Here is a 227,802-nt window from a genome sequence, read left to right as displayed (position 1 = left end):
CATCACACAGCCTAACACATGGCACACTGCCAGCCTGGACCTCAGCCAGGTTGCTTGGCTAAGCCTCAGTTCCTCCAAATTCACCACAGCCCATTAAACCTTCCCTCCCTTGGCTGGCGGTTCCTGTTTTGCTTTCTCCAAGGAGAAAGGCAGTCCTTCAGTCATGCGATTGCCCCTCTGACCTCCCTCAGTGCCCCCAGAAAGCTTGATTTAAGAAGATTGGGCTTCCCTGGTGGCGCAGTGGTTGAGAGTCCGCCTGCCGATGCAGGGGACACGGGTTCGTGCCCCGGTCCGGGAGGATCCCGCACGCCGCGGAGCGGCTGTGCCCGTGAGCCATGGCCGCTGGGCTTGCGCGTCCGGAGCCTGTGCTCCGCAAAAAAAAAGATCACCCTTTACCTCCTCCCCCGCCCTTCCCTTCAGACCCTTCTCCAAGCAGCGGTCCACATCGATCCCAGTTAGCACAGGAAATGCTCCTCCCTCAAGGACCTTCTCAATCCCACTGCCCTCCTGCCAGCTTTTCAGATGGAAATCAGATCCTGGAAGGTGAGGCTGTCTGTGCAAAGACTCCCTGGGGCACAGCACTTGAACCCAGCCACAGCTGTTGGGGGTGGGGTGGGATGGGAAGCAGCTCCCCTGAGCATGAGGGGTGAGGCCAAGGGCTTGGCCAGAATGGGCAGAGCGGGAAGCCCTGAAAGGCAAGGAAGTGGTGGGGCTCCTCGAGATGAACAGGGATTGCTTCTGTGGCCTGGATGACTGCACTCATAGTTTCTCAGATGCTCCCAGAGGACCAAGAACCTTGAGGGTAGGCTGGGGTGGGGGGGCAGCAGGGCCAATGCCCTAGGAGTCCAGAGGAATGTTCTGCCTCTTTCCTCCACTGTCCAGCTGTGTAATATTGGGTAAGTCATTAACCTCAGTAGCTTCACCTGTAAAAGAAGAGTGACGATGCCTGCTTGACTGAAGGTTCAGGGCTGGGCAGTACCCCAGACTGACGGGCAGGTGAACCTGGGAAGAGGCATGATCTGAAATAGAGCAGTGGCAGTCAGGTTTCCCAGGAGGCCCTTTGGAGGAGGGAGGGGAGTGAGAGGAGAAACTTTTTAAGTCTTCATGGAAAGACCTTTACCCAATCTATCTGTGTAGCCTCCACCCATAACTTTGGGGATAAGGAAGGACAGTGTGTCAGTGGTACTTGCCTTTTTATCCTCACAGCAGCCTTGAGAAGAAGATGAAAAATCCCATTTTACAGATGGGGAAAATGAGGTTAGAGGCCTTCAGCGACTTAGGCAGGGCCACACAGGTAATAAATGGTGGAGATAGAATTCACACCCAGGTCTTTCTGTCCACGGCACTGCCCTGCCTGGCCCTCAAAGGCTGGACAACTGAGTTTGTTTTGAATGGTGCCACATGTACTTGGGCACGGCACAAAGGTTCCGATGGTGAAAGAAAGAAGTCTGTAGAAGAGGAGGGGAAAGGAAGGAAAAGAGGCTCTGTGATCCAGAATGATTTAAATAAAAAGGACCAGGTGGGGGAATTGACCACAAGCTTAAGTTAATGCACCAGAATGATGTGGCTGCTAAAGAAAGAAGAAAGGGAGGGGAAAAAGAAGGAGGAATCAAGAAAAGGTGAGACTGAACTATTCAAAGCCTAGTGCCCACATAAATATAGCTCATATTTATTGAGCACCTTCTATGTTAGGCACTGTTGTAAGTGCTTTGCTATATGGTAGGCACTATTATTATCCCTATTTTTTAGATGAAGGGAAACTGAGGCACAAAGAGGTTATATAACTTTCCCAAAGTCACACATACAATAAATGGCAGTGCTGGACTATGCAGATATTACAGCCTTGTCCTGAACTCTGCATTGGTCAAGGGGGCTTGATATGACTTGTCGCAGTTCTGGGTCCTAACAGGGAGACTTCAAGAGCTGCGAGCACTTCCACAGGAAGGTGGACTCAAGATAGGAATGATATGATAACTAACTTTTATTGAGCTCTTACTCTGAGCCAGGCATTCCAAGAGCTTTACACAGAGGAACTCCTTTCGTCTTCACAATAACTCGAGGGGATGGGCATTATCCCCATTTTACAGATGAAACTGAGGCAATTCACAGGAAGCAAAAAGCCCAGAGAAACTCAGGTGTTTCACCTGCAGAAGGGCAGACTTGAGAGGGTGCCCTCCCTCACTCCAGCTCTCTGAAGGGCTGTCCTGGAGAAAAGAGAGTGACCTGAAGGCAGAAGAACCCACTGCTGGGCATTAGGATGGGGACACCTGCCCAGGTCAGGGTTACACTCAGTGACTTCTAAGGCCCTTCCAGTCCTGAGACTCTGCCAGCCATTTGGGGCAGAGGACAGGCTAGAGGGAGAAGGGAGACTAGGAAGAAGCCTGGTGGGAACCGTTTCCCCAGAGTCCCCCCAGAATAAACCCCTAATCCCCAATAATGGGAAGAATGGGACGTTCACTCTCTTCCATCTGCCTGGAACCTGGGATCATCATTCATATGACAAAAGTCTATGGTGGTGCCTGACAGGGACTGGAATGGTGGGAGGGAGATGGCCTCCTACCCACCTCAACGGACCATTTGTTGGGCATCTACTACATGCTGGGCAGAAACTTTGATGTCATCTCATTTACTTCCCTCAAAGTCATTTCACAAATGCAGAAACTGAGGCTCAGGTGCAGGTAAGACACTTGCCCAAGGGTAGACATCTGGTGAGCGCCAGTTAATTCCAGAGTCAGTGGTCATCTACTGACACATTGTCCCTGCTCTCCTTGCCTTCCTGTATATCACAGCTGCCTCCATCCCCTTCTCAGGAGGGCCTCAGGGTCCTGGACACTAGGCTGGGTGGCTGGGGGTGAGGCTGGAGTGAGACGAGGACGAGGAGTGGCGCTGGGATGGGAGTCACGGGGAGAGGGACACAGAGTTATCGGATGTCGCGGCCAGGGCTGCAGTGGTCAGTGGGTTGTCCTCTACTTTGGAGGGGTGCTCCGTCCCTGCGGAGGGAGTCACATCTGGGAGGCGACCCCGGGCGCCCAGGCTCGGACGGATGCTGCGGGCAGGGGGCGCTGCGCAGGCAAACGTGTGCCGGGTACCATGGCGACGGCGCGGCGCGAGCCCCCTCCCTCTGGACGGGGAGGGCGGCAGCGGGCAGCGGGCAGCGGGCAGCGGGCAACAGAGCCGGGAGGGTAGCTGCGCTGCTCGGGAGCCTTCAGCCCCGGCCGCTGCCCGGCCGCCTCCGGGCGGCAGGGGGAGCGAGACCCCGCGCAGGGCTGGGGCCTGCGAGTGCACGCCCCTCCGTCCCCTTCCGCCGGGCCCTGGACCAGAACCGCCAAGCGCAGAGGCTGGGGCGCGCGCCAGCAGCCCAGCGCCGGAGACCCGCGGTCCCCTGCTGGCTCACAGGGGCCCGCTGCCTCCCTCCGTCGTTGACTGTCCCAGAGCGGGCTGGAGTGGGCAGCATGGAGGGTGAGTGACCCCGGGGCTGGGGCTGGGGCTGGGGCTGGGGGTGGGTGGGTACCGACTAAGGAGCAGTGAGCCAAGAGAGAGGAAGGGGACTGGGGAGTCTGATGGGGGCTGTCCAGAGCCCAACACTGTGACACTGTGTGTATGTGTGTGTGTGACAGACAGACACACACTGAGAGAGGGAGAGAGAGAAAGACCTGGAGGGCTCTGTAGTGTGTGTGCGTGAATATGTATGTGTGAGAAACTGAGAGAGAGAGGGAGGGGGGAAAAGACCTGGAAGCCTCTGTCCCTGTGTGCATAGGACGCTCCCTCCTGCCTGGGCAGGGGATCCTTTGAAACTGGCAGAGGACAGCTTACCTATTAGCTTTAGAGTAATTGCCATCCCTTCCAGCAGGCAAAGTCACAGAGATGGAATTCTACACAAGATCTCCTCAATGCAGAATTTCCCTCCCTGGGAGAAAAGAGAGGGAACTATGGACCTGACCTCCAGGACTTTAAGGGATAGGGACCCCAGGCATAAGGCTGCTTCCTCCAGCCTTACCAGGTGGGGGTCCAGACGCCCCTCTCAGCCAGTGTAGGAAGGGAAACCATATTTGGGCAAAGAAACTGGAGGACTGAGGGCTGGTCCACTGGCTTGCTGGGTGTCTTTGGGGTTTTGCTTAAACCTCTCTGTGCTACTGGTTACCCATCTCTTTAACGGAGAAACTTACATTCAGCTGGCTTCACAGAGTGGCTGTGAGGGTAAAATAATACAAGATGTGTTGAACAAAATCATACCTGTAAAAGAAGGCTGCTCCAGGAGGTAATAAAACCCAGAAATGCCAAGCAAGGCATTGCAAACACTGCTGGCAAGAGAGAAAAGGGAGTTTTACAGGACATCATGTGCAGCTGCACTTGTAGCTTTCCAGTGAGTTAGGGTTGAAAAGTGCACACACACAAGATACAATGAGAAATGCAGAACCAAAGTGTCAGTGAACGGAAGCCAAGGAAAACTGGTGAAGACAGAGCAAAGAGCTTTCAAAGTCTACGTAAGGATAGCAAATGAACCTGCTCGGGGCTTGGGCATGTGGTGCTCGTAACCTTTACGCACCAGGGAGAGCAACCAGCGCAGGGCACAGGCAATTTTACTTCAAATGGTGGAAGGAGGAAATTGAAGCCCAAGATAGGTGATTGGATAAGGCGTCAAGCCACATACAATCCAAGCCCAGACAAATGACATCCCAGGGACCTGGAGCCATTTGCAGATGTAATTATTGCCTTAGAGGAAATGTCAGAGAATGAAGGAAGTGCCAGAAAACTGAAGATGGGCAGATGTCCTGATTTTCAGAAAGGAAGGAAAGGTAGATTTAAAAAAAACCCTAAACTGCTCAGATTAATCTTGACCTCTATTAAAATTCCAGAATAAATTATCAAACATATAGTGAACACTTAGGAGACAATAAAGCAATCACACATCTAAGAATTTTTTTCAAAGGATGCCATCCTGTACGCTTGCAAAGATATGTGCCCAAGCATTTTCATCACACTGCAAAATTGGGAATCATGCAGATGTCCATAAATTAAACGATGAGAACACTTGCAATGGCATGCCGTATAGACATTAAGAATTATGTTTAGGATTTTATTTACTGGCACGAAAATATGTTTACTGCCTACTGTGAGTAATTTTTTAAAAGGCAGGTTTTAGAACACATGTTTAGTATGATCCCCTTTATGCAAATTTACATAGGCTTATTATTGGATGTATATGTAAAGTATATGCAAAGAGATGGTCACTAACATCTTTGGGTGCTCATGCTTCTGAAAGCATACCCTAAGAGAGTTTATGCCTGGAAGCAGAGGTCAGGAGAGTAAGATGGGAAAGGGAGAAAAGGCAAGAACCAGAACCAGGTGTGTGGACAAGCTGGGTTCAGCTATGGGCCAGTAGGGCTCTCTCTCTCTGGTCGCCTTCTGAGAAAAGTGCCGAATGCACCTGAGATTTTCGCCACGCAAGATGGGGAGCTGACTGACTGCTGTTTGTTCCTCTCCACTGGCTGTACTCCCACACTTCTAGATTGTTCCCGTTTGGGGCTTCAAAGAAAGCAAACCAGAGAGAGCCCTGGTGCAGGCTTGATGAGGTACTGGAAGTGCAGGGAACTGTCCACCCGGCCAGAATCTTTGGGATGTGGCTGGGAGCATCACAAACGCGTCGGCCATGAGGGTCATCTGTGGGTGAGAAATTTCAGGGATGTTTATTTTACTCTCTTCTTTTGTCGTGCTCAGAACTGCTTTCTAGTAAGCACATTTTTTTTTTATAAAAACAAAACAATCTTTTTCAAAAAGAAAGAAAATAATGTAGTGGTCATTAGGAACATATTCATGCTCACTAAGAACAGATCAGGCTAAACCTACCACATTTCCTCTTTCAGACTGGGTTTCCAAGAGGTAGAAAGATGAATTACGAGATATCAGCAGGACCCTGCTAAGTTCTCTCATGAGAGCCCTGTGAACTGATGGAGAGTTGCGGGAAGGGGGCCGGAGGACTGATGGCGGGGCTTTCATTAAGACTTTAATGCAGCTTAGAGGTCCCTCGGACTCTGACCTTGACATGACATTAAATAATTTAGAGGGAAAATAAAAGGCATGCTCATCAAATCTGTGGATAAGAGCCATGACACCCACACGGCAACAGTTCAAGATTTAAATGAAGGGTAGCTTAACATTCTGGAATGCTGGATCAAAACCAAGAAAGTGAAATGTAAATGGAAGTGAAATGCAAAGTCCTGAATTTAGGTCCCCCCCAAAATCAATTGCATACATTTCATATAGGGGAGATCTGGCTTGTAATCTTGAGGAAAGTTTCTGGAGAGATCAAAATGGATTGACAGTGAGATGGGTCTAGAATCATGCTTGCTGAAGAGACACTGAGATGTTCAGGGTGGGGAAAAAAGGCAGGGAGAGGGGGATGACCTTGGGGACAGGTGCCCATTCTTGTTCTGTGTGGCTCCAGGGAGCAGAACTGGGGCAGGTGGGGACAAGTTACAGTAAGACAACTCAACTCAACAACAGGAAGAACCTTCTGTCACTCAGAGTTGGCCTGGAAGCTGTGTGCTTACCAGGTCTCACTGAGCAAGGGTCACGGACTGGCCGGATTACTGACTGGAGGGCAGAAGGAGGTATTCTTGGGTGGCTTGCCCCAAAATAGGATCTGGATGGTCTCTGAGGGCTTGCAGACAGTCACCGCAGTCTGCCCAGCCTCCTGCAGAGCTGCTGGGGTCAGTGGGCAGTAGTCCCCCTCAGGCCTTCCACCCTGGGCCTTGGCTGCATGGTATGCTGTGCAGTGAGACGGCAGAGGACAGCAGTCCCCACCCCACTCCCAGCCCAACCCCAGTCTAGCGGCATCCTCAGAGCCCCTGGAAGCCTCCACAGCTGCCTGCCCGGCCTGGGAGCGCCATGGCTGAGGGAGGCCAGAGGCTGGGAGGATGTCTGCTCACACTGCCTGGCAGTGGGTGACTTGTGGGGAAGTGGCCCATGCGGGGGAAGGTCACTGGAGAGAGGAGGGGAGAGGAGCAAGCTAGCTGGTGTCCCTCAGGCACGGGACACAGAAGCTTCTTGGAAGTCCAGGGGGGTTCTGCTTTTCCGTGCCCCCAGAAATGCTGCCAGAGACACTGTCAGAGTTGAGAACCACTGAAGTAGTGAGTATTTTAATCATATTTATCAGAGTTTCCTTCTGATTAGAAGGGTTAAAACTCAGGTTAGTGAAAAGGAAAATAAGAGTCACTTAAAACACCCGCTGTGAATATACACTGTTAGCGGTTTTTTTGTTTATTTTTTGCCATTTTTTTTTGGAATGACACACACACTTTTATACGGAATACAGTTTATAATGCATGTACATACTATTTTGTAAGCATTTCAACCTTGGCCAGTATTTTCCCTCACACCATCAGAACTTGTTCTATTCCTTAGGTAAACCCCTAGAAGTGGAATGCCTGGCTCCGGGTGTGGGTCTGGTGTCAGGGTGCTGAATGGATGTGCCCCAGTTGCAAAGCCTGAGCTGATGTGTGTCTCTCCTACGCCCCGCAGTGCACAGCCACCCTCTGGCATCACTGAGCGCTTTTCCTCTCTGTGAATATGATTGATGGAAAGCTTACCCCTGTGTTCTTTTAAAATTGCATTTCTTTGATTACAAACGAACTTTTTTGTCTCATGTATTCATTAGTCATTTGTACTGTGTTATGTTCTTCTGTGGCTCACGGCCCAGGCTGTGTTCACCCAGGAGGCTCTTGGGAAGTGGGTGCTGAATGGTGAACCCAGGTCTCTAGTCTGGGGCTGAGCTCCCAGGTGGTGGTACCAGGGCAGACAAGCAGGTGGCTATAACGATGAAGGTATTAATGAGAGAGCTGTGAACCCAAAGGAGTACACAGATGGATTCTGTGCTCAGGAACTTCATTTTGGTGTTGATTTATCTTTCAGGCTTTGCAGGGAGGCCCACACTAAAAGTATTATAAAAATATCATGCTCAGATTCATTGTGCAGTTTAATACTGTCAGCAGGGCTGCTGCTGGGCTAACACGTATTGAGTGCCATGTGCCCCACATTTTGCCGAGTTCTCTTCATACGTTTTCTCACTCTTTTCAGTAAGTGTGAGCTTATCTCCATTTTGCCAGTGAAGACTTTGGTTTCCAGAGAGGTGATGACTTACCCGAGGTCATAGCCAGGAATTGTGTGTTTCCACTTTAAAGCTGAGAACAATAAGCTCCCACATAGATGAGGAGGTGTCTTAGTCAGCTTGGGCTGCTATAACAAAATACTATAGACTGGGTGGCTTATAAACAACTGAAATTTACTTCTTACAGTTCTGGAGGTTGGGAAGTCCAAGATCAAGGTGCCAATCCAGTGTCTGGTGAGGACCCGCTTCTTAGTTCACACACGGGATCCCTGTGTCCTCAGGTGGTGGAAGGGGCAAGGGAACTCTCTGAGGTCTCTTTTATAAAGGCGCTAATCCCATTCATGAGAGCTTTCCCTCATAACCTAATTACAGTTGACCCTTGAAAAACATGGGTCTGAACTGCGTTGGTCCACTTATACCCAGATTTTTTTTTTCAGTAGATGCATACTACAGTACTGAACCATGTGTGGCTCGTTGAATCCATGGATGTGGATCCACAGATACGGAGGGCTGACTGTAAAGTTATATTCGGATTTTTGACTGCACAGGGGTCCGAGCCCCTAACCACCCCATGTGTTGTTCAAGGGTCAACTATACCTCCCAAAGGCCCTACTTCCAAATACCATCACACTGGGGAAAAGTTTATAGCATATGAATTTTGAGGGGACACAGATATTCCATCTATTGCCTGAAGTCACCGGGAAGGAGAGCTGGGATTTCCCAGTCTGTGTGCATCCACTACCTTCAGGGTCTTTGGTCCAACTCCTTTATCTGTGGCTCCCAGACTGGAGTGTCCATCAGAATCACCTGGAGGATGTGTTAAAACAGAGATACCTGGTTTCTGGTTCCCTGGGGTTTCTGGTTCCCTAGATTGGGGGTGATTCCTGAGAATCTGCATTTCTAGCAAGTTCCAGGTGAAGCTGCTGCTGCTGCCTGGGGACCACACACTGAGAACCAGTGCACCCCCATCTTCTCTCTGGCCCCAGACTTTCAGTGGCTCACAGCTGGATCTCTCAGATCATCAGAATGCCCTGGAGATAACCATTATTATACCCCGAGACCTCCAGGAAGCTCCCCGAGTAGAGGAATGGCTCAACTGGGTTCAGTGGGTGAAATTTTCACAGGCTGTAGTGTATCCGCAAGGGCACCAGGCAGATCCCAGGAAGGACGAGTCCAGGTGTTAGTGAGGTCTCCGGCTGCTGGCTTGGGGCCCAGGTCAGGTGGGAGGCCTGCCTGCCTCCAACCCATCTCACCACAGGCCAGGGGAGTTGCCAGGAATAGGAAGCAGTTTTTCCTCCTTGAGAATAAATGCCGGAAACTGGCCTAAGTATAGAGATTGATGCTCAGGCTCAGCCGAGGGCCCAGGGATGGGCAGGGTTGCGCCCAGACACTTCTCAGGGCCAGATGAAAGGCAGTGGGGGAAACAGGCAGACTAGAGTTTAGCTGGGCAGGTTCTGGCAATTTCCTCTACCCATCCACACCCACAGATTTCCCCAAGTCATGCGGGTTGATTTTGAGGCTCAGCAAGGGTGAGCTATCTGGGGAGGCTCCCAGAAGACTCTTTGATGGGGGTTCTTTCCAGAGGACCCTGGAGAAGGCCTTCCAACACCAGAAATGCCAGGCTTGAGCAGGACCCTGTCACCTGATGTCAGGATTTGTCTTTCCTTCCTTTTTCTCCTCATACAAATATTTATCCATTCAACAACCATTTAGTAAAGCATTTACAATTGTCAGGCCCTGACGAGATGCTGGGGATATGATCACCAATGAAAGAGTGAAGATCCCTGCTCTCCAGGACCTGACTTTCAAAGGTGGAGGAAAAAAACCAATAAACATGGAAACAAATAAAATATTGGCAGATTGAAGAAAATAAGCAGGATGCTGTGAGAGATAATAATGGGGCACCTAAATTAGAGTAATCAGGTACAGGCTTCTCCGAGAAGACAATGTTTAATTGAAAGCTAAAGGAGGGGAAGAGACAGAGGGAATAGAAAGAGATAAAGGCATTGAGACTGGAAAGAGCAAGAATGTGTTGGAGGCATCACGAGGTGACCAGAGTACAAAGGGCAAAGGGGAGAGTAGCAGGGGGTGAGGCCAGTGATGACAACAGGAATCAGACCATGCAGTAAAGAGTTTGGATTGTATTCGAGATGCAATGAGGAGTCTAGGCAATAATTGTTAGTGGCTCCTGCTGAAAACATTGGTGAAAAGCTAATGGGGAACTTGACAGTGGAGGGATCAGGCTGACATCACCTAAGCCCACTGATCAACCTTAGCGTTAAGAAAGAGACCACCAGGTGGCCTACTGGTTAGGATTCCGGGCTTTCACTGCTGCAGCCCAGGATTCTGCAAGTCGCATGGCCAAAAAAAAAAAAAGGAGAGACAGAGAGAGACCATCAGACATAATCAGATCAAGCCTCTAGATCTAATTATCATTTATAGGAAATGCAGGGGACAGAGAGTAGAACGTGTAAAATGACATCAAGAGGTAGAAATGCACAACCTGCCAAGACTGAATCAGGAAGAAATAGAAAATATGAACAGACCAATCACAAGCACTGAAATTGAAACTGTGATTAAAAATCTTCCAACAAACAAAAGCCCAGGACCAGATGGCTTCACAGGCGAATTCTATCAAGCATTTAGAGAAGAGCTAACACCTATCCTTCTCAAACTCTTCCAAAATATAGCAGAGGGAGGAACACTCCCAAACTCATTCTATGAGGCCACCATCACCTTGATACCAAAACCAGACAAGGATGTCACAAAGAAAGAAAACTACAGGCCAATATCACTGATGAACATAGACGCAAAAATCCTCAACAAAATACTAGCAAACAGAATCCAACAGCACATTAAAAGGATCATACACCATGATCAAGTGGGGTTTATTCCAGGAATGCAAGGATTCTTCAATATACGCAAATCAATCAATGTGATACACCATATTAACAAGTTGAAGGAGAAAAACCATATGATCATCTCAATAGATGCAGAGAAAGCTTTTGACAAAATTCAACACCCATTTATGATAAAAGCCCTGCAGAAAGTAGGCATAGAGGGAACTTTCCTCAACATAATAAAGGCCATATATGACAAACCCACAGCCAGCATCGTCCTCAATGGTGAAAAACTGAAACCATTTCCACTAAGATCAGGAACAAGACAAGGTTGCCCACTCTCACCACTCTTATTCAACATAGTTTTGGAAGTTCTAGCCACAGCAATCAGAGAAGAAAAGGAAATAAAAGGAATCCAAATCGGAAAAGAAGAAGTAAAGCTGTCACTGTTTGCAGATGACATGATACTATACATAGAGAATCCTAAAGATGCTACCAGAAAACTACTAGAGCTAATCAATGAATTTGGTCAAGTTGCAGGATACAAAATTAATGCACAGAAATCTCTGGCATTCCTTTATACTAATGATGAAAAATCTGAAAGTGAAATCAAGGAAACACTCCCATTTACCATTGCAACAAAAAGAATAAAATATCTAGGAATAAACCTACCTAAGGAGACAAAAGACCTGTATGCAGAAAATTATAAGACACTGATGAAAGAAATTAAAGATGATACAAATAGATGGAGAGATGTACCATGTTCTTGGATTGGAAGAATCAACATTGTGAAAATGACTCTACTACCCAAAGCAATCTACAGATTCAATGCAATCCCTATCAAACTACCAATGGCATTCCTCCCAGAACTAGAACAAAAAATTTCACAATTTGTATGGAAATACAAAAGACCCTGAATAGCCAAAGCAATCTTGAGAACGAAAAATGGAGCTGGAGGAATCAGGCTCCCTGACTTCAGACTATACTACAAAGCTACAGTAATCAAGACAGTATGGTACTGGCACAAAAACAGAAAGATAGATCAATGGAACAGGATAGAAAGCCCAGAGATAAACCCACGGACATATGGTCACCTTATCTTTGATAAAGGAGCCAGGAATGTACAGTGGAGAAAGGACAGTCTCTTCAATAAGTGGTGCTGGGAAAACTGGATAGGGACATGTAAAAGTATGAGATTAGATCACTCCCTAACACCATACACAAAAATAAGCTCAAAATGGATTAAAGACCTAAATGTAAGGCCAGACACTATCAAACTCTTAGAGGAAAACATAGGCAGAACACTCTATGACATAAATCACAGCAAGATCCTTTTGGACCCACCTCCTAGAGAAATGGAAATAAAGACAAAAATAAACACATGGGACCTAATGAAACTTAAAAGCTTTTGCACAGCAAAGGAAACCATAAACAAGACCAAAAGACAACCCTCAGAATGGGAGAAAATATTTGCAAATGAAGCAACTGACAAAGGATTAATCTCCAAAATTTATAAGCAGCTCATGCAGCTCAATAACAAAAAAACAAACAACCCAATCCAAAAATGGGCAGAAGACCTAAATAGACATTTCTCCACAGAAGATATACAGACTGCCAACAAACACATGAAAGGATGCTCAACATCTTTACTCATTAGAGAAATGCAAATCAAAACTACAATGAGATATCATCTCACACCAGTCAGAATGGCCATCATCAAAAAATCTAGAAACAATAAATGCTGGAGAGGGTGTGGAAAAAAGGGAACACTCTTGCACTGCTGGTGGGAATGTGAATTGGTACAGCCACTATGGAGAACGGTACGGAGGTTCCTTAAAAAACTACAAATAGAACTACCATATGACCCAGCAATCCCACTACTGGGCATATACCCTGAGAAAACCATAATTCAAAAAGAGACATGTACCAAAATGTTCATAGCAGCCCTATTTACAATAGCCCGGAGATGGAAACAACCTAAGTGTCCATCATCGGATGAATGAGTAAAGAAGATGTGGCACATACATACAATGGAATATTACTCAGCCATAAAAAGAAACGAAATTGAGCTATTTGTAATGAGGTGGATGGACCTAGAGTCTGTCATACAGAGTGAAGTAAGTCAGAAAGAGAAAGACAAATACTGTATGCTGACACATATATATGGAATTTAAGAAAAAAAAATGTCATGAAGAACATAGGGGTAAGACAGGAATAAAGACACAGACCTACTAGAGAATGGACTTGAGGATATGGGGAGGGGGAAGGGTAAGCTGTGACAAAAGTGAAAGAGCGGCATGGACATATATACACTACCAAACGTAAGGTAGATAGCTAGTGGGAAGCAGCCGCATAGCACAGGGAGATCAGCTCGGTGCTTTGTGACCGCCTGGAGGGGTGGGATAGGGAGGGTGGGAGGGAGACGCAAAAGGGACGGGATATGGGAACATATGTATATGTATAACTGATTAAATTTGTTATAAAACCAAAAAAATAAATAAAAAATAAAGATGAAAAAAAAAATGACATCAAGAGGGAACAATCAGCAAAATCCAGTCTGTGAGAAATTCTACAGACAAATGACCCAGACATTTATATGACAAATAAATTGCAGGGGGCCAAAAAGAAGCAGAGGGAAAACCTAGAAACTAAGAGAGACTTAAGAGCCACATTAACCAAGTGCAATGTGGAGATGGCAATAGATTTTACAATAACAGACCTCCGGGCTTCCCTGGTGGTGCAGTGGTTGAGAGTTCGCCTGCCGATGCAGGGGACATGGGTTCGTGCCCCGGTCCGGGAGGATCCCATGTGCCATGGAGCGGCTGGGCCCGTGAGCCATGGCCTCTGAGCCTGCACGTCCGGAGCCTGTGCTCCGCAGCGGGAGAGGCCATGGCGGTGAGAGGCCTGCATACCGCAAAAAAAAAAAAAGAATATCAATAACAGACCTCCATGAATCACGATTCCTGCTTCACACCCCTTTTGCAATGTAATGTTGCCACTCTTTCTATCAAGAGGTAGAAAATGTTTCTCCTTTGGCTTGAATCTGGGCTGACATTGTGACTTGCCTTGGCCAACAGAATGTGGCAGAAGTGATGATACGAAAATTCTGGAGCTTAGATCTTAAGAAACCTGTGGCTTCTTCCCTTGTTGTCTTGGAACCCTGAGACCACCAAGCTAGCCTCTCATGAAAAAGCCCAGTCTAGCCTCTTGGAAAATGAGAGGGCACATGGAGGAGAACTAAGACACCATAGCATCAACCACCAGCCATGTGAGGGAGGTCATCTTGGACCTGCCAGCCCCAGCTGAGCCATCAGATGACCACAGCTGCATGAGTGATCCCGAGAGAGACCTGCAGAAGGGCCACTCAGATTACTAAGCCACAGTGCCATGTCACTAGATTTGGGGGTGGTTCACCACATAATACGGAATAGAAACAGAAACCTTGTTTGGATCCTGACTCAAAAAAACCTATTATTTAAAAAATTCTGTAACAATGAGGGAATTTTGAATGCTGGATAATTGATAGTATTGTGACATGATGGTTAATTTTGTTAGGTGTGATAATGATACTGGGTTATGGATTTTTCTTGAGTCCTAATTTTTAGAGATACAATCTGAAATATTTATGAATGAAAGGAAGTGATGTGATTATGCCTCAGTATAATCCAAAGAGAGGTGTGGGTATGGATGAAACAAAATTGGCCTTGAGATGGTAATTGTTGAAGGTGGATGATGTACACATGGGGGTTCTTTATACTATTCTCTGTTGTCATGGTTCATTAAACTATATACTCTTGTATATATTCACTATTACATTCTCTCTTGTACATGTTTGACATATTAAAATAAAGATGTTTGGGTACAACTGGATGCCCTTGGAGGGCCTAAGCAGGGGAATATCATTTCCTCTTCTCACTGTGCACCCAAAACTTCCAGCTTCACCCCCTCCACCGGCAGTCCCTCCACCCCCCTCCTAAGTGCCCCGCTGCACCTGCTGGTCCCTGTGGCCCCCACTGTGCCAGGTCATCGGCCTGTGCTCCCCCAGGGTCTTTCTAGCCTCCAGGTCCCAAGCTTCTGGCCATCCTCCAGGCCAGTGGCTGAGCTCTGGATGCAACAGAAGATTCCCCTGAAGACTCCTCATCTCCTAGAACAGGCCACATTCAGTCCCAGAGGAAGGCAGGAGGAGAGTTTACAAGACATCATGAGTCACCATAACTAATGACTTCCCAGAAGAGCTGTGATTGGACACTCAGCCGCTCCCTTCCATACGTGTCTAGAGAGACACACACTGAAGCCTGGGATGAATTAGAGACACACAGAGCAGTGCCAACTCTGTTGCAGACTCCTATGTCCCCTTGAGGGAGTCTGGGAACCCCTCTGATCCCAGTTCTCCCATTTCAAATGGGGCTAATACCTAACCTGTTTACCTCATGGGGTAATGGGGAGGGTTAGATCAAATAATAGGCACGGAAGCACTTTGTTAAATGCTGTGCAAATGAGGCAGCTGATACCACCATGGGAGGAGGTAAAGGATGGGTGGTGGCCTTGGCTTTGAATGGTCTTCCGGAGAATTTAATGTGTGCCTTCTTTGATCCTCAGCCCTGGTTCAGAGTCCCCTTTCGTTCTTTCTCCCTCTACTGCCTTCTTGCCTTCCCCAACTAAAGTTCTGTGGAGATGATGAGGAGGGGCATCAAAGATTTTGAGGGTTTAATAGTTAGAATCCCAGAAGAAAACAAGTGGTGCACTCAGAAAGGATTTAACAGAAGAGCGTTTAATAGAGAGACTTTACAGTGGGCAGGGGAAGGCAAGAGAACCAGCAGGGATGGTGACTCACCCAGCGACTGGCAGTCACAGGAAGCGGTCAGTGCAGAGAGGGAACGGTGTCACCGCGGCTCTGCAAGAGCTGGAGCCATGGGAGAGGAGTCACCCAGCAGGAGCTGTGCCCATAAAGACAGCCCCACAGGAGAGCTGGTCCAGGCAAGGATGGAGTCAGGAGATGAATACCCTGACCTCTATCCTCCATTCCTTCAAGCTCTTTCAGTGCCTCCCATTGGCTGAACCCAGTCAAAAACCAGAGGGCAGGGAATAGAATCTAAAAAAAGAATGGATATATGTATACGTATAACTGACTCACTTTGCTGTACAGCAGAAACTAACCCAACATTGTAAATCCACTATATGCCAATAAACAAACAACAAAGCAAACAACCCAGAGGGCAAGGGAACTTGGGTCATATAGTCCTGATGTAATGTGGTCCTGAGAAGTCAGCCTCTGGGGCAGAGAGCAGGGCAGAGAAGGATGGAGGCTAGATGGGGCAGAGGGGGATTGTGTGCAAATGCAGAAGAGCCAACATTGGGAAATGACATGAGTGGTGGACAAGACGGGGTGGGAGGTGTGAGATCAGGGTTTGAATGGCTGTGGGGTAGAAGCCTTGGATCAGTGCATCCAGTTGCAGTTGGAGTTGAGTACATGATCTGGGTGTTAGGGCAGGGGCAGGGTTTGGAGCACAGAAGGATCTTGCCAGCGGTGAGAAGTCAGTCACCTCTTCTTCGCCTAGGGTCCTGACCTGTGTGCTCCTTTGCTCCTAGGGGAGCCCTCCCAGCCTTCCAACAGCAGCCGGCCCCCATGCCAGAATGGGAGTGATGCCGAAGCCAACCCTGTTGCAAACCTCACCTTCTCCTCCTACTATCAGCACTCCTCCCTGGTGGCTGCCATGTTCATTGTGGCCTACGTGCTCATCTTCCTCCTCTGCATGGTGGGCAACACCCTGGTCTGCTTCATTGTGCTCAAGAACCGGCACATGCGCACCGTCACCAACATGTTTATCCTCAACCTGGCTGTCAGCGACCTGCTGGTGGGCATTTTCTGCATGCCCACCACCCTTGTGGACAACCTCATCACGGGTGAGTTGGAAGCGCTAGAGGCAGCAGGAGTACCCCTACCCCTGAAATCATGGCTGGACTGGTCTCTTGGCCGAGATGCCACTGTCTCAAAATCTCAAGACAGCCTTGTGGCTGAGGGATTAGACTAGAAATAATAGATATAATGAATTAATCATTTTCTATGTTCCAGGCATTGTGTGATTTACTCTTCCTGCATGATCTTAACTAATCCTCACAACAATCCAATGAAGTATGCGTTATTGTTATCCCCAATGTATGGATGAGAAAACTGATGCTCAGAGTGATTAAGGGGCAGGTCTGTAGTTTACACAGCGAAGTGTCAAGTCCCACATTCACACATCTGTATTTCTAACCACTACACTGTTCAATCCTACTCTCCCAGGTAGCTCCCTTGGGCAGAACTAGAACCAGCGGGAAGAAGTGGGAGGGAGGCAGGTTTCCTCTGAATAAGGACCTAAAAACTTATTTGAGATGTTTTCCAACAAAAGAGTGTTCTCTCGTACAGGTATTGGGCTCCCTGTCACTGGGAGTGTCTAAGTAGGGACTGGCTGGCTGTTTAGCAGGGATTTTGTAGAAGGGATTCAAGCAGAACTAGACCACCCAACCTCTAAATTCCTGCCTATCATCCTGCAAATATCAGAAGGATCCTACCGTCATCTATTCTCTCTCCTGTGATTCGCCTTTCTTACTTCAGAATAAGCCTCCACAGACTAACTGGTGGGAAGGACAAGTTTCCAGAGCTGTGGAGACCCCTAGAGGTCTGCGCCTGCAGGTTCTGAGCTCAGAGCTCCCAGGAACTCAGGATTCAAGTGGACAGCCCCATTTGGAGTGACTTAGCTGACTTGAGGCTGGAGGACTAGCAGCCTGTGTTTCTGTAGGTTCCAGGACCCAGAAAGTGGAGCCTGGGCTGCCGGCTTCCCCTCAGCTGTACTGGCTGCGCCTGGTGGGATCTTTGATCACAGCTGAATCCCAGGTTCTTTCAGGGCTGCTGAACAGAAACTGCATCCTTCTTCCCAAAACACATAGGCATGCATGCACACACGCGCAGAGGTGCACACACATACAGGCTCATGCACACACACACACACCAGTTAACAATGATATGGTGAGGTCACTAGTGGGTTAAGGTGGTGTCTGCTGGTCCTTTTCACATGTGTAAATTAAAAAAATTGTTTAAATTGACAACACATTCACATGGTTCAATGGTCAAAAGCTAACAAAAGGTATGCAGTGAAAAGTGTTCCTTCCACCCCTGTGCTTTGGCCTTCCAGCTCTCTCCTGGGAGGCAACCGATGCTGCCCGTGTCTTGTATCTCTTCCCCAAAATATTTTGTGTAAGTACAAGCACTTTCCAAAAATATTTTATATAAGTATAAGCAAATTAAGGAAATGCTAACTTTCTAACCAGTCAGTTCTGCACCTTTACTTTTTTCCTGCTTAAAAATGTAGCATGTAATTTGTAAATAGGGTTCATTACAATTAACTTACATAGAGTAAGTTACTCCATACTAATAAATGAAAGAGGTTTTTATTCTTTTTTTTACAACTGTTTAGAATTCCATTGTATAGATATACTACAATTTATTTAACCAATCTCTTTTTGATGGGTATTTACGTTGTTTCTAATAGAATCTTCTGCAAGGAAAGAAAACTTCACATAGCTTTTCTTTCTTTGTTTTTGTTTCTGTTTTTTGAATTCAGGTGCAGAGTGTTGAATTATTCGCATCCACTGTTCCTGGCACTATGTGACTTCACTGTGTTGGGAAGCCCCTTGTGTATCTTTATTCATTCCCTTCTGTACCCTTACCCCACTCCAAACCCCCTCCCCCACTGATAGGCAAACACTCTATTAAATGTAATGTTTGTGATTTGCATGCATTCTTACAAAATGTGCATTGTACATGTGTGCATGTTTTACATTTAAATATTTTTGTTAAGGTATAATTTAACATACAAAAACTCCACTCTTTTTAGTGTACAGTTCCACAAGTTTTGACAAACATATACAGTCATGTAGTTACAATCAAGATATAGAACAACTTCATTGTCCCCCACAACTCCCCCTTGTTCCTTTGCAGTTGCTTCTTCCCTCTGCTCCCTGGCACCATTGGTCTGTTTTCCTGTAGGGACAGAAAATATCCTTTTGTCTTTGCAAGAATATTATATAAATGGAATCATACAGTATGTAGCCTTTTGAATCTGGGTGTGTTTTGTTTTGCTTGCTTTTACTTTCTATTTTGAAATAACTTTAGATAGATGTACTGAAAAGTTGCAAAAATGGTAGAGTGTTCCTGTATACTCTTCACCTACCTTCCCTTAATGTTATATTTTTTTTTTCTGGAGGAGATTAAGCTTTTATTTCTTTTAAATTTATTTTATTTATTTTTTATACAGCAGGTTCTTATTAGTTATCTATTTTATACATATTAGTGTATATATGTCAATCCCAACCTCCGAATTCATCCCACCGCCCGCCCCCCACCCCCTGCTTTCCTTGCTTGGTGTCCATACATTTGTTCTCTACATCTGTGTCTCTATTTCTGCCTTGCAAACTGGTTCATCTGTACCATTTTTCTAGATTCCACATATATGCATTAATATACGATATTTGTTTTTCTCTTTCTGACTTACTTCATCTGTATGACAGTCTCTAGGTCCATCCACGTTTGTACAAATGACCCAATTTCATTCCTTTTTATGGCTGAGTAATATCCCATTGTATATATGTACTACATCTTCTTTATCCATTCCTCTGTTGATGGACACAGGTTGCTTCCATGACCTGGCTATTGTAAATAGTGCTGCAATGAACATTGGGGTGCATGTGTCTTTTTTAAAATAATTAATTAATTAATTTTTGGCTGTGTTGGGTCTTTGTTGCTTCGCACTGGCTTTCCCTAGTTGTGGCGAGCGGGGGCTACTCTTCATTGTGGTGTGCAGGCTTCTCATTGCAGTGGCTTCTTGTTGAGGAGCATGGGCTCTAGGCACGAAGGCTTCAGTAGTTGTGGCTCGCGGGCTCTAGAGGGAAGGCTCAGTAGTTGTGGTGCACGGGCTTCGTTGCTCCACGACATGTGGGATCTTCCCGGACCAGGGCTCGAACCCGTGTCCCCTGCATTAGCAGATGGATTCTTAACCACTGCTCCACCAGGGAAGCCCTGGGGTGCATGTGTCATTTTGGATTATGGCTTTCTCTGGGTATATACCCAGTAGTGGGATTGCTGGGTCATATGGTAGTTCTATTTTTAGTTTTTTAAGGAACCTCCATACTGTTCTCCATAGTGGCTGTATCAATTTACATTCCCACCAATAGTGCAAGAGGGTTCCCTTTTCTCCAAACTCTCTCCAGCATTTGTTGTTTGTTAGATTTTCTGATGATGCCCATTCTAACTGCCCTTAATGTTAATATCCTAAATAACCATAGTATAATGATTGAAACCTGGAAATTAGCATTGATACAATACTATTAACTAATCTGCATACTTTATTTGAATTTCACTCCTTTCCCCACAAAGGAGTCCCCTGGAGTCCTTTTCTAGTCCAGGATCCAACCGAGGGCTATACATTGTATCTGTTTTTTGTTTGTTTGTTTTCTCCAACCTGTGACTGTTCCTTGGTTCTCGACTTTCCTGACCTTGACATGTTTGAAGAATACTGATCAGTTATTCTGCAGAAACCCCAGAAACTTGGGTTTGCCTTATGTTTTATTACAATTCGATTTCGTTTATGCATATTTGATGAGAATACTACAGAAGACATACTGATAAGGCACACACTATCAATATGTATTAATGGTGGTGTTAATGTTGATCGCTTGGTTAATGTGGTGTCTGCCAGATTTTTCCATTATAAAGCTACCATTTTCCCCTTTATAATTAATAAGTATCTCATAGGGAGATACTTTGAGACTATGCAAATGCCTTGTTTCTCACTATACTTTTACTCACTAAAAGCATCCTTTGGATGGTTCCTGCCTGCAACAGTTATTACTGTTATATTTCCTCAGTGTTGATCTTCTACTTAACATCATTCCCCCTACATTTATTTTACTCTATGGGTTATACCCCAGTTTTACCATTATTTTGTTGCTTCAATTGCCCCCAGTTTTGACTATTGGGAGCTCTTTCAATTTGGCTCCTGTGTCCTTTTTACATGCCACCATGGATTTTTTTTTAGTATTTCCTTACTTTCTGGCACCATAAAGTGTTCCAGGCTCACCTTGTATGTTCCCTGCTCCAGCCCTGGAATCAATCAACAATTTCTCTAAGAAGGTCTGGTTCCTTATATTGGAGAATGGCATTTAGAAACCAAGACCTTGGCACTGGATGTGATCGTTGGCACTGGGGTTTCATTGCTTCTAGGCCCTCTCGAGGGACAGAGCTAGGAAATATATGCATGCTAACACACACATACTTAACATGTGCATCTTTATCTCTATATCTATCCATCTGTACGTATATTGAAAACTATTATGCCTCTGATTCCAATCTAATATTACAGGATCATTTTAACTTTCCTCTTTTCCTCACCTGTAACTTCTTTCTCTAACAATGAGAAATCTAAGTCTGTTTATGCACAATATATTTACTTATTTGTTCAATCTTGGTATACACATAAGGTAGATTCAGTATTGCTAACCCATACCCTTGTGAGGAACACATTTATTAATGAGAGTATAGTGTACATGTATAGTTCTTTTTGCAATCTTATAGTGTACAGTCAAAATACTGTTTTCCAAAGTTACTGAGGTTAGTTTCTTGCTTCCCCATTCCCCTTCAGTGTGGTTATTTTATTCATTTGTAATGCATTTAGGTTCATTTGTTACTGTTTGTGTCCCACTTTGGGTTTCCCCCACATCCTGATGTTAATTAACTTATTTTTTGAAGATGTGAAACATTGCCATAATTCTAAAGAGTCAGATCCATACAAAAAGATATACTCAGAGAAGGGTCACTCCTCTGTCATCTCTACTACCCCATTCTTCCTCATTCTTACCACCTCCCTGTATAGGTAGCCAATCTCATTATTTTCTGATCTACCTTCCTATACTTCCTTTGTACAAATAAGCAGATAAGTGTATATTTTCCTATATCCCCTTCTTTCTTACATGAAGGGTAATATACTATAGATACTCTTTGCACTGTGCTTTTTGCATTTAGCAGTATATCTTGAAAACCTCTTCATATCAGTTCATAGAGGTCTTCCTTATTCTTTTTTACAGCTGTATAATACTCTTCTGTGTAGATGTACCATAGTTTATTCAACAACTTCTTTATATGGGCATTTAGATTGTTTCTGATATTTTGCAGTTACAACAATGCTACAATGAATAACTCTGTGCATATGTATTTTGTGTCATCAGAGGTGTATATTCAGGATAGAGTGAGATTGTCAGATCAAAAGATAAGTGCAGAAGTTAGGCATCGCCTAGTTCCCCTCCAGAAGGACTGTATCGGTTTTCATTCCCACCACCAATGTCTGAGAGCTCCTATTTCTCCACAGCAAATATCATTTGCATTTTTAAAATTATGAATGAGGTTTGAACATTTTTTTCATAAGTTTATCAGTCTGCTCTCTACAGCGATATTGACTTTCCATGACATTTAAACTCCCTGGCACCCAGACCAAACTCTCACCACTAATACATAGTGATTTAGGGACAAAGAGACTGTAAATCAATTAGTCTCTCCCTCAGTTTCACATCTGTAAAAAGGAGAGAATAATGGGCCTGCTGTGAGGATTGAGTGAGCCAGTGCCTGGCATCTAGTAAGTGTGCAGGCAGAAAATCAACATGGGGAAGGACGTTGGTGAAAGAAGACCCCAGCCTTGGAAGATGACTCCTGTCTGCAGGCACAACAGACAAGAACAAGGTGGGCCCCCCCCCGCCCTGCCCCCAGGCCTAGAGGGGCAGAAACACTAGGCAGTTACCAACACACAGCCTCAGGTAGCCAAGATGTGGACCTGGCTACTAGTCCTGAGAGCAGGTGGGACCCAGGTCTCATGAGAAAGCAGAAGCTTGGGGATCAGAGTGAGGACATCAGGTAGGAGGGGCTAGAGCTGCTTATACCTCCCCCTACCTGACAGTCAGGCTTGATCTGTCCTAGTGGTTCTCAACTTTGGCTGCCACTCAAATCTCCTGGGTAGATTTGGAGAATACGGTTGTCTGGTGTGAGCCTGGGCACTGGTCCTTTTCCAAGTTCTCCGTTGATTCTAGTGAGCAGCCAGGGTTGAGAACCACTGGCCTAGAACCTGGAACAGGGCTATGGGAGCAGAAAGCCAGGCAGGGCTGGATGGATCTAAAGCTCATGGAGAGAAATCGCTGGTCAGTATAAAGACTGTCTCTAATAGGACTGTCCACGGTGGTATTGGCTGCTCAGTTCCTCACTCCTGGAAGTGTGTAAGCAGAGGCAGGATGACGACCTGGCAGGACATGCAGGAAAGATGCAAGCCAGAGGGGACTGGCCCCGATGGCCGGAGGTCTTTGGCTCTCTGCGAATGAGGCATCTCTCACTCTGGTGGCTTCTGTCATTGCAGGGTGGCCCTTCGACAACGCCACATGCAAGATGAGCGGCTTGGTGCAGGGCATGTCCGTGTCGGCTTCTGTTTTCACACTGGTGGCCATTGCCGTGGAAAGGTGAGAAGGTTCCTGTCTGGTTATCCCGGGCCTGGCACTAGGACAAGCAGCTGTCTCCACTTCTGGGCCTGCCAGGAGGCCGAGGCTGCTCTGTGGTCAGTGGGGCTGAATCCTGAGCCACAGAGGGAAGGGTTGTGGGGCTGGCTGCCTTCTAGACTTGGGGGACTGCAGAGGACACTGCCACCTCCTTCTGGAAGGCCCAGAGGCAGCTCCTGAGGAGGTTTAAGAGGGATTCCTGGGCCCTAAGAGGAGCTTGGGGGCAGTCCTTGTTTCCTGAGCAGCAGGCCTCCTTGCTGGTCCCTGATTCCCCATCTCCACCATGTCCAGCTAGTTCTGGTCTTTCTGCCTCAGATTCCATCAGATTCTCTGATAAGCATGGGTCTGCTAATGGAATAGAGCCAGGGACCAAGGAGGCTTTCTTTGCAGGCAACACATCTGACCCAACTGCAGTAGGTCCTCCTCTCCATCCTCCCTCTCAGTGAGCCCTTTCAATAAGGGTTCACTCCAGGCACTTCCCCCAGGGCAAGGGAGGCAGGCAGGTAAGCTGGAGGGCTGCCTAGCTGCATGAGCTTGGTTAAGTCACTTAACTGCTCTGAGTCCCAGTTTTCTCATCTGTAAATTGGTAAATATCCTACAGGGTGGCTGGGAGGCTTCAGTGAACTTCTGTTTGTAAAGCTGATACACACCACCTGGCACAGAGACCAAATGTCAGCAGTTAATATTATTCTGTTTCTTCCTTACACCCACACCCTCCTTCTTGTCCTCTTCCCAACATGGGCACCTACTAGCTCCACCCTTTCTAGAATCTAGTGTCTTCATCCTCTCTCCACTTTGGCCCTCATCAAACCCAGTCTTTTGTGACCCAGTGAAGTAGGCAGCTGGGGAGATAGAACTGGGTTCCTGTCTGCAAGGCCACTGATGGTGGGGGAAGTCCTCCTCCACTGATCTTCATTTTGTTGTCATTGTTAACGATAGGTGAGTGTGCAGTGTCTCCCAGTAGTGTTTGGAGTATTCTTCAAGTTCCTGTCTCCTCCAGGAAGCCTTCCTGGTCTGCCCCAGGATTCCCCTCCATCCATTAAGTGCTATTGCACTTACAGCCAGTACTACGTGCTTTAAAAATTATTTGTTCTCTGGCAATTCCTTAAGTATGTGATGCTATGAGACCAGTAGGCCAGAGTCAGGTAGGTTGAGAAAACAAGGCTTGAGACTGGCTGTGGGAAAAGTAGAAAGTGTTGTCAGGCCGGGGAAAGGGTGCGGAGTGGGGAGAGCAGGACACAGTTTGCTGAAGTAGAAAGAGCAACATGGCTGGGAGTCAGCTCTAGGCCTGTGTTCTAGTCTAGGTTCAGCTCCTAAACTGCCCCATGACTTTCTTAGACTAATTAGATTGGCATCTTCGACCAGGAGAACTGGGCACAGGTATTTTTTTAAATGCTTCAGGAGATTCTAATGCACAGTGAGGGTTTACAGCTGCAGGTTTATATGGCACAGTGGAGCAACACAAATCTGGGTTCAAGGCTGGTCCTTGCTACTTGCTAGCTGTGTGACCTTGAGCCAGTTACTTATCACCTCTGAATACCAGTTTCCTCAGATGTAAATTAAGGGTGTAATAATAATCACTGCTGAGACATCCTAATGAGGAAATGGTGCAGGTCTGTCCTAATTTTGTGGAGGCACTGTTGGAAAGACGCTGGCCAAGGTGACATAGGGACAACCTGTCACGTAGACTCTACACCTGAACTCCCAAGATTTTCTGGAGAAGCCATAAACAGCTAAAAATTGTTTTCTCTAAGACACCTACCCGATCGGCCTACTCAAGGACAGAATGTGCGGACTTATAGCTCTGCAACCTGCCAGCTAATGTTTATCCCCCAAAGTGCACAAACAGGATTCAGCTCTTGTAAAACCCTCCTTTTGCCTTTGTTGCGTGGCTACTCAGCCGAGGAGCTGACTCCCCAACAGGTGAGAAACCAGTTTGCTTGCAAACGAACGTAATTAACATCTGAGCCTTCTTTGATGCCGCCGAAGGTGGAGTGCCCCTACCCCGCTCCCAGCCCTCCACCCTCAGTCGGGGATGGCTTTCATCCCTGGGGCCACTGGGACCCCTGGGACCCGTCCAGACCCCCCGCTTCTCTTTCCTCCGTCGCCGCAGGTTCCGCTGCATCGTGCACCCTTTCCGCGAGAAGCTGACCCTGCGGAAGGCGCTGGTCACCATCGTGGTCATCTGGGCCCTGGCCCTGCTCATCATGTGCCCCTCGGCCGTCACGCTGACCGTCACGCGCGAGGAGCACCACTTCATGGTGGACGCCCGCAACCGCTCCTACCCGCTCTACTCGTGCTGGGAGGCCTGGCCCGAGAAGGGCATGCGCAGGGTCTACACGGCCGTGCTCTTCTCGCACATCTACCTGGCGCCGCTGGCGCTGATCGTGGTCATGTACGCGCGCATCGCCCGCAAGCTGTGCAAGGCCCCGGGGCCCGCGCGCGCCGGCGAGGAGGCGGCCGGGGAGGGCGGCCGCGGCGCCCGGCGCAGGGCCCGGGTGGTGCACATGCTGGTCATGGTGGCGCTGTTCTTCACGCTGTCCTGGCTGCCTCTCTGGGCCCTGCTGCTGCTCATCGACTACGGGCAGCTGAGCGAGCCGCAGCTGCACCTGGTCACCGTCTACGCCTTCCCCTTAGCCCACTGGCTGGCCTTCTTCAACAGCAGCGCCAACCCCATCATCTACGGCTACTTCAACGAGAACTTCCGCCGCAGCTTCCAGGCCGCCTTCCGCGCCCAGCTCTGCCCGCCGCCGCGGGGGAGCCACCGGGAGGCGTCCCAGCGGGCTCCTGCGCACGCGGGTCTTCGTGGAGGTGCAGCCCAGCGACTCGGGCCTAGCCTCCGAGTCAGGCCCGAGCAGCGGGGCCCCCAGGCCCGGCCGCCTCCCGCTGCACAGTGGCCGCGTGGCCCCCCCCTGGCTTGGCCGCCGAGGGTCCCGTCTTTTCTCATACGCCCCTCACCATACTAGCCTGGGACGTTTGAGTGGGACATGGAGGGCCGGCCCCTGAACCCGAGGGCCCGGGCTGGACACGTGACACCCAGGCATGCTAGCGGCCTGGTGTGGTGTTAGCAGAGGGTTCCATGTGCCTCCCTCTCAAATACAAGGTGAGCAGTTAGTTGCTAGTGGAATCTTCTCTGCCACCTCCCCCCTCAGACAGAGGCAAAGGAGGGTAAGGGGAGAGGAGCCTTGTTCCCTGAAAGCCCTTCTGTGTGGTAGAAGCCACCGGCATCATCTCACTGAATTCTCAAAAAGCTTTCGGAATAGGGGTTTTTCATCCCCCTTCTGAAGACGTGAAACTGAGGCTAGAAGAGATGGGGCCAGCCCAGTCTCAGCTGGAAGCCCTACAGGAGTCTGTGTGCTTCCAGTGCCTGATGGTTTTGACCATCTCCAGCTGTCTCCAGAAGCACCCCCGGAAGGCGAACACAGTGAAAAGTGTAAATCCTAATTAGGCAGCTGGGAAGAAGTGAAAAGCAAGGCTGGCCTGTCCATCGGATGCTTGGTGTCCACGTCCTGGTGTCCTGTATGTATGATTGAAGCCACTCCCCTGACCCCTTCCCAGGAGAACATAGTGTGTTCTGTGTAGGTTTGTCTTGTTTGTTCCAGGAAGTGTCCAGGGCCATTCTCTTCTCCCCAAAGTACCATTTACAGGACGTCATGCCTGAGCAGCTGCGGAACTAGCCCTGGGGAGCCTGCATCAGTTTCAGGCACTCTGGGTCTGAGCCCAGAGAAGGGTGGGTCTCTGTCCTCCCTCCTCCCCTCATAGGGCCCACCACCATGACGGCGGCCCAGGTGGGAGTTCACAGTGCGACAGGCAGCTGCAAGGCCACAAGAGGCATACGTTTATTTATTCATGGACAGGAGGAAAGGAGGGCATAGCACCCACTTTCAGCCTTCCGAAACACATCTGCTCACTGGAGCTGCACGTATAAGCCTTCCCCAAGGCCTTTTCCCCTGCTCCCTCCAGGGGATTGCAGGGGAGAAGTTGGCCAACCAAAGCTATGGTGTCTTCTGGGGCCTCTGGGATGACAAACACTAAACCTCTCCCTGGCATGGATAACTTGTGTGCCCTAAAAAGGGATGGGGACCATCCCTTGTTTGCTCTGGCTCTCACCCAGCATATCTGCATCACCTTGAAGAGAGAGGCTTCTCTCCAGGAGGTGGGATCACCTTGTGATCCTTGCACGGCTCCAGTAATCTGCAGTTAACTGGGTATTTCCCCCTCATCTCTATAGAAAACGCACTGCTGCCAGAATTTTAGTGAATAAAAAAGAAACATTTCCAGGGCAGAGAATGTGACTCTGAGGCTCCAGTAGTCTCCTTAATCGACACACGATGACTTAAGACTTAACCCTGTTTACTCCATTCTAAGTACTAGATGTAGGGGCAGAAGAAAATTCCTAAGCCACTGTACAGTGTGTTCTCCAAGCATGTCGCCAGACACTGTCTCATTTGATCCATACAAATGAGGCTGAAGGAGATGTTGCTGTTTTACAGAGTAACTGAGGCTCAAAGGGACCAAGGCCACGAGCCACAGAGGGGCAGGGTTTGGGTTAGAATTTGTCTTCTGATTTCTTCCCGGGCCCCTTCTTCCTTTTTAAGGAAGGTGGATTGGGGAGGAGAGCTGGAAATTCCCACAAGGACTTTTTGCCTGATGGTGAACCAGAATCCCCACCCTCAAGCTCTTGGTCTGGGAAATGAGAGTCTATTGTATTTACTTTTGTAATATCTGGCCTGAGCTGTTCTGTGTATGCTCTCTATGACCCATGTATTGAGCAGGCTGCCAAGATCCATCATGACCCCACCCTGGTCAAGGTGTCTGGAAGTGATGGATGAGGGTCTTAGGAAAGGGTGTGCCATCCTGTCCCTCATTAGGTAGTGCATGTGTGGGCCCCATTTCTGGTGCTGTATCAGTGTTCTGTGTCACATAGGCCAGAGGATTCCTGGCTGCTTGCTGTAAAGAACTCTGGCTCCAGGCTCTAAAAATAGACCAGAGAAAGGGCCCTCTTAAACCCAAATGCCTGTCCCTGTGGCAGGGGGGAATCTGTTGGGAGACACTGTCTGGTCTCTCCTCTGGTGTGTGTTTCTCCCTTAGCATGGTCTCCCCAACCACAAAATCACAGCCTTTACAGCTGGGGGGAGACCAGGGCACTCACCCAAGCCAAACTTCTATCAAGGCCCCTTTGTTTTACTTCCCCCCCAAAGATGCCATGCTTTGAAAGATTGGGCCTGCCAAAACAAAAAACAAAAAACAAAAAACAAAAAACAAAACCTGCACTAGGCCATAATTCATATATTTGCTGTTATTGTTATTTCTTTAAAAAAAATCTGTCAAAGGCTATGCCTGCTGGTTCAGATTTGATTTGAATCAGGCATGACTTGATGCTTTCATGAGGGGTGAGGCCTTGTGGGTACCTGTGGGATGTCTGGTTTTTTGTGTATGTGGCAAAATATATACAACATAAAAGTTACCATGTAACCATTTTTAAGTGTACAGTTCAGTGGCATTAAGTGCCTTTGCATTGCTGTGAAACCATCACCACTATCTGTTTCCAGAATTTTTTTAACATCCCAAACTGCAATTCTGTACCCATTAAACAATAACTCCCCATTCCTCCCTGCCCCTGGTAACCACCATTCTACTTTGTCTCAGTGAATTTGATTACTCTAGGTACCTCATGCAGGTGAAATCATACAGGATTTGTTCTTTTGTGATCGGCTTATTTCACTTAGCGTAATATCTTTCAAGGTTCATCCATATTGTAGTAGGTGCATAATTTCCTTCCTTTCAAAGGCTGGATAATATTCCATTATATGTATATGCCAGTCATCCATTCGTCCATCGATGGACATTTGGGTTGCTTCCTCATTTTGACTATTGTGAATAATGTGTGGAGTTTTAAGATATTGGAAGTAGCTCCTGAAAATAGGGTGTGTGTGAGCCCTGAGGACAGATGCTGTAGGTTGGGACCCAGGATCTTTCCCAACTTGGCATTTATGGGTGATGAAGCAGAGGCTCAAGGAAAGCTATGATTTGTCTCATTCCCCTGTGCCCACCCCATCTGCTCTGAGCTTCTGTTGGGCTTTACTTCTTGACTAGAGTAGCTAGAAAATTGTATGCTCCCTCCATGAGGTCATATTTTATGAAGGTATTTTTATAAGTGTAGGTTTATTATCCTGGCTGGAATCCTGTGACCCAACAAACACCTGGGCCCTGTCAGGGGCCTTGTCCAGTTACCCCAAGGCACACAAGGGCAAGCAATATGGACTTCACTCCATGTGCCATCCTTTGCCTACAAGCTGGTTGGGTCGCCTAAGGTGACTGCCCTTTCATAGGCAGCAAGTTTGGAAATGAATTGGATGTGTGATAGGGGAAAAGGGCCAGAGGCCTGTTGACCCTGAGCATCCCCACCCCAGCGAAGCTCTTGAAGGGACTCTGTGTCCTGTCCTGCCATTGGCAGCATGAGAGATCATTCTAATCATGGGAGTCCACTGAGGAATGGCCTCTTGACTTGACCAAGACCATGCAGCACTCAACAGACCAACGTGAGCTGGAGGCAGATGCCTGGCCTGGACCCCGAAAACCACAATCTGCCCAGCCCTCTGCCGAGGACTTTCTCCTGGGGCCTGGAGGACACATGAGATGACTTAGGTTGGAATGGAGGGCAGAGTTGGCAACTAGGATGAGAGCCCCCCTATCATTAGTCTACTGTGTATTCATCCAAAAATCCAGGTGACAGCCAAACTGAGAGCTGGATGGACAAAGCATTCCTATTAAGCTCTGTACCTTTTTGCATCTGTTTCCTCAGCTCACCCCTCAGAAGTGCCACTGAGGAAAGATAGATGAGAAGGAGGTGACCCAAATGGGCTTCACTGCAAGCAAACAATGTGGAATCAGCAATAGACTTCTTGTTGAACAAGCCAATTATTTATGTTTCTGGCATTTTATTGTTGGTGTTTTTCTCTCTCTACACAAATACTCCATTGTGGAAATTTTACAAAATTTAGAGAAGAAAATAAAAAGCACTCAAGTCCCACCACAAGAGATAAGTATGGAATCATTTTCTATGCATATATATGTTTTAAAATTTTATAACAGCTTTATTAAGGCATAACTTGCATACAATAAAATTCACCCATCTTAACTGTACATTTTGATGAGTTTTAGCTATTGTATACAGTTGTGTAATCACCACTACAATCAAGATACTTCCAGCATCCCCCCAAAATTCCCTTGTGCCCATTTGTAGTCAACCCTTTCTTCTCCTCCCTGCCCCAGATAACTACTCATCTGATTTTGGAAGGTCATATACTTGGAACAATATGGTGTGTAGCTTTTTGAGTCTGGCTTCTTTCACTCAGAATAATGCTTTTGAGTTTCATCCATGTTGCAGCATGAATCAGTAGTTTGTTCCTTTTTATTGCTGAGTAGTATTCCATCGTATGGCTATACGATATTTTATTTGTCCATTCATCAGTTGATAGACATTTAGGTTGTTACCAGTTTTTATGAATTTATGAATTATGAATAATGCTGCTATGAACATTCATATATGTCTTTATATGTATATATGTTTTCAGTTCTCTTGGGTAAATACCCAGGAGTGGGTTGGCTGGGTTGTAAGTGTATAGTTTAACTATGCAAGAAACTGCTGAAGTGTTTTCCAAAGTTGCTGTGCCATTTTGCATTCCCATCAGCAGTGTATGAGAATTCTAGCTGTTCTTGCCAACACTTAATAGAATCAGTGTTTGAAAAACTTTCCTGGGACTTCCCTGGTGGTGCAGTGGTTAAGAATCTGCCTGCCAATGCAGGGGATATGGGTTTGAGCCCTGGTCCGGGAAGATCCCACATGCCGCAGAGCAGCTAAGCCCGTGGGCCACAACTACTGAGCCTGCGCTCTAGAGCCCGTGAGCCACAACTACTGAGCCTGCGTGCCACAACTACTGAAGCCCACGCCTAGAGCCTGTGCTCCGCAACAAGAGAAGCCACCGCAATGAGAAGCCCGAGCAACCGCAACGAAGAGTAGCCCCCGCTCGCTGCAACTAGAGAAAAGCCCGCGCGCAGCAATGAAGACCCAACGCAGTCAAAAATAAATTAAAATTTAAAAAAATAAAAAACTTTCCTGATGATTAGGGATGCTGGGCATCTTTTCATATGCTTATTGGTCATTCTTATTTTTTTTTAATTAATTAATTTATGTATTTATTTTTGGCTGCGTTGGGTCTTCATTGCTGTGCATGGGCTTCCTCCAGTTGCGGCGAGTGGGGGCCACTCTTCATTGCAGTGCGCGGGCCTCACTGCGGTGGCTCCAGGCATGTGGGCTTCAGTAGTTGTGGCGCATGAGCTCAGCCGCCCCGCGGCACATGGGATCCTCCCAGACCAGGGCTCGAACCCGTGTCCCCTGCATTGGCAGGCGGATTCTTAACCACTGTACCACCAGGGAAGTCCCGGTCATTCTTATTTTATTTAAAGTGTTTTGAAACCTATCTTTAGAAATATGATTATATTGAAATGTAATTATATGATATGATTATATTGTAGAGACTTTAGTACAAAAATTTGCCCTGAATCTAAGAGGAATTAATCACTAACAGAGGATTTTTAAACCCATCAAGAATGGGTTTAAAGCAAGATAGATCCTTTTACAGGATCCTGTGGATAGAATGTGGTAGGGGTGGAGGGCTATTTTAATAAGTGATTAGGAATGGCCTCTCTGAGGAGGCGAGATTTGAATATAGATATGAATGAAGTGAGAGAGGGAGCATGTGAATAGCTGAGGAAAGAACAACCCAGACAGAGAATATCATGTGCAAAGGCCCTGAGATAGGAGAGGGAGCATGAGAAAGGAGGTCATGCACATCAAAATGGTACTGACTTTCAATAATTACATTCTGGTCAACTCAAAACATTTACTGAGTGCTTGTTAAAAGCCAGGCACAGTACTAAGAGCTTTGTGTCTGTTATTTATTTCTCACAACAGAGCATAAGCTCCATGAGAACAGGAGCTATGTCTATTTCACTCACTTTTGTGGACTCAGATCTAGGGCACAGGAGACACCCAATAAATGTCTGTTGAATGAATGAAGTAATTACATAAACAGGTATTTCTTATTATTCCAATATTATAGATGGAAAAACCAAGTCTCAAAGAGTTAAGTAACTTACCGAAGGTCATATAACTAGATGGTGCTGAAGCTGACTCAAATCTTGGTGTGTCTGACCAGGAAGCCCAGATTTTTGCCACTCCCTCAAGCTGCTGTGAATTCTCCTTCCTATATTTGGGAAACTGAGGTTCAGAATAAAAGAAAGAGGCTTGATGGAGATCTCCTTTAATCCTAAAAATAAAACCAGCCAGCCACAGGCTCCAGACTGCTGTTTTAGCCATAAAACCACATTTCCATCACTTTCAGTGGCTTCCACAAATCTGAGATGAAAGGAATACCAGCAGTTTAAGTAAACGATGTTTACTTAATGTATTTTCTCAACATACTGGAGGTTAGAAGCCTGAGATCAAGGTTGTGGGCAGGGTTGGGTTCTTCTGCAGCCTCTCTCCTTGAATTGCCATTTAGTCTGATCCAATACCGCATCAAGCCTTCATGGCAGCCATGGGCTAAAATAAATCATCCTTTGGACTCCTCTGCCTTGTGGTCACTGATGAGGTGAAAGCTGCTGAACTGGCTGTCAGGTCCCACCTTGAGCTGTTTGTGTTCTCTTAGTAACTGCAATGCTCAGGCCTTTGAATCCCATAACCAACAAATGCTGCTGTTGTCATGTGCAAGCAACCAAATGAATGTGGGTGGAAAAACCCAAGCTTGGTGATTTGGGCAAATTAGCTTATCTGTCACATAGCCAGTGGTGGTGTTAAATCACTCTCTGTTTGAGGAATAATCACTCCCCACTGCCCTCTGTCTTCCTCTCTGCTGTAGCCTGTGTTAGGATTTCGTTCCTTTTTCAGGCTATTAGTTTATTTTAGCCAAGATATTTTGACTTCAAGTAACAGAAATACCCAATTTAACTGGTTTAAACTCTATGAAATTTGTTATCTAATGCAATAAGAGATTCAGAGGAAAAGTAACTCCAGGCTTGGTTAAGTCAATAGCTCAAAGATATCTTGAGAATTCAAGTTCTTTCCATCATTTGCTTTGCTAATCTCTGCATGTCAGCTTGGTTCTCTCTCAGGCAAACTCTCTTGGTGGTTAATGCCTCATAAGAGGGCTGCAGCAGTTTCAGTTATTTGTGTTAGCTGAGCTTTGGCTAGATTATGCTGCATAACAACCTCTAAAATTTCTGTGGCTTCAAACAACAAGCATTCAGGAGTATACTCTCCTTTTAAGATAAAACCTTTTCTGGAAACACTGGGCAGCCTTCCCTTCATCCCATTGGACAGAATTGTATCACATTTGCATGCCTGAAACAAATACTGACAACCCTGATTGTCTTAGCTTATTTAAAATGCATTCCTTTGCAGGGGGAGGGCGGAGGGATAAATTAGGAGTTTGGGATTAACATATACACACTACTATATATAAAATAGATAACCAACAAGGACTTACTGTATAGCACGAGGAACTATACTCAATATTTTGTAATAATCTATAAGGGGAAAGAAGCTGAAAAAGAATAGACAGATATATATGTATAACTGAATCACTTTGCTGTGCACCTGAAACTAATACAACATTGTAAATCAACTATATTTCAATAAAAAGAATAATAAAATGAAATGCATTCCTTGAAGACAGTGGAGGGGCTGGCTGCCCTGAAGCAAAGGTATGTAAAGAGGAGTAGATTCCTGAACAAATTTAGGATTCTCTTAGAAAGGAGGAGGTAATATGGTTACTGGGCAGGCAACTAGCAGTGTTTGCTATAATATTCAAAACTAAAGCCATCATTTTGCTTACCCTCCATCCTAACCAAACTATCTCAGTAAATGACACACCATTCAACCAGTTGTCATAGCCAGAAACCTAGAAATCATCCTCAAATCCATCTTCCTCATCTTCCACTCTGTCCAACCAATGATCAATTCCATTGATTCTACCTTGAATATAGCTCTGTAATCACTCACCTCTTTTGCCACCCAAGTCCAGGGCACCACCATCATCTTTTACCTGGGCCATTGCAGCAGCCTTCTCATTGTTCTCCCTGCCTCTGTTCTTGCTAAAATTCAATCCAGCCTTCAAGCTGCTAACAGAGCCACTTTTAAAAGCAATTCTGACATGTTACTTTCCTGCTAAAAACCCCTTCTAGGTTTTTCATTTCTCTTTTGGAAAAAGTTCAACCCCCATGTCATGCCTTCCAAGGCCCTCCACCATTTAACTCTGACCACATCTCTTCATAGTCTCTTTCTGGCTTCTACCTTGTCCCTTTTGCTTTATTAACCCCTTGTCGTCTTTCAGGTCACAGATTAAGGGTCACTTCCTTGGAGAGATTCTCTGCTCCCACAAGGCAATGCCTTGTACTTCCTTTATCACTCTACTTATCCAAACCATTTTTGGGGCAGCACCCCACAGCTTGTGGGATCTCAGTTCCTCGACCAGGGATTGAACCCAAGCCGTGGCAGTGAAAGCCTGGAATCCCAACCACTAGGCCACCAGGGAACTCCCTCTACTTATCCAAACTTTTTGGACGTATTTGCTGAAGATTGTCTTCCCTTCAAACTATAAGTTCTGTGAGGGCCCAAACCATGTCTTTCGAAGCACTACATCCCTACCACCTAGCACAGACAATAGTCACAAGTGTTAAATAAAACACAGTTATACATTTGAAAGTTTTCCTGTTATAGGACCTAGAGGTGGTAGTTGACACCAAATATATACATAAGGTAACCTAGGGAGAGGGTATCTCTAGAGAGAGAGAACATGATACATTAGAAAGACAGTGATGATCAAGATGAAGGGATGAATGGGACTTCCTTGGTGGTCCAGTGGTTAGGATTCCAAGCTTCCACTGCAGGGGGCACGGGTTTGATCCCTGGTCCGGGAACTAAGATCCTACATACCAGTGCGGTGCGGCCAAGAAAAAGAAGAAAAAAAAAAAGATGAAGGGATGCAGAGAAGGCTAAAGGGGAAAATGAGAAATAAGTGGCCAGAGAAGTAAGAGGGATGTCAGAAGGACGTGTAGTCACAAGCCAAGGAAGAGAGAGTGCATCAGGAAATTGGAAGTGCCTAACAGGGTCAACCACAGCAAAAAGGATGTGGACTGAAAAGGACCACTGGTTTGGTTACAGAGCAAGAAAGACAACGTTTGAGAACAGTTGGGGTCATCCTTTGTCAAACTGTTATACTTAAGAAGGTATTTTTGCCCTCTTTTTCATTAATTCCTCTATCTATTGGTCCAGCAAAGAGTCATTAAACACCTACTCTAGGCCAGGTACTGTGCTAGGCCCCAGGGAGACATGAGAAAGAGAACAAGGTCCAAAGGGCCTGTGGGGTTCAGCAACCTTGCCTGCAAGGGAAAGTTACAAAGCACTGACTTCTGCCCCAGCTAAGGCAGGGCTTGGCTTTTTACTGGAGTTGGTACTGATTGGCTCTCTGAATACATTCAGTACAAGAGCTAGCATGCAAGTCCAGAGATCAGCAAGACTATTTGCTTGCTCTGAGCTGGCAGGAAGCAAAAGGGAAAGTGCGTGTGGCACACTGTTCCACCATTTCTGTCTGTTCACAAGTCAGTCACAGATGAGATTCTGGGGTTTTCCAAGAAAACTAGCTCCATCTGCTCAAAGGTAGAAAACTGATGGCACAGTTCAGTCAGAAGAGCATCCTTTTAAGAAACTCTCTGAACATGAGCCTACTTAGTGTTCACTCTGCAGAGATTCCCTTAGCTTTCAGTAATGCGTTACTGACTAAACTACTGCTCTACTATTTTTTTTTCCTGCCCTTGTGTTCTAACTACAGTAAAGATGTGTGGTGTAGTGTTCAAAAGGTCAGTGAGTCATGACCTTCTGAAGATTAATGGGAGTCTGGCGGGAGATAAGGGAGGAACACTAACTGGAAACTTATCTTACTACATTTTCATTTACTACAGGGAGCACCTCATTTTATATAATAGATATTGATTTTAAAAAAAGAGTTTAAGTCAAAATGTCATAAAGGCACATTATCTTTAATGCTCTAGAAAATCAAGATCATTTAAAGAAGACCAGCCCATCAAAAATTTTAAATGAAACTAGGCATTCTTCGAAATAATTTTGTAATCAAATTGGTGAATAATAATTGCCTAATTTGAGGATTCTGAAATATACAGTAAAAAAAAAAAAAACCCCACATACAACTGGGGAAGTAAGTGATGCAAATATCTGCCCGCAACCTCAAATGACTTTAGCTTTTGGGGTCTGGCCTGACACCATGAAACAGTGGTATAAAAACAAGCTTCAAGGAGCTTGCACCTGAGGAAATGTCCTCAGGAGACTCTGAGCTCACGCCTGGACTTTCCCAGTGCTTCCATCTGAAGTCCTAGGGGACGTGGGGAGGGTTGGGCAAGCCGGGGGAGCAGACTGAATCCTCCACTGGGGAGAGTGGGAACAATTTACACTTCCCGAGCGCTTACAACAAGCCAGGCTCTTCCTCCAGCTCTTGACGTGTATCAACTCAGTTCATCATCCCAGCAACCCTTGAAATCGTTACTATTAACATCTCCATTTCCCAGGTGAGAAACTGAGTCACAGAGGTTAACAGCAATTTGCTCGATGTCATACACTAGAAAGTGATGGAGCTGCTACCCAGCTCGTAGCCATTACAGGTGTCAGTAATATGTCTTAACTTCGCTTAAAAGGATCAGAAAACCGCTCACCTTTAAGACTGCTTGGCAGGGATTGCCAGGTAAAGCAGCTGACTCCTAAACGTCTTTTGAGATAAGGAATTACTCTGCGGAGAAGGGTGTGTGAGTCAAAGGTGAATTCCCAGTGTGCGTGAGAGGCGAAAGGTCGACGGTCAATTCTTAGCCGGTCGAAGCTGAGAACGTGTTACCCATCTCCGTCAGAGCCCCAAAGCTCGCCAGCCCAGACGGATCACTCAGCCAGAGCCGGCCGCCAGCCACGTGGCCCAGCCTGGGAGCTGAGGGGAGGTCCGCGGAGGCGCGGCCCGAGGGGGCGGGGCTGGGGCGCTGGGACTCGCGGGCCCTACGGAGTGCGCCTGCGCGCGGCGTGGGCTCGCGGGCGCCAGCAGCGTTAAAGGCTGCTCCCCGCCCTGCTGGCCGGTACAGTCACGGCAGTGCGCAGGCGCAGAGCTTACTCCTTGTCAGTCGGCGTCGCGTGCTGGCTAGTGGCTTTGTAGCAGCGGCGGCAGCGGCGGCTGGTCTCCGGTATCATGAGCGGCTTCAGCAGCGAGGAGCGCGCCGCGCCCTTCACCCTCGAGTACCGAGTCTTCCTCAGTGAGTGTCGGAGGCCCGCGGCCCCTCCCTGCCCGCCCGCCCATTCATTCCTGAGTCTCGCCTCCCCTCCCGCCCTGGCAGCTTCGGCCCGCGCTCGGTACCTTGTCCCGGGCGCCGGCCGGGCTCCTCGGGCCGGTCCCGGGGGCCTGGGCGGGCCTGGCCCTCTCATTTCTCACGTCCCGCTCGCGGCCAGGACGGTGTGGGTCGGCGTTCCTCTTTCACATGCTCGATTGGACCTGAACCTGGGCCAGGCTAGTTTTGCAGGTGTCTGCCTCGGGCAGTGTCTGATGGGAAAAGGAAACCACTGAGTCACCCTAGAAAAGGTGGCTGGGGGTAAACTAATCCCCGTAAGAGGATTATTCAGTTTGGAGGAATGGCGTGGCGAGGGGGAGGAGGTGATGGTGGTGACTCCCTAAGACCTTAATTCCTCCACTATAGCTCAGATTGTGGGCACGTAGCGGGGTCAGGTACAGGCCCTCGTCCGACAGACGGGGAAGCTGAGGCCCAGATCTGGAGCGATCAGTGGAGGACTGGACCCATCCCTCTGGGGCCCCAGCAGCGCTCCTGCCTCCCTGACGCGTGCTTTCCAGTAGCACTGATGCTGGGAAAACGCCTTGTGAAACAGAAATCTGTTCCCCTCCAAACAGGTGACGTCAATCTGGGAAGCATGAGTAAGAAAGTGCCAAATTTTGGCCCCTGTGCAGCGGATCGCGTTTAAGGGGTACCTCCCCTAAGTCTGCGTTTAGAGCCGAGGAGGCTGCAGGCTCCGCTTTCCTTGGTGCACCTTTAGCCTTGTAGGTGGGGGAAAGCTACCTCGGGTTTATCTTTATCCTCTTACCACCTCCCCGCGCCCCGCCCCCCAAAAATTATTAGAGATAACGGAGGCGTTTCTATTTTAACTTCTTTACAATTTTGTTCCCAAGGAAATAGGCAGGTGCCTTGAATTCTATGAGTTCCGGTGTATGAAGGGAAGTAAAGAGAGAGGAGGAGGGGATGAATGGTAATACTGAAAGAACAAAGCTCCTAGCAAAAACTAGCCAGGTGTGAGAGGAAAAGGAAAGTGAACTATAAAGTTACACAACTAAAGTTTAGATTGCCATGTAAAATCCAGTGACGTGTGGGACCTCCCCCACGCATTTTATTTAATTTCAGAATTCAGCAACAAGGGTAGTGCAGGAACTTTTGACAAATAGTTCCCTGAACTGTTTTTCTGGAGTTGATGTTGGCTCCAGAATTTCTCTGTAGGAGGGATTTAGAGAGGTGACCCTCTAGTTTGTAGGTGGGGGGGATGATTAGGGTAATTTTTTCAAGCTATATTTGCAGAACAAATACAGTTTTTTACTTAGATTATGTATTGGTAGTGAGTACTATATAATTTTAACTTAAAAAATCATAGATTTCTTAATATCCTTCCTTAATAGGAGGAGATTTTTACCTCTATAATGTTACATTTGCCAATCTCTTTAAAATTAATAGTGGGTTGGATTGCAAGTCACTATTAACACTGACGGGACCAATATGCCATTGGGGATGGTCACAGATCAATTTTGCCTATTCCACGTTGAGTTTTTTGCGGGCAGGATCTTAGTTCCCCAACCAGGAATCGAACCCGACCCCTTCACAGTGAGAGCACAAAGACCTAGCCACTAGACTGCCAGGGAATTCCCTCCACTTTGATTTTTAATCATGAAGGGATGCAGTGTGGACTGACCCTTAAGGTTTCCTAAAGAATAGTAAGGAAGTTTTAAAATTACTTTTTGGATATGGTAGTTAGGTCTCTAGAATACAGAAATTACCTGTGAGAGTGCTGTTACAGCTAGATTATCCTTAAGAAAAATCCTAATCTATGATGGCTGTGTCTCCCTGGAACACCACTTAAAGCAACACGGTTTATAATTTGGCAAATTGGTCCCCTGCCTTCTCCCAGAGCCCAAGTATTTCATTAGCTCTGTTAACTGTTAACCGGTATAAAATCAAACAATTTGATTGCCTTTTGTATACCAGGCACTTCTAGGCTCTGATACAAAGGCTTGTAAGGCAGTCCCCACCCTCACCATAGAGGTTAGTACCTTTTAGGCCCCTAAGGAACATGTAGGATGAAAACCTAACCTGATCTTGGAGCAGTCGGGAAGGTGAAGTATATAGCCAGTTTTTCTGGGGTGGGAATAAGATCTGGTGAGTGATGTTGATAATGGGAAGAGAGAGGGCATGTGGGAAATCTTGGTACCTTCTCAATTTTATTGTAAGTCTAAAAATTCTCTTAAAAAAAAGTCTTAAAAAATGTGTGCTTCATGCATCTGGAAATATAATTAACCAATAAAAGCAATAACTTTTTCTAATTAATTTTGCAGAAAATGAAAAAGGACAATATATATCTCCATTTCATGATATTCCAATTTATGCAGATAAGGTAAGACATCCTTCTCTGACCTTAGTCTCATTGCTCAGATCAGTTAGTTCCACGTACGGATTTTCTTATATGTCTTAACAAGTGCTTAAAATGCCTCATTGCGCTGTGAGTTAAAGGTGCCTTGACTAAATAAGGAGACAGTCTTAAATCTAGATTATTTGGTTTGAAGAAGCAACTATCATTTGGAGAAGGAGTAGAGGAAAAGAAACAAATGTTTTAAAGCCGCCTTGATTAACAAAAATCACCAGAATTGCTGGTAACTCTTTTTGGTTTTCTTTTCTTTTCTTTTTTTTTTTTTTTTGCGGTACGCGGGCCTCTCACTGCTGTGGCCTCTCCCGTTGCGGAGCACAGGCTCCGGACGCGCAGGCTCAGCGGCCATGGCTCACGGGCCCAGCCGCTCTGCGGCATGTGGGATCCTCTTGGACCGGGGCACGAACCCGTGTCCCCTGCATCGGCAGGCGGACTCTCAACCACTGCACCACCAGGGAAGCCCCTATTTTCATTTTTGCCTTTTTATATTTCCTTTTTTTTTTTTTTTTTTTTTTTACAGAGAGCATGCATTGTTTGTGCAAATTTAAATAGTTATTTTTTTAAAAAGCCATTGCTTGTTTTAGCCTCCCTCCCAATAAGAGAAGTTTGTGCTACATTTAGGAACCGACACAAGGACAAATGTCTGATTCTTTTTTATACCTTAACATTTTTTTTTCATTCAACCAGGAAGGATCCACACTGAGTGCAAATCTTTTTGAGTCGTAAAAGCGTCATAGGTTATTGATCTTCCTTAGCTAGATGTCAATACATAATACATGTGAATATCACATTCCAATGCATGTCTAGAATAATAAAGATGAAATCTTATCCATGTGTGTGCTGTCTTACTTTTTTTCTGTGCTTGACGATCATAAATTGATAAATTCATGTACTTCTACCAGGAAGATTGCTACAGTTCTGCACTGACACTTGGACACTGGCAGAAAATCTAACCTGAGTGTTGCTTCTGAGCAGCCAGCCTGAGCTGGGCTCTAGCTGGAGACAGTAGAGCAAACAGCCCGAGGGCAGTTATGTCCCACAGTTACAGGAGGGACCTCTAATTGGCATGTGTTCTCCTGTGGGATTCTCAAAGCTGTATTTTTTCAGAAGCTTTTAATTTGTTACATCTGATTCCCTGGGAGTTGTCAAGAACTGCAGAATCCTTCCTTCCTCTTGAATTGGCATCATTTGGTTGGCTTAAATTAGCTGTTGTATAATTAGTATGTATATGAAAGTACTTGGCAGTAACATCTCAGACCATTTTGAATAATGAAGAGGTATAAAATGATGACCCTAAGTTTACTGATGGTACCTTGGCATACAGATGTACTAGGGAAGGGAAACATTTTCTTGACCTGTAGCTGGGTTTCTTTGCGTTCATAAGTGTCTTAGCCTGTTTGGGCTGCTATAACAAAATACTATAGACTGGGTAGCTTATAAACAGCAGAAATTTATTGCTTACAGTTCTGGAGGCTGGAACTCTGAGATCAGGATGCTAGCATGGTTGGGTAAGGGCCCTCTTCTGGTCGCAGACTTCTAGCTGTTTCCTTATGTGGTGGAAGGGGCTAGCGATCTCCCTGGAGCCTCTTTTATAAGGCACTCATCCCATTTATGAGGGTTCCACCCTCATGTCTTAAGCATTTCCTAAAAGTCCCACCTACTACACCATCACCTTTGAGGGTTAGGATTCCAATGTATGAGTTTTGGAGGGACACAAACATTCAGACCATAGCCTTAAGTTACTGGACAATATTCTAGCCAAGGACCAGAAGAATCAGCAGTTATGGTGCCTAATCTTGTTGCTGCTGCAAGTTACCCCAAAATAGGAAGCTGAGACTACATTTTGGTGTCGTGTAAAACATCTTCACTCAGGTTACTCTGCAGCTCCTTGAAGTCTTTTACAGGACTGGTTGTATCTGTAATTTGGGATTACTCAAATGAAGAATCTGCCTTTTGTACCACATTGGGCTGGCTCAAAAGTACAAGCTCTTGCAATGACTCTGGATTTCACCAGTGGTCCAGACCTCAGTGAACTTCAGCACTTCAGATTCCTGCCTCAGAGGCAGGAAAGAGTTCTTTTTGTTTTGTTTTTAAGGAAGTTTAGTTTATACAAAGCACAAATAAGGGTGTGGTACACATAACCTATTTTGGATTCTAGCCTAAATAAAAGATCTGATTAATTCCGTTGGTTACAGAAGAGTATGGTTTTTGAAAAAAAAATTTCATTATGATTAAGTTTAGGTAAATACATTTTTGTGTGGGTAGCCATGGACTTTATCCCTAATATGGTCAGTCATTTGAGGGGTGATAATGAGGGAATGTGCCTTTAACACAACTCAGCTCTATAAGGAAAAAATGCCCAAAGGCTTATATTCTACTCCACATCAGGACCTTTCAACGTGGACAGCATTTGATTTAGTATATGTGTCATTAGGTAATCCATCCAGCCACTTCTGGAAATCCCTGTGACTCAGATACCCTACTTGGGTTATTTCCAAATCCACTGGGTGAAAGAAGGCAAAGGCAAGGACTCACTGGATGTATATATATTGTAGGGCTGTTCTTTGCTTTGGGTCTATTTTGGAATCAAATATAAAAAACCTGTAGCTCAAAGTGTCTTCTGACATAAAACTTCTGAGATAACAGAAAATTTAAGAATCCAGAACATAATCAGCATAAACAGTGTGAAACACTGGGTAGATTAAAAGCTTTATCTAAATCTTAGAGTATTCAAGTATCATGACTTGATGTTCTAATTTTAGAAGTTTGGTATTTTCTATTCTATATCTTAAACTTCCATGTTAAATACTAGTTCTAACAATATAGGCTTCTAAAATGTTTTTCAGCTGACTGTTGGGAGAATATATAAATATGGAACTGTTCTCCTCTAAAAAAAAAAGGCAAGCTACTAGTCAAATAGGTGGGTGCTTCAGAAACTGAATAGGATATCTTTTGCAGTTGTGTATCATTCTTAAATTTTTAAAGATACTATCTTACTGTACCTGAAACTTTTAGAGGAGATATGCCACCCAAGTGGATGCTTTTTAAATTATAGTTGAACCTTGAACAATGTGGGAGTTAGGGGCCCTGACTAGCGTATAATTTATAGTTGGCCTCCTGTATCTGAGATTCCTCTGTATCTGGAGATTCAACCGACAGGTCATGTAGTTCTGTAGTATTTACTATTGAAAAACATCCACGTATAAGTGGACCCACACAGTTCATACCTGTGTTGTTCAAGGGTCAGCAGTACTCACTTCCGTACAGGGTTTGCTTTGTTTTGAATTTTCTATTTCTTTTTGTAGACAGTTCTATAAATGGAACTTTAAAAAATGTCACCAAATTAATCATTTAAATACTGTTGGTCTTCTCCAACTTTATATGTATATAGAATGGTTGGGGTTTTGTTTTATGTTTTCCAAACCGAAGTTAGAACTGGCAGCATAGGTGAAAACTGATAACAGACTTAACTGGCATGTCATAACTAAGAATAAACTCCTATTTTTTCCCCTCAGATGAGCTTTAAGGTGACTCAATTTTGAAAACAGATATTCTAACCATAATATCTGTGGTTTAACAATTTTATCAAAAAGATAAAGTTGTAAAACAAACTTAACAAAACAGAAACAGACTCATACGTAAAGGGAACAAACTGGTGGTTGCCAGAGGTGGTTGCTAGAGGCGGGGATGAGGGAAATAGGTGTGGGAGATTAAGAGGTAAATCTTCCAGTTATAAAATAAGTCATGGGGATGTAGTGTACAGCGTGGGGAATATAGTCAATATTGTAGTAACTTTGTATGGTGACAGATGGTAACGACTTACTGTAGTGATGATTCTGTCATGTATATCAGATCACCATGTGGTACAGCTGAAACTTGTATAATATTTTAAGTCAGTTATACTTCAATCAAAAAATACGTAAAAAGACAAAAGTTTTTTGGATAGCTTTGACTAAAAAAAAAAGTTGTGTTGATTAAATATACATGTAATGTGCAGTCACAATGCCTGGCTTATAAAGTCTCAATATACAAAAACCAAAAAAAACAACAACCCCACAATAGGATGATGACGTTTACCACAATGACTGGTTATGTCTGAAGCCTTTCAGAGCTCTACTGTATAGAGTAAGGATCACCGAACTGGAAGTAAGAAACCTTGGTGTTAGTCCTGGTTTTACCACTAACTGGCTTTGCCATATTGAGCAAGTTGCTTTACCTCTGAGCACTATTGGTGTCCGTGGGTGTTTTAGATCACATTTAGCACTGTGCTAAAGCCCTTATGTGGATTTTCTCCTTTAGCCACCATTTCAATCTGTGAGCTGGGTTCTTTCAGTAACTTAGTTGTCCAGGATTACCAACTAGAATCCATACGCGGTAGTGGCAGGATTCAGACCCAGGCATCCTTGTTCAGAACCTGTGGTGTTAGCCACTGAGCCACACTGCCTCAAGTGATAAAGGGTGGTGGATTTTACTTTGTGTTTTTGGTATTTTCCAAATTTTCTGCAGTAACTATCTCTTTGATATTTACAAAGAAAAAAAGCAGAAAGAAAAGGCTTGCTTAATTTTTTTTTTTTTTTTTTTTACGCTTAGAATTCAAGGGAAATGAGTAAGAACTTCCTTCATTCGGGAAAGCTATTAAGTCTTCTAGTCCAGGAATTCTTGGTGGCCCTGAGACCCTGGAATACTCATCGATGGGTTTCTGAGGTTCTGAGTTCTGTCTGAAATTGCAATTTGGTGTAAATGTGCATTTTTCTCGGAAAAGGTTCTATGGTGGAAATTCTTAGTCATTGCAGATCATAGAAGGTGTTGACAGCTGGAAATCCAGACTCTTGCTTGATTTTATAAAGATAAGAAAGTAAACAGATGATGGTTAGAATATCTGTTTTCAAAATTGAGTCATCTTAAAGCTCATCTGAGGGGAAAAAATAGGAGCTTATTCTTAGTTATGACGTGTCAATTAAGTTTTATTACTTTCCGTGTATGTGGCATATGGCAGTATGCATTACCAAATACAATAGTTTGTTGAAACTGCTATGAGTAGAACATCTGTGTGATTGCAAAACAAGTGAGCATTACTGAAAGGTGTTTGTTTTTTAACTATCTCCCCTGCTCAACAACTTGTTGAGCAATTTTTTGGGGGGTTGGTGTAAATCATGTTTTCCTTTGTGAAGTTATAATTCTAAATGAATAAGAAGCACACAGTGTGAACTTCGGTCATCATATTTCTTCTGTGTCAGCTTCTCCAATAGACATTTGTCACTTGTCACTGAAAGAAGTCAGGAGCCCATTTATTTTTTCTTTAAAATTTTTTTAAAAATTTATTTTTCAGCTTTATTAAGGTATGATTGACAAATAGTCATTGTATTTAAGGTGTCCAGTGTGATGTTTTGATATATGTGTACATTATGAAATGATCCCACTAATCACGTTAGTTAACCTCTATCACCTCACATATTTATTTTTGTTGTGTGTATGGTGAGAACACTTAAGATCTACTCTCTTAGCAACTTTCATAGAGCCATACTGTACATTAGGTTTCCAGAACTTATCACTTATAACTGAAGTTTGTACCCTTTGATCAACATCCCCTCCTATCTCCCACCCATCCAGTCTTTGGCAACCATTTTTCTACTTTCTGTTTCTATAAGTTGAACTGTTTTAGATTCCACATACAAGTGAGTTTATGTAGCATTTGTCTTTCTCTCTCTGACTTATTTCACTTAGCATAATATCTTCCACATTCATCCGTGTTGTCACAAATGGCAGGGTTTCCTTTTTTTTTTTTTAAAAAGGCTGAATATTCCAGTATGTGTGTGCGTGCGTGTGTGTGTGTGTGTGTGTGTATGTATGTATCACGTCTTCTTTATCCACTCATCCATTGATGGACACTTAGGTTGTTTCCGTATCTTGGCTATTGTGAATAATGCTGCAGTGAACATGGCAGTGCAGATATTTCTTTGAGATTCTGATTTAATTTCTTTTGGATAAATACCCAGAAGTGGGATTGCTGGATCATATGGTAGTTCTTATTTTGTGTTTTGAGGAAGTGCCATGCTGTTTTCCATAATGGTGCACCAATTTACAACCCCATTGGTACTGCACAGGAGGAACCCATTTACTTTTAACAACTTAGAATATATCCTGTAATCACAGAACTAGCTTTGAAGCCAAAACTTAAAACCAAGTGTTACTTGGTGAGCACTTAATACGATAAAAATACTCTTGGAAATGATGAAATCTGCTAAACCTTTACAAAAGCACCTTTACGTGAGTAGAGCATTTCCTTACTAACTACATGAGCTCTTCTGATAGGAATTTTATTCTCCAAAAATATTCTAGAGATTAAAAAAAAAGGCAAGCTGCCCTTGTTTTCTATTAGCCTCTTGCTTTATATCTAATCTCTAGATAAATTTAGAAGAAAATCCTCTCTACCACCATTGTTTTTCTCCAAATTTTATTGCAAAATGGAAAAATAAAAGAAAGGATAGTGAAATCAGGATGATTTTGTATTTCTTCGTAAGTCTGGTATTTATTGTACTTGGTTTCTGAAGTTATCTAGAGAAACACATGAAGAGTCAACTTAAATGCTAATTTAAGTAACTTATGCAGTTTTGCAATACAGTAGGTCATGTTCACTAGGCTTCAGATCCAGTGTTGGGAAAAGATCATAAGTCATAAGGTGTTCGTAAGTCTCCCAATAAAGACACATTTAACCTTACTACTAAGATTCAGAGATGGGATGTAATTAAGAGTATGTTTCCTGTATATGTACTTAATGATATTAGAAATAATAGCCTACCAAGTAGCTATAGCCTATTCATTAGTAAATGACTTGTCAGACTACTGACTTGATCCACAAGAAAACGAACCAGTTTGGAGATGAGACCTATGATCACTGTACTACTGTGATACTCCTGTTTCATCAATGAAGTTAAAAGCCCGATCAAGATGTAGGTTATATTTCTTCTATCTGTAAAACAATTTTATTTTAAATCTTTTTGATTAGTGGAATGCTATGATTTAGACTTAAGTTTCTAATCTCCTTAGAATCTGGACATCTATAACATTAACATACTTGTCTTCCTGTTGAAATGACTGTAAATCTGGGAAGTCAGACTGATTGCTATGTCTTTGACTTTGGAGGTCACAGCTTAGAGCTATGCTTTGCCTTTCCCCTGCCTCCTACAGCCTTGTCAGCATCATCCTACTAGGGATACCAACGTCTTCCTTCCTTCCTTTCTCTGAAACTGTAAACAGGGAGCTGAAAGCTTGGTGCCAGAGCAGGGATTGAGAATCCAGAGCATAGTAGAAGTGGAGAACAGTTCTGAGAAGTCCTAACAATGGGAATAATAAGACACTAAATCCAGGATTGAGCTAAGTAATAGTTTAAACCAGTTAGGATTAGAGAAAGAAGGCATGAATTTTTAACTAGGTAGTACTAAATTTCCTAAAATCTTGTCTCATTCTTTTAAATTCCATAAACATTGGAAATATTAGAATGCATAATTTTTTCCAGTTTTTTAATGTAAAATACATAAAGTATAAAATCTACCGTTCTAACTATTTTAAAGTATACAGTTTGGAGGTATTAAGTACATTCATATTGTTGTGCAACCATCACCACCCTTCATCTCCAGAACTCCTTTCATCTTGCAAAACTTACTTTCCATACGCATTAAACATTAATTCCCCAGTCCCCTGGCAACCACCATTCTGCTTTCTGTCACTATGAATTCGACTTCTCTAGATACCTCATGTAAGTGGAATCATATAGTCATTTGTCTTTTTGTGACTGGCTTATTTCACTTAGCATAATGTCCTCAAGGTTCATCCATGTTGTACCACATGTCAGAATTTCCTTTTTAAGGCTGAATAATATTCCATTGTATGTACATACCACATTTTGCTTATCCATTCATCCTTTGATGGACACTTGGGTTGCTTCTGCATTTTAGCTATTTTGAATAATGTTGCCGTGAACATGGGTATACAGATATCTTCAAGACCCTGCTTTCAATTTTGGGGGGTATATACCCAGAAGTGGAATTGCTGGATCATATGGTAATTCTATTTTTAATTTTTTGAGGAACCACCATACTGTTTTCCACAGTGGCTATACCATTTTACATTCCTACCAACAGTGCACAAGAGTTCCAAATAGAATGCATAATGTTTTAACAGTAAAAGTGTTTTTTTCTAGTAGCAATGGAGTGATTGGTTGAAATTCTCATGTCAGTTGCCCTGAAAATCCTAAGTATCATTGTGTACCTAGTGGCAACTCCCTGAATTGTATCCATGGTGTCTAGGAGAAATAAACTGTTCTTTACTAGTACTTCCTTCTAAAGAATAAGAACGTCCGCCCTCTTTAATATAAAAAAAAACCCCAAAAACCTCTGGGTTTTTTTTTTTTTTTTTTTTTTTGTGGTACGCGGGCCTCTCATTGCTGTGGCCTCTCCCCTTGTGGAGCACAGGCTTCGGACGCGCAGGCCCAGCGGCCATGGCTCACGGGCCCAGCCGCTCGCGGCATGTGGGACCTTCCCGGACCAGGGCACGAACCCCTGTCCCCTGCATCGGCAGGCGGACTCTCAACCACTGCACCACCAGGGAAGCCCCCTCTGTTTTGATAATGATTGATGGGGAAGGTAGTGACAAAATTACTACACATTCATTGCTTTAAAAAAAGATACAGGGACTTCCCTGGTGGCACAGTGGTTAAGAATCTGCCTGCCAATGCAGGGGACATGGGTTCGATCCCTGGTCTGGGAAGATCCCACATGCTGTGGAGCAACTCAGCCCGTGCACCACAACTAATGAGCCTGCGCTGTAGAACCTGTGCTCCGCAACAAGAGAAGCCACCGCCATGAGAAGCCCATGCACCACAATGAAGAGTAGCCACCGCTCGCCACACCTAGAGAATGCCCGCGCGCAGCAATGAAGACCCAACCAGCCAAAAATAATTAAATAATTAATTTTTAAAAAGATCCAGGCCTCCCTGGTGGCGCAGTGGTTGAGAGTCCGCCTGCCGATGCAGGGGATACGGGTTCGTGCCCCGGTCTGGGAGGATCCCATATGCCGCGGAGCGGCTGGGCCCGTGAGCCATGGCCGCTGAGCCTGTGCGTCCGGAGCCTGTGCTCTGCAACGGGAGAGGCCACAACAGTGAGAGGCCCGCGTACAGCAAAAAAAAAAAAAAAAAAAAAAAAAGATCCAGTAATCACTATGGTATCTACATACACTTGAAAATGTGCTAAACATTCATTTTACAGACTAGTCTCTCACCTAGATTTGTGGACCCTAGGCTACAGGCTGAGGCCTGCAAGCTGAAATGACCTGGTTTGGCGATCCAACTCTTAGGGAGTTAGAAGAGCTTTAATTCTGTTCACTGCTAGTATCTGGCACAAAACAGTGGTGCTCAATAAATATATGTTGGCAAAAACGAATGAATTGTCTCTGAGGCTCCTTGCAGGATACTCCTTGCTATTTTTGGCCCAGCTAATTTCTAAAAAGTACCAAAACCTCAGGCTTTCAGAGTTCTTCTGTTTGCAGTAGAGTCTTTTCCTGAAAGATGTTTTCTTTCCTGTAATGTTGGTTCTTTCTCCTCTCTTTCTTTTCTTTTCTTCTGCTTTCCTATTAGTTATGTAGGTTTGTAATATTAGGTAATGTGGTTTTTGAGGATCTCTATGTATTTATCATTTAATTCCATTAAAGTGTTCAGTATAGTTTCCAAACTTTGAATCAGTGATTTTAGCTTTATTTGCTACTTTTTTTCTTGAGGCAACTTATTCATTTGGTAATATTTTCTTTTGAAAAACTAGCCAGTTTCTTTGGTTTTCTCTTCTCAGGTGATCTTTCATGTAGTAACAGCTCTATCTTGTGGACCTTTAGGGTATTACTGCTGTACAGTTTTAAGTTTGACTTGGTGGTGGACGTGCAGATCTTTCATTTTAACACCTGAGGCGTAGGGGTGGTGCTAGATAGACACAGGTCTCGCTTACAATGAGTAGAATGAAATGTAATCGAAGATTGGGTCTGAGGTTTCCTACCCATGAACAATGTGTTACTTTTTCTAAAACCACCCAGTTATGACTTTACAGGGATAGAGCAGTTTATTCAGTCCTGGATTTAAACAATGTCTCCATTCATTGTGTTTTTTATATTGTATGGAGTAGGCAGACGTCAGGAGGCTTGGAGCAGAAACTATGGAATACCTTAGTCTCCCTCAGTAAATGACAGAAGTTTTAGCCTCTTGAATGCAAATCTGTGGAGCTTTCTGCTTGGCTAAAATAACAAGCTAATTATTATCTGGAAATCTTTGACTTATTCCCTTGTATTCAATATTTTTTTTTTTTTGCGGTATGCGGGCCTCTCACTGTTGTGGCCTTTCCCGTTGCGGAGCACAGGCTCTGGACGCGCAGGCTCAGCGGCCACGGCTCACGGGCCTAGCCACTCCGCCACATGCGGGATCTTCCCGGACTGGGGCACGAACCCGTGTCCCCTGTATCGGCAGGTGGACTTTCAACCACTGCGCCACCAGGGAAGCCCAGTACCTGTTTTTTGATGCAAAGTAGCAAAGAAGTAATTCTAGCAAGTGTGTAACTAAGTGATTTTCATTTTAAATCAATTGTTTAAAATATGCATTTTATAAAAGTAATGGCAGAGTTGGCTTCATGTGTGCCCTTTGTAGAGGTTTTAAATTGAAAAACTGAACTTAGTTTTATTCCTTGGCAAAAATAAATTTCTGACTATTTAAAGCTCAGTTTTAATTACAAAATGTATTTCAACTTGGTATTTGACTCTGGTGTGCAAAGGAGATAGCAACGTGTGATTTTTCATTAATTGGGTTTTTAAGCAGTAAGCATCTGAGAATTTTTTAATATGTCATCCAATTTCAAGTAGTCAATTTAAGGCTATAAACTAATTACAATAGAACTGCCATTGGTTAAACTATTTTTGGAACATAATATTTTATCTTCAGTATCAAACTTCTTGTCTTTTTGAGGAGTATCTGATTTTTAAAAACAGCCTAATTGGGAGAATAATGTGGGTAATCAAGCCGATTGATTTTGTTTGAGGCTAAAACTAAAGTATGACAAATAAATTTTCTGATTTGGGGTTTGTCTTATAAACCACCTCTGAAATAGAAGTTCCAAAAACATTTTGAGTAATTGCACTGTCACTGGAGGATATGCATAGCCTTTGGAGACAGTTGCTTTGAAGATGGCCCTCCTCAGAGATACAAGTTCTGCTATGTTTAAAACTGTTTCCGTTCTTTATAGGAAAATTCTTTCCACCCCACCCTCTCAACATTTTATTATGAAAAATTTACTGTGTTTATTAAAACAAACAAAAATTCTAAAGAAAAATACAGTGAACAATCATACACCCACTACTTTGATTCTACAATTATTTTGCTGTATTTGCTTTACCTCTTCATCCATCAGTCTGCCTTATTTTTTGATGCATTTTGTTGAAAGTCCGTGACTTCAAAGATTTGATACAATTAACAGTTTAACTTTGGAAGGACTGGGACATACTCACTGAAGTAATAGAATAAATGAACTCCTGTGACCATCTCACCATCTCTGTGTTTTTCAGGATGTGTTCCACATGGTGGTTGAAGTACCACGCTGGTCGAATGCAAAAATGGAGGTATGTTTCACCTTTGCTAGTCAGATGTAGGATATTAGTTTTGATCTAGTTGCACCGATTTGCTCAAGGGTTAAACAACTAATGTCCAAGGTTGTCCTCTTTCTAGTCCCAAGCTATTTTCCAGCTGTATCTCCCATTGCCTGCCAGTCTTCCCTCTGTGCTCCAACTAAACTCAACCATTTACTATTTACAAATATGCTACAGACTTTCCTTCCGGCATTCCCAAAGCCTAGAATTACCTTTTTCTCTTCTGTCTTCTTCCCTTTAATTCCATCGTTGACTCCTCCATGTAGTCAACAGGCTTGCTTCAGTCACTCCAGCCATAAATTATTTTATTGGAATTTTTGTCACATTTTGTTAATTTATTTCTTTTTTAAAATATTTATTTATTTATTTATTTATTTATTTTTGGCTGCGTTGGGTCTTCGTTGCAGTGCGCGGGCTTCTCATTGCGGTGACTTCTCCTGTTCCAGAGCACAGGCTCTAGGCGCGTGGGCTTCAGTAGTTGTGGCACAAGGGCTCAGTAGTTTTGGAGCACGGGCTTAGTTGCTCCGCGGCATGTGGGATCTTCCCGGACCAGGGCTCAAACCCACGTCCCCTGCATTGGTAGGCGGATTCTTAACCACTGCGCCACCAGGGAAGCCCCTGTTAATTTTTTTCTGATGATACCTAATAGATTTGACTTTTTGTTATGGATATTTGTAACATTTTCTGTCACTTAATAATTCGTCCTGGCAGTAACAACACATCACATGTAATAGACAGTCAAATATTTGAATAATTTTAAATGTTTTAAAGGAAAGCTGAAGTTAGATATTTTCTCAAATGTTAGGATTTATTCCAGCTAATTTTTGCTTTCTGGAATTAGAAAATGTTCTTTTTCCCTTCTTGATAGTTCCTCTGTACCTCAAATGTTTTCCACTTAAAGGCTGATTATGGAGAAACTTATTTCAAATTATAAAAGGGTTAGGGGTAAAAATACATCATTAAAGTGGAACTAGTGCATTTCATAATTCATTTCCTTAAATCCTTATTTGAATAGTATTTCACATACAAATATACAATGATTTGAAATTTTTTATTTCAGATTGCTACAAAGGATCCTTTAAACCCAATCAAACAAGATGTGAAAAAAGGAAAACTCCGTTATGTTGCAAATTTGTTCCCTTATAAAGGATATATCTGGAACTATGGTGCCATCCCTCAGGTATGTCTCTGTGCACTTGCTAGAAATGTACTTTTTAGCTTACAAAAATTTAACCTGCTACTGTTAGTAAAAAAGATTTAAACACCTTCAAAAAGTTTTTGCTATAGTAGATTATAAAAACATAAGGGGTAATTAACTCATTTTAATACTTCCTTAACTTATTTTCAAGATGAACTAAAAGGTAAATATTTACAATGTTTGAATTCACATTTGAAAGTTTGTTCTTTTCTGAAGTATTTTTTTATATGGACTGGTTATAAACTACACAAATTCTTTCTTTACAGAACGAGTGGCGTATCTATTGAGAGAGGCCGTGTAGACTAGTGCTTAAAAGCACTGATCTTATGGCACCACACAGATGAGGGTGCAAATCCCAAGTCTGCCACTTTCTTCTTTTTTTAAGATTTTTTTTGATGTGGACCATTTTAAAAGTCTTTATTGAATTTGTTACAATATTCTTTCTGTTTTATGTTTTGGCTTTTTGGCCGGGAGGCATGTGGGATCTTAACTCCCCCATCGAACCCGCACCCCCTGCGTGGGGAGGCAAAGTCTTAACCACTGGACTGCCAGGGAAGTCCCAGTTGCAACCTTCTAAAGCTTAAATCAGATTCATTATCATGTCCCTGCTTAAAACCTACCAGTGGCCCTCACTAAAGCTGGAAATAAATCTAAACTGTCTACGAAAGCTTATCTAACTTGCCTCTGCTTCTTCCTCCCTGAGATGTTAATATTTTCTCCTGGGATATTCCTAGTACATAGCTTGTGTGGCTATTTGAGGAATAAAGCACTTAGTACCTGGCACATGTAAGTTCTCACAGCTGCTGACTTGTATCTCTATAGTCCTGATTACTTTCTTTGTGCCAAGCTCTTTGTGGTAAAGTAATAATGGGATTCTGTTTCCTGAACAGTCAAAGCTTTGAGGAGGGGGGATGTCTGCATTGTTTACCAATTTATCCCCAACACAATACCAGTGTGTAGTAGACTCTTATTTAATATTTGAATGAAGAATCACTAGAATCATGTCTACTATGAGTAAATAACATATATTTAATTCTGGTTTGGTTAAGCTAATGCTGTGGCACTTAGGATCTTTAAATGAAATATTCAATTTATTTTCTTCCTGTTGATAAATGGTTTGTTTTTATTAACCATTAAGTCTATTAAGTGGAATCTACTGTGAAACAATCTGTAAGTTACTAAAACATAGGTCAAACCCATCTAGCTTACTAGGTAGTCACAAAGTTGTTTGCTTTCGTTATAGCACTTCACCTTGTGCTTCAGTTGATTCACTATTTAGCCTTGAAATATCATCCCTCTGGGAACACATTGCTGAAATACTTACTCTTCTGTAGGTTGGATTTGGCTTTGTTGGGTCCAGTCTTCCTTTTCCCCCTTTACTTTTATTTCTCTGCCTTTACTCCAGCTGAGTAAGCAAACAAATCCAAGAAATATGTTCCAGATTGGGAGGGAAAAGAACCCAAACAACAGCTACACTTTAAACTGAACTTCCTGGCAGGCACGGGCCATCGCTTCTTCTGTGAGCTGCTCTGCAAGGACTCTGTCTTGCAGTTTAGCAGGGAAGAAACCCAGCCATTTAAAGCTTCAGCAAATCCTGATTAAACTTTTTATTCTTGGCTCCTGGTCAGCAATGACATTTTTGCCACCAGCACACGTCATTTCCATCTTAATATTACCACCTACCCATCTCTGCTTGGAGATTTATTTTAAAGAAAATCTGGTTAGTAGAAGACAGTAAATACTAAAAGTTGACCAAAGCAGTTTTCTTTTACTATATATATATATATTTTTTTTTTTTTTTTTTTTTTTGCGGTACGCGGGCCTCTCACTGTTGTGGCCTCTCCCGTTGCGGAGCACAGGTTCCGGACACGCAGGCTCAGCGGCCATGGCTCACGGGCCCAGCCGCTCCACGGCACGTGGGATCTTCCCGGACCGGGGCACGACCCCGTGTCCCCTGCATCGGCAGGCGGACTCTCAACCACTGTGCCACCAGGGAAGCCCTTTACTATATTTTTTAAGTGAACATCTGGCTCTACATTTGTGTTTGCATATTGTCTCAGTTATTAGATAGTTGGGTTTTGTTTGTTTAAAATAGCATCATTATCCATTTTAAAGATTAAATTTAGTTCCACATTATGCGCTTAATAGGAGCCCAGCATTTAGTTAAGATTATTGTGTGTAGTTAAGATTCTTAGACGTGAATAAAGAATTATTTTTTTAAAAAAATTCTTTTTAATGAGAATAAATAGCTGAAGATTCATATTTTTGCAGGAAGATCGTGGGATGTTATCTTTTAATGCCAACATGATCCACTTTGTCATTAGCATATACAGGAATGATATACTGTATCTTATTTTTTTTCTTAGACTTGGGAAGACCCAAGACACAATGATGAACACACCGGCTGCTGTGGTGACAATGACCCAATTGATGTATGTGAAATTGGAAGCAAGGTAACGGAATCTGAAATATTTTTCTGTAGAGTTGAGACGATATCAATGAAATATACAAACTTCATACCTTTAAAAATATTGTAAATAAAATATATGAATATTAGTGAAGTTATGATGGGTCTCTTTGGGTGACAAAAGCTTCCATTCCATTCTAAGCATTTCTACATTATAATTTGTACATTTAAACCTAGCCTAGAAAAAATTGTGTACTGTATGCATGTGTGTGGAAGAACTGGACACGTTCTGCATTGCTTTAGAAGGCAGATGAGTAGTCAATAGATGAAGGCTACCAGGAGTCAACAAGGCAAACCTTGCCTAAGGATTTGGAGTGACCAGTGAATTGGCCCAAACCAGGTAACCTCATGAGTTGGAGATTTATGGTAGGGATTCCTCTCTCAAGTAGGGTTGCTCTAAGATTCTGACTATAGTTATTTTCTTTATGATCTTTCCCAGGCTCAAGAAAATATTAAGCGACTGAAAAGAAAGTTGTCATTCAGTTGCTTAACTCATCAAGTTCAGGCATATTGTATGACTTGCCTAACTCAGTGACTTCTATAAAATAAAAGGTAAAGAAAGTACATTAAAATAGGTATTTGAAATAAATTATGGAGGACTTATTCTTCAGCACAATCGATGACAGTTTAAAAACATTAATTACCCTGAACTCTGATGGGACTAATGGACACTTGTTTAGCTTTTTTTTTTTAACATCTTTATTGGAGTATAATTGCTTTACGTTGTTGTGTGAGTTTCTGCTGTATAACAAAGTGAATTAGCTATATGTATACTTATATCCCCATATCCCCTCCTTCTTGTGTCTCCCTCCATCCCTCCCTATCCCACCCCTCTAGGTGGTCACAAAGCACCAAGCTGATCTCCTTGTGCTATGCAGCTGGTTCCCACTAGCTATCTGTTTTACATTCGGTAGTGTATATATATCAATGCCACTCTCTCACTTCATCTCAGCTTACCCTTCCCCCTCCCCGTGTCCTCAAGTCCATTCTCTACATCTGCATCTTTATTCCTGTCCTGCCCCTAGGTTCTTCAGAACCTTTTTTTTTTTTTTAGATTCCATATATATGTGTTAGCATACGGTATTTGTTTTTCTCTTTCTGACTTACTTCACTCTGTATGACAGAGTCTAGTTCCATCCACCTCACTACAAATAACTCAATTTCGTTTCTTTTTATGGCTGAGTAATATTCCATTGTATATATGTGCCACATCATCTTTATCCATTCATCTGTCGATGGACACTTAGGTTGGTTCCATGTCCTGGCTATTGTAAATAGAGCTGCAATGAACATTTTGGTACATGACTCTTTTTGAATTATGATTTTCTCAGGATATATGCCCAGTAGTGGGATTGCTGGGTCATATGGTAGTTCTATTTTTAGTTTTTTAAGGAACCTCCATACTGTTCTCCATAGTACTGTATCAATTTACATTCCCACCAACAGTGCAAGAGGGTTCCTTTTTCTCCACACCCTCACCAGTATTTATTATTTGTAGATTTTTTGATGATGGCCATTCTGACCGGTGTGAGGTGATACCTCATTTTAGTTTTGATTTGCATTTCTCTAATGATTAGTGACGTTGAACATCCTTTCATGTGTTTGGTGGCAATCTGCATATCTTTGGAGAAATGGCTATTTAGGTCTGCCAATTTTTGGATTGGATTTTTTTTTTTTTTTGATATTGAGCTGCATGAGCTGCTTGTATATTTTGGAGGTTAATCCTTTGTCAGCTGCTTCATTTGCAAATACTTTCTCCCATTCTGAGGGTTGTCTTTTTGTCTTGTTTATGGTTTCCTTTGCTGCGCAAAAGCTCTTAAGTTTCATTAGGTCCCATTCATTTTTGTTTTTATTTCCATTTCTCTAGGAGGTGGGTCAAAAAGGACCTTGCTGTGATTTATGTCATAGAGTGTTCTGCCTGTGTTTTCCTCTAAGAGTTTTATAGTGTCTGGCCTTACATTTAGGTCTTTAATCCATTTTGAGTTTATTTTTGTGTATGGTGTTAGGGAGTGTTCTAATTTCATTCTTTTCATGTAGCTGTCCAGTTTTCCCAGCACCACTTATTGAAGAGGCTGTCTTTTCTCTATTGTATATTCTTGCCTCCTTTATCAAAGATAAGGTGACCATATGTGCGTGGGTTTTTCTCAGGGCTTTCTATCCTGTTCCACTGATCTATATTTCTGTTTTTGTGCCAGTACCATACTGTCTTGATTACTGTAGCTTTGTAGTATAGTCTGAAGTCAGGGAGCCTGATTCCTTCAGCTCCATTTTTCGTTCTCAAGATTGCTTTGGCTATTCGGGGTCTTTTGTGTTTCCACACAAATTGTGAAATTTTTTGTTCTAGTTCTGTGAAAAATGCCATTGGTAGTTTGATAGGGATTGCATTGAATCTGTAGATTGCTTTGGGTATTATAGTCATTTTCACAATGTTGATTCTTCCAATCCAGGAACGTGGTCTATCTCTCCATCTGTCTGTATCATCTTTAATTTCTTTCATCAGTGTCTTACAGTTTTCTGCATACAGGTCGTTTGTGTCCTTAGGTAGGTTTATTCCTAGGTATTTTTTTCTTTTTGTTGCAGTGGTATATGGGAGTGTTTCCTTAATTTCTCTTTCATATTTTTCATCATTCGTGTACAGGAATGCAAGAGATTTCTGTGCATTAATTTTGTATCCTGCTACTTTACCAAATACATTGATTAGCTCTAGTAGTTTTCTGGTAACATCTTTAGGATTCTCTATGTATAGTATCATGTCATCTGCAAGCAGTGACAGCTTTACTTCTTCTTTTCTGATTTGGATTCCTTTTATTTCTTTTTCTTCTCTGATTGCTGTGGCTAAAACTTCCAAAACTATGTTGAATAATAGTGGTGAGAGTGGACATCCTTGTCTTGTTCCTGATCTTAGTGGAAATGGTTTCAGTTTTTCACCACTGAGAACGATGTTGGCTGTGGGTTTGTCATATATGGCCTTTATTATGTTGAGGTAAGTTCCCTCTATGCCTACTTTCTGGAGGGTTTTTATCATAAATGGGTGTTAAATTTTGTCAAAAGTTTTTTCTGCATCTATTGAGATTATCATATGGTTTTTATCCTTCAGTTTGTTAATATGGTGTATCACATTGACTGATTTGCGTATATTGAAGAATCCTTGCATTCCTGGAATAAATAAACCCCACTTGATCATGGTGTATGATCCTTTAATGTGCTGCTGGATTCTTTTTGCTAGTTTTTTTTTTTTAATTTTTATTTATTTATTATTTTTGGCTGTGTTGGGTCTTCGTTTCTGTGTGAAGGCTTTCTCTAGTTGCGGCGAGCGGGGGCCACTCTTCATCGCGGTGCACGGGCCTCTCACTATCGCGGCCTCTCTTGTTGCGGAGCACAGGCTCCAGACGCGCAGGCTCAGTAGTTGTGGCTCACGGGCCCAGTTGCTCCTTAGCATGTGGGATCTTCCCAGACCAGGGCTCGAACCCGTGTCCCCTGCATTGGCAGGCGGATTCTCAACCACTGCGCCACCAGGGAAGCCCTTTGCTAGTGTTTTGTTGAGGATTTTTGCATCTATGTTCATCAGTGATACTGGCCTGTAGTTTTCTTTTTTTGTAACATCTTTGTCTGGTTTTGGTATCAGTGATGGTGGCCTCGTAGAATGAGTTTGGGAGTATTCCACCCTCTACTATATTTTGGAAGAGTTTGAGAAGTGTAGGTGTTAGCTCTTCTCTAAATGTTTGATAGAATTCGCCTGTGAAGCCATCTGGTCCTGCGCTCTTGTTTGTTGGAAGATTTTTAATCACAGTTTCAATTTCAATGCTTGTGATTGGTCTGTTCATATTTTCTATTTCTTCCTAGTTCAGTCTTGGAAGGTTGTGCTTTTCTAAGAATTTGTCCATTTTTTCCAGGTTGTCCATTTTATTGGCATATAGTTGCTTGTAGTAATCTCTCATGATCCTTTGTATTTCTGCAGTGTCAGTTGTTACTTCTCCTTTTTCATTTCTAATTCTGTTGATTTGAGTCTTCTCCCTTTTTTTCTTGATGAGTCTGGCTAATGGTTTATCAATTTTGTTTATCTTCTCAAAGAACCAGCTTTTAGTTTTATTGATCTTTGCTACCGTTTCCTTCATTTCTTTTTCATTTATTTCTGATCTGATCTTTTTGATTTCTTTCCTTCTGCTAACTTTGGGGGGTTTTTTTGTTCTTCATTCTCTAATTGCTTTAGGTGTAAGGTTAGATTGTTTATTTGAGATTTTTCTTGTTTCTTGAGGTAGGATTGTATTGCTATAAACTTCCCTCTTAGAACTGCTTTTGCTGCCTTGCATAGGTTTTGGGTCATCGTGTTTTCATTGTCATTTGTTTCTAGGTTTTTTTAATTTCCTCTTTGATTTCTTCAGTGATTTCTTGGTTATTTAGTAGCATATTGTTTAGCCTCCATGTATTTGTATTTTTTACAGTTTTTTTTCCTGTAACTTAAATTTAAAGGCTTGATTTGTAACCCAGGATATGATCTAGCCCAGAGAATCTTCCATGAACACTTGAGAAGAAAGTGTATTCTGTTGCTTTTGGATGGAATGTCCTATAAATATCAGTTAAGTCCATCTTGTTTAATGTATCATTAAAAGCTTGTGTTTCCTTATTTATTTTTATTTTGGTTGATCTGTCCATTGGTGAAAGTGGGGTGTTAAAGTCCCCTACTATTATTGTGTTACTGTCGATTTCCCCTTTTATGGCTGTTAGCATTTGCCTTATGTATTGAGGTGCTTCTATGTTGGGTGCATAAATATTTACAATTGTTATATACTCTTGGTCTGATCCCTTGATCATTATGTAGTATCCTTCTTCGTCTCTTGTAATAGTCTTTATTTTAAAGTCTATGTTGTCTGATATGAGAATTGCTCCTCCAGCTTTCTTTTGATTTCCATTTGCATGGAATATCTTTTTCCATCCCCTCACTTTCAGTCTGTATGTGTCGCTAGGTCTGAAATGGGTCTCTTGCAGACAGCATATATACGGGTCTTGTTTTTGTATCCATTCAGCCAGTCTGTGTCGTTTGGTTGGAGCATTTAATCCATTTACATTTAAGGTAATTATCCATATGTATGTTCCTATTTCCATTTTCTTAATTCTTTTGGGTTTGTTATTGTAGGCCTTTTCCTCCTCTTGTGTTTTCTGCCTAGAGAAGTTCCTTTAGCATATGTTGTAAAGCTGGTTTGGTGTGCTGAATTCTCTTAGCTTTTGCTTGTCTGTAAAGGTTTTAATTTCTTCTTCGAATCTGGTTGAGATCCTTGCTGGGTAGAGTAATCTTGATTGTAGGTTTTTCCCTTTCATCACTTTAAATGTGTCCTGCCACTTCCTTCTGGCTTGCAGAGTTTCTGCTGAAAGATCAGCTGTTAACCTTATGGGAATTTCTTTGTATGTTATTTGTTGCTTTTCCCTTGCTGCTTTTTTTTAAAAATAAATTTATTTATTTTGGGCTGCGTTGGGTCTTCATTGCTGTGCGTGGGCTTTCTCTAGTTGCGGTGAGTGGGGACTACTCTTTGTTGCGGTGCGTGGGCTTCTCATTGTGGTGGCTTCTCTTGTTGTGGAGCATGGGCTCTAGGCGCGCGGACTTCAGTAGCTTGGCTCGAAGGCTCTAGAGCGCAGGCTCAGTAGTTTTGGTGCACGGGCTTAGTTGCTCTGCGGCATGTGAGATCTTCCCGGACCAGGGCTCGAACCCGTGTCTCCTGCATTGGCAGGCGGATTCTTAACCACTATACCACCAGAGAAGCCCTCCCTTGCTGCTTTTAATATTTTTTCTTTGTATTTAATTTTTGATAGTTTGATTAATATGTGTCTTGGTGTGTTTCTCCTTGGATTTATCCTGTATGGGACTCTTTGTGCTTCCTGGACTTGATTGACTCTCTCGTTTCCCATATTAGGGAAATTTTCAACTATAATCTCTTCAAATATTTTCTCAGTCCCTTTCTTTTTCTCTTCTTCTTCTGGGACCCCTATAATTCGAATGTTGGTGCATTTAATGTTGTCCCAGAGGTCTCTGAAACTGTCCTCAATTCTTTTCATTCTTTTTTCTTTATTCTGCTCTGTGGTAGTTATTTCCACTATTTTATCTTCCAGGTCACTTATTTGTTCTTCTGCCTTCGTTATTCTGCTATTGACTCCTTCTAGAGAATTTTAAATTTCATTTATTGGGTTGTTTGTCATTGTTTGTTTGCTCTTTAGTTCTTCTAGGTCCTTGTTAAACATTTCTTGTATTTTCTCCATTCTATTTCCAAGATTTTGGATCATCTTTACTATCATTACTCTGAATTCTTTTTCAGGTAGACTGCCTATTTCCTCTTCATTTGTTTGGTCTGGTGGGTTTTTACCTTGCTCCTTCATCTGCTGCATATTTCTCTGTCTTCTGATTTTGCTTAACTTAGAGTGTTTGGGGTCTCCTTTTCACAGGCTGCAGGTTCGTAGTTCCCATTATTTTTGGTGTCTGTGCCCAGTGGGTAAGGTTGGTTCAGTGGCTTATGTAGGCTTCCTGGTCGGGGGGACTTGTGCCTGTGTTCTGGTGGATGAGGCTGGATCTTGTCTTTCTGGTGGGCAGGAACGCATCCAGTGGTGTGTTTTGGGGTGTCTGTGAACTTAGTATGATTTTAGACAGCCTCTCTGCTAATGGGTGGGGTTGTGTTCCTGTCTTGCTGGCTGTTTGTCATGGTGTGTCCAGCACTGGAGCTTGCTGATCATTGAATGGAGCTGGGTCTTAGCTTTGAGATGGAGATCTCTGGGAGAGCTCTCGCTGATTGATATTACGTGGGGCCAGGAGGTCTCTGGTGGTCCAGTGTCCTGAACTCGGCTCTCCCACCTCAGAGGCTCAGGCCTGACACCTGGCTGGAGCACCAAGACCCTTCTGGGAAGTCTGAGGTCTTCTGCCAGCATTCAGTAGGTGTTCTGTAGGAGTTGTTCCACATGTAGATGTATTTTGATGTATTTGTGGGGAGGAAGGTGAACTCCACGTCTTACTCTTCCGCCATCTTGAAGGTCCCTCCTAGCTTTTTAAAAATTGCTTAAAGGAACTATCTTAAGTTTGCAGAAATTTGGCGTCTTCCTCATTTCCTATTATCCACCAAGTAGAACTTTTCTTCCAAAGTTTCATTCTGTAGTATTGACCTGGCTGTGGTTTTTGACTTTCAGGTATGTGCAAGAGGGGAAATAATCAGGGTGAAAGTTCTGGGCATACTGGCTATGATCGATGAAGGGGAAACCGACTGGAAAGTCATTGCCATTAATGTGGATGATCCTGATGCAGCCAATTATAATGGTAAGAAATATTTGTAGGGTCTGAAGTCTTTATACCTAAATCTTACCCAGCACCAAACTTAACCTGTAATGACAGAGTTGTAAGCCCATGCCTTCAAACTGTTAAAGAATGGAGGAGTAAAACATTTGACAAAGCATTGTTATTTCTACTACTGAAGTTCTGTGGTTAACTAAGTAAACTTTCTCCCTCATTCCAGGAAAGAAAAAATCTGGTAGTTTGTATTTCCTGTTTTCTTCTTTCCTTCCCCACATGCTAACACTTAGTTGCTCTATTTATTTATTTTTAAAAATTTGAAAACTGAGATATAATCCACATACCATAAAATTCACCATTATAAAGTGTACAGTTCTATGGTTTTTGATACATACACTAGTCTGTTAACCATCACCACTGTCTAATTCCAGAACATTTTCACCACTCTGACAGAAAGCCCCATATCCCTTAGCAGTCACCCTCTATCCCCACATCGCTCAGTCCCTGACAACTACCAGTCTATTGTCTGTCTTTATGGATTTGCCTATTCTGAAAATTTCACATAAATGGAGTCACATGATATCCGGCTTCTTTCAGTTAGCATACTGGCTTCAAGGTTCATCCACATTGTAACGTGTATCAGTACTTCATTCCCTTTTTTTTTTGGTGGTAAAATTAACGTAACATAAAATTCACCATTTGAACTATTTTAAAGTGTACAATTCAGTGGCATTAGTACATTCACAGTGTTGTGCAACTCACCACTTATCTCATTCTAGAACATTTACATCACCCCAAAGAGAAACTCTGTACCTTTAAGTAGTCACTCCCTGTTCCCTCCACCTCCCAGGACCCGACAACCACTAATCTGCTCTCTGTGTCTATGAATTTGCCTATTCTGGATATTTCATATACATGGAATTGTAAAATATGTGGCCTTTTTGTGTCAGGTTTCTTTTACTTAGCATAAGGTTTTCTAGGTTCAGCCATGTTGTAGCATGTATCAGTACTCATTTTTTAAATGGTTGAGTTATATTCTATTATATAGATATATATCACATTTTATTTATCCATTCATCTGTTGATGGACATTTGGGTTGTTTTTGGCTATTAGGAATAATGCAGCTGCTATGAACATTCCTGTACAAGTTTTTGTGTGGACGTGTGTTTTTAATCCTCTTGGGTATATATACCTAGGAGTGGAGTTCCTGAGTCATATGGTAACTCTTATGTTTAGCCTCTTGAGGAACTGCCAAACTTTTTTCCAAAGCGGCTGCACCATCTTACAGTCCTGCCAGCAATGCATAAGCTTCCGATTTTTCTACTTCTTTGCCAGCACTAGTTGTTATTTATCTTTTTAAATTATAACCCTTCTAGTGGGGTGTGTCTTTTTATTTTTGAGTTATAAGAGTACTTATATGTTTTGGATTCTAAACCTTTATCAGATATATGATTTGTCTGTATTTTCTTCCATTTTGTGGATTTGTCCTTTCATTTTCTTAATGGTATCCTTTGAAGCACTCAAGTTTTTCATTTTGATGTAGTCTATTTTTTTATTGCTTGTGCTTTTGGTATCATTATCTAAGAAACCATTGCCTAATCCAAGGTCACAAAGACTTAGTTATGTTTCCTTTTAAGAATTTTATAAATATAGCTCTTACATTATTTCTTTCTGCTGTTTTACAGAGTACGATCTCATATATATTTAAATATATGCAAATTTATATGTAAACGCATTTAAAAAGGACTCAACAACAACCTTTAATAGTACAATGGGAAGAAAGATGAAAAGAGTCTGACTTTTTGTTTCAGATACTTCTGTATTGACTAAATTTTGTACAATGAGAATGCATTCCTACATTTAGCTCTGATTCTAAATGTAGGAATGTGTGTCCATTTTCAGATGTTCTATTTACACAAGAGTGCACATGCTAAATAGCATGCTTTGGCCACAGTTAATGAAGCCACACCATCATTACATCAGCACAATTTTCTGGGTGTCATTTCCCTGCAGTAGAGGTTATTAGGACCCTAAAATTTTCTCTGGGGGGCTGGCCCCATGATGCAAGCAGTATGCAGCTTTCCTTAAATGTCAGCCTAAGGCAATGTCCATCATCAGTTATAACTGGAAGAGTATTAGGTAGAACTAACTAAGAGTAGAACTCTTGACAAGCCACAGCTTTGTGAGGGATACACACAGAGCCATGGAAGAGGATGGCCTACCCAGTAAAGCAACCAAGTTGGCCATATTGATCCCCTTTGTTATTGTGGGCCCACGATGGCCAGTAATCCTTCTGCCTCAGTTGTGGGCATCAGGAAATTGAGTATTTTATGCTCATGGTTGTGGGCTGGTTAGAGGCTGAACCCAGGGAACAGCACAGAATTGGTGCTGTCTTTGGTAGGATCTATTTTTAATTTATTTTATTCTGAAATTCAGTGACTTTGGAAGGGGCTATTTTTATATTTTAATCCTGGGGGTATTTTTTTTTTTTTTTGCCATGTTTTTTGTGGGATCTTAGTTCCCTGACCAGGGAGTGAACCTGGGCCCTTGGCAACGAAAGCACAGAGTCCTAACCACTGGACTGCCAGGGAAGTCCTTGTCTTTGGTAGGATCTTGATGTGGCATCAGGAGGCAGTTCAGGGAGCTCTGCAGACCACTGGCTTTGTCTGTACGTGTATAATGTACAACTGGAGGAACAAAAATTGACTGAGTTCTTTTCTCCTACTTTTTTCCTCTGGGTCTGGTGTTCACAGTTCCCTAGTCAGGATCCAGCATAGCTTTCAATACCTGGTTCACAGTGAGTGAGTTAATCAACTGTTATATTTTTCCTTGCTGCAATGTAATACAAAAATATGTTTGATCTTTGTCTCCAGTTCCTGGCAAGGAACTCCTAAAACACTTGGACTTTCCTGAGTGACGAGTGTCTTTTTTATTCATAATGAGCCCCTTTCATCACCCCTGAGTTTATGCTAATAAGGTGACTTACGGTGGGGCCCCTAGCTAGCCTCAGACCAGCTCAGTCAACAGAAAAAATGAATGATTAGAGGGTGGGAACCTCCAGCCCCAACCACTGACCTCTGGGGTCGGGAGGGGAGGCTCCATAAAAAGTCTGGGGTCATGAGATGCAGAGCACTTGTGAGTTGGTGAACACACTGACTTGCTGGGAGGGTGGCACGCCTCCCCACCAGAGGGCATGGAAACTATGCACCCCTCATACCGTGCCCTATGCATCTCCTCCATTGGACTGTTCCTGAGTTGTATCCTTTATACTAAACCAGTAAACATAGCACAGTGTTTTCTTGGGTTTAGTGAGTCTTTCTAGCAAATTATCAAACCTGAGGAGAGAGTTGTAGGGAACTCTGATTTATAGCTGTTGGTCAGAAGTATGGGTGGTCTGGGACTTGCGACCAGCGTCTGAAGTGGGATCAGTCTTGTGGAACTGAACCCTCTGACTGTGGGACCTGATGCTAACTCCAGTTAGATAGTGTCATAATTGAATTGTCGGACACCCAGTTGGTATTCCTAAGGAATAGAACTGGATGGAAAATTTGTTGGAAGATACCCTACACTTGTATTTTGGATTTCTGGGTTTTCAAACTATTTCTGTATCAGGTGATATGTTTTATATGAATTCTAAGTTCCTTGAAATTTATCAGTGTTTAAACATTTCCCAGTTCAGTTTGTAACCTTTCCATACTTTTAGTGGTACCCTGATAATAAAATGCACGATATTCTTTAACTATGTAGATTATAAACTGGGGTTAAACAAAGTTATTTTATAGAAATATAAATAAGCTGTTGTTGAATGTATTCCTCCTTCCAATTACAATTTTCCTGATGGATTTTTTTTTTTTTTTGCACATGTATCTAATATTTGTTTGCATGGAGAAGCAGTTCAGTCATTTAAACTTGAATTTGATGACACTGAGGCTAGGCACTGTTAATGGCTGTACAGAAACTTTTAAAAGTTTTTTTTACACAGGACACTTTTTTTTGTTGGCCAGAACTAAAGTATTGTGGTACCGAATGCCTATACTGTAGAGTGAGAAAAGCCTATTCACATTTAATATGTAACCTATCAATGAATATGTGTAATGCATTTTTCTTGTCTTTTTGTATGTAATTGGGGTGTGATCCTCGAACACAGCCTCAGCCTGTCTTTTGGTATCTTCTGTCTATCTCTTAGAAGTTATGTACACCTGCCAAACTATTCTCATTATGTAGCTGCCAGTTATTTCTCCCTTATCTAATAGGGGTCACTATGGTACTGATTGTTCTCTTAGTATACTTAATGTCAGAGCTATTTTAAGACACTAGACGATTTCCTTTTATTTATTTATTTAATTTATTTTTGGCTGCATTGGGTCTTAGTTGCTTTGCGGGCTTTCTCTAGTTGAGGCGAGCGGGGGCTACTCTTCGCTGCAGTGCCCAGGCTTCTCACTGTGGTGGCTTCTTTTGTTGCGGAGCTCGGGCTCTAGGCGTGCAGGCTTCAGTAGTTGTGGTGCAAGGGCTCAGTAGTTGTGGCTCAAGGGCTCTACAGCACAGGCTCAGTAGTTGTGGCGCATGGGTTTAGTTGCTCTGTGGCATGTGGGATCTTCCCAGATCAGAGCTCAAACCTGTGTCTCCTGCACTGGCAGGCGGATTCTTAACCACTGTGCCACCAGGGAAGCCCCGATGATTTCCTTTTAATGTGTGTATGTGTTCTCTTCTCAACAAGGTGTTAGCTCTAACATTGTCTTGAAAGTTTTTGATAATCCATCCCGTAGCTCTTTCCAAGTAAGCACTTGATATTTTTATTGAGTGCATAAATAATTACATACACATCTTGCAATCTGAGAAGAGAATCTTATTCTCTTCTTAGATATTAATGATGTCAAGCGGCTGAAACCTGGCTACCTGGAAGCTACTGTGGACTGGTTTAGAAGGTACAAAGTTCCTGATGGAAAACCTGAGAACCAGTTTGCTTTCAACGCAGAATTTAAAGATAAGGTAATGTGTCACTCAGAACTGTAGCTTTAGGCCTGTTTGTATTGAAACTTATAATTTAACCATATTGTTACCATCTAAAGACAATATGATCATAAAACAGATGTCTAAAGACACACAACAGGCTTGATGTTGATTTATTCATTTAAATGTTTTCTTCCATTGTTGATAGAAAGAAGTGATTCAAAAGAGACAAAGTTATCAGGCTTTGGGAAAATATTGAGAATAAGAAAAGAACACGTTTCTATTATTCTAACGTATATCTCTTCAAATTATAGGACTTTGCAATTGATATTATTAAAAGCACTCATGACTATTGGAGAGCATTAGTGACTAAGGAAACTGATGGAAAAGGAATCAGTTGGTAAGCATTAACTCTTTTCTGCATGTTTAACACACAAAGCAGACTAGCTTACTCCAGAGGTTTTAATTACCTTAACATACTCCACCGTTACATTCACTTAGGGAAAGAGACTGGTTTTGTCAGTGCTTATTAAGTCAGTAGGAAGTGTAGACTGAAAGAAAAACCACACAACGGGAAGGTTGTGAGTTAAGTTTTATTTGAGGACTGTAGCCCAGAAGATAGCCTCTCAGAGAGCTCTGAGGAACTGCTCTGGAGAGATAAGGGAGGAGCCAGGATATATATGAACTTTTTTGCCAGGAAAACGTGTAGTCAAGTATAAAAAGATTACTGCTATTCATAAAGAAGAGACCTCTCAAGTTAATGATTTTAGTGTTTTTCTATGTATGGGAAGAGGCAAAAATCTGGGGTCATGTGAAATTTTTTCTTAGAAATGCATGTTAACTATCTAGGGGCCAATATACCCAAATGTTTCCTGGTTTTCTCCATCCTGAATTCCCCTCAGGGCTCACTGTCCGTGGGTGACTGTAGTAGCTAATGGCTTGATCCTTGTAGAACTGGAATGGCAGGCAACATTTTTTTTCTTTACAGAAGGTAACTATATAAACAACTGAAAATGCCACAAGATACTCTCTGAATAAGTACAAACTAAAACTATAAAGGGCACAGTGAGATCAGGGCTTTGTAAGGCTAATCGGGAAAACCTGCCTAGAATCAGAGTGCTCAGAATGGGATGGGTATAATCAGGTTGAGTTCAAGGGTTGCTATTCTCTGATGTGAATATGTAAGGTTCATTACAACTAAACCAGGATCTACTATGCACACTGAATTAACTACTACTAATAATAAAGCTAATATGATTGAGCAGTTAATATTTGCCAAGCCTGCAACACAGATGCAGGGAGATTAAACTTAACCAAAGTCATACCACAGTAAGCGTTTTGGAGTTAGGACTCGCATCCAAATCTGTCTGGCCCCAGATCATTTTTAGTACAGTACTTCCTCTTTTAAAGATTATAAGAGAATGCCCACCATTACCACTTAACTAGTGTCGTTCTGGAAATACTAGCTGATGAAGTAAATATGAGAAAGAAGACGCAGAAATATTGGAAAAGGGGGAGCAAATTGTTGCAGATGATATGATTGTGTACCCAGAAAACCCTAGAAAAAAGAACTCAGCAAGGTGAATGATTACAAAATGAGTATATATGTACATTGCTGGCTTTCTATATGAAGTGTAACAGAAACTATAATGGAGGAAAAGATCTCATGTCGAATAGTATTTAAAAACAAAACGCAGTATAAATAAGAAACCTGAAGGACCCAGAAGAAAAGTTTGACTCTATTGAGAAATATAAAAGATGTTAAATAGAAAGGTATATATTCATGAATAACATTCAGTTTCATCTAGAAAAAATCTGCATCTCAGAATAACGAGGGAAATTCTGAAAAAAGTAAGGGTAGTGGTGGTGAGGAAGAGTGTTAATTATTTTGGTACTGTTTAGTAATATTGTTTTACTAAGAATTTGGTACTGAAGAAGAAAGTCAAATTATTCAGTTCTGTTAGAGTTTGATAGACCTAAAGTAGACCTAAAGATGTATGGGAATTCAATTTATAATAAAGAAGATATTTTAAATGAGTGGTTTGGACCAACTGCCTGTTTAGGAAGAAAATAAGACTAGATCTCTATCTCGCTCCTTACATTCCTTATGCCAGATATACACACTGGCAACCACCCTCATGGCTGTGGCCGTTTCATTTTGGAAAGGTGCTGTAAGCAGGCAGGTGCTCCACGAGTGCCCTGTGCAAGCAACCCAGCACCAGTGTTCTTACCTCCAACTACTTTATATCCACATGTTAACTGGGTGCTGGCTGAAAACTAGGGTTTGTAACCCTAGTCTTACATCAGCATTTAATTCCAGACAGATAAATTGTAATGTGAGAAAGTTCTAGAAAAAGTATAGGTGAATTTATTCATTAGCTTGTAGTAGGGAAGACCTTTCCAAACAGAAGACAAACTCAAAATCCATAAAAGAAAGATTTACTTGTGGTATTATTTTTTTTATGTATCAGGGACAATTTTTCCCAGTTTCTGCTTAAACAACATGACAGAGGGCTAAATTCCTTAATTTATAAATAGCTTATTCAAATTGATAAGAAAAAGAATAATAGAAGGAGAGGAACAGATAAAAAAAGAAAATTTACATATAAGAGGATGTACAGGCTCATTTTATAACTTTTTTAAATAAATTCTTTCAGGATTTGTTTATTTCATTCGTAGTGGAATTAGTTTATTCTTTTTTTTTTTTTTTTGGCCGCGTTGGGTCTTTGTTGCTGTGCGCGGGCTTTCTCTAGTTGTGGCGAGCGGGGGCTACTGTTAGTTGCGGTGCGCAGGCTTCTCATTGCGGTGGCTTCTCTTTGCAGAGCATGGGCTCTAGGCGTGCGGGCTTCAGTAGTTGCAGCACGCGGGCTCAGTAGGTGCAGCACGTGGGCTCTAGAGTGCAGGCTCAGTAGTTGTGGCACATGGGCTTAGTTGCTCCGCAGCATGTGGGATCTTCTCAGACCAGAGATTGAACCTGTGTCCGCTGCGTTGGCAGGCGGATTCTTAACCATTGTGCCACCACAGAAGTCCTCATTTTATAATTTAAAATGCAGCTCAGAAAGATAGTGTTATCCCCCAGTAGCTTTGCAAATTTTTTTTTTTTTTTTTTTTGCGGTACGCGGGCCTCTCACTGTTGTGGCCTCTCCCGTTGTGGAGCACAGGCTCCGGATGCGCAGGCCCAGCCGCTCCGCGGCATGTGGGATCTTCCCAGACCGGGGCACGAACCCGTGTCCCCTGCATTGGCAGGCGGACTCTCAACCACTGCGCCACCAGGGAAGCCCTGCAAAATTTTTAAAAATTAAATGATAGCGGGGATGGCAAGAATATCACTATATCTATCTATCTATCTATCTGGTTGTTGAGAGTTTAAATGGGTACAACCTTTGTGAAGGGCAATTTGACAATATTCAGCCCAAAATTTTAAATGCATGTATTTCTTTGTAGAACCACTACTAGGAATGTATCCTATAGATATGGTCCCAAAAGATTTATGTATAAGGATGTTCATTGCAGTGTCATTTATAATAGCAAAAAGTTAGAAACAACAAAAATGTAATGGTTAAGCACATCCATATAACAGAACAGTATATGTCAGAGTTAAAAAAAAAAAAAGTTCTATGTTGATAAGGAAAGACGACCAAAATATATTAAGTGAGAAAAGCAAAGTCCATAGTAGTATATTTAGTATGATCCCATTTATGCAAGGTGAGATACACAACCCCCCCCAGCATCTGTTTATATTTAAATTTTTTTTCTGGAGGGAAACAAGAGCTATAGATAATGATTGGAGATCATTTGGAGATGGGAGGGAGAGAGGCTTTCAATTTGTGACTTTCTGAATTTTCTAACTATATATGTGTATTACTTTTTTTTTATAAATGTCAGTTTATCTGGGTAGTAAGATTTTTTTCTGATTATGAGAAAATCCTAATGTAAAAATAATTCTCAGGAATCTTCTGTAAGTCAGGATAATGTCCTGTAAAATGCAAACATTGTCTCTCCACAAACATAAGAAAAACTGAGCACACTTACACATTTGTGTGAAAATGTACAATCATGAGACTTTGCTTTTAATAACTTCTCTATTTTGTGGTGTCCTATTATTTCTATGGAAATGGGCTTAATGCATGTTAAGTGGCAGGTAACTGAAGATATTTCTTTTTCATTTTAATAGAATATTTCTGATCATACCCATGTTATAATATACAATAATTTAATACATAGGAAATCTTGAACTATAGTTAACCAAAAAAAGTTTTTAAAAAATCATTTTAACCACAATTTTTCCATAGATACTCTTATTAACATTTAGAGTTTTTTCTTTTTACAGTCCTTTGTGTATAAGTATAATATTTTCAAAAATAATTAGGATCATATTGTATATACAATTTGTTTTATGGTTTAAAAAAGTTAACACTATAAGCATTTCTCATGTCATTAAGAATATAATACTTTTATACTATATAACATTCCATCTGTGTAATACTCCATCTCATGGATAAATCATTTTTAGTCATCCCTGTTGTTGGACATTTTGGTTACTTCCAAGTTTTCACTCTTACCAATAGTGAAATCGTGTATGTTGAACATCTTTGTACATCATAGTTTAAGTCTCTGAGTTCCGACATGTAGAATTTATCTATCAAAGAGTATGTGCTTTTTAAAAGGTTTTAGACACATTTTTTTGTTTGTTTTTTTATTTTTTTCTCTTACTTTTTCTTTTTTTATTTTGTTGTGGACAGATTTTACCAGGTTATTTTTCAGGAATATTGAACCATGTGTTACTCCTGCCAGGAGTGTCTATCTCAGATGTCAATACTGACAGAAACTGGATTCTTTTGTTTTTTGTTTTTTTCATTTTATCTAATTAGGAAAGATATGTTTGTCATTTTCATTTGCATCTTAGCTCTTTCATTGAGAATTACACTGCATTCAATCACATACTTTAAAATGTGAACTTGTTAAGGGATTTGAGTAAAATTGACCACAAGAATAGCTGTATATTAAATAATTAGAATATTTAATATAGGTGAAAAAGCTTTCAACTAAGCCAGACTTGAATCTCATCTGGCCTACCACCTTCAACTTGTTATTTTTAACAAGAGAAAGTTTTAATAAGAGAGAAGTTTTTGTTACTGTGACTCATGACAACTTTCCTTTATTCAATAGCATGAATACAACAGTGTTTGAGAGCCCCTTCCAGTGTGATCCTGATGCTGCCAAAGCCATTGTGGATGCTGTAAGTAAAGGTTTCCTTGAAAAAGAACATGCCTGGTGGCCAAAAAATATGGTGTTGAATGGGGAGGGAAAGTACCTTCAATAAATATTTGAGGATGTCCTGTACACATATTACAATGTGAGATCTTGAAATTACAAGCCATAAATACAAGAAGACATTTGACTGAGGGGAAACCTGAGGAGGGTCCTAGCCAACACTATATTGGGCACATAACAAAGTAGGACAATTTGTAAAAATCAAAATGACTCCAGAATGTTCTAAGTAACCCAAGTGCCTGGGTACTTATCATAAGCCATTTTTTCACAAAAGTACCAATGGGAACTTACTTGACTTGGTCATAGCAAGGAATGAGAAAGTTACCAAATTTCAGGTACCATTGCAGGAGTGGTTTATAGTCCTAGAGGAGAATTTCATGTGAGGAAGTAAACTGTCCATCAAAGAAATAATTTTGTTTTTGTATTATTTTTAATGATCTGATTTGTATTAACCTAAAGACTGAAGATTGTCTAAAATTATTCTTATTTACAATATTAAATAAGGAAAACAAATGAAAATGAGGTCTGACTTTACAGCCTTGTAAACAGGGTAATACAAGGGAAAAGGACAATTTAATGATGAAGGCAATATATTTAGATTTATTTTTATTTATATATGAATTTTGACAAAGTTGAGATGAATAAGATAAATTGGAAGGGAAAAGCCATTGGTTAACAATCATAACTTTTCAATGAGAACATTCTGCCTACATTTTATATATATGTGTGTATATATAAAACCTTTATATATACATATGTTGGTTTTTTAATTCTTTATTTCAAAAAGCAGGGTTTTTTTAATTGGAGTATAGTTGTTTTACAATGTTGTGTTAGTTCCTGCTGTAACAAATTTATTTTTATTATTTATTCTCCTGTATGTCATTAAAAGGTAAGAGGTTTGAATTTGTTAGCACTTCTTAGCAGTAGAGCAAGCTCTGCATTGTTACTATCTATTGTAAATTATTTTTAGGGCCTAAAAATTGGGATGGTTGTCTTCTGTTTAGATTCCTTTTAATTTTTGTATCAGTATACTTTTTTAGCTTATTCTTTTTCTGGGATTAGACTAATACATTTTAACATTTTATTTTAGTTACCACCACCATGTGAATCTGCCTGCACAATACCAACAGATGGTAAGATCTATATCTAGTAAAATTACATTAAACATTATGCATATGTGTGGGAAAATTACATCTATATCTATAGATACATCTTACATACCACATACATACAGAGAAAGAGAAGGACGGGAAGAAGAAGCATTTTTAGAGTTCTGTAGCATATGTGGGAAGAAAAATGGCTGTACATACCACCTTTAGGGCCACCTCTGTGACAGCATGACCATGACCCACTGTTCTCGGAGTTCCTGGTAGATGCCTTGTGGAGGTCAGAGCAGGCTGGGCTCTTCGTCCCCATCTGGCCCCAGGCTGCTTCACCCAGGAAACAGTTCTTTCCACCTTTAGATGTTAGAATTCTCTGTAAGGTTCTTCTGGTGAGAATTGCATGTCCATAGGATCAGCATCAAGAGTAAAGAAGCCCAAAAGAAAACACTGGTAAATTACCTGTTTTTGCTGTAGTGAAGCTTTGCATGTATGTAGGTTTGTTTTAATGTAATTCATAGGAGGATACATTAAAGCAAACATATTATTTATTGTTATATGTTGGGTGTAATTTTGATTCCTAACAGGGATTCTAATTTTTTCTTTTCCCTGACTACAGTGGATAAGTGGTTCCATCACCAGAAAAACTAAGGACATTTCTCTGGAATACAAGCTGATATTGCTGCATCCTTTTCATCTGAAAGCATTAGATGCAAAAGTAGTAACTTTTCCAAGCTTTAAATTTATAGAACTAATCAATCAAATTCTGCTGTGACCAATCCAATATATCCATACTGTTATCCATCTAAAAGCATCTTTCATATCAACTAAGATAACTTTTAGTTCCTGCTTAAATATCAAGACAGTTGTAGTTTGGAAGTCATCTGTGAATAAATGTCCAAGATAAGTATGTATTGGATGTATATGTTTGCCATGTGTTAGGAAATAAAATTATTTTATTGAAACTTGGTTTATGATATTTTTATTTTAATCTGAAGCCTAACACTACCAAGCAGGCTTGGGTGCTGTTTGGTATTTGTTTTCTGTGAATGATCTTATAATTCACTTTTATTTATTAGACTAAAACTGACTTTTTTTGTAGGCACCTGAAAATGAAATCCCTTATATTTACAGCAGTCTTGACACTATACTCTTACCTAATTACTATCATCCCATCGTGAGCCATCAGCCAAGATAGTTTTGTGATTAAATTCGTGGCTTTGGAGCTGTGCAGACCTGCGTTTTTAATCCTAGCCCGTCTACTTATTTAGCTCTATAATCTCAGGTCAGTGTTGGCATCCACTGACTGTTTTCTCAATCAAGTTGTGATTTTCTTGGTTGTTGGTATGATGGGTGATTGTTAATAATATCCTAGACATTTTGTCTGTTATGTTAGGAGACACTAGGATCCATTTAAATCTTTTAGCAGGCATCACCCTATTTAGGGTTAGCACATGGGTCTTGGCCTGCTTTTGTGGACTGTGGTTTCAATGGCAGTTTAATTTTCAGCAGCTTTGCAGTGTTATTTTGGTCAGCTTGGTTTATCTGGTGCCACTGGGGCTTCTGTTGGTTCCTGCTGGTGCTGCCTGAGGGGGCTGAGTATCTCTTGGTAGAGGAGGAGAGTCTTAGGCTACAGGGATAAAGAAGCTTCCTGAACTGGTCTACCCATTATAGCTGGATTTCTCCCTCAGGCTCAGCTCACCTGCCTACCTAGGTAACTCTTGGTGGAAAAGGGGAGTCTCGGGCCTTGTGGGGAAGGAGAGTGCCTCCCTGGTTGTTTATTTCTGCCTGGGCTCCCAATGAGCCCCTTTGCCAGGTAGTGTCGTGCCCACCAGAGGGACCCCCATTCCCTATGGGAGAGGTGGAGGAATGAGCCTATCTGGACTGCCTTCTGTTGCTAGGTTAGGGTTTGGGAAGGACTCTTCTCCTCCTCCTGGTGGTGGTAGGATGCATGTGCCCTGTCACTGCTGTTCTCTGGTCCTGGGGGCCCAAACCAGCTTGCCTTCTTAGCACCTTTCAGAGTTCTTGGTTGTGTCTTGTCATCTCCAGGGTTCATAGCTGTGCTTAGCAGGAGAAGTAGAGAAAAACAGGTCTATGCCTTCTTGTCTGGTCCGGGACCAGAAACATCAGCATTCAGATTTTAGTAATATTTCTCTTATTCCTTTTATAAGTTCTGTTTTTAAATGCTGCCCCAGTCATTGTAATATATGATTTCTGAAGTGATTTGTTAGGATAAGAAATGTGTTTTCTAATGAAAGACTGTACAAAGTGGGGGACTTCACAAGTATTGGTCCAATAAATAGGAATCATCCGCCCAAATTTATGGAAAGCAAAGGGGATAGAACACTAGTCAGAAGAAATGTCAGCAATAGTTCTCCTGTATGAGATCCTCTGTAGAAAGCTTCCGCTCCTCTGTTCAGGTAAGAAATGTAAAATACTCTTGTATTCACTTGCTAGGCAACCATAACCAAGTACCACAAACTGGATGGGCTAAACAAGAGAAATGTATTGCCTCACTGTTCTGGAAGCTAGAAGTCTGAGATCCAGGTATCAGCAGGCCCATGCTCCCTCTGAAGGCTATTGGGAAGGATCTGTTCCAGGCCTCTCCCTGCTTTTGATAGTTCCTGGCTTGTGGCAGCATAACCCTAATGTACACAAGGTGTTCTCCCTGTGTGCTTGTTTCCAAATTTCCCCTTATAAGGACATCAGGGGAAAGAATTCCCTGGGGTCCAGTGGTTAGGACTGTGCTTTCACTGCCATGGGCCTGGATTCAATCCCTAGTCTGGGAACCACAGGCTGTGTGGCACGGCCAAAAAGAAAAAAATACGAACATCAGTCAGGGCTTCCCTGGTAGTGCAGTGGTTAAGGATCCACCTGCCAATGCAGGGGACACGTGTTCGAGCCCTGGTCCGAGAAGATCCCACATGCCACGGAGCAACTGAGCCCGTGCACCACAACTACTGAGCCTGTGCTCTAGAGCCCGCGAGCCACAACTACTGAGTGCACGTGCTGCAACTACTGAAGCCCGCGCACCTAGAGCCTGTGCTCCGCAACAAGAAGCCCACTCACTGCAACAGAGTAGCCCCCACTCGCCACAGCTAGAGAAAGCCCGTGCATAGCAATGAAGACCCAACGCAGCCAAAAATTTTAAAAAATAAAATAAATAAATAAAGTATACGACACAACGGTTCTTCCTATAAAAAAAAAAGATACGTGCACCCCAGTGTTCACTGCAGCAGTATTTATAATAGCCAAGATATGGAAGCAACCTAAATGTCCATTGACAGAGAAATGGATAAAGAAGATGTGGTACATTTATACAATGGAATATTACTCAGCCATAAAAAAACAATGAAATAATGCCATTTGCAGCAACATGGATGGACCTACAGATTATCATACTAAGTGAAGTAAGTCAGACAGAGAAAGACAAACATCATATGTTATCACTTATATGTGGAATCTAAAAAAATGATACAAATGAACTTATTTACAAAACAGAAACAGACTCACAGATCTCGAAATCAAACTTATGGTTACCAAAGGGGAAAGGTGGAGGGGAGGGATAAATTAGGGGTTTGGGATTAACATATACACACTATTATATATAAAACAGATAATCAACAATGACCTACTGTACAGCACAGGAAACTCTACTCAGTATTCTGTAATAACCTATATGGGAAAATAATCTGAAAAAGACTGGATATATGTATAAGTGAATCACTTTGCTGTACACCTGAAAGTAACACAACATTGTAAATCAACTACACTCCAGTATAAAATAAAAATTAAATTAAAAAAAATTTTAAATGTAATCTCAGCAACACTGCATGATCAATACAATTTTTCAGGTAAGGGAATCTGAAGCGTTGGCCCAGTTGTAGAAAGGGTCCGAATGAGAACTCCAATTAGAAATTCAAAATTCATTTTCACCATCCCTGAGCCCAGGCCTGCATGTGCTGCAGCTGTAATGGCAATTATGTCCTGTCTAATCAGCATATTTGCTACGCAAGGGCTTATATTGTGCTTTTGCACAGAATGTTCTTTACATTTAGAACAGCTGCCCTTACTGCTTTCTGGGAGTCTAGGCCAAAGGGAATTTGCCTTTACACTGACAAGAATGCTGTGCGAATTGCTTCATGATAGCAAGTATTTACTGAAGAGTTATTGAGTCGATTGCCACAGAGTTTATTGCTCCCTCTGTCTCTCTTTGGGATCTTTCCCTTAGTTATTACAAAATCTTTAACAGAAAATATTTGCCAGAAATAAGATTAAGCAATGAACACCACAAGGGTATGTGGCAATCTGAATTTTTTAAAAAGCCTGAGAGCAATTTGGCAATCTCTATCAAAATTTTAAATTTGTCTTTATACTTTGAGTCAGCAATTCTGCTCTAAGAATTCATTCTAGTTAACTAAGAATAGTCAACCGGGCACACAGCCTATGGCAGCTTTGTTAAGGATAGCAAAACCTGGAAAAATATCTAGCAGTCCAGTTGAGGAATGGCTAAATATTCGTACATGTAGCAGTCAATGAAGTCACTGCATGGGCTGATAAGGAAAAGATGTTCAAAATACCTAAGTGAAAAGAGAAAAAGTTGTAGTACTCTATAGCTGCCAGCTATGGCCTGTGGGCCAAATCCAGCCTGCCAGAGGTTTGGTAAAAACACTTTATTGGAACACAATCACACCCGTTCATTTATGAATTGCTGTGACTGCCTTCCAGCTACAATGAAGAGAGAATTTAGTAGTTGGGATAGAGACCACATGACCTGCAAAGTCAAAAATATTTACTATTTGACCCTTTACCAAAACCATTTGCCAATCCCTGCTCTATCCTATGACCCTATTTGTGTTTTTACAAAGGGAGCATTGTGGGGAAAGAGACACATTAATGGATATGCTTGTATGGGTATAGACAATTTCTGGGGACAGACAAACAAAAATAAACCACAGCCAACAATGGTTATCTCAGGGAGTGCGAATGAGTTACGTGCGGAAGAAGTCAGGCCCATGGGGTTTCCTTCCACTTTGTAAGCTCCTATGCTCTTTTTTTTTTAATTTGTTTTTCTTTTTGGTTGTTTTGGGTCTTTGTTGCTGTGTGCGGGCTTTCTCTAGTTGAGGCGAGCGGGGGCTACTCTTTGCTGCAGTGCCCAGGCTTCTCATTGCGGTGGCTTCTCTTGTTGTGAAGCGTGGGCTCTAGGCGCGAGGGCTTCAGTAGTTGTGGCACACAGGCTCAGTGGTTGTGGCTCGCGGGCTGTAGAGTGCAGGCTCAGTAGTTGTGGCGCACGGGCTTAGTTGCTCCGCGGCATGTGGGATCTTCCCGGACCAGGGCCCGAACCCATGTCCCCTGCATTGGCAGGTGGATTCTTAACCACTGTGCCACCAGGGAAGCCTGTAAGTTTCTATGCTCTTTGAATTGTTTTTCTAAAATCATGTATAAAATTTTAAATTTTTTTTAAGAAAATCAAATGAAGTAGGAGAAGGACACCAGTGGACAGTGCTCAGCACAGCTAGTGGCAGGGGGCTTCTCTTTCTCTCTCTCTCTCTCTCTCTATATATATATATGTATACATATGTGTATATATGTTATATATATATCATATATATGTTACATATATATACATATATATGTAACATGATATATACAATATATATACTTATATATGGATATACACATGTGTATATATATTATATATACTTTAGACATACAGAATAAGGACTGGGAGGGACTGAGCCCTGGAATCTACTTTTTAACCAGTTCCCCAGGTGATTCTAACATCGCCTATGTTTGAAACCACTGCTCTCATCGTAAATTTCAGAGATCAGGAAAACTTTCTCATGGGGTTGTAGTCATGATCAGCACGAGATAACCCAGCAAACATCTATCACAGCAACAGCAGCAAATGACAGTAGCTCCCATTTGTGAGCACTTCCGAAGTGTCAGGCCCTGTGCTACAGGCTCTGTGTGCTTCATCTCGTGGGCATCCTTGTCCTGTTCCTCATCTTAGAGGAAATGCGTTCAGCTTTTCACCATTGAGTTTAATGCGGGCTCTAAGTTTATCATATATGGCCTTTATTACGTCAGATAAACCTACAGATGTTGGCCGTAGGTTTATCACATATGGCCTTTATTATGGCCTTTATTATCATATATGGCCTTTATTATGTTCACTGTATACCGACTTTGTTGAGAATTTTTATCATAAATGGATGTTGAATTTTGTCAAAAGCTTTTTCTGCATCTATTGAGACAATCATATGATTTTCATTCTGTAATTTGTTACTGTGATGCATCACACTGACTGATGTGTGGATGTTGAACCATCTTGCATCCCAGGGATAAATCCCACTTGATCATGGTGTATGATCCTTTTAATGTATTGTTGATTTAATGTATTTTATTTGTTTCTAAAATTACACAAAATTTTTAAAATTAATTTTTTTCGAGTATAATTGCTTTACAATGTTGTGTTAGTTTCTACCATACAGCAAAATGAATCAGCTATACATATATATATATATATCCCCTCTTTTTTGGATTTCCTTCCCATTTAGGTCACCACAGTACATTAAGTAGAGTTCCCTGTGCTATACAGTATGGTCTCATTAGTTATCTATTTTATACATCGTATCAATAGTGTATATGTGTCAGCCCTAATCTCCCAATTCCTTCCATTCCCTCTTCCCCCTTGGTATCCATACATTTGTTCTCTACATCTCTGTCTCTATTTCTGCTTTGCAAATAAGATCATATATACCATTTTCTAGATTCCACATATATGCGTTAATATACGATATTTGTTTTTCTCTTTCTGACTTACTTCACTCTGTATGACACTCTCTAGATCCATCCACATCTCTGCAAATGACCCAATTTCGTTCCTTTTTATGGCTGACTAATATTCCATTGTTATATGTACCGCATCTTTATTGATTCCTCTGTTGGTGGACATTTAGGTTGCCTCCATGTCCTGGTTATTGTAAATAATGCTGCTATGAACATTGGGGGGGGTGTGTCTTTTTGAATTACGGTTTTCTCTGGGTATATGCCCACTAGTGGGATTGCTGGGTCATATGGTAGTTCTATTTTTAGTTTTTTAAGGAACCTCTATACTGTTTTCCACAGTGGCTGTATCAATTTACATTCCCACCAACAGTGCATGAGGAGAAAATATTTGCAAACGAAGCAACTGACAAAGGATTAATCTCCAAAATATGCAAGCAGCTTAATATAAAAAAAAATAACCCAATCAAAAAATGGGTGGAAGACTTAAATAGACATTTCTCCAAAGAAGAGACACAAATTTTAATATGTTAAAAATTCAAAAATTACAGATAAAGTCCTCCTTGCTTGCTGTCAATCCTACTCCCTTCTTAGAGATTAACCACTATTAGTTCGGTATGAATCTTTCTTGATTTTTCTCTATGCTTTTACACACATTTATCTGAATATAAATATACAATTTAGTATTTTTTAAGTATGTATGGGATCATAGTTATATACATTTTGAAATTTCATGTTTTTATAGATGCTACCTAATTCTTTTAAACTGGTGTAAAGATAATACAGATGTATTGTTGAACACATATTCTTAATCCACTCCATGAGACATGTTCCTGAAATCTAATGTGTTGTACGTAGCTGGGATGCTGATTACAAGTTGGAGAATAGAAGGGGGCCAGGCAAGAAAGGTAGGCAAGGATCAGATAATGAAAGGCCTTGCTAAGGAGACCCTGGACTTTAAGAGGCCCTCGAGAGGCACCAACAGTTTTTAAAACTGGAAAGAACTATTATCTTATTTCCGTAATGGGTACAGAAGTATTCAAGGAATCCTGGTGATCTGCAATGCTGTTTGATAATATCTACCCCTCCCCACCATACCCTTCTCATTAGGAAATATCCAAGCATATTTACTGAATGCATGACTCCTCTATAAATACTGGAATGGTCATGGTGTGATATGCCATTTGAACATGTTCCACAAGCATTTGCTGGGTGGCCCTATAGGAGGCAGTGGAGGGGAGTACAAAGTGGTGTAATGGCTTCCAAAGCAGGGTCCAGGGCTCTCTGGATGTGCTAGAGCGCCCTCCAGTGGGGCCATTAAAAATCTAGGAGATGATTTCCAAGTACCACTGGACTGCAAGACTCATGAGGGCAGGGACCCTATCTCTTCTGTTCCCCTCTGTATTATAAGCACCTAGCATATGTCCTCACATATAGCATGTACTTCATAAATATTGAATGAATTAATCTAAAATATACAAATTCTTTCATTGCTTCCTAAAGGGAAATAAATATGTAGCAAAATATCACTATAACTGGGTATTCACAAACTAAAATGTATATTTTTGGACTTCCTGAGAACTCTAATTCAATATTCAAAATAGTCAAAAATTTTGTAAAGCTTCCACATTCAGGCTTCTTTTCTTTTCCTTTTTTGCACGTATGGAGGGGGTTGGAATTTCTGCAATGTAAGGAAAGAATCTTTATTTTGTTGCATCCTTAATGCTTCTTGGGGACCTCGACCAATGTTTTTAAATTAAGAACTATTATTAATTATTCTACTAATATTAAGGGAGTATGTTGTGGGTGCTGGGTTAACCCTGTAATATGAATAGATACAAGAGTAGCTGCTAAACCTGTGCCTCCAAAGCCAGAGCCCAAGCCTGAAAAGACCCCTGTAAAGAATGGAGAGTAGGGACCCAAAGAGAAAAGTGGAGGGACTTCCCTGGCGGCACAGTGGCTAAGACTCCATGCTCCCAATGCAGGGGGTCCAGGTTCAATCCCTGGTCAGGAAACTAGATCCCATATGCATGCTGCAACTGAAGATCCCGCGTGCCACAATGAAGATCCCACACGCGGCAATGAAGATCCTGCGTGCTGCAACTAAGACCTGGCGCACCCAAATAAATAAATAAATAAATAAATAAATACTTTTTTAAAAAAGAGAGAGAGAAAAGGGGAAAAGTCGATGTTGGCAAGGATGAGAATAACCCTGCAGAAAATGGAAATGCCAAAACACACCAGGCATAGAAAGATGAAGGTGCTGGAGGTGCCAAGTGAAACCAAAAACTTTTGTTGTTTTTTTAAAAATTTTTTTAAATATTTATTTTTATTTATTTGGCTGCATCAGGTCTTAGTTGCAACACTCGGGATCTTTGTTGTGGCACACGGGCTCTTTTGTTGTGGTGTGCGGGCTCAGTAGTTGCGGCACGTGGGCTTAGTTGCCCCGCAGCATGTGGGATCTTAGTTCCCTGACCAGGGATGGAACCCGTGTCCCCTGCATTGGAAGGCAGATTCTTAACCACTGGACCGCCAGGGAAGTCCCCTGTTTTTTGTTTTGTTTTGTTTTGTTTTTTGCAGTACGCGGTGGCCTCTCCCGTTGCGGAGCACAGGCTCCAGACACGCAGGCTCAGCGGCCATGGCTCACGGGCCCAGCCGCTCCGCGGCATGTGGGATCTTCCCGGACCAGTCCCCTGCATCGGCAGGTGGACTCTCAACCACTGTGCCACCAGGGAAGCCCCCCTGTTTTTTTTTAATTGTCGTAAAATACACATAACATAAATTTACCATCTTAACCATTTTTAAGTGTACTGTATAGTTTAGTAGTGTTAAGTACATTCACAATGTTGTGCAACAGATCTCCAAAATTCTTTTCATCTTGCAGAACTGAAACTTTATAACCATTAAACAATTCCCCATTTCCGCCCCCTCCCAGGCCATGGCAAGCACCATTCTACTTTCTGTCTCTAGGAAGTTGAGAACTCTAAGTACCTAGAATAAGTGGAATCATATAGTATTTGTCTTTTTGTGACTGGCTTATTTCACTTAGCATGTCCCCCAAGCTCATTCATGTTGTAGAATGTATCAGAATTTCCTTCCTTTTTAAGGCTGGATAATATCCATTGTATGTATATATCACATTTTGTTTATCCGTTTATCCATTGATGGACACATGGGTTGCTTCCACCTCTTGGCTGTTGTGAACATTGCTGCTGTGAACATCAGTATACAAATATCCCTTTGAGACCCTGTTTTCAATTTTGTGGGTTATATACCCAGAAGTAGAATTGCTGGATCATATGATAATTCTATTTCCTATTTTTGAGCAACCCCCGTATTGATTTCCGTAGAGGCTGCACCATTTTACATTCCCACCAACAGTGCACAAACTAGGAAACATACAATTAGTTTAAGAAGAATTAAGGTTTTTTCCTAATTGCACTCCAGATTACGTCAAAGGGAAAACATTTAGAAATCTTAAGACTTTTACCTCTTCAAATTTTAGATGGATTGCTTTTCAGAATGATTTTTCTAATCAACATTTTATGAAATCCTCTAGCTGATAAAAGGCTAGACATTTACATTCTTCTCAAGAATTGAATGAATTTTTATGTATTAACACAGATGGTATTCCAGTTTTTACCATGCTCAATGCAGCAAGGGATCATTAATTTTCAGCATCCATGCCCTTTCGGCTCCCTGGTCTCTCCTCTCCTTCACAGCCACATTTCTAATGGCACTGGCCAGGGTCACTGCCCCCTTTCCTCCTCTCACGGTCTCTCCTTAGGTCACTCCAGTCCAGCATCCATCCCCATTACTCCCCTGAAACTGCATGGGGGTCCCTATGGCCCCCATGTTGACAATTCCAATAGGTGGTTAATTTTATGGGTCAACTTGACAGGAATAAAAAACACCCAGATAGCTGGTGACACATTATTTCTGGGTGTGTCTTGTGTTTCTGGAAGAGGTTAGCATTTGCTTCAGTACATTGAGTAAAGAGATGTGCCCCTCACCAACGTCGACGGGCATCATCCAATCCATTGAAGGCCCAAATGGAACAAAAAAACACAAAGGAAGGGCAAATTCTCTCTCTTCTTGAGCTGGGACATCCACCTTCCTGCCTTTGGACATCAGAGTTCCTTGCTCTAGGAGCTTCAGACTCCAAGACTTACACCACCAGCCCCCTGATTCTCAGGCCTTCAGAGTCAGACTGAACTATTCCACCAACTTTTTTGGCTCTTTAGCTTGCAGATCGAAGCTTGTTGGACTTCTCGGCCTCCATCACTGAGTGAGCCAATTCCTTCATGTATCTCCTCTTATACAAATCTATGTATCCTATTGGTTCTCTTTCTCTGGAGAACCTAACACAGTTGCTTTTCAGTCTCCATTTCAGTTTCTGAGTGCCTGTCAACCTAATGTTGAGCATGCATAGGGGGAAAAGAATAGAGTGGGGAGAAGAATTACATAAAACTCCTCTGCTTAAACCCTCCATCTCCAGATCACTCACAAGAAAGTCTAAAGTCCTCACAGTGGCCTACAAGGCTCTAAACATTTGCCCCTGTTGGGAGACAATTCTCTATGAATCTCTTATATTTCTGCACTTCTTGGAGCAGAGGTCCTGGAGGCCTTTATTTCAACTATCTTTTCAAGGATGTTTATATAAAGAACAGCCTTGGAAGAGACTCTCCATCTGAGGCAGGGGATAGTTTTGTCTGCTGTCCAGTGTAATACTGTCTCCATCTGGGTCAAAAGTCAGCCAGGTTTGCCTGCAGTCCATTATGAAAGACTGGGGTTCCCTAAGCTCTGGGTTCTTCAGCTGTGATGCAAATCCACTCTATGGGCAGCATCCGCCCAGGCTGCTCTGCATCACCCCAGAGGACTTGTCGGGGGGCGGGGGGGCAAGTACAAAATACACAAACATTAAGCTCATGCTTTGCTTGAGGTAATAAAGTCCTTTGTCTCTGCCCCAGGAATCTCGTGTTTGCCAGTGTCCATGGAAGTGTGCCTGGCTAACTCATTAGGTAAAATCTCAGAACCTTCCCAATTCTTAACCACCTACCCCACACCTTTCTCACCTCACCTCCTGCTACTACTTCCCTTTTCACTCTGCCTGGCTATGCTGGCCTCCCAGCTGCTCCTGGAAGCTGCCATGAACACTCCTCCTTGAGGCCTCTGCACATGCTGTGCTGTCAGCCTGGAACATTTTACCCCCAGATGTCCTTCAGGTCCTGTCCAAATGGCACCTTGGTGGGGCCTTCCTTGACTACTCTCTACAACAGCCTCGCCACCAATAAACAGGTCGACTTTTGCCAACCTGATGGGTGAAAATGGTATCTCAGTGAGTTTTAAATTTATTAACTTTTGTTAGTTTCTGTATCTATTATATTTGTATTATGAGTTTATTATGATTAAGAGGCATGTGTATTTCCTTTCCTGATAAACGTCTGATTCCTTGTCTATTTTTTTAACAAGTCTTTTTCAATTTTTCACTTGCCTATGATGTGATTACACATATTTTTTCTCGTCATCTGTCTTGAGTTTATGGTGTCATCACTATTGCTGTTTTGCCATATAAAATATTTTTATTTTTCTGTGGTTAAATTTATCAATCTTTTCTTTTATGGCTTCTGGATTTTCAATCATAGCCAGAAAGGCCTTCTCTATTCCAGGATTATAAGGAATTCATCCATGCTTTTTTTCTATTTTTCTAATACTTTTATGGTGTCATTTTTAAACATATATATCTTTGAATCATTTGGAACTTACTTGATGTGGCATGTGACTTATAAATTCAACTTTTAGGTTTTCTTGACAACCCAACTGTCCCAACCCTTTTATTATTTATTTATTTTAAGCACATAATTGAAACACTTCTTGAAAACGTACTCTGAAAAAATTGCTTACGTGCACAACAATGCCTCTTTCACCCATTTTAGAGGTGGGTACACTGTGGTTTGGGGCATTTGTCAACTTGACCAAGGCTGCCCAGCTGGTACGTGAAGTTTGCAGCTCTCCTGAGAATCTGCCTGTGTGCCCCCTCCTTCCTCCCGAGTCCCCCAAGTCATCCTTGTCGTTTGGAAGCCTCTTACCTTACAGCCAGGCTTCTAACAAGGCCCGGTAGTCCAACGCATTAACTTGAACCATTAACTTGCACCGGGGCCAACTTGTGCCTCCAGGTGTGCACACCGGGGTTCCAAGCCCTCTGGACATAGTTCCCCTGGTTTAGTCAAAGCTGGTGAGAGGCCTCAGAACATAGCCCAACCCCTTTCAAATGTGTCTGGGCGGGATTCACACTCAATGCTGAAGACCCACAGGATGAAAGGAGGGGGAAGGTGGTGAGCTCGCCTATCCAGCCCCCTCTGAGTATTGCTGGAGTTGCCAGGTGCCATTTTATCTTTTTAAAATTTTATTGTTTAAAATTAACTTTGGGGGACTTCCCCGATGGTCCAGTGGGTAAGACTCGTTGCTTCCGATGCAGGGGGCGCAGCTTCGATCCCTGGCTGGGGAACTAAGATCCCACATGCCACGCAGTGTGGGCAAAAAATAAAAAAATAGGGCTTCCCTGGTGGCGCAGTGGTAGAGAGTCCGCCTGCCGATGCAGGGGACACGGGTTCGTGCCCCGGTCCGGGAAGATCCCACGTGCCGCGGAGCAGCTGGGCCCGTGAGCCATGGCCACTGAGCCTGCGCGTCCGGAGCCTGTGCTCCGCAACGGGAGAGGCCACAACAGTGAGAGGCCCGCGTACCGCAAATAAATAAATAAATAAATAAATAAATAAATAAATAAAATTAACTTCTATTGGAATATAGTTGATTTACAATGCTGTGTTAGTTTCTGCTGTACAGCAAAGTGAATCCGTTATATATATACACATATCCTCTCTTTTTTAGATTCTATTCCCATATAGGTCATTACAGAGTATTGAGTAGAGTTCCCTGTGCTATACAGTAGGTCCATATTAGTTATCTATTTTATATATAGTAGTGTGTATATGTCAATCCCAATCTCCCAGTTTATCCCTCCCCCTACCCAGGTGCCACTTAATTTTATTTCTGCATGTATCTGAGTTTATATCTGTACTTCGTTCCATTGGTTTGTATGCCTTTTTGTGCACTGGTACCAAACTGTTTTAATTACTGAGGATCTATAATGTTTTAATATCTGATAGTGCTAGATCCCTCTCATTGTTCTTCGTCAGTGCCTGTTTTCTGACTATTCTTGTTTATTTTTCCATTTGAATTTTAGGAACAAACAGGGTAGTTTAAAAAACACACACATAACACTCCCCTTTCACTTTGTCAACTGGACTTATGTCTTTATTGGTCATTCAAGTGGGGCAAAGGAAATACCCTTTTAAAACTCAAGTAAACGGGGTGTTTGTCTCGTAACCTGTCAGAGGAAACAAATTGTAATAAAAACACACACATAATAATTAATCCTATTAGTTCTTTTATAGGAATCATGTTAAATTTGTAATTTTACTTACAGAAAATCGAGATCTTTATGATAGAGTCTTCCCATCCAAAAGCATCATTCATCTTTCCATTTGACTCAGCTTTCTTATCTGTAAAATCGGAGTAATAATACCAATCTCATAGGGCTGTCCTCAGAATTAAATGAGAAAATGCAGGTGAAGGAACCAATGATTTGGTTTGGAAGTGAGTTGCCACTTCCTAGGAAATGAACTCGGGCTTGGTTACCACAGTATTCTGAACTTCGGTTCTCATTTGTAAACTGGGGATAACAATAGTATCTGCTTCACAGGGCCGTAATGAAAGGGTCAAATGAAATGAGGCCTGCAAAGTACTCAGTGCACTGGAACATAAGTACTCAATGAATATTAGCTGTTCTTCTAGAAAACAGGCTATCCCAGGGAACTGCGATTTAACGCAGAAGCTCGCTGGGATCCATCTTAGGTCGAGGGCTCTGAGGTCAACTCTTCCTTCCGAGAACCTACCTACCTGCCGGTCGCCACTTCTGATTTTCCCCCAGCGTCTGGGAACGCACTCGGTCGGATTTGAAGCCGTCTAGGTCCCCCGCGAGACTCCAGGATGACGCCCCCACCCTCCGGGCCTTGGCGCTGCCACGTCTCGCGGGTCCCGCACTCCCTACGGGAGGAGGCGGGGCCAAATCGGGCCCGCCCCCGAGAGCCTTCATCTCGCCTGAGGCCCGCCCCTCCGCGGTCCCCGTCGCTGGTAGGGTGGCACCGGGTGTCAGAGCGCCGTGACGCTGCGAAGGGGCGGGGGCGAGCACGCGCCCGGAAGTCCCGGGGGAGGGGGTGTTACGTATATCCGGCGAGTAGGTGGCGGTCCCGGGTGCTTCTGGGCTCTACGCTCTGAGGGAGGGTCTAAGTCGCCTGCCGCCGCCGGAGGAACCCCTTAGGCCGTGAGTCGGGGGCCGCGGCGAAGGAGGGAGCCGGGGCCGGAGGGGCTGGGGTGGCCGGCGGAGAGGGTCGGGGCGGAGGCCGGCGCAGGCGGGATTGTGGGGGGGAAGTGACACGCAGGCGGTTCTGTGGGGCCGCGGGACTCGTTCTGGGCGGGGACGGGCCGGCTTGGCCGGGTCTGCTCGGTCCCCTGCCGGCCTCTCAGGTATCGGGTCCATCAGCATTCCGCTCGGGGGTCTTGCAGCTGCTGAGCAGGATAACAGTTTTCCTGTCGGTACCGTGCACTCTGGTTTACGAATCGGCTTCACATCCCCTGTCTCGGATGAGCTTCAGCCCTCGGTGAGGTGGATTGAAGTCCTTGATGATTATCCTTTTTTTTTTTTTTTTTTACAGATTCGGGGACTAAGGCTCGTTGAGGCACAGTGAATTGTCCAAGGCCCCGCAGATAGCAAGTGTGAGCGTTCGAACCAGATCTCCTGGCTCCTAGTCCAGGGCTCTCCCCACCCCCACTTCAGCTGTGTGTTATCATCTGCTGCTGTCCTGGGTCGAACCCCGTGTTTTCTTCTTCCACTTCCCCCTTTTTCCCCTCTCTCTTCAGTGCATGGAAAAAAAATCTCTTAGTATTCTCCCTTGTTCTCGTCTTTTCTCCTTTACCGCGATGCATCTGCTTAGGTTTTGACAGGGGGCTGACCTTTGACGTTTACCCTGCAGCCAAGCAGAGTTTCTTAGCTAAAAACCAGCGGCTTGCTACCCCCAGATCTGTCTGAAACAGTGTCTTCAAGTTGCTCTGAGCATGAATAAGAAGTAATGAATATGTATAAGAAGTGATGCATAGATTTTTTACTGGTTAATTGTCAGTCTAGTGCTCCTCCTTTTTATTTATTTGAGTCAGTCAGTCCTGAAATTTTCAAATGTTAGTTTTAGGTACGTTGGCAGTGCTTTTGTTGGTAGTTAGAGCACTTAGATTGTAGTCTAATTTGCCATAAGGTGCCATAAGGTGGTAAAGTGGATCAAGGATAGAAAAGGAATAAAATGCTAGTTATTAATATATAGTTCAGAAGTTGTGATGAGTTGTAAGGAAGAAAACAGCAGGTTATCATCTGTGTAGTTGGTGGTTTAAGGAAGCTTTATGTTTTTTTAAAGCAGTTTTGTGATTTGCATTGGAATTTTATGTGATATTAACAGGAAGAGCTTTGGCTTTGGCATTAAAAGAGGAGGGTTTAAGTCCTGGCATTGTTACTTTTTCAGCTGAGCAGTCTTGGTTAAGCTAGCTAATCTAGGACCATCAGCGTCCTCATCTTGTTAAATGAGGCTAAGGATTCCTACCTCATAGGGTTGGTGTGAGGCTGAAATGAGATATATGTGCAGGCACTGTATAAACTGAAAAACTACTCACGAGGGGGTACAGAGCCTAAGATCTCAAGGATGGAGGAGCCATCAGACACATTTCCTTAACTTTGGGTAACAATACAATGCAACTCTTTGTGTCCAGTAAGGGGTTTTATTATTTTTTAACATCACCTGAAGAGTTTCTTCAAGTACTTTCCGTAGATCATTTTGGCGGGAAGAATTATGGGACTTTTAAAGCAGGGATGTCAAGGGAAAATAAATTGGAAAGTCAAAGTAGTTCAGTTAACCATGAAAAGTTCCCTAAAATGGGCTTTTCCCCTTGTCACCTTGGGAGAATTTATCTAGTTGGGAATACTTCTAAAATGATGTAGTAAAACTTTACAAACTGTCTAGAAAGTAATGACTGCAAACCAGTGTAGTATAAATGAATATATAAGTGTTGGGTTTTAAAGCCGTAATCATTGGGAGTGACCTTAATGAGAGGTGCTCTCTAAAGGTGAGCCCTGCTTCTCCAAGTGGTAGACGGAGAAAATAGGGAAGGATGACTGGTTTGGTGGGATTGCAGAGGAGAGGCACATTGTTCTTTTACTTAACCTACAGTGGAAACTTAAGCACAGGAACTTTGTAAGTATATTTAAGTCATTGGACTTCTTAAAGTAGAGACAAAGTTTCCGGACAAAACTATTATTTAACATACTAAATTTGGGTTTTCTGCCAAAATATATTTTGATGTTACTGAAGAGGGGAAAAAAACCTTATTTAGTATCCTTTTTTTTTTGGCCACACTGCACGGCATGCAGAATTTCCCTGAACAGGGATTGAACCCGTGCCCCTGCAGTAGAAGTATGGAGTCTTAACCACTGGACCACCGGGAAAGTCCTAGGATCTTTCTATAAAAGCTTTTTCCTTCAGTCTCCACCCCACCCAAATTCCCAAGCTTCATTTGGCCCTTCTATGGTAAGAGCCATAGAATATAAGCCCTACAGCAGTCCCTAAAGTTTACCTGTCAGGCCACAGGCCTGATTTTTTAAAAAACGCAGTAATTGGATGAAAAAGAAAATTAACACATACTGTCTCCATTTTTCAATTTCTTCTTAATCTAGCATTCTTTGAATGAAGAATATAGGTGGGTTTTTGTGGCTAACCCTTATACAGTAGACTTCTGTTTACGTTTTTTGTTTTTGTTTTTTTTTTGCGTTACGCGGGCCTCTCACTGCTGTGGCCTCTCCCGTTGCGGAGCACAGGCTCCGAACGCGCAGGCTCAGCGGCTGTGGCTCACGGGCCCAGCCGCTCCGCGGCATGTGGGATCTTCCCAGACTGGGGCATGAACCCGTGTCCCCTGCATCGGCAGGCGGACTCTCAACCACTGCGCCACCAGGGAAGCCCTGTTTACTTTTTTTAAAAAACAAAACTTCAGCAAATTTGTTTGATAGCAGTTGGCCACCTTGTGTTCAGGTGTTCTTGCTGATGGAGAGGAGTGAAAATGGGGGATCATTCTTTTTTCTGCACCAAATCTGAGATACTGAGGCAGAAGTTCAGCGTGATCAGGACATGCTGACTCTGAGAAACCTTAACACCCACCATTGGCTCTAGATCCTACCCTCTTAACATTCAGAGGTCCTCTTGCTTATTCCCCAGTGTATGTAGACCTTTTAGGAGCTTCGGGTCATCTTCTGTTTTGTCTAGGCTTATGGGAAACAGTAGAAAAAGTGGTGTTAATATCAGTATTGAGGTATGTACTTGGCTAGGAACCTACTTTTATGCCCTGAATGAGTATTCTTTTTTTAAAGAAAGTCCATATTTGTAAAATGGGTTAGGTAGGTCTTGACTATTCACATTATGATCAGATTCTCTTATCTCTTCATGGTTCTCCATTATAGTGATATCATCTTTTTTTAAGTTGAGATACATATTATAAGAGGGGTTAAACAAATATTAAGAAGAGATAACATCGGTAAATGGAGCAGTGCAAATTGTGCCAGCCAGTAGGATTTTGGTGACCTTGTTTTTTAGAGTTGTTTGCAAGGATGGGTTAATATGCTTTTCATTCAGGTTAATATGCCTTTATTCTTATTTTCTACTTAGTGCATCAGTGTGACATTTTGTTCCAGATTATTGATGGGGCTGATTTCCTAGAAGTTTTGCTAACTGGTAGACAGCAGTGGTGTATCTAGGGAATGCGAATGAGCAGCTGCCTGGAGGAGTGAATCACACAGCAAAAGAGGAAAGTATCTTTAACTCCTAGTCTTCTGAGTATCATAGATTGAAAACTTAGAAAACCAGAAGTTTGTGCAGATCTGAGGACCCCAGAGACTTCCCTCCAGAGTGCACAATCCTTTGTTTTCTTATGCCCCAAAACATGGGACTGTAAACATGCATCAGGGCCAGCGAAAGAGAGTTAACTTCTCCAGAAATATACTAGCATTCAGAAAGCTAATGTTTGCTGCTTTCCTATTTTATACAGGTAGTAAGCATTAATAATGTCTTTCATCTTTGAGTGGCTCTACAATGGCTTCAGCAGTGTGCTCCAGTTCCTAGGTAAAGCCATTTCCTTGAAATATATCATAGGTTTCAAACTATGTGTATTTCCTGTAACCATTTAAATGTTGATACCAGTAGGCTTTGGTGTGTAGAGAGCAAATTATGTTAACTTTTTTTTTTTCTTTTTAGGACTCTACAAGAAATCTGGAAAACTTGTATTCTTGGGTTTGGACAATGCAGGCAAAACCACTCTTCTACACATGCTCAAAGATGACAGATTGGGCCAACATGTTCCAACATTGCATCCGAGTAGGTTTGAAAATACCCGGTGACCTTTTGATATTTGAGGGTCAGTGTCAGGGCTCTAGGATGAATCCCAAGTTGATACAGTTCTGTTATTAACTGAAGCCCCAAAAGACAGCTTACTTGAAAAAAACTCTATAGGACACACTCAGGTCAAATACCCATAAATTTAAACCTCTGGAACTTTGCCACTATCTGTTCTCACTAGTCCAGCAATGGGATACATCTCCCATATCTACTTCTAAGGAACAGCGAACACCTTGGAGGAAAAGAGACTTGACTTTTTAGAATTATTTAAGAGTGTGTTCACCCTTGTATCCTTTTTTTTTTTTTTGCGGTACACGGGCCTCTCACTGTTGTGGCCTCTCCCGTTGCAGAGCACAGGCTCCGGACACGCAGGCCCAGCGGCCATGGCTCACGGGCCCAACTGCTCTGCGGCATGTGGGATCTTCCCAGGCCGGGGCACGAACCCGTGTCCCCTGCATTGGCAGGCGGACTCTCAACCACTGCGCCACCAGGGAAGCCCTCCTTTTCTTTACATAGTGAAAGCTTCATTAGGTTTTGCATTTGTATTGGATTAGAATACTGGTAGTTGGGCCTTGTTGGATGGAGAAGTTTATTTCCTTCCTTTATTTTTCAGCATCAGAAGAGCTGACAATTGCTGGAATGACTTTTACAACTTTTGATCTTGGTGGGCATGAGCAAGGTAAGAGATGATTCAGTGGAAGGGGTGGTTGACTTCTGGTTCATTTTGTTCCCCTTCTTTTTTAAAGCAGGGTGTCATATATACCTTTTAAATTGCTTGAGATCTTACTTAATGATATTGTATTATTCAATTATTTTTAAGTAATTTCAAATTTGCCAAAAGTTGCATAAATAGTACAGAGAACTCCCCTTCTTTATAACTTTTGCCCAAATTTATTAGTCTCGCTCTCTGTGTAATACATGTTAATATTTATTTTTCTTGACCCTTTTGTGAGTTCATCATCTTCTTTTACTCCTTAAATACTTTAATGCATGTTTCCTAATAACAAGAATATTCCCTTACATAATCATAATAATTATCAGACCCAGGAAGCTTTATTTGTCTACTCTATAGTGTATATTCCCTTTTTTTGTCATTTGTTCTAATAATCTCCTTTATACCATTTTTCCTTTTATGCAAGATCCATTACAATATCACATATTGAATTTAATCATGTCTTTCTTGTATCCATTATTCAATGGAGTTAAAGTATGTAGGAAATTAAGTTATTTGTAAGTAATTTTAAATTTGTCAAAAGTTGCAAAAATAATACAGTGACTGTTTGTGACCACCGTGATCTGAATTGATTTTTTGTATACTCTCCCCATTTGGGGCAGTTGGTGGAACATTTTCTTCTGCCTTCTTGCTCTCCATTTGGTTCCCAGTTCTTGTCAGGTGTTTTGGAGATATGCAGAATGGGGCATCTTTATCCGATCAATGCCCACTTTACATTTGGCAAGACTCTAGGCTTAGGAGTAAAATATTGAAGATGTGGGAATAAATATTCTGGGAAGGTAGACGAAAGAACCTATTGAGATTCTGTCAGGTTTACTCATTTGTTATTAAATTGAGTTGAGATGTTTCCTTTTGGAGCATTATGTTATTAGGTTGAATCTAATACAGTTTTTTTTAAAGTATAGTTTAAAAAAATAGAATATTGGTAATTGTAAATGTAAAGTCATACAATTTTAGCTAGAAGGCTGAGAAGAGATCCAAATAATTTTATAGTCAGTGATTTCATAACATATAATTACATTTATTTTATTCATTTATTATTTACATCCTACAAAATCATTTATGTAGTATGAGCACCATCACATAAAATACCTATACAGAGGAAAGATTGAAAGAAAGTATGCAGAAACATTAGCAGTGGCTGTGTATTGATGGAGGATTATAGATTATCTTGTTTCCTTTTTTTCTGTAATGAGCTTGTATTATTTTCACTTGGGTAGGGATGGGTGTATGGTCTCTTTTCTGCTTCTTTCAAAAGTATTTGTAACTGCTTACAAATTTAAATTCAGAGATAACGCGGTTGGTTATAAGCTGAACTGAGACCATCTGGAGAATGCAGAAGGAGTAGGTGTTTTTAGACACCTGCACGGGGAATTGTGTATTATTTGGTGTGACAAATTTAGCTTTCAGGTTTTGATAGAGAAAGGAAATGTGTTTATGTACAGATGGTCCCCAACTTAATGGTGGTTCAACTTAAGATTTTTTTACTTTATCGTGATGCAAAAGTGATACGTATTCAGTAGAAACTGTACTTCAGATTTTGAATTTTGATCTTTTCCCAGGCTAGCCACGTATGGTATTGTACCATACATAGTCTCTCATCATGCTGGGCAGCTCCCAGTCAGCCATGTGATCCTGAGGGTAAACAACTGATAAACTTACAACCATTCTGCACCAATGCAACCATTCTCTTTTCCACTTTCAGTACAATGTTCAATAAATTACATGAGAGATTCAACACATTATAAAATAGGTTTTGTGTTAGATGATTTTGCCCAACCATAGGCTGATATAAGTGTTCTGAGCACTTTTAAGGTAGGCTGGGCTAAGCTCTGTTCGGTAGGTGTATTAAGTGCATTTTTGACTTATGAGATTTTCAATTTACAATCTATTTATCGGGACATAACCCCATTGTTAGTCAAGAAAAATCTGTACATAGTTTTGTTTTGTTTGAGGAAAATTTACTTAACAGAAACACTTTTTCATGATAACCTAGCCACCATTTTACACAAATTACTATAATTCTGTACATTTGGAGGTTTCCTTTTTTTTTTTTTTTTTTTTTGGTATAACTTAAAAATTTTAACTTATGCAAGTAGTCCAGGCTCAATGTCACAAATTCAGTATACAATCAGTATCCAACTATGGGAGGTAAAAGTGAAATTCCCCGACCTCCCCTTCCCAGTCCCACTCTTCAGAGGTAACCATTGTTAAATGTTTGATGATTTTAGACACCTAGAGATGCTTCTTTAATCATCCCATTGAAAGGACCAGAAACGAATGGCTTAGAAATTATAATACAATTAAAGCATTACTTCCCAGACCATTATCACTTCATGTCATAAACAAAAAAATAAAATTTATAGGGCACACTGGGTTAAATAAGGAAACTGAGGTAATTGGCCTGGGAACTTCAACCACCTGTCAAGCCTAATCTCCCTATGGGCTGTGTGGATGAATGTGTCAGTACGCTTACACATTGGTTACTTAGGAACACATTGGTTACTTGGGACGAAAGTTATATTGAAAAGTAATTTGCATCCTGATACTTTAACTCAGAGGTTGCAAACTAAAATGGCTCCAGGGGTGAGGTAGGTCATTTAAGTGAGTGAAATTGGGAGTAAGTAGGGAGTGGTGGTAACTTTTTCAGACTGAAGAACTGAGACCTCATCTAAAGGGGTAGCCACCACTCAGTTCCAGCTGATTATTATCCATCCAGCATGTGGATAGATATGCCAGATGTTGCACTTTTTCAGAAAGTCAGGCAGAAAACCCTGATTTTCAGATTTTAAAAAATCAGATTCAGTTCATGGACCATCATTTTATATCGTCTGTTCTGACTTAATACTGGCTAGGACTTGGAGAATCTATACAGAGTCTAATGCTATTGAAACCTGGCCAGGATTTGTCTACTTTATAGACCATTAGGTTATTCATTTTCAGTATATATGTTTTTAAATTGATGCAGCTGCAAACTTTGTCTTTTAGCCCGTCGAGTTTGGAAAAATTATCTCCCCGCAATTAATGGGATTGTCTTTCTGGTGGACTGTGCAGATCATCCTCGACTCATGGAATCCAAAGTTGAGCTTAATGTATGTTTATATTTTTTTCCTTTCTTGGCCTCTGTTTAAGAAATACAGCTCAGTAGTGCTAATACTTAATCATTCCAGTTAACATTTGGTAAAAGTCCTAGTTACAGGAAGAAAGTGTTTTAAAATCTTAAGACATTGCTTTTTGATGTTCTGAGGAAACTTGGCTTGAACATGAGTAAATTAACTTTGCTTATATCTATCATAGGGTGACTCTTTGTGCAGTTTGCTCAGGACATTCCTCAGTTAATGCCTGTTTTCCCAGCATAATTAATGTCTTTCCCTTTCACATATCACATATGTTCACTGTTTATGAAGTGCTGGCATAGTGAAACTTTAAAGGAGATATTAGTGTTCTTTGTGTTTTTGAATCTGTGTTCTCAGGTTGTGCCTGCCCACTCTTGCACTGAGTGACCTGTCAGACCTTAATAGTCTGTTCTGTCTTCAGTTTCAGTCACGTGCAGTGTTTGATACTAACTAGGACTCACCTCAAGTTTTTTCCTTTCTCAACATTGCATTTTCTTGGCTTGATAATTTCTGTAATGTTGCCTTAGTAATGCCTACTGTGTTACCTGTGCCTCTTCTTTCTCTTTGATTTACAACTCTCTCTGCATTTTTGTTCCTGGCAATTTGAACCTCTCAGGTTTAAGTATGTTTGTTGAATCTGAAGCTCTAGTCTCATGGAGAATCACCTACAGGGCAGTCCTTCCCTTACTTTACCCCTTGGCACTGTCATTCTCTCTCTAAATTCCCCTTTACATTCTTGGTTTTGGTGCTTTCTCTCTGGCTGATACTTCTCAGACTCTTTCACAAGTATCTGTTCCCCTGCTTAGCCCTTAAATCTTGGTGCTTTCCCAGGCTGGTCCAGGCTTCTCCCATTCCTTCATCTGCAACCCACATGCCAGCGGCCCCCAAATGGATTTCTCTTGTTTAAACCTCTCTTGTGCTCCAGCCTCATACATAATGCTACTTATTAGAAACTCTGCCTACCATTTCTGTTCTCCCAGAATGGAACTGTTCATTTTCCCTCATCTACGTGGACATGCAGTGAATTACTGTAGATTCTACCACCACCCTGCCATATACTGTAATGCTGGAAGGAACTTACTCAGACTTGTCTTTGCCCTACTTAATATTCTTGAATAGATCTCTTAACCACTTTGGGGATAAAATCCACAGATCTTTTGCTTAGCACATAAGATCTTTCATGATCTTTCCTCATTTATTTCTTCAGCTTTACTCTCTATTGCCTACCTTGAACTACATTCCAAACATAGATAACAACTTGTTCTCCCTTGCATATGCAGAAGTAACTGTCTCTGCCTGGTTTTCTCACCTGACCCTTACCCCCTTTTGCTGGTAAATTTCTAAATGTCCTTTTAAGAGATTTCAGAGTTCAGGTATGACTGCTTCTGGGAAGCCTTCTCTGACCTCTCAGACTGTTAAACTCTCCATCTTATCAGTGTCTGTTGTCTTTGCTGATTTTCTTTTAGGTCTCTCCCATCGGACTGTGAACTTAGATGGTAGGGACCTTGGCTTATTTCTTTGTGAAACCCCTGTACCTAGTAAAGCCTCGGGCACATAATACGCACTTTGTTAGTATTTAATGAATGAATGACATTCTTACTCTGATTTTGTATAACATTTCCTGGAACTTGAGATGTTCAAAGTAGATTTCTCTTCAACTCTGCTCTTCTTTCCTAGCTTTTCCTGTCAGTGAAATAGATTCCCAGGCTTGAAATCTCTGCGAGCTTCGACTCCTGTGTTGTCTGTCTTATCATTTAGATATCAGTCTCTTCACTTCTTTCTCCAGAATGCCTGCTGCACTATTCATTACATGCTGCTAGCTTAGGCTAGATCATCATCCCTTACCTGAGCACCACCAGGTAGATAACTATTTGCAAATTCATTGTACTAAAAGTGTAGATTCTATCTAATAATTTCTGGATTTGGGGTCTCTGGGATCTATCGTAGCTGACTTCTCAGACTGGCACTATAATGCTCGTCATCCCTTCCCAACCCATTTACTCTGTCAACACCTGTCACCATAAGTGCTTTAATCCAGCCAGGTGATACTCCATGTGGCTTCCCGAATTCTTTTCCTGCCATAAAGCCATTGCTTATATTCTTCCTTCTTTGGATTCTGCCTATCCACACCCTGCCCCTCCTTCAGAGTCCAGTTTAGTTTCCACATCTTTGCTAAGACTTTCCTCAAGCCCACATTGCCATTTTATTTTCCTGAACGTCTTTTAGTATTTATATTCTCTTCCTATTCATTGAGACACTTAATCATCCACTTGCCTTGCTTGCTGACAGATGAATATAGAGTGAGGATTTCTTGAGCCAGGGATATGTCTTACCTTTCCTTTTTTTTTTTAAATTTTATTTATTTATTTATGGCCGTGTTGGATCTTCGTTTCTGTGCAAGGGCTTTCTCTAGTTGCAGCAAGCGGGGGCCACTCTTCATCGCGGTGCGTGGGCCTCTCACTATCGCGGCCTCTCTTGTTGTGGAGCCCAGGCTCCAGACGCGCAGGCTCAGTAGTTGTGGCTCACAGACCCAGTTGCTCCGCGGCATATGGCATCTTCCCAGACCAGGGCTCGAACCCGTGTCCCCTGCATTGGCAGGCAGATTCTCAACCACTGCGCCGCCAGGGAAGCCCCTTACCTTTCCTTTTGTCTTCCTCTCAGTGTCGGAGATAATGCTTTGCACACATGGGACATCTAGTGGATATCTGGGGACTCCGGTAGTCATCTTTGAGGCTCTGTAGCCAGAGCTTTGTTCTTCTAGGACAGTGCTCAGGGGAGAGCTGAGGACGGCCTGTGGCTGAGTGATTTAGCTCAGAGTTAAGGTTGGGCAGTTTTGCTGCCTTGCAAGTAGACACAGCTTTACATTATAATTGTTTTGAAGCTGTTAGGGGATTTCTAACTAACGTCAAGGTAATTCTTAGGGGCTATAATGTCAAGATTAACTTTTAGTTAATCACTCAGGTATAAATATGGTCAGATTTTCACTTTACATTTGATACCTTATAGACAAGTGAAAGTCAAAGTTGTTTTCATTATTTGGTGGGCTTTTATAGATTCCTCACTCAACTCATTTTTTATCTTGTCTTTAGGCTTTAATGACTGATGAAACAATATCCAACGTGCCAATCCTTATCTTGGGTAACAAAATTGACAGAACAGATGCAATCAGTGAAGAAAAACTCCGTGAGATATTTGGGCTTTATGGACAGACCACAGGAAAGGCAAGAGAAAAATCTTCAAGGGACAGATTATAAAGGAAATTCACAGCTTGTGAAACATTCATGTTGTGCTATCTAGATTTTACTTGTCTTTCAAAAGTAACTGGGCTTAGTATTTGTTTAACTAGAGGTGATTTGTAGACTCTCTGAAGCCAGGAGCGTGTTCTTTTTTTAACTGTTTTCTAATGAGAGTTTCCTCGTGTATATAAGGATGAAGGAAATGGTAGAAAAAGCAAACTTGTCATTTTAAGAATTTTCTGACTGTCTTTCAAATCCAGTTCTGAGAAATCAATTTTGAAAGCCTCCTTAGCCAGAAATTTTTTTCCACTGGAAATTTCAGGTTATGAAGAGTGATCATTTATATCACTTTCCAAGCATTGAAATCAGAGCACTGGATTATCCTCAGTGCTCCTTGCTGAAAGAGGTAGGACTGTTACCCCTATTTTGAAGATGAGGAAACTCTTGAGAGTTATTGGCTCAGGTCTACACAGCAAGTCATTGATGAAATCAGGAATAGAACCCAAGACTTCCAGGTCAGTAGGTTATGCTGTTTCCAGTAAGAAGCAGAACCTTGTTGCAGAAAAGTATGCTTCGGAGAGAAAAATCTAGGTCAGCCATAATTACAGGAATCCTGGTCTTCTGAGCTTGGGGTTTTGGCATATTTAATTTTTAAAAATGTCCTTTTTTGGGATCTTTAACTTCCTGACTTTTTTGCATGGCTCCTTAGTCTTGCCTCTTCTTGGTTATCTAGTTCTTTCTAGAAATGCTTCCTTTAATTAATTAAGTTTTCCCTCTTACACGCACATGAATTTTTAATTTTCTTAATGTGACCTGTCATTAGTGTATGTTTCTGAATGCTTGTGTTAATGAGAATGTCCTTATTTCTAAGAAGTCCTGGACGACTTTTGTCCATGAAAGAGCCTCCTGGTTCTGTGGGTCCCAGTGGCCTTTTTCTTGGTTTGCTGCCATAGCTTTCCAGATGCATGTTGGTGTGTTCAAAGCAAAGGCTCTTCACAATGAGAGGGAGAACCTGGTAATAGGACTGGGCTGCTTATCTGTCCTGAAAGCACGAACCCCAATGGCCTTGACCACATTTTTATAATTAATCCCTACTCAGATTTGCTTTTGAGGGACAGAGTGATTTTTGTTGTCACCCTTTCAAGCTTTTCCACATGGAGACGCTAATGGACCTCTCTTGATTTTGCCTCCCCTAGGGAAATGTGACCCTGAAGGAGCTGAATGCCCGCCCCATGGAAGTGTTCATGTGCAGTGTGCTCAAGAGGCAAGGCTATGGCGAGGGCTTCCGTTGGCTCTCCCAGTATATTGACTGATGTTTGGACAGTGAAAATAAAAGAGTTTTACTTCTCTGGACTGATCCTATTCACAGCTTCCTCATGAACTTTTCTAATAGAACAAGGAAAGCTCTCCGACCATGTCTGGCGTTGAGAAGCCAAGAGTCTCTGTCAGCTCTCTCATCGCCCAGTGGTGACATGTGCTCTTCTCCACACTGTTGGGAGGTAACGCTGCCCCACGTGCTGGTGCAGGTCAGCACCCCGGGACTTGGAAGCGGCAGGATTTGCCGGGTAGAGCTGTGTGCCATCATGGAGCACCTGGAAAGAAAAACACGTCTCACCACTGTGGTTGATTTCAAAAGAAAGTGATTCTATTTTTTAAAGAGAGTGTTACTAGTGTAATTGGTGACCCTCCTAATAACTTCTTGAGTTCACAATTTACTTGGTCCAGAGTTTGCTTTTTTTTTTTTTAACTAGTGAATGGCATTTAGATACTTCATAAAATTATGCACAGATACACGTTGGAGGCCAGAGCTCAGTCAAATGAACAGCAGGCTGGTGAGAGAGGCTCCCATCTCACTAACTGCCTTGTAGCAGGTGGCACCACCTTGTGCACAGAGTACTAGGAAAGGGCAGAACCCCGGCCTTGCAGTTGAGGCCAGTTCCCACAGTCTCGGGCTACCGTCATTCCTCATCCCAGCATGCATAGCAGATTGTTCACTGCGGAGGAGTTAATTGTAGAGTGGGTTATTGTTATTATTTTTACTCATAAAGTTACAAATTTCAGCCAGTCTTTACTTTTATGTAGTTGTGAAACTTCATTTCCCTCTGTAGCACCTTTTTCATATTCAGTTGTAAAAAGTGACTTTTGCCTCATGAAAGACTTGAGAACACATCCCTTGTTGTCACACACTGCAGGTGTGTCTCAGCCATTTTTTCAGATTCTAGGGGAAATTTTTCTGAATAGGAGAGTCACACAGGATGAAGTTAACAGCTTAAGGGCTCTTAATTCTGTGAGTTGAGAACTTAAAAATCTGGTATTGTAGCATTTGTTTGAATCTAGGAAAGATTCATTCATTGGGCTTTAAAATTTCCACTTGCAGAATTTGGTTTCTTTATTGGACTCTTCATGAGCTCTATTTTTTTTTTATTGGTTATCAACTTATTTTTGACGTTAAAGGTTAACATCTGTAGCTTTTCCAGATTTTTTGGGGTGGGGTGGGGGGTGTTAGGAAATGGCCTTTCTCCAGTCCAGAAATAATCTGGGGAAACTCTAAGCCAAGAACTTTGTGTTGAGCTGTTCTTTTGGGCCAGCATCACTTGTCAGTAAGCACCTGGTATAAAAGCCTCAGCATCCCCAGTAGTGTGATGAGGATTATTTTTATAGCATTCCATTTTCCTAATGCCACCTGTGAAATTGGATTTTCATGATCTTAACCAATATTTTACCCTTGTAGTAAAGGATGAAGGGATAGGAGATGGTCTTCATGTGGGAGGATATCTTCATTCATTTTTCCTTTAACGAAAGATAAGAGGTATTTTCCTCAAAACTGAAAATTGTAATTCCGAGGCGTATTTGCAGAGGCCTGAACTAAATTCAGTGGATTGTTGCTTCTAATGTGAGGGCGGGGAAGGTGTGGATAATGTATTCCTGGGGTGAGAGAGTATCGTTCTTTAGTTGGATTCCCCATTGTTAGTCTTCAGTACTCACCTGTTGGGAAAGCATACTTTTTCACTGCTAGGTACCAAATGCAGAGGCTCAGTGAAGTATAAAGCTGGGAAGAGCATGCCTTTCATTTATTAGCAAGCATAGCTGGTTTGGAAAGCGGTTAAAGCCTTAAGTGAACAAATCTAGCTAACAGTGAATGAACTAGGTAGTTAACTTGCATACTTTTAATTTTCTTTGGCTAAAGGTAACCCATACTTCTCTCTCCAGAGATACGAGAGGTATGATTGCTTCAGTGTTTTCTGGTTTTTGTTTTTGTTTTTTTAATATTTGTCCCTAATCACTTTTTAGCAAGCTAGAAAACTGTGGATTCTACACAGGGCATCTCTTTGTGAAGGTGGTTTATTCTGGCCACTGGAGAAAGAGTTGGGATTGAACAATCAAGTGGCAGCAGTCTATTTCTTGCCCCACAGAAATAGTACACAGGAAAGAAGCCGCTGTGAGGAACTTGGCTCCTGACAGTTAGGTCAGAGCTTTGTACTCGAACTCCCGTGAATTGAGACTTTTCATTCTGTTTTATCAGAGTGCATATATGTCCTATTTCAGGAAAAGTAAAACAGTCATTTACAAAAGAAAGTCAATCTGTATCCGAAGCGTTTTAATAAAAAGTTGAAACAAATTTGGTATCTTGCACCTTTTTTTTGGCATTGGTTGGTTCTGTGTGTGAACATAGCATGACATTTGTTGTGGGGAGGTGCAAAAGTTCTTCCATACTTATGGGAAGAAATATTTACAACGGGTGTGAGAGACAATCTTTGCTACGGGGGGGCGTGGGGTATGGGTGGAAAGGCCAGGCCAATTTACACATTGCACTGGAAGTAATAAATTTAGTACCATTTGAGAGCCTTGGGACATGCAGTGGTCCCAGGATTGGTGGTCATTTATGCAACAGGAAGGACATGGCAGACTTGAACAAAATCTCCTATTAACATGCTAGCAAGGACTGGGTCCAGTTTAGCTGTGTTTCATCATTTGATACAAAATTGGAGAGAATCTGGTTGAATGCTACATTTGACAAAATAGAAGTAATGAAACCTGTGCTTGTGCATTTACTAGGCTTGTAGGAAGCTTTGCTTTTAAAAAACCCAAATGAGGTTCTAAAACTAAAGTACTGGAATAAAATAGAATGGGAAGCAAAATGCACCAGGTTCTTTTTGACTGAGTATTAAATTACTGGAGGCATCGAGATTGAAACTAATACAGTGGAATGATGCCATGGGTTTTACGCTTATATGGGTTGGTTTTGTGTCATTTGAGTCAGAGCGGAACATGAAAATTAAAGGCTGAGTCAATGAGCCCAGCACTAGGGTGTCTCACCTTGGCTGTTGACTGTGACTTGGGACTCCACTGTGATGTGCCGTAAACAGAAAAACATGCAAACAGTTCATGCTGGAGGCTTTGGCGTCATTAAGGGAGAATCACTGGACTCCAGAGAGAAAGAAGCAATTGCCAGGAAGTTGGATAGTTAATAGGTTTTACTGCGATCAAGCCATCTTCTATGTCACAGAACCAAAAGAAGACAGTACCTGCTATAGGAAGACTGCTGATTTCAGTCCTGCCTCATGCTATAATGGATCATCATTTCCCTTTCTCAAAACAGGTTTGTGTCACTGGGAGCACTGAGCATTACCCTGTGTTGTGCTTGGGATACACCAAGCAGTGTTAGTTTATTCAAAATTTTGAGGCAGAAAGGTTATGTAATTTAAGTAGTAATTGAATATTTTCATTAATGCTGACATAAATATGTATTAAAATAATCTTATTAAAATTACTTTAGTTGACATTGTGATAGACCTTCATAAAATGTCTAGCTTGTGGTGACTGCTTCAGGGATATCCTGCAGCCCCCCAAAACATACTTGTTCGTGTTCCTCTGTCCTCAGGGTGACTTCATTGGAAAAGTAAGGATGTTTTATGTCAGGGTAGAGCAGGGATGGCAAACTACAGCTCGTGGTCCAGATCTGGCCTGCTGTCTGTTTCTGTATGGCCTGTGAGAAAAATTTAAAAAAAGAATGAAATTTTGTGACATGCCACAATTATATAAAATTCAAATTTCAGGGCCCATAAGTAAAATTTTATTGGAACACAGCCACCCCATTTCTTTAGCTTTTGCATGCTACAACAGCAGAGCTGAGTATTTAAGACAAAGAAGGTATGGCCCACAAAACCTCAGCTATTTATTTACACTCTGGCCCTTTACAGAAAAAGTGACCCCTGATCTAGATAAATCCTGGGTGATGGTTATAAATCATTTTATGAAATGTGCATAATGCAAACTATAGGGTTGTGTAATTTAAAACTTTGACTTCAGCTACTGTTTATCATAGTTTTAAAAGGCAATTTTTGGAGCAAATCCAGTTTCCATGAGATATGTAGGGTGTGGCTTTGGCATCAGAAGACCGAAGGTGTAATCTTACAAGCTCCATTATCCCCCCTAGTGGATTACTGTAAGGTTTACTTACAAAGTTTCAAAATACTGAACAGCTTCTTTTTTATTATTAGTTAATTAATTAATTATTGGCTGTGTTGGGTCTTTGTTGCTGCACGCGGGCTTTCTTTAGTTGCTGCGAGCGGGGGCTACCCTTCGTTGCGGTGCGCGGGCTTCTCATTGCGGTGGCCTCTCTTGTTGCACGGGCTCTAGGCGAGCGGGCTGAGTAGTTGTGGCACGTGGGCTGAGTAGCTGTGGCTCGCAGGCTCCAGAGCGCAGACTCCGTAGTTGTGGCGCACAGGCATAGTTGCTCCGCGGCATGTGGGATCTTCCCGGACCAGAGCTCGAACCCGTGTCCCCTGCATTGGCAGGCAGATTCTTAACCTCTGCGACACCAGGGAAGTCCCCTGAACGGCTTCTGTGCCCGTCTTATCCCAGGGATCAGAGGTCGGATGTCTCCTACACCTGGGCAGATACTGACAGGTCCTGTCAAGGCCTGGGCAAGTCTAGCCACCTCAGGGCGCATTTCTGTTCCCTTTCCTGAAGCTCAGCGAACAGAGACGAGACTAGGCTCCGAGGGACCAGCACGCCCCTATCTCCCAGTAAAGCCACATTCCTGTCACTCTCCCGGGGCTCGTCCTCCGGCCCCGCTTCGCCCTCCCGTCCCGCTTCGCCCTCAACGTCGCACAGGCGACCTGAACCATCTAGGGCGCGGAAAGGCGGGGTCAGCCCCAGCAGCCAATCAGGGCTCGGCCCCTAGCCCAGCCAATCGGGCCGGGCCAGTTGGGGCTTAGCCAATCCGGCCGGAAGAGGAAGACCTGGGATAGTGCCTGCGCTTCTCGCTGCCAGCCTTGGGTGGCGCTACGTGGGGTCAGCTGGTGCCGGCCGCGGTCCTTGCTCGCTCGCTTGTTCCCCGGGAAGTCCCTGGTGTGCCGTCCCCGAGGCCATGGGGCGGCAGTGGGGGCCAGCCATGAGGGCGGCCGAGCAGGCGGGCTGCGTGGTGAGCGCCACCCGGGCCGGGCAGCCCGAGGCGGGCTCGTGGAGCTGCAGCGGGGTGATCCTGAGCCGCCGCCTGGGCCTGGTGCTGTGCCACGGGGGCATCTTCACCCCCTTCCTGAGGGCCGGCAGCGGGGCGCTAACCGCGGCCGGCGCCGCCTTCCTGACCGGCGACAGTTGCGGCGACGACCTGCGCCTGCACGTGCAGTGGGGCCCAATGGCCGCGAGTCCGGCAGGCCGCGCGGAGCGGGGCCGCCCGGGGCTGTGCACGCCCCAGTGCGCCGGCCTGGAGCCCGGCCCGCCCGCCCGGTTCTGCGGGCGGCCGCTGCAGCCCCCCCGCCCCGCCGAGCTGCTGCTGCTGTTGAGCTGCCCGGCCTTCCGGGGCCACTTCGCGCGCCTCTTCGGCGGCGAGGCGGCCAAGCAGTGGAGCTTCGCGAGCGCCGCACCGGACGATGAGGTGTCGGAGGAGGAGGAGGAAGATCAGCTGAGAGCGCTGGGCTGGTTCGCTCTGCTGCGCGTGCGGCCGGACCCGGAGAAGGAGGCGGAGGCGGAGGAGCGCGGGCCGGTATTGGCCGTGGCGCCTCTCGGGGCTGTGCCCAAGGGTGAGCCGCTGCTGGCCTGCGGCTCCCCGTTCGGGGCCTTCTGCCCCGACATCTTTCTCAACACGCTCAGCTGCGGTGTGCTCAGCAACTCGGCCGGCCCTCTGCTTCTCACCGACGCGCGCTGCCTGCCAGGCACCGAGGGCGGCGGCGTGTTCGAGGCGCGGCCCGCGGGGGCGCTGGTGGCGCTGGTGGCGGCGCCCCTCTGCTGGAAGGCCCGCGAGTGGGTGGGCCTCACGCTGCTTTGCGCCGCCGCCCCTCTCCTCTGCGCCGCCCGAGCTGCCCTCTGCCGCCTGCACCCCGGCGCCGCCGCCCTGGCCGCCTTCCTACCGCATGAGATCGGTGCCCCGGGGGGCCTGCCCCTCCGAGACCCCGGCCCCCCCTGGGCAGCTGCGGCCGTGCTGGTGGAGTGCGGTTCCGTTTGGGGCTCCGGAGTGGCCGTGGCACCCCGCCTCGTGGTGACCTGCCGGCATGTGGCCCCTCGGGAGGCGGCCAAGGTCCTGGTGCGCTCCACCACCCCCAAGTAAGGCCCACAGGGTTGCCCCTACTCCACTCCCTCACCAGCTGTCATATCTGGATCCCAGGTCTCAGATCATAATCCTGAGGATTATGGAGGCCTTCTGGTCTCACGCTCATGCTTGGTGGTGCGGTGTGGATAGAGACCTGGGACCCTCCCCTCATCCTTGGCACCCAGAACCCCAGAGTAGGGGGTTCTGGACCTCCTGGCAAGGGGTGAATGGGGCTTGGGCAAGATGACAAGCAACTCTGGGGAACTGTGGGGTGGTCCAGCATCCCTGGCTAGGTATCTTTGAGCTCCCCCTCCCAGTCTGAATTCCTTCTGGGCAACTTCTCTGTCTCAGCCTTGCACCCACACACCAGAGGCCCTTGAACAGAGTCTTCCTAACCCTGCCCACTTTCCCCTGAATGCCGTAGTGAAGCCCCAGGGGCCCAGGATGCTACCCTCCTGGGTTAGGAGAGGAGCCTGTTACTCTTACTTGATTTATCTCTTAGATCTTAACCAGAACTCCCCTTCTGGATCAAAATGAACAGATATGCGGTTCCACCTAATTAGAATGTGGGAGTGGGGGCCAGGCAAATATATTTTGAACAATCATTGAGTGCTCTTGGCAGCCAGGTTGGGACTTCAGTCATTTGTTCCCTCTCAGCTGGGAGAGCACTCTCACCCTCCTTTACTTTCACTTGCTATGACAGTGGAGACAGCAGCCTTGGCTTCCTGGCTTGGTTTTCTAATACACGTTCTGTTTCTTCTGTAGTCCCAGGTGCTTGACTTAGGCCAAAGCAAACACTATAGCACCTTGGTGTTAATGCCTGTTGTTCTGTACCTGGCTCAGCCTCTCAGCCCAGACCTTTCCAAATGCCTCTGTTGAACTCCTGAGGTTAACCCAGCCCGGCTTTGCCATAGAGTCCCCTCTGGCAGCCACCTGGACAGCCATGACTTCATAGGGAAGACTGATGATGAGAATTTTCCTCTGTGTGTGGTCCCCAATTCCTCACCCCTCCACCTACCCCCACATACTCTTGGTCCTAGGGAACCCAACAGGTCTGCTGGAAGCTACCCCAGCAGAGTGTGTAGTAGGAAGCCCCTGTGTAATCTTGGGCAATTTGCTGAATCTGTCTAAGCTGCCTTCCCATGACATGTAAGGTCTTGGAACAGCCTGCCACGTAGTAAGAGCTATAGAAGTGCTGGCATGTATGTAAACAGGTACCCAGAGGGACGAAATCGTATCATGTCTGCCCCCCCCCCGACAGGATTGTTGGTATCAAATGAGGCAGTAAAGGGAAATGCTGAGAATGTGTGCCCTGGCTCCTGCCGCTAACTGTGGGACCTTGAGAAATTACTCAGCCTCTCTGGGCCTCAGATGCACCATCCAAAATGGAGATAATACCAGTGCCTAGTTCATAGGGCAGCTGTGAGGACTAAATGAAATCATGTCCGTAGAACATTAACGCCAGGCCTGGCCCACAGTGCCCCCTAGGTGTCAGGTGTTTGTGATGACGGTGAGGCACCAGGAAGCTTTACACAGAAGTACCCTGCAGTTGGTAGAGCATGTTTGGAAGTTCCACTGTGGATGTGCCCAGAGTTGCATGCTGGTATGTTTCAGGGCTGACAGCAAATCTTTTGAGTCCCAAGTTCATGACTTTTACTGTCACTCTCATTATTTTGCTTCCTCCCCATGCTGAATGTTTGGAAAGCTAGCCTGTCATTTTGTTTCCCTTGTTCCCAGGAGCACTGTAATCTGGGGACATGTGGTATTTGCCACCCAGGAGACATCTCCCTATGATATAGCAGTGGTGAGCCTGGAGGAGGACCTAGATGGTGTCCCGGTACCTGTGCCCGCTGAGCATTTCCATGAAGGTAAAGGACAGAGGGGTTCTCTGGTCTGGGGTGGACCTCAGGAAGGAAAGTCAGTGTTGGGTGCTCTAACCCTGCAGATCAGGGGCCAGTCCCCCAGGTCAGCTCCCTTCCCCACCCCTGCTGGAGTAATGAGTCAGGCTGGCACCTTGTTACATCCTGGTTACAGTGCTTTAGCCGGAGTTGCTCTTGGAGGCCTCCCTGCTCATGCCCAGCATGCCCAAGGTCCTGGGGGGCATGTGGAATTCCCAGCAAAGGGTAAGGCATGCCTTTTTCCTGAGGCCCCACAGCAGTGTAGTGTGTTGAGCCTTGGGGTCTCCTTATAACACTGCAGGCTGGTCTGAGAGATGTGTACTTTTGAGGCTCCAATGGCATGATTTGAGTAAAAGGCTTTGTGACACTGCCACAGAAGTACCAGAGGTCTCGCTTTGTGGATGTCGTATGCTATAACGTAATAAGGATTACAAGCTCTCTGTGTTGGCATCTTCTGCCACTTATTAGCCCCGTGTCCTTAGGCAACTTAGTGAACTCTGCCTCAGTTTCCACATCTGTAAGATGGGGATAATGCTCCCTACTCCTGGGCCTTGTGAGGAGTGGGTGAGATATTGTCTGTAAAGCACTTGGTGAAGGAAGGTGGTGCCCGCTTTGTAGTCATCATCACCATTTTAGTTTTACCAAGAGACTTCTTCGTCTCAGGAGGTGGGTGTTAATTTCACAAACATGTATTAAGCCCCTGGCTAGGTGCTGGGAATCCTAAACAGTGACTACCCAGTGCAGCAGGGGAATGAGGGCTGGAGAACAGCCTGATGCTGACGAGAAGTGGTTGAGCAGAAGCAGTGCCGGGAGCTCAGTGGAGGTCCTGGCCTGTTCCTGTGGGGTGCCTGGGGAAAGCTCTCATGGAGGCAAGAGTATCTGAGCAGAAACTCAAAGGGCAGAGAGGGTTTGGAAAGTTGGAGAGGTCAGGGAGGGGGTTGGGGAGTGTGTGAGTCCTGCCAGACAGAGGAGGCTCCCCAGCTTAACCCTTCTTCCCTCCCTGGCAGGCGAGGCTGTCAGTGTGGTGGGCTTCGGTGTCTTTGGCCAGGCCTGCGGGCCCTCGGTGACCTCAGGCATCCTGTCAGCTGTGGTGCAGGTGGATGACACACCAGTGATGCTTCAGACCACGTGTGCTGTGCATGGTGGCTCCAGTGGGGGACCTCTCTTCACCTGCTCCGGGGACCTCCTGGGTAACCAGCTCCTTGGTCCTCTCCCAGCCTTCCCCTTGCCAGAGCCTCAGTCCCATCCTGGGAGTGCTTGGTTTCCAGCCCTGGGAGCCACCCTCTGTCTGGAAAGATGGTGGGCCTTATGCGCAGAGGTAGTTAGCCAAGGTTTTCAGGCTCTTGTGCTTCTGAGGGTGGAGAGGGACAGATGCTGAGCTTGGAGGGAAGAAATCTGAGTTCTGGTCGCTTCTCTTCCACTGAGCCACTGCACAACCTTGGGTAAGTCACTTAATGTCATTTGATCTGTGAGACTCAGGAGTTGGATTAATCCAAGGGTCACAAACTCAAAAGCCTACAGAGGCTGGGCTGGTAAAGTGAACGAATGAGTGAGTGAGTGAGTGAGTGAAGACAGCAGTGAGTGGAGGGCAAGGGGGACCTGGGGTGAACACCACTCAGCTCTAGCACATTGTTGCCTCATTACAAAGATATGCGGGCCTAACGCTGGCCGACTTTCCAATTTTTCACAAGAAGCTGTGAACCTTTTTTTTTTCAGAATTCCTAACCAACCACACCCCCGTGAGAAACGAATTTACCAGCTAGAGAACAGTATTTGAACATGTACAGTTCTTTTTATCTTTAGCCTTAAAGTGTCCAGTCAAAACACTCTTTTCCAAAGTTTCTTAGATTAGCTCCTTCCCCTTCCCCTTCAGTATAGTTATGTGATTCATTTGAAATACAGTTAGGTACATTTGTCCTAGTCTGCATTCCATTTTTCTCCCATATACTGGTTGACCTTTTAAACGATATATACAGATAAGTGGACACATAAATAAATATAGATGTATGTATGCATGACTTAGTGTGTGTGTGTGTGTGTATATATATATGTGACTCCTAGCTCAGTCTTCTGAGAGGGGCTAGAAGCAGTGGCATCCATTTGTAATCAGCACAGCTAGAGTTCAGATCTTGGTTTCTAAGAGTCATTCTCTAGGGCTGCCTTGTGGTGCTGGAGAGGAGGGAGGGGTAACAGCAGCAGCAGCAAAATGACGGGCACGTCAGATGTTGAAAGAACCAGGGGCTGACGTGAAGGAGCCCCCACTGGAGCAACTTGAGCAGCAGAACAAATAGCAGTAGTTTTGGTTTTCAGAAGAATTCCCATTAATGACTGTAGAAGACATGAGGGAAATAGAAAATCACTATTAGGACACCCCAGTAGGAACTGCTGCCGACAGGATCCATCGATGGATGCCAAAATCAGTAGGCAAAAGTTTAAGGAGAAACAAGATAAATGCATAATCCTAAAATATTTCGTACTTACCAAGGGGGTAATAGTAAGTCTACAGCGGAGGAACCTGGCAGATACCACCCGAGTAGTGAAGGTTAACATCGCAAGCAGTGCTTATAGTCGGCACACATTTCCTGATAGCATGCACTGAAAAGGACACATTGCGTCTATGGTTTTCTCCTCGGTAATGTATAAGCTCAATCTTATCACGAGAAAACATCAGGTAAACCCAAATTGAGGGACATTCTACAGAATAACTGACCTGTACTCTTCAAAGTGTCAAGGCCACGAAAGATAAGGAGAGACTGTGGAAGTGACCCAGATGGGAGGAGACCTAGGAGACATGACGACTAAATGCCATGTGGGATCCTGGATCAGAAAAAGAGCATTAGTGCAAACACTGGTACATCCAAGTGAGTTCTGTACTTTAGTTAATAGCATTTCACCCAGGTTAATTTCTTGGTGTTGATGAGTGCTGTATGGTGACAAGGAAAAGCTGGGTGAAGGGTATACAGGAATTCTGTACTATTTTGGCAAGACTTCTGTTAAGTCTAAAATTGTCTTCAGAAAATTCATACACATGCACTGAGCAGGCCAAACAAAAGTTCTGTGTGGGTCTGATTCATTTATTCAGTCACTCAGCTAGTATTTGTTGAGGTCGTCCTCTGCCAGGCACTGTTGCAGGTACTGGGGAGACTGCATGGACAGAACGCAGCAGTCCTGCCCTCATGGAGCTGAAAGATAACAGAAGTTGGAGAGAGGGGTAACAAAACAAGTGAAACATGGGCTATTAGATACTGATAGTGCTGGGGAGAAAGTAAAGCCAGGAAGGAGGACTGAGGCATGAGGAGCCCGTGTCCATGAATGAAGCCTGGTGCCTGTCCCTACGAGGGGGCTTCAGGCAAGTCTAGGGCCTCCAGGTTGGAGGTGAGCCTCCCTCCCCTATCCCCTGGCTCACGCCCTCTTTGGTTCCTGAACAGGCATCGTCGCCAGCAACACCCGGGACAATAACACGGGGGCCACCTACCCCCACCTGAACTTCAGCATTCCCATCACGGTGCTCCAGCCGGCCCTGCAGCGGTACAGCCAGGCAGGCGACCTGGGCGGCCTCCGCCAGCTGGACCACGCCCCTGAGCCAGTGAGGGTGGTGTGGCGGCTGCAGCGACCCCTGGCAGAGGCCCCGCGGAGCAAGCTCTGAAGCTGTGGCACCCCTCTGGAGAGAAGAGCAACCATCTGATGCCATGGGGAGTGCTGAGGCTGGTGGCCTGAGGACCCTGACATGGCACACCCCAGCCAGGCTGCATCCCCATCACCACCCACCTTGCTCAGCTCTGGAGTCTGGACCAAACTTCTCTTTAGCCCCCACGGATCTCTTACCTGGCAGCCCGTTTTGGGGTGCTTTCTCGAGCCGCCACCTCTCTCTGCCCCCGACACTAGGCTCAGCTCTTTTCCCTTCTGGGGAGCTGAGCCTAGTGTCGCCACCTCTCCCTGCCCCCGACACTAGGCTCAGTTCTTTTCCCTTCTGGGGAGCCCAGTACAACCGTACAACAGACAGATCTGGTCCTGACAGACAGATGTTGGCTAGAAGGTAGGCCCAGCCACAGTCCCCTGTCTCCTGACGGTCACTGGCCGCCTGCAGCGGCGGCTTCCCTGGGGCCTGGGCTCCTCTCTGCTCTCGGTCAGAATGGGGTTGACAGCACTGGGGCTTCCTCAGAAAACCTCAGCAGAGAGGCCCTGCTCTGAAGACCAGAGGCGGAAGGGAAAGAGCATCTTCCTGTTCTGCTGGACCAGCCGTGGCGTCCCCGAAAGCCAGGACTCCCGGCTCTTCATATGTCGGGTGCCCTGACCTACAGGGGCACGCTGACACAGTGCCTTAATTTTCCGGCCCGTAAAGTGGCTCTCAGGGGTCGGGGGTGGGGACGTGGGGGGAGGGGTAGAATGTGTCTGGCTGGGGTTTGAGAATAAACAGGATCTATGAGGGACAGGACCTACTTCTATATATCAGCTTCTTTTTTTTCCTTCTTTGTTTTGAGAGTTGAATGGGGAATAGGAAAGCACCAGGCACAGAAATGTACCTTTCCGTCCTGCTTTCTCAGGGGAGTTTGATCTCATGGGACACTCTTGCGCCAGACTAATCCTGGTAGCTGGTCGCGGTGCCAGCTAGCACTGGGTGGGGCTTGCAGATCCCACATGGTGGCCTTGGCCTGGCAGCAACTGTTTACAGGCTGCCTGCATGGGCCCAGGCCTGTGCCAGGTCCTGGGATGGATGGGAGTTGGGGAGTTCAAAGGTGAATGAGGCCAAGGCAGGCCCCAGGAGCTAAGACCAACCCTGGGAGTCAGGAACATGCACTGTGTGCCCAAGGCCCTGCCTGTGCAGGCCGTCAAGAAATGATTGTTAAATCACGGACAGGTTGAATGCCATTGGGGAATGACTGGGGCAGAGGGGGCTAATCTAAGCAGAGAGAATTGCTGTGAGTACTTTGTTTCTAACATCTGTTTGCTGAGCACCAACTCTGGGCAACCACAGAACACCCCTGAGACAGTTGTTCTCCTCTGTGTGGATTAGGAATGGGGCCGGAGGGCAAAGTTAACTTGAGAGAAATCCTGTAGTAAATTTATGGAGGTGGGGAGGGAGAGCCGAGTTCTGACTTGGCTGCAAGTGGGAAGGGGAGAATTTATTCCAGCATGTGTGGGTACCAAGGAGCTCAGGCTATTCTGGGGAGACTGGTGTGTCACCCCATTAGTGGAATGAGCAGGGCGTGTCTGTCCTGTTCAGGTGGAAGACCATGTCCAGGGGCCCAGAGCAGGGAGGGTCAGGCAAGGATTCATGCAGCTGAACCCTGAGGGGAGAGTAGGTGTTTACCAGATGGAAACAGGAAACAGGGAGGGTGTCCAGATTGAGGGCAGTGGGAGCTGGGACAAGGAAGTGTGAAACTACATGTGTGTCTGGCCATGCTAAGTGGAGAAGAGATTGGAATGGAGGCTGGGGAACCAGTGACAATGGCCCTGGTGACGGGGAAGATGGCCAAAGCAGGCCTGGTGGGCATAGAGATCAAGCATGACACAGGAGGTGGACCTGACTGGATGTGGGGCAATGCAGAGAGAGAGAAGGGTCAAATGGTGCTGGGTCTCTAGCCAGGATAGTGATGAGTGTCTGACAAGTTTAGGGACGAGATGTTTCCTTGGGTGTCTGGGGGATCTCAAGTAGAGAGGCACAGCAGGCTGTTAAGTGGGTGAGTTAGGATAACGCAATAAAAGGTCCCCTCTCCCCCATCTCAGTGGCTTAGGACAATAGAAGTTTGTTTATTGCTCATGTAAAGTCCAAAGTCATGCACCTGACCAGGAAGGGGGGGGAGGGTAGCTCCCATGCTGTTCTGGTTGAAGGACTGAGCTCCTTCCTTCTTGCGGCTCTATCACTGGGTCTGGGACCTCAGATCCTCTGCCAGGTCTTCTGTACCTGGATGGTGGATGGGGGAAGAGAGAGAGGAGAAGATATTCCTGCTTCTTTTTAAAAAAATGATTTTATTTTGAAGCAGTTTTAAACTTACAGAAAAGTAGCAAGAATCCCCACACACCCTTCCCCCAGACACCCCATAGCATTTGTGCCATATGCCCCAGAGATGTTCTTTGTAACAAAGAGACCTCATTTGGGATCATGAGTTCTACCCACTTGCCAAGGCTCTCTCCCCTTTGACTTGGAGCAGCTCCTAAGGCTTTCCTTGAGTTTGATGCCCTTGACCTTCCTGCAGAAAACAGGGCAGTCATTTTGCAGAATGTGCCTTAGCTTGGGTTTGTCCAGACTTCCTCATGATTAGATTTGGGATACACTTCTTTGGGATATAACATTAGTGATGTTGTCTTATCATCGTGTTCTACTGGGTGGCGCATGATCTTTATTTGTCCAATTATAGATGATAACCTTGATCATTTGAGTAAGACGGTGCCTGCTAGGTTTCTCCACTGTAAAGTTCCTTTTTTTCTTTGTAATTAATAAGTATTTGTGTGGCAATATTTGGAGACTATGTAAATATCCCTATCCCACTTTCGTCTACTATGCTTATCACCCACTGATGTCCCTTGGCTGAATAACTTTAATGTTTGCCCAATGGAAGTTTTTTATTTTCATTTTTCCTCCTACATTTATTCACTGGCTTTCTGTTGTAAGTAAAAGCTTTCCCTTCTCTCTGTTTAATTATATCTGTGTGGAATCATGGATTCATAGTTTATTCAATGGACTATAATCTATTGTTTCCATTATTTTGATGCTCCAATTGTCCATATTGGCCAGTGAGGGCTCCTTCATACTAGCTTCTGTGTTCTTTTGACATCTCCCCATCATTCTTTGAGCACTTCCTTCAAAACAAAATGTTTTAGACTTACTTTGTACTTTCCCTGGAATCAGCTACTTCTCTAGTGTCCTCTTTACTAGAGAACGGTATTTAGAAGCAAAGATCTAGGTACTAGGTGTGCTTCTTACTCTGAGGTGTTGCTGCTCCCAGGCCCTCTCGGTAGACAGACCTTACATCTATATTTATTTCTATCTCTATATGTTGCAAGCCATGCCATGCGTTAACACTGATAGTTCCAATTTGATACCACAAGTTCAATACCACAAGGTTCATTCCAGCTCTCCCCTTTTCATATTGGCACCTCCCTCCTGTCAGTGAGAAACACGGCTACATTATCCTCAATATATTAACTTGTTTGCTCCATCCCTTGCATGTGGCTAGTCTTCTGACCCCATCAGGCTGCCCCTGCCACTCTGCTCTGATGCTGCTCTTATACGGATCACCATTACTGCTCCGCACAAGCCTGCCTCATGATTTTTTTGACTTCATTAGGAAGAGGGAAGAAAGCCACCCTTGCTTCTTAACTGCTTCAGCCCAGAAGTGACACATATAACTCCTGCTCATGTTCCTTCCGTGAGAATTTGGCCCTGGCCAGAAGCGAGGTGGGGTGGGGGGAGATGGGCAACGTAGTCCCCGGCAGGGCAGATGCTCCTCAGCAGGACCCCTATGCCATAGAAGGGGAGAATGACCTTTGTGGAGAGCTGGCTGGCTGTGCCAAGCTGGGTCTTGTTTTAGTGCTGCTTTAAGAACAAAAACTCACTCGTATTACCAAAATCAAAGTAGGTTTAGTGTTCAGACCCTCCTGCACAGGTGCCAGAAAGCTCCTTGGCCTGGGGAAGCTCTGGGGGCCACTAGGTGTGAATGATGACTCAGCATCCCTCTCTGCTTTATTCCCTCTCTTCTGGCCTCCTGGGCGCTCAGAGTCTCTCCTTCCTCGTAAGTGCAGTTTGGCCTTTCTGGCCCTTCTCTCCATGACCTTTTATCTCTAGATCTCCTTGTCACATGCCCCATTTGCCCCATTATCAGATTTCTTCACTAAATGCTCAGAGAGCAAATACCTGCTTGAGCCTATCATCTTCTCATGCCGTGCAACATCTGGGGCCGCTGTGAGAGGAAGTGCAGTGAAGGGCCTGGGGCCACTGGTGTTTAAGGGACAGAGGCAGAGCCGGAGCCTGCAAGGGGGCTGAGAAGAGACAAGCAGAGGCACAGGAAGAAAACCAGGGAGGCTAAGACCTAGGTGAGCAGGGCAGACACCAGAATCTGTTTTCCTCTCTTCTTTGTGGCCATACACTAGACTGCATCTCCTGGCCACCCTCACGGTCAGGTGTGTCCGTGAGTTCCAAAGGGCAGAAGGGAGGTGTGCCACTTCCAGGCCTGGCCTATAAGAACCTTCTACTTGGCCTTCTGTGCACCCTACCCCCTGCCCCTGGTGGGAGTGGAGGCATCCCTTAAAAGAGACCTTGGGGGCTTCCCTGGTGGCACAGTGGTTGAGAGTCTGCCTGCCGATGCAGGGGACACAGATTCGTGCCCCGGTCCGGGAAGATCCCACATGCTGCGGAGCGGCTAGGCCCGTGAGCCATGGCCACTGAGCCTGCGCGTCCGGAGCCTGTGCTCCGCAACGGGAGAGGCCACAACAGAGGCCCACGTACCGCTAAAAAAAAAAAAAAAAAAAAAAGATCTCGTTGAATCTTTTCTACAGTGATTCGGGTAGGTGCTAATATTTGCATTAAATAGGTGAAGATGGATTATCTGTCACCAAATTGGCTTGATCCTACCTCCAGGTTGTAGCTTGCATCAGTACATTTCTTGACAGATCCGAGTGCTTTCTTCTTCTCCCTGGACTCCCCTCCTGCCCAGTTTACCCAATTTCAGGCAGCCCTCCCATTCCCCTGTCTTTTCACCCTCCAACATAACTCAGACCTCACTCTTCAGCTTAAAACCCATCAGTGGCATCCCGTTGCCCTTGGGATCACACGGGCAGTCTTTACCAGGACCTGGAGGCTTGTGCCACCCTGCCACGCTGGGGCACTCTGTCCCCGACCACTTCTGCAATGCCCCTGCTCTCAGCTATTTATCCTGCCTTGGCCTTTGCACACCCAGAGCATACTTATTTTCCCTCTGCCCAGGACTAACTTCTCATCCTTGGAGAGAGGCCTTGGCACCCTTCTTTTGCCCCCGGTCTTTCTTACTGCAATTAGTGATACATATGTTTTATTGTTGTTTAGTATTTTTCCCTAGACTATTACCTGGAGGAAAGCAGAAACCATGCCTGCATTGTTCTACATTTTACAACCCCTCACTCCCACACGGCGCGCCCAGCACAATGCCAGGCGTGGAGTAGGTGCTCAACTGGGTTTGCATTTTTGTTTATATGTGTGAAGGCAGGAGGCTAGTGATCCGTCCGAGATCTCACAGCCAGTGCCGGGGCCCGCGCTCTAAAGGCTGGAAAGGCGTCCGGACCGAACTTTGAGCAGAGTCCGAGGGGCCGGGGCAGCGCGGGCGGCCTCGACAGTAGCGGTCGAGTGCTCACGATTGGGGCGATTGGCTTCCCGGGCCGGCGGCGCGGGCGGGCCGGAGGCTGCAGTTCTGGGGGGGGCCGCCGGGGGCATAGCCGAGGCTGGAGGGCAGACGCGCCGAGTCACGCCGGCAAGGGAGGGGCCTCGGGCCCGGCGGCGACCACGGGAGCTCCTGGCCGGAGCGGGAGCCGGAACGGCGGGAGAACGCCCGCAGGTGAGGGGCGCGTCGGGGGAGCTCTGCGGGACTTCTGCGCCTGCAGGGCCCCATGAAGCCCGAACAGCGTCCGGGGCCGGGGAGGAGAGGGCGGTCGTCTAGGACAGTAGTCCCGAACCTTTTTGGCACGAGGGACCGGTTTCGTGGAAAACAACTTTTCCACGGACGCCGTGGGGGTGTGTGTGGGTGGGAGGAGAACGGTTCAGGCGGTAATGCGAGAGATAGGGGGGAGGCAGGGCGGCAGATGAAGCTTCGCTCGCTCGCTCGCCCGCCGCTCACCTCCTGCTGTGCGGCCCGGTTCCTAACAGGCCGAGGACTGGTATCGGTCCGCGCCCCGGGGGTTGGGAACCCCCGGTCTAGGATGAGGAGCTCAGGCCTGCAGCAACCCAGGTCCCCCAAAACTCAACGGGGAGCTTTGCTCCCAGTGAGGACGGAGCAAACTCGCCTCCTCCGCGTCCGCTCCCCCCGCCCCCGCAAATCCCTGCTAAGTCTTCCCAAGTAAGACAGGCACCGCCCCCCGTCACCACCCCCTCCCCCAATCCCGGGAGGGCCCCGAGGGTCGCCGCTGGGCGGTGGAAGCTGCTGCGGGGCGGACGGAAGCCCGTGTCATAGGCAGGAGGAAAGCCTCAGTGTCCAGGAGGAAAATGCCCGGGGTAACCCAGTGCCCATAGGCTCCAGGATGAACTGGGAGGTCCTGCTTCTCCACGGAGCCCCAGCTTCCGCACTAAGGCACTAAGGCCAGAGGTGACCCAACTAACTCTGATGGGGCCGGAGGTTGGGGGGAAGCCCAGGACTCCTGATCCACCGGGAGCTGCTTTTAGTGCCTGATGTTGGGTGCTTTTCTTTCAACAGCACCCACTAAACACACCCTGCCTTTCCCCTCTGATTAGACTCCCTTTGACCCTTGGTTGTACCGTGAGGGTGGGGAGGGGAGAGATGCTTAGGAGCTGATGGTCCCATCGGAGGACAGGCACAGGGCAGAGAGTCAGACATAGTTTGTGAAGGGGCTTCCAGGTGTCCCGGCTCTGCACCTTGTGTTCAAATGCCAACATGCAAAATATGTAAATATATAAATTATCAAGGAGTCCTGCTTGGGTGTGTGTATGTGCCCCAAGCTTTCAGAGCCCTCCAAGGGAGACCGTGTGTAACCCTGCATCTGGAGGGTCCATTTCACAGGAGAAGACTGAGGCCCAGCTGGGCGGGGCCTTGCTCAGGACTACCCAACAGTTAAGGAGGAGCTGGGTAGAGCGGGTGTGCTCCAGGGCCAGCCTGATCTTTGTGTCTAGTGGTGAAAGAGGAAGCCAGGGTCCAGGCACAGATCATGGGGATGTTAAGGGAACCACGAAGTGACTGGCTCCCAGGAGACTGTACAAGTTGCGTGGCCTAGGCTTCAGCACCGGAGCCTGTATGACACCTGCATGAACCTGTCTGCCCAGAAGTGCCCTCTCCTGAGGGCATGAAGGGACAGCCCTCTTCAGACTTTGAGCCTCTTTCAGAAATTGGTCTTTTTGGGTTTTGTTCACCATGTGTTCCCTGGGGGACTAGCCATGGAGTGCCCACTCTCAGCCTGGTCCCTGGGGTCCAGTGAGGGAGGCTGCCCACCCCTCTGCCTTCGCCGGGTTGGAGAGATATATTCATGGTGCTTCAAGTCACACTGTAGGCCCTCTCATCCAGGATGGCCACTCTGGAAACAGCTGTGGAAATCTACCTTGGGGGTAACTGGTGAGCACTCAAAAGCTGGGTGTTTTATTTGTAATCTCTATGAAACAATTCTGGGACGACATCTTTGCTTTGATCAGAGCCCACATGGTTCCGCTGTGTGTCTTCAGAGGCATGACCTCCCCACAGCTTTGGCCTAAATATAACTTCCTTGTTTTTCAGTAGGTTCCTAAAAGCCCTTTGTCTGTATTATTAGAGAAGAATCCACCTGGGATCAGGCTGGGTGTCCTTGGCAGAGAAAACAGGATTTACTGAGAAAATTTGAGTGTAGACCATATTGTGTGTGTTGGGGGAGGGGCAAAGGCAAAATTACTTAGGAGTTGCTGCACAGTTAGGAATTGTTTTCTTGGACCTGCTTTTTTTTTTTTTAATAAATTTATTTATTTTATTTATTTATTTTTGGCTGCATTGTATCTTTGTTGCTGCGCGCAGGCTTCCTCTAGTTGTGGCAAGTGGGGGCTACTCTTCGCAGCAGTGCGCAGGCTTCTCACTGCGGTGGCTTCTCTTGTTGTGGAGCACGGGCTCTAGGCGCACGGGCTTCAGTAGTTGTGGCACGCCGGCTCAGTAGTTGTGGCTCGTGGGCTGTAGAGCACAGGCTCAGTACTTGTGGCACACGGGCTTAGTTGATCCGTGGCATGTGGGATCTTCTGGGACCAGGGCTCAAACCCGTGTCCCCTGCATTGGCAGGCGGATTCTTAACCACTGCACCACCAGGGAAGTCCCCTTGGACCTGCTTTTATGCTAACATTCCTGCATCTGGGAAGATTCAGTTAAGATTCTCTGTGATCATTCTCTTGCCTTGATGGTCAGTAAAATCAGATGGTAGGTTTGCAGTTCCTCAAAAAGTAAAATCTAGAGTTACCATAGGACCCAGCAATTTCACTCCCAGGTACAAACTTAAGAGAATTTTTTGTTCACACAAAAAGTTATACACAGATATTCATAGCAGCCTTATTCACATTAGCCAAAAGGTGGAAACAACCCAAATGTCCATCAGCTGACAAATGGATAAACAAAATGTGGTATCTCCATACAATGGAATATTACTCAGCCATAAAAAGGAATGAAATACTGTTACAAGTTACAGCTTGAATGAATCTTGAAAATACTGCGCTAAGTGAAAGAAGCCAGACACAAAAGGTATGGAATAGGCAAATCTATAGCGACAGAAAGATTAGTGGTTGTCAGGGCCTGGAGGGGGGAGGGAATGCTAATGGATGTGGAGTCTTTTTGGGGAGGGGGCGATGAAAATGTTCTGGTGTTAGGTTGTGGTGATGGTTGCACAACTTTATGAATGTGCTAGAAATCACTGAGTTGTACACTCTGAGATAGAGAATTTTATAATATATGAAAAAATATCTCAATTAAAAACATTAGATTGTAGGAAGCCAGGTCTGTCTTTAAAGCTTTATTATTTCACTTAAAAACATTCAAACAGTAAAAAAAAAAGGGGGGGAAAATCTCAAAGAAGAAAGTAAAAACATCATCTGGCAACCACTATTAGCATTTTGGTTTAGAGTGCAGATCTGGTCAGACTGTTGAGGGTTGAACTGGGACAAGTTACTGAAATTCTTTCCACAATGAGGAGGAAACCCCACCTATTCAATGCAAAGACATTGATAAAAGTGCAGTGGATGCTCACTGCTGTCATCATTACTTGTATGTGTGTATATGTAGCTAGGTGCCTGGGTCTGATGGCCCACAATGGAGATTAGGCTCTACATGACTTTCTATTATCTGACTTTTTGATGGACAAGCTTTTTTTTTTTTTCCTAAGACTTTATGTGTTTAGAGTAGTCTTAGGTTCACAGCAGAATTGAGTGGAAGGCACAGAAATTTCCTATATGCCTCCTGCCCTGACACATGCATAGCCTCTTCCATTATCGACATCACTCACCAGAGTGGTCTGTTTGTTACTGAACCTACATTGACATAATCACCCACAGACCATAGCTTACATTACGTTTCACTCTTGGTCTTGTGCAGTCTGTGGGTGTGGATGAATCGTGGACAAACTTTTCATGTAAAAAATCTTCCACTGTAAAATTGAATGTCTCCAGACTATTCCATTGTATGGGTGTGTAATAGTGTATCTTCTAATCTCATTGGTGGAGGTTTCCATTGATTGATGGAGTCGCCCACCGATGGAGGCTGTTTGCCCAGCACTGCTGCTACATTAGAACATATACTTCAGCATCATCGGTTGCACGCTTGCTTTTTGAGCACCTGCTGGGTGTGTGGCTAGGAGTGCTGGTCCATGGCTTAAGCCAATGATTTAGGTGTGTGGTGAAGTAGGTCATGGCCGAGCAGAGGGGAGTCTAGCTGTCCTCGGGTCCAGGTGAGAATTGGCATTGGAAGAGCCAAGGGAGAGGCGGGTGACCAAGAGTGTTGGGCAAGGGAGGCTGCCGAGGAGAAAGGGTGGAATGGGCTGGAGCGCCACCAGGCCCCCGTTCCCCAGGTGGGTGTATCAGAGGTCAGTGGAGGAGAGAGAAGAACAGATTCCAGGAGAGGCCTCAGGTGGCTTGTGGTGTAAAAGCGCCTCCCCTCCCTGGCCCAGCTGTGGCAGCCCCTCTTGGGCCTGGGTGTGCCCTCAGGCCCCAGACTCTGCACCGGAACTCTAAAGAATCAATTCACCTTTACTGAGGGCTGTGCCTAGTTGGGTGAGGCCAGGGTTTGTCCTTTGGGGAAGCCAGTTAATGATCCTGGGGGGCTGAGGGAGCAGGGGTTCAACTCCTTTGGCTAACCCACTGCCCATCAGGCCTGTGCCGAGCTCACTGGGCTTTCTTCCCTGCAAGGGCCCCAGGGCAGCATGTAGGCCCAGACACTGCCCTAGCATGACAGGCCCTCTGTGTGTGCTGTCCCCTGTCCCCTGCCCTCCTGGCTGCCCCACCTTGTTCCCTGAACCCCTCCCACCCCCTCCCTTCCTGCCACTGGACTTCTTGGCCTAAGCTGTTCCCTCTGTGAAGAAGGCCCCTGGCCCCAGCTGTTTTTCAAGGCTCCACCTTGAGCCTCCCTGGGTGGTCCACGGTGGACCCCTCTCCCCAACAAGCTGGGTAGCCTCTCTCAGGCCTGTGCCCCGCCAGCTTGGAAGCAGAGCTCTCTGGGTGTGTCTCTGACCTCTTCGCTGGCTGCTGGCCCCAAGGGCAGGCTGGCACAGAGGGGGCCATGTTGAAGGGGCAGGTGAAATGCACCCCTTCCATAGCTTGCCTGACTGCCTGCCACATGCCCGGGCCCTGCTCAGCTCCTGGTGTCTGCTCCTGTCCCTGGCTGGTCCCCGGGGCCCTTTAGGGTCCTGGCCTAGGTGGCAGATTCAGCCTGATGAACACTCACGGGGCCAGCTCTGGACCACTTACTGAGGGCCTGGAGCAGTGAAGGTGACACTGCCTGCTGGGGGACTTGTTTTGGTTCCAGCCCTAGAATGCACAAGCCTCAATGCATTGGGGACCATTTAGCCAATGAGAAACAAAGTTAAATCCCCTCCAATCTCCTATGCCAGATCTACCCTCCCTCACCCAGGTTTTCACTTCCCCAGAGGAGAAATTAGACAGTGTGTATTTGAATACAACAACAGTGTCTGGAGGTCCAACTGTAAGCTGCCCCCGTAAGTGTGGAAAGATCTGGGGACCATCTTGGGGGTCACCATGTCTTGGAAACCTATTGTGCAAGGGCATTTTAGGCTGTCTCCTCCCATTACAGGGGGTAAATGGAGGCCCAGAGAGGGGAGGGGTTGTGCCCCAGACTACACACCTGATGGAGGACAGAGTGGTGACCTTCCAGCTGCCTGCATTGCTGTCCGAGAGGTGGGCTGGAATGTTCTTCCCCATTGAGCTTTTCGACAGCTTGCTGTCTGTCCACTTCCTCCCTCCTTGCCGTGCTCACATGTGAGTGTGAGCCTGGTGCACATTTGGCCTGCAGACCTGGCCCTCCATCCTCTGCAGATACTCTCTTCGATTGCAGGTTCCCTTTCCTCGACATCAAGCAGGACCTTGCACCCCCTGCCCCTCTCACTGGAGCCCACGTGATGAGCGCTTCTCCATCCTCTTTCTCACCAGCAGACTTCCTTTTTGGTCCTTGACCAGCACTGTTTCTTCTCCCAGCAGAGATTTCTCCCTGCCCCCTTCCTCCTGGGGGGTGTCACCCACCAGTCGCAATGTACATCCTCTGTTCCAGGAATGCTCAGGGGACCACCTGCCCACAGCAGGCCCCTCCTCCCCACCCCACTGTCATGGCCTTAATCACATTGCATCCTGTTTTGCAGGCTGATTGTCATAACTTGCTAATTGATCTCCTCAGACCTGGGGCTGAAGCTGGTGACATGTGAGCTGCGTGGAATCTGGTCGCAGTGTTTGCTTAGTGTGGTGCTTAAATAATTTTGTTTTGTTCTTTTAAGGTGGCCTGTGCTTACCAATTCCCCAGAGGTGTACCCACCATTTTTGGTTACTGTGCACCTGCCCAGTTTCCCACAGCTACATCATCCACCTGGCCCTTTGAGTTTGAAACCCTGCCTTTACAAGGGCTGAGACCATATCTGTCTGTCTGTCTCTCTGACTACAGCATCCACAGCACAGAACATGTCAAAGAGCAGGAGGTCTATTAATTTATACTGTTGAGTGAATGAATATATTTACGAGTGAAAAAAAGTGCAAAAACAGTTGTTTAACGTGTGCAAAAACAATAATCATGATTGTAGGTGCACAGAATATCTCTGGAAGGATTCACGTAAACTTGGTAACAGTAGATGCCTTGGAGAAGGGAACTGGGTGGTTGAGGGGATGAGATGGAATTAGGATACTCCTTGTTCCTTTGGAATTTAATTCAAATTTTACAAAAATTGGAATTTCATAAAAGATGATTATATACTTTTAAAGGATCAAGCCTTGGCATTTGAGGCCATTCTTGATATGGACCCACCTCTGCCCACCCAGCCCTCGAGCCCCCCTGAATCGGATGTGGTCTCTCCTCCAACCCCAGCAGCACCTGGTCCGAGATGGGGTCCCAGGTCTCGATGGACGTGGGAGCCGTGCATGTGGTGATCGTGGGCGGGGGCTTTGGCGGCATCACGGCCGCCAGCCAACTGCAGGCGCAGAACATCCCCTTCGTGCTGGTGGACATGAAGGACTCCTTCCACCACAACGTGGCAGCCCTCCGGGCCTCCGTGGAGAGTGGTAATGGGCTCTTCTCTGGGGCTTTCTTTGTGACCGTGGTCTTGTCACCACTGTGGACCACAGGGTGGTTTTCTCCCGTTAGGGCAAGGTGCCTAAATTCCACCATTAGACAAATTCTGGGGAATCTTAAGGTCCCTGGCCTTAAGCAGCTACCATACCAAGGCCCCAGAAGTCACAGCGAGAGCTTCTCCGAGGACCTGGGGCCCAGACTGGCGCTTTAGGGGGTAGTGGGTACCCAGGGGCTGTTTAACCAAGGGGCCCCTGTTGGCATGCAGCTCTGGAAATGTTCTGAGTTATTCTGGCCTCCTGTGGGCAGCCCAGTTTTACACCGTGACCTCCTCTCTGTCCGTTCCCCAGGGTTTGCCAAAAAGACATTCATTTCCTACTCGGTGACCTTCAAGGAAAACTACCGGCAGGGCCTGGTGGTTGACATAGACCTGAAGAATCAGACGGTGCTGCTGGAGGACGGCGAGGTGAACCCAGCGGGGGCTGGCCATCCTCAGCTGGCTTCAGGGGGCCCCTGGGATGTGGCTGCTGGTGGGAGGACACCTGGGCCCGTCTCCTCAGGGGCAAGGGCCCCCCATGCCCGCCTGGTGCCTGGCAGATAGCAGATGCCTCCTGAGCAAAGGCTGGGCCCCAGCAGCCACAGGAGAGCAGTGCAGAGCCTTCCCTGTGTGCCGGGCACTGTTTTAAGCCTCACGTGATCTCCTTTAATGCCCACTGTGACCCTGTGAGGGAGGTGGAGTAGCCTCGGTTCACCCAGAGGTTAAGAGGCTTGCCCAGGACCCCACAGCTGGAGAGAATCAGCCAGGATTTGGACCCAGGCTGCTTTGCCCCAGAGCCCTCACTCTGAAAGCCAGGGTCCCAGCCCAGGGGCCCCCTCACTGTCTGGAATCAAAGGGTAGGCACCACAATCCCACATCGCCCGGGAGGGCAGAGGTTTTCTTCCCGAAGTTTGTGTCCCTCAGCCCTGGGGTAAGCATGGTGCCTGGTGTATCCTTGTGGGACCAGAGCTCCGTCAGCAAGCTGCCGGCAGCCCACCCTCCATGCTGAGGGTACCCTCCAGCCTGGCCCTCTACTCTAGTCAAAGCTATGGGGGGACTGTACAAAGGGGCTCCAATTCCTGTCCTCAATGAGTGTGGTTTAGCGTGAATGAATCAATCTTCCTTGAATCAATTTTGAGGCTGTAGAATCTCCAGTTGGCAAGATTACTGAGAACGTCCTTATCCTGTGGTTTTGGGTCCATGAGGGCATCTCAGGCCTCCACAGGGGTAGTGGGGTCTGAGTGGGATACAGACCCTCCAGTCCCCCTTCCATCAGAGCAGCTCTGGGTTTGTCAGTTTTATATATTTAGGCTCCAAACAGGAATTCCACCACCCCCACTTTGTTTTTGTTGGCCAGGATAAGGGGAAATTTTTTCTAAAATACTGGTAATAATAGGGAGATTCTAAACTAACTCCACACTGGAAGCTGGAATCCTGCTTATTCCCCACGAGCCGTTTCCTGTTGCCCGCTCACCTGCCCCACTGCCCCTGTGGGGAGCTCTCCCCGCCCGTGCTGTTTCACGGTGGGCGGTCCAGCAGGAGGTAAGCTCTGCCTCCTTGGGTATTTCCTGGGTTCTAGCGCCATCCCTTGGTCTAACCCGGGATGGTTTTGCTCCCCAGCAGGAGGCCTGTCCCCCTTGGTGCTCCTTGCCTGGTGGAGCCTGGGGTTGGATGCAGGAGCCCAGGCCTGCCCTCACCGTTCTTTCCCTTGCCCCTCCCAGGCCCTGTCCTTCACATATCTCATCCTGGCCACGGGCAGCACTGGTCTCTTCCCAGGCAAGTTTAACCAGGTGTCCAGCCAGCAGATGGCCATCCAGGCCTATGAGAACATGGTGACGCAGGTGAGCTGCCTGCTGCCCGGCGGCAGGACAGTGAGGGCAGAGCCAGGGGTGGGGGGCCCTGGGAGAGTGGAACAGCGGTGGGGATGCCCAGGGCTGCAGCAAGGAGCCCCCGGGGCTGCAGTGGCGCTGTGGAGATGGAGAGTTACCAGGAAGAGGCTCCTGGGAGGAGACCTTTGGACCTATCCTGAGGTCTGGACGTGAGTACCCAGACCTGCTCATGTAGCGACTGGCTCATGTTTGCACGGGGCTTGTGTTTTATAAAGCGGGCTTGGATCCATGCTCTCAGTCACTTCTCACGGAGATCTGGAGAGGTGGGTGGGATGGGTCTGTCCCCACTGAACAGATGAGGTGTGGGGACCCAGAGAAGGTCGTACAGCTGTGTGACCAAGGCCAGGTCTTTCCCTCTCTGCACAGCTGCTGAGAGGCCTGGGGAACCTCTGGCACAGTCATGAGCAGACGTTAGAGTGGAGGTTAGGAACCCGGCCTGGAACTCAGGCAGATCCGGGTCACCTGCAAGGTGGGCAGGTAGTGAGAAATGCAGGGAGACACCCAGCAAGAGCTGGCCCCGAGGCAGCACATTTGGACCCTGAACTTGGAAAGGGTTCTCTATGCTTCTTTGGCCAAGGAACCCACTCCCTAGGCTGGACCCCGAGGCAGGGCAGATTTGAGGGGGCACCTTAACGTTTCCTCCTTCTTCAGGTCCAGTGCTCACAGTCCATCGTGGTGGTCGGAGGAGGCTCTGCGGGAGTGGAGATGGCAGCAGAGATTAAAACAGAATACCCCGAGAAAGAGGTGGGCCGGTGGCCTTGTCCTTGAACTCTCAGAGGCGGGATTCTTTTTTGTCTGATGAACATCAGAATTTGCTCAGGGCCTGGGAGGGGAGCCCCGTTACCATAAAGTGGGAGCATGTGTTTCCTGTCTCCTGCTCTCTGCACTGGGGGACCCCCTAAAGTCCCATTCTGCTGGGAATTTTACCTGGAGAGCCAGGGTGCATCCTAGTTCAGTGAGGGGTTCTGCCCTCTGGGCCAACCCGGAGGACCACGCCCCGGGGGGATACATTATGAAAGGTTAACTCCCGTGTCCCCCTGCAGTAATGTGGCCTTTGCGATATAAACGTAGACTTTTGATTGCCTCTTTTTGCCAACAACCAGCTTGATCAAAGACACCCTCATGGGTGTCTTGTCTGGAGCAAGCACAGCCTTTTGGTGTTTAAGGGACAGTAGCCCTTGCCCTAGACAGCATGTAGGGGGACCCTGAAGTGTACACCTCACAGCCCATGCTGGGGAAGGACTGGCCAGCACTGCCTCTTTTTAGTGATAGAGGGATGGAGACCCTGCCAGCATCCTGGAGAGAAAGAGAGCAGGCTGTAAAGGCTCAGCCTAGGGCTGAGTGACGATCAGCAGTTATGGGTCCTTGAGGCAAGAGCTTGCCCAGCTGATGCCAGATCATCTTCTGGGAGCCACGCGGAGCCTGTGTCTGTTCTTTTTCCCTAGGGAAAGGCAGGTTGGTTTTGAAAAGTAAGATCAATATGGGCTAATTTAATTATATGGCTATTCTCTGACAAATTATTGGAAATTATTATGGGTGGTTCATGTAGAAGTTTATTAATTTTGATTTATGGGGTAAAGACTGGTCTGAAGTAGTAAATAACTCAGTATAATTCCCAAATGCTTATAACTAATAGACACATAAGAGTAATAGTAGCCACCCTTTATTAAAGAGTCACTATGTGCTGAGTTACGTGCTTTATACTTACTTTCTCGTTTCATCATTACAAAATTCCTATGAGTAGGACTGTGATCCATCTTACTGGGTCTTCAGGAGGTGTGTGAGTGGGTATCTGAGATGGGATTTCAACCCAGGCAGTCTGATTTCAAAGCTCAAGCTTTGAACATCACTGCAGGCTCCCTCTCACTTCACTGTGCTGACCCAGACAGCAAGTAGACGTGCCTGGAAGCACCAGTTTTAGAACCAGCCTTAATGTAAATGTCAGCCTGATTTACAGTTAGAATGTCGATGGCTTATATATAGACTGTATAAGTGCCCAAGGATGCTTGAAAATAATTTTCCACGTGGCCCTCTGTGAGGTGTGTGTTGTGAAGCATTGGCACATCTGAAAAAATCCTACCCTGGGAGATGTGGGCTCCAGCCCAGCTCACCATTAACTGGTTCTAGCAGTGGGCAAAGTACTTCTCTGGGGCCTCAGTTTCCTCACTTGTAAACTGGAAGTTGGGGAGGAGGTGGGAGAGACAGGCTGATACGTTTTTAAGCCTCTTTGCGTGAGCAGGAGACTCAGTGGCTCCTTCTCTGCCCTGTGGTTGTTTGTCCCCAGGTCACTCTCATTCACTCCCAAATGGCCCTCGCAGACAAGGAGCTCCTGCCCTGTGTCCGGCAGGAAGTGAAGGAGATCCTGCTCCGGAAAGGCGTGCAGCTGCTGCTGAGTATGTGCCAGGCCCCTCCTGCCCTGCCCCTCTCCCTGGCCTGGTGAGACTTGGCTGAGGCTTGGTCCCTGCTCACAGCCTGAGCGTGGCCGCGCTCAACCCCAGGCTCTGTGTCCTGAGGTGGGGCTGCAGAGCCTGTTTAGCCTTGTCGTCCAGCTGGAGGTGTGTCTGTCCCCAGGCAGGGCAGAGGCCCCTGTACTTACGGGATTTTCCTGTCATGCAGGCAGCACTGTCCTGGCTGTTGCTTTGGATACAGTACAGGTGGTACCCATTTGTTGAATGGTTTAAAAAGTCATATAAAAGGGACTTCCCTGGTGGTCCAGTGGTTAAGACTCTGTGCTTCCAACGCAGGGGGCATGGGTTCGATCCCTGGTCAGGGAACTAAGATTCCACATGCTGTGTGGTGAGGCCAAAAAAAAAAAAAAATCATATAAAAGATTTGACCTGAATTATATCTCTTGGTGGAGAGAATAGGTGTTTGGGGTTTGTATTTTGAGGGTGGTGGAGAGCGTGGCTTCTGTCCAGAGCAGAAGGGAGGAGACCTACCCAGCATGTTAGAGTGGGGCTCTCGCCCGTGAGTGTGACCCCCCCCTCCCCAGTTCACGGGCCCGACCCTCTCACCTTTTTCAGGGCGGGCGAGGTGTCTGCTCTCTGAGAGCCCTCCCGGCTCCTGGGCTCTGCAGAAGTGGCTGTGCAGCCCTCTGCCCGCCTGCACTTCCAGGCAGTGAGGAGAGTGGGCTGGCCCTGGACTTCCCTTGCTTACCCCTGTCGGTGGTGAGCCCAGAGGGCTCATCTTGCCTGGTTAGGAGTGGACATTCAGGGAGGCGTGGTTGAGGTCTTCCTCAAATAGCTTTTCCCAGAACCTCTTGGGAAACTTGGCCTTACTTCCCCAAATTGCTTCTTGGAACTTGCTTTCCATCGGATCCCTTGGGGCCAAATGTCCAGATTGTGCTTCTTGGGGTGGCAGAGCGGACCGGTCTCCGGCCCCCAGGCCAGCCCTGGCTTGGGCCCCCGCCTCGGTGGCGTGCCTGCCTGCCCTCTGCCAGCCTCCTGGTCACGGGCCTCCCCTGACAGGTGAGCGGGTGAGCAACCTGGAGGCGCTGCCTCTCAACGAACATCGCGAGCGCATCACGGTGCAGACGGACAAAGGCGCGGAGGTGGCCGCCAACCTGGTGATCGCCTGCAGCGGTATCAAGATCAACAGTTTGGCCTACCGCAGCGCATTTGGTAAGTGGGAGGCCGGGCCGTGACCCCCTCCCCAGGCTGCCTCCTCCCCCTCCAACCCCCGAGAAGGCCCTGCAGGCCTCTCCCCGAGGAACTGGCACTCCACCCTCCCACCCCCACCCCCAGTCTCAACAGCTCATTTGGTCTCTTCAAACTTTAAATTTAGGTTCGGGGCCACTCTTGCTGGGCTTTCCTCAGATGTGTTGATGGTGATTTAGCCCAAGGTGGCCAAAGTGACCAGAATCTTCCAAAATCGGATCCCACCCCCTAGTGGTGAGAGATGGGAACAGGTTTCAGAAGGAAGAAAAAAGATCTATTTTTCTGTTACTTTCCTTGGAACACCGATGAAGAGGAAATTCCAGGGTCAGGCCTTTCTCTGTTCACAGGTGTGCTGCTCTCCCCAAACCCTGACCCAGACGTTTGCCACTTGAGCTTGGAAACGATCATGGGGAGAGGCGGGTAATGAGGCCTCTGTTTGTAAAGCTGAATATTGACCTATTGAGCTAACTGGAGGTGGGGGGAGCTGGACCCATGGCTCCATCTGTGAGCTGGAGGCTCAGTGGCTCCTTCTCAGGCCCCGAGGTGGCCATGTCCCCAGGTCCCCATCATTTACTCCCAGATACCTTTCCTGGACAAGAAGCTCCTGCTGTGTGTCTGGCAGGAAAGAATTATCCAATCCCAGAAGGAAGCTAGTCCAGGCCATGTGTGGGGCTGGGATCGAGGGCTTATAATATACAGAGATCCCAGGACTTAACACCTAATGGTCCTAATGGTATGTTTTCAAAGGTAAATTCTTTTAAGTCCCTTAAAAAGAAAAGTTTATCATCTATTAAAGCCCTGCATTTATTTTAAAAAATCTGATCCACATTCAAAAGGAAATCCAAGATTTGGCTAGGTTGTAACTTAATCATCATAAGTGAATCATTGTTAATCGTGGTAACTTACAAAGAGTCACGCGCGTTATATGAAATGACACTTGCTGGTCTTTCTGACCAGTTTCCACCCCAAAATGGTAACCTCGCCTTTGCAGGAGGAGTTCTGAGGGGGGGACTTCAGGCAGAAATAAACCGGACAGGAGGTTTGCCTCTTGAGGATGTGCCTTTGGAGGGTAGCTGGACCAGCACCACAGCCCATCCTCACTGTGTTCTGGTGACCACTTCTTGAGGCAGCTCAGGATCTTGGTTTCAGGCTGGTTTTCTGGCAGGTGATCAGCTGGCCAGCGATGGCGCTCTGAGAGTGAACGAGTACCTCCAGGTGGAGGGCTACAGCCACATCTACGCCATCGGTGACTGCGCCGATGTGAGGGAGCCCAAGATGGCCTATCACGCCAGCCTCCATGCCAGTGTCGCCGTGACCAACATCGTCAACTCGGTGAAACAGAGGCCCCTCAAAGCCTACAAGCCAGGTCAGGAAGCTCCCCATGCGGCACAGTTTTAAGAGAGTCGGGGTTAGAAACGGTGAAGCCTTTGTGGGCTTTACGATGCCTGACCGCTAGAACACACTCTCAAAGCTGGGGACAGAAACCTCCCCCAGAGCTCTAGGAAAGTATGTCAGGGACTTGCCCACGTCCCTGAAGGCCTTACGCATTTCCCTGCCCTGACACTGAAGGCCCCGGGAAGGGTTTGTGCCCTGGGAGTTGCAGGCCCATGGATGGTGAGCAGGATTCTAGTTTGGCGCGCGGCTCTGCTTCACAGGTTCGCTGACGTTCCTTCTGGCCATGGGGAGAAATGACGGCGTGGGCCAGATCAGTGGCTTCTACGTGGGGCGGCTCATGGTTCGGTTGGCCAAGAGCCGGGACCTGTTGGTCTCCACGAGCTGGAAAACCATGCGGCAGTCTCCACCCTGATGGGGAGGCCGGGCAGGAGATAGGTACTGCCACCGCCCGGTGATCAGATTTCTTGACAAATGGTACCCGCTTGACAAATGCCAAAGGGCAAAAGCTCTTTTCCTGGAGTAAGATGTCAGTGATGTACTGACCAGAAACACAACTTAGACAAAACCAAAAACTGGGAGAGAGAGAGAGAGGGATATTGGTGTTAAAAAAAAAGACACCCTTAAAGGAGTCTGGGTTTCAAAGGTCTGCTTGCGCTTGTGCTGGATGAATGGTTCACTTGGTCCTGGGGAGGGCACAGCCCACCTTCTCTACCCCAGCCTCCTCTTGGGTGTGTGCACGTGCACATGGTGTGTGGCATTCAGAGCTCTCAGAGTAGGGGCGAGAGCTCAGTATCCTGGTGGCAGGAAGGGTCTCCCTCTCTGTAAGGGCAGGAAGGAGGGCCTGCCCAAGGAGACCAGCTAAGGGGGACTGGGGTGGAGAGATGGCCTACATCCCAGCCTCTCCCATCACATTAGGAGGTGGGGAAGCCTCTAACATCCTGCAACACTCAGGTTGTTAAAAGGAGGTTAATTTTAAACTGTTAGTCCCTACCGTCTTTAATCTTCATGAATCTTTCTATATTTCTATTTTTAGATCCTGATTATATACCATGGGTTGTATTTAAGAAGCGTTAGATAAAATTTCCCTCCTGGTGAGTCCATCCTAATGGAGAGTGAGTTTTTTACAAAGCTGACGGGTTAAGACAGAAACCTGGCCTGCCAGCTGCTGGGGGTGTTTAAAGAAAGATAGCCAAGCTAGCGTGACCGTCGGGTGGGTCGTCATCCTGCTAACGTTCAGGGAGCAGAGGGGGTTTCAGTAGGTGAACCCCTGCATGCTTCCAGGTTACTGTCTTAGGCCAATTTGTAAGTGACAAAACTCCAGCCAATGCTGGGGTACCCTTTGGGAACCTTTGTAGTTTTGTGCTTCTGGTTTCTTGGTCAACCCAATGTCACTTATCTGGAGGCGTAGCCATGTGGCAGTAATGCCTGCCACCAATTATGTTAAGGTATAAAAATGACTTCTCTGTTTGGGAGAAGACTTCTAATCAGGATAAACCTATTTTGGACCACATAGGCGAGATCTCTAAGGCAAAAGTTGTTGATGAGTTCATCTGAATAAATTCAGGCCCTGCCCCGGCCTACCCTACCCCTCCCTGCCCACTTTTAATGGTAACCTCTGGGTAGTTGGCCAGAATTCTTAGGATACCAGCCTCACAAGGGTTCTTGGTCTGTCCTGTCTGGGCTGTGGCCCAGGTCTGTTCCATTTTGTTGCCCAGGCCTAAGTGAGACTGTGCCTTTGTCCCAAAGGATGGCCACCCCAGTGAGGCTTCACCCAGTCCTCCATTCCCGTGGACCACAGCCAACCAGGCTCCCCTTCTGGAAGTGGGACCTGTTGCCTGAGAAACACAAGCCATTCCGTGCCGTCTGACCTGGGGCCTAGCATGGTGGGAGTCTCAGCTCCATAGTGATAGGCCTTGTTCTATTTATAACATTCTTAAGTTTCTACCCATAGGGACACAGTTCTCCAAACTGAGCAAGATGTTACAATAAAAGAGTATGTTGTAAGAAAGACACTGGATCTTTTATTTTTTTCCTTTCATTTTCTTTTTCTTTAAAAAAAACAGAACAAAAAAAGCCTGAAGCAAAATCTTTCTAGGAGTAGTTACAGATATTATAGGGGTAAGGGTAGGGGCACTAAAACAGAAAGAAAAGCACCAGTAAGATGCCTTCCTAATTTTCTTCTCTCCATCACTGAATACAGACAGCCAACAAAGCCCAAGTCACTTCTTTGCCCTCTTCCCTTGCAAAAAGGAGAAACAGAAGATTTTAAGAATTCTGAAAGGATTTTGTGTATGTGAGTGTGTAAAAGTCAATGCTATAAATCTAAAACGAAGTCTGTTTTTTTAAAAAAGTTCTAAAACAACAGGAAGAAAACACATGGAAAGAAACCCCTGGTGGAGACCTGGTTAATTACAGACTGAGGCTCTTTTTAACGAGAATATAAAATGCAGAGGGCTCTTCCCGTGGGCAGGACCTGCTCCTGCAGCCTCTGCTACCTGCTTCCCTTTCAGCTGCCCTCCGCTCACCTGCCGTCACCCTTCCTCTCTCCTTTTAAAAGACAAAACCCCGCTCCTGTGACTTTGATCCTCCTGGTTCCGGATGGTGAGCGCGGCGGCCACCAGTGGGCGCGGGGCGGCTACTTGGCATCAAGCTTGGCCATCTCCTGCACATAGATGCCGATGCTCTCGCTGTCGAAGAGCAGGAAGTAGACGTTCTTCAGCGAGGATGCGCTTGAGTCGTCGAAGTGGGCAGAGATGGCTTTGAGGGTCACCTGGGCTGCCGTCTGTTTGGGGAAGCAGTTTCTGTGCCAAAGGAAGAGAAGAGCTGATGTCACTTTGGTCCTGGGACCCATGGAGTAACTCTGCCCTCAGCCCGGGGTAGGGGCAATGTGGTGGTTCCTTCTTATCTTGGCACCAGGTCCTTGTTCCTGTCACTCGGGGTCTCACCACGTGCAGGCTGGTCCACACACGATCCCCTTTCACCTCAGAAGAGGGACAGCCCAGGAGGGGGACAGACAGGGCACATTGTCCCCACTTCACATATGCCACACTGGCTCAGAGAGGCACACTGGTTTTAGGGCTGGCTGGTGAGCGGTGGCCTGTGTTTGAATCTATGTGACCTGACTCAAGTCCAGCTGAGCTTTAAAAACTACCAACTCAGCTGACACAACATTGTTAATCAACTATATTCCAATATAAAATAAAAATTAAAAACAAACAAAAAAACCCTACCAACTCAGCATTTAAAAAAACCAATATAGGGAATTCCCTGGCGTTCCAGTGGTTAGGACTCCATGCTTTCACTGCTGAGGGCGTGGGTTCAATCCCTGGTCAGGCAACTAAGATCCCATAAGCCTCACAGCACGGCAAAAAAAAAAAAAAAAAAAAGCCAATATAGGTTTTATTAGTTCCCTCAAAACTGGTTTACATGCTGAACAGATTGTTTATTAAAGGGCAATAATGTATGCTCAAAAGTACATCTTCATTAATTCCTGTTTCATGTATTTCATGTTCCTCTCGCTAACCTGTGTGGACGTGCCAATGTAATTTGAGCAGTGACGATTCTGGGCAGGGCCCCAAGCCCCAGGATGCCATGGTGGAGCTGTGCGCCAGGGACGCAGCCATTGTGACACCCCTGGTCATTTGGGGTCAGCCACCAAGCCCTTTGGGCGGGTCCAGGATTGGCCCGCCTAATAAGAATTTTTACTAGCCCAGAATATCTCCGCACGTGGGCCCAGCTATGCAAAGAATTCAACCCGCAGCGCCTCTGGGCCAGGCTGCGGAGACCCAGCACTGCCTGCTCAGGTTGAGATAGGATTACGGCAGGAAGCTAGGCCTCATTCCTTCCTTCTTCGCCTTCCTGTGACTCGGCTGTAACAGAATGTCTTCAGAGTGTAAATCACATCTGCACTACAGAGGGGCTTCTCAGGAGAAAGGGTGTTCAAAATTAAAGCAATAACTCACATTGGCTGTGAGCGTGAGGGGAGAGGCCCTGCTACACGTGAGGACAGACAGCCTCATTATTTACCTGAAATACTGCTCCCATGCCCAGTCGGGGTCTGTGGCAATTAGAGCAATCATTTCTCCTAAAAGCAAGCCCTTGCTGAGAGCTTTCACTTCTCCAGCCTCAGCCTCGGGGCTCTCCCAGCCCTAGAGCAGCACCGGAATCCCCTGGGGATTCTGCGATCGGCATCCTAACCCCATGGGCTCTCTGCTGCTGGTCTGTGGACTACACCTGGAGGAGCAAGTGCCTTTGAGCCTGGTGTTTCGGATCCAGTGCTCTAGATTGGAATAGCTGGTGGGAACGTGGGCTTTCAACACGGCAGGCTCTCAAAAGAGAACTCTGCCTCCTGCTCCTCCCAGAACGGCTTTCTCCCTGCATTTTTTTTGGCGGTACGCAGGCCTCTCACTGTTGTGGCCTCTCCTGTTACGGAGCACAGGCTCCAGACGCGCAGGCTCAGCGGCCATGGCTCACGGGCCCAGCCGCTCCGCAGCATGTGGGATCTTCCTGGACCGGGGCACGAACCCGTGTCCCCTGCATCAGCAGGCGGACTCTCAACCACTGTGCCACCAGGGAAGCCCTCTCCCTGCATTTTGAAGGATGGAAACTGTGTCTCTTGCTCTATTGCCTGGTCAGCGTGCTTGGCTGCGCTGGCAGCCCTTGATCACGTCCTCTGGGATGGCCAGACTGGATGTGACCAAGTGGGGGAGCAGCTGGTCCCCAGCGAGAAGGCTGGACAAGCGGACCCAGCACCCTTGCCAACCCCCTGGAGGAGAACATCTTACCTGCCGCTGGGGAAGGGCGGGAATGCCACCGACTTCAGCTTCTTGTCCTCTGCTGCCGACAGGCAGTTTTTGATGGTCTCTTCAAGCTGTTCTTCACATTTGTCGGATCCCCACTGAGGGATGTGACAGTGGATGACGAATTTGGCTGCAAGTCCGCTGGACTGGCTGACGGCGGCTGGGACACGAGAGAAATGCCTCAGGTTATTTCCTACATCTTCACCTTAAGCCAGGGGGTTAGGCTGAATCACCTGTGTCCCTCTTAGGAGAGTAGGAGCTGTATCAGAGTTGCTTTTGACAGTTGGCACAAGCTTTGGGTAAACACACTGAAAGCTGATGTGACAGCATGTCACAGACTCTCACATGGTCTGCCTTCTGGCCACAGGTTAGGTGACTCCTAATCAAAGGTACACAGTGGACTCGTCTCTGATCCCTGGAAATTGTGAATGTTTCCTTACATGGCAAAAGGGTCTTTGTGATTAAGTGAAGGATTGTGAGATGAGAAGTTTACCCTGGACTATCCAGTTGAGCCCTAAGTGTAATCACACAGGTCCTAATAAGAGGGAGGCAGGGAAGTCAAAGGTAGGAGAAGGCGCTGTGATGAAGGAACGGGTTGGAGTGATGCGTCCAGGAGCCAAGGAATGCAGGAGCCTAGAAGCCGGAACAGGCAAGGGACGGCTGCTCTGAGAACGAACCAGCCCTGCCAGCACCTTGATTTTGGCTTCTTAAGACTCATTGTGGGGAATTCCCTAGCAGTCCGGTGGTTAGGACTGCGCCAAGGACGTGGGTTCAATCCCTGGTTGGGGAACTAAGGTCCTGCAAGCTGCGCAGCGTGGCCAAAACAAACAGGCAAGAAAACTGCCTAAAAAAATAAAGGTTATAAAAAAAAAAAGACTCATTGCGGACTTCTGACTCCAGAACGCTAACACAATACACTTGTGGTGTTTGTTGCTACCAAGTTTGTGCTAATTTGTTAGAGCAGCGATTGGAAACCAATGCAACGGCTTTTTAAAAATGGACAAGCCCTCCCCTCTTGCCCCGTCTGAGATCCTGACTTGGTAGGTCTGATGCAGGTCTTGCGCTTGGTGATTTGAGGACCCTGCATAAATTTAGAACCCATCTACTGGGTTGTACACATCCTCAGACAGGGATTGTCCTTTCGATCATCTCTACATACCTGAGGAGCCTACAGGGAGCAAGTGTTCACAGCGGGTTGTGAAATTGGATTATGCCTGCCTTGTCTCATAATTTCAGTTCATACTCCCTACTTTTATTTTTCACCCCCCCCAAACCTATTTCCCATCAGTGACAGAGCTGATGACGAGGAACACCAGGTAAGTCCCTGTGGCCGTTGATCCCTGGAGAAGGGGCTGGGCCTGATCCACTGGCCACTCTGACCCCACATGCTGCTTGCCCCTAAGCTGCCCACCTTGTGGAGCTGGGGCTCTGTGCCACTCAAGGAGCCGGGTGTAGCAAAGGTCCCCAACCCTCCCGCAGTGGCCAGGCTCTGGGAGCCTGGGGGAGTTCGGGCAGGCTGTGGCTGCTACGGGCTGTGTTTGTAACAAATGTGTGTGTGTCTGTTTTAGGGCAGTGTGTGGGGTTGGTTTGAAAGACTTATTTGAAATATATGATGGCCACCCAGCATGTGAGCCGTGTTTCCTAGTGACGCCCACAGTGCTGGAGAGGCTGTGACTGCACATGCCAGGGCTGGTGGAGACAAATGCAAGGAGCGTCCCCTGCCTGTCAGCTACGGCTGTGAATGCCTCGCCTCCCCAGTGCCCAGCTGGTGACAACCATCTGATTAGTGAATGAGTGGGTGAAGGAATCAGTCAATATAAATACTGAGGAGGCAGTGGGCATGACTGGTTGACTCTACGACCTTGTACATTTGTACACCAGAAACGGAACGTCCCTGTCAGCCTTGTAGTCCAAGGGAACCCAGTACCCTGGGGATGGGCCCTTCCTGCTTGGGGCAAATTCCCTGAGGCCCTTACTGCTCTCATGTGCTGGAGAGACTCCAGCTCTTTACACACCGGGTAATGATCATGTTACCAGCTGGATGGTGTATATATATATATATATTTTTTAATATTTATTTGTTTATTTGGCTGTGCCAGGTCTTAGTTGCAGCACATAGGATCTAGTTCCCTGACCAGGGATCGAACCCAGACCCCATGCATTGGGAGCGTGGAGTCCTACCCATTGGACCACCAGGGAAGCCCTTGAATGGTATTCTTTTTAATGTTAAAGTCATTTTATTATTTTTTTAATAAATTTATTTATTTTATTTTTGGCTGCATTGGGTCTTCGTTGCTGCGCGTGGGCTTTCTCTAGTTGCGGCGAGCAGGGGCTACTCTTCCTTGCTGTGCACAGGCTTCTCATTGCAGTAGCTTCTCTTGTTGCGGAGCACGGGCTCTAGGTGCACGGGCTTCAGGAGTTGTGGCATGCGGGCTCAGTAGCTGTGGCTCACGGGCTCTAGAGGGCAGGCTCAGTAGTTGTGGCGCACGGGCTTAGTTGCTTCGTGGCATGTGGGATCTTCCTGGACCATGGCTTGAACCCATGTCCCCTGCATTGGCAGGCGGATTCTTAACCACTGCGCCACCAGGGAAGCCCTAAAGTCATTTTAAATAAGAGGAATATACCACTAACGGCAATGTTAAGTCAAACATTTAATCAGGAAAAAAATGGCACGCCTTCTCATCCTTCTGACACCCGCTATTTACACTAGTTTTTTTTTTTTTTTTTTTTTGCGGTACACGGGCCTCTCACCGTTGTGGCCTCTCCCGCTGCGGAGCGCAGGCTCCGGACGCGCAGGCTCAGTGGCCATGGCTCACGGGCCCAGCCGCTCCGTGGCACGCGGGATCCTCCCGGACCGGGGCATGAACCCGCATCCCCTGCATCGGCAGGCGGACTCTCAACCACTGCGCCACCGGGGAAGCCCTACACTAGATTTTGAAGGTAGTCCATGATAGCACATCAGCCTAAAACAAAGTATTTCCATGGCAACTGGAAATGGAAACCTTAGCTTGTAGTTGTAACAATTTATAGTGTTCTTTACAGGTGCCAAGGTCAAGGTCAAGTGATCTCAGGGCTTGGGACACTGATATTTGGTAGAAGCATCTGCTAATACTCTTTATGTGATGTGATGTCACCTGGTGAAGACCATGCTCTGAGGATGGCAGTGCAGCTGCAAAGGGCCTCCAGAACCTTTCCTCAGGCGAGCCCACCTTCTCAGGGTCACCGCAGCGAAGGGGACTGCAGGGTGGCTCCTTGTCTGGCTGGGAAGCTGCTGCAGCTAATCCCTGGTCTCCATGACACTGTGCTTTTCCTCCTGTCTCAGGCTCCTGCAGCAGCCCCTCTTCTCCCTGCCCGCCCAGGCCTGGTGCTCTTCTCTCTGCTGCCCGAGGTGCTTGGCCCTGGCTTTTAAACAGCCATCTGCAAACCATTTTCGTCCTCAGTTTTCACCAACTGCTTACCAGTGACATTGCTGGTGCCCCAGGTCCAACATGTGCCCAACAAAATCATCCTTCACTCCCGAAGCCTGATTCCCCTTTCTCCATCTCTGTCGCCGGCACCACCTGTCGGTTTCCTCTGACTTGTCTCATTCCAGGCCCATCTGCTTCATTTCTACCGCCACCTCCCACCCCTGTCCCATCCACCTTCCTGGCTGGAATCAGGGTGCATTTTACAATGGCTGTGGGCTTGGATTGAGATGAGTTCTTCCAGAGGGAAGTTGTATTTACTTCTATGTCACCTGGGGACCCTACCATACCCAGGTCATGTCCCACTAACTTTCCTGATTGAGGTTTTTGGGCCGCAGTGGATTCGGCTGCAAATCCACAGGAGTACCAGCTTGTGGTTCAAGTTCCCTAGTGAGGTTTTTTGTCCCCCTCGGTCCACCCAATGCCAAGGTCAAGACAGGTACTTGGGGCTTCCCTGGTGGCACAGTGGTTAAGAATCCATCTGCCAATGCAGGGGACATGGGTTCGAGCCCTGGTCCAGGAAGATCCCACATGCCGCGGAGCAACTAAGCCCGTGCGTCACAGCTACTGAGCCTGCGCTCTAGAACACGCGAGCCACAACTACTGAAGCCCGCGTGCCTAGAGCCCATGCTCTGCAACAAGAGAAGCACTGCAATGAGAAGCCTGCGCACAGCAAGGAAGAGTAGCCCCTGCTTTCCGCAACTAGAGAAAGCCTGCGCCCAGCAATGAAGACCTAACACAGCTAAAAATAAATAAATAAATTTATTTAAAAAAAAGAAAAGTACTTGCTGCCCTTTCTGCATGGTAGTTCATGTCTTGCTAGCTCTTAAACTGAATGTGTTCTGGCTTTGTGTGGGGTCTCCTACTGGACACTCCATCTTGGAAATTTATTCTTTCTTACAATAAGGGCATATCTTACAACTGATGGTGTTTTGAAGCTAAATGAAATATGGTGTTAGACCCTGATGAACTGTCTCCCATTTTCCAGATTCACCCTCACCAATCCCTTCTTCCCAGGGAGCTACCACTGTTTGGTCCCAGGGCCATGGATACTTAGACCTGACAGATATGCCCCGATTTCTTAGCTCATGCTTGTTTCCTGCAGCCCTCTCCTTCCTTCTGGATTCACTTCTGTTTTCCCAGTGAGGCCTCTGTGGTCCTTTCAGCAAGAGTCTGAGGGCTTCTGACTCTCAATTTTTGCATGTCTGTAATTCTGCATCTTTCACCCTCCCTGTTGAATAATAACAGAGTAATACATGGACTTCTTAGTTGACAGTTTTTCCCCTCAGTGCTTTGAAGATACTTCTTTTCTGTCTCCAAGCATGCGTCGTTACTGATGAGAAGTCGGCTGTCAGGAGAACCATTTTTACAGACACTCTGCCTTTCGTTGGGTTGCTTTTCAGGTTTCTCCTGATTTTTCAACTTTAGAGATGTCACCACAATGGGCCAGGTTTTGTTTGTTTTTTTTTTTTTGGTTTTATTTTTGGCTTAGCCACACTGCATGGCTTTCAGGATCTTGCTCAGGGATTGAGCTTGAGCCCTCGGCAGTGAAAGCATGGAGTCCTAACCACTGGATTGCCAGGGAATTCCTGATGGGCCAGGTTTTGGATTTATTTTGATTTAATATACTCAGTGTTTTCAACCTGAGGACTCGTGGGTTTCATTCCGGAAAATTCTCAGCCATGATCTTTTTTTTTTTTTAAATTGAGGGATAGTTGATTTACAACATATTAGTTTCTGGTGTGCAACATAGTGCTTCAAAATTTTTATAGATTATACTTCATTTAAAGTTATTATAAAATATTGGCTGTATTCCCTGTGTTGTACAATATATCCTTGTAGCTTATTTATTTTACTCATAGTAGTTTATATCTCTTCATCTTTTCACATACTGCCTCTCTACCTCCTATTTTCTGCTTCTGGAACTGTTTAGAAGCGCGTTGGAGGCTCTCACTCTATGTAGAGAAGCTATTTTTCTCTCCTTCCCACCCCATCAGGCAGTTTGCAAGACCCCCGCAGTTAGGATCCTGTCTTACAAGGATGATTCAGGGCTCGGTCTCGTGGTCATATAGGGGAGGCAGTAGATCCAGACACTGAGCCAGTGGGCCACGTGGCCCTGGGCCTGGGTGAGGGGCTCTCTGCTCCCTTCTGCTACTCTAGAAAACAGATCTAACACGAGCCATAGCCCTGGGTGGCGGTCAGAGCCTTGGCTTCCTGTAAGAGCTTGGGAGTTGCATCCAGCCCTTGCTTTGAGCAGCGAGCTTGGCTCTGGTCCCCTCCAAGCGTGAGGTGACTCTGGTCCCATCAGCAGGTAAGAGTTGACCTCCTGATGGCTCTGCATGTTACCAGACCTAGAGCCCAGCCCGCGGCTTCCACGTCCCCCTGCTGCTGCTGCCTGCAGCTCTTCTCTGTCCACATGGATGTTTATTTATTTATTTATTTTGCCACGCCATGCGGCACGTGGGATTTTAGTTCCCTGACCAGGGACCGAACCTGTGCCCCCTGCATTGGGAGTGCAGAATCTTAACCACTGGACCGCCAGGGAAGTCCTGGATATTTATTTTATATTTCAGTGTGGCTCTGTCTTAAAATTTTAAAAAGGAAATTCTATCTATCATCGTATGGGGAGTGGTATGTGCAGACTGTAAAGTGTGGACTCATGTTCTTTCTTGACCGGAAGCCCCATTACTTTTCTAGCTATCAAATCTGATCATCACAGTCCCCGGCTCCTACTCTCATCTGTATAGGGTTAAATCCAGACCCTTAGCACAGCCCAAGGGCAAGGCTTATCTCTGGCTGCTATTCCTCTCTTTCTCCCTGCTGCTCCTGACTGAGCCTTCTCACACACAGGTCTTATATCCTCCCTGGCGCCTCCCCAAATCCCCCAAGCAGAGAGCATGTCTCCCTCTCTGTGCCTCACTTGTGTGTCTGTCTCTCCTCCTCGACTGTCCAGTGCTTGAGGGCAGGAGTGGGTTTTATTTGTCTTTGGAGCCCCAGCACCAGGATAGCACTTGGCACTGACTAGATGGTCCCTGGAGGTGGGCGGGGACATGGAACTGAAGTTGGGCCTACCTGTCAAAAAGTTACCCAATATTCTTGAAAATAAGTGTTCAAACAAAAACCTGTGCACAAATGTTCAGAGCAGCTCTATTCACAGTAGCCAAAGGTGGAAGCAACCCAAGTGATGAATGGATAAACAAATGGAATAGTATTCAGTTGTAGAAAGGAATGAAGTGCTGATACATGGTACAACATGGATGAACCTTGAAAACATTTTAAGTGAAAGAAGCCAGACACAGAAGATCACATATTATACAATTCCACTTACATGAAATATCCAGAAGAGGCAAATCCATCAAAAGAGAAGGCAGACTGGTGGTTGCCAGGGGTTGGGGGAGGGACGATGTGACTACTTGATGGGTGTGGGGTTTCCACAGAAGGTGATAAAAAGTTCTGAGACTAGATAGTGTTGATTGAGGAAAAGCACTGAGTGTACTTAATGCCACCACATTGTACAATGTTTAAAGGTTACAATGGTAAATTTTGTCATGTGTATTTTCCACACACAAAGTTACCCAATCGCTCTGGACCATTTTGGGGTGAGCTGGGATGCAAATTGGCTTGAACTATCCAGACACTTTATAGTCCCCAGAGTGTAAGAAATGATCTAAGCAGGCCTGCTCAAATTATCTGAGAGATGCTAAAATAGCTTCCTGATTGGTTATGGCCTCTTTTGCTCTGCAAACTGAATGTGCTGAAGCATGTCATGCTGGAAGGGAAGGTGGTGAGGCTGTGCAGAGAACATGGCCTGATTCCACACTTACCTTCAGCTACTTCCAAAGGGCCCTGGGACTTGCGAAGCTCCTTTACTGTTTCCAAGAACTCTTTCCCCCCAGCCTTTTCCAAGGCCTTACCTGTGAAGGAAACAATGGAAATCCATTGTGGTTGCTCTTTTCAGTCAATAATTACACTGACAGAGTTTTACTAGGTCTTAAAAAAATTGCTTAGAAAGTAAGAATCAAACTTTGCAATTGAAATCCTGTTTGCCAGTGGTCACTGGTGACAGGGGTCCCTGGGCTTCTGTCCAGTGGGACTTAGATTTTAGCAAACTCTTTTTTTTTTTTTTTTAAGAATTATTTAAGGGCCTCCCTGGTGGCGCAGTGGTTGAGAGTCCGCCTGCCGATGCAGGGGATACGGGTTCGTGCCCCGGTCTGGGAGGATCCCATATGCCGCGGAGCGGCTGGGCCCGTGAGCCATGGCCGCTGAGCCTGCGCATCCGGAGCCTGTGCTCCGCAACGGGAGAGGCCACAACAGTGAGAGGCCCGCGTACGGAAAAAAAAAAAAAAAAAAAAAAAGAATTATTTAATATTTTATTTTATTTAATATTGCTTCTAATGTATCATAGGAGTTACTTCCCCAAAATGTTAATCACAGCTGGATTGAAAGAGTATTTGGGAAACGTGGCAATGTTGTTTCTGTAAGTATATCACATTATAAGTCATCTACTGGAGATCCGAAGGGGTTTGCTTTTGTGGAATGTGAAACAAAGCACAAGCAGCAAAAGTTATTAAGGCAGGTCCAGGACCTTTTGTCAGAACAGGGGAGAGGAAAAGAAGTAGCTCTGAAGATAAAGAATGTCTCACTCCCAAATCAGAGATTTTTAAAATGACTCAAGGAGGGGGAGTCAAGATGGTGGTTAGGGAAGATGCGGAGTTAGCATCTCCCCACAGCTAGCACACCTGCCGGCCACTGGTGGCGGACTCTGACGCCCAAGGAGACGGGAGGAACCCCAAAGTGAACCAGTAGGATGCAGGGGGACTAAGGGGGAGGAGAAGTGGAAACCAGACAGGATCGGCGCCCCTGAGGCCAGGGAGATCAGGAGAGGCAGGCGGGAGGGACTCTCTGGGAAGAGCTGGAGAGGAGCAGAGGGTGATTGCCTGGCCCATTCGGGCCAGGGAGCCTGCTGAGCTCCCAAGCCGGCTCCCCCACTCACAAAGCCCCATCCAGGCTGCGTGGGTCCTGGGGGCATAGGAGGGAGGCCGGGGAGATCAGGAGAGGCAGGTGGGAGGGGCCCTCCCAGACCTCAAGAGCAGGAGAGGAGAGGAGGGCTTTGCCCCACCCACTCGAGCCCAGGAATCCTGCTGGGCTCCCAGGTGAGGTCCTCCAGCCTCTGAGACCAGGGGTGGGGTGCACGCTTGGGCCCCTTCCGTTCCTTGAGCCTAAGCCCCACCCTCCACAGACCCCAGGGCCTTTTCCAGCCCTGTGGGTCCTAAGCATAGGCCCCGCCCACCACTCAAATCTTGCTTAGGCCCCGCCCTCCACAGCAAATCAATAAAATTAGAAATGAAAAAGGAGAAATCACAACTGACACTGCAGAAATACAAAGGATTATAAGAGACTACTGCAAACAACTAGATGCCAATAAAATGGACAACCATGAAGAAATGGATAAATTCTTGGAAAGGTACAATTTTCCAAGACTGAACCAGGAAGAATTAGAAAATATAAGCAGACCTATCACAAGTAACGAAATTGAAACCGTAATTAAAAATCTTCCAACAAACAAAAGTCCAGGACCAGATGGCTTCACAAGCGAATTCTATCAAACATTTAGAGAAGAGTTAATACTGATCCTTCTCACACTCTACCAAAAAATTGCAGAGGGAGAAACACTCCCAACTTCATTCTATGAAGCCACAATCACCCTGATACCAAAACCAGAAAAAGATATCACAAAAAACGAAAATTATAGACCAATATCACTGATGAACATAGATGCAAAAATCCTGAACAAAATACTAGCAAACAGAATCCAACAGCACATTAAAAGGATCATACACCATTATCAAATACGATTTATCCCAGGGATGCAAGGATTCTTCAATATACGCAAGTCAATCAATTTGATACACCACAATAACAGATTAAGGAATAAAAACCATATGATCATCTCAATAGATGCAGGAAAAGCTTTTGACAAAATTCAACAGCCATTTATGATAAAAACTTTCCAGAAAATGGGCATAGAGGGAACCTAACTCAACGTGTAAATGTATATGACAAACCCAACAGCAAGCATCATACTCAAGGGTGAAAAACTGAAAGCTTTTCCACTAAGATCAGGAACAAGACAAGGATGTCCACTCTTGGCACTCTTATTCAACGCAGTCTGGAAGTCCTAGCCACAGCAATCAGAGAAGAAAAAGAAATAAAAGGAATACAAGTTGGAAAAGAAGAAGTAAAACTGTCACTGTTTGCCGATGACATGACACTATATATAGAAAATCCTAAAGATGACACCAGAAAACTACTAGACTAATCAAGGAATTTGGTAAGGTTGCAGGATATAAAATTAATGCACAGAAATCTCTGGCATTCCTATACACCACCAACGAAAAATCAGAAAGAGAAATTAAGGAAACACTCACATTTACCTTTGCAACAAAAAGAATACAATACCTAGGAATAAATCTGCCTAAGGAGGTGAAAGACTTGTACTCAGAAAACTGTAAAACACTGATGAAAGAAATCAAAGATGACATAAACAGATGGAGAAATATACCATGTTCTTGGATTGGAAGAATCAACATTGTGAAAATGACTATACTACCCAAAGCAATCTACAGATTCAATGCAATCCCTATCAAACTACCAATGAATTCTTTACAGAATCAGAACAAAAAATTTTACAATTCTTATGGAAACACAAAAGACTCTGAATAGCCAAAGCAATCTTGAGAAAGAAAAACGGAGCTGGAGGAATCAGACTCCCCAACTTCAAACTATACCACAAAGCTACAGTGATCAAGACAATATGGTACTGGCACAAAAACAGAAATAGAGATCAATGGTACAGGATAGAATGCCCAGAGATAAACTCATGCACGTATGGGCACCTAATTTACAACAAAGGAGGCAAGGACATACAATGAAGAAAAGACAGCCTCTTCAATAAATGGTGTTGGGAAAACTGGACAGCTACATGTAAAAGAATGAAATTAGAACACTACCTAACATCACAAAAATAAACTACAAGTGGATTAAAGATTTAAATGTAAGACCAGACACTATAAAACACTTAGAGAAAAACAGGAAAAACACTCTTTGACATAAACCACAGCAAGATCTTTTTTGACCCACCCCCTAGAGTAATGGAAATAAAAACGAAAATAAACAAATGGGACTTAATTAAACTTAAAAGCTTTTGCACAGCAAAGGAAACCATAAACAAGACAAAAAGACAACCCTCAGAATGGGAGAAAATATTTGCAAATGAAACAACAGACAAAGGATTAATCTCCAAAATATATAAACAGCTCATGGAGATCAATATCAAAAAAACAAATAATCCAGTTAAAAAATGGGTGGAAGACCTAAATAAACATTTCACCAAGGAGGACATACAAATGGCCAAGAGGCATGTGAAAAGATGCTCAACATCACTAATTATTAGAGAAATGCAAATCAAAACCACAATGAGGTATCACCTCACACTGGTCAGAATGGCCATCATCAAAAAATCTACAAACAATAAATACTGGAGAGGGAATGGTGAAAAGGGAACCCTCCTGCACTGTTGGTGGGAATGGAAATTGATACAGCCACTATGGAAAACAGTACGGACATTCCTTAAAAAACTAAAAATAGAACTACCATACGACCTAGCAATCCCACTACTGGGCATATACCCTGAGAAAACCATAATTGAAAAAGAGACATGTACCACAGGTTCATTGCAGCGCTATTTACAATAGCAAGGACACGGAACCAACCTAAATGTCCATCGACAGAAGAATGGATATAGAAGATGTGGCACATATATACAATGGAATATTACTGAGCCACAAAAGAAAACGAAATTGAGTTACTTGTAGTGAGGTGGATGGACCTATAGTTTGTCATACAGAGTGAAGTAAGTGAGAAAGAGAAAAACAAATACTAATGTATATATATAGAATCTAAAAAAAAAATGGTACTGATGAACCTAGTTGCAGGGCAGGAATAAAGAGGTAGACATAGAGAATGGACTTGAGGACTTGGGGTGGGAGGGGGAAGCTGGAGAGAAGTGAGAGTAGCATCGACATATATACACTACCGAATGTAAAATAGTTGGCTGGTGGGAAGCAGAAACATAGCATAGGGAGATTGGCTCTGTGCTTTGCGATGACCTACAGGGGTGGGATAGGGAGGATGGGAGGGAGGCTTAAGAGGGAGGGGATATGGGGACATGTGTGTGCATATGGCTGATTTGCTTTGTTGTGCAACAGAAACTAACACAGTACTGTGAAGCAATTATACTCCAGTAAAGATCTATTTAGGAAAAAATGACCCAAAAAGACAACAATAAAAAAGAAGCTTCAGAAGTTTGCAAAGAGGGAATTCCCTGGCAGTCCGGTGGTTAGGACTTGGTGCTTTCACTGCCAGGGCCCGGGTTCAATCCCAGGTCAGGGAACTAAGATCCTACAAGCCGCACAGCATGCCCCCCCCCAAAAAAAAAGTTTGCAAAGAAAGCAAAGGTATTTATAACTTTAAGGTTAGGGTTAGATAAATAAGATTTTCATTTTCCTTAACTTATGTCTTTATTTCTTAACTTGATATTTAATTTAGAATTAGAAGTCTCTACTGAAGAGGAAAATGATACTGGAGATATAAAAGATGGATCCCTCTTGAGAGCAAAGAGGAAGCATAAGAAAAAACATAAGGAGAGGCATAAAATGGGAGAAGAGCTTATACCATTGTGAGTACTATCAAAGCCCATCAGCACTGCTAGTTATATTGTTGGCAATCGACATATTCCATGGAAACTCGTTAACTTTTAGGGGGTGATTTGGCCATAAAGCAGTCTCATGACACGAACCCTAAAGTGATCTTTTCAGAAAATTGAGGCTCCGGTGTTCTGATCTCTGGGTTTGGTACCCGTGTAGTACTGATTAAATTCAGTGTCTTGATTTGACGGCAGCACTCCACACTGGGGGGGATCTCACAGACCCTGCAGCCTGCCTCTTGTCACCAGCTCCTAAGCCGGGTCCCAGAGCCACCCTTGGGGTTGCAGCCACCACCTTGTTGCTGGGGGGTGAGGAGCAGGCCCCGGATGACAGATGGCTTAGCAGGAACCTCTGAGTGGAGAGCTCTGGGGTCCTGTTCCCATCTCACCACCACCTATGTGTTGTAAGTCCCTGGGGCCAAAGGACAGACACAGGCCCAGGGCAGCCTGGAATGTTGTTCCCCCAACTTGGGCCTTGGTTTCCAATGGAAAATGCAGAGCTTTGCAAGGCTAATCTCTAAGGACATTTCTGCTGGGAAATGCCTCGAGTTTTTGACGGTAGGACAATTCTCTACGCCATATTTCAGGGTTGTGCTTCTAGAGAGGCCAAGCGGAACCCCCAGGAGATGGCAGGACTCCACCTCCAGCACAGCAGGAGCCCCACCTATGTGCACCAGGGGATCCTCATGCCCCTGAGATGACATGTGGGTGTCTTGTCCAGACCAGGATGACTGCTGCTCTTGGGTGGGAGATGAGGTATTTCCCCTCATGCATTTTCATCTTCAAATGAATCTGGTGAACTGGATGTCTGGGGCAAGTCTCAGCTCTCTCTCTCTTTGTGGTTATTATTATTAGTTGTTATAATTATTCAGATGATGATTATTATTGTTATTATTATTATTCAGTTCAGAGGCTTCCCTAGAGGCTGAGTGAGGGAGCTTCCCCACTCCACACTCAGACACTCAAGTATATTTGGAAGGGCACAGTATGATGTGCAGATCACTTAGGAAAAATATTGATTGCAGCAATCACTCTCCACTGAGGCGGGGGTGGAGGGGTTTCTCCATTAATGTGCTTGGGTTTCAATGACGCAATTTGGTTATGGTGATCGCAGGCTATGGCAAGTGCCTCTAAGTCTCTTTTCTGCCCCTCAGACCCCTGGCCAGTTTCGATCTGCTGGGTCACAGAAGCCTGGAGAAGGCCAAGTAGCTGAAGCTGGTAGCCAAGTTCACTGTGAGACGCAGGGGAAACAGGTCTAGGCTGCTGTGCTCTGCTTTCAGAGGTCAAATGGGACCATGTAAAAATCAAGGTGAGCCCACCCTCTTCCCTGAAGACATTTAGGAATAAAGTAGCCTGTAGAGTTGATGAGGGGACTTCCCCTGTGTGGAAGCCTCCAGTGAGGAAGTGAAGAAGGAATTAGAATATCTAGGATTAGAGTATCTCCCCTTTGCGACCCCTAACGAATGGACAAAACTAGAGAAGGAGCATCGTGAGAGAGTGGGGCTCCTCCTGATGGGAGAACGTTCCATCACTGCCCAAGTAGTCTTGCTAAAAGTTTTTGAACCTGAATCTAATTAAGCCTCTGGGTCCAACTACCAACTTATAAGAAAAGCAGAGAAGAAACATGTTTAATGACACTAGGAGGATGGAATCAACAAAATCCAGACTGTGGGAAACCCTACAGGACAAACAGCCCAGCTTCTTCAACAAATAAATTGCTAAGGAAAAAAGAGAGAGACAAAGGGGGATCCAATGAGTTATAAGTGACTTATCAACCAATTGTAACGTGTGAAATTAATGGAGCCTGAATCAAATAAACAAATTTAAAAAAATTGACATTTATGATGCAGTTGGAATTTGAACACTGGATATTTGAAGATATTAATTGAATTTTTTTTAGTTGTGATAGTGGTCTTGTGATAATGGTATGTTGTAAAAAAATAGCCCTTGTCATTCTGAAATATTCACAGATAATATGTGTGGGGGGAATGTGGGCGGGGGTAGAGCTGAAACGAGCTTGGTCATGGGTAGATGATGATTGCAATGGGGTGTGTAGGGTTTCATTACACTCTTCTGCTATTTTTGTGTAGGCTTGAACTTTTCTGTAATAACTTATAAAGTCTTAAGAAGAATAAATCAGGGCCTTATCTGCATGGGGAGATTGGTTTGGGCGACAGAAGTGGAGAATGGAATCATGATGGGAGGGACCCCTTCTAACAACTCTGCAACCATGAAGGAGACTATCATTTATCAAAAGCCTATGAGCCCGGCACTGTGCTAAGCTCCCTCTTTGTATTATCTTATTTAATCTTCATAGCACCTCTATGAGACACGTAACTATTGTTATCCTCACACATGAGGAAACTGAGGTTCAGAGAGGTTAAGAAAACTGCCTATAGTCACACAGCTAAATCCAGGACATAGACCCACGCTGGCTCCAGAACCTCCACTGAGGCTGGGATCTGACCTCGAGTTTTTGCTTCAATACCAGTGTTTTTTCTATCCTACCATCACCCACCCCTTAAAAAATAGAAATATCTTTATAGTTTTCCTGATAGAAAAATGCAAATACTATAGAAATCATAAAGAAGGTAAAACTTTAAAAGATAAACTTGTTTTGTTTGAGAGAAGCTAGAACACACTTCAAAACAGAGCTCAAGGGCTTCCCTGGTGGCGCAGTGGTTGAGAGTCTGCCTGCCGATACAGGGGACGCGGGTTCGTGCCCCGGTCCGGGAAGATCCCACGTGCCGCGGAGCGGCTGGGCCCGTGACCCATGGCTGCTGAGCCTGCGCGTCCGGAGCCCGTGCTCCGCAACGGGAGAGGCCACAGCAGTGAGAGGCCCGTGTACCGCAAAAAAAAAAAAAAAAAAAAAAAACAAAACCAGAGCTCAAGATTAAGGCCACGAGGGGGAGTCTTTCCACACAGAGGGAGTTGAGGGCAGTTGGTAGGGCCTGGGCTACGTTTGAAGAGTAGAGGAATTTTCACCATCTCTGTGTGCCAGAGAAATCCTCTTTCTCTGTAATACTGTTTTTTGTTTGTTTTTTGTTTTTGTTACCCCCCACCTGGTGCTATCTTATTTCCTTTTCAGCAAAGCAAGTGGCCTCTGATGCCAAGGGGGAAACACAGGTGAGCCTGGCAGCTACCACCCAGGGCTGAGCTAGTAACATTGGCCGCAGATCACCTACCTCAGAAGCAAGCCCCGTATCCCAAGGACAAAACCCTTTCGTTGCCCATTTCTGTCTTGTAAAAATCGGTGAGGTGGTGACTAAATGGTCTTATTATTATTTCTAGTGCCTGGAAGCTTAGCCTCCAGGTTCCTCCACCTAGCCTAGTAACAGATGCCTCCACCACTCGCGGGACAGGTGGCAATCCACTGGTGAAAGAACTCAGTGTATAGCCTTACAGACCACCTAACTTTTTCCAGATGTCCATTTCCTTTTTACCAATGGTGTTCTCAGTATTTCAGCTTAAAATATACGTAGAGGTTTACCCAAAACATGTACAACAATATTTAGAGTAACACCACTCATTACAGCCCAAATTGGAAACTGCCCCAGTGCCATCAATGGTACAATGGATCAACAAACTGTGTTATATACCTACAGTGGAATACTGTACAGTAAAGAAAATGAACTACAACCACACTCAACAACATGGGTTGATTTCACAAAGTTAAGCAAAAGGAGACAGACACAAAAGGAGACATACTGCATGATTTCATTTATATAAAATCAGAAACAGATGACACCCCTCTATGCTGTTAGAAGACAGGATAGTGGTGGGGACTTCCCTGGTGGTCCAGTGGTTAAGACTCGGCGCTTCCACTGCAGGGGGGCACAGGCTCGATCCCTGGTCAGGGAACTAAGATCCCACATGCCTCGAGGCGCAGCCAAAAATTAAAAAAAACAGAAGACAGGATAGTGGTTACCCTCGGAGAGAATGGTGACCGGGACGAGGGATGAGAGGCCTTGTGGGGTGCTGGCAAGGTTCTGTTTCATGATCAAGGTGCTGGTCCCAGTTTTGTTCGCTTGGAGGAAAATTCATCAAGCTGTGCATTAATGATCTGTTTTTGTATAATACTTCAATAAAAATTTCAAAAATATCTGCAGACCTAAAACAAAATTAGTTTTTCTCTAGTAATGCTGTTCAATTACACACGATGGCAGAGCTTGATTGACACAGTCCGCCAAGCAGGGGCTATCCAGCTGACAATGACCGACTTCACGAGAACTTGCCAGAACAGTAGCTATTCTATGGCACCTCTCCCGAAATCTCAGAACCTTACCTATATCTTCCTTGAGGTCAATTTCAGCTGTGGTTGGGTGGACGATGCCCTCCACTCTCATGGAGCCAATATGGCTGATGTCACTCTGGGTCAAGGACAGCTGCATTGGGAAGAGAAGATGCAGAGTGTGGGCGAGATCAAGGCCTATGGAAAATCTTCATGTTTTACTCACATCTGTTCATTCTCTCAATTGCTTGTGTCAACAGAAAGGGCTGTGCGTGGAGCGACCTTCTGACGTTTCCAAGGTGTGTGGTTTTCAACGGGCTCTTTTGAGCTCAGTGGATTTGATGTTCACCCTGAAGCTAGCAGCAAATCTGCCTCCCCTTTTGGGGGCAGGACCGGGACCTCCCCTCCTTTTCTTTTCCCTACAGCTTATGCCTTCGTTTCCCATCTGGGTGGCCTTGGTGTTCAATATCGTAATTCTCTGAGTAACTCCTGCAAGAAGCTACTCGGTTCCCTGCATTCTCTCCAGAGCAGCACAGACCTGCGGGGGCAGGGATGTAAAGCCAACCACTTTGCTGGAGAGAAGTGAGGGGCTCTGGGATTCTGACCTCTACGTCTAGCCGCCTTGACTTTTGGGACCACCCTCTTGGGGCTACGCTTGTGAAATGCTGCCCCATGTGCCCATAGCTGAGCAGAATGGAAGCCATTTTCCATTGTCTCCCCATGTGAGCTAGAACTTCTTGCTCCCCTAGGTAAGAGAGAGAAAGCTAATCATCACGTAACTACAGAGAGCCCCTAGAGTGGACATAAATTCCACCTCTTTGCTTCCCTGCTTTCATCAGTGATGAATTAGGAACCCGCCACGTTCATGCTCTTCTCAAAACGTGCTCTTCCCAATTGCTTCAACAGAGGTTCGTACTATTGTCAGGCTGCAAACATTTGCTACCCGATATGATTGACTGACTGTTTCCGCGGGTATCATATTGCAGCCCCAGTTGACTTGGTAGATACATTGTCTGTTATGCTTATGGGAATGAATTATTTGCATGTCTGGCTGGGCTGCTGTTGTGCTGCTGAAGACTTTTCAAATGTATAACCCTGTTTGTTTTCTTTCTGCAGCCTAGAAAGGCAAGCAGACTGAATTATTAGCCAATAATTCATTTCTAACACCAGGGATATTCAGGGAACATATCTTTCTATTTTCCTTCTTTGATAAATTACATCACACCATGTAAAGCAGGCCTCCCAAAGCCTGGTTGAGAAAGTTAGCTATGGATTTTTTTTGGTGAGCAAGAGATATCTGGGGCATGGAGACCAGAAAGATCCACTGTGGGTACCTCTGACTGACCAGTGTCAGCATGAACAATTCTCAGCACTAAAGAGCTTGTTTATCCTCACAATGCAGACATTTCCATAGCTCTTTAGTTTAAAAATGAATAATTCAAGACCAGAGTGAAAGTCATATTAGGGAAGGAAGGGATGAAGGAGGCTTCATTGCTTGTAAACAGTAGGTTATAAAAATGCAATAGTGTTTTATGACAGTACATTACAATTCTCTTTATTACCTTCTGCCCTAGAACAAGGCTTTTAGAAGACAGGATGGTGAATCCATCCCCAGGCCCATCTTCAGAGGTGGAATTTGAAGTTCCTTCTTTATCGCTGTCCTTTGGTTTGGACTGTTGGTAGAAATCAGAAGGACAGATCAGAAATAATCCAGAAAAAGCCCAAAGTGGCTTTGAAGTCTTTCCCATGGTTACCACCAAGTTGGATATGAACGGAAGTGGTCAGAGGTTAGGTTCTGTTGTTTTCAACAGAGGGAAGCAAGGGACAGCAATATGGGGAAAACAGAAGGATACTGCAAAAATCAAGTGTATTAAGGGGTTCGCATGTACCCATAGTCTTTGCTCAAACCTGGACACAGATATGTTATTCTTGTTCTTCTCAACGCCTACAGCTTCTGATAATAAGCCAAGTGGGGTCATTCATAGTGCACTGCTCAACTTCCCTTCTCTCCAGGATTCCCCTGGGGCACAGCGGCCGAGAAATGAACTCTTATACCATCTTTTTTGCCATCATGGAGGTATGGGGAATGAAAAGTTGACAACCCCCAAAGCAGCACTGTCCAACAGAACTTCATTCCCTCATTCCCTTTGTGCTGCTCCGTGTTGTTGAGCGCGTGAAATGTGGCTGGTGCACCCAAGGAACTGAATTTGATTTCATTTTCAGTAATTTAAATTCAAATTTAAATAGCCACATGTGGCTAGCAGTTGCCGTACTGGGCAGCATATGAAAGTATTACTCCACAAATGGCACCTCTGAGCTATAGCTACTTATCCAAAACACCTGAAATGCCATTGGCTGAACTCAGGCGACTCTCTGTGGGAAGCTAAAGGTGTGTCAGTATGTCACATGGGGAGAGGTGGAAAGTAGAGTTCCAGATCAGCTCTCTCACTTGAGATTTTGGTGAGGTCAGTGGAGGGGATCTGGAAACATGAAAACCACCCATGTGTGGGGTTTGGAAAACTCTAGTAGACCCTGCATGATGATCTGAGCTCGTCTCAAAGGCCCTTTATTCTTTTTCACACACATTCCTATCATTTTCTCCCAGCACCAAGCTGAGGTGGGTCCCCAGTCCTTCGGGGATGCTGGCCACGCCCTTCTCTTTGGATGGTTCAACTTTCCTCCCGTTCTGTGAGAGTCCGGAGCTCACAGACACCACTGGGCTCACCTTTTTGGACGTCCGTGGTTTGGCAGCCTTCGATTTCTTGCCCCCTTTCTTGCCCGACGTGGCCTTCCTTCCTCTTTTCTCTGGGGGAGGGGAGAGGATAGTTTCTGACTTGCCTTTGGTCCCTCGTTTTTTGGCCAGCAGTTCAGGGTGAATTCTGGGCAGGACGCCTCCGCTGGCGATGGTCACTCCTTTGAGCAGCTGAAGAGAGAGAGAGAAGGCGTGCGCTCAGACAGCAAAGAGCTCGTTGGTTCTGGATTTAATACGGTTCTAACTGTTGGCAAAACAAGTGTTAAATCTGGTCTCTGCTTTCCAAAGAAACTGCATAATACACAATTTAACTGGTTGTCCCTGCCTCATGGGTACGGCTTTTCTCTGTAGGTAACAAGGCATCCCGAGATCTTGTACAGAAAGCAAAACAAGCAAAGCAAAATGAAAGCGTATAGAGGTTGAAATCAGGGAGGTTGCCCAGAGCTTGGAGATTCCAGACATAACCGAGGATAAAGAGCTTCAGACGTGGGAGCACGGCTTGACAAAATGAGGTTCAAAGGTTAATGCAAGGGCTAGACCCAGTTAACAACAGACCTCACTCCTTTTTTTTGTGTGTGTGTGTTACGCGGGCCTCTCACTGTTGTGGCCTCTCCCATTGCGGAGCACAGGCTCCGGACGCGCAGGCTCAGCGGCCATGACTCACGGGCCCAGCCGCTCCGCGGCATGTGGGATCTTCCCGGACCGGGGCACGAACCCGCGTCCCCTGCATCGGCAGGCGGACTCTCAACCACTGTGCCACCAAGGAAGCCCGACCCCACTCCTTTGATCATGCATTCCATCAGTAAAATATGTTTGACCACACACCTCCCAACTGATATGTGTTTACTTTAACTAATCAACATGAACTACCACACTAATACATTCCGCACATTTTTTTTTTTTTTTTTTTTTTTTTTTTTTTTGCGGTATGCGGGCCTCTCACTGCTGTGGCCTCCCCCGTTGCGGAGCACAGGCTCCGGACGCGCAGGCCCAGCGGCCATGGCTCACGGGCCCAGCCGCTCCGCGGCATATGGGATCCTCCCAGACCGGGGCACGAACCCGTATCCCCTGCATCGGCAGGCGGACTCTCAACCACTGCGCCACCAGGGAGGCCCCATTCCGCACATTTTATAGCAGCGCTACTCCAAATGTGGTCTGCAACCAAGGCTGGTCCACAAGCGATTAGTTACCTGTCTGTGACAAAGAGAGTACAGAAATCATGAGGAAGAGTCTAGTAAGTTGACAGAATTTTTGTATACCTATTGGATCTAGTAACAAAAAATTGTAGCTGGTAGTTTGTTTTTTAATTTTTCTAGTAATTATTTTTTATTGTATTTTTGGAAATTATCAGCCCATGTTGGATTGGAAATAAGAACTGATTCTTAACCACAGACAGTTAACATTATAAAATACACATAAATTAAAATTCTCATACTGTTTACCTGCTACCTTGCACATCTTTGGCGGGGGGCATGGGGGTGGGAATTCACTCGATTTTGGAGTCAGCTCTAAAATATAAAGCGTTAGTTTTGATATATGAAGAAGGACGCTTCTGCCCTCATCAGAATAAATCGTCAACAAAGTTTGGGGGAAGAAACTGTACAGAGAATAACATATGTGCACTGCACTTCCCTCGGCAACACACAGAGCTTGCTTTTAAAGAGGAAAAGAAATTCTGGCAAGTCTCATAATATATAATGGGATCTATTCCAGAGATAATTTTATTTTGAATCTAAATAATATGGCTAGCAGAATTTGTTCTTCTCCCGTATGATCTGACTCTTTTAGTGTAAATGTGACTGGGTACTGTAGCAGAAAGGATTTCTAGCCAGCCAGGTCCACATGCAGTAGTGCGTTTGGCAAACCCAATCCGTGGCTGGTGTCAATGCTTCAGACGTACCTGATTGAGTTCCTCGTCATTGGCAACTGCCAGCAGGATGTGTCTTGGGGCTATCCGGGCCTTCTTGTTGTCCCTCGCTGCATTCCCAGCCAATTCTAGAATTTCCGCTGAAATTTCAAGCGAGGGTTAATAGGCAATCATAGAATGGGGTCTGAGTTTTCCAAAGCGTTCCTTTGGAAATGGCCTTGGAGTTAGATCACTTTTATTTATTTGTGATTTTTATGTCTGGGCCTGGAAAGAAATCCAGAAAACTGAAAAGAACTCAAGTCACAGACAAGTAAGATATTTTAGCAAGACCTGATATACGATCCTGTGGACAAAGCCTTCTAGTTGTCCCTTGACATTAATTCTCCCCCATCTTCCTTAGTAGATGGACCTCTGATTTTTTGCAGAGCCCCAAATCACAGGAATGAAGACAGTATTTCCCAACCACCCTTTTTGTTAGGTGTGATAGTGTGACTAAGTTCTGACCGATGAAAAGCAAGCAGTTGTGTTGTATGGTACTTCTGGGAAGTACCCATTAATAAAGGGACAGTGCCTTTCTTCCCTTTTTACTGGCAGACTGAGGACATGATGGCTGGAATTTGAGCAGCCATCTTTGACCAAGGGTAAGAAGTTGTGGATGATAGAGCAATAAGATAAGAACCAGAATCTCTTAGGACTGTGGAGCCTCCTTACCAACCTGGACTGTCTTCTATAGACGTCTTTTGTATGAGAGAAAAAGAAACTCTTGTTTAAGCCACTGTCGGCAGAAGTTAATCCTGACCAAAACAGAACCCTAACATTGAAGCCGAGTTTCTTTCAGTGTGCAGCCATCTCTGAGGAGAGCTGAGACCCCTTTCAGAATCTCCTTTTCCTCTTCACTTGATGCCCCTTGTCCCTCTCGTCCTAAAGGAAAGTGGATAGGAAGAACTGATTTATACTAAGGGGTGAGGTACCACTTAACCTGAAAAGTGAATTCTGTTTCACATACTATCAGTTTTTGAGTCAAAAAAACAAAACAAAACTATGGAGTTGGTTTATATCCCTGAATGCTTTCCCTTTCCTCCTTTATTTTTTCTTTCTTTCTCAATTTTGGAAGGATGCTCTGCTAAATCAAATTTGTCTGCCTTCAAGAGCATGAATGAGCCTTTAAAGAAAAATTCTTCCCCTAGAAAGAGTTCTTTCCCTAAAGAAAGAGGCAACGTGCCAGTGTGTTATATGTGGGTGGAAAATTGTATGTGCATGTGTGCATGAATGTGTTGTGTGTATGTATGTGCATACGTGTGTGTGTTGGGGGGATTTGCTGGTACAATGGCATAGATACTAAACCCTAAAATTAATAGGCAATTCTGCATGAATTTTTGCAGTCAACCTAATTTCAAATAAAACACCACATGCAATTGCCATCATTCGTAAAATCTATGGCAATAAAATAAAAACTTGGCATAAGTATGCCATATTAACTAAGCAAATGTGATTAACAAAAAATTAGAATAAAATAAGCATTAGAGTTAAATATTTATATGGCATTTCCATAATGAAAAGCACTAAATTACTGCAAATTCATTCTCACAACATCTTTTTTGGGTTATTAAGCAAGGAATATTGTGTTTACCAACAATTCATTTACACGGCACTGCATTTTCTGAATCAAAGATTGGGGCACTGTAGTTTGAGAAATATGAGCAGGCTTCTTGGGACTGGAGGACACAGTATTTGAAATTAACGCCATATTAGATGCCTGGTTTGCTGCCTTCAGATTTCTGCCCAGCTTTTCTTTCGTTTAAAAAGGGTACCCCGGCTTCCCTGGTGGCGCAGTGGTTGAGAGTCCGCCTGCCGATGCAGGGGACTCGGGTTCGTGCCCCGCTCCGGGAGGATCCCACATGCCGCGGAGCGGCTGGGCCCGTGAGCCATGGCCGCTGAGCCTGCGCGTCCGGAGCCTGTGCTCCGCAACGGGAGAGGCCACAACAGTGAGAGGCCCGCGTTAAAAAAAAAAAAAAAAAAAAAAAGGGTACCCATCAAAAAGAGGTGTATTTATAAAGTCTTCACAAACAGGCTTGCTTTATGGCTCTAGGTTAAAATGTACAGCACCCCACTGAGCACAATAAAAGGACTTTCCTGCACCTGCTGCTCCTAAGGGCCCACACCTGGGAGGAAGGAGCACTCTGCTCAGCCCTTTTTCCAGATGGGTGGAAAGGGGGTCAAGGAGCCTCCGAGTTTTAAGCTTCTGAGAAGTTGAATTTCATTTAGCATCTTGGACCATCACTGTCCTCCCTCTGTCTCCTGCATTTAGAGGAAGCAGTTAAGCATCCTCTTGGGGTTCATCAAATTAACTGTCAGCAAAGCTAACGGGAAGCCCTACACGTTCCCAGCCTTCAGGAAGCCCCTGAAGGTCAGGTTATTTTCAGCTTGACAGCCAGATGCACAGACACTGGATTCTCAGACGGAGAATCTGTCATCGAATGCCGCCACGGGAAGAGGCTAAAGGCAGCGATTCGTCAGGCAGCACAATGCAGGCACACAGGTGAGGCTCTGCCCGAGTGCAGCTGGGCTCTCGTACTAACTCTTCCGAAATAATTTATAAGAAAGAAAACCTTGATCGTGTGCTCAAGTGCAAAAACAGAGGTAGAACTTTTTTTATTTAAAGAGAAAAAAACTTAAGAATACATAGCAGGAAATCTAGACCAAGGAGTTCTTTTCTCTGTTGGATGTTTAGTCTGAACATTCCTTGGGCCAGCCTCCACCATTTAAATGTTTGAAATAACATTAATCATTATTAATATTTTCAAATGTTATGACAAATATATTCACACGAACTATAAAAGTTTGCTACATTCTTGAGTGATTTTATTGATTTTTGGAACACAAGTATCCTTGTGTGTCAACTGGCAATCAATAGGAAAACTGAATTTAATGTCACACATTTGTTTCACTGCAAATTTTGTTGGAAGATCATAATTTGTTAAGTGGTGGAGATTTCCACGGAGGTCTGGAGACTTCTACAGCAAACCTCTCACTTCTCGCAAGTCACACTTCCAGCAATAGTAACCATCTGGGATACAGCTGAGTATCTGATAGTAAAAGGAATGATTTCTGTAGCCAAAAAGGAGGTTGGAAAGCTCATCGTGCACATTATTTTGGAAGAGCTCGTGTCCGCTCATTTTGGATACAATCTAAACCAACACTGGATAGCCCAGCCCACAGGAGATGGGAAATACCACAGCAAGTGTAGGCTTGGGACAGAACACATGCATGACTGTCTCCTTCCCTGGCCTCTGCTCGCTTGTCCACCTGCCCACCAGGTGGCGGTGTCTCTGGGCTTCAACTGGGCGCTCTGCTCTGCATCAGGCCGTGCAGTCTTCTGGGGAAACGCCATCCACTCACAGCTCCTGCTTCCACCTTCCTTCCCATGTCACCACATCTGCACTTCCAGCCCTGCCATGATGCCACCTGGGCGTGCCACAGGTAAATCAAGCTCACCAAATCCAAATCATTCCTCGAAACAGGCTCCTCCCATCACCCTTGGGACTGGCAGCTCCATCCACAGACAGACCTGGGAGTCATTCCCTCTCCCTCCCTCTCCTTCTCCCTCTCTTTTCCCAGCCTCATGAATCTTACATAACTTCGCCCCTCTTCTCCAAGCTTATTGCCATTACCCGAGCTAAGGCTGTCTTCTTTTCTTTTCTTTCTTTCTTTTTTTTTTTTTTGGTAAGCGGGCCTCTCACTGTTGTGGCCTCTCCCGTTGCGGAGCACAGGCTCCGGACGCGCAGGCTCAGCGGCCATGGCTCACGGGCCCAGCCGCTCCGCGGCATGTGGGATCTTCCCGGACCGGGGAACGAACCCTCGTCCCCTAGCATCGGCAGGCGGACTCTCAACCACTGCGCCACCAGGGAAGCCCTGGCTGTCTTCTTTTCCAGCCCAGATAATCGTAGTGGTTTTCCTGCCCCCAGTTTTGTCTTCCTCCAGATCCATGCCAACAAGGCCACCACTGGCCCAGGGCACCTTTGTGCAAATTAGAAAAAGATGCCCCTTCCTCAAGACACCTGACTTCCCTAATTTTGTTAGAACAAGAACCTTTACTGCCATCTGCTGGAAATGCTCATAATTAGTCACAGTTCTTTGAGGTCTATGATGTGAATGATACTCCCTTCAATGTGTGTCCTTGTGCAGTGTACAACCTGCACAACCACACATGTAGTCCTGGCTGCCAAAGTGATCTTTTCAAAACACAAATGTAAAAACTGAAAAATCATTATATTAAAAAAATGCTTGGTGTTAAGTGGATAGACCCAATTGTCTGGAAATGATAGGTTTCTTTGTTACATAATGATTTCATGAAGTGCCCTGAAATTAATGCTGTTTTAAGGCCTATTTGTCCTATCAATTAAAAATATATTACAGAACATTTTCTCACCATAAAACGATTATAAATTACTCATTCTCAATATCTTACATTTATATTATATCTATTGCTAATGAATACAAAATTCTTTTCCAGAGTCTGGGGCTTGCTTTTTCAGTCCATTTTTTCCTCACTTACATTGGAGATGTAAACTGGGCCAGCATTTACAGATTGATAAACTGAAGTATGAATGTGATGTCCATTCTGGGAGGCTGGTGGATGTCTCAGGTGGAAGGGACCTTCTAGATGAGCAGTCCAGCATGCATTCGTTGCCAGAGTGTGCAATCTCCCCCAACAGGTTGGGGCCAGAAATGCCATATGGCTATAACATCATGATGATGTGTGAACCTAGGGTTGGTCAGGCAGCCAGGCCAGAGAAATCAGGTAAGGCTGACTGCTATTTCTCCCCAAGTTCCTGAAAATTCGTGCAACTTTCTTTTTGGCTAAGTAGCACCCAACCTTTTCTTTCTTCCTTCCTTCCTTCCTTCTTCCCTCCCTCCCTTCCTTCCTTTCTTTCTGCATTTCATGTAGATTTTATTTTTGTATTTATAAAATCTTTACATTTTTAATAGATTTTATTAAATTTGGGGATCTGCTCTAGGAAGAATTAAAATGGGCTTTAAAATATGGATAATTTCTTCGTATAGTTTTACTTAATAGAAAGTAAGAATGGTTCATGAATTTCAAACATTTGTAAAATATGACTTTGCATTTTTACATGCTATTTTTAAAACTCTTTTTCTTTTTTTTTAGAAATTTTATATTGAAGTATAGTTGATTTACAATGTTGTGTTAATTACTGTTGTACAGCAAAGTGACTCAGTTATATATGTGTGTGTGTGTGTGTGTGTGTGTGTGTGTGTGTGTGTGTGTATATATATATATATATATATATACACACATTCTTTTCATATTCTTTTCCATTATGGCTTTTCACAGGATATTGAATATAGTTCCCTGTGCTGTACAGTAGGACCTTGTTGTTTATGCATTCTATATATACCAGTTTGCATCTGCTAATCCCAACCTCCCACTCCATCCCTCTCCTACCCCCATCCCCCTTGGCAACCACCAGTCTATTCTATATGTCCCTGATTGTGTTTCTGTTTCATAGATAGGTTCATTTGTGTCATATTTTAGATTCCACATATTAGCAATATCATATGATATTTGTCTTTCTCTGTCTGACTTACTTCACTTAGTATGATAATCTCTAGTTTCATCCATGTTACTGCAGATGGCATTATCTTGTTCTTTTTTATGGCTGAGTAACATTCCATTGTATATATGTACCACATCTTCTTTATCCATTCATCTGTCAATGGATATTTAGGTTGTTTCTATGTGTTGGCACCCAGCTTTTTCTTACTTGGCTATTCCTGTGACCCCAGGTCCCCTCTCGGAGGCAGTGAGTGGGAGAAGGGAACTTCAGAGACCATAGACATGAATCTGAGAGGAGAAGTAAATTGGTCTCCCCCCTTATCCCACCCATTACTGAGCAGAGCTGATTCTCCCCTCCAGACAGCTCCCACATGTGCCCATTTCTTCTCATCGTCTCCACTGAGAACCCCTAGTCCTGGCCCCTGTCAATTCTCCAAAGTGACTTTAAAACAGCCCCCACTGGTTTCCTGGACTCTGATCTTGCTTCCCACCAACTGTTCTCCACCTAAAGCCCACGTGAGGCCCCCAGAATGCCACCTCCTCCCTTCGATGCCTCCCCTGGCGTGTGTGTGCAAAATGTGCACACTCTCATGTGGCCCTCAAGGACCTGTCCCCCTGCTCCCCTTCTCGTCTCGCACCCTTCCCATTTCCCAGCTCTGTTCCAGGTACACAGAAATGCCTCCAGTTTCTGGAAGGGGCCACATACTTCCTCTAAACTTTAGATCTTCACCCTTGTTTCTCCCCAAACTGATAATCAACCCATCTGAATCTAGCCAACTCCTACCAATTGCCCACCCTGGCTGCCCATCAGAATCTTTTGGGGAAGCTTTAAAAAAATCCTGATACCCGGAAGTATCCCAGAATCTCTGGGGTAAGACCCAGGTATCAGGATTTTAAATCAATCAATATATTAAAAAGCAGGATTGAGAACCTGGTTAGGTCTTTTTGTCTTTTTTTAAAATTTATTTTATTTTTATTTACTAGTTTTGGCTGTGTTGGGTCTTTGTTGCTGCGCGTGGGCTTTCTCTAGTTGCGGTGAGCGGGGGCTACTCTTCATTGTGGTGTGTGGGCTTCTCATTGCGGTGGCTTCTCTTGTTGTGGAGCATGGGCTCTAGAGCACAGGCTTCAGTAGATGCAGTGCGTGGGCTCAGTAGTTGTGGCTCATGGGCTCTACCGGGCAGACTCAGTAGTTGTGGCTCGCGGGCTCTAGAACGCAGGCTCAGTAGTTGTGGCACATGGGCTTAGTTGCTCCACGGCATGTGGAATCTTCCCGGACCAGGGCTTCAACCCGTGTCCCCTGCATTGGCAGGTGGATTCTTAACCACTGCGCCACCAGTGAAGCCCTGGTTAGGTCTTTTGTTTTTAAACTTCGGTTTCCAAGTTTTCTTTTTTTTTTTTTTCGGTACGTGGGCCTCTCACTGTGTGGCCTCTCCCATTGCGGAGCACAGGCTCCGGACGCGCAGGCTCAGCGGCCATGGCTCACGGGCCCAGCCACTCCGCGGCATGTGGGATCTCCCCAGACCAGGGCACGAACCCGCGTCCCCTGCATCGGCAGGCAGACTCTCAACCACTGCGCCACCAGGGAAGCCTCAGTTTCCAATTTTTAAAATTATTTATTTTTGGCCGTGTCGGGTCTTAGTTGTGGCACCCGGGATGTTTCGATACAGCGTGCGGGCTCTTCGTTTTGGTGCGTGGGCTTCAGAGCGCGTGGGTTCTGTAGTTGCGGCATGCAGGCTCTCTAGTTGTGGCCCATGGGCTTAGTTGCCCCATGGCATGTGGGATCTTAGTTCCCTGACCAGGGATCGAACCTGAGTCCCCTGCATTGGAAGGCAGATTCTTAGCCACTGGACCACCAGGGAAGTCCTCCTGGCTAGGTCTTTTTTATTTTTATTTTTATTTTTTATTTATTTATTTATTTATTTTTAACATCTTTATTGGAGTATAATTGCTTTACACCCCTGGTTAGGTCTTAACAGCCCTTGCTTTATATTAGGCAGCCTCCCTCTGCTTCCCAAAGCTCCTCTGGCTTCCCTGTCCACATGAATGTCATCTTATTGTGTTGTTTTTAATGCTAGTCAACTCTGCTAGAATGTAAACCCACGGAAGGCAGGACCACATCTGTCTGTTTTCCATTGTATCTTTAAGGCCTGATGCAAAGGAGAAACTCAGTCAATATTGTTGTCGTGAATGTTAAAGGTCATTTCAAGGGTGACAGGAGACTTTCACACTTTGAACTCTCTTCCCTAAACAAAATCAATTCATGCCCCCTTCCAAAACAAAACAAAACAACTAACAAAAATCCCCTTTTTACTTACTCAGCAATGGCCTGCAATAACGATTCATTCCTTTGGCTTAAACTCCTTGTCTCATTAAAATGCAATACAGCCCCCAAATATACCACCTTGACAGAGTTACTCATTACACTTTGCCCTGAATGATTTCATCAGCTCTTAATAGAAGAGAGAGGAGAGGAATTACCATTTACTGAGTGCATCCTATGCACCAGACATTTTGCATACATTGGCTCATTAATGGAATTAAATGAGATTAGCTCTGGAAACACCCAAAGCTCAGAGAGGTTAAGGAAATTAGCCCAAGGTAACAGAGCTGGTAAACTGATAAATCAGATTTAAGCTGACATCGAAGCCCCTACTGTCAACTCCAGCCTGACTTTGGAGGGGAGAGAAAAGCACAAAAGGAAGGGAAGGAAAGGACACTGGGAAGACAGTTCTGGGCCTCAGAACACCCGCTTCATCTTCTCCATTTGACCCAGGACGGTGCTGGAGGCTGGGACTGGCCCTGGGGAAGGAGTGTTATTGGCAACAGCATCCTTCCAGGTGCTCCTCCTCTCTTGTCTCTCACTTCATGTCCAACCGTCAGCAGATCCTGTTGACTTAGCCTTCAAGATATCTCAGTACTCTGACCACTCCTCGGACGCTCCACTGCCTCCTCCCCAACCTCACGTCTCTCACCTGGATCTCTGCAACCGCCTTCCTGCTGCTTTCCCTGACCCTGCCTTGTACCCCTCTCCCCACAGGCAGGGTCTTGCACATCTGCTCAAAACCCTCCAGAGCTCCCGTGACAAGCTCTGCTGCGCCCACCAGCCACTCTCCCTCAGGCCTCATTTACAGTCCAAGTTCCCTCCCTCAGCCCCAGCCCTCTGTCCCCATTGCTGCTCCTTGGACACCCCCAGCACCTGCTTCCCTCTGTCCCGAGGGCCCCCCCAGACACCCACATGCCCACTCACTGGCCTCCTTCAAATACCAGCCCCTCAGTGGGGGCCTCCCCTCAGCTCCCCACTTCCTGGAATTAGCCCAAGCCTAACTTCTTTCCTGCTTTATTCATCCCCGAGCACTTAACACCATCTGCTGGACCACATACACTTCACTCATTTGTTTGCTGTTTCTCCCTTCAGAATGCATTCTGCTTGAAGGCAGGGACTCCTGTCTGTCTTGGTCTCTGCTGTATCCTCAGCACCTAGAACAACACCTGGCACATAGTAGGTGTTCAATAAATGTTTGTTGAGTGAATGAAAGACTATGAGAAAATGGGTGACATTCTACTTTGAGAGACACTATCGATCTTTACGGATGTGCTGGCTCGAAGTCCAGAGTGTGACATTCAGGCTATAGTATGCATTGCTATGAGGTCTGGTGGCTCTAATTGAAGATAAATGAAAAATCATATAAATGGCCCAATGCTATTAGCAGGGAAGAGTCTAAGGACTTACTGTGTGCACTGACAGGTAGATGCTCGACAAATATTTGTTGAACGAATGAAAAGGAAAACATACGCTTTTTCATCAAACACTCTGAACCAAAGAACAGAGTCACCAGTGAACAAAATTTGAAAAGGCTAAATTTTGTTGTATTGTATTATGCACAGTTTAGACTTTTGCCAAGTGGAGGCACAGGAACTACTAACTATTTTGATTATACAAACATTATAATGGGGCAGTGTAGTGAAGCAGAAAGTGTACAGCTTAGGGTTGAAGAACATCAGGGTATCCTGGCTCCCCGCTTGGAGGCTGTGGAATCTCTGGGTTACTCAGGGTCTTCCAGTATCAGTAGGTGGTATAGATCTAAAGGTTGTTTTAAAGCTTCAGTCACTGTTTTCAAAGTCCCTCCTCTCCCTCCAAGCCAGGAGACTTTTTTCCATCAGATTCCTGGGTTTAAAATGCAGCCAGGAACCTGCATTTTAAAAAAGCATTCCCCAGGCCTTTAGACCTGCTGCTAAAAGACTGGCTAAAATGCTCCTCTGAGTGGTCTCTGGACCAGCAGCATAGCATCACATCACAGCAATGTGTTAGAAATGCAGAGTCTCAGGTCCTACCCTTGACCTTGTCAACAAGATCCCTGGAGTGATCCCCACTTTGAAAAGCACTGCTCTATCACACTTGATTGGTTTGACTTTCAGAGCCCTCCAGTCCTTCTCTCCAACCTCCAGAGCAACAAAAAAAAGCTAAATGTAAAGTTACTCAAATAGGTAAAGAACACACACAACAAAAATGTCATCTTTCAGTAGAAAAAATAATTTTAACAACCAACATGGGAAACTCTTTCCTATGTATTTGTAGACAGAGAACCACCTCTGTAAAGGAGAGTAAAATTAAAACGTTGTCGGCTTCATGGAACCAACTGAAGATGCTTTCAATGCTGGGCTCAACATTATTTATGGACATTGAGTCCTAGGTTCAATACAGTAGGACAGCTGAGGTTTAGTGAGGACCATGAAGTAAAAGTGAAGACTCATGTTACAAAATGAATAGCAAGACCCTATCTTCCCCATAGTTTGTCTTTTGTGGGAACCTAGAAATTTACGTATTACATTTGTCTACAGCAAGACACACCTTTCTTGAGGCTGGTCTAGCAAAGGCACTTTATTGTGGATTCTCTTCCTTCCATGTTGATCCTCTGCCCTTATGTGCTCTTCCCTCCCCTAAAGCCTGCAGGAGTTGGTTTTAGCCAAGCAGGCAAACTGAAACCCCATTACCGCGCACAGCGACCTTGAGACAGCCACAGGCGAATCAAGGCTTCCCTGCCCAGCCTGTGTGCAGGGGCCGAGGGGAAGATGAGATCTGGGAATGGGTTACCTGCCCTGCGTGTTCTCGTTACCTGCCAGGTATTCGATGACCGCGGCCATGTAGACGGGAGCACCCACGCTGATCCGGTACTTGAACGTCCCTTTCTTCAGGTACCGCATCAGCCTCCCCACCGGGAAGATGACCCCGGCCCTGGCTGAACGCGACAGCTTGGACATTTTCTTCTTCCCGCTCCGGCCCGACATCTTGCCTTAGTTTTGCTCTCAGCTTGCTTGACACGGTGGCCTCCCGGCACTAACTCAATGCTGGAAAGGAAAGGTGGCAGGGTAAGGAAGGGTGACTGGCCTACAGCTTGGGAACCGTGCTGTGGCCACAGAGCTCGTGTGACATGCCTGATAGCCCCGGGGAGGCAGCTCAGACCTGGCTGCCACCGCAGGGTGCTGCAGATGGGGAGCTGGGGGTCGGCAGGCCAACCCGTGAACAGCTCCCCACCCCACCCATCCAGCCCAGCCTCCGTAGGAGAGGCCAGAGAGCGAGGCCATGGTCCTGTGGTCAGCCTCCAAAGAGGTCCACTTCAACATCCCCAGAACCTGTGAATATGCTACTTACATGGCAGAAGAGACTTTGGAGATGTGATTAAGCTAAGGATGCTCCGGTGGGGAAGATTATCCTGGATTATCTGGGTGGGCCTAATGTAATTGCAAGGGTCCTTATAAGATGGAGGGAGGAGATGAGAGTAAGTGACAGGATGACAGCAGGAAATGGATTCTCCCCTCTTAGCCTCCGGAAGGAACCAGCCCTGCTGACACCTTCACTTTAGCCCATTGAAAATGATTTTGGACTTCTGACCTCCAGAACTGTAAGAGAATAAATGTGTATTGTTTTCAGCCACTAAATTTGGGGGATAACTTGTTGCAGCAGCAACAAGGAAACTAATATGGTTCCTCTTTGCCCTGATTTGCTTCTGCCTCTTTTAATAAATAGTACAAAGTTAATACGGCCATGGCTATCATAATGGTTACCTTTGACCCACAGCTCAGAGCTGATGTACACTTCTCTGATGGAAGCACTTTTCTAAATTCCCTAATAACGTAGTATTCTTGTTTTTTTAAAAATTTTTATTGGAGTAGAGTTGATTTACAATGTTGTGTTACTTTCAGGTGTACAGCAAAGTGAATCAGTTATACATATACATATATCCACTCGTTTTTTGATTTTTTTCCCATATAGGCCATTGCAGAGTATTGAGTAGAGTTCCCTGTGCTATACAGTAGGTCCTTATTAGTTATCTGTTATATATATAGTAGTGCATATATGTCAATCCCAATCTTCCAATTTATCCCTTCCCCCTGTAGCATTCTTAAAAACAGAAACATGCCAGAAGAGGCAGTTTTATTGACTATGCTAATGTAGAGTAACACAGAAAATTAAAAGCCATAATGCAACCCAAGCTTTTGCTCCTTAGAATGGGGAATCCAGGTTGATTTTGGGGAGAAACTTCAGAATCAGCACGAAGAGGTGACTTCAGTACAGTGCACCAAGAGACACATATATGATTCTGTGTTATTTTAGGAAGCTATCTTTTGTGCAAAGATAAAATAATTATATACTTCTGAAAAAGCCTTTGTAAGGCTAAAACTAATTCAGAGAATTGTAATAGAGCTAAACCTGTTGGTGGAGGGAGTACTGTAACCAAAAAAGGAACATAAGCCAGAATAAGTAAAAGCAAATTACAAACAAGCAGAACCAAAGAAAAGGAAACAAAAATTTTCTAGGAAAAAATGTTAATGAATCAAAGCTCTCTGGCCCAAGGGCAACATCATTCTCAGTGGCCATTTTCTTTGGGGATGGAAAATGAGAAGGTCAAAAATAAATTGAAATTGGTTCTATCTGTTGAGGCAGCCATCTCAAATTTTGGCTTGGTTAGTTTACTAACAGCAAAGATGGCAATGAAAAGGCCTAAGAAAGTGGGTAAGAATATGATGGAAGAAAGTGCTAAATAAATGCATGGCTAATATGAAAGATACAAACCTGGGATTTCTTTAATCTGGATGGAAGATTGAACATAGAGTTCAATTTTCTAAAGTATCTGATAACTCTGTATGACTGAGGAGTTTTATATAAGAACTATGGAATTTAGCAACAAATCCCATTCTCAACACCCTCTTATCTCTGAGGTAAATGAGTTTGAGGCATTTTACTATATACTTCACATACATTCTTTTTGTATGCTCATATGTACTTATTACTACACTCCTATTTTATGTGTCGTTTTGCCACCAAGACATGTAGGTATTCATCAAAGTTAAGTACAAGCAAAGATGAGCAAATAGCCTGAGAACATTATCTCTTTCCCAGTAAGGCACAGGGATAAAACAGCATCCCTTTTTTTAGAACTTCCACATTTCTCTGCTTCTGCTGCAAACTCTCATAAATCCACTTACAGCTGTCCTCTCTGTGACGAAGCAGGTAGCTGCATATTAGGATTATAACCATCAATTCATGTTGAAGAAACTTAGGTCAGGCATCGATGAGTGTAGAGTACCTGCTGGTAGTCGGTGCTCTCTCAGTGGACAGGGGACACGAAAGCATGTTCAACAGTCCCTGTTCTCAGGGACAGTTACATGGCACATGCTGGCTACCCGCTGGTGGCGTTCAGAATGGGGGTGGCCCCTGGTGTAGTGGAAAGAGCCTGGGACCAGGCAGGAATCCCTGGGTGTGGCCCCACTTCTACATGACTGGCTGTGGGAGCTGTGTGTGTCGTTCGAGTGGGCCTCATCTGTAAAGCAGGGAGGTGACTGATTGATCCTGAAGGTCCCTCTGGTCTTAAACACTCCAGTCTTCGGAACTGCACTTTCAAATGGTTCTGGAAAAGAAGCTCAGTCTCTTTAAGAAATGAGTTCTGAAGAGTTAAGAGCCTGTGCAGGGGCATAAAGATGTGTTAGTATTGGTGACTCCACTAAACCGATTATTAGTTACTGATAAGTGGGGGGAGGGGGAGGATTAGTAGGTCTGGTTGCCGAGGAAACCACCTGAAAAGCCCATCACAGGATGGACATGCTCTGTGGATACCATACGATGTGCGGGATGGTCATAATCTCTCCAACAGAGAGAAAAATGCACGGAGCACAAACACCACAAAGCAGGACCCCTTCATTCCCCCACCCCCCAGTACATTTTTCTCAAATGAAAACAGACAGGGAATGACTAGGTGTGCAGGATAAAGCCACCCAGGGACTTTCCCAGTATCAGTCAAGTGGAGTCACAAATTGCCCTAAAACTTGGAAATAAGGACTGGCAGTAGAAGAAAAACAGGGGACTGTAGGGGATTGATGCCTGACACATTCATGAAGATAAAATAGGAAAGGAAAGGAAAGTCAGGGTTAGATCAAATAGAAACATGAGCTATTATAAAATGTCGGGATCACCCCAAACACAGCACTTTGTAATGAGACTTTCCTTCTTTGGCTTCCAGACTTTCTTCTAGGTTAGGGCCTTAGAGCTGGGGATGCAGTGCCATTTGACTCTAAGTGTGAGATTGACCGTTGCATGCATGTGCTTCAATAGGACTAGAGAGTTCTTTGTGGGGACCCATCTTTTTGATAGGGAACCAGTGAGCCAAACCACTCACCCTGGCCAGGCACGATAATAACTGCTTGCATAAGTTGTCTCATAACAGAAGGTCCTGATTAGGAGCACGATATGTCCTGCCAACCTCCCAGGAACCCTAAAGCTGGAATCCATCTTCACTGGGAGATGCAAGTGCCACCAGGGAGGACCCTGAGTCAGATCATGTATGGGCACAAGCAAGATTGGCCAGAGACAACCCAGAAAACTAACTCCACCACCATCATAAACCCTGAGACGGCGAGCCACGTGGCAGAACAGTTCTCCTGGGTTCCCTTACCCTGCTGCTCTCTGCCCAGGCGCCCCTTTCCAATAAAGCCTTTTGTTCTGTCAGTAGGTGTGTCTCCTCGGACAATTCATTTCTGAGGGTTAGACAAGAGCCCACTTTAGGGCCCTGGAAGGGGTCCCCCTCTGGTAACATTCTCAGACATCACGCTGGGTTTAAGCAGCCAGGTGCCTAATTCCTGGCCCCAAGGGCTGGGAGGCCCCTGCACATTTTAAGAATCAGACTACCTCCAGGAATCCTTAGAGGAAGTAGAGAGGAGCTGACAGGTCATACCTGCCGGAACCCACAGATGGAAGGAAGTGTTGAGCCTCCTTGGCCCACTAGAGAGAAGACCCTACTTTCTATATCCCCCAGGCCCCCAGCCTGCGCTGGACTCTGCCTGCAGTGGTGAGAAGTGATAGCCTCTAACTTCCTTCTTTTCTAGGCCTCCCCTGACTCTATGCAGTCTTGGGAAGTCAGGAGTTTAAAAACTCCTGAATGCGTTTTTATCTACTTCCCGTGAATCTGAATCTCCGTGGAGGGCCACTCATTGAAAGAGAACTTTTGCAATGTGAAATGTTTCCATCAGACTAATACTTAAATGTTTACATTTATTTACCTTCTGCTCGAAAACAAGTTCTGTTCTAATTAGGCAGAGCTTAAGGACTATAGTACATGACATGATGTTTGTTTATAGGTTCGAAGAAAGAATATGGCTGGATGCAGCTCTCCCAAGTGGTCATACACACTACGTGGAGGATGTGAGAGGAACTGGGAAGCAGACCAGATACAACCTAGATCCGCATCATACCTGTCCTTCCACATCTGAAAGACCAAGGTATGACCACAGTATAAAGTCTCATAATTACTCTCAAAGTGAACAGAAGAGTTTTAAGCATGTTAAGTTGGGGGGCGGGGCAGGAAAATAAAACTCAGGGAAGAAGCAAGGAGAATGTAGTGTTGCCTGCTTACTCCTTTCACCTCCAGGAGCACGGCAGTTGGTAGAACACCACTGGTTTTGTGTGTGCTGGGGAAGTATGGGACTCTGTTGTTTTAGGATTTGTTTTTATGTTTGGGTTTTAAGCCCGTAAGAACACCAATGAGTTAGATTTTACAGGTATCACAAGGGTAAATATTAAATTGCGGCACTGACTCAGACATGGACAATAAACTCACACTAGCCTATTTAAATAACTATTGTATTTCATTGATTTTATGATATGCCTTTTAAAAAAATTTTACTATCTCTAGAAATCAGTATGCATCTTGCAATCTGTGACATCAGAGATTCAATGAAAGACAGTATTTATGGAGCATTTATTATTGAACAAGAAATGACATTAGATGTTGTAGAATATACATGGCCTCTGTCCTCAAATATTTTCCAATGAACTTGCATGACAGCTCACAATAAAGTTTTAAACAGATGCTAGAGCCATGGTTTCCAAACTGTGTGCCAAGGGACCTGGGGACACAACAGCTGATTTTTGTTTGTTTGTTTGTTTTTAAATTTTATTTATTTATTTTTGGCTGCGTTGGGTCTTCATTGCTGTGCGCGGGCTTTCTCTAGTTGCAGCAAGCGGGGGCTACTCTTCGTTGCGGTGCGCGAGCTTCTCATTGCGGTGGCTTCTCTTGTTGTAGAGCATGGGCTCTAGGCACGCAGGCTCAGTAGTTGTGGCACGTGGGCTTCAGCAGTTGTGGCTCACAGGCTCTAGAGCGCAGGCTCAGTAATTGTGGCGCATGGGCTTAGTTGCTCCACGGCATGTGGGATCTTCCCAGACCAGGGCTCGAACCTGTGTCCCCTGCATTGGCAGGCAGATTCTTAACCACTGCGCCACCAGGGAAGTCCCACAACAGCTAATGTTTAAGCTTTCAAGTGAAATACAGTGATAGTCAACCTCTGTTGGCCTCCACAACTACTAGTTCATTGTGGTTCCACCAGAGGTTCAGGGTAGATTGTACTATCTTTTGTGTGTGTGTGTGTGTGTGTGTGCGTGCGCTATTTTCTTTTTGGTGATGCCATATCTTTTGCAAAGCTGAATTTTTGGCTTTTGTGATTAAAAGCAAGTGCTGGGTGAAAATCAGTGTGGAACAGAAAATGAGAGTGGCAGTGTCAAATCTGATTCCAAGGTGTGAGAAGTCGTGTAATGTCCAACAGGTGTACACACCCTCTTTGTAATTCATCGTGGTTATTTAAGAACAGGATGCAAATGTTCTTTGTTCTTCTAATTCATGTGTTATTTTTTCAAAGAGCTACTAAATTGTCAGGACAGAAATACTTATTAGGTTGTTGAGACCAAACCACTTAATAAATGGAATGCAAGGCATTTCTTCTGGCGTAAGGGCTCTGTGAAAAAATGGCTGAGACCCTAAGTTCTCTGTGAATCTGTACAAGCTGAAACATAATTATGACTTGCTCAGGGCCACCCTAAAGCAAGGAAAACAAGAAAGTTAAAGAAGTTATTTAAAATTTTGAATTTATCTTTAAATCTAACACTTGCACACAGTAAAACAAAGCAAAAAGGTAAAGGACTTTATTATTTTACTTCCTCCATTGATTGCCTTGAAAACTGTATTTTTATTTATTTATTTATCTATACATTTTTGGCCGTGCCACATGGCTTGCAAATCTTAGTTCCCTGACCAGGGATTGAACCCGGGCCCCGGCAGTGAAAGCATGGAGTCCTAACCACTGTACCGCCAGGGAATTCCCGAAAACTTTAAATAATACACCTCAATCTCCATTTCCAATTCCACCAACTTTAGGGACTGTCTCCTAAGCCACTGTCATGTAAAATGAGGATGTATGGGCCCAAATCTTTCCCTGGTCCTCTCCTCCCAACTTTACCTCCATACTTGCACCTGTCTTCTGTACTTTCCACTATCCCGATTTATCACATTTCTATTTTGCTCTGTAATCACATAACGAAATCTCCTGCATTTTCTCCCTAGGTATAATTTTGAAAGTTAAATGCCAAAGAACAGCATTTATATGATGAAGACTCTGTAACTCTTATTCCCTTCAGAATCAAGTGGGATGTTAGCTTCACATTTCTGTGGTCCAACACTAGGACCCTTGTGTCTTAGTATCAAGAAGTGGAGTCTCTTGGTTCTGAAAACATGTTGTTCAACGTCATTCCACATTTTACTTGGCTTCACATTTGGATCATGTCTTTCTTGTAAAGCCTCCCCCACGCGCCCAAGTTACTACAGGCGTACCTCAGAGATACTGTGGGTGCAGCTCTAGAACACCTCAATAAAGTGAGTCACATCAATTTTTTGTTTCCCGGCACATATAAAAGTTATGTTTTCACTATACTGTGGTCTATTAAGCATGCAATAGCAGTGTGTCTAAAAAAACAACGTATATACCTTAATTAAAAAATACTTTATTGCTAAAAAAAAGCCAAAACTAAAATAGTAACATCAAAGACCAACTGATCACAGATCACTATAACAAATATAATAATGAAAAAGTCTGAAATATTATGAGAATTACCAAAATGTGACACAGAGACATGAAGTGAGCAAATTCTGTTGGGAAAATAGCACCGGTAGACTTGCTGAAGGCAGGGGTGCCACAAATCTTCAATTTGTAAAAAAAAGCAGTATCTGTGAGCAGTAAAATGAGGTATGCATGTAACTACAACTGATCCTTGTTATGTGCAGTAGTTCTGTTCTATAAAGTAGGCAGGACACTAAATTAGTGAGTAGTGAACAATTGTTCCTGGGGAAACAGGGTTAGGTTGCCTCTGATCACAACTTCTTCATCAATGGATCAGTACAAAACCTTGTTTGATGTATGTTTCTTTTAAAGACACCTTATTTAATATGAATTGTTGATTCATTAACATTGAACTCACAGCCAGCAGCAAAGTAACTCTTGCTTGAATACAGCTTATCTAACACACATATTTTCTACATGAGGCACAGCTCAGCCTCCTTGTGCTTAGGAACACTAGACAGCACTTCAAGACTACACTTGGGGGCCTTTTTTTTTTTTTTGCGGTACGCGGGCCTCTCCCACTGCGGAGCGCAGGCTCTAGACGCGCAGGCTCTGCGGCCATGGCTCATGGGCCCAGCCGCTCCCCGGCATGTGGGATCTTCCCTGACCGGGGCACGAACCTGTGTCCCCTGCATCGGCAGGCGAACTCTCAACCACCGCGCCACCAGGGAAGCCCGAGGAGGGGGGCATTTTGTACAGTGAAATCACTAACAGAAAGCACAAAAATGTGAAAAACGTGGCACTAAATAGACCATGAAAAAGACCCTCGTATGCAGGGTGGGAGATGAAACAGGAAGGTAGAGTGTGGCCTTGTTTGACCTCAGCGGGTAAGGTGTGCAGTGGATGAGTCAGTTTTTTCTGCTCTGTGCCTGTCTTTGAAAGACCACAAAAGCGCCACGAGTATTGATTTTGGGTTACAAATAAATTTCAGTGAGTAGGCAAGTTCGCAAATATGCAATCTGTGAATAATGAGGGTTGACTGTACTTTTTCTCTGTTCTTGTTGACGAAAGAGAAATGTGCCTTTACCATATTCTAAAAATCACCCAGCTTCTCAGTCACACTGCTCTTTGCAGGGGGCACTTTTTTCCCAGAGACTTTGCTCCTGAAGCCCTCTGAGCTGGACTTCAGTTTGGAGTGGTTCTTTTACCCAGTGGTCATCTTTCCCAGCTCATCCCTGATGCCTTGGCTTCTTCTTTCTTGGCTTTCTCCCTTGTTTTCCTTTTATCTGCCTCATGTATCTCTTTAGAGACAGTACTGAGAAGTAAATTTTGTTTTCTTACACAAATGGAATTGTCTTTATTGAATGATCTTTGGATTATTATTTGGTAGAGTTTCTAGCATCAAAATCATTTTGCTTTAACGTTTTGAAGCCATTGATCCATCATTTTTGGCATCCGGTGTTAGAGAAGTTTGGTAGCCCCCATCCCCCAAGCTTTAAAATTTTCTCTGTATGTTCTAAAATTTCACAAGGATGTATCTAGGTATCAGCACTTGATGATAAGCCTGTTCAATTTGAAGACTATTCATAACTCCTGGAATTTTTTTCCTGTCATGTATTTGATTATTTCCTCCCATCTCTTTATTTCTCCCACTTCTCCCTTTACTTGTCTCTTAGTGGGATGCCTGTAAACCAGGTCTTGAATCTCCTAGATTGCTCCCCAAAGTCTCTTAACCCTTTTTTTTAAGGATTTTTTTTATATGGACCATTTTTAAAGTCTTTATTGCATCTGTTACAATATTGCTTCTGGGTTTTGTTTTTTTTTTTAATGTTTTGGTTTTTTTGGCACAAGGCATGTGGGATCTTAGCTCCCTGACCAGGGATCGAACCCGCACCCCCTGCACTGGAAGGCGAAGTCTCAACCACTGGACCGCCAGGGAAGTCACAAGTCCCTTAATCTTTTCCTTCCGTTTCTCAGTCTTTTTAATTTTTATCTTGGTAATCATATTGTTAATTTCCGAACGTTCTTCTTGTTCTCTGATGGTTTTTTTTTCATAGCATCCTGTTCTTTTATGAATGCACCATGTCTTCCAATCTCTCTGAAACTAGTTGGGATGTGTTTACATCATCTTCTTTCTCTAAATTTTTTTTATCCAGTCAGTTGTCCTATTTATTTATTTTCATCTTTTTCATGTTGGCTTTCCTTACATGTCTGGTGATCTTTGGTCATGCATTCATATTTAAGAATGTAAGACAAGGTTGCTTATTACAGGCAGATGGGATAGAAAAGCTTTCCTCAGATACTGTTTGGTAGGCATAGTTCCTGTTTGGGACCTCTGGGTACATGTGCAGAGCATGCCAATTAGCAGGCATCACCTTAGGGTCCCTGGTTAGGAACTGAGAGCCCCCAAATGCCAGAATGAGGGAGTTTTACTTGGTAGAGCCATACCCATCCTCCAAATTCTAGACCTGCCATGTAGTTGTTCAATTTCTTTAGAGAAGAAACCTCAGATCATTAGTTTGGAGGATAAATGCCAGATTTGCAGAAGCTCTACTAGGAGTAGGGGAGAGAGAGAGGCCAATTCACCTGGCTGTTCTGGAGACAGACCTTCAATGACTCCCCATTTTTCATCTGCCCACCTTCAGGGCAGCTCCCTCCTGCTTTTATTCTTAGCTGTGGCTCCTCCTGTGATGCCATCCACATATTCCTATGTACTTTCAGTCATAGAAAGAAATTTGCTGAAATTTGTTGAAATCTCCCATTTGCTGATGACCATCACCAGCCCCTGCCCCTTTGTTGTGAAGTGCTTATTTTCTTTGTAAGTTTTGTTTTTTTGTTTTTTTTTTTTGGCGGTACGCGGGCCTCTCACTGCTGTGGCCTCTCCCGTTGCGGAGCACAGGCTCCGGACGCGCAGGCCCAGCGGCCATGGCTCACGGGTCCAGCCGCTCTGCGGCATGTGGGATCCTCCCAGACAGGGGCACAAACCCGTGTCCCTAGCATCGGCAGGCGGACTCTCAACCACTGCGCCACCAGGGAAGCCCCCTCTTTGTAAGTTTTTACCATTATTTCTGTGGGCTCTAGAGAAGGAAAGCTCATGTGCTCAGAGTCCATCATTTAGAACTGGAAACCAAAAGTGTGACTTTAATTTAACATCTTAACAAACATCATTTGGGAATTAGCCTCGTAAGTACACTAGTAAAAGGAAAAGTTAAGGTGTTTTGTAATTGAGTAAGAATGTCATACTGAAAAATTTAGATTACTTTCATCACCAGGTGAGTCACTGGAAACTAACTGGTCCTGAGATAATTGAGAAATATAAAATTTCATATCAAGAGACTGTATAAGACTCACTAATAGAATCAGACCCTCAGTGTGTCTGTATTTGCATAATTATAGCATATGGGATTCCTATAAACAATATTTAAAACTACACTGTAATCCCAGATGGGAGGAGAAGAAAGAAAGGAAACATCCTAAGCATTTGCCCTTATTCAATGAATTGCTCTGGGTGAGAAACAGCAAACTTAATACACTGATTGCCTTCATGAAAAGACAAAATAATCTGGTTTCTTTAGACCATTATCTTCCTTTAATTTAAATAAGTTCTTACTCAAGCATAAACAGCTGATAAAGAGTAAACTAATTTTTATGCCTCAAACAACTTCTTGAAGTTTTTATTATACGCAAACTGAAGAGGAACAAGGCAAAGTAGCCAACTGGCAAGACGGTCCATTAGCAGCCGCCAGCAATTCTGATTTAAATGACCATTTTTTCTGCCACCAAGCTTTTGCAAAGTGTCTTTTAAAAAGAGAGAGCAGTCAACATTTGAGATTTAATTATAGGCCAGTGTGTCACAGGTGAAGTCTGGTTGGGCTGATGAACCACCGTGACAAAGGATCTAGAATTTCAAAACAGCTTATTTTATTTATTTTTTAATTGGAATATAATTGCTTTACATAGTTGTGTTAGTTTCTGCTGTACAACAAAGAGAATCAGCTATATGTATACATACACTCTTTTGAGATCATTGCCTTCAGAAGTATATAAATCAAAATGCTTTCATATATACATTATTTTAAATCTAAAACTAAGAGGTCTTATAGCTTTTTAATGATGGAAATGAATTAAAAAAACTTTAAATGTTTTCTGTAAGGTTCATAAACATGAAATTCATAGTGTCACCCCTTAATGGATTCGTTTTAAAATTGCTGAAATTTATTCAATTTATTCATTTTTAGTTCCCATGATACTTCCTTAATCTGTAGTATTGTGCTTCAGAATATTTTATATTGTAAATATTTATGAAAAAACAAAGTAGTTCTGCAATGAAGCATCTTTACTTTGTCAGTTCACTATCCTTTGGGAGAATAAAATGAGTTGAAATAAAACTAGGTAGGACATAAGGGAATTCAATATAATTATATTAACTATATGCAGAAATATATTTTTAAAGGGTATGAAAAAAGTCTCTTAACCTCATACCTGATAAAATTTTAACATATTTTGGTGTGTTACCCTTAATACTGTATTAAAATAAAAGAAGTTTATTAGTATTATTTTGTAGCTGTGAAAACCATTTTCAGTAGTCCCAGCTAAATCACTTGCTCTATTACACTTCCATTTATGAACTCCAAGGGCAAATCATTATTGCACAAGTAATACTTTCCAAATCATTTTCTTCCATGGCCACCTTTAAGTGAATGAGAAGAGTCAATATAATCTTATTGTCATATATGTTAAAGCACATTAACAATTTATAACGTAAGAGCTGTATCAAATGCAATTTCATTGAAATGACACTCGGATCAAATTAATCAAGTTAACCAACCATGAACGTTAGAACCAAGCGTTAACTCAATTTATTTAAATTATACTATTGGATTACAAATCATTCCCTTTTAAAAAAGCATTTCAAGTCCTGTCCTGGAATAATTTGGCGGGAAACTCAACTGCCAGCACATTCTTTATAATTCAGTCAGAGGATATGTGGCCATCTGGGGCACTCTAGAAGGGGTGGGGAGCCGAGCGCGGGATGGGGCAGACGTGGGGTAGATTTAGGATATCTGCTGCTACTGCAGTACATGCTGACTTTTTAAGACGTTTTGTCTTTGTTGAACCAGAGCTAAGTTTTGTTTTGCTTTGTTTTTGTTTTTGCTCCTTTGTTATTAGCCTTATGTTATTTTCTAATATAAATATATTTGGCCACCTGTGGTACTAGTTGGATGAGAAATGAATATAAATGAATGAATAGAAATACTTTGAGCTCTCTTTGATTCTGAGTTAGCAACGCACCCCAGAAGAAAATGAACCGGTTTGCCTTCCTGAATCTATTTATTCACAGAAAACATAATAAAAACAAAACTGTTCACTGGGTCCAGCCGGCTTTCGTCTTTTTGCACTTTCGAGAATTAACAAATCGGAACAGTGGACAAGCTATCCTGTTTCCTTAAAATCTAATAGTTTCAAATTAATAGTGAGGTGTATTGTTTTACAGTGATCTGTCTTGCTGCCCTGAGCAGGGGACTAGCTTTGAACCAAGATGAGCTGCTCAGGGAGAGCGAGGGGATGTGGCAGCTCCCTTTGGCAGTGGGTGAGGGGACCAGTACCAGTCGGTGGGTGGGCTGCAGCCCCTGGTGCTGCCTGACCCACCAGGGGCTCCCAGAGACATCCATGACTGCTGGGCCAGTTGTGGGCTCTCAAAGCTAGAGCAGACGGTGTGCTGAGCAGAGGCAGCTGCCCCGGAACGGCTCTTCCTTCATCCCTCCCCCTGCCTGCCCCTCCCCACCCTGTTTTCCTTACTGTCAGGGCTAAGGCAGTGGCTGCACTGCGGGGACCAGTGGCTGGGGGTCTGTTGCTTCAGTTTCAGTGTTCTGTGCTGGTGACAGGCAGTGTTGCTCCCTGGTCAGAGCTGTGAGGGTGCATCTTGTATCACCTGCACCAGGTAAGGGCGACGGCCAGCCTCTGTAGGGCACATCATGGTGGGAGAATGGAAGGTGCAGTGGATGGAGGAGGGGGGGGGGATACAGTTCTGCATCGACCAGCTGCGGCCCTTAGTCAAATCAGCTGACTTTTCAAAACCTTCCTTTTGCTCAAACAAAGCCTTTCAGAAGCTCTAATATGTATAACACACAGAAGGAGGGGGAGTTAGGCTGGTTGGAGTGGGGAAGGCCTGGGTAGCTTGATGGCTTGGTCCCCACCCTTTCCTGCTTTGGGCCTCTGGGCCCTGTGGCGCTCCACTGGAGAACCATGGCACCAGCTGACCTCTGAGGTCCTTTCTGACCTAAAAGTTGCTGCTACTCTAGGAAGATGCTCAAAATGTCACTCCTTCTGAGCCCCGACCCTCCATCTGTTACTTCGTTCATAGAGACGGAACAATCAGGTAGAATTAAATCACATGCCGGTGATCTTTCCTTCAAAGTCACTATTTCGTCACCCATGATAACAACAGAAAAGAAAAAGTGGGCTTGAAAAACTGCTTTATTTTGTTTATGGCCTGCCTCTTCTCCACCCCAAGACAATGATCGACATTGTTTACTAAAGAACAGCAGAGGTGAAAATCCAGTTTAGAAGCAAGGGGGCAATGATGACCTCCTCATTGAAATTCTGGAAAACTGGTCAATTTGGAAGTTTAGCATTCTGGTGGGGAACCCACCAGAATTATTGTCTGATCTAAAAGTGTACGATATGAGCTATTGAAATTTATCTTTTCATAGTCTACCACCACTATTTACTGTAATGGCTTTATTGAGCAGTGAAGGCAGCAAAAATACAAATTACGCAGTTCTGTGTATGAACCATTACTGCTGCCAGGCCAGTGAACACAGGGCCTGGGATTTCCTGGAAAAGTTTGACTTCATTTTGTTATTTTTTTGTCCTGTTGTCATGGAAATAACCCACATTTAGGCATCGAAACTATATCATCAGGACTCTCTCTCATATCCAGAAACGATCTCCAAACCTTTGGTCAGACCATGTATTGCAATTCTGACCTAAACAATACGGTCACTGTAGCTTATTCTTGTGGCATCACAGAATCAGCTGAAATAAACGTCCCTGTACGAGGCTGGTGGTCGTACGCCTGTTTCCACACATGTTCTTAAAGCATGGGAATTTTGACTTGAATGACTTACTCCATTCCAAGTCCAAATTGGCAATGCCAGTCAAAATAAATTGGGCAAAGTAGGATGGATGGTGAGATGGATAAATGAACAATAAAGGCTTCAGAGAAACCACCAAATTTATCTTATTTAATACTTTGTGACAAGACAGTTTAAAGTACAGTGTGATGTGGCTCAATCTGATGCTCTTTATCTTTTATTGACATAGGTAAAATAGTGATGCAAACAGGAGTTTAAAAAGAAAATCTGCATACACTAATGTTAAAATGAACATAATCTGAGAATCACTGGAACGCCAGCACCTCCTCTTCCACCACATGCACATGAGGATGTGGGGCCGTGGAGTGAGGCTGCCTGGGCAGGAGTCCTAAATCTACCACCCACCAGTTGTGTGGTGACCTTGGGCACATTTTAACCTCTCTCTTCACTTCTGTAAGATGGGTATAACAACCGTGCCTACCTATAGGGCTGTCGTAAGAATGATAAGCGTTGATACCTTTGAAGGGCTTGGAACCGTACCTGGCAAGCAGTAAGGCATTTAGTAAACATTAGCTACTATGACTTATTTCCACAAAAGAAAGTTTTAGAGATTATTTTCACAGAATGCAGGCTAACATTTTATTTCAAAAGTGACTATTCTAATACTATATTGCTGGATTTGCGTATAACATGAGGCTTAAAACTCAGTGATGTCTTTCTGCTTCTCTCATTGGTCTTAGGAGGCAGTGTAAAGGGGTGGAAAAGAAATAGTCCTGGGAAAACACTAAGAGCCACATACTCTACAGCAAATACTTTTGTTTTTCCCAAGGCTGGGCACTTTGGGCCCCTCTTGTTCTAATCCCATATTCCTCACCTTCCGTCTGCCTGGGAACCCACAATTATCGCAATGTTAGACCCATAGGATTTCACAAAATCATAATCTAAGACTGAAAAGGACCTGAGTGATCAGTCATTTAGACCACTCCTGCCCAATTTTAGCCACAATAAAAGTGAGGGGTTGTGGTCATTGAACGACTTGTCCATGGCTACACGGGGACTGGGTGAGACCAGACCCAGTCCCCTCACCCCCACTTCTGGGACCTGGGTCTGGGGCTGTTTCTCTTATACTTTGTTGTATGTTTCATCTCCACTGGCACCTAGCATGGTATTATGTACACATTTGACATTCAAAAAATATTCCTTAAATGAGTAAATGAATAAGTGAAACCAACCTTAAATATTTGTTTTGAAAGTACTTTGGAGTTCCTTTTGTAGTATTTGTGGGGGGCGGAATGAATTATTTTCTCAAACACTTTTTTCTCCAACCTAATTCCCAATATGCATACCATTGTGCATCTAGGGGAAAACCAATCCCCCGTCCTCATGTTTCCACTACATTCTTTTTTAAAATACCACCTTCCAATACCATTGTTAGAACTCATGTCCTCATTTTTTTCCTTCTAAATCTAACTTAAGATATTCATAGAATCATAGTGATGAACAATTGTGACCTGTTCATTTAGTTCACTCCCCAGCCTGAACCTGGGCAGGGCAGGCCAGGATTTGAGGGAATGCACATCATCGTGCTGAGCAAAGAGGAGGTGCTAGCTAGAGCCTGGTGTCTGCATCAGGCTTCCTTCTGCCTGCCTTGTCTCCTCCTCCCCTTTCCCTCCAAATCCTGCTACATTCCCTGTGAAGCCTTGCTCAAGCCTTCCCATCCAGCTTAGAATTCTCTTCTTCCTTTAAAAACTGTCATAGCATTTTAATTATGGCTTTTATTACACATTATTAATCACTTTTAAATTAATTGTGTTTAGTTATCCAAGCAACATATAAATTAATCCAAGTTGTAAAGTTTCAAATATTATAACAACGGTTATGGATGGGTATGATTAATATGATTAAAATCCTCCACGATGCATCTAATTCTTGTTTCTTTTAGTGGGTGTCTTGTTCTACACCTCTCCTATCCCTTTTTACTTATAGAAATTCATAGTTTTATTTTGTTTTTACAAAAATGGTACCATTCAATATATATTATTCGGTAATTTGCTTTTTTCGTTAATAATGCATCTCGATGACCTTTCTGTCTTAGTAATATATAGACTTACTTCATTCTTTTTTTTTTTTTTTTTTTTTTTTTTTTTTGCTGTACGCGGGCCTCTCACTGTTGTGGCCTCTCCCGTTGCGGAGCACAGGCTCCGGACGCACAGGCCCAGCGGCCATGGCTCACGGGCCCAGCCGCTCCGCGGCATATGGGATCCTCCCAGACCGGGGCACGAACCCGTATCCCCTGCATCGGCAGGCGGACTCTCAACCACTGCGCCACCAGGGAGGCCCTTACTTCATTCTTTTTAACTGCTTCCTCATTTTCCAGAAGATGTACCAGAGTTTATTTAGCCATTCTCTATTGATGGCCATTAGGGTTGTTTTCAATTTCAGAATTACCAAAACTCTGCCATGGAAGGGAATCACATAATCTGTGTACACGCCTGCCTGCTTCTCTGGGGTACATACCAAGAAATGCTGGGTCACACAGAATGTACACATTATTAATTTTAACAGTGCCAAACTGCCCTCCAGGTTGGCTATATTAATTTACACACCTGTCAGCAGTATATAAAAGTACCCGTTTTCCCACTAGCTTGCCAATCTTAATCACTTTTCCCCTTCTTTTACCTTCCTAGATATTTTATTTCCTAGGTTTGGGGGTGTAAGCTCTCTGAGAGCAGGGCCCATGATCTCCTCATATTTGCATTTCTTCCCCCATCCAGAGGGGTTTAAAAATTGGTGCTCCATAAACACCTGTTGAATGATCTCTAACCATACGTTTTTCGTTCATCTCTGGGCAGTACACACTTTTCAGAAGCATTTACCAAGACAGCATCTAACTTTGAGAATGAAAAACATTCTAAGAAAGTTGGTTGATTTTTTTGCACATTCCTCCTGCTGAACAAGTTACAGATATCTTTCATTTAAAGTTGCCTAAGACAGGATTCTCTTCTGCCTTGCTGGCAGGGGGCAGTGAAAACAGACCTGGTTATCTCAGACAATAGCTAGCAGCGTGTCCCACCCACTGGGAAACAGCAGACCAAAGGCGCCTCAGAATCCCTGGGAACTAGACAGAAGATGGAATGGTGAAGGAGAAGGGTCACAATCTTGGAACATTCTGGATCTAAGAAGGTAAATTCTTTTATAGAGTTTTGAAATAGAGGAAACCATTAATAATGTCTAAAGCATGGCAATAAATGGATCCAGGTGAGGAGGAACTGTGACAGGGTAGGAAAAACTGGAGTGAAGAACTGGGCATAAGGAAATCTGGATAGAGGAAATAGGGGTTTTAAAGGTGTGAATTACGTGATTCAAGAGAAACACTTCCTCCAGGCCTATATTTATTTATATGATAATCTTGGGCTAAAGCAATTCTAAAAATGCACGAGTGTAGCTCCAAATCTTGGTGCTCTGAACATTTATTTGAAAATAGGAAGAGTTTTCCAAAGGGGTAAGAGATAACTTTCAGCTAAATATGAAAGAATTGAGAATTACGTGTAGCTTGGTTTGTGTTTCACAAAAGAACTGCTCCTAAATAAGAAACATAAAGGAAGACACATGTTCGCTATTAATAATGTTTCTTTTTCTCTCACCTACTGAACCGTTTCAATAGCAACTGCGCAGCCCAGTGAGGGTACAATCGCATTTCGACACAAACAAATGAGAAGTGAGGAAACCATTTGCCGTTCTGGACCGATTGGGGAATGGCCCCCTGAGGCTGGACCGATACACCTCAGTTCATTAGCGCTGTTGGAAAACCCAAACTGCCCTTACTTTACCATCAGGGCCTCGGGGCTGTGGTCCCCGCTGCACTCCCTTAACCAGACACGAACCCGCGGTTTGGTTTCTCGGCTCATCTCTTTTCGCCCCTTTCATCCCTTCTCCTACCCTGGGGCCGTTGCCAATAAACCCATCAGTGACCGGGCCTAAATCAAGCCCGCTGTGGCCCATTTTTGGCCAGGAACAATCAGCGCCTGGAAACTACTGGAGGAGGAGGCGCATTTGGCCCTTTGGGGGCTCAGTGCCCTTCTGGCCACTGTTGTGTGGAACAAAGAGGGCAGGAGCGGAGGGCGCCCCCAGGAGGAATGGCGGGGAAAGACACCCGTGGGCGCGATTCAGGAGGCGGGCGAGACTGGAACTAGGGTGCTCCCGGAGAGCGGGCTAGGCGCCCGGGGAAGCATGGCTGGTCCCCGTCCGCTGCGCCCCGCATCTGGCGGCCGGCGCAGCCCTTTCCTGCGTCTCAGCCTCTTTACTTTTATTCCTCCCCCCTCCGATTATTATTACTATTCTTTCCCGCGCAAAGCGGGAACCCGGGACTGCCCAAGCGAGCGGCGGAGGGGCCGCCATTTCCCTGGGAAAGCTCAGCGCGCGTCGGCACCGGGCGCCCCGGAAAGGGAACCAGAGGGGAGTGCCCGGCCCCGAACCCTCCTCCGCGCCGGCCGGGGACTCACAGCCGCCCGCGGCGCCCCGCTCACCGCGCAGCAACCCCCGACCCACGCCTCCGCCGCCCGCGTCCCCGGCCTGACCTTCTCCGGCGCGGCCCACCCCCGGACCCCGGTCCCTTCCTTCCTCCCGGCGCCTCCGCGCCCCTTCCATTGTCAGCCCGGAGCAACCGGCACCCGACCTGGGCACCCTCTGAGGCCCCCAGAGCGGCCCTGCCCGGGCTCTCTCGGCCCCTGCGCAGACCACCGCCCCGGACCAGTCCCCCTCGGCGGCCGGGCGCCTCCCTTCTCCCCCTCTGCGCCCCCAACGCCGCATCTCCAGGAGCCCTCCGCTCCCTCGGGACAGCCTCGCCCGGGGCTCGCGGCTGGACCCCGCATCCCTCCTCCCTCCCTCAACGCCCAAGATGCCCCCGGCTCCTCGCCGGCCACAGGAATTTTACCGCTTCTTTAGCAAACGCCCCCCCCCCTTTATTTCCTGAGGAGGCAAGTTGGGCAGCTTGATTTATTAATTTGTCTTTCTTTTCTTTCTTTCTTTCTTTCTTTCTTTTTTTTTTTTTTTTTTTTTGCGGGGAGGGTCGGCTCTCTGGGGAGCGCCCGCAGGGGCTGGGCGGTGAGGAGGGGCAGGGGTTCTCTCCAGCCCCTGCACTGCCCCCGCGGCGCGTTTTGTTTCCAGACCCCGAAGCCCCCTGAACAATAATGCCACCGCCATGGCGGGCTCACCTGGTGCTGTGCCGCCTGCTCCGGGCGCCCGGTGCCCTCCGCGCGCCGCTCCCAGGGCGCAGGTTCGGCCCGCGCGGCGCCGGTGCCGGGCAGGACTCTTTGCCTTTCTTTGGGTTCTATCTGTGCGTGTCAATGGCGGCAAGCGGCAGTTCTCCGGGCCGCGGATAGTAGCGGGGGGAGGAGGAGGAGGGAGAAGGGATTGCTCCTTCTCCACATAACCACCTCTAGGAGGAGTCGCTCAGCCTCATCCCCCGCCAGCCCAGGCTCCGCGACGGGTCCTGGGCTTTCGGTGGGGCTTGATGAGCTATTGTCCTTCAGGAGCATTAATGATGAAACCGCGCGGCCTCCGCGTCGCTGGCGGATCCGCTGGGTGCGCTGAGGGCCACTTGCTAAAATGAGGCTTTCCCTAGGGCTGGGGACAGAGGCGCTATGGTCACGATCCAGAGTCTCCTGTTAGCAGGATCCACCTTTGGTGGAAGAAGGCGGCGTGGGCGTTCATCCGGCAGTTCTAGGGAGAGCCTTAGAAGGTGAAAGGGAAAAAATGCCACCTTCGATGGTCTCGTGTCCTTAAATAATAATAAATACATTAACGATTGTGTCCATCACTGGGACGATAGCATAGCATAGGGTGGCCATAGCCACGACAACTGAGAATTTATATCCATTCCTGCATCTTAGCTTTTTATAAATTAAGACAGAATCCAGCGTTGCATATTCTTTGGAGTAGCAGATGTTTGTTTTCATGGGTAAGACTGTGTGCATGGACATAATTTTTAATTCAGTTGCTTTACAGTGTGTTAGTTTGTAATCTCAGCGGGTATTAAGACTAGAACGAAGCTATTGTTTTAAGGATTTCTATTAGTTTCTGGAAAAAAATATTTTTATAGGGGTGTGGTGGACAATATCAGGTGTGAAAATGGGGTTAGTAGTTGCTCTGTTCTACTGGAAGCCAGTGCTGTCCTTTGTAACTCTAGATGTTGGCCAGGGCTTCATGGCTGGGGCGGTGAGTCAAAGGAATTTGTTTATTTCAGCGGGAAATGCTAACTTGCTATGGGCCATCCATGCTTCCTCTGATCTGCTGCTCAGTCAAAGGACTAACAAAAGGAGAGGCACATTTTTTATGTCTTCACAAAAGAGAAACCCACAGGAAAACACAGTTCTCCAGCATTGGCCAAATAGATGCATTTCAAAACCTCTTCCATTTGGCAATATTATGTGTACTTACGCCTATAAACTTATAAATGTTTAGGCAATGGGGAAACTTGGGGTGACTAAAAGCCTCCAATAGACTAAGTCCACTCCCCTCTGGATTTATACTAGTTAATCAGGGCTGTTGGTGGAATTAGGAGATGGTGCATTAGACTGGGTTCATGTCAAAGTGTTTTCTGAGCAATCAGTTGACTTCCCAAAAGATTATGGATAAAGGTACAAACAAACCTCTCTGTTTAAATCTCATATGGCTTCTCAAAGTCTCCTGGGCCCAAAGGTCTCCATTCATTGGGACTTCCTTCACTCGCCTTCCTACTCTTTTTACCCTCTCTGTGTATGACCTCACTGTTCTTTGTCTTTTTTTTTTTTTTTTTTTGGCCTTACTGCGCGGGCATGTGGGATCTTAGTTCCCCAACCAGGGATTAAACCCGCGTCCTCTGCATTGGAAGCGTTGTGTCTTAACCAATGGACTGCCAGGGAAGTCCTGTCCTTTGTCTTTGCAGGCACTTTCCAGGTCAGCAATCTAGTCAGGATGAAGTCCTCTCTTCCCAAGACATATATTTATATGGTTTTAAATGATCCCCTGGGGCATCTCATAATGGTTTCGATTTCCCCTTCTTAGAGGAAGCGCCTATCTCCCTTCTTATATAGATTTCTGATGCCCATTCTAGATCAGAAATAACCTCCAGCCAACATTCAAGAGGGCTCAGGAGCCTTCTGGGAGTGCTTGAAAAATCCTCCTACCCTGTGACCCAATCAGCCAGGCTGACTGAGATAGAGTTGAATAATTCATCAATATATATTAGATTCACATTCTCCCTGTAACTTCCCAATAAAAATGGTACTCATGGTCATTTTTATGTGGATTTTATGTAACTCGTTTCATCCTAGCATTTTGTTATATGCTCTTCCTGAGAAAGGCTGGGTCTAAGAAATTTACTAGTCAGAATTTTTCCCCTTTCATACTGGTTGGTTCCTTCAAATAGATGATGTAGTTGAAATTCAGAGAATCAAGGGAATGTCAGCTTCATAATACTCTGGTTCTTGGAATAGAAGAGATCACAGAGTTCACTTGGTCAAACCCTTTATGTGGTAGGAAAAAAACTGGTATTCAGGAGATATAAGGGACAAATACGCAACCTGATATGCAGATCTAGTTAAATTATATTTAATATTGAACACTTAGCACATGAACAGAAATTTAACACTGAGATAATATTGTATAGTTAAAATACATTTGAAGTAGTCAACATGATTACATGTTCATCAGGAATCTTGAGCTCTGTGGTGGCCTCCAGCTCAGGGAGCCTCTGACAAGCTGAATAATAAATACTGATAGTAAGAGCTTACACTTATTGAATGCTTACTATGTGTATTGTGCTTTACCATTACTAACTCATTTAATCCTGACAACAACTCTATGGGGTGGGCACTATTTTCTCCTTTTTACAGGTGTAGAAACTGAGGCAGCGAGTGGGTGAGAAAGTTGCCCATAGCTACAGTTAGGAAGTGGCAGCCTCTTATTCTTAATTCACTGTTACTGTGGTCGGGGTGTGCATTTGCTTTAAGCAAAGGAATTCTGTGATTGGTCACAAGGTGGAAAGTCTCTTGGACCATTCCCAATACATATCCTCAAGGAGTCAGTGGAAAGCTGATGACAGTAGGTTTGGTTGATTACCATTGCAATGAAAATATTTTCTTAACTCTTGACCTGTATGTGTGCATGATAGTATGAATAAACGTATTGATTGTGAGTTGACTCCATTAGCAACAAGGATGTCTCATAAACATTTTACTGAGATGCAGGATGAACTGCTTCTTAGAGGCAGGCATGTAGCATGATATAGAGATGAAAAAATATGAATTAGCCATGCAACCAGATTCATATTCTGTTGGATCTACTAGGAATTCATCCACAAACTCATCTATTTTAAAAATAGCTTTGATTTTGACCCCCAAAACCTTTTTACTTTTTCATAATCCAAATTTATGATGTTGTGTGAATTGAGTGGGTTTTTATTTTCCATGATTAGTTCTAATCTGGTTTATGACACTTATTATAATTCATGATCATTTTACCCTTCTGAGATCTTGCTTTGCAATTGCCCTATTAATTTCCTGACCTCATCCTCTTCTAGAAGATATGTCATGTAGGTATATATTTATATCTGACATATATAAGTATATGAATATAAGATTTAGATGTCCAGATTAATTTCATTTGAGAATTCTGATCTCCTTTGAAGTAACCTGAGATTCCCTGGGAGTGTCATAAAAACAGATGGAAATCATTGGTTTAAGCTCTTCTTTGAATGTAAGTTAAGCAATTCTAGACGGCGTATTAATTCCATCAAGGCACCAACTGGCATAACTCTAAATAGCAACTTGGGAGCCTGAGGTTATGAATGCCCACAAAGCACCAAGCTAAACAGTACCCCACTATTCTAAGAAATAAACACAGCTTCTAAATGTACTTTATAGCCTGGAAAATATTAGGCAATCTGACTTTAAAATATTTTATTAGCTAGAAAAATGCTTAGTCTTTCCTGTTGTTATATTTTGAATAGTGCACATGATTAATGTTAAACATTTATTTCCTTGATCTGAACTGGTGGCTTTCAGATCTGAGTAATTTATGGAAGTGAATAAATATCCTTAAAGAAAGGGCACGTAGGCAATCGTTGTGCCAACAAAGCCCATTCTTGGTATCTCTGGCTAAAATGAACATCTTCGTCCCCTAACAAGAAACATTTTACTGGTTCTGATTCTTAAAAACAACAACAAAATATGTCCTTTATTTTTGTTTTTGCCCGTGCTGTCCGGCTTGTGGGATCTCAGTTCCCTGCCTGGGCCACAGCAGTGAAAGTGCCGAGTCCCAACCACTGGACCGCCAGGGAATTCCCCAAATATGTCCTTTTTGACACTATGTCCTGACCCTTTGATTCTGGGAAAGGGGATTTACGTGAGTGTGTGTGTGTGTGTATAGAGGCATATCTATGTATATACATCTACATATGAACGAATAAATATTTGGTGTGTGTGTTACACGTGTGTACATTGTAAGATGTGTAGTCACTGAGATTGCTGTAGGCTCAGAGTTAAGCCTGACTTGGATTTTTTTTTTTTGCCTTTCTTTTTTTTGTGGTACGCGGGCCTCTCACTGTTGTGGCCTCTCCCATTGCAGAGCACAGGCTCCGTACGTGCAGGCTCAGCGGCCATGGCTCACGGGCCCAGCCGCTCCGCGGCATGTGGGATCTTCCCGGACCGGGGCACGAACCCGTGTCCCCTGCATCGGCAGGCGGACTCTCAACCACTGCGCCACCAGGGAAGCCCCTGACTTGGATTTTAAAGGAAACTACCAAATGTTTAGCATTTAACTGATGAACTATATTGTAAAGGAAAATGAAATATTTCAGGTTTTTAAGGGAAATACATTGTCAGCCCCAGTTATGCAGAGTTGTAGTTAGGAAAATAAGGCACGTAATGTCATTAAGTTTAATGGAAACAGAACCCAGAGCTAAGGGGAGTGTGCCAGTTGGTATCTTGCTCTGTTCAGTGCCGGAGCTCTCTGGAAGATCATCCCAATACTTCCAGGCAGAGCTCTTTACGACAATTGTGATGGGAAGTGGCAGCATGCATCTAGAGACTTTAGACCTTAGCATCTGTGTTGGGAGATCTGTGCAATGTGGCCTCACACCTAAATGAAATTGCTCTTTACAATTTAAACCCATTCTAGAGAATGGGGGCACTGATTTTACAAATGCACAAAAGCAGAATACCATAGTAAAACTATAATTTATTTATACAAATGGTGTGTTTTTACAAAGGCCATCTGTCAGTTGACTCTCTGATCTAAAACAAATCTGTTTGTTCCCCAGAAGAAATAACATGTCTGTTGAAAAAGGATTTATGGACGACAGGCTGCCCAATCCACCAGCCATTGGTATAATAGTAACTATTTATGATATATTTACTTCTAAGGGAGTGCTGTGAGTGGAAACTATTACTTGTGAAGTATGGTAATTAATTTTTCATTACCTCAAAGCCAAGAAATGGAGCCCAGTTGCATTTATTAAGATTACTGCATGAGAAACATGTTTCTTCTGGAAAAAAGAATATAAAATAAAAGCATGATAGGACCATGGGCTTGAACTCAAGCCCTGGATTTGGTTTTGGAGGACAAGAAGACAAAGCACTATTGAATGACCCTGGCCACTTGATCTCTAGGCACCACTGGTAGCCCTTATTGAAAATTAGATCCTACCCTTAATACCAAAAGAAAAGAGGACTCTAGGCTGGGAGAAACAGAAATGGAAGAGAAGGGAAGACCCCTGTCTCCATCCTCCTATACAAAAGACATACTCCAGTGAATATATATTCATATTTTAATAATTATTTTGGAATGGAATCTAATATTTCTTAATAAGTACCCTTTTAAAGAAACTGGGCTAGGTCACATGAGAGGTACAAAAAGGCATGTTTTCTTCTCTCAGGAAACTTGCCATCTTCCTGATAACTCAGGGCATGGTGATAGATACAGAAATCACCTTGACGTTATCAATGAAAAGTGGTTAACCAGAGTCAGTGGTTATCTTATCTCTGAACCCCTTTCTTAAGTTAATACCAATTATATTTTGGTTTTCCAGAGTATTCATAAAATTAGCTAAACCAAGTTCTTGCCCCAAATATTTCATTTTATTTACTTTTATTTATTCTTATTTTTCAGACATTTAAAAAAATATATAATACTTGAATATGACACACAAAAAAGTACAAAGGTAGACGGTCCAAGGGGTCCTTACTCCTTGTCCCCCAGGCAACCAGTTGCACTTCCCAAGGTAACCAAAGTTAAGTTACTTTTGTGTCCTTCCAAGCACCACTTTTCTCCTGGGTTTCTTTTTGTGGACAGAGGTCTTATTTGTCTTTTAAGGGACTCTGGAGAAGTCTTAATATTCAAACCCCAAAGGGGACAGATTCTACAACAGCACATTAACTCCTCTCTGTTAAGATCTTGGGCAGAAGAGTGGACACAGAGGTTCAGAGGCAAGATGTTGGTGAACGTAACTACGAGGATTTTCTGCTGGTGCAACAAAGTGCAAGTCCCTCTCCCCTTTGGATCTAGGAAAATCCTCACGTGATGTAAGTCAAAACCCAGAGACAAGGCTGGCACTTAAATACATTGTGTCTCTCAGGCTGACAGTCCAGGATCCCAGCTCTGAAGATAGGAGGACCCTCCCTTACATCTTGATTAATCCTTGAAGATGCCTGAATGCCATTCCACTTTATTTCCCATGAATACCTCCCAGTAGTGGGGCTAGAGAGGAAGTGGGCCCTGCCACAGAACCCCCATTATGTAGACAAGTCTCCCAGGACAGTTGGATTGAGCCTGTCTGCCCCCAAGTTCCACACTTCAAAAGGCATCAGAAACGATGAGGTGATTGGATCAGATCACATCCAAGGTCATGTCTGCTTGGGATCTCTCCAGCCTGGGGCTCATGAGCAGGGCTGACTTCATCTGGGGCTGCTGCTCTCTGGTTTGGGCTGCCAACCTTCCCATTTGGAGGCTGGGTCTTAGCTCAGCCCTTGGGGGATCTGAGGGTAGTGGACCAGGGCACAGCATGTCCCTGGAGCCTGCATAGGCAGGAGGTTGATTCAGCCAAGGCACTCTAGAAGCATGAGCTTCAGGGACAGTGGGGATGGGGCAGCTCATGGCTTCCTGCAGCCATTTAGCTATGGCCTTCTGAGGTCTGGGTCTCAGCAGCCCTCATGTTGCCCCTCCCCCATCCTTATAGAGGAATTCCACTCTTGGGCCTCAACACAGCACTTCCTGCCTCACTTAAGTATTCCTTCCATTTCCTTTGGGTTGCAGAAGAGTATCAGAGTGAAAAGGAAGAGGGTTCATGCCAAAGGAGACTCAGCCACTCACACCTTCGCTACCCATAGAAATTTCAACCTCTGTTTCTTTCCCTCCCTCCCCCCCTCTTTCCTTCCTTCCTTCCTTCCTTCCTTTCCTCCTTCTGTTTTCCTCCTTGAAAATTCTTATCTTAGCTTGGGTTCTTGAACATATAAAAGTCCACGGAGAGCTGCTGAGCTCTTGGAAGATACTGAGGCTGTGGGATGTTTTGTGTGTGTGTGTTTCTGTTGAGAAGGTCCTTCGTATTTTTTGGCAGCTTCTCACAGGGATTTCTGCGACAAAAGATAGCTGCCCACTACTGAGTCTTCTCTCACCCCAGACTCCTACCCTCCCCAGCCAGTTCTGGTTCCTCTGCTACGTGCTCTCAGAAAACTTCACTCCTCCCTTTACAGCATACATTGACACATTTTTCTGTAAAGGGACAGATAGTAAATATTTTAGGCTTGTGGAGTATATTATGTAGGTACTTACATAGCAAGAGAGAAAACAAATTTCCACAACTTTTTATTAATACAATTCTAAATATAATAATGGAATATGGTTGTTTGTAATACACGTCTACTAATGAGAAGAATGGAATTCTATTTTCTGTTTTGGGGTGATAACATTTCTCCCCCTCCTTCCCCTCCTCCCTCCCCCTTCTTCTTCTTCCTCTTCCCTTTCTCCTCCCCCTTCTTCTCTTAGACATTCCTCTTGGATCTCTCTCTTTGCATTCTCCAGGCTACAGGTTGCTTTCTAAGAATGCTACCTATTTATATGAGGGATTTACCTCTTCCACCCCCTTGACTCTTCTTTTTTTTTTTTTTTTAATTTTAATTAATTAATTAATTTTTGGCTGCGTTGGGTCTTTGTTGCTGCGCGCAGGCTTTCTCTAGTTGAGAGCAGGGGGTTACTCTTCGTTGCCGTGTGCGGGCTCCTCATGGCCGTGGCTTCTCTTGTTGCAGAGCACGGGCTCTAGGCACGCAGGCTTCAGTAGTTGTGGCTCGCAGGCTGTAGAGCGCAGGCTCAGTAGTTTTGGTGCACGGGCTTAGTTGCTCCGCGGCACGTGGGATCTTCCTGGACCAGGGCTCGAACCTGTGTCCCCTGAATTGGCAGGTGGATTCTTAACCACTGTGCCACCAGGGAAGTCCCACCCCCTTGACTCTTTCTTTCACCCCTTTTGTGTGTTGTATCCACTGTCTTCCTCTTTCTTGGTAGACTTCCTTGTTTTGGTGGGGAACATTTTCCAGGAACTTCCTGAGAAAGGGTGCATAGAGGTAAAAATATTTGCATATCTGAAAATGTCTTTATTCTACTATTACATTTGGTATCTTTCATCTGTGGTCATTTATCTTACTCTTTTTGTCCTTGAGGGTTTATGCCTGTAAATTCCTTTACTATTATTTCAGTGGAGTTTTGGGAGGGAGTGGAAATAAACATAGATAACAGAGTTAAAATTTCACCTGCTTTTCAATGTCTTTTTCCTTTATTAATCACCCCCCCAAAAAAAAACCCCAATTTTAGTTAGACTGCATTTCCTAGCTTCCCTTGGAGCTAGACGTGGCTGAGTCATTAAGTTCTGGCCAGTTCTGTGTACATTATGTGTGTAACTTCCAAGTCAAGCTCTAAAAGAAAGAGGCAGGTCTTCTCCTTCTCCACCCTTTTGCCTGGAACATGGTTATGGTGGTGAACCATCCTCAATCTTGCAGCAGAGGGTGACACACGGGGAAGGCTGAGCAATAGGAGAGAAGGAATATGGGTCCCCAACATAGCGGGGCACCTTATCAGCCCTGGCCTTCTAATGATCCCTGGTATGTGGGAGAGAATTACATCTCTATCTTGTTTAAGTCATTGTTAGTAGAACCTGCATCCTGACTAATCCACTGGATGTTCAATCTGCCATGTTTAACTGGAGGAGATCCTTCATTACATGTAAAATAAATTTCTTCTCTTTTTCACATAAAGGAATTAAAAGGCTCAGAAATGGTAAGCAGTGGAAGAAGAAACACATCTCTCAGTTGGGTGAATAGGTGAACTATTGTCACATGACCACACTCCTGACTTCTTTTCTTTTTTTTTTTTTTTTTTTTTGCAGTACGCGGGCCTCTCACTGTTGTGGCCTCTCCCGTTGTGGAACACAGGCTCCGGACAGCGCAGGCTCAGCAGCCATGGCTCATGGGCCCAGCCGCTCTGCGGCATGTGGGATCTTCCCAGACCGGGGCACGAACCCGTGTCCCCTGCATCGGCAAGCGGACTCTCAACCACTGCGCCATCAGGGAAGCCTCTTTAACTTATTTTCTTTTTATTTACATGGTTCATGGAAGGAAGACTGAGCTTAGAAATGAAAGATATGGTTCTTTTTTGTTTTGTTTTTTTTGGCCACGTGGCTTGTGGGATCGGGCACTCGGCAGTGAAAGCACAGAGTCCTAACCAATGGACCGCCAGGGAATTCCTGAAAGATTTGGTTTTGGTCCTAGCTCCTCCACTGTGTAACTTTGGAGGTTATAGAATCTCTTTGAGTCTTAGTTTCCTCATCTATAAAATGATAATAATGGTTAAGAATGGGGTGGGGGATTTATGAAATTCTGCTTTTGTAATTATGTCCTTCTATATTTGCTCTAAAGTGAATCTAAAATGAATCTTTAAAATCAATGTTAGGGAATTTCCTGGCGGTCCAGCAGTTAGGACTTGGCACTCTCACTGCCAGAGGCCTGGGTTCCATCCTTGGTTGGAGAACTAAGATGGCACAAGCCGCATGGCGTGGCCAAATCAAATCAAATCAAATCAAATGACAGTTATTTAACATATAAGCTTAATGTATTATAATATCAATATTATTTATTGAACATTTTCCATGTGTGTGGGACTACAAAGCATTTTTATAATGGTAATGATGTTAATAATAATAACCCCTTATTGCATGCTTACGATGTGCTGTGTATTATGCTAACTGCTTTATATGTATTAACTAATATGCTCCTTAAAATAACCATGTATGAATAGTTCCATTATCAACTCACTTTGCGGATGGGGAGAGTAAGACTTACAGAGGTTATGTAACTTGCCTAAGACAAGGATTCACATCTATGTCTAAACCAACTCCCAAGTCTTTTCTTTTTTCTTTATTCCTTTCCACCTTTTCATAAAGTGTTTTATGTGATTTTTTAAAATTAATTTTTATTGGAGTACAGTTGATTTACAACATTGTGTTAGTTTCAGGTGTACAGCATGGTGAATCAGTTATACATGTACATATATCCACTCTTTTTTACATTGTTTTCCCTTATAAGTCATTACAGAGTATTGAGTAGTGTTCCCTGTGCTATACAGTAGGTTCTTATTAGTTATCTATTTTATATATTATATGATTTTTTTTAATGAAAAATTAGAACAGGTAGGTAAGATTAGAGAACCACAACTGCACCTTAAGCAAAATTTGCCTCTAACCACGGTCACCATGGCCATGACCCGACTTAGAATCGCGGAAGGGGACGTGGGGTCACCCAATCCAACCTCTCCCCCAGCATGGAAATTCCCGCTGTGACAGCCTGGACAGATGGTCACCCAGCCTCTGTTTTATTTAATACCTCAGTGGCTGAACTTTTACTGCTTTATTAGGCTGCCCGTGCCAGTGTTAGGGAACCTCAACAAATCTGGTTTTCAGACTCCAGCCCCTGTGCGTGCCTGCCTTTGCAGTACGTATGTACGCCGTCTTTGCAACGCCAAAGCTAGCAGGTGGTGGCAAATCTGTCTCTCATCTTCCCGCTTCCCCTCTCCTGCAGCCCCATTTGGTAGAGAATTTCACGTAGAAGATTGTATTTGAGCGGAATGTGGAGGACTGCATGGGATTTCTGCAGATGGAGGGGAGAGGAGGCAGAGGCTGCAGGTGGGGCAGGGGGAGGGGGTGGGGGCGTGGCCAGTGTCCCAGCCTGGTGGGTCAGCAGGCGCCCAGAGAGCAGCTTAACAGGCAAGTATCTTTGGGATGGCAATGAGGCCCTACTAAGGGGAGCCTTGAACACAAGGGTGAGGACTGGTACTTACTATGGTAAGCAGTGAGATCTTGGAGCTTCTGATGCATAGGGGAGTAGACAGTCTGAGGGGCCTGCTTTTGGGAGATTCCCCTGACATTTGTGCGTGCGTGCTCAAGGGGTGGCTTGGCGGGGAGACTGTGGATCAGAGAGAACAGCCCTTCCCAACCTGCTGGAGCAGGTGCCCCCGGCTCCTCTCATCAACACGATCACTTTTCTCTTTACACAGCCGCATTTTTATTTCCCCTACTGTGTAACAGGATGGCTTATTATACTTATTAAACTAAAGATGTACATTAAAACAAGCATTTTGAATAAGATAAGAAGAAGAACAGCCTTTTGCAACAGATCATTGAAATGTACCTAGGGCATGTTTTCCTTTACTCTTCCAGCCTTCTCTGGTGAGAGGCACCCTTACTTCACAGCCTCAGAGAGAATTTGTCCTGTGGGCCCAAAGTCACATGGCTAGTGGCCCAGCAGGCATCAGAACTGGGTTTTTTTTTTTTTTTTTTTGCGGTATGCGGGCCTCTCACTGTTGTGGCCTCTCCCGTTGCGGAGCACAGGCTCCAGACGCACAGGCTCAGTGGCCGTGGCTCACGGGCCCAGCCGCTCCGCGGCATGTGGGATCTTCCTGGACCGGGGCACGAACCCCTGTCCCCTGCATTGCCAGGCGGACTCTCAACCACTGCGCCACCAGGGAAGCCCAGAACTGGGGCTTTTTGATGGAGATTCCAAGGTTCTTTCCATTCCACCCTAAATGCCTCAGTTAATCTCATTAACCATCATTTTGTGTGTGTGTGTGTATCATATAAAAAGGTTAGAATAGGCTCCAAAATAATTCAACATAGGAATTTTTGCAGTTGGGTTTTATGTGGACAAATGAAAATGCCCCAATCTCTTTACTGACACATGCTTATTTTCATAAAAAGATACTTTTCAAAGAAGCTTGTTAAGTAGATCTACCCAGAATCTTATGGTATATTCATAGATTTATGACTGAAGGACTGTGTAGTCACCATTTACTGATGTAGTTATTTTTCTTACCTGTACAAGGTCACAGCCGCCTGTCCTCTGAGTCCAGTTTTGTCAAGAGGCCCAGTTCTCTTTCTAGTACCCTGTGCTGGCTCTCTCTCTGGTTGCTGCTTTCATCCAGCTCATTAGATGAAGGTATTCTCCACTTTGTTCTGTGTTGATGATCATGAAATTGAGTGCTCCCAAATAATATGACAAGTGAGCAAGAAGAACCTTCCTTAGAGCCAGAGGGGATGGTGACAATTAAGATCTTTAAGAACTTTCAAAAAGATGTCCCTGGGCCTCCCTGGTGGCGCAGTGGTTGAGAGTCCGCCTGCCGATGCAGGGGATACGGGTTCGTGCCCCGGTCTGGGAGGATCCCATATGCCGCGGAGCGGCTGGGCCCGTGAGCCATGACCGCTGAGCCTGCGCATCCAGAGCCTGTGCTCCGCAACGGGAGAGGCCACAACAGTGAGAGGCCCGCGTACGGAAAAAAAAAAAAAAAAAAAAAAAAAAAAAAAAAAAAGATGTCCCTGCAGAGTGGCTATGACAGCTGCTGCTCATTGAGATGAGAAACCATTGGCTCAGAACCAGCCAGTTCTGAATAGCAGGGCTTCATGTGCTACTCCAAAGTGTTCATTTCTTTCCATGGCGCCCGCTGAGATGCAGTCCCTGGAATTCCTGTTTTAAATGTGCTGCTGGAGACTCTGGGCTATTAAGGGTTATTGCTAGTGGTCCTCCGTCTAGGAAACGATTCCAGTTCTATATTATCCATCTTTCAGTTGGCTTAAAGGAATGCATGTATTATTGCAGAGCGTTGCAGTGATTTTTCTGTTTGCTTTGGTAACCCGCATAGTCAACTGTAACATAAATTTTGTTGTGGACGTTATAGTACATAACCCAAAGAAGCAACTGTTCACCCATCAGATGCTCTCAATTATTTTTTAGAATAAATTCTGTAAACTAACCCTCACATGAACATGTTTTTATTTTCCAAGCAGAATGAGTGTTCAGATTACCTTAGCTCATACTTATATATCCTTAAAATGGTTATATGTATTAATGATTCAGTTGAATTAATAGACCCTAATGCCTCTCTTGGAACTATTTACAATTGTCTTATATATTGCTCCAAGATTAGATAAAATCCCAAATTTTGAATCCCGCTGTCCTGAAGAAACCCCGCATTATACTTAGTGAGAGCTCATGACGTCCCATGTGCCGCCACACTCATTTTCACATTTTTAAAAAAAATCAATAATCAAATTGGGCATTCCTTTTTTTTTTTTTTAAACTACATTGTAATTCCTTCGCTAATCTTTTGAGTGTGTGAGGTGTTTTCTCGAAAGCACTATAGGGCTGATATTCTATGTGGTTAATCTTCCTTGACCCAACCCTAGTCATTCACAAACAACAGATGTTCCTGGGATATTTTTCACTTTCCTGCTTGCTCTGTGAGCAATTAAGTTTGTAGTAGGCTATGTCTTTGTCAAGTCCTCAGATTTCCAGTCAAACCTGGTATTTTCCTTGTGCTGATTTTTCCTCCCTTGGGACACGGTCTTTTGGTGCGGTTAGAGGTTTGTGGCAGGCTTCATTTACGTTTGTTCTGGTTTTGGGTACAGCTAATTCAGGCATAAGGTTTCTGTCAGATGATATTTAGAGACACCGTATATTTCTGTTTGGAATACTGGAAATACAGGGATTTTTCTACAGAATTTGTGAGTGGAATGCCTCAATCTCCTTGTTTACAAAACAATCACAAGATCTTTTAGACAATTCCAGAGCCTCCTAGAGAAATCCCCAGGGTCTCTCACTGTCAATTCTAGCTTCGTGATAACTATTCCTCATTCCCCATCTCTCAGTGAAATATTATTATTAATTAGAAAAACAGATTGATAAAAATGGGTTTTTATCTGCCTTTAATTCAGTTCTGTACAAAAAAGTTTTGGAATATCTACTGTTTACTATGGCTGTTAGCACACACCACAAAGCAACTTGGATAGGAATGCGTAGGACTGATGTAATCAAAGCAAAGACACAAAGACATGAGAATGATTTTTTTCCCCTGAGGACCATATATCCAATTTGTGGATAAGATATTTCAGTTCAAAGTATTTATTGGTTTTATTTATTTTTTCCTGATTACAAAAGCAATAATATTCGTAATAGGCATTTTGGGAAAAATAAGAAAGTAGTTCTCATCCACAATCTCAACATCCATAAGTTAACCATTGTTAACACTTTATTTAATCTCCTTCCTTTTTTCTAAGCATGTCTATATAGTTCTCAAAAAATTTCACTTCGTATTGTTTTTAAGAACTTTATAAGATAAAACCTGTATCTAGAAAATGACACAAATGTATGGCTTAATATAAATTATCACAAGGTGAATACTCGTAATAATAGCCAAATAAAGAAATAGAAAAACAATAAATAAATAAATAAATAAATAAAAGAAATGGAACTTTGCCGACACCAGAAGCCCCTCAGTCATCCTGATCACCATCTCAACCCTTCACTTCTCACAAAAGTAACCACTATTCTGGCTTTTACCATGCATAACATTTTATCATTTATAACTTCTACGTATGTTACAAGCCTCATAATATATTATTTTCATTAAACTGTCAATGATCTTTTCAAGAGATTTTTAACAAATAAGAAAAACACTTTATATTAACCCCAATATTTCCATTTCTGGTGCTCTTCATTCTATTGTATAGATCCAGATTTCCATCTGTTATAATTTCCCTTCCGTATGCAGGACTTCCTTTAATATTTCCTGAAGTGCAGGTCTGCTGCTAATAAATTCTTTGAGCTCTTTCATGCTTGAAGAAGTCTTTATTTCACTTTTGTTTTTGAAAGATATTTTTTCTGGGTATAAAATTATAGGATTACAGATTTTTGTTGTCATTTAGTTCTTTAAAGTATTGCTCTATGATCTTCTGACTTGCATTGTTTCCATCTAGTAGTTAGTTGTATTCTTATCTTTGTTCTGCTGGCTGCTTATAAGATTTTATGTTTATCACTAGTTTTAAGCAGTTTGGTTATGATATACCTTGGTAGAGTTTTCTTCTTGTATCTTGTGCTTTGGGTTCACTGGACTTCTTGGATATATGTGTTTGATAATTTTGATAAAATTTGGAAAACTTTCTGCCATTATTTCTTCAACTTTGGCCCCATCTCCCTCCTTTTCCCTCTTCTTTGGCGACCCTAATTGTACTTTTTTAGGCTGCTGGAAGTTATCCCACTGCTCCCTGGTGCTCTGTGGTTTTTCTTTTTCAGTCTTTTTTCTCTGTTTCATTTTGGATAATTTCTATTGCTGTGTCTTCAAGTTCATTACCCTTTTCTTCTGCAATGTTCAATATGCTGTTCCTCCTGCTCAGTGTGTTTTTAAAATCTCAGGTGTTGTAGTTTTCATCTCTGTAAGTTCATTTGGGTCTTTTAAAAGTATTTTGTTCATATTGCTATATGCTCAATCTTTCCTCTACTTTATTGAATACATGTACTGTAATTACATTTTTTTAACATCTTTACTGGAATGTAATTACAGTTTTTTTATGTCCTTATCTACTAATTTTATTTGCATCATTTCTGCATCTCCTTATTATGGGTCACACTTTCCTGTTCCTTTTCATGTCTGGTAATTTTTTAGTTGGCTCCAGATCTTATAAACTTTAACATGTGGGGTACTGGATATTTTACATTCCTGCAGATATTCTTTTTTTTTTTTTTTTTTTTTTTTGCGGTACAAGGGCTTCTCACTGTTGTGGCCTCTCCCGTTGCGGAGCACAGGCTCCGGACGCGCAGGCTCAGCGGTCATGGCTCACGGGCCCAGCAGCTCCGCGGCATGTGGGACCTTCCCAGAATGGGACACGAACCCATGTCCCCTGCATCGGCAGGCGGACCCTCAACCACTGCACCACCAGGGAAGCCCCCATTCCTGCAGATATTCTTGAGTTCACTTCTGGGATTCCATGAAGTTACTTGGAAACAGTTTGATCACTTTGAGGCTTGCATTCAAGCTTTGTTAGGTGGGATCAGAGCAATTTTTGTTCTAGGGCTGATTTTGCCTCACTACTTAATGCCTCATGAATTACAAGGTGTTTCCTCAGGTCATGGACTTTCCCTGGATTTATGTGAGCTCCAGAAATTGTTCACCGTTCTCTGTTTGAGTAGTTATTTCCCCCAATTTGGTAGTTTCCTTATAATCATGTGCGATCAGTACTCAAGGGTTGCTCTCTGCAGATCTCTGGAGCTCTGGCAATGTGTTCCTCTCCTCTCCTGTAATTTGCCCGGTGGACTCTAGCCACCTGGCCTCCTTGAACTCCCAACTTTGTCTCCTCAGCTCAGGAAGACTGTTGGGTTCCTCCTATCTGCATTCTGGCCTGGATCTTTTCTCCAGGCAGTAAGCCGGGGCAATTTTAGAGCTCATCTCATTTGTTTCCCCTATCTTAGGAATCACTGTTCTGTGCAGCCAGAGAGCCAATATCTAAAAACAGATTTTTCCCCATATATTTTGTCAGGTATCTTAGTTATTTCAGGCGGGAGGCTCAATCTGGTCCCTGTTACTCCATCTTGATCAGAAGCAGAAGTCCCTATCTTGACTTTGGTAGTGATAGCTTCCTTATGCTACTTTGTAGTTTTATCACCCTCGGGTACATCTCTAGAAACTACAGTTTAGTCTTGCCCATAAAAAAAGTTATTATGCATCTTTTAAGTCTCTTTTAATATACAGATTCCTTCTTCATCCTTTCCTTTTTCTTTCATTTGATCTGTTGAAGAACTGAACTGTTTGACTATAATTTCACATGCTCTGGCTTTTGCTGATGCATATTTTTGGTGTAGTTCAACATATTGCTCCAGTCTTTTATATTTCCTGCAAATGGGTAGCCAGATACAGAGGTCTGATTCGACTTGGGTTCAATTCCTTTGGCAAGATTTCACCAGGAGGTGCATAATGCCTGTTTGTTTCTCTTTTTGTGATGTTAATATTAATGCTTAATGCCTAAATGTATTAATTCATTGAGGATTGCAAAATGGAGATATTCTAGTTCTTTAATTTCTTTTTCATTTATTAGGTGGAGTACCTTTATAAACAGACACATGTCCTCATGACTATTTGATTATCCATGGTACAGCTTATATGGGAAGGCAGAGTAAATGATTCATTTAAGATAACAAATTGGTTTCATATCATTCTCTCAAGATGACCCATTAGTTTAAAAAATCACTTTTAATATGATTATTAACTATTGATTGATGGGCTTTAACCAATTGCAATTATACTTTTTGAAGCTCAAATTGCCCCATCTCTGGCTGGTGGCAGCCTCTTCAAGTTGGCTTTGAGTCTTTTTAACACTTTAGTAGCTTAATAAATTCCTCTCTATCTAGTATGCCAAGATGTTCCAGGCTCATCTTGTATATTTCCTGCCCCAAACCAGGAATAGCAACTTCCCCAAGAAGTCTTTTCATAGAAAATGGTATTCTAAACACTCTGCTAGGGATGATCATTGCTATTAGGTTGGTCATTGTTTTCAGACTTCTTTAGTGAACAGAGCTAAGATTTTATGTGTGTGTGTATGTGTCTGTGTGTGTATTTTTTCTTTTAAGAGAGAAAATATCTCTTGAGTTCATATTGATACTTGTAATTCATAAAGACAGAATTGTACAATTCAACCTCTTCTATATTACATCTGTATTTCCTTTCTTCTACACCAAGAATCTTGATTCTTAAGGACAGAAGAGATGATAGAAATATAATATCCCATAATTACCCATCTACTCTATCCCTCACTCACACAAAACAACCTCAGAATAATTGTAGTATTACAATCACCAGTGTTATTACTAAGAGCAGTTAACATAAATTTTTGCATGTTGTGTCCCCATTCTACTCCCGCTTAAAAATAAACTGTATCTACTCGTTTGTACTTCAGCCATTGCATACTATAAATCTCTCCCTTTTAAGCCTCATTGCTGTTAATTCTATAAATGACTACTCGTTTATTACTTATCACCAGTCCTTATGTTAAATGTTCCTTATGTTAAATGTTCATTTTGTTTGACTGAAGCTCATTCTTTGGTATATTTCTCAGGAAGCTCTCACGAGAACAATATTCCCTATATTTTTGTGTGTTGGTAACACTTTATGCCCTTTGCACTTGAATGCTACCTTTACTGTCTATAAGAAACTTTGGCTTGTATTTTCTTTCTTTGAGTATCTTAAAAATATTCTCCATTTGCTTCTGAAGGAATATTAGTGTAGAAATGTTTCATGATAATCTAATTTTCTTTCTCTTATAACTCATCTACTGTTTTGACTAGATATCCAAAGTATTTTTTTTGTAAGTTTAGGAATTTCTTTAGAATATTTTGTGATATGGGTCATTCTGTGTTGATAATCTTAGGTACATGATGTATTCTTTTAAAATGTAGTTTCAGGGACTTCCCTGGTGGACCAGTGGGTAAGACTCTGTGCTCCCAATGCAGGGGGCCCAGGTTCAATCCCTGGTTGGGGAACTAGATCCCACATGCATGCTACAACTAAGAGTCTGCATGCCGCAACTAAGAAGCCCGCATGCCTCAAGGAAGATCCCGCGTGCCGCAACTAAGACCCAGTGCAGCCAAAATAAATAAATAAAATAAACAAATATAAAAAAAAAATAAAATGTTGTTTCAAAACTTTTTTTATTTCAAGAAAGTTTTTTTGAATTATGGATTTTGGTATTTATTCTGTTCCCTTGTTTTAATTTTCTTCTTTGGAGACTCCTAGTATCCATATATTGAATCTTCTTTGCCTGTATTCAGTATTTGTTACCTTCTGTCTAATCTTTTTCATCACTTCTGAAAAATTTTTAATAGACTTTATTCTTTAGAGAACTTTTAAATTCACAGCAAGAGTGTTGAGATCACTTACTCTTGTCTTGAAGATTCATACTGAATCTTATTTAAAACATCTAAGTAAATAAAAAAGCACCTTAATTAATAAATTAATTAATAATTAAAAATTTTTTGGCTGTGTTGGGTCTTCATCACTGCATGCGGGCTTTCTCTAGTTGCAGAGAGTGGGGGCTACTGTTCGTTGTGGTGCGCGGGCTTCTCATTGCAGTGGCTTCTCTTGCTGCAGAGCACGGGTTGTAGGGGTGCAGGCTTCAGTAGTTGTGGTACGCAGACTCAGTAGCTGTGGCACACTGACTCAGTAGTTGTGGCGCATGGGCTTAGTTGCTCTGTGGCATGTGGGATCTTCCCAGACGACGGCTTGAACCTGTGTCCCTTTCATTGGCAGGCAGATTCTTAACCACTGTGCCACCAGGGAAGCCCAAAAAGGTCCCTTAATTTTTGAAAGATAGTTTTGCTGGCTGTAACATTCTTTACTTTTTTTTTTTTTTTTTTTTTTGCGGTACACGGGCCTCTCACTGCTGTGGTCTCTCCCGTTGCGGAGCACAGGCTCCAGACGTGCAGGCTCAGCAGCCATGGCTCACGGGCCCAGCCGCTCCGCGGCATGTGGGATCCTCCCGGACCGGGGCATGAACCCGCGTCCCCTGCATCGGCAGGCGGACTCCCAACCACTGCGCCACCAGGGGAGCCCTGGCTGTAACATTCTTGGCTGACAGGTTTTTCTTTCAGCAATTTGAATACATCATCTCACTGCCTTCTGGTCTCTCATTTCTGAGAAGTCAGCTGTTAATCTTACTGGGATTCCCTTATATGTGATGAGTTGTTTTTTCCCTTGCTGCTTTCAAGATTTTATTCTGGGGTTTGAGCTTCAACATTTTTACTGTGATGTGTCTGGTTGTGGATTTTGTGTGTGTGTGTGTTTATCCTACTTGGAGTTTATTGAGTGTTGCAGTCAGCCCAGGCTGCCTTAACATAACACCAGAGGCTGGGTGGCTTAAACAGCAGAAATGTATATTCTCACAGTTTTAGAGGCTACAAGTCCAAAATCAAGGTGCCATCATGGTTTCTTTCTGGTGAGAGCTGTCTTCCTGGGTTACAGATGGTTGCCTTCTTGCTATGCCTTCTGATGGTGAGGGGAGAGAGAGAGGGAGAGGAGAGAGAGAGAGAGGAAAGAGATCTGGTCTTTCTTCCTCTTCTTATAAAGGCACTAATCCCATCATGGGGTCCCCAGTCTCATGATCTCATCTAAACCTAATTACCTCCCAAAGTCCTTACCTCCAAATACCATCACATTGACGGGATAGGGCTTCAACATTTGAATTTTGAGAGAATACAAACATTCAGTCCATAGTAGATCTCATGCTTCTAAATCTGACTGCAAGAAAATACCTCCACATTTCTTTGTTTTTTTTTTTTTTTCTTTTTTTGGTGCTGCTGCACGTCTTGCAGGATCTTAGTTCCCTGACCAGGGACTGAACCCAGACCCTGGCAGTGAAAGCACTGAGTCCTAACCACTGGACTGCCAGGGAATTCCCCCAACTTCACATTTCTAACTGAAAACATTTTATTTATTTATTTATTTACTGCCACATCATATTTATTTATTTATTTATTTATGGTACCTCTTAATCTCCTTCACCTGTTTATCTCAGCCCCTACACTGTCCCCACTTCTGGCAACCACCTGTTTGTTCTTTGTATGCTTGACTCAGTTTCTGTTTTAATATGTTTGTTCATTTACTCTGTTTTTTAGATTCCACAGTAAGTGAAATCATGCAGTATTTGTCTTTTCCTGTCTGACTTATTTCTCTTAACATAATACCCTCTAGGTCCATCCACGTTGTTGTAAATGGCAAGATTTCATTCTTCTTTATGGCTGAGTAGTATTCTGTTATATATATACCACATCTTTTTTTTTTAATTGAAATATAGTTGATTTACAATGTTGTGTTGTTTTCTGGTGTACAATACAGTGATTCAGTTATATATATATATTCTTTTTCATATTCATTATATTTTATCACAGGGTATTGAATATAGTTCCTTGTGCTATACAGTAGGACTTTGTTGTTTACTTATTTTATATATAGTAGTGTGTATCTGTTAATCCCAAACTCCTAATTTATCCTTCCTCCACCCCCTTTCCCCTTTGGTAACCATAAGTTGTTTTCTATGTCTGTGAACCTGTTTCTGTTTTGTAAATAAGTTCATTTGTGTCATATTTTAGATTCTACGTATAAGTGATATCATATGGTTATTTGTCTTTCTCTTTCTGACTTCCTTCACTTAGTATGATATCTCTAAGTTCATTCATGTTGCTGCAAATGGCATTATTTCATTCTTTTTTATGGCTGAGTAGTATTCCATTGTATATATATACCACATCTTCTTTATCCTTTCATCTGTCGATGGACATTTAGGTTGTTTCCATGTCTTGGCTATTGTAAATGGTGCTGCTGTGAACATTGGGGTGCACGTATCTTTTCGAATTAAAGGTTTCTCCAGATATATGCCCAGGAGTGGGATTGCAGGATCATATGGCAACTCTATTTTTAGCTTTTTAAGGAACCTCCATACTGTTTTCCATAGTGGCTGCACCAATTTACATTCCCACCAACAGTGTAGGAGGGTTCCCTTTTCTCCACATCTTCAGCAACACTTGTTATTTGCTGTCTTTTTGACAATAGCCATTCCGGTAGGTGTGAGGTATCTCTTACTGTGGTTTTAACCTGTACTTCCCTGATGATTAGCAATACTGAGTATTTCATGTGCCTGTTGGCCATCTGTATGTCCTCTTTGGAAAAATGTCTGTTCAGGTCTTCTGACCATTTTTTAATTGGGCTGTTTGCTTTTTTGATGTTGAGTTGTGTGGGTTCTTTGTATATTTTGGCTATTAACCCCTTATCAGATATGTTGTTTACAAATCGAAAAAAATTTTTTATGTTTCCTCTATTGATGGACTTTTAAGTTTGTTCCTACTTTTTTTTATAACAAACGATGTTACACTGAGTATTCTTGTGCATTTTCTCTCTCTCCCTCTCTCTCTATATATATTTATATATATAATTATAATATATGTAATACATAGGCATATATATTTTATTCATATATTGATATATGATATATAAAGTATTTTGAAAAATATTTTGAAGTTGTACACAGGGCAATTTCTGGACTAAGGATCCGAATTTTTCTGTTTTTACTTTTAATAGACAGTACCTGTCTTCCAAAGAAATTATTTCCCATTTATTGTCTGTTCATTTCCTTTTCTTCCCAATGGTTTTTATCTACAGTTAGAACAATTTTAAGAGAAACATTGAAAAAAATCAGTCATAATCCTGTCACTCTACATCAGGAACATTTTTTTGTGAGTTACATTTGTTAATTTTGTCCATATGTAATTAGAGTCTACCATCTTGTTTCCTGCTTATTTTCATTCCACTTAAAACTGTCAAAAACATTTCCCTGTGTAAACAGTTTTTCATCATCATCTTTATCATTATCATATGGTTTTATGATTGCATGATAATCTAAAAAGATAAAATAGTAAGTTTACTTAACTGTTTTGATGGAAACCATTCTAAACTGCAATACAAAAAGATGTCCCCATCCCTTTTCCCTAAAGATGCATGGATCTTTAGGTTTCTATTCGGAAGGGCTAGGCTACTTTTGGGAGGCCAGTCAGAGAAATACCAGGTGCTCAGGGAATTTACTGTCCAGCCTAGAGACACATTTTTTTAAAAGTTTTTCATTCCAAAAGCAAGTTTGGAATTTTGTTACAGAAACTTTGGAGAGAGAGGTAGAGAGAGAGAGAGAGAGAGAGAGAGAGAGAGAGAGGGAGAGAGAGAGAGAGAGAGAGAGAGAGAGAGAGAGAGAGAGAGAAACATCAGCCTTAATTTCACCATAGATACTACCACTGTAGTATTTCCTGACACTTTGTTTTTTCTATTAGTACACTTCCCCCTCAATCAGGTTACTTTTCTTTCTTTGTCTTTTGCCTTAAAAAGTACAGAATACACGAATACATTCTTACTGTAAAAGATTAAAATAATTATTAAGTGGAGAGGAAACAATAAAGCCCTCCTTCATTCTAGCACACGAGTCTCCCCTCCCTTTAGAGGTTAATTACTGTTAAATATTCGGTGAGCATAATTCCAATTTTATTTCTTTGTAGCTACATACATATAAGTACATATACAGTTATTTTCTTTTTACAAGTAACATCATCTCTCTGATTTTCTATGACTTGCTTTTTCAATTCACAATGTATCTTAGAGCTAGCTTCACATTAGTACTACATTATTCTCTTTAATATCCATTTAATATTCTACAGAGGGGATTATGCCAGAATTTTTAAATGTTTCCTCTACTGATGGAAATTTAGATTTGTTTCTGTTTGTTTCTGTAACAGTGTTACAGTGAATACTCTTGTGTGTTCCTTTTTGAAACATATGTGAAAATTTCTCTGTGGTAGTTTCCTTTCAGTTGAATTTCAACTTCACTTAATAGATATGTTAAAAAGTTTGAGAGATGTTGCCAAACTGTCTTGAATTTATATCCTTTCTAATAGTATATTAGAGTATCTGTTTCCTTTTATTCTTGTCAATTTAATATTATAAAACAAAAATTTTTGATAATCTGATTGGGAATGCTTTATAATTGTTTTAATTCGTATTTCTTTGCATTTTGGTAGATCTGGCTTCTTTCACGTAGCATAATGTTTTCAGTATTCACCCATGTTGTAGCATGGATCAGTGCTTCATTCCTTTTTTTTGATTGAATAATATTCCATTATATAGATACATCACATTCAGTTTATCCATTCATCAGTTGACGGACATTTGGGTTGTTTATACTTTTTTACTATTATGAGTAATGCTACTACAAACATTAGTGTACAAGTTTTTGTGTGAACATATGTTTTTGATTCTTTTAGGTATATTCCTGGGAGTGAAAATGCTGGGTCATTTGGTAACTCTGTGCTTAACTTTTTGAGCAACTGCCGTACTGTTTTCCAAAGTAGCTGCACCACTTTGCATTCCCATTAGCAGTTTATTAGGGTTCCACTTTTCCTGCATCCTTGTCACCACTTACAGTTATCCATCTTTTTTACTACAGCCATCTTAGTGGGTGTGAAGTGTTGTCTCATTGTGTGGTTTGCATTTCTATGCACATTCCAGAACTGTCTTCTTTTTCCTTTTTTTTTTTCTGGAGTACGCCTTCTAGTAATAATTGCAATGAGAGTTCATGGCCTAAGAAATACTCTGAGTCCTGCACATCTGAACATGTCTTTATTTTTTTCTAATACTAGAATAATAGTTTGATTGGATATAAAATTTAGGTTCAAAATTATTCGTCTCAACACTTTGAAATTATTCCTACATTGTCTTCTTTTTAAATACATTTTTTTGGTAATAATTTCAAAGAAAAATTAGAGTAGTATAGAGAGCTCCTGCATACCCTTCACCCAGATTTACCAATTGTTTGCATTTTCCCACATTTGTTTTATTATTTTATTTTTGTCTTTATCCCTTTCTATTTTTTTCTGAACTATTTGAGAATTGTAGCTATCCTTCCCCTTTACTTTTAAGTACTTCAGTGTGTATTTTCTAAGGGCAAGAATATTCACTTCTATAACTACAATACCATTGTAAAAACAGAAAATTTAACATTGACACAATACTATTTAAGCCTCAGACCATATTCAAATGTTTCCAATTGCCCTATAATGAATTTTATGTAGCTTTTCTTTTTTTTTTCCTGGCCCAGGATCTACTTAGTTCTCACGTCTCTTTAATCTTTATTCTTCATTATACTGGATCAGTTCCTCGGTCTTTGTTTTTTGTGACACTGATATTTCGGAAGAGTCCAGGCCCCTGTTTTTGTTGAATCTCTCTCTATTTACATTGTATTCTTACACCTCCAGTGAGAATCTGGAGGTGGAGGGACTGAATGAGACTGCATTTAACTCAGCATGACCCATCCTCACTCTTGAAGAGCCAGGGAGGTAAACAGTCTACTTCTGCAATATTCAGTACTCAGACTCTTCAAGGCCTCTTCAAACTCAGAATCCCTGGAGATGGCATTTACCAGCTCATTTTGGGGAATTTACTGTTCTCTCAAATGAAGCATGAGCTGGGAAAGAGATCTCTATGTGTTGGTTCTATCCAAACCAATCTCTCCTCAATTCCCACCTTACAAATCTTGTCTCTGAGAGGTAGTACGCTGACTGTTTTCAACCACACTTACAGCTGTCAACAACAACTATATATAAATACCATATAAAAATACCAGTGACCACAATGGATCTCCAGGTATCACTGTAGGTCACCATAGTATCAGAAGAGATTTTGAGTTCCGTGATTTCACTTTTTTGGAGAAGTAGAGGCTTTGGGAGATGAAGAGCTAGTGCAGGCCACATCCCTTGTTAGTGTCACAGCCCCATCTTGAATGAATATTCTGATTTATTATTTAAACTTGAAATCCAGCAATCCTAAGGAAACCACTGTTCAGCTGTGGCAAGAATATTACAGTGACCACTTAAATTAAATTAATATTAGAAGAAAGTGGAGGGGGTGGGGGACTAAGAAGTCTCCAGGACTAAGATGGTGTGAATTTGCCAGCCAGATTAAAAAGGCCAGGTGGGTGATACGCATAAAACATCATTGGAGGGGGCTTTATGAGTTCTAAAAAGAGAGACTGCAATTCATTATGCTAAGAGCATCTTAACTGTCAGCACATTGAATTAAGAGGCCAGTAGCAAGGAGGGCCTTCCTAGTTAAGTCACAAGTGTGAAGAGTCAGGGGTCTTTAATTCAGAGGGAAAACTCTAGCCATATAAACGTAGAGATTTATTCCTTACGCAGTGATGAGTGCTATGAGACCCAGGGTCAACATCCTCCACTACATCTGCTTTTGATAAGCTCTGCTGAGTTAGTTATTTATGTCAAGAGTTCTTAGCCCCAAGCTAAATGGGAGTGGGGGTGGGGTGACAATGAACAGGGAGAGGGGGAGGGCCCAGAGCTCACAGGGGTCAGAAGGTTAATGCTCAGATATGGGGCTCCATCAATATCTGTTCAAGGGTTATCCTGATTACACTTTTACCAGCATAATGTACAAGTTGATAATGATCGTGGGTTTTAGTGTTGGTGAAATAAGTCTGGGTACTAAATAAAGCAGAGTATTGCTTTACAATTGTAAAAAATATTTTTGTGTTTCCGTGGAAAACTATGTTTCATCTACAGCCTATCCTTCTGGGTTATCAGATTCTAGACCTGTTCACTGGCTTTGCAACACTTTGTAATTGTAGGTTATGGACAGATATGTATATTCTGTCCTGATAGTAATAATGGGCTTTGCTCCCTTTGTAATTCAGCTCAACATTCCATTAGTCTACATAAATATGTACATTTAAAACTTTTCATCTGGACTGGTTAAAACAATGGTGTGGTTCCCTCATCATATGAGTCAAATAAAATCTTTAACATGTGTTCATTTTTATATCTGTATGAGCGTCATGATTTTACCTTTTTCTAAATATTATCTTTTAACAGAAAATCCTTCTGTAGCCTGATTGCTTATGAAAAAGTTCAGCCACTCCCCTTTTCTGTGTCTTTCTGAGATTTGGTTACACAGATCAGCTCTCTGGCACTTTTAAACATCAGTCATTTAAAACAAGAACAAAACACAGATGAAACCTTTTTTTCTTTTTTTTTTTTAAATGCTGTTTTCTGCACTGTTGGGTTTAATCATTAGAAACCACAGGACTATATATCTAAAGTACTTATCTGTTTTATCACTTCTGCATCAAGGAGCTGATAGAAGTTTGGGGGTGGGGGGAGGATGGTGGGAAAGAAAATGTCAGGAAACAGAAAACAGAGAGGTGCTTTTACATGCTTCATCCCTGTGTGATCATTTCAGATCAGGAAGGGTCCCTGGTCACATTTAATGGCAGAGCCAGACCTGGAACCCTTATCTCCTGGGTTGTAGTTCTGCTCTGCTCTTTGGAAAAGGAGGGGAGAGGTAGACGTTTTTACTTTTAGAAGCCCCTCACTCAGACCCCCAAACTGCTCAATGCAATGGCTGTATTTCCGATGCCTTATTTTGAAGACAGAGGGCCCGTATATAGGTGACAAGGTGAATGAAGCAAGTTCCCTCTCACCCGCCTTCCACGAGCATCATCTTGAACAGCAGGCACAGAGAGAGGGGCCACAGCCCCAGAGAAAGTCCTGGATGGTCCTTTTATCCCAAGCTGTCTTTCTCATGAGCTGGAGAGACCATGATGTTGAGTCACAAAAATTCTGTCTCTCATATACACAAGGAAGGGACTGGAGATGATCTCAAAGGCTTGTTTCTACTCTGACATGGTAGGAAGCCAAGGTCAAGCCTTTTGGTCAGCTGACCTGGGAAGCAACCTGCTATTCATCATGGCTTGCTTTTGAATTGTATAGCTTCAGTTTGGTCATCCACAAAGGGTAAGATGGCACTTCTCAGCTTTAATGGAATTACATGCAAGATTTCCTTGGCTCCACACCCCTTGGGAATTCCTGCCCACTTAGGATGGATTGTCAATTCCAGGTCATTTGACTGTATTTCTGCCTTGGTAGAAGTCTTCTTCATGCGATGTTAGACACTGATGAAGAAATTTTCGTCAAACCAAGAACATATTCAAAGTTTGAGTATTTCATTAAAAATTGTTGAAATTTATTTCTTCCCTAAATGCTCTTAAAGCTAATAAAATAGTTATGGTTATTAATCATGGGTCTTATACATATCAATGGAAAAAGTTAACTTCACATTCAATTTCTTGTTAGTTTTGTCCCCAAATAGACTTTAAGCAAAATAAAATATTAAACAGAAATCTCCTTTATATAAAATGTTTATACTCCAGCCAGTTGGCATAATGAAAGTTAAGACTTAGTAATTCCATGTGCATCTGCTACCTTTCAAATTTTAAAAACAACTGTGGCAGCTGTTTTCATTTTTAGATGAAGCGCCAAGAGGTTAAGTGACTTAGCCAGTCTCACATCTGTTAATGAAAGAGTCAGAACTAAAATCCACTCTCCTGAGCCCTAATCCTTTCCTCTTTATATGATACCATCTTACTTCCATTAGCTAGGAATGAAGGCTCCCTTTAATCATGAAGCTCTTTTTCCCTTCTGAGAGATGTTAAAGGTATATAATTTCTGGGAAAAAAAAAAAGAACAAGATGTAGATGATTTGTAATTTATTACTTAGATCAACTTCCATTTTAGAAAAGACAAAAAGAAAATATATAATTCACATTTACATCTTTTACAACTGAAAGTATTTACACCATAGATACTAAGTACAAAATATCATATAAAACTCTAGGATGACACAGACAGGAAGGACCACAGTTTTGGCAGGGAGTTTTCTGGCGCTTTTTTTCCTTACGAGTTTAAGTGCATTAGGCTAACAGTTGCCTAACCATTTTGCTGATTTTAGGCAGTTACTGTTTCATCTTTTTAGCTTGATGGCCTCTCCAAAAGAGCCTTTGTTTAGAATAATTAGTAATTGATCTTCCCACATCACTCTCTTGGGTTCACCTTTGAGCCTTAGGATACTGTGGTTCAGGCCATTGGCCCTTGTGGGTTTCCAGGGGGTAGGGCTTTCTACTTAAAAGAGTAGTTGTACTCATTTGCTAAAATCCTACCCACATCTGGGAGTAGCAAAGCTACATTTCAAGGAATAGGCTCATTTGCTCAGCTACATTTTTCAGTAGAGAGTATTCCAGTTGCAAAGAATATCCAGCTTTGCACTTAATGGGACCCAGGACCAGAAAGGGCTGTCACTTACTGCACCACTGCAGGACTGGGACCAAAACTGGGTCTTCTGACCCCCTCTCAGGGCCCTTACCCTGGTGTCACAGTGGCTGGGATGGAGTTACTCAGAATGCCAGGTTGTGGTCTGCCTAGTTGTGGCAAAGTGGGAGGCAAGAGGTTTCAAACAGATGTGGGTATGGGCTAGCCGGGGGCTCTGCCTTCTACTTCAGAACACTTAAGAAGCCACTTGCGAAGCCATCTAGTCATAGGTCCTTAGGCACATCCCGACCACCTGGGATGTTTTCCCTGTGGTTTACTTGTAGCCTGGAAGTTATTGAAATGGAGCGAAGGCCCCACTGCCAAGGCAGAAAGCTGTCTTTGACTCGGTATGATCGGGCATTGGCAAATTGAATCACAGGAAATTAAAAATCAAAGTCAGAAATGGGAAGGACAGAACAATCCAGCAGAGAAACAAGTTTTGTTGAAATAGCACCTGATAATGAAAGAAAACCATATAGGTAGTGTTTAGAAGAACTGATCTTTTAATGTCAATATCTATCAGAGAGCTTGCTCACTGCTTAAGCAAAGTGCTTTCCTATGTCTACTAACCCCGAATACTAACATAATTCCAAAATATCAAAGGTGATTAGAAAAATAAATTGAGTGCACCAGAAAAAATATCCAAAATTAAGAATGATAAAAGAATAATAGTGATAATGATCACAATTTAAAAAGAGGCAGTACTTAAAATACCAAGATATAACAGAAGATATTTACATGTATGAAGTTAGCTGCAGCACAAAATATATCAATGGGTGTGTAAGATTGAAACATTTCTGAAATCATCTGAAGGTTGTGAGAAGCAGAAGAAACTCTGTTCCATTATCAAGCTCATCATGGAGATAAAATACTGTGCATTTAAACATTGTACCCCAAATGTACCAAATCACAAGTAAAAACAAGCTTAAATGAAAGTGTAAAATTAACAAATGCGTAAAATCCAATTGCTTCAATAAACAGGCTGGAAAGACCAGCCTGGGATTGCAGTGGAAGTTTGCAAAGTCCAGTTAGGCAGAAAGGTAATGCTGGGAATGCGGGAATCAGGCATTTTGCCCTTCATGTTTTTTTTTTCCTGGTAAAATGGCATTTTTGCTGAATCGCTGGAATATGATATGAGATTCTATAATGTTTCTTATAAAGGAAGCTTTCAAACTTAAATTGGAGTCATTAAAATTCTTTGGAGACTTTTTTAGATCATGAATGTAAAAGGCCATGGTGCTAGGTGGAGTCTGGCTATTGGAGAAAATTAGGGTCTGAGGCACAGGGATTCTGCCCAGAAGTGGTCCCTGTGGTCAGTGGAGAGAGGCCAAGGTTGAAGCTAAGGCCTTGGGCTGTCATGCTCTGGGGTCACCACCCTCCACTGAATGCCTTTGTGAGGCTGGTGGCAGAAGACTAAGAGGCCCCAGGTCCCCAGCGCCCCAGGAAGGCGTCTTCCTCCACGGGCAGTGCTGTGGATGGATGGGCTGGGAGCTGTGAGCACTGATGTTCAGAAACGCACTTGCTCTGAAGAGCCCAATGTGAGTGCCTCAGGAGTTGGTAGGGGATGCCCGCATGAGTGGCTACTTCAGAAAACTTCAGCTGGAGAAACCAGACTTCTTTTAGGGCCTCCTTCCAAGTGGGGACCTGCTTGCTTTATGATTAGGTTAACGTTTGGACGGGGGACTGGAGACTGTGTCCCAACGGAGAGCCAGCCAATTCCTCCGAGTCTGTGTGCCAGGGAACAGCATATTTCTAGGCCAGTTGGTATAGTTAAACGTTTTTCTCTTCTGCCTCAACCCCTGCTGGGCAGGGGTTTGGAAGATACGTGTTTTTACATGGTCCACGCACAGTCATATTCCCAGAGACATCACTTCGTCCTGCGTGAACCTGCAGTAACACCTTCCAGTAGCACATAAGACACAGCTGCTATTTTCTCTTAAACACAATTATACACCCCTTTGGCCATAGGACAACAACAGAGCCACTTAGCGATTTACCTTCTTACATTGGTCATTCTGGAGCACACACTGAACTTTAACGGCCATGGTGGCAGGAACCCTGCAGACCCCTGCTCATTCATGGGAAACACTGAGGGTCTTTCATGGGGGTCTTGGATGGCTACGGAATTAGCTGGCTTGCTTTTGGCTAAGCTATAAACCAAAGAGTCGGTTTTTAAGAGAAAGATCAGCTCTTATGACTTCTGCCACAAATACTTGGCACTGGGTTTCTCTGAACGTCTCATCATGTATTAGAGACCTCATCCCAGATTCCAGCAATTCATGCATGGAAGGAAACCAAGTGGGTTCCCAAAGGAAAAGGAAAAAATCGGCACAGGGAATTGTCCCTCCCTGTCCAAAACAACTTTCCACCCAGGTTCAGTGGGGAGGGAGTGTTTCTCAGCCCAGGCTTGAGCCAGAGCCCTTCTTTTTTTTTTTTTTTTTAATAAATTTATTTATTTTTGGCTGCGTTGGGTCTTTGTTGCTGCACGCGGGCTTTCTCTAGTTGGGGCGAGTGGGAGCTACTCTTTGTTGTGGTGCGCGGGCTTTTCATTGCGGTGGCTTCTCTTGTTGCGGAGCACGGGCTTTAGGTGTGCAGGCTTCAGTAGCTGTGGCACGTGGGCTCAGTAGTTGTGGCTCACAGGCTCTGGAGCGCAGGCTCAGTAGTTGTGGCACACGGGCTTAGCTGCTCCGCGGCATGTGGGATCTTCCTGGAGGGAGCGAACCCTTGTCCCCTGCATTGGCAGGCGGATTCTTAACCACTGTGCCACCAGGGATGCCCTGAACCCCGCTTTAAATTAGAAAACATAGACACCTACATGGTTAAAAACCAAACCAAACCAAACAAATCCCTGATAGGCATAGGGAAAAATGCATTTGATCTGTTCAAATCAGCAAAAAAGCTATTGAATTATGGAATCACAGAATATTACATCTAGTCTCACCCTTTCATTTTAAGGGTGAGGAAGTGGAAGCTCTGCGCCATAGCCTGCTGCCTTCCTCTGGAGAAGCAGCGTGTCGCAGGTCTATACTGAAAAGTTTCTCTGACTTATTGAACTTAAACCAGTAAAAACCCCTAGAGACTTTGCTTATGACCCTGAAACCAGAAAACAAAGAAAATAAAGCATTTCTTCACCAGTAGGTCCTAAAAGCAATGTTTTATCAGACTCAGAATAGAAACCCGAAATGAAATAAAATAAAACAAAGGTGTGGATTTCTCTTCTTATGGGGAACATAATAGGTGAATGATACATCTGTCAACGACTCTATTTAAAGGAAAGGCACTAGGAGAATTTGGTAGGAAAAAAAGCTGTCACACACGTTGACCAGATTGCAGATCTTTCTCCCCAGGGGCCTCGTTTTGCAGCGGTGAGCTCAAATGAGCTAAAATGATGCTCATGGACTGAGCTGCGGGAAGCGTAGGGGAGCTGGGGGGTTGGTCAGAGGATGGGGAGGGAGGCAGAAGGAGATGAGGAGAGGGAGAGCCGAGGGAGCCAAGTGGTCTGAGGGTGAGGAGTGAATGGAGAGAGAACTGAAAAATGAAGAAAACAGAACGTGGGTGGATGCAAGGTAAGGAGGTGAGAAATCCTCAGGGGGCACCAAAAGGAAAGGCTGAGAAGACCGTCCAGGCTGAGAGGCTGGGGGGTCTTACTCCTTGCGGGGGGGTGGGTTGAGATTGATGAGAGGCCTTGGGAACCATTTGCGAAAGTGACAAAAGCAGCAAGAAGGTAGAAACCTTCCAGGCTCTCACCATCTGCTTGACAAGGGGAGGAGACATAAGCCTAGGGCACTGCAGGGATGTGGGGATGGGGCGCCATGGAGACCAGTGATGGACCTGGAGCTAGGAGAGGTCCTGCCCATTGAAAGATGACCTCTTTTTTGGTAAAAGGCGCTAGGATGTGACAGGGGTCCCTGCAGGGGTCAGGATGGGACAGCCTGCTATTGGGGACACCTAGGGTGGGCACAGGGTGTAGGATGCTTCATTCCAGGAACTTAGCACCAGGTTGCCTTCACAGGAGGCGCTTTTGACCCAAAGGAGGGCTCGGAGGAAATAACTTTTTAAAAGTCGTAGGAAAAATGCAACAGTTAGTAAAAAAAAAAAAAGAAGACATCTCACCTTAACATCAAAACAGAAATGCTAGGAAACTTAAACCATCAGCAAACTATATGCAGGTAATTTTTTTTCTTCCATAGAAAAGACCCACTGCCTGCAGTACGGATAGGTCCTTACCAAAAATAATTACCACAAGGAAAAAAAGTAATTCATGAGCACTTTTATCATTGAGGAATTATTCTTGGAAACCGTTTTTTCCTACTCTCTAATCTATATAATCAGTCAGATAAGCTGTTGATCTTCATTATGCAACTCGGAAAATTAGGTTCTGACTCCCTTTAAAAATACATTAAACCTTCAATTAACTGCACTGAAGTTTCCTACAAGACACAGTGCAATTGAACTTTTTCTACTGAAATACCAAGGTAATGATTGTTAAACTTAAGATGACAGATTGACTGCATGGGGAATCTCGGCCTCAGTGTCCAAGAGGGCACAGGTGGGGAGCAGAAGGGGGGTGGGGAAAAAAAGAAGTGGGGCGGGGCTGCTGGGGAGTTGGGTACAGGCCCAGAATCAATAATACATCTTATTTTTTTGGTTGTTTTTTGTGTTTTTGTTTTTGTTTTGGCTGCACTGCGCAGCTTGAGGGATCTTAGTTCCCTGACCAGGGATCGAACCCATGCCCTCGACAGTGAAAGCAAGGAGTCCTAACCACTGGACTGCCACAGGATTCCCAATAACACACCTTATCTTGGAATCAGCAAAAAAGAAAAATCCTCATTCAACCAGGGATATGGGTAATTGGAATTTTAAAGAAAGATTTAAAAAATTTGCTGATTCTTCTCCTTTTAGGGAAAAGAAAATAAAAACCCTATGAACATTTAGGAAATTTAGTTTTAAAAAGCAACTTCCTGGGGAGTGGGGACAGTCCACATCCATCCTGTCCCCACCTCCCCCAGGTTGGCCACCATTTCCACATCTCCATTATTCAGTGTCCATGTTGTTTGTCAAGCAGGCCCTCTGTGTGCACACGAGAGGGCCTGCTCTGAACCTGATTTTGCCAGAAATTTTAATGAACCATTTCTCAAGTGACTCCAGTTAATTGAGGTTTGGCTACAAAAAGCAAGGTTTTTCCCCGAACTGAATACTAACCATCTCTTTGTCTAACCTTTATACGGCCCTTTCCCGTGTTCCAGTTCCTTTCATGGAGATAGTCCTTCCATGGCCTGTGAGGTAGGCAGAACCTGCCCCAGGTTACAGATGACGGAGGGAGTGGAGGCTCAGAGCATGGGAGGCTCTTGCCCAAGGTCGCCCAGCCGGCCCCGGGCAGTCGGGTCCAGCATGCAGACCTCCTTCCTACCCAGGCCAGAGTGCTTCCCACTGGCTGCGGGAGCTGCAGGCACATTTATTTTGGCAGACTTTTGCAATAAAACACTTTGTCTTTGGAATGAACGGAGTGCAAGAAACATGTGTCTTAGCAGGCGATTTCACTGCATTTCTACAGTGAAGTGAGCCCAGGCACCAGCAGTTTCCTCTTTAAAAGGTGGCCATGATGGATCTGTCTTCCTCCAATGTTGTTGGTTCAGAGCTGGTGCTTTGCTGGCAGGTGACACAGACCATTTGACTATATGCAGATGTCCAGGATCCTGTGAGTCATTGAAAGTCCTCAAATCCCTTCACTCATGTATCATGTCATATAGGGATGCTTTTGATTTCTCCCGTGGCCCCAGGGATGGAAGGAGCGTTGAGCGGCTGGTTAATTTGGCAGTAAAAAACCCCTTGGTACCCACCAAGCCTCTGCATATGGTGACCGAGGGAGAAGGAAGGCAGTGAAGGGTAATTTCTAGGCACTGTCCCTTCAACAATTTTGCTAACGGATGAAGGTTTATTCCAGATCCTCTCGCAAATAGGTGGCTTGCTGCCTCTCTCCATCGTTTCTGGACTGCAGACCAGATACGTGAGGCCCTTGGCTCTGAGGGCCAGCCCAGACATCCAAGCTCATCGCCCAGGAGTCTCTCGTGGGCTTCTCTCCTCTACTACACCGTTGTGCCTTCCTCTTGAAGACAAAGCTCTCTGCTTTTGCAGCTTGGTACGCTGGTCAGCTTATGACGTTTGAAAGAACCCAGGAAGTTAAAGGGTTAATCGTGGCAGCACCGAAGAAAGTTAAAGGAAATCGGTTGAGAAGGCGCTGGGACAGGTGACCGGCCTCTGGCCGCAGCCTCCTGGGGAGGCTTCCAAGTTCAGAGTGTGACAGTGCTGGCGGCCCCTTCTGCGGAGAGGTCTCTCGAAGATGCACAATTCTTCCCTGACTAAAGGGCATCCAGCGCCGTTGCGGTGCAGCAACAGCAGAGGGCGCTAGCTGGAGGGTCGCGCCAGAAACCCCAGCAGAGAGCTGGGGAGACAGGCGGGGTGAGCCTGCGCTCTGCGGGCCGAGCGCTGGCCCTTAGAGAGCGCAGGTGTCCCACGCTCTCCCGTGGTCACCCTCTGATCACCCCCTCAAGCCAGACCCCCAGGAAGGGTTCGGCCCGCGACCCTTTGTCCGGAGGCCGCTCCGTCTTCACCCTCCTCCGGGGAAGGCGCTTTCCCCAAGGCTCAGGCTGCCTGGCTTCACTTCTTGGCGACTAACCATGGACTCTGGCCCTTGAGGAGGCAGAGAGAGGGGTTGTTGGAGGAAGAACCCTGCGGTGATGGGCATGCAGGGGTGCCTCCCTGAGCCGGGGGTCCCACTGACCTGGTGACCTTGGCAGGTACCCTCCCAGTTTGGACCTCTCTGTCCACTTCCACCACAATCCTGCTTGCCCTCCCCTGATTTGAGAAGCTGGTGTGGCCCAGGATCCTGCCCACCGGAAGATTCTATGAGGGGGATGAGGCAAGGGAGGGGCCCGCCTGTCTGCAGCGGTCAGCTCCTCCTTCTCTGCTATTAATTCCTTCCTGGACCCCCCAGGCCTCGCTTCATTCTGGCCACGCTGGCGTCCGCGGCCTCCTCAGATGCGCCCTCACTAGCACTCAGCACAGTCCTTGCGCTGCTGGGCACCCTGTTAAGTCCTGGAGGGCCGGCTGTGTCTTCCGGTCCTTAGGAGCCCCAGCTGCCTCCCAGTGCCTGCACGTGGTAGGTGCTTAATAAAGTAGATTGATAACTCAGCAGGTCAGGGACGTTTATGAGCCCCGGCCAGGGCCCTGGCAGGGAGACCTGAGCTAGGTCCCTCAGGAGCCCAGTGAATGAGAAAGTCCTTCTCCACTAAGAGTTCATTGTCTAATATGGGAGACTGACTTCCCTAGTCTAATAGAAGGTGGAGGAAGAAAAGCAGACAGAGTTCCTCGTTGTTCCAGGGAGGGAGACTCATCTAGCTGAGGAACACAGAGAGGTTCCCAGGGCCATGGAGTCTGAGGTGGGCCTTAGAAGGAGGTAGACCTTTGACAGTTGAGAAAGCATGGCATTCCAGGCCCAGGGCCCTGCACGGGCCAGGTGTGGAGGGGAAGCAGAGGGTGCATGCAGGGACCAGCGAGTAGACCTGGAAAGGGAGGCCCTGCTGGGGAGGCCCCCATGGTGCAAGACTTCTGTCCCTGGCTCAGCTCCGCCCCCTCAGAAGCAGGGCTGGTCTAGGAACTGGAGGGTCACTGCATGTGGAATTCTGCCTTGGCCGAAAATCCAGCTCCCTTCCCTGCGCCCTCCGCCCCGTCCTCCAGCGCTGCAAGGAACCTTCACCCTTGAAAGTTCCCCTCCTTGGAGAAATGAACTGCTGTTCCTCCCTGTCCCCGCCTTCCTTCTCTGCCCTCCGTCTCCATGTGGATTTTCTCCTCTTTCCTGGGTTACTCATTAGTGGCCTGCCCTCTTTTTGGTGGTGTGGATGGAGTCTTAGGTGCTTGACATCTCAAGTTGCCTGAGAGTGTGTCCAGGTGCCAGGTAGGGGGTGGGGCCAGGCTGCGGGTGTGTGTGTGGGGCCCCGGAAGGGGAGCCGAGAGCCTGGTGTGAGGAAGGCAGCAGTGTCCCTGTACATTCGTGGGGCTTTGGGGCTCCAGCTGCATGCCGGGTGGTTAGAGCTGTACTGCTGACTGTCTGATGAATGCAGCAGCGTGGACACCTCTGTGAGAGACCCCATCTCTGCAGCCACGGCTGCCCCAGGAAAGCTGCCCCAGTCACCCACGCCCCAGGGCAAGTCCAGGAGTCTTGTCACTCAGGATCACGAAGCACACGCATGCGGCACACAGATTTGCAAGGCCAGCTCCATGCACGATACTGCCACAGCCCAAAATGACTCTAGGTGGAGGGGCATGGAATGCTCCAGCATCCCAGTCCTCCCAGGAGCCGAATGGTCAGTGGAATTGGGGTTTCAGGATGTCAGAGGTCACCTGTCACTGACACCTGGGGAAACTGAGACTTGGAGTGCGTTGCCCTAGGCCAGATAGTTAGCCAGATAGAAAGGGCTGGGAGCTGAGGCTCCCGACTCCTAGCCAGTGCCCTCCCCCTTCACGGGCTGACCCTGACCCTCCCCACGTCTGTGGTATTCCATTCTGCCAGGTGGAGCGGGCCCTGGGAAGGGAGGCCAGGCAGGAAGGAAGCACTGGGGGAGGCTGCGATGGGGCAGTGGGGTGTGTGGAAGGGCCGTCACCTCCTGAGCAAGGTGGGGCTTCCTTTGGCCTCATGACTGCGCAGGCACAAGTGGCTGACCTTGATGAGAGTCCTTATCTGGGCCTAGAGGACTCTGTTACACTGTCACCCATGAGGGCACTGGCTCAGTCTTTTGTCCAGCTGGGTGTTTGCAAGTCTCCAAGCAGACAGTGCCGGCTACAAGGTGCGCTTGGTGCCACCGCATGGGGAGGGGAGCGAACCAGAGAAGGTGGTTCTCCAGACCAGCTGCCTGCAGGTCCAAGAGAACATTCACCAACAGGGCCGTGATTTGTCCCCCGGGCAGGGCTTGGTGCCTCACTCACTCCTTGAGCGAGCAGCTCTCAACACGGGGGCGCTGCAAGTCCCCAGGACCAGAGTGAGCATTTTAACCTCCCCGAGCCTTCTCTGCCACCAGCGCTTTGTGCGGCGCCCCCTGGTCCATCCCTCCTGCAAGGCACCTGCCCCCTTCCCCGCACCGCACCGTCCCTCTAGCACCTGCCTCTTCCTGTTCTCCTGTCTGCCAGCATGAGTGCTGAGCCCCCCTGCTTCCTGACCGTTTGTCTCCCTGCTTCTAACCCATCTGACATGGAGCTGAGTTGGGTTAAGGTCCAAGTAGTGAGGCCTGGGGCTCCCTGATGTCAGGAGC

The 227,802-nt window shown here is 44.5% G+C and overlaps 6 protein-coding genes and 1 long non-coding RNA gene across 15 annotated transcripts; 5 read left to right on the top strand and 2 right to left on the bottom strand.

Annotated features, from left to right (window-relative positions):
* Positions 1-2,927: 2,927 nt before the first annotated feature.
* On the top strand, positions 2,928-26,497 carry NPFFR1 (neuropeptide FF receptor 1; the record flags this gene model as incomplete). Its single annotated transcript, XM_082642861.1, is given in 6 exon segments — positions 2,928-3,459; positions 16,537-16,851; positions 23,382-23,481; positions 25,631-26,287; positions 26,289-26,424; positions 26,426-26,497. Coding segments are annotated over 6 exon segments (1,812 nt in total).
* Positions 26,498-37,706: 11,209 nt separating this feature from the next.
* PPA1 (inorganic pyrophosphatase 1) lies at positions 37,707-75,030 on the top strand. The gene is made up of 11 exons (XM_082634183.1): positions 37,707-37,884; positions 40,236-40,294; positions 51,917-51,970; positions 53,058-53,177; positions 55,562-55,648; positions 62,827-62,953; positions 67,789-67,916; positions 68,192-68,277; positions 73,047-73,116; positions 74,242-74,284; positions 74,871-75,030. The coding sequence occupies exons 1-11, from the start codon at positions 37,821-37,823 to the stop codon at positions 74,900-74,902; spliced, it is 870 nt and encodes a 289-aa protein (XP_082490309.1). The 5' UTR covers positions 37,707-37,820; the 3' UTR covers positions 74,903-75,030.
* On the bottom strand, positions 74,292-89,166 carry LOC309811465. 2 transcript variants are annotated; one of them, XR_014295182.1, is made up of 3 exons: positions 89,000-89,166; positions 88,525-88,602; positions 74,292-74,640 (listed from the first exon to the last, which is right to left on the bottom strand). It is a non-coding gene; the product is annotated as an uncharacterized lncRNA (long non-coding RNA). The 2 variants fall into 2 exon arrangements; XR_014295183.1 differs by lacking the exon at positions 74,292-74,640 and adding an exon at positions 88,327-88,427 and having other exon boundaries at positions 89,000-89,157.
* Positions 89,167-89,315: 149 nt separating this feature from the next.
* Positions 89,316-104,286, top strand: SAR1A (secretion associated Ras related GTPase 1A). 4 transcript variants are annotated; one of them, XM_082634195.1, is made up of 8 exons: positions 89,316-89,423; positions 89,815-89,875; positions 93,236-93,309; positions 93,442-93,561; positions 94,196-94,261; positions 97,304-97,407; positions 100,521-100,652; positions 101,864-104,286. In XM_082634195.1, the coding sequence occupies exons 3-8, from the start codon at positions 93,252-93,254 to the stop codon at positions 101,978-101,980; spliced, it is 597 nt and encodes a 198-aa protein (XP_082490321.1). In that variant the 5' UTR covers positions 89,316-89,423; positions 89,815-89,875; positions 93,236-93,251; the 3' UTR covers positions 101,981-104,286. The 4 variants fall into 4 exon arrangements, with proteins under 4 accessions (XP_082490321.1, XP_082490322.1, XP_082490324.1 ...); XM_082634197.1 differs by lacking the exon at positions 89,815-89,875 and adding an exon at positions 89,666-89,760 and having other exon boundaries at positions 89,318-89,423; XM_082634196.1 differs by lacking the exon at positions 89,815-89,875 and having other exon boundaries at positions 89,317-89,423.
* Positions 104,287-106,905: 2,619 nt separating this feature from the next.
* On the top strand, positions 106,906-114,451 carry TYSND1 (trypsin like peroxisomal matrix peptidase 1). 2 transcript variants are annotated; one of them, XM_082609041.1, is made up of 4 exons: positions 106,906-108,212; positions 109,936-110,066; positions 111,104-111,286; positions 113,525-114,451. In XM_082609041.1, the coding sequence occupies exons 1-4, from the start codon at positions 107,041-107,043 to the stop codon at positions 113,740-113,742; spliced, it is 1,704 nt and encodes a 567-aa protein (XP_082465167.1). In that variant the 5' UTR covers positions 106,906-107,040; the 3' UTR covers positions 113,743-114,451. The 2 variants fall into 2 exon arrangements, with proteins under 2 accessions (XP_082465167.1, XP_082465168.1); XM_082609042.1 differs by lacking the exon at positions 111,104-111,286.
* Positions 114,452-119,509: 5,058 nt separating this feature from the next.
* On the top strand, positions 119,510-135,934 carry AIFM2 (AIF family member 2; the record flags this gene model as incomplete). Of its 4 annotated transcripts, none has more annotated exons than XM_082639640.1 (9): positions 119,510-119,623; positions 126,314-126,507; positions 126,865-126,980; positions 128,273-128,392; positions 129,092-129,184; positions 130,725-130,833; positions 131,908-132,060; positions 133,262-133,462; positions 133,752-135,499. In XM_082639640.1, exons 2-9 carry the CDS (start codon positions 126,330-126,332, stop codon positions 133,901-133,903), a joined length of 1,122 nt encoding a protein of 373 aa, XP_082495766.1. In that variant the 5' UTR covers positions 119,510-119,623; positions 126,314-126,329. The 4 variants fall into 4 exon arrangements, with proteins under 4 accessions (XP_082495766.1, XP_082495763.1, XP_082495764.1 ...); XM_082639637.1 differs by having other exon boundaries at positions 119,538-119,623; positions 126,317-126,507; XM_082639638.1 differs by lacking the exon at positions 133,752-135,499 and adding an exon at positions 135,843-135,934 and having other exon boundaries at positions 119,539-119,623.
* On the bottom strand, positions 135,490-189,943 carry MACROH2A2 (macroH2A.2 histone). Its single transcript, XM_082639672.1, has 9 exons — positions 189,635-189,943; positions 170,061-170,292; positions 159,402-159,508; positions 157,475-157,672; positions 156,312-156,422; positions 154,804-154,903; positions 145,579-145,668; positions 138,276-138,450; positions 135,490-136,292 (listed from the first exon to the last, which is right to left on the bottom strand). Exons 2-9 carry the CDS (start codon positions 170,230-170,232, stop codon positions 136,127-136,129), a joined length of 1,119 nt encoding a protein of 372 aa, XP_082495798.1. The 5' UTR covers positions 170,233-170,292; positions 189,635-189,943; the 3' UTR covers positions 135,490-136,126.
* Between the last annotated feature and the right edge of the window lie 37,859 nt (positions 189,944-227,802).

This window comes from Mesoplodon mirus (genome assembly GCF_964341445.2).
Source record: "Mesoplodon mirus genome assembly, chromosome: 2".
NCBI lineage: Eukaryota > Metazoa > Chordata > Mammalia > Artiodactyla > Ziphiidae > Mesoplodon > Mesoplodon mirus.
Note: the sequence above shows the minus strand (reverse complement) of the source record. Positions and strands in the feature narration are given on the sequence as shown.

What these genes read in the sequence shown, in the direction of transcription:
- PPA1 (XM_082634183.1), top strand. Translation starts at nt 37,821, where the DNA reads ATGAGCGGCTTCAGCAGCGAGGAGCGCGCCGCGCCCTTCACCCTCGAG. An exon ending in ACTATGGTGCCATCCCTCAG is followed by an intron (nt 53,178 to 55,561) that starts GTATGTCTCTGT and finishes TTTTTTTCTTAG; the next exon opens with ACTTGGGAAGACCCAAGACA. An exon ending in TATGTGAAATTGGAAGCAAG is followed by an intron (nt 55,649 to 62,826) that starts GTAACGGAATCT and finishes TTTGACTTTCAG; the next exon opens with GTATGTGCAAGAGGGGAAAT.
- SAR1A (XM_082634195.1), top strand. Translation starts at nt 93,252, where the DNA reads ATGTCTTTCATCTTTGAGTGGCTCTACAATGGCTTCAGCAGTGTGCTC. An exon ending in TGTTCCAACATTGCATCCGA is followed by an intron (nt 93,562 to 94,195) that starts GTAGGTTTGAAA and finishes TTTATTTTTCAG; the next exon opens with CATCAGAAGAGCTGACAATT. An exon ending in AATCCAAAGTTGAGCTTAAT is followed by an intron (nt 97,408 to 100,520) that starts GTATGTTTATAT and finishes TCTTGTCTTTAG; the next exon opens with GCTTTAATGACTGATGAAAC.
- TYSND1 (XM_082609041.1), top strand. Translation starts at nt 107,041, where the DNA reads ATGGGGCGGCAGTGGGGGCCAGCCATGAGGGCGGCCGAGCAGGCGGGC. An exon ending in CGCTGAGCATTTCCATGAAG is followed by an intron (nt 110,067 to 111,103) that starts GTAAAGGACAGA and finishes CCTCCCTGGCAG; the next exon opens with GCGAGGCTGTCAGTGTGGTG. An exon ending in CTGCTCCGGGGACCTCCTGG is followed by an intron (nt 111,287 to 113,524) that starts GTAACCAGCTCC and finishes GTTCCTGAACAG; the next exon opens with GCATCGTCGCCAGCAACACC.
- MACROH2A2 (XM_082639672.1), bottom strand. Translation starts at nt 170,232, where the DNA reads ATGTCGGGCCGGAGCGGGAAGAAGAAAATGTCCAAGCTGTCGCGTTCA. An exon ending in TGACCTCAAGGAAGATATAG is followed by an intron (nt 145,669 to 154,803) that starts GTAAGGTTCTGA and finishes TTTCCTTCACAG; the next exon opens with GTAAGGCCTTGGAAAAGGCT. An exon ending in CCCTTTGGAAGTAGCTGAAG is followed by an intron (nt 138,451 to 145,578) that starts GTAAGTGTGGAA and finishes CTCGTGTCCCAG; the next exon opens with CCGCCGTCAGCCAGTCCAGC.